Consider the following 245587-nt stretch of genomic DNA (forward strand, 5'->3'; position numbering starts at 1 on the left):
TGATTCTTTGCAAATAAGTATCCTAATATTACATAAAATAACACGTTAAATGCATAATGACACAACATACACCAGAGTTTTACTAGAGCTGGCTGTTTTCTGCAAAATTCACGTCTTAGGTTGTGTGGTCAGCCAGACTATAAAAATCGTTAGAACTGGTCAAATACTTGTTTTTTTTTGTTTTATAAAAAAACGAATTTATGCACTTTTTATCATTTTTGAAAGGAAAAAAAATATCCCAACTGTTTTGTAGATTTAATTATTCACTCTTTTCACAAAATTGCAATTATCTTAGTTTCACTTTTCTACAGCTGGCTGTTTTCTGCAATGCAATTATGAAAATGCATGGAAAAAGAATAAAAACGGAATACTTTAAACTACGTCACAATTTTTTTAGATTCAATCAATTAATAATTACAGCTTATGTTTTGTGTGATTTGGATAATTTATAAAGCGCCGTTTTTGTGAAAATCACCCCAAGGGCGCTGTACAAGAAATAAATATCCTACCACGGCTTGCAGCTACAGAGCGCATAGACAATAAGAAGTCTAGCCCCTACTTACATTTTTTATTTTTTATTTGACAATAAAGTTAAGAGATTTAGTGATTTTGAAAAAAATGAAATAAAAACAAATTCATAAAAATAGAAGTTATATTACAACAAGTCTTGCAGCTACTGAGCGCATGGACGATTGGAATTCTAGACTTCATTTACTAAATTTGGATATTTGATAGTTGATAACATTTACCTATTGAAGCTAGATTACTAATCGTCTTGCAGCTACAAAGTGCATCGACGAGTCAAGTTCTGGCAACTTAAAATTATCAATAAATTGACAAAAACAAACTTTGAGCATAACAGTACATTTTTAAAGTGTTCATGCGAAAAAGTAAACAAATATACACCGTTTCAGCACTATGGATAACATAACAGATAAAAATATCCAGATTTCCAGTTTCTAGTAGATATTTTTTTCAAAGTTTATTATATTTTAATGCTATGGGGAAATATAAGCAGGACTCACCGACAAGAAGTGTGACGTCACGGGCGGAATAATTTCAAATTAAAAAAACTTTAAAAATATCATAGCGATGATAATACGATACATATTTTTTCTTGCTTAGCTTGATAACATATCAAAAAATAAGAGCTCACGCAGGTTCAAAAACACCCCTGGGTGCGGATGTCAAGTGTTTAACCCTGAAATATATTCATATCTTTTAACGTCCATATCATCTAAATGCGATATTGTAAAAAATATATAAATATGAGCGTTATTAAACCCTTCATAACTCTTAACAAATGCTACTTCGTAATCTGGTCTTTTTTTCGGGGTGGGTTGTTAAGAAGTTTTCAGAATGGTTTAATAATATTATTCTACTTCTGAGTAATATCATAATACAGAACGGAAGATCTTTGGGTCCCTAATAATAATGTCGAGGGATCCTAAATGGCTCGTCCCAAAATTAACAAAAAAGCATGGTAATTTAACGATAATGTAACCGATACATTTTTTGATATGTGCACGGACCTTTGTGATGTGACGTCTTGTTAAAAATGTACAGTAGGTGAAAGAGAAAACACCTTATTTTTAACTGTGCGGGAATAGTCGCTTATATTGTGTTGCTAAGCAACGTTCAGCCATTGCGTTAAACATTGCATTCTGCTAAGCGTCCGTTACTCATTCAATTAAATGCCAGCATTTAATGAACAACCTAACGTGACAATAATAATATTAACGCATTTGGTTTAATTATTTTCAAAGAAAAACATAAATTACTTTTTACTTAAGATTTATAAACAAAAATTAAACCTAAAAATTATACAACACATTCAGTAGAACAATATTTTGAGCTTGTCTAAATTTTTGTAGACAAGGACTGGATTCAACTCCCTGGGGAGCTGTTTATATTAACATTTTATAACAGAGATGAAGAACATTTAAGAGAAGGTAATATAGAAGTCTAGGCATCTACAGGGCTTATGACCTGTCAATGGCTGGTTTAAGTGGCCAATTTACACACTGTGTAACATTCACCATTCTGCCTATATTGGAACATCTATATTCCTTCAATTCTTTCATCTGTTGATGTTTGTGAAGTTAAAGAGCTGAAACCTTTATTTATGCGGGTGAGATTCATCTAATTGAATTATTTCACCTACATACTAGGCAACGCCTGAAAATATTATTTTTTACTATTTGAAATTATTGCTATTTAAAAATTATTTGAAAAAATAATATTTTCAGGCGTTGCCTAGTATGTAGGTGAAATAATTCATTCAGTAGAAGTTTAAACAATTCAAGAATAAATGTAAAAATCCAATTCAATAATATATATTTTTTTAATTAATACAACAAGGAAACATAACATGTAACTTATTTCTAAACGTGAAAATTGTCGGCCTCGTAGTGCAGTGGTCAGCGCGTTTGCCTTCAATGCAAGAGGTCTCGGGTTCGATTTCTGACATGGTTGACGTGAAATATTTATTTTAAAAGGTGCTTTCACTTTTTAATATTTCATGGTCCCTGTACTGGTAACTGAAGCGTAAGACTGATCTTCATATTTTCATTTTTGTAAAATAAATTTAATAGTCTTTTGTTTCCATGCGCTTTCCATTACGAACATTTAATAAAAAAGGCTTGGTTCACTTGTCACACGATCATAATTTGGTTTATTATGACATCTGTCTGATATAAGGCACGCTTCCTTTTGTGGGCCCTACCGGGGAGCCATCTACACCTAACCTTCGTCCTTACCTAGGTATACTTTATTACTGGGCACCTTGTATCGGTACCTACAACCTACGTAGTTTGTCATTAAAATATTATTCATACTCAAATCTAGTAATAGGTACTTCAATTTTTTTTTTTTTTTTTTCGCAATATAACACGCCAGGAGGCCCAATTGATGAGATGAATCTCGCCTGCATAAATAAAGGTTTCAGCTCTTTGACTTCACAAACATCAACATATAAAAGAATTGAAGGAATATATTTGTTAAAATATGGACAGAATGGTGAATGTTACACAGTGTGTTGTAACGTATATATTTTATCTTGCCCCGTTTTGGAAAACGTAAGTATTTGCGTGGTGCTCAAAAACGGGGCAAGATGAAGTATAAACTCTCTTTTGTTAATAAAAAAAACTAAAAAATTTACTATGTCGGTATAAAAAAAACTCAGATTCCGGGCTGATGTTTGCCGAAACACCAAAATACATTTTTGGAAACGTAAGTATTTGAGCGGTGCTCAAAAGCGGGGCAAGATGAAATAAATACGATACAGTGTAAAGTGGCTACTCAAACCAGCCAATGACAAGTCATAAGCCCTGTAGATGCCGGTCAATAAAACGGTTAGTGCTGGTTTCTTCCATCTCCGACAGATCAAATCCGTGCGGAGAAACATTCTTATAGATGCAGCTAAAGCTCTTGTAAATGCTTATGTCGTTTCGCGTCTAGATTACTGTAATGATTACCTGTATATTGTTTTAATATGTAAATAAGTATTTTTGATTTATATATCGAAGAGTCCCGACTTAACACGAAATTTTCTAACAAGTCGGGACATAAAAAATATATAATTGTGTCTATGTAAAATTGTGTATTTTGTGCATTAAATAAAAATAAAAATAAAAATGGAGTATACGCAAATCTCCCAAAATATCAAACTAATGAACTTCAATCTGTTTTCAATGCAGCAGCACGGCTTATTACGGGAGTAAAAAAATATTCTCATATCTTACAACATCTTCGAGATTTGCACTGGTTAAAAAGCCCAGAGAGAATAAAATACAAGTTTTGCTGGACAGTATTCAAATCCCTTCATAAAATGTCTCCAAAATACCTATCCGACCTTTGTATTAGGGAAAATACGTGTCAAAAAAAATCTACTCTTAGGTCAGCATTTGATTCTGGAAGAGGAAAACTTGTCGAAATCTGGCGCTCCCCAAACACTAGATTTGGAGATCGCGCTTTTGCCGTTACCGGCCCCTCTGCCTGGAACCAATTGACTTTTAAACTTACGAATCATCGACAGTCCCAGTCAGTTTAGATCTTAACTAAAATCCCATTTCTTTAGACTATCATACCCTCAATTTTAAATCTGAAAATATAATGCATCACTTTAGTTTAGTTAGAATGTAAGTTTAGGTAATTTTTGTAGTTTTGTTTTTTAATGTAACTTGAGGTGATTTTTCACAAAAATGGCGCTATATAAATCAGCCAAATATTATTATACGACTTCTATATTACCTTCTCTGAAATGTCCTTCATCTCTGTTGTAATATGTTAATATTAACAGCTCCCCAGCGAGTTGAATCCAGTCCCTGTCTACAAAAATTTGGACAAACTCAAAATGTTGTTAATAGTAGTGCATATCAAAATAGCGTATCTGGGACTTCCGTGTTTTATTGACGTATAAAATAACTTAGGGCCTTACTTTATAAATCGGGTATAAGGTTAAGCTTGAGAATAGTGGTAGAATAATTATAGTATAGCAAAAATTGTTACTTTTAAACCTCGCATAGAGTTAAACTCGGTTTAAATCTGGGATAGCGACCGTAGAAACTTATACCTGCACATTATGTGGTATAACGCTGGAATAAGCACGCGATCTGTCAAAAGTCAAATTATTCGGTAATCAAAATGGATAGTTATTAAGTTTTTTTTTCAATTTTAAACAATTTCAAAGTCCTGCGATCTTATTTATTTATTTATTTATTTTGTACATTAACGCCCAAAAGGCATTAACAAAAAATAAAAATGAAATACATGCTAACATACTAAATAATAAACACAGAATATACAGAAAAAATATGTGAAATTAGTTAAAAAGGATATAATAAAAAGTTTTACAAAGTAAAAAAAAAAAAAACAATAATAACAAAGGTGTGCAAGAAAAAACAATAAGCATGTAAACAAAAAATGCAAAGATGAAATAAATTCTGTAAACCAAATAATAAATAAAGTCTTACGGTAAGCAAGAAAGACAATTTTTAAGTTAAATTAATAAACAAGCAAGCATATATTATCACGAAAAAATAAGAAATAAAAATATTTATCCATGAAATGCGTATTTGCCAATACTACAATGCAATTTGATATAATAGTAAAAAATAAAAAACAAGTATAAGGTAATAAAAATAAACAAGTAACTATTTTTTGAATTTATGGAATTGAATTGTCAATAATAGTTGGACGAGCAGCTACAAATAAACTTGATATTGTGGACTTATAAGATAGTAAAGAATTGGACAGAATGTCTGCAGCCGTTACATAACTGTTACCCAACCTATGCAGTCTCGGTATCAATGAATTGTTTTGTTGGTTGGAAGAAGTACTGGAGCAATGAAATAATAAAGTACTCCTAGTGTTGACAGCAGGTACTCTAAAATTAATCAATTCAAGTATTTTTGGTGCGTCAAAAAGAGAGTTTACAATTTTATACAGTAAATGAGATCATTTACAGTTCTTTCAGAAAGTGTTGTTAGGTTAAGCAGTGTTAATAAATAGTCATAATTCACATTTTATATTGGAATGTTTAGTTTGTAGTTTGTACATCGTAAAAATTTATGTTGAATGTTTTCTATATTATAAACATGAACATTATAGCAGGGTGACCATATTGATGAATTAAAATCTAAATTACTTCTTACAAGAGTACAGTATAATATTTTCAATGATCGGATGGACTTGAAATTTTTTGTATTCCTCAAAATAAAGCCCAACATTTTTAATGCCTTGCTTGAAATTTCATTGACATGATATACAAAAGACAATTTTTCATCAAAAAATACCCCGAGATCCTTTATCACTGATACTGTAGAAAGATTGACACCGCCAATACTGTAACAAAAAATGAGCGGTTTTTTTAATCGATATTTTTTTTTTTTTTTATCAATGCGATTCAAGTGATTTTTAGTTATATTTATTATATAAATAAAACACGAGTGATACTTTAATCCACAAATTTGGAATATCCAGTGACCGGTTTCATCGCTTTCGCGACATCTTCGAGACTGGTATATTTATTAAAAGCGATGAAACCGGTCACTGGATATTCCAAATTTGTGGATTAAAGTATCACTCGTGTTTTATTTATATAATAAATTACAATGAACTTCCATCAAGAATTTTCACTTACAAACTTAAATGTTTTAGTTATATGTTTGTATGTGTTTTAATTAATTGTGATAAAAAAAGGAGACACAATTAAACTATAGTAGTCGTTTTTAACTTCTCCTCTTCTTCCTAATTTTGATTTCTTTTTCTAACGGTTTTCTTCATGTTCTTGATTACACTGACAGTAGTCTCGATTTGACTTTTGTTTGTGTTGTTATAAAAGTTACTGCGCACGCGCACATATCAGTGTTGAATGTTTAAAAAAATTAAACATGAAATAACCTGTGAATTGTTATTCTAGGTAGTAAATATTTTTATAAGAAAGCTTTTTTTTTATATCGGTTATAAATAGTTAAACGGGGTATAGTTATTTCTAAATATAAACCTGGTATAAATAAATCTAATAAGTAAGGCCCTTAGTGTGATAATTTCTGCATTTTAAACTTCAAAATAGCAAAAAAGGACTCCTGTGTTTTATCCCCTAAAGTACATTTTTTATAAACCAGTGGTTTAAAACGTTTTACCGACAATTCTTTTTTAACCCGTCCTAACCAACGGGAAGAACATTTTATACGCAGTCATCTTGGAATAAAAAGGTAAAAAATAATGCCCTTTTTGAAATAAGGTTAACTGTGAATAAATAATAAGAACTTTGTCAACCAGAAGGTTTATGTTGTTGTCCCTTTAGTAAATACGTAAGTATAAGGTCCTGCGGTTGTGGTGACTACTCGATAAATCAACCCGAACTAAGGATATCGGGTGCATGTTTGTTGCTACAAATTATGGTCACATTGTTTTGGCATCGTTTTTAAATTATAGTTAAGATTTTTAATCGGTTGTTTTCAAATCTAAGATTAATGATTTTTTTTTTTCGAACGTGAACATTGGGCAGTATATTAGAAGATGTTCTACAGTTAGCTCAGTGATGCCATCACATGGGCAGCAACTATGGTCCCGGCGATTACGTTGCAAAATAGTTCAATTGTGAATTTCAATTAAATATAAGCATTTTTCAATCCTTCATAGACGTTGTGACCATATTTTGTGGATAACCCTCGTTCTATCAAAAAACGTCACTAAATTTAAAAAATTATCTTCAAATCTTTATAATTATTTTTTTTTCCAGAATCTCAACACACTTCATTCAGTCAAATGTTTACGTCTGTAGTATCTTTATTAAAAATCAGAATGATACGCTAGTCTGGTACAAAAGAAGGATATAAATATTTTGGAATTAAAAAATCATATTTATTTAAAACCGTTTGAAAAACGGTATGTTGATAGCCTCGCCTCACCTCTCAGTTACACAGAACCTGAGATTTTGGAGCGCAATTCACGGAAAAGAGATTTGTATAAGGGTTGGTTTTTTGTGACGAAAATAAAGGTCTTTACTGAAAATGATGTGTGAATTTATGAGAGCCGGACCTCCAACAGGGAACGAATATAAATTGGCAGATTAATCCAGTAGCCAAACCATAAAGACATGGTTCTTAGATATGATGTCATAATATCAATTTTACATAAATTGAAATATCGTTATTTTCAATTTGATATCACCGTTAACGTTTATTGATGTGGTTTTGAAAAATATTCTATAATTTATATAATTTTTGAATTTTATTTTTTTTCAAATACAAACATGTATTTCTTCTTTTTATCAAAAGAATATTTTATTGTTAACTTTTTAAAATCATTCTTATGTTGTTGAAATTCACGATGACGCAATATAAATTATCCAAACATAATAATAATAATAATAAAGAAGTATTGATGTGGTTTTGAAAAATATTCACTAAATCTAGTTTAATTTTTTAAATTAATTTTTTTCAAAAATACGAACGTGTACATAAATTTACATTTTTTTTCTCATGTTATGGCTAGAATTAGTCAAACAGATGAAGTGGTTCGGTATAGCAAAATATTTGTGTGGATCTATCGATTCCTATATGGGCAATTCCTGTTCTAATGAATTGATATATTGCTGTTAATAAACAATTCCTTTTTGCGAAAATCAAAATAAATAGATGATATTAATATATTTTATAATTTTTTTTAAATACGTACTGATAGAACTTGATGAATTTAAGTTTTTTTTTATAAAGTTGAAACATATATTGTTGATTTATTGATTTATTTTATTGGGTAAAAAAAACAGTATGTATACAAATATTGACAATTTCTTTGTATATTAGTAGAGGGCACTCATGCACACACCAAAAAAATTGTTTAAACTTAAGACAAAATTTAAATTATGTTAAATATAACAAATACATTCAAAATAAATATCTATTTTAATGTAGAAAGAATGCACAAAGAAATTGGCTTGCTCTCAGTAAATATAATTTAGCAATTTTCAAACATAAAATAATAAGGGGATGAATAAAATAAAAACAATGATAAAATTTAACCAACAATGTCATACATATGAAACAAGAGGTGAAAAATACAAAAGATTACCAATGAGGAGAAAAACAGAATTTCAATACTCATTGTACAAGGGATCGAAGCAATACAAAGAGTTACTTGAAGAAATAAAGGAAATAGAAAAAATCGATTTATTTAAGAATAATTTGAAAAAATATGTTATTAAGAAATTTTGAAAAAAAAGGAATATTATTAAAAGCTTACGAGAAATTTCAAAAACAATTTTAAATATTATTAAAAGTTTATGGTTTTAAGGTTCGTAAGATGTTATGTTAACATAATAAAGCATAAATAAATAATAATAACAAATTACAACAGGGATGGAGAATACCTTAAATAAGGGAAAATGGAATTCTAGGCATTTACAGGGCTTATGACCTGTCATTGTCTGGTTTAAGTGGCCACTTTACACACTGTGGAAAACGTAGCCAGGGTAATTCCCGAAGTAGTGGAGTGAGATGACTAAGCTTAGAGATTGCAAAAATTAGTCTTGCTGCGGCATTCAAAACAGACTGTAGGCGAGTCATTTTGGCTTTTTTTAAATTTTCTCTCTGTTGTAATATGTTAATATTAATAGCTCCCCAGAGAGTTGAATCCAGTCCTTGTCTACAAAAATTTGGAAAAACTGAAAATATTTTTTAACACTTCTGTTTCAAATGTTTCACCCCGTGAACGCATTTTTAAACTGCAATTTGGGACGTGATTTTTTTTTTCTAATTTTTTAATTCATTAGCCGTCATAATAATATGTATGCCAGTTGATTACAAAAATATTCCAAAATGGTAAAAACAAATCCGCTATGTTTAGTGCGTGATTGTGTTTTGTGTTTGTACGTGGAAACAAGACGTGTTTCGCTGGTTCGTGTAAACACGTGGTCTACATGTGTTAGATTTAGAACGTGGTCAAATTAAGCACCACAATATCGTCATATACGAGTATTCTATGATTAAGTCGAGTACCGTGGCTGTTTGTGAATATAAATTCCATCAGGTAGAATGAAGTGTTCTAAAAATGGGTAAGAATTAAATAATTAATATTTTCTCGTTGTTATCATTGAATTATAATAATTTATGAGCAGGTACGGGTGGACGAAGAATACAGTTCTAATATGTTTTAATATTTTTATATACTAAAATGTTAATTTATTTCTAATATATTTGTTTGTTTTTTAACTACATTCTTTACACTGTGTATTTTACTATATTTTTTATTGCATTTTCACTATGTCAACTACATTTATTAATTTTTCCTATTTTTGATAAGTGTTTTTTTTAATCGCTTAGAACGGGATAAATAACCCTAGTTAGATAGATAAAGCAACTTTTTATAAATGTTTAATTTTAAATATATAATACGATAGTAAAACAAATAAATAATAATAATAATATGTTCTTACATGGTGTTTCAGGGCCAGGCCGCCCAACTTCAGAGAAACATTCCTTAGCGTAAACTTTGAATATCCTATTTTTTTTTTCCAAAAACTAATATTTTTTAAGTTTTTTTTTTATAATTTGAAAATGGTGAAAATCTTTCATTAAATGGTGTAAATTAGCATCCCTTCAACAAACTTCTACCCCTCCCCAATATTTTTTTTTAGATAAACATATTGGAATAACGAAGCGATACGCACCGCACGCGGAGAAGGGAAGCGGCTGGGTAGGAGGGAGGTAGAGGTTTGTGGAAGGAATGGTAGTCTGACAAATTAAAGATTTACCCCATTTTCAGATAGTTAAAAAAGGGTTTTTTTTAAAAAAAAAATGAGTTTTTTAAAAAAAGTTTACCTTAAGAATGTTCTCTCAAAGTTTTAAATTTGTGAAAATTCCCTGTTGGTGTACTAATGATGACGATGTAAATTAATTGTTGGGTACTTCATCGATTCGCGAATTATTTTTTCTGGCCATAGCGCCAAAGAGCTTTTAAATATCACTTAACTTTTCAGTACTTCCTCGTAGAGTAAATGGTAATATAGGATTAGTATGCCGTCCGCGGGGCAAATGGCCCTCACAGGTAGGTGGGTACCTCCTCTTCTTCTTCTAGTCCTGCGCGGGGTCAACAGGAAACTGCGCGTCAGCTTGCCAGGCCGACTGGGCATGCGTGAGCTGGTTCGTCGTGCCCGGAATACCTAATGTCCGGTGCTTCCACTTAACCTGAGAAATGATTAGATCATGGGTATTGAAGAATTCTTAGACTCCTGTCAAAGTAAGTCCCGTGTCAAAGTTCTGAAACTTCAACAGACTTTTTTTTCTTGAGCCGAAAACAGCGAATCGATATTGGTATTTAAAAATTGGAAGATTTTTAGGGATTACGCGGAGAGATCACATAATATACCGAATTGATGATGATTGGCGATTGATTAACACCATATCAAAAAGATGTGCTAATAGGATTGGCGCAAAAACACTTCTTAAATCTTCAGCCTTTTTTTTTGGAACCATAGACGACGACCCCGTTAATAATACCGTAACTGAAACACTAACATTTCTAATGTTTGAGTATGTCCAAATGCTTACAGACTGGCTGGGTTTCCTAAAATTGATTGCAAAAGAGAGGATAAACATTATTGAGAAGGGAATATGGATGTCTAGGCATTTACAGGACTTATGGCCTGTCATTGGCTGGTATAAGTGGCCTCTTTACACACTGTGGAACATTCACTATTCTGCCCATGTTTAAACATCCACGTTTCCTCAACTCTCCCAAACTGAAGTAACTCCTTAGGGAGGAAATTCAGCCAGTCTGCAAGCATTTGGACATACTCAAACATTGTTGAATTAACTACTTGGTAGAAGAAGTATAAAAATTAGAAAATTGTTTTCAGGCGTTGCCTAGTAGGTGATTTGGTTCAGCCGGATGAATCTCACCCGCATGATTAAGGTTTCAGCTCCTTTACTTCACAAAAGTCAACAGACGGTTTTGATTAGGTGCCTACCTTCTTCAATTCTGTTGAGAACTTTGTCATTAGTGATGTAATGCTGATGGCACAGTTGTTTTGTTTGAGGCTAGTGACTGGAACTCTGTGTTTCAAAAAGCAAATTGTGGTATGAGAAGTGTCAAAAACTATCTGGATGACAATCTGCTAACGCTGAATGTGGATAAAACAAAATATCTTACATTTAGTATAAAAGATGGGTCACCACCTGAAGCCAGTTTAAAACTACATCTGAACTCTAGAAATTCATGTCAATTATTAAAACCAGTTGATAATATAAAACATCTTGGCATTGTAATTGACAGAAATTTGCGATGGAAGACACAGGTTCAGTCCCCGGTATCTAGATTAAGAAAACTGTGTCATGAAACATCTTGGACGTTGGCACTCTCAAAAACGTCTACTTTGCGCTTTCCGAAACGGTGGCTGCCTATGGCATAATTGGCTGGGGAGGTTGCTCGACAATTGTCATGAACCCCTAATCAAGACGCAAAAACTAATTCTTAGAGTTATGCTTCGGTATCCTCACACTTACCCATCTGAACCATTATTTCAATTATTAAAGGTACACTATATTCGTCAAATTTATATCAAGAAAGTATTGACAATTTTCTGGTCAGGCGACTATGGAAGGAGGTTCCAACAGAATGCCCGTACGAGGTTTTCGCGTAACCTGAACTACTTAATACCAAGAAAACGTACGATGTTTGCTCGGAGACACCTTTCATATATAGCTCCAAGAATGTTTAACGTCTTAGATGAAGATATTAAGCTCTCCAAAACAACGTATATATTTAAGACAAAGATCCATAATGAAGAACTTCAGCCCTACGGGAAATTGGATACAAAAAATGTTTTCTTACGCGGGGTAAAAATTAGAGCATTAAATTGTACGACAAAGTTTCTTGAAAATGTACAGAAAAAATAATAAAAAATACTTTGATAAAAACGCACTACTTTAAATGACGTCACTGGTTCATGTGAATCAACCTATGATCTGAGAGCTATGGAAGATTTCCGGTCTGCTTGTCGCTTCTGGACCAATAGGAAGAACTGAATGAGAATAAGCGGAAATGAACCTCTGACGTTACACGCGGAGTTATTTCAGAAATACAAAACTTTGAAAAATCGTAGCACCGATAATACGATATATAAAAATTAAAAAAAAAAAAAATTGACTTAGTTTAACAGTCTATTAACAAATGAAAAATTCAACAAAAAACACTGAACTTCCTCATTGAATTGTATCGAGGGGTAGAGACCACTGTATAAGATTGCTTCGGGAATAAATATATAACATCGATGCTGTCTTCATTATTATTCATATACATATATATGTATATCATCTTTGAATAAACTTAATGGTGGTGCTTAATTATTTGTATATATATATTTTAACTATTGCTTATCGAAGCATACAATTATTTACTATTATGTTTATTAAATTAAATATTCTACCATATAGATGTGCTACTATTATTACTTTTTTTGCATTATTTTGTTTTTTTTTTTTACTATCCATTATTACCGAATTGAATTATAAAATAACAAAAAATTGCAAACAAAAAAAACATATTGCCATGTACTATCAAATAACTTTTTTGCATTCCATTTCTTGACTTGTATAAATTTTAATTATTTGTATTTTTTAAATTATTATTTTGTATATTTTTTTGATTATTTTTTATATTGGTTAAAATTTTTGTATTTTTAAAAATTTATAAATAGAAGAGTCCCGAGTTAACACGGAATTTTCTAACAAGTCGGGATTAAAAAAAACATGATTGTGCTCTATGATAAAATTGTGTATTTTGTGCATTAAATAAATAAATTAATTAATTAATATTGTAAGCTTAATATTAGTGAAAAATAATTAAAATTCGCAAAGTAGAAAACGTTTTTTTATTATCTGCTTAATTTTGGAAGAAGTAAAAAGTGCAGAAAGCCTTAAACATAATTTCCTAACCGCCAACACGACAACAGCATTCGTGAAATCGTAAGTGAAGTAAAATGCAAAATAACTATTAGGAATAATTTTAAAGTGAGTACGATCTTTTTTCTACATCCCACACCATCTTCCACAATATCATATAATTACAGCACTTTCGAAGTATGTATCTATTTATATTAACGCTTTATATGGCACCTAGAAAAAAGTAGTACATAAATCACTCCCCATTATGTACACAAGAATCATTTTTCGTTTACGTAATTGGAAACGTGAATTTTAATATAATGTGTTGTACATTTTTATTAAAAAAATATTTAATAGTAATATTTTTTTTTCTGAGTAAACAAAAAAAGTATACAACCAGAATCGAGGTATTATTTTCTAATAGTTCATATTAATAATAAATATTATGTCACAAGAGTATCGTAATGACGTACACCGGATGATCCTTTTCAAATGAGCCTTTTCAAATGAAATAGGCTTATCATCTTAAAAAAGAATATATATTATTAGATTTGCAAGACGTAAAATCCTGCCCTGATCTTGATCAGCCTCTCTATAATCATGGACAGAGGATCGAGAAAGTTGACAGCTCTAAATACTAAGGAGTTAACATAACTGAGGATGGAAGCATGCACAAAGAGCTCGCAACCCGCCTTGGAATTGCTGGAGCAACTTTTGACATGATGCGTGTTGTTTGGAACTCTAGTTTTTATGCCAGTACTCTTATATAGGTGCAAATCTTCTGAATTTTGAGAATAAGTGCTTAAAAATAATTTTAGGCATAAGGTGGTTCAATTTTATAACTAACTTTGAAGTCCAAGAACGGACGCAGCAGTCACCTATAACGAGCGTTTTGAGGATGCGGTCGGGGACCTGGCTTGGACACGTGCTATGCATGCCTCAGGAGAACTTAAACCCAAGTTGCCTGCTTTTTTAATCTTCGGGCTCACGTTTAAAACAAACATCTATATGGGTAGCTCCAGTGTCATCAGAAAGACTCTAAGAACATAAAATAGTAAAAAAATACTGGGCACACATAATATTTATCTTTTTAAGAACATATACAGCTTACCCACCACATACCGCATACCGCACACCGCATCTGAGGACATAAGTCTCCTTGGCGGTGCCCACATACACGGAAAATTTGCTCGTTGTCAAACGAGAAAAGCTGCCCGAACGAGCTCTCTGAAATCTGGTAGCCTTAGCTTCATTGTGCTGAAAGAAAGTAATCCAGAAGTACATAATATGTACTTCATTGGATTGAGAAGAGAGGGAAGTGAATTCTTCACAGAACACATACATTAAGTTATTACAGTATCATCATAGAGTTGCTGTAACTATATGATTATTTTAGCCAAAACACAAAAAAAAATATATAGTAGATCTCCGATCATCCGAAACACAATCCTCCGGATTGCCAAATATCAAAATCGTTTTCAGGAAATGAAAAATAAAGGAGAAGTTGTTAATTTTAATTTAATTGTGTAATTAACTTTGCGGGACACGTTTAAGTCAGTATTTAATGTGATTCCACTTCGCTGCATTATTTCAAAAGCAATAAAATATATTGCTCATAAATTTAAATAATTAGATTTTGAGTGTAGGTATATTGTCGGTCAGCGTGCATTACTGAATTAAATGTTTCCTATAGACAGTAAAAAGTGTTTTTTTTTTAAATCAAATGTCACACATTATTCTCTCCAATCCACGGTATTTTTCTTTTTCAGAAAACTCGCCAACTGTTGGTTCCCCACACGTATCTTATTTAGAGAACATCTAATAAGAGTTAAAAATTCCCTAATATTGATGAAATTAAATCAAATTGCCAAACTTTTGGATTGGCGGTAATGCTTGCTGACCGGCGATAGGAACATTATGTTAAACAATTATATGAAAAAAATTATGTTTCTTTATAAAAAAAATATATATTTACATTATAAATTTAAGTTGTTTCTATTCACTCGTATCAAACACACACTCACCCTAACCTACCCTCACACCCATATACAATCACGCACGTATTCACATACCTCTCAAAACCACACTCCACTTTTTTACACACGCATCCTCACACAAAAAAAACTTATGCACTTCTATGAATTAATATTGAACTGAACTGGATTTTTATAATTGTATTTATGTGGAAAACTGATTTGCCTTTATTTTATGTTTTTTTTTTAATGTTGTGTATATTTTTTTGTATTGCTGTTGTTTTTCTGAATAAAAATTAAAATGAAAAAAAAAATTGAAAAAAGCAATGTCATAAAATTCTATTTTATATAATGATATAGGAAAAAAATATTTATGAAGAAAAAAAATCGAAATTCAAACAGAAGCTAAAGAAGTATGCGTAAGAAAATAACTTATAAATTAAATACATGTAAATTGTTATTATTAAAACACACATAAAAAAAAAAGTTTATGTGTGCCCTGTTTTAAGATTCAAAATAAGTGGCCTCTTCGAGATAAGCTTGTTTCTTACAGTTTTTATTTATTTTTTTTTTTATATGGGAGTTGCTTTATTATTTACCTTGCTTATAATATACATGGTTTATATATAAAAAGGTAGATTTCTCTGCAATTAAAATTCTTTAAATTTATCTAAACTGTTAGAATCAGGAGAGATATACTTATGTGGACCAATCGGGAACTTCTCAGCATTTGCTCACGTGGAGAGGAAACCACTTAAAACTCTTCAGAAGAAGCCGGCCTGTTGGCAGTAGTCAACAGGCCTTCCGTTCCACTAGAGGAGTGTTCGGCATTTTCTTCCCTACTTTGGTTTATTTTACCAATTGCCTGCACTATTGACCATGTATGATACTCAATATCGTGTGAGTTCTTTATTACCTATCACCGATGGGATGTTGCGAAGATCCTCACCCAGGCTTCTGCATCGTGCCTCCAGCTGTTGTCTTTAACGGTTTTTAGTTAAGTATTAGAAGCTGTTATATTTTTCTGTATCACCATCGAAATAAATACTATTTTTGGGAACACAATATCCGAAAAGAGAGGATTGAATGATTTGAGTCTTTATGCCTTAATTTGCATACAATTCAGACAATAAAAGTTTTATCGCACTGCAGCCGGTAACAGTTAACAGTGCGCTGGGAGTAGAGCCTCGCGAGTGCTAATAAGGCCTGATTAGTATGTAATCCATATACGAATTGAGAAATCATTTAAAGTAAGTGTCGCTCTGCATTTCCCATCACGGCTATTGGCGGGCTGCTTTTTATTTACATTTTTATGGGCCAAGCCCAAAATTTTGGACACTCCGAACTCGCCGTCCATACATGGGGGGAATGGATAATTCCAACGGTAAGTCATCTATCAGCGGCTAAAAACCTTTTATGCAAGCATTTTTTATACATAAAAAAATGTGAGTTGCGTATTTATTGCCTTGTTTATTATGTACGAGGCTTATATTTACTCCAATAGGTATGTTCTTTCAAACTGCTCTCACTGCTACTTGGATTTTACACATCAATAAACACATTTATTGTTACAATATTTGAGTTAGTCCATATGTTTGTAGACAAAAGACTGGATTTCACCCCCTTGGGAGTCGTTAAGACTAACAAATTACAACAAGGAATGAGAACACCTAAAGAAAGAAATATGTAAGTCTAGGCATTTACAGGACTTATGACCTGTCAATGGCTGGTTTATGTGGCCATTTTACATACTGTGTAACATTCACCATTTTGCCTATGTTTGAACATCCATATTTCTTAAATTCTTCCATTTGTTGATTTTAGTGAAGTTAAAGAGCTGAAACCTTCATTGTTGTGAAGAGATTCATCTGACTGAATTATTTCACATACAAGGCAACGCCTGAAAATAATTTTCCAATTTTTTAAACTTCTTTTTGGACCAGTTAGTTTATTACTATATTTGAGTTTGTCCAAATGTTTGTAGACAAAAGACTGGATTTCACCCCCTTGGGAGTCGTTAAGATTAACAAATTACGACAGAGAATGAATTACACGGTGTGTAAAATGGCCACTTAAACGAGACATTGACAGGTCATAAGCCTTGTAAATGCCTAGACTTCCATATTCCCTTCTTTAACGTATTCTCATTCTCTGTTGTAATTTGTTAACATTTATTGTTAGTGGTGAAATCTGAAAGACAGCGTTGTCCGGCTAAATAAAGAGTTATTCAGTTCGTGTGTGAATAAATCCAGCATCCTCGATAAGTGTTTAAAACCCGAACGCTACATGCAAATAAAAACCGTTGACCCGGGTGTGGTCACGTAGCTAGTGTCATGGACACACGGATCGGAGGTCCGAGATTCGAACCCCACTTTACCACAACTTGATTTCCATTTTCTTATAGTGAGTTATTTACAGCTTGTTAAAAATGGTATTTCACTTAATATATATATATATATATATATATATATAAAAATATAAATATACTCGTATATATTTGAAAGGGAAAATATAAAAAATCAACCTCGGAGAGAAGTGGTTTATGCATTCACCTACCATGCGTAATGTCTCTGGTTCGATACCTGGGAAGGTCAAAGTAAAATGTTCATTTTAAACATTTTTTTATGGCACCTGGAGCGTAAGACTTTAAATTATATCTTATATCGAGATACCTTTCATTTAAGGTTCCAATGCATTGCCTTATGCATCTCAAGGTGCGGACAAGAGTGCGATGATGTATGATGAACATTTATTGACATATATACATAGATTAAAATGCGTTCAATATTATGTTGAATTGGTGGGCTGAAAATTGCCATTGGCAATCCATGTATAAACTACCATAATATTTTTTTTTACCCAAATTATGTATTCTTTACTTGAATTATTCTTCTATTTATTTTTTACTTTTCTTATTTTAAAATTCGTTGATTTAAAAGTGCAAATCAAGTATTAATGTTGTTTTTTTTATTTTTTATTATTTATTTAAGAAGATACATTCATGAACAAAAAATATAAAGGGAAAAATAATGAAACCCACTAAACTGCGAAACCGGCTTGTCCGCAGGTTTCTTTTTGTTCCTTTACAAAGTTAAATAAATTATATAAATTTAAAAATTAATATAAACATTATTAAGAACTAAAGGATAAGCATTCGTATTTTTCAAACAAAATATATATATACAAAAAAATAATAGTGGAATGTTATTATTATAAAGCCTTGTTACATATTAGCTGTTAAGTTATTTTTTCTGAAATGTTTTGTTAACATTTTCTTTTTAGATCTACTTAGGAATCTTATTGAAAAGGGTGAACTTTTTTTTGATGTTTCGACTTCCTCCGACTAGTCTTAATGTAAAATAAAAAAACGTAAATGTTTGTCTATACCTGGCATGATAGAAACCTACTTTGATTTCAATCACATGCTTTCTCAGAAGAAAAGAAATTTAATTGACAAACTATTCAAATATCCCCTTTAGAAAAGTTACTCACGCAACGATTCTATTAGTATTCGAAGAAAAAATATTCGATAACTACGTGATGTTATAATAATATCGAATAACAGTTTATGGCACAGTTTAAATAATTTACTCTTAAAAATAAATGTAGAAAATTAAAAATTCATTAGATAACTAACCAGCATTTTCTCTTTTCATTTAAATGTCTTAAATATTAAAATTTAGGATAAAACTTGAACGACAAATCAGCAAGACAGTCAGCGTATGTTTTTACCAGCTAAGGCAAATTAAGTGTATTCGAAAACATCTACCTAATGAGGCGGCCCGTCTCTTAGTGAACGCATTTGTGATATCACGAGTCGATTACTGCAATGGAATATATGCTGGCCTCCCTAAATATAAAATGGAACGATTGCAGTTGATTCTAAATGCAGCTGCTAGGCTAATCTTTGGTGAATCAAAGTACGATCATATTACACAGTTGCTTCAAAGTCTGCACTGGCAACGTTTTCCTGAAAGGGTTGAGTATAAGCTGTGTTGGTTAATGTATAAAACAATGCATAACACGGCTCCTCAATACCTTAAGGAACTCATTTGGCGATAGAGCTTTTGCAATAGCCGGACCTTTGGCGTGGAATGCCTTAGCTTCAGAACTACGAAATTGTGCAACAGAATCGCTTTTTAGAAAAAAATTAAAAATTCATTTATTTGTGAAATCCTTTCCTGATTTAAAAAGTGCTACTGCTTAATAGGAATACAAACATAATACATATGTGTATGGGTAATTTATAAAATTAGTGTGTAAGTGAATAGTAATTAAGAGTAAGCTGATAGAATTAAGTATAATGTTCAGCGCCCTTGAAGTGATTATTCACGAAAACAACGCTATAAAAATTGTCAAAATGTATTATTATTATCATTATACCACTTTCTTAATTATATAGCATGTCCTTAATTAAGAACTTTTCCAATCTGCCTGTAAAACAGGCAAATATAAAACTTTTTATAAAAGTGGTGATCGATTAAATATTATGAATTACAGATAAATTTTCAAATACTCATTATTCGTGAAAATTATGAAAACTGAAAAAAAAGATCTTTAAGGCGTATTCAAAACCAACATGATTTTTTAAAAAGAAAATCGAATAAGTCGAACTTGAGCATTTTATAATATCTGGAATTCAAAAATGTCATTAATATATATTGTATACTGACTTTGCTATAGGAGGTTTGTCAAAATCACCCTTAATGAAATTCTTCTCTAGGTATGAGAAATGAGAATACCCATCTTATATAAAAAATAAAATTTAAGCAGTAGTAGTTCTAGGATTTAACTCAAATAGCATAAGCATTTTCTTTGGGGTTCCTCAAGGATCGAACTTAGGATCATCATTATTATTTGTTTATAGAAATCGATCACTTTGAATAATACCCTTTTTATAATTTAATTTTTATTTAAGCCTTTGTATTGTAAACATATGAGTCTTTATTCAATAAAATATACATATTATTACAATATTGATACATTATAAAGAAAATAAAGTATTAAAATCTATTTTGTCCCGATAAACTATTTAATAATAGTTTGTCATCGGGTGCTCAGACATTAGTTTTAAATAAAAAGAGTACAGATACAATACTGTATACGTATAAAATAATGAACATTTAATAAATTAAAATAATAAACAGATAAAAATAGTTTAAAGAAATAATTTTTTTTAAAGTAAGAAAATAGAGTCAAATAATACAGTTAAAATTAAAGAAAAGCATTTACCAGAATATATTTTTAATATAAGAAAAAAATTAAACACATATATAAATAGTGTGTGCTCATAAATGTAATCAAAACAAGATAAAAAATAAAACACAATAAATCGAAAATTTCAATTCATATCTAGAGAAAAAATAAAAATAATAAGAAAATTAAAAGTACCTTTCAAAACGAAGATCTAAAAAATATAAATAAAATGAGAAAGAAATAAAAAAAAGGTTAACCTAAGAAAATAACAAAAATGTATTCAATGAGAGATATTTTATTTTTTTTACATAAATAATAAATCAATATAGGAACGTTCTGTCTACTTACCACTTACGTAAAAAAAACCTAATTTTATTTTTACTATGACATGTTTTCATGTCAAGTGACAACTACGTTGTCCATATTTAATTATTATTGTGTAATATTTCTAAAAAATATATGGTTTTAGTGTGTAAAAATAAAGACTGTTGCAATTAGAACAGATTTCATCAGGTAACTCAAACAAACTCAAATAATTAGTCGGATCCATGGAATAAAGAATAGTCCAGAAACCGCATACGCACATCAAACAGAAGGCGACTACTCATAAATAAGAAGGTTTACGTTTTGACCAATTAGTTTCACTGTAGACGTCGCTCAGTACGCAACTCCTGATTTGAATTTAACTATACCGTGTCCTTTGAAAGTTTAGAAATACTGCTAGGATCTTAAGATCTTTAAAGAAACAGGATGTAATCACATTTCATCTGTAATTGGCAAATAAATGTGTATATAACAAATGCATTACTTAAAAATTGAATTGTTTTTCCATCTGTCAGATTGTCGAAGCAACGAAATGGAAATTTCGTTAGTGTTGCCAGGGTAGATTTTTTTTACCCTACTTTGCTCATCTAATAAAAGAACTAATGAAAATTAGACCTCGGATTAAACAACGCCGTGGGAGACATTTGAACGACATTATCTTTAAAACATCAAATATTATTTAACATGCTATAAAAATATCCGTTTTATGTCAAATATTTTTTTTTTTATATTTTAAGTTCTAAGTTCATTAATTCAATTACTCTTATTTAATGGCCCTTTTTTTATCTACTCTGTTGTGTCAATCAATATTTCCGCGTGCACAGTAAAATTTATTTAAAATATATTCCCATCAAGCTACTTCACGAATACGCGCGGCGAAAATAAGCCGGAGTGGGGGAATTATTGGACACAGTCCGATGTATTCAAATATGATTCTACGCTCCTTCTAGACTGTTCTTAATTCTATGGTCGGATCCTTCATATTCGAAGGGTTCAAAATGATCTTGGTCAATTTATTAAACAATCAAATTTTTTTATGTTTACTTTGGACACCAGATTCTTTTTTTTAATAAAGTTGTAAAATAGTATTCAGTATTTGTTAAACGGGCACCTGAAGCATGAGACTGATCTTCTTTATGACACGCTTGCGGTCGATGTATGTAAGTAGTAAAGCAGACGTTTTAATTCATCCGCTTTATTTTTGGAAAAAATGTTTATTCAACGTTTGATTTTATTGGGAAATTTTGTGGTTTTCATGAAAAGTTTGAAAATTGTTTTCATACGGATACACATAAGATAAAATAAAGTCATAAGTCACTCGTACGTGCTGAAAGCCTCCAATGTAGCCTTAACTCCTTTATATCCTTTGGTTTTCTATTAGCATTCACCACGAATATTCTCAACTGCAAGGAAGCGATAATTTACATTTGTTTATATTATTATAAAACATAAAAAAGTATTTACATATTTTGAGAATTGAATTACGAGCTTATTGACTCTTTTTAGAAGTTATAAATTCTAGTTGCGTACAATTACATCAAACCCATTTATTTTTATACAATTATTGCATATGCACATATTTATTTGAAACCATGGAATCTATATAACATTAGAACATTTTAACATTACTCGTAATAAAGTGTTCTCTAGTTTTCATAGACGGTTTTTTGTAGCTTACCTATGAACAAAATTACCATTCTCTACTGATATACAGTCATATGTCTACTCATACTTGGAAATAAAGGCTTTCCTGCTATTCTTAACTGTCTGTCTGGCATTTTTCTTTTCTTTTTATTGCGATCCATTTTTCTTGTTTCAAAGGCAATTTGGTTCAATTCATTTTTCAAGTTCACTAGACTTGGGGGTAGTTTGAGCGGGAGTTGTGAAATCCTAGCGGCATGTTTCCTTCCCCTAAGCAATTTCTCACAGAATTCCATTTTAAAATATTTTGGCATTTGACTCAAACTTTTTAACAAAAAAATAACATTAATAATGATACTCCGCAAATGTATTATTATATTGTATTTTAACATCAAAATACTTAAAAAAATAAAAATATTTATATTAACACAGAATAAGAATACAAAGCGCTCTGTAGCTAGAAGATATTATTTGCTCTTAACTTTAAAGTGATTTTTACAAATCAGTCTGGTGGAATTTAAAAATTATACCTTCCAAAAATTTATACTAATAAGTTTTTCTAAAACTCGGGACACTAAATTTCAAATTTTTGCAGGTACCTATGTTTTTAAGAAGAATACTATAGTAATAAGCCAAACACCTAACTACAACACAACACAACTTAACTATATTGGTTCATTTGTATCAACCTCATGTTGTAAAAAAACAATATAATGTAATTTCTCCAAAAATATTTAATGATTTTATGCCAAATATAAAGGACTCAAAATGTATAACTAATTTTAAAACAAAAATAACTGCACATTTAAAAAGTTTAGCGAGGGGTTTGTTTGATTTTTTTTCTCCATTATAGACATAAAGAATATAAATAATGTGACCTCACTGGGGTTACCCGTCCCGAGAACACATGACAATGTACTTTTTAAAAATATTTTTTAATTTGAGAATATACAAAGAAGACTTAATATATAGAGAAAATATATACAGACTAATCAACGAATTAGATACTTTATATAATAAGTTCATACATAATTTAAATTCTTCTACATTCCATTACTTTATATTTGTCTTTGAAGTATATACTTTACTGTATTATTTATGTTTAAATAATATAATCTATTCTTATCACATGTATAAACTTCACATTTATATAAAAATGATTATAAAATTCTTATATTTAGTTAGCTTTGCATTTAGATTTGATTATTATTATTTTTGTTTTTGTTTGTTCCTATAGAACAACTTTTACTTTAAAATATAAAAAATCTCCACCTGAACTGGCGGAGCTGAGAGGGAGACCATCCTAACCAGAGAAAGATCCGTATTAATTTTCTAAATTACTAGTTTTATAAAGATTCCCTGTTGTACATATTAAATGTGTATACTTATTTATGCAATAAATTTATAAAATTAAACAAGCTAAAATATGTACCTATTCAGAATTACTACCTATTCATTAGAAATCGAGATAAATCTCACATCACAGCAACCCATTATAATTTTGATACATTACTTTCTAAGGGAGGATTACGCTCTTGAACCGTGAATAATATCCAATGCATAAATGTTGTATTTGCTAAAATCGAACACTTACAAGGGTAGATTTCACACCCTTATTTCATAAGTCCTTTTTTATAATGCTCGCTTTACACCGGCATATTTTTTTATATTTTTTTATGTATGAGTAGGAAAAATGAGAACCATATTACACATAACACCACAAATACATGTATATATGCATATATATGTGTGTATGTATGTATGTGTGGACATATATTTACATAATTTTATTTAAAAAAAAAAAATTGCATTTAAGCATATTTTTTATTCTAATTTATTCTAATTCTTACTTTTTAATTACTTTTAATACTTTTTTTCATTATCACATTATTTTTACTAATGTAAATACTGACAAAATACTTTTAACATAACTTCTTACTTCATTTTAATTTTTATACTTCTTTTAGTTAGGTTTTTTTTCACTTAAAATGTTAAACTCGAAAAAATAAAAATAATGAATTGACTTAGCATGTAATATAATACAAAAACTTCTCTGGTCGATCAGAGTAAAGTATAATTTTCTATACTATATAACTATGTAGTTGTACTGCATGTTTCTTGAGTAAAAGAAAAAAAACACTTTGCCTGGTATTAAAGTTGAAGAATACGGTGTCCACGACCATCATCCAGGCTTTTTTGTAGACTTATCTTGTATATTTTTTCTGGTCATGTCGATGTCCCGACGTAAACTATTGACCGACCATTAGCAATAAACGTTCGGGTCTAGAAAATGTAATATCTTGCAAAGAAGGCAAGCATAGTAAAGGCTCATGGGAGGCAACCGCAGTAAGTAACACGGGAAACTAATTATTAATAAGCTAAACAAAGCTTTTGTGTAACTTTTGTGTTCCTCCGTGGGTAGTTTCCATAGCATTAGATGCGTATTTTGGTTTATATAGAGCTTCCTACAAAAAAAAAAATAGGTGTTTTAGCAAGTTTAAAGTATTTTGATCTCTCTGCGGATCCCTGCAGTACCAGGACCCAGATTAAAATGGATGAAGTTAACATTTATCTTCAATTTTATCTACAAAGTAAAATGTAGTTTTCTGTATGAAAAACACTTTGTGTACCACGGCTCGCTTATCTCCAACAACGGCAGTTGCAGACCTGAGATCGGTATCATGATTCAAATGGCCAAAGAAGCAACGAACCGTTTGGAGAAGATTTGGCGAGATCGAGGTATATCAATAAACACAAAAAAGCGGTTGATGGAAGCCCCGGTATTCTCCGTTTTCCTATATAGGGCTAAAACGTAGGCAATGCGTGCATACGAGAGGAAAAAGATCGATGCATTCGAAATGTGGCATTGGAGAAGGCTGCTGCGTGTGCCTTGGATAGCCAGAAGGACAAATGCATCGATACTGGAAGAGCTCCATATTACAACTCGTCTATCAGTGGTGTATTTGAAAAGGATACTGTCTTTCTTTGGACATATTGCTAGACGTGAGCCAGACAATCTAGAAAAGGCAATAATGTCTGGCCGAGTTAAAGGTAGGAGAAGCCGGGGTAGAATCCCATATAGATGGACTGACCAAATAAAGGTGGTCTAATAGTCCCAAACTTTATGAAGCCGAGGGCCCTGTATTGAGTTGGGATACAGCATAATGGAAAGTGGAAGCACGTACATAATCAAATAATAGCAAAAATTAAAATTGAATATTATTACATAAACATACATATATTTCAAAGGGCATCTGGACAACACGCTTAGGGCTGGTTTTATAAACCTCCGTTCGTTAACTTGATACCATTTTTAACTGATATTTAGTATACCAGCCGATTATTGCGTTTTATAAACTTCACAGCGTTACGAGTCGTTAAATCTATGGTTAAATGGTTACTGGCCGATTTTGACCGGTTAAATGCTTTATGATCCGATATCTTCGGCGCCGCTGCCATATTCTCTACCACAAAATGGTCTTCATTTCTGTTGTAATATATTTAACCTTTTGTTGTTCAGTTCATTCTAATAGATAAGTTTAAATTATTCAAATAAATGTTTCTGTTTAGTCTAATGGATAAATATACTGAACAATTAAAAAAACTTATTTAAAACATGTTTTATTTATATTTATATTTATTTATTTATTTTGTACATTCTTGTACATTCTTGTGCATTCTTTATTTTTTTTTCATACAGAATAATGTTCCCTCACTACGGTATCCCGTGCCGAGGGAAACATTTTACAAAATGAAAAACATGCCTTAGATTAGCTATTTAACAAAGTTAACATAATAATAACAATAAAAAAAACGTAATTAATCCAATTAACCTAATTATAATTAAAATAATAAACAATAAAAAACTAAAATAATCATAAAAAACATAACCAATATATTATTTTTTTATTTTTTTTATTTTTTTATTTTTTAAATTCTAAACAATTTTTTTTTTCAATTCCCGCCAAACTGCAAAAGCAGTTTTTTTGCAGGGATTTCTCTCTTTAAACATTTTTGTAACACAATATAATAAATGTTTACATAAAATATTTTTAAAAAAATCTTAAAAATATCAATAAAATAAAAGTTTAAAAAAAAATAAATACAAGTAAATCAAGTCTTTTTTGAAAACGAAATATATAAAAAATAACAAACAAACACTTTTTTTGACACTGTTTTTATATAGACCAATATAACAAATTTCATAAACAGTACACACATTTTACCTATTTGGCTTGATCCACTCATCGATCCGTATGTTACCCACCTCCACTATCCATTTCTTAATAGCACTTTTATATTGTGAAAACTTACTAATTGTCCTTATGGATAATGAAAGTAGATTGTACACTTTAACCGAGTAGTAGGCCAATCCTCTTTGACCGAAGGTTGTATTTATTTATTTATTTTATTGCAGCATTATTGATAAATGTATACGAAAATAATAGATAATAGTAAAAACTATGCATCGTTGTCTGCTGCATTCATTTAATTTTATACCTCTTTTTGTGTAAAAACTTTGTTCGAAATCGTCAAGTATTTGTATTTGATGTATTTTTTAAATCCCCGTTCGCGTTTGACAGAAAGAGCTTAAATAAAAAGTTTGTTCATAGACAATTGACAAAAAAATGTAGAAGCTGGAACTGAAATTTGAATTTCTATGGAAATGCTAACCGGCGACCGTCCGTTAACAAAAATTGTTTATAGAACACAAAACCGTCGGTTATCGTAACAAACGGTCAACGCTTCGTAACACTTACGGAAGTTTGATAGATGTTCATAAAATCGTCCCTAAATAGTATATAAATCTATGCAATATCTCGCAGCAGTCTCCTGCAATGGTCGTTTCTCTTAGATAAAATCCAGACTTGTACACTTCTCTTGAAAATGGCTTTCATTTTGGAGAACTAAATATGTTCATCCATGACATTGAACACTCATTATTGACTAATTTGTTGTAATTTGTCCTCTTGTTCTCTTCATTTGGTAAAAAACATACTTACACCCATATTTAAGGTAAAAGTTTTATAATGGAACTTTCATGGCGGTTTTCGAAAAAGGCCTTATTTAATACCAACCCCGAGAATTTTTCTTCATTAATATAGAAAAAAATAGTAAATCACGTATTCTCCTTTATTTCTTCGATTGTACACGAACGGAAAGAGGTGTCGAAAATTTTCACTTTCATCTACTTTACATTCCATTTTTGTTTGCTTGTTATGAAATAAAATAATATGTGTAAGATTAAGCAAACACAATATCCCGTAGAACAGAAAATTATTATAACACCCAATGTGCTTATTTGTTTTATTCAATATTTTTAAAACTAAAATCACTGATCAAACATAAAATTAAAAACATTGTATATATTTGTAGGTCCTTTCATATTCTATACAATGGTGAATGCTACACAGTGTGTAAAGAAGCCACTTTAACGAGTCAATGACAGGTTAGAAGCCGTGAAAATGACTAGACGTCCATATTATATTCTTTTAAATGTTTTCCATCTCTGTTATAAAAAGTTGATTCTATTTTTGTATATATATTAAAAATTAATAATTAGTGTCGTTTTACGTAAAATACAATAAACATCATTTTTGAAGGTAGCGAAAAATTCACCCAAGTTTTGTCCATATAAGATCCTTCTGGTAAAAAAATATTCGCATGACAATGTTTTCCCTGGAACATTATTTAACCAATTCCGGGGGATGATGGGGTGAAACCACTCGCCCTTAGTAAACCAATCATATCAGAACAATATGATCTAATACGTACTAAGCAATATAAATGTGACACGCAACGGTTCTTACATCATTACTCAACTCTTGGTCCGGACAGATCCACAACCCTCTGTCCTTCGTAGAACTACCCCTTACATAATAATATTATTCCTCTTCGCGCAGAGGGAGGCAAAATCATACGTTTTTTAAATCTTAGAATAAATTGTATAAAAGGCAAAATAAGTACTAATTAATTTTTAAGAACTGGGAGACATCTCGACGCCTAGTTTTCACCGAATTAACATAAAAAAGATTATGTTTCCAATGTAAACCAGTCATAAAAAATCCCTTCTGATAAATGCGATTTATTTTTTTAAGGACAGTGATTGACCGCTGGCGCCATACTCCAAAATCGCGTCAGAGTAGACTATCATAAAATTTGAAAATCGCATCCATTAGTAACTTTTATAAGGGAAATAAATTCGCATTGAAAAAATATTTTATGCATCTGAAAAAAAAAAATCTCTTTTAAAAATATATTAAATGTATTTACATAATATATTGTTGATTTATTTAATTCAAATCTTTTTTGTTGATTTATTTTATTTTATGAAATACTTGTATCAATTTAAAAATGTTGTTGTTTTGTAATGGTTTTTTTTTTCATTTTAATTGATAACTTTGTTTTGTTTTAAATTACTGTTGTTATTTTAAAAAAACATTTATAATGGTACTAACTATTATTATATAACATCTGTGCATGTACTTTTTTCGGACCACAACATACCAGTGGGGGCAATTACAGTACAGAAAACCTAGACTTGAGAAAAATCACGTTGAATTTTAGTGTTCTCTTCGGGAATCGATTCCGGAACCTTTCAAGTGTCTTGTGTCATAACCACTACCCCACGGAGGCCGCTATATTTTATTAACACATGAACATTAGAATTATTATTGATACTTCAAAATTATATTCGTTGGATATTATTTATCTTTATTTTGTCTGAAACTGTTATTTAAAGTGTTTTTTTTACTAATTATTTTTTATTAATATTTTTGCTTAAAAAAGAATCGATATTTTAAATTGTTTTTTTTTATTTTCGCTCTTATATATAACGTTATCTGCTTTTAAATTAATATTAGTATTTTCATTTTTTCCCAAACAAACAAACCATCGCGCCGTTTCACCGCAAGGATAGGAAGAGAGGACAGAACGCCACATCAATCTATCTTTGCATAAACATCTCGCTTTCTCTACATTCATACATCTTCTCATGCACGCGCGCCGATTATTCTGCCTTTTAACATGTCCATCTTCAAGTATTTGTTGAATTTGGCCATGCCATGTTATTCTCGGTTTTTCTCTATTTCTGCATCCATCAACATTCGAGTTAGAAATATTTTTGGCCGTTCTTTCGCTGTCCATTCGCTCTAGATGTCCAAACAAAAAAGTTGGCAAAATCCGTAGTAGTAGCGCCTGTATTCGGTGTTTCTGTTATACAGTCACCACGAACGGATTGAAGGCTTCGCCAGAGTTGTTTTGGAGACTTTCTCTGTTCAGTGATTTTCGTGCACCAGAAACATGATTTTTTTTCTTTTCTAAATGTCCTGTAAGAGGTTTGCATTTCTAACTATATTGATCGGTCTGTATTTACGTTTAAGGCAGAGCATATAATAAATGCATGTGATTTTGGTGTAACTGTATTAATAATAAGAAGTATTTTCAAATATATATCGTTTTTTGCGCAAAAACGTAATTCAGTCTTTTAAGATATAAAAAAATCATATTTTTATTTATAACACAAATAGCAATAATGGTTTAATGTTTTTTTTTACTTTATATGTTCTTCGTGCCTGTACTTCTTTCAGTATTTCCTTCTTGAAAAGTTCTTTTTTGTCTGTATTAACATATTAATTTATCAAAACTTTTGAAAATCAAAATCGTAAACTAAAATTAACAGTTATAAAGAAGCTCGATGATTTCTACAAATAATATTTTTCTTATGTCATAACCGCACCCCGCGGGGTTTACCCCCATTACCCGTCGTTTTATTACCAAAAAAGCATCCCCTACGCCGAACAAAAGGGTAGCATAACGCCATGGGCCGTGGGCCACTAACTGGAAGCTCCAACTATCAGATTACCATAATTCACACCATAATTGCTTTGAAGAAAGATAATAACATCTTCTTAAGTGAAATTTCTTTATGGTGTATTTTTTACCAAACCTTCCTCGAATATTTATTTAAGTTATTTATATCCTTGTGACAATTGACTGTTGCATCGTCAACACTGCATTGTCAAAATATTTATGAGGAAGTTTTGACAACTTTATGCGCCAATAAATTCTTAAGAGTTGATTTTTGTGAAATTTGTGCGATCTTTTAGAAGCTGATAATGTTTTGTTTATGATATTTGAAATTATTTCGTGATATTTCGGGAAAACAATTCAACTTTTAACATTAAAAAATGTGTTCTTGGAGTATATTTACGTTCCCCGTGTATTTACAAAAAGTTTACATTTAAACTAATAATAATTATACAATTAATTGATTAATAAAAAAATGTCGATATTTTAGTATCTTTTTATATAAAACATTAATTTCTTGGTCAAACATTTTAAGAATGCTAAAATATTTATTTAAAACCACTTACCGACTTTTTTATGTTTACTGATTTTATCAGGACACCAATAACACATAAGTCGCACAATCGCACGGTATAATATGTATTATCAATATAGCTGTCCATATATAGTATAAGTACTCTTATTTTGTGGCTACATACAGTTCATTACATGTTTATAAATAATAATGTATTTTTATGACATGGAATATTTCGCTATTATTTTCCGATAAATAAATACAATCCCTGATACAAAATTGTATGTAGGTTGAGAAAAGAAAAAATGTATTTTGCTAACGGTTCAGATAGATTAATGTTATAATAACCATTGCCGCCTTATCTAAGAAGTAAGGCGAGTTTATAAATTTCAAATGAAATAAATATATTTTTGCGACCGCCATGATTAATGCGGGGAGAAAGATAATATTTTATCTCATCCCCTCCACTCTTCTCTTCTCCCACCCCTTTGTGTTAAAAATAATTTGTTGGGTAATGTATTTTTAAATACACATCTTGACAAAATTTTCAAATACAGGGGGCTCTTGCAAATTATTATTTTTATTTTTTCATATTAAATACATAAAGTTATGCATTTATACAATGTTGCTTTGACTATCTAACGAGGGTTATCTACGTCGTTCTAAGCTAGTCAAAAATAAAAATAATTGTGATATTATTTTCCTATACAATTTGAGAAGTAAACATGAAAAACTAACAGTTTCATCAGATAAAAATATGTATAGAAAACATTTTCACCAAATCATTAAACCCTTATTCACATCTGATCGTCAATAGGGCACTACATTAGTCTAATCAGTGCAGTTAATCTCGTTCATATTGGTCGGAGGGAGTCAGAGAATTTGTTGTCCGATGTAGAAGGACGTAAGCTGGTTGCTTGTTTTACTAGTAATGACTTGGGACTTAGGATATAGAGATTTTGGTATTATTTATGTTTTCTCTGGATATTCATTGTTTACCTTTAAGACTGAAAAAACACACATTATGATAAAACTGTAAATACTTTTAAATATCATTATAAAATACATAATTTACTGCCTTAGAACGGGGAAGCTATCCCTAGTTAGGCAGTTTAGATGAACCAACGGCAAAAATAAAAAATATGTATGCTTACTTTTACTACTGAATTAATTTGTTGTATAAATAATAACTTGTATATTGCTGTAATAAATATGTAAAATAATAAAAAAAATAAATAAATAAAAGGAATGTAAGTTGATCTGTCTCACGCTTCAGGCGCCAGTTCAGGGACAGTGAAATATTGCAGTGTAAACCACATTATAAATAGATATTATATGTTGATCCTCCCAGGAATCGAATTTAGTACCTCAAGCATGAAAGACGAAAACGCTAACAACTATGCAATTAGGCGGAATTCACTCCACCCGATTTCCGGTTGATTTTCCATAGAACTGTGAGATATAAACAATTTCGACAAATGTTTGTGATTTTTGCATACCTTTTTTTTTATAACAGTTCAAGAGCATGCTACCTTCTTAAAATGTTTCCCTTTTTGTTGCAATTCAAGTCAATTTTGATAACTCGCTACGGGGTAGAATCCAGCTTTTGTCTACGTTAATTTGGACATGCTAAAATCCTAAATTTAAATTTGTTCTAAAATAACTTTCCTGATCAATTAATTTACGAAAAACTATTCATATCATCAAAATTACAAAATACTTTGTGTTTAAATGTACCAATGTACCTAAGTTTAGTCTACATTTTAAGAAGCGTAATCTGCCAGTCGAAAAGTAATTTCATGTTTACTATAGTTACTTAAACTTTCTCAGTCCATTTTTGTTGTAATACCTAAAGAAATAATCATATGATGTACATTTACATTATTTTTTTATTTGCGCAATTTCAAAAGAAAGGCGTTTTACAATGGCAAAATCGTATGATTTCCATACTTTTTATCACACTACAACCTCAGACAAAAGTATTTCTGTATTTCCTCCCAGGATATGGTACTAGAGCAGTTTTTTTTTGTACTCAATGAAGATATTTACTATTAGCGTGTCTTTTTGATTCGTTATTTTTTATGGGCCACTCTCTTGCAGGGCCATCTAAAAACACAGCTTCAAAAGCTCCCAGTTTTATCTGCCATCATCAGACGTACGGTATACAAATATGATAAAAAAACATTGACACAGAAAATTTTATTCTGATGATCTTTTTTTAAAAAAATAATAAAATCGGTTTAGTTTTGGCGTGCGAAAATCGGGTATACGATAACTTAGTTATGCATAATCGTTGTCTTTTTTGCATAATATCTGGGGGGGAAATATGTGAGAGAGTCACAGTTTTTTTTTTAATATGTGTTCATCAAAGTGGTTTTACACCGCATATTATCTTAATGCCACATACGGTACTACATCGATAAAAACAGATTAATTCATTTTATATCGATTTTTTAATTTTTTATAAAGTGGCAAGATGATCAGCTCAACTCTTAAAAATCGACGTTAAATAAACAATGTAAAAAGTATTAGTGAAATTGTTAATGAAATTAAATACACCCTATGGTTTTTTTTAATTTTATACTCTGAAATCCAGTTCGTATCTGTTTTACTAAGTTTTAAACAGAGATTGTGGCTTTTGGGCCATTGAAAACGGGGAAAAATATGTAAATGAATTTTATCCATTATCAAAATAAATTATATTTAAATTTACCCTTTCCCGGAAGCAAGATAGCACCGTTGTAAATAAATATAAAAATGGGGGAAATTAAATGAAATAGTCTCACTTTATGCAAGCACGCAATTGACATTTTAATAATAAATTATTAATTAAAATTGAGCTTCCTTGCTTTCATGTTTTTATTTTTAGGCTTTATTGTTGTTCTGCAGTCTTATCAAGATTGAGGAGAAAATTAATTTCTGAAAGAATAAAATTTAATGTGGTCATGTGTTTTCTGGGCGTACGACGAATTTGCTAAATTAAGTGATTATTTGCACACGGTAACATTTTACAAAAAGAACTGCACTTTTACTTTACAAATATGTAATGTAAACAAAGATACAAACAAAAAAGCATACAATTTGTCGATATTCGTAAAAACAATTATATATGCATATATTTTAATTATAAAAATACACAGAATAGATTAAATTAAAGAGTGATTTTTCACAGTAGCCTGAGTCAAAAAAGATTGTTTATCGAAAAACAATCATATGTTTTTTGTACGTTTTTATCAAATAAAGTGTTTTTTTTTTATGATATGTTAAATTAATTTTACAATCCATTCATGCAATCAGATTACTCAATAAAATTTGCTACCATCAACATTCTTATTAAAATAAGGATTTCGAGGGCATTTATTGAAATATATGACACATTAAAGCCTAACAGTATCGGATTTTGTGACATTTAGCGAACAATTTTTCTTACTGGTTATGCAGCTTTTAATTGTGGCTACAATAGCATGCCTAATTTGAAATTCAGAAACTTTGACTTAAGGCTCTTAAAAAAATCACTCTTCAATTAATTTCTTAGATATTATCAGCAAAAGTTGGGAAAGGATCATAAAATACGTCTATCTTGCTATTTTGGCAATAATATTATATACGGGCTAGAGGTGTACGGTATGATCGATTTCTTAAAAAAATAAGGTTTGAATTCTAATATAACTCAATGTCTGAGTGTTCTCAATCCCACATTCATTCGTATTTTATTTAGAAGTTTTATATCTATTTTATTGTTTATCATTTTGTCTAGAAATTTTAAATTAAAAACAACAAATCATAATTGTGGAGGATTCACATGTAAACGCTAAGGCACCAATGTAAGATTACTTTTTTCTCGTAAAATTCTCTCCTTATTTAATCCCTTGAATGTTAAATCTATAACTACCTACATGATCATCTACTTATTTATTTTTTTGTTTCTTCTCTTTTTACGCCAATTAATTAATTCGTTATTTTATTTTATTTTATTAACGTAAACGGCAAATCTGCTTTTTACAAAAATTTATAATAGTTACATATTTGGCTTAGTAATTAAAAAAAAAACATTAATTTCCTTTTACCCAAGATTAAAATAAAAAAATTAACCTTAAAATTACACTGCATATTCAGTAGAAGAATAAAATATAGTTATACAGAAAAATCTTTTTGTTTCGCCTTTACTCGAATGCGGCGTAGGATGCAAAGCGTTTATAAAATATTTCAATTTTTATTCCTCAAGGTTAATGCTGAAAAAAAAATAGAATAAACAGTATTCAAAAATATTCAAAATGTTAATTTTTAATGACGTAGTAATTTTCGTAACATGAATTCTAGATTTTTTTGAGTGGCTTGAATTTACAAGGCGACAAGGGGCAAAGGTACTGTGTTTTTTAAACCGTCTTAGGGGATGTAGGTAAGGGAGAGGGTGTTATGGTTATAAATCGGTAAAATATGTTAACTCGTGTCTTCCTCTCTCTACGCCCCCAGGGATGTTTTCTTTGATGCGAAATTGACTTAAACATAAACCTTTCGATCTTTTTTAGAGAAGTAAGAACAGATATGAAAAAAAGAGGAAAATAAAAGTGTTAGGTGGCAGAAAGAACAGATAAATAAATAAGCCACTTTTGTCGCAGTCAAAATAAAACACCTAAATATTTTTTGTGTATTTTTTTCATTAAAAAAAATCTCATTTCTCAATTTAGAATAAATCGTGCATCGTACTTATAAAAGAAAACGTCCACTATAAAAATATTATTTATTATAAGGAAGTTCAGAGGTTTTTATTGAAGATATTTTTTTATATTTTGTATTATCAGCGCTATGATTTTTTGATATTTTGTAATTTTGAAATGACTCCGCCCGTGACGTCATAAGTTGTCTAAGTTCCGCTGACTGGTGAGTTGGCTTCCCGGAAACCAGAAATCCATCATAAAACTCTGTCATTGGTTGATCCTAAATATCTTGTGACATTTTTTAAAGTAGTACATTATTATTCAAATCATTTTTTTTTCATGCGTTTTGCAGAAATTTTCCGTACATCTAAATGCTCTAACTTTTACCGCGTAAAACAAAACACTTTTTGTATCTAATTTCCCGTTGCACAGAACTTCCTCATTGTTAATCAAAAAGCCATTATTACTTTAATTTATTTTTTTGCTATTTTAATCATAAATTATAAAGTACAACGTATACCTAAAGTATAATATTAAAGTAATCAATAAAATGTCTCTATCTGAACCCAATTGTGCATAGGTTCTGATATTGTAGAGTATCTGGATTATATTATTATATGATGGGTAAGGTAATCAGTCTTACTCATCAGGTGCCAGTCCAGGGACGGTGGAATATTGCAGTGTAGAACCACCTTTAAAACTAATAATTCACACCCCCCCTGCCAGGAATCGAACCTGGGATCTCAAACATCGTAGGTGAACGCGCCAACTACTACCCTATGACGAGGACTTCTCCACTAGCTTTTTCAGGATTTTCACCTGAGAGCAGCCATCGCGTCAAAAAGTTCAGTTCAACATTATATTTGACAAACAGACTGTATCCTTTATCCTCATTTAAAAAATATAGTTCTTACAAAAGTTAATTCAAGGATTATTTTCTTTTATTATTCTAACAAAAAATAATAAATGTACAATATTGTGATGGCGATTGGGGAAAATTGTATAATTTTAAAATGTTTTTATGAACATAACATAGTAACCTAACCTAACCTAACTGTATTTATTTTAAAAATATGCAATTTCCATTCATTGTTTTAACTTATTTGTTTGTTTATTTTTCTATGTACATATTATTTACAAAGAAACATAATTACAAAAATTCACTTTAGAAAAACACATCTTAAAAGTAAGCTATAATATGAATTGGAAAAAATGCTTACAAAGATTTCAGCGTCTGAGCGTGGGCCATTCCTTTTTATTATTCACTATTGCCTCATAAAATAGTTAAATTTAATACAGTTATAAAACTACCTTATAAATAACATATTGTAATCTAAATTTACAAAAATGTCATGTACATAACATATCTTTATAACGTTTGATGCAGAAATATGTATAAATAGACGCTATCGAGCGTAGAAGAACGACGCAATAAATTCTTTAAACATGAATCCTTTGGGAGGAAAGAGCCCTTAAATAAAATGAGTGCATTTAAAACGTAAAAACGCAATTTTACACTAGATTTTGTCTGTCACAACCCTCTCCACTTGCATTGTTACATATTACACTCATTCCCCTATAGCCGAGGGAGACTTAGGCCATACTGCATGTTGATCTTTTGACAATTCGTCATTTGTAAGTTACAAATAGGTACCTACTTCAAAATACATATTAATGAAAAAAACATTTTTTTTTTTTTTCTACTGTTCTAAACGTCTAAACTTCTATAATTTAAAAACTAGTTTTTTCTGCAGTCCTAGAGATTTTTTCGCAATATTAATATTTGAAGAAACTCTTTTTTAAATTATCATTTATTTTATTTTTTTATTCAAGAAGGTAGACATGAACAGAAAATACAAAAGAAAAAATAATGAAACCATCTTTTACCGCGAAACCGGCTTGTCAGAAAGATAAAACTATGTTATTAGTGTTACACGATTTTATTATTTTACAAGAACACTACTACAGTTTTAGGAGAGCACTCCTCCCATCGGCGGGTGATATAAAACTTATATGGTACATACAGAATATTGTTCACAGTGTCCTTATACAATCTATACAAAAAACAAACAAAAAATCATTGTGGAACTCAAAGCAGGGTGGTTATTCCACTTCCGGGATGGGAGGAGTGCTATCCCGAAACTGTAGTATTGTGCTTGTAAAATAATAAAATCGTGTTACACTAATAACAAAAGTTTTATTTTTATAATAATCTTTGAAGAAGTGTTACGAAGTGAATGCCAATTCAATTAATAATATATAGTCTTTTTCAATCATGTCACACGCAAATTCCACTGTACAATATAAATCCCACTTCAATTAATTATCAAATAACCTTTCAACGCATTATACGATGTTCCATTTTAGCACAGGACTTTTAGCCCCGTGGAATTGGGACTTATATCTTAAATAATGTTCTTTAAACTTATGTATGTAAATAAATAAATAAATGGTCACCCTATACCTCGTTAATTTATACTCCTCCCTTACTACTCCCTTCCTTCTCCTTTCCTCCTCCCTTTATCCTTCCTTCCTCCACCTTTACTCCTTCCTTCATCCTCCCTTCCTCCTCCCTTCCTCCTCCCTTCATCCTCCTTTCCTCCTCCCTTCCTCCTCCCTTCCTCCTCCCTTCCTCCTCCCTTCCTCCTCCCTTACTCCCCCCTTCCTTCTCCCTTTCTCCTCCCTCCCTCCTACTTTCATCCTCCTTTCCTCCCCCTTTCCTCCTCCCTCCCTCCTACGTTCATCCTCCTTTCCTCCCCCCTTCCTCCTCCTTTCCTCCCCCCTTCCTCCTCCTTTCCTCCCCCCTTCCTCCTCCCTTCCTCGTCCCTCACTCCGCCCTCCATTTACAACAATTTATTATGTGCACGTTATAGTTAGCTTCTAACAGCGTGTCTCCTATCAACACGTTTGAGAATTTATATTGAAAAACACATCACAAAAAATCATAGGTGTTATTTGACTTATTTACACTAACTACCCATTGGCGACTATGATTCGAAATACTTTCGATACGTCATATCAATAATGTACTTGGACAGAATTACGTCTGACTTTATTTCTAGTCTTTTGACTCGGTACGTGTTCCTCCCGATATCTATGATTGATCTTTTCGTCCAACTACTTCCATCAAATACTTTCTCTCCCTTCTACTGCTATTTCTATATTCTATTCACTATCTATTCACACGTCGGAGTGGTCAAGAGTTGCACTTGCATTCCATTTATGCTACGTTTCATCCAAGCCATTCCCTTATACCAAATACATAGATACTTTATAAACACATAAGTTACATTTTAGAAAAGCGGACATTAAAGCTAAATATTTTACCTGGTCGTTCCCTAAATTACAATTTACTTCAGAGAACAAACGTTAAATCGCGTTATTCCAAGATTGTTAAATAATCTCCCGAAAACCACAATTGACATGGAAGATCTTCAAACGAAATAAAGAAATACCTCCTTACTATCTTATGGCGAATAATTTTTTTTAAATAATCAATGCAATATAAAATAATATAATATATGTAAGTGAGTTAAAAGAACTCTGATTTATATAAATTTTTGACCCTCCGATAGTCTTTTGAGTTAGTGTGTAACTAAAATCATACGTAACTAAATATGTATCACAATAAATAAACCTCAGAGTGATTACGCTCGACCCGCTTAGAGAGATGACATTTCGCTCTATTGCATAGAATTTTTGCTTTGCGACGGTTTCGTCGCTGTACTTGCAATTCTCAACCTGAGTACCAACGGCCCATTGTTTTTCTGCAAACTGTAACATACTTCGTGATTGATATTCCTAGATGTATCCTTTTTTTGATGTATGAGCGGCTCAAGCGGTAGAACTTTATTATTCTGAGTAGTTGACCGGTCATAAGCCTTGTAAATGCCGAGACTTCCAAATTCTCTTCTCAAAAATGTTTTTCTCTCTGTTGCAATAAATTTAAAAAATATTTTTTCTGAACGAATATTTTTAAAAGGAATTTATTATATCAATGTATACAACAGAATAAATACTCCTGTCGAAACATATTACAAGGATAGATAGTTTAATGGTTTAGGTTTAGAGTAATTTCTTTGTTCATTTAAAATTCTATTCTCGTGCTTTATGATGGTCCTTCATCCGGTGTCTCGATAGCTTACATGGATGCATGAAGGTATTTTAACATAAATAATTATAATAATATATATTACACTTTATACAACATATTTTACGACAGCCCGCTGAATGTATTTTTAGCTTCCGGGAACCTGCAAATCAATACATTTATGATTCATAAAAAGAACATAAAAATTTTGAGAAAAATATCAAAGTTTTTATAATAAATGGTGGCGTTCAATGCAGTGGTTAAGATCTTTGAATCGGGCACGGAAGGTTCCGGGTTCGATTCCCGATGAGATCACAAAAATTAAATGTGATTTTTCTTGAACACGGGTGTATGTGCTATAATTGCGCCTTTTGGCCTACTGTGATGCAAAAAAAAGTATTTTAACCTTTTTGATTAAAACTTAGTCTAAATTCGTTCGTTTAATAATAACTGAAGTTAAATAGTCGAATATTAAAAGCGCATATTTATGTTTTTTTTTTAATTATGTAAGTATTTATTTTATCGCCATTTAAAAAAAAAGTACTTTCGTTTTTCAAATATTTCTAACGATCAAATAACAAGTCTGTAATCGTTTAAGTACTGAATGTTTATTCAATATTTTGATTATATTCAGATAATAGACAATAACTAGATTCTAATTTTATTCACGAAGGTTTTAGCTTTTTAATTTTAAAAAATCAAAAGATGTAAGAATAAAAGAAAACGTTTGTATTAATATAGGCAGAATGGTAAATGTAACACAGTATGAAAAGTAATCATTTAAAACAGTCAGTGACAAGTAATAACCCCGGTGAATGCTCAGACTTCCATATTACCTCTTATGGGTGTTGTGAATAAATAACAGATTCATACAATAATCTATTTAATTTTCATCGTACTCAATACATCATAAGATTGATTATTCTACAAAACTATTAACCTTGATTATCAAACGCACTTTTTTTAAAAAGTACTTTTGAATTATCCTAAATGATTATAGCTTGAATCAAAGTACCTACACATGAAATTCGCCTGAATTGTCAAACGTGAGTAGATACATTAGTTCAAAAATATACCAAGGGGATGTAAACAGATGGAAATGAAGTTAATAGTCATTGGGGTGGAAGAAAAACTAATAAAGGACTAGAAAACTGTCGTCCTGTAATTTCAGCGATTATTCATCCCTTGAAGACAAGGGATGTTTTGCTAAGAAAAAAGTATCTTAGCGTACTTTTAATCATTATCCTTAAATAAAAGACGAAGAATTCATTGACTTAATTCGTTTTGTAAATTATATAAGTTGTGCACATTAAACATGTTTTTTTTTTTAAATACATGTATTTGTTCTATTATGACAATAAAGGACGAATATCAAAAAACTTAAATAACAGGTGACCGGTTTCACTTGTGGATTCAAGTATATGTCATTTTTTTTTATTTATGAAAAAATTGTTAACAAAGTAACTATAAAATTGCAAATGTTTTGTACGTACATAATTAATAATAACGTTTCTTTTTCTCTAATAGAGTGAAAACTCGTGTTTAGCGAAGGGGGTCGTTTTAAATTAATTTTTATTTTGCATACATTTCTTTGCCAAAAATTTTCACTAGCAAAAATGAATGTTTTATATTTGTTTTTCGGATGGATGTAAATTGTTATATGTTCTTAACTAATTATGGCATCGGACGGCAGTTCACATGATTTATATATATGTTTAATAAAATTCAACGTTAAGGCTCTACTTTCCAAGATACCTGAACGAGAAAAAAAAACATCTGGGGGAAAAAGATGGAGAAAAAATACAGCGGTATTTTAAGTTTAATGAAAACATTTTAATATTGTATGAAACAGTTTAGGCCATTTAACTAAGCAGGTTCTTTTAAATCTTTATTTAAATATTCAAGAGGTTTGAAAAATTAAAAACGTTATATCCCAAAACTTGTATTTTTAACATTCATCCTTTATAACCTGTACTCTTCATATTCTCTAGATATCAAAATAATTTACAAACTCAAATGGTATTTAAACGAAATAAGTAGATATAACGGTTATTATTAATTAAAATATAATCACTTTTTATTAACATTAACATAACATTTATTCACAATCATAGGGCTTACTAGTGTAAGTGACCACTTTACCACCATTTTAACTTATTTAAACATACATAATTCTTCAAAGTATTGATTTTTGTGAAGTAAATGAGCTGATACTTTTATTTATACGTGTGATATTCATCTGTCTGAATTATTTCACATACTAGGCAACAAATGACAATCCTGTTATTTACAAGGTTTTTCAGGGTGAGACCGCGAAACTTCAGATGAACATTTTTCATGGTAAGCTTTAAAAATAATCCTTACAATTTTTTTTCAAGAGTCATTTAAAAAAAATATATCTGTAAGGACTCACATCTTTAATTTCTCAGACAAGCAGTCATTACACAAACCCTGCCTCTCTCCTACCCAGCTTTGTCCGCGTCTGGTGCGTATCGCTTCGGTGGTCAAAAACGTTTTTATAACTTTTTTTTGTCAGGGAGGGGTTTGCAAAAGGTATGCAAGTCCGAGAAATTAAAGATTTACCCCATTTTACGATCATGTTTTTTTTTTTTTATAAATGACTTTTTGGAAAAATTTTTTTTTTTTTTTTTTTAAAGCTTACCACAAGGAATGTTCCTCTGAAGTTTCGCGGTCTGGTCTTGAAAAACCGTGTGTGTATATATATATATATATATATGTGTGTGTCTTCTTGGACAAGTTAGTTAAATAAAACATATTTATATAAAAATGCCAAATACTTTTAAAGAATACAAAATAGTCATCATCATCGTCATGCTCCTATACGCACCCTGTAGTGCATACGGCACTGCATTGGACCAACAAATGCAGCGTATATTAATGATCTTGATTATTGGTGCATCAAATTCTACAAAGTGACTAGCCTAACGCTTCACGCGTCAGTCCAGAAACATGATATATTGGAGTGAAAAACCACCTATAATTCATTAATATTTCAACTCGACCTTCCCAGAAATCAAAGCCCGGACCTCAACCATGGTGGGTGAACACGCCAATCTCTACCCCACGAGGCAGACTTTTCTCCACTCGATTTTTTAAAAGGGGTTTTTACCTGAGAGTAGCCATCGAGTCAAAAATGCTCGTCCAGGGTTCTTGTTCCATGTCACATATAGAACTGTAATTTTAATCCTCCTTTACCCACAAAAGAAATACAAGAGTAAAAATCAAATAATTTATTTACCTTTATTTACGACTTTTCTAAAATGACAGAACAAAAAAAATACTTGAGGACATTATTTATGAACGGATTTTTTTTTTCGTGGATCTGTGCTCGTAAAATAATAATCACGGTTTTTAATATAAATTAATATTAAATTAATAAAATGTTTACTTGGAAAATATAAATTACTCATCTCTATTGTTAAATTAACAGAAAAGTGATCCGTATAGTTTGAAATCTTATTTTCGAAACCTTCACCACCACGCATTGTTTCTGAAGGCGACTCTGACAGCACAAGTGACGTCACTAAACCCAATCTTCCGATTCGACTAGCACGTCAGCATCAGTCATTGAATAAAGAAATGGTAGATTAAACTGCAGACAATTTGATTAAAAGAATTTGGATCTCTAAAATATTTCATGTTGATTTTACTAAAAGAAAATGAGGATTTTCGACCTTACAAAATATATTATACCTGTATACTTATAAATCAATAAACAGTTAATGACAAATTTTAAAATAAAACAATACAAAACAGATACTTGCAGACTTAAAAAATAAAACAAAAATTATTGTTTTATTTAGCTTTGTTACTATGATTATTTATTTAAAATATACGCATTTACTAAATCTCTTTTTGTAAATGCATATATTTTGTCCTCGGACAATTATGTAAATTCGAAACTATTGTATCTATATTTTCAAAAATTCACTTAGTATAACAATATTATTCAAAGGCTAAGTTATCGTACTTTGTTACATATAAAATGTATTTAAAAAATGTTTAATATAACTTCGTAAATCAAAGTCGAATCGAAGTCAATAAATCGAAATCGATTTAGACATGATATTTTTTTTTAATTGAATCGAAATTGCCGAAAATAAATGGTTTGATTATTAATCGAATTTTTTTAACAACATGAAAAAATACATACATAATATAAATATATATAAACTATGAAATTATATGTATTTGACCTAAAAAATATATTTAAAAAATGGCACTTGTCACGAAATATTGTAATGTCATGTATTTATTTTAGATATACAAATAAAATTTGAATACACAATAATACTTTAATCAATATGCAATATAAATACAAAAATAATTTCAAAAACAAAACATTGTTATAAAATCCAGACGCTTTCCGATGACTATATATCTAAATGCATGTTGGTTTTTAATAAAAATCATCGACACCCCACAAAACGATGCGCTAGACCCAGCATCTTTAATTTCTTAATAATACCAAAAACAAAACAATAAATCATAGAATTATGCAGAAAAGATGGATTTAAAAAAAATCAGTACTATTTTTTTTCAGTGTAGTATAGTTCTAAATATTTACGTGCAAACTTAAGGTCCACGAGCTGCTTTATTGAGACCGTCCACTAATATTGGCATATGGTTTTGACACACAGTAAAAATATGTAGGTTTGTAGTAGAATATAAAGGGTATTTTTTTTTTGTACACATGTATATATGTAGTTACATTAAAATATGGTATGTAGTGCCCTTTGTGATATGTTATACATCTCTGTAATGATGCGAGTGTGTGCTGTGTTAGACTTATTTAGGGGAGAATCCTTAAACAATTTACAATAGGTACCAGGAGAACATGGAGAGGAAGAAGGGACCAAATTCACTGGCAACAAATTGACATGAGTAATTCGATTTCGAAACGTTGGCGCGTTGGCGTTGTTCAGTCTTCGAATATAAATTTTCAGAGCGCATTACTTATCGAAATATTGAGCTACTCGTATTGGAAGCTATTGGCGTAAGAAATATATCTTAGCTTCAAAAACGATTACAAAATTGTATTATGCTTCCCGAGATTTGTTTATTTAAGGTCCAATGAACCTTACAATTGTGATAACAGCCATGAAAAAATTAACCCAAAAAAAATCACAAACAAAGTATCCATAAGTAGAAGGAATTAATAAAAAAGTAACATTATATCTTTGAAAAATTAAAATACATAACTGTATAGTAAAAATAAATATTCAACCAAATAACTGTAACGAAAAAAAACTTTATTCTAAATGAAATGTTTGAAAGTTGAGTTTTACTACAAAGTTACCTTTGTGAAAGAGAAAAAACATAGATTTTATAAGAAAATAAGCTCTTTGAACAGTACGTTCACACAACATAGTTTTCTGTGCAAATTGTCGAATAAGTCCGATTTTTATACATAATATATTATGTGTTTTTTTTTTAATAATGTCGCTTACAAGTAATTGAATAGCTGTTAATCTCAGATTTACTTTAAATATAAACAATAGATATCAAATGTATAAAAAATAATGTATTTATGTAATGCTACATACCATAAACCTATGGCCCGCATGTGTCGTGAATATAATTTATACTGCCGAAATAATAAAATCGTTATTTTTCATGATACTCTCACAACTTTTCAACTTTTTTATAAATGAATTTTTTTAACCTTTTCATATCATATGTTTTTTTATTATTTCATGATTTCAAGCTTAACTATTTTTTTATATATAAAATGTACCATCAAAATAATCAACGATATTCTTTTTGGATGTAAGGTTATAAAAAACCTACGTAATTTTTTTAAAGAAATGTTAGCATTTTTATAATTTATCCAAATATTTCGATTTTGGTTGCCATTTTCAACGAGCCGTAAATAACTCACTTTTAGAAAATGGAAATCAATTTGTGGTGAAGTGGGGTTCGAACCTTGGAATTCTGATCCGTGCTTCCGTAAAACTAGCCACGGGACCAGAACAACATTAAAATTTACTAACTTCGATATAAAACATGCATAAAATAAAACAAAGTGAATCTTGTTTTTGTGTTTTCCTTATTGTTAATATTTTAACTGTGCGATGTATAAAAATGAATATGTGGATATGTATGTTTTTGTTTTTGTAATGCAATTTACTAATATTTTGATTTTCCCTTCTCTGGGTGCCGCCCGCACACAAACAGGAATTTTGGGTAAGTACCTTTCAATTAAATATGTAAATAAATATAAAATTAGTTGTTTTTAAATATTAAGTTGATATACATTAATATATTTTTATAAGTCTGAAAAGACAATTAAATTACTCGATACGCGTATTATATTTGAGTTGATATGTTGAAACATTTAAAAAAAAACAAAAAAAAACAATATTCTATTTAACACTAGTTTAAGAAAAAAAAACTGAAAATTAAAACTCTCATTCCTTGTACCTTTTTGTAAATCTTTTAAATTATGTATAATAATGTAATTTTTTTTTTATATATCTGGGGGAGGGATAAGGGTTTTGTCTTCCACATAATCTTATCTAAGATTTTTTTCGCCTCTGCTCAGATATCTGTCTGTGTGGCAAAATTATCCGAAAACTAAAATAAATAAAATAATATCTGTATCTAGGGAGTTCTATTTGAGTGTATGAAAACAGAGATACGAATATTTAATAAAAGGGAATATGGAAGTACAGATATTTACAGAGTTTATGATCTGCATTTGGTGGGTTTAAGTGGCCACATTACACACGGTAACAATAACCATTCTGCTTATGTTTAAACATCAAAATCACGTAAATTATTCCATGTGTTAATTTTTGTGAAGTACAAGAGAAACCGATGATGTAAATGAGGAACTTTAGCCCTACGGGAAATTGTATACAAAAAATGTTTTCTTGCTCACGGTAAAAATTAGTGTATTAAATTGTGCGGCAGTTTCTTAAAAATGTACGAAACAAATTAATAAAAAAATATTTTAATAAAAACGCACTACTTCGAACGACGTCGATGGTGCATATGGTCCAACCAATGATAAGAGAGCTATGAAGCACATACAGTTTGCTTACTGTAAACGAACCAATCAGGAGAACTAACAAAGATCTTCTGACGTCACACGCGGATTTATTTTAGAAATACAAAACTTTTAAAAAATCGTAGCGCTGATAATACGATACATAAATACAAAAATATTTTTTTTGGATTAGTTTAATGGTCTATTAACAAATAAAAATAATAAATTAAAAACACTAAACTTCCTCATTAAAGATGTGGGTGAAATTCATCTGAGCTGAAACCATTGGTCTTGGAAGAAAAACGTAAAAAAGAATTTAAGAAATATGAATGTTAAATGATTCAGCCACTTAAACTAGGCAATGACAGATTATAAGTTGGATTTTTTTTTAAACGTTTCTCTTCAAAGAAGGTTACACTAATTTATCAATACATTTTTAGAAAAAAAATAGCGCATTAAATGTTTATTTTACTTTATTATTTTGTCTGTTGAGTCGGGGTCAGATTTTCTGCTATACATTACAAGTTGGTATACAATTCCAGTAGTTGAATCAGAATACGAGACATTAAGCTTTCCCCAAATAATTAAATTAATCCAAATCTCCAGTGGTCACCCGCCTAATTTACATGGGAGATCTCACATCGGCCAATGGGGACGCTTCGCTAGAGGAAGCGACAGTTAAAATTAGAATATCTTAATTTATATCAGAACGGAGTGTATTTCGGCCAATGTCCTCAAACAGGAAACGACCCTTACATAAACCGGATGATGCGAAAATGAATATGAGAGAGCTAAGATTTTTTTTGAAGTGATGTTTGGAATCACGATTCCTTATAATCGCTTCGACTTACGTCAATACAGTTATAAAAATTATTACCCTTTTTAATTTACTGCAACCGTGAGGAAAAACATTTACAGAGCTTATGACCTGTCGTTGGCAGGTTTAAGTGGCCACTTTACTCACTGCATAACATTTACCATTCTATCTGTGTTTGAACATCTTTATTCCTTCAATACTTCCATCTGTTGATCTTAATGAACTTTACGAGCTGAAACCTTTATGATCCGGGTGAAATTATGACCGAATTATTTCACCGACTTAAATATTATTGATAAAACCAGGTGATCCAAGAAGAAGTGAATAAATAAATAAATTAGTTACAACAGGGATGAAGAATACCCTTAATAAGGGAATATAGAAGTCTAGGCATTTACAGGGCTTATGACCTGTCATTGGCTGGTTTCAGTAGCCACTTTACACACTGTGTTTACACCTGTAAATGCCTAGACTTCCATATTCCCTTATTTTAGGTATTCTCCATCCCTGCTGTAATTTGTAAATCTTAATGTCTCCCGAGGGGGTGAAATCCAGTCTTTTGTCTACAAACATTTGGACAAACTCAAATATTGTTAATAAATAAGTATAAACATTTAAGTATTTTCTAGCGTTACCTAGTATGTGGGTGAAATAATTAGGTCAGAATCTCACACGTATCAATAAAGGTTTCTGCTCTTCAACTTCGCAGACATCGACTGATGGAAGAATTTAAGGAATTTAGATGTTCAAACATAGAAGAATGATGAGTATTAAACGGTAATATTCCGACAGTGCACGATTACCTTAAGTCGTCAAAAGAATTATATGTTCTTCAGCTGATGATTTAAAAAAAAATGCAGTAAAATTCCACGCAAATACTCTTTTTTGCCATAAAATTCGTCAACAATATTTTGAGTTTGTCCAAATTTTTGTAGATAAGGACTGGATTTAATTCCCTGGGGAGCTGTTTATTTTAACATGTTACAACAGAGATGAAGAACATTTAAGAGAAGGTAATATAGAAGTCTAGGCATCTAGAGGGCTATGGGCAGAATGGTGAATGTTACACAGTGTGTAAAGTGGCCACTTAAACCAGCCATTGAAAAGTCATATGCCCTGTAAATGCCTAGACTTCTATATTACCTTCTCTTAAATGTTCTTCATCTCTGTTGTAATATGTTAATAAAATTCGTAATTTTTTGTGCTTTGACCAAATTTGTTGTTTCCACTTCAGCGGAAAAACAGATACTTTCATGTCAAGGTGGAGCTTCACGATAAAGTTAGCTGTAGTATTACCCGATGTAAAAATACTAAGATAACACCATCTATCGGGAAACAGTGAGAACTTACCAAAGTCTGTATTAGTTTTAAAAGTGGTTCATCAGTGCAATATTTCATTGTTACAAATGATCTGGTGTACAGTGCCCTACGCGCCACTAAGTGTAGATAGGGAAATTATTTTTACGTACAGTATATGTTTATTATAGTGTCATTTTAACTTAGCATTAAAACTGTTAAGATCTAAATTTATCAAGTGTCTGGTTTACTTTTGATTATCTTTTTAAAAATACCCTGTAGGCATATTCATTATGCAAAGGGAGGGTAAGGTTATTTTCTCTGCACCCCCAATACTTGATATTGGGCTTGGTAATCTGATTTGTGAAGGAAAGCTTTCACGCTGTTAGCTTTGGTTGTATTTAATATTTTTCAAGAAAAATAATTCCCATAGATAGATAGACTGATTGAGATTTTTAGCATTAACTCACTAATAATAAAAAAATACTGCCAGTAATTTTTTTTTTTTTTAAATTACAATTGAGTTTAAAAAACGTTCCTAGTAAAAACTATTCATGTAAGTTGTTTGAAGCAGAAAAATATTTTTTGTTAATAATTACGGAAATGGGTGCTAAAAAATTAATAATTAATAGTCCAGAATTAATTAATTAATTAATTAATTTCTTTATTTATGTATTCATATTTTTCGCTTACAACCTACAAATAATAATTAAAATAATGTGACCTCACTGGGGTTTCCCGTGCCGAGGACACTTTACCTTATACTTTTTTGAAATTACATTTGAGAATAAACAAATAAGACTAACTTAAATAACAGAGATAATTAACAAACAAAATACAACAGGGATGAAAAATACCTTAAATAAGGGAATATGGAAGTCTAGGCATTTACAGGGCTTGTGACCTGTCCAGTCTTTTGTCTACAAACATTTGGACAAACTCAATTTTTGTAAAAATTAACAAATATTCAGACAATTTTAAAAACAAGGTATTTATGTACTTTTATATTATTTATATTAAAAAACACACAATGAAAATACCAAAAACCTAACATAAGCTATACACTTGTGGAGCAGTTGAATTAATATTTGCCTGAGCGAATGAGACAATCCATTTTACTTCTACCTAGCTCCACTATCAATTTTTTTTAGCCTTTTTAAACATTTTCTCGTTACTAATTGTTTTAATAGATAGTGGAAATAGGTTATAGATTTTAATTGAATAAAACTCAAAATCACTTTGTCCGAAGGTGGTATTAGTTTGTATTTGTTTAAATTGTCTTTGTGTTGAGGATCTAATTATTTACATAGTTAAGTTTTATCTCGTGGGCAGTTAAAATAATATTTTTTTGCTTACGATGATCAACTATATAATTGCTACAATTGTCTTACAACAGAGAGAACATTTTTAACAAGGGTATATGGACGTCTAAGCATTTACCTTACGTATGCTCTGTCATTTGCTTGTTTGTATGACCATGTTAACAATATTCATAATTTTTTTGTAACCTACCGAAGTTTCGATTGTGATTTTAATCAGTTTCCGCTAGTAAATTAAGTTTCGGCAGTGGTTTGGGTTTCAATTAAACATTGGTCGAAATTTCGGCTTATTTGATACCTTAGATCAGGATGTGTCGGATGACGTTCAGCTATACTCGGGTGCATATTATGTCTCGTGACTCGTATGTTCTCGTGAGATCTAAGACCTTTCTGTTTTTTTTTGTAATTCCCATGGTTAACAAGGTAAAGTTCCTATAGCGCACATCTAAGAACTGTTACATATTAATTATCACAACAACGTTAACATAACAACGAACCATTCAATTCTCGTAAGGTTTAACAAAAAAAAACGCCTAATTTTAGGCGTTTTGGAGTGACTTTGAACTTTTGGTTTCGGCCGAAACTAAAACAGAAACGAAAAGTCAGATTTAGCTGGAGATCTAATTTCGGTCAGAAACTATAATTTTTACTACTTTTAAACATACATATCTTGGTTTATTACCTTATAAAAACCGTCGAAATAAATTCGACCTTCTAGTCCTATTTAAAATTCTCAACTCACTCTTTGATGCGCCCGAACTACTGAGCTCAATAAAATTCAATATTCCAACTAGAAACCTCAGACAAAACATACTTTTTCATACCGATAACCATAAAACGAATTATGGTTTTCATTCCCCAATGCCCAGAATTCTTAGGTCTGCCAACAAACATACCAGTCTTGACTTTTTTGATAACAAGTTGTCTTCTTTAAAACGATCACTGAATCAAATTCAATCATAAACACCTCTCTCCCGTTTCCACTCCCACCAAGTCAACTGAATACCATTGTGTCTTTCTACTTTCTTTTATAATAATTTTCTATGTATAATCGATTCCTTAAAAATGCCCATTGGGCGTATATTATTAATAAATAAATATTAAGAGTACGTTAATTTTTAACCTGTGAATGTTTCCGTTTATTAACATTACATCTGTTTTGCCAAAAATGGGTTGAACGGGTTATAAAGGTACGTTGACTAATTTATAAAATACCATCCGTCCACCTGTATTGAAGGGAACCATATTTTAATTTTATTATTCCTTGTCCGGACGGATGAAGAACACATGTCTGCGTGTAAAATACAACCAAAACCCTGGAAAAGTGTTTTCGACTGGAATACTCACAAGTAAAAATCCTGAAAAAGGGAAATGGACAGAGTAGTTTAGGGATTGGCGCATTCACCTTCCATGCTTGGGGTCTTGAGTTCGATTCCAGGGTGGGTCAAAATTAAATATTTATTTAAGAGGTGGTTTGTTTACACAGCCATATTTCATACTGGCACCTGAAGCGTAAGACTGGTCACTTTACATTCCCGTAACAGATGATCGAGGTTCCCTGCATTGATTGTACCAATGCAATGCCATATGGAGGGCTTGATGACGATAAAATTATATTTTTGCAATGAAACGCCCACCTTTTCGTTTCATGCTTTCGTTTCGTAAATTTGTATCTCATAACTACCCCTTTTTTCGCTCTTAGACTATCAAAATTTGGCGGCCTCCGTGGTGTAGTGGTCAAAATGCTTGACTCACACACGGAAGGTTCCGGATTCGATTCCCAGAGAGAACACACAAATTTACATGTGATTTTTCTCAAGCCTGGGTGTTCTGTGATGTAATTCACCACTGTGATTGGGCCTCCTGGCCTGTTGTGGTGCAAAAAAATGCATAAGTTGTTGTTTTTTAAATTAGAAAAAAAAAATAAAAAACCTATTTCGCTCTCATTTTTGTTACATACCAACAATTGCTTTTTGACTGTAGCTTTATTTTCCATGGCCCTTAAAAAAAATAATTAAACGTTTTCATTTAATGGTATAATCAATTTAATGCATAAATAATATTATTAATACAATACAATATAATGTTATGAAATCATTACCTTGATCAAAACTTCAAAAATATTACCTAATCACATCTTCCAGAAGCATTTGGTATTTCTAATCACTAAGCGAGAATTATATCTCAAGGGTTGGAACAATGATAACATGCATCTTTAGGGGTCGGTAGTTACTTGTAGATCTATATGCACCATAAATTGCAACAGTGCACTACAGTCTATTAGGGTGGGACGAGAAATTACAACGAGTGGGGGTAGTTTTGTTGAGAATAAAGTAGGGCAAAAGGAAATCGATATAAACTAGATGCTGTAGGAAATCAATATCATTTTCGATAGATACGAGAGAGAGACCGGTATGCATTCCTAGGCATTTGCAAGGCTTATGATCTGTCACTGTCTAATTTTACGTAAAAGAAGCTTATATTATAATTTTCCCAGGAAAAAATACTTGAATCCCAAAACATGACTTCTTCTCAAACATGTTTCTAGAAAACTCAAGTGTCAAAGATATTGGTATGTTTTCAATTTTGGTATTTATCAATAAAAATGTTTAGATATTTTCTTTTTCTTCTTCATTTTCTTGTTTTCATTTATTTATTTGCAAAAAATATATATTTATTTATTTACAAGATTTTTCTCGAATACGGGTTTCAAATATGGAACACCTTTTTTTAAAGTTTAAATATATTTACCCATAATTATTTTTTGCTAAAATATATTTAAGCGTATAATGCTACTCGCTTAAAATTACAATAATATTTTTTTTTTAATGCTAAACTTATTTGTCACTTCGTTGTCAAAATATTATGTGCTGTTTCACTTAATATTATGTTTCTTTTTATTATGTTGCATGCTGAGTTTTAGTTTTAGATTAACATGCATTGTATTGCATATCATATATTAGGTAATTTATGAATTTAAAAATAATAAAATCCGTTTTTAAAAAACTGGGGTTTACGTGACGTGCTGATAGCTTTTAGTCACTTTAAGACGCTTTGAGATTTCCTGAAAACTTGGTTTCGGGCCTTCTGTACACAGCCTTATCATGATAGCATAAAGGGGCGAAGGTAAGAACCTTAATTCAGTCATTTGAATTCATGTTTCATCCGACCACGTGGTCTTGTAAAGTTTTACATCGCTTTATCCCAAAAGCTTTACCTCATTTTTGACTTTAAGCTGTTTTTGATGTTTTGAAGTTGAGTCACGTAAAAACTTTGTTTTCGTAAGTCTAAATGTTTTTAATTCTTTATGAATGGTAAACAGATAGTAGGACAGGTAAAGTGCATAGACTTTACTTACCGGATTACAAACATCAATATATTTTCAACAATTTTTTTACAAAAAAAATATTAGCACATATTTTTCATTTGTCATATGTTTTTATAAAAATACATTGCATACATACATTTATTGAAATATAAATAAAATAATTTAAAAATAGATTTTTTTCATCGTATTAATTATTTAGCGGGGGATTTAAGACTTTATTTAGGCACCTACTGATTTTATTATTTACTTAGTATTTAATTAATAAATAATTAAATTAATACCTAAGTGGTAATTAATACCACCTAATCGAATATTTCTTTTATTTTTTCAAAGTACTAATGTTAATAGTAGGTTTTTTCAATGACTTCGTTTAAAAATAAAATGTACTTTTATGATTTTTTTTACTTATTCTACAGTGCAATTATTTATTGATTCGTAATCAGCATTTAATTAGCTATAAGCGTATCAAATCTTTTTTAGGTACAACTGGAAGGTTGTAAATAAAGTACCCATCCATGTTCAAACATCAAGTTTTTGGCATATAAATGATTAAAATACTTAAATTCATTTCAACAGAGAGGGAAAAATTTTTGAGAAGGGAATATGGAAGTCTAGGCATTTACAGGGCTTATGACCTGTCATTGGCTGGTTTAAGTGGCCACTTTACACACTGTGTAACATTCACCATTCTGCCCATGTTTGAACATCCACATTTCCTCAACTCTTCCATCTGTGGACTTTTGTGAAGTAAAAGAGCTGAAACCTTTATCACGTGGGTGAGATTCACCAGGCTGAACCAAATCACCTACTAGGCAACGCCTGAAAACAATTTTTCAATTTTTATACTTCTTCTTTTACCAGGGAGTAATTCAACAATATTTGATTATGTCCAAATGCTTGCAGACTGGCTGGATTTCCTCCCTAGGGAGTTGTTCATATTTAAATTCATTTCAACAGTTTAACCGTATTTAAATTCATTCCCTTCTCAAAAAAAAAAAAAAAATTCCCTCTCTGTTGGAATGAATTTAAATATGAACAACTCCCTAGGGAGGAAATCCAGCCAGTCTGCAAGCATTTGGACATAATCAAACATTGTTGATTAAAATACTGACTAAAATGTGGGTTTTTAAGCATATTTTTAACTTGATTATAATAAATATTTTTTTTTGTTAAAATAACCGCTAAAATTTTTTTTATTTGCATCATAAATAAATAAATTATGTTTAAAAAAAAAACGGATGTTTGTTTTAATTCAAACTGCTCGTACTCAAAAGAAGTATATTATGCTATCAGTGGCCTTATTCTGTAACTACGTACTAAATAATTCGTAAATTCATTCGTATCGTATAAGAGGGAAGGAGAGCGAAATACGGTTTTGATTGCGTTAGAATGAGATGGATATATGACGAACGAACGAACTTATGAAACGAAATTGTGACAGAATAAGCCTGCAGATTTCTCCGAAAATCAACTAGAACTTGTTTTGGGCAACTTTTGTGTGCAGTCACCAAACAACTTTTAACTTATTTTTTTAACAACTTATAAGTATGGCACACTTTTTTCTTATAATGTATCGCCTTATAATGAAGTTTTTATAAATATCATTGCGATTTACTAGTTTGAAAAGTTTTTTGCGTCTTTCTCGGAAGTAAATTTTTCGAGTTACCTACGGCGATTTAAGGATTGCTCAACAGAATTGTTTTTAACACCTAGTATACTTGTAAATTACGCAGACAGGGTATATTTAAACACCTTCTTTCATTATTACTTAAATTTACATTTAAATTACGAATTTTTTATCTCTCTTTTTTTTCCTTTAATTTAATTATGAATTATATCATCACCATCATTCCCTTTCAGCACCTAATAGTGCATAAGGCACTACATTGGTACACCAATCGCAGCGAATCTTTTTTTTTGTTTCTCTTGGTAGCGCTTAAGATCTAGTGTAACAACACCCTTTTGAATAAATATTTCATATCAACCATGTCAGGAATCGAACATAGTATGCATGGTAGACAAACGTGCTAACCATTACACTACGAGGCTGACTTTAATTATATTATCAAAATTTAAAAAATTCCCATGTTAATATAAATAAAAATATGTAGTTATGCATAGGTAACTACCTTATCTTTATATATATAATTCCTTTGTACGTATGATGTCACTGAACTTCTTCTAAACGGCTTGACCGATTTACGTGAGGTTTTCAGAGAAATATAGATCTTTGCGCTGTGCGTGTTCGTAGATATTAAAATCTTCAATCTTATATGTAAAAAAGAAGTTAGGAGCATAAATGTTTTATGCGTCGATCTACCAGGGTTGCATTCGAGTAGAATGCATTTACAAAAAAATGGAAAGATGTTGGTTTTGTCCATAAAAAAGTTTGTTTTTGAATGTTTACAAACAGCATTTGTTTTTTGTGGATCTCAATCAGATTCTTTCCTTAAATTCCTTATAATTTCAACCCATTTATTTCTTTTTACTGGATTTTCGGTAATACTCAAATAATATTATGTTCAAAACATTTTTTAAATCGTATTCCTACTAGGAATTTCCTACATAAGTACACTCCTCCGTTGGTAAGAAGACCGGACTTTGACGTTTGCAAAAAGAATGCCATATTTGAAACAATATTTATGTTTATTAATATATATATTTTATGTTTTGGAATTCAACCATAAACAAGTACCTAGGTACCTACTTAAATTCAATATTTGAATATAAACAATTTTTAGGTTTGAAATTCAATCACAAACAAGTACCTAGGTACCTACTTATCCGTGAAAAGTACTTTGCCAACGTTCGGGCAGGACAACGTCTGTCGGGTCCGCTAATATTTTAATAAAATTGTTAATTAAAATATTTTAGTTCATAGGCATGAATCGTTCTTGGTTGTATTACTACAAGCATTGACTCTGTATTTAATAAATATATGTATTAAATTAAATAAAAAAATATGTTTCATATTAATTTATTTTACATTTTGGATACAAATAATGGTGGGCATATTGCCTTGAGGCAATTTCTTTCTGCCTATCCAAATCTTAATCATTTTTGTTACTTGATGTAAGATGATTTGTCTTAATACAGAATCTTGTAATTATATGCAAAATTTAAAACATAAATAAACTAAACATCTACACTATACTATAAAGAGAGGAGGGAGAATATGTCGTTTGTTATTTATACCTTTTTTTTTTCAAAGGGATTTTTTTAAAGGACAGTAGTTGTGACAGTAACGACTGTAATTTAGATACAAAAAAGCGAGATGATCATTCTTACGTTTCGACCCTAGCCCTTACGAAAAAACACCTATAAAATCAGTGTTTCGATCAAATTTGAGGTAGTCTTAAACACCATCATCGGTACTTATATCAATGCAGAATTCCATTCCGCTTGCCATTGATTTCAGATCAGGGGATAATGATTATGATCTGAATTTATATTTGATTATTGGCACTAATTTTATATCGCTGTAGGGGTGATTAGGATTACATTGCCCTTACAAAGTTACCCCCGTGTTTACGTGACTTTTGACCAGAAGGTCATTGTGGGTCAGGCGAGTCTCGAATGTGTTATATCTGTTCCTATTGAAACCTATAGATATGGATTCGTATCGATCAAGAACCCGGTAATCATATTGATGTCGATAGTGTCCATTATTATTGTGGGTAGGTAATTTTTAAAAGGCTAATCTTCATAATCTTCATCATCATCAAACCCTTTATTAATATTTTTATTTATTTTTTGTTTTTCTGTACATAAACCAACAATTTTTTTTTCATGGATGGTCAAATATTGTTGCAAACTTCGCATAATCACTTATATGGGCAATTCGCCCTGGTAGTGAATAACGAAATAAATTGCTTGACTAAATGTTTTCCTCAAATTTTAAGTCAAATTAAATTCAATCCATTAGCCTATATACTGCATGGAATTATTTTGTACTGCGCTATTGAGAAATATCTACTTCGAAAATGGCGCTATGTTAGTTATTTATAATAATAATGATGCTTATTTTAACGTTTTTTTTTTAAATTTACTCAGGTTATATGTACCTAACTTTACGAAAACTTACTTTTTATTGAATGTGGCTATTTACTTAGTTGAATTAATTTATATTTCAGTATTTTTCTTCACCTGTTCAATGTTGGTTTAAAAGTGATTTAATTTATTCGAAGTCAAGTTTACTTCATAAAAACCCGTAAAACAAATAATCGAATAGAATAAAAAACAAATGATTGCATTTCAACAACACTTTTAAAATACCTGGGCGCATAATTTCGGCGCCGGTCTAGAAAGATAAACACCTCGTACAAATTCAACCAATCAGATGGCCCCGCCCGCAATCGAGCGAGGCCACGCCCACCTGGAACGCTCCAATCGCGTGCCCTTAAATTCCGAACTTTTCCGGAATCTGCCGAACGCGAGCTTCGGAGGACTAAAGTTGCCACCTCGAGAAAAGTTTTCGGCTACAAGTGTTTTTGGTGATGAATCTGTCTTCAGTCGCACACTTTCGGTGTTAGAAAGAGGGTGTGTCGGATTCAACTAATTTTCTCAACTACACATTACGAGATTTGACGTTTGGAGTTATTGTTGTTGAAAATTGACAAAAACATCATTTTCGTTGATTATTGTTAAGGTGTGATAACAAAGACTAAAATCATTTTGTATAATAAAAAAAACAGTGAGACAAATAAATGTGGGATTGAACTCTTAAAGACTTTCATGAATAAATGTGTTCTTCGGTTTGTCAAGTGTTTGTAAATGACCCTTCGTTCAAATCACCTGTGTTTAATAGGAACTTTAATAAGTGCGAAAATAAATGTTTTAATTGTGGACTGAAATCCAAAGCTTTATAAAACTGACAGTTATATTTTAAGAACCTACTTTGCAAAAATTAACCTACGAAAATCATAATTTACTAACTGTCAAGTGTTTTGAATATTTTAACTATTACGACCAAAAAAGTGATTTAGACATAATATAGGTTCGGGATTAGGACCTTTAGACTATTAACAAAAGGGAGAGTCCCACTTTGTCTTATCTTTTAGATAGTCAAATTTTTAAGAGTTTTGGATTCTGTGATATCTAAAAATTTGGGTTAGAAGAACTATTACAAAGTTACACTGCTTGGACACTCAACATTTTTAGGTTTGACAGTTAAGAGTTTTGATCCCTGTGTCCATATTAAACAGCTCTACCGCGTTTGGACATTTAACCTTCTAAGGTTAATCGGACAATTAGGGTTTAAACATTGGAGAACTTTCACAAAACAAAATTCTGAGTTTTGGATTCGATATTTAGAGTTTTGGCATTGAATTGTTTTTACCACATTACGCAGATTATACCTTCGTTGAAAGTTCAGAAGTTTGGAACGGACAATTGGGATTTTGAAATTGCTGTATTTTGACCACATCACGCTGATTGGACGTGTAACATTTTGAGTTTCCGATTGGACAATTAGAGTTTTGACACGGAAGTGTTTACGCCGGTTGACGTTCGAAAGTGCGGATCGGACAATTAGGGTTTTGACAGTTGGGGCTCAGCATGTTCTCGTGAGGCCGCAGCATGCTGCCTTACCAGGCCGTGGCCATGGACTACGCCGTGGCCTCCGCAGGGTTCCACCACCCGCGTGGCCAAGGCGTGGTGCCGGGGGTGATGGGACTGGCCGGTCCTGCCTTCACACACTCCTGGTTCGTACAGCCGGCGGGCGATCTCTGCCGACCAACCACCACAAACCAATCACATCTTGAACCCGGGCATGTTATGTTCATATATTTATTCTTATCATTACTTTTTATTTTGTTATTTTGTGTTTGTTTTTATCTTTTGTTGTATCTTGGCCCTAAATTACAATGGAACAACAGATAAAAGGTTTTCTGATGTTTGATAGTACACAACTAGAATTTTCCAAACATTAGACTTTCAGTTATTTTTTTTCATTTTGTTACAGTCCATTCAAATCCTTACAAAAACCTTTGCTTATATGTGCGCGGCTGAACGTTTTTGAATTAAGTATTCTAATGTGCCTATTAGGGTGATTTTAAATGAAAATGTGAAACTAATTATTCATAGATGGCGCTTTTATAATTTTTTATTAAAAAATGGCATTTTTACGTTTATTTTCAATGGAATTTTTACAAGATTTAGTTTGCGGAAACTTTACGCTTTATTGATTGTAACAAATACCATAACAATATTATTTAGAACCTTTTCAAAAAATGGTGTACAAAACGAAAAATAAGATTTTTTTTTTTGTTTTGTTCACCATTTTGTAAAAAGGACCCAAATTATATTGTTATGCTATTTGTTACAATTAACATATAGTAAAGTTTCCGCAAACCAGGTTTTGTAAAATTTCCATTGAAAATAAACGTAAAATGGCATTTTTCAATAAAAAATTATAAAAGCGCCATCTATGAATAATGAGTTTCATATTTTCGTTAAGAATCGCCTTAAACAAACGAAATTTGTATGTTTACTTGATTCGCCGGCAGGCACTAACACATTGACATACAATTATTAAACTAAATGTTATTAAATATTTATACATAACTCTGTCTACTGGTTTCTGTCTACTGGTTTCGAGACGTACCCATCTCTTCGTCAGGACACTAATCAAACCAACGTGCAAAACCCACTGTACACCTTCACCATAGTTGTTGCACAAAAATATAAAACCAACGAATCATGTATTTTAATAAGCAAATTTTACATACACTAATAAGGTTATAAAAATATTTAATGCTGTGGGAGAAATAGTGTAAAAAGAGGGAGAATACGAAGGGGGTGTGAGTTTTATTTTTAATCAAGTATAGAAAAATAGTGTCCTGACGAAGAGACGGATACGTCTTGAAATTGGTAGACATAGAAAAGTCAGTAAGTGGTTATATAAAAATATTGAATAGCATTTAGAAAAAGATTTGACCACTTTGATGCTTTAATTATTAAATATTTCAATGCACTGTACCTAGTATGTACCAATTATTGTCTGTGGAAAATTGGAGTTACTGTAGAAACACCAGAAAACTTTTATTGTTTTATTTTAATACGGGTTCTGGACTTTATTCTCGAAACTTCTGCTATATATTACTATATTCTTAACAATAAAAAATGTGTTTTGCATCTTGTGGTCATCAATCTGAACACATTTTTTAAACCATTCCCGAGTGAAAAGACTTATTTATAAAGTTTTAGAAATTAGTTTTTTTATGATGGATTGTGTTTTTTACACCTTTTTTAAATGTTAGGTCCAAAAAACTAGAAATGGTCTAGTTGGGGGAAAATCATGTATTTTTTTCTGTATACCAACATTTTTTACTGTCAATGATCATATACATATTTCTTACTTTGTGTTGTTTCTTACTACACCGCAATAGGCACAATATTAAATTAACTAGCATTGTTAATTTTTGCCACTGCTGGCTATGGCCAGACGCCTAAAAATTAATAACCTATGGTTTATACCAGTTAGGTCCATTGAATGCCATTTGCAGATTTAGCATAAAGAAGAAACCAAATATTTAAACAGTGAAACAGTTTGTTTTGTGCGTTTATGATTCATATCCTCCGTGGTGTAGTGGTTAAGAAGCTGGACTCACGTACGGAAGGTTCCGGGTTCAATTCCCGCTGAGAAAACAAAAAAAAAAGTAATTTTTCATAAGCTTAAGGGTGCTGCAACTCACCACTTCTTGGCCTTTTGCAGCACAAAAAAAAATTCTTTCTGATTCTTCTTGCTACATTATTTTACTACTAAAGTTTTACGTTGTTTACAACCAGTCTTCACCGAAAACGGCATCTACTTAAAATAATTCAATCTTATAGTTTTTGCCGCTGACCCTAAAATTATATTTTTCAACAAAACAACAGTCATTATTTTTTTCCGTGATATTCCACGACCCATTCGCCTTAAAACAACAAATAAAATAAAATAAAATTTTAGTTAATAATTGTTTATGATCACTTACCGACCTTTCTATGTCTACTGGTTTCGAGACGCACCCATCTCTTCGTCAGGACATTTATTACTCCAACATGCAAATTTCACCATATACCTTCACAACAGTAATCGCCCAAAAAAGTTCTTAGTAAAAAAACAGGTTGTATATTTTTGTGTAACAATTACGGTGTCTATTTAACTGTTTCTGGACTGGCACCTGAACCGTAAGACTGATCACGTTACCTTCATATAACTAAAATCTTCTGCATTTGATGCGCCAATGCTGTGCTCTATGCGCCCACCGGGTGCGGAAAAGGACATGATGATGACTGTAGTAAAGGTATAAAGTAGAATTAGGATGCCCGTGTAATTAGTTTCCTGACGAAGAGAAGGGTACGTCTTGAACCTGGGGTACGTATTCTGATAGGAAGTTAAAATTTATCTTCAATTTTATCTACGAATTAAAACTAAGTTTTCGGTATTAAAAACAGAATATATTGACAATTTGTTTTTTAAACATGTTCAATTACCGGTTACCAACCTACATCTTTTTAATTTTTATAAAAATAAACACACTTTCCTACATAAATATCGATATTAGTTTATACCTTCTCAGTATAAACCGATGAAGATAGCCGTTCATAATCGCGGCCCAGGTAGACATAAAAGGCGATAAGTGGTTGCTTCATACAAAATTTTTAATTTTGTATGAACCCTTAACTTGGTAGAACGAAAAAATATTTTTTTACACGTTGGATGGTTGAGAAAGCTTCAGAATCCCAAAAAATTTTTTTTTTTAATTGAAGTTTATTATGAATTGTTATAACGAAGTTAAGATTTAAAAATATGGTAAAGCTGTCATAACTAAATGCTGTTTGATTCGTGTTTTAGTTTATATTATGTATCCTACAGGATGCATTGCCGAGAAAAGGTCATCAGGGCCATTTATTAAAATGTTTGACCACAAACAATGCTTTATATATTATTGAAAATATATATATCCACATGATTTATGACTATAAAATATGAGACATGGCAACTCTAGACATTTTAAAATTTAAAGTCAAGTTGCGTAGAATCATGCATATAAATAATCCTTCAAACATTATCAATTATTATTAATATCGATAATAATAGAAGAAGTTTCTTGAAAAAGCTCCCGGATACCATTTGTGTTGCCGCATTTTTGACGATTTATGTTTTTTTATTTGTTTTATGTGGATCATGATTATTTTAGAGAATTGTAAAATACATCTTAATTCAATACAAATTCCAACATTTGATATTCTATCATGGTAGATTTCTACCATTTTTGATTGAGATAATAATTATTTTATTATGTCTTAATTTTTATAATTCTCTAAGCTTTTGTTTTTATTGTAATTGTTTAATCGTTTTGTTTGTATTTTTATGCTTGAAACTTTACCTTACCCCTCCACCTTTACACGTAATGTAAAAAATATATATTTTATTAATTTATATTTTGATGCATTTAACGAATTGAGCAAAATGTATTTATCATTATAATGACCTAAACTGAACTTTATTATGTATGTTTGTACCTATCTGCTTCCTATATCGTATAACTATTGGTCACACACAACTGGAAGAGCATATTTTTAGATATGAAATATAGATTTAAAATAATATTGCCCATTCGATAAATTAGGCATACCTAGTAAAAAAAAAACAGGATTTCCACGAAAGCTTAAAAACTAAACAATCGCATTTTTTGAAAACAAGTATTTAAAAAAATTAAAATAGTTTCTTTGTTTTTCTTTTCACCGCAATGCCAATGTGTCATAGAAGCATGAATTATAATAATAATAATAATATTTTTTTATATTTTTAATAAAATAAATATTTGTGTTCTCATAATTTACGCAAATATTTAATTTTGAGGGCCATTTTCAACGAGTTGTAAATAACTCACAATTAGAAAATGGGCACCAAGTTAGGGTAGAGTGGGATTCGAACCACGGACCTTTGATCCGTGAGTCCGAGACACTAGCCACGGGACCACAACCCGATTCGATACATTTAATATGTTTCTTTTTTGGGTGATACGGTGTGTGTTGGATTTTTTCCGACAACCATTGCAGGAGCGATTTTAGGGTAAACTGTGTGTTTTGTAGAAAAAAATATGTTTAAATGTCCTCGTAATTTGTACCGTGTCGAAGTCGGCACACTTCTATTCATTTTGTGGTATCACCCAAAAAAGAAACATATTGATAACAGCGGCCGTGAAAACCTTCACACCTATTTAATATTACATTTTATTCCAGTAAAAGACTAAATAGTGCAAAGCGAATATTCTACCGTGTTAAACAAAAACATATTTAATTTTAATATAAAAGTGTAGAGATAACTAACAAAATCTGAATAACACATTAATAAGAAAATTAAATGATAAAAATTTCCTAAAAAATATAAACTGAACTACATAACAAAAATTAATAATCATATCAGGTCTTGCTGTTTCCCGACATATGTTTTTATCTTAGTATTTTTACCTCAACCTCATTGGTGTAGTAGTTATGACGCGTGATTCACAAACGGAAGGTTTCCGGTTCTTTTCCGATGAGAACACAAAAATTTTATGTGATTTTTTCAAGCCTGGTGTTCTGTGATGTAAATCACCACTTGTGATTGGACCTCTTGGCCTGTTATGGTGCAAAAAAAGGAGAAATGTATGCCGAGTAATGCTGCAGCTAACTTTATCGTGAAGCTACACCAATAGGCTTAAAACAGTACACATTTTTTCGCCAAAGCGTTGAGATATTTTTTCATAACGTTAAATATGTCGAAATTCGTGCCAAAAAAGTGTATTTAAGGGGAATTTTACTACATTGCTTAAAAAAAAACTACAGGCGAATCACATAGATTTCTTGTGGAGAATTCTCGTCACCATGATCAGTCGGGACATTACCAAACATCCACTGGCGGCTCCTGACCGAAAACATTGGCAGTGCATTTCTTTACATTTTGTCAACTTGTATATTAAGTTCAATAATATTATAACAATATGACAGGTCTGACGTGATAAATGAGCAATAGTATGACAGCCCACGCATCCAAACAAGGAACGCTAAATTCGCCTAACATTATACGCACGTTATGGGAAACTAAATCAACTAAATTCGTACTAATATCGTGGTGACGGTATCTACCTACTGTCTACAAAAGATTCTCTTCGGAAATCTAGCTCCCTTTGTTAAACATGGAGTTGATACAGTGCTTTATTTATTTAGTTTTTTATTGCTTACTTCTTGGCATGAACACTTGACAAACATACTACTATGCTCTATTTTTTGTAAATTTATTGATATCATTCTAACTTTGCTGGAATTCCACTCGTCCATGCGCTTTGTAGCTGCACGATGATTGGTTATCAAGCTTTCATATATCAACTTTAAAATACCTAAATTTTGTAAATGGGGTCTAGAATTCCAATCGTCTATGCGCTTAGTAGCTGCAAGACGTGTTGTAATCTTACTCCTTTTTACTATTCATATTATTTTTTTTAGTATCATTAATATACTAAATTTATTTGTCAATTTTTAAAATGTACAATTGGGGGCTAAATTTCTAACTGTCTATGCGCTCTGTAGCTGCAAGACGTACTGGGATATTTATTAATTGTACAGCGCCCTTGAGGTGATTTTCACAAAAATGGCGCTATATAAATTATCCAACTATATATATATATATATATTACGCATGTCCAAAGTGACATTACAAACAAACTTCAAATCTGCGCATGCGTTGGCAATGCTCATAGTATGTATATTATATTCTCCCTCTAACGCACGATTCACCGTTATGAAGCGTTGTCTATCTCGCTCAAATGACGATTTTAGGAGATATGGTATATTTCATACAAATTTAGGATAAAGAATTGTGCAAAACAGAATATGCACGGGGACGATTGCATATGCGTAGACAAGATGAGAAAATTGTCCGCTAGAGTCGATCTCGCTAGATCTTTTGGCGCTAGCATTAAATATTGTGATGTTTACGAGTATAATATTGCAACGAATCCCGGTTTCTTTATACCTACGTACAACATGTTTTTAGTATCAATAAAATTACTAATGTATTTACACAAATTTTTACTTGGCAGTGCACTGCACTTATGCACGTACTAAGGAACCGCCTCTGCAAACATAATCATCATTATCTCCAATACACATTTTTAGATTTGTCTTAAAAAATGCTACTACATTTTAGGAAGAAAATCTCGATTATCGTAAAAAAATACTTAAAATATGATACTGTTGAAACTCTTGCATGGCAAGCAAATACGCTAACTACTGGACCACGAGGCAGACACAATGAGCAAACCTTTAAAAAAGAATATTTAAACTAGATTGCTTTAACTGTGTTTATAATACACTATTAGCAAAATTTATGTGTTATAGGAAATGAATTATAACAAATAATAAAGCTTGAAAAAACTAATGTCCGTGAGTTTGTAGTTTCGCAAGTAGATAAAAAGTTTAATTAGGCAATTTAACTCGAAAACCTAGGTTAACTACATTTATCTACTAATTATATTTTAAATAAATACTAACTAGATATACTTATCTATTCTAAAGGCTTACCTTTACAAAAATACCACATATTCAGTGACGGATTTAGATTTAAGGTTTCGCAATATCAAACAGAAAAACAGTCATACTTTTTATTACGAGAAATAGTAAAACTACCATAGATCTATTTATCTAGTGGGTAAATTATTAAAATGATTTAAAATTAAATCGTCCGAACCATCCGCCCGGACATGTTAAAAGCTTATTGACTAGAAAAGTTATAATCGGTGCCTACTGATAAGTTATACTAGAGTTATGTTTGCATACAAAAATTATTCAATACCTCCCATGACACCAAACACAATAACTAGAGTTACTCGGCATTCCACCCTGATGCTGAAAAAGCAATCAAAAATAAACACAGCTTTCGGTCAAAGACGATTGATCTACTTCTCCATTTAAGAGTACAACCTACTTCCATTGCCCGTAAGGATAATTAGTAAATACTATCACTCGCTATTAAGAAATGAATAGTGGAGGTGGGATGCGCACGGATTGATGAGTGGTTCCGACCAAATAGATTGAAATATGTTTGTTTTATTTATAGTGTTTTTAGTTGTTGGTTTTATGTGTTTCTATTTTTTGTTCTTGTCCCTTTTCCCCTCTCTACGATTACCGAATGGAGCTTCTTGCTACTATCCGTGGCACTATTATAGGTCTTGCGGATATACGGATCTGGCGGCTTCCAAAAAAAAATTCTCGGCTTTAAAAAGTTTTGTAATCATTTCGGGAACTGATCATGTGCAATCAATTTAATCCCAGTCAGTGAAAAACTCACTTCCCTCTTTTCTTAATCAAATGAAGTGCATATTATGTACTTCTGGATTACTTTGATTCAGCACAAAGATGCTAAGGCTACCAGATTACAGAGAGATCCTTCGGGCAGCTTTTATCGTTTGGCAACGAGGAATTTTTCCGTGTATGTGGGCACCGCCAAGGAGACTTATGTCCTCAGATGCGGTGGGCATGCTCTTTCCATTATATTTTAAATATAATTTAGATTATGATTTGATTTTGTTTAATAAGGCATTTTTCAAAATTATATAAAATGTATCCCTCGGCACGGGACACCCCCCCCCCCCCCAGTAAGGGAAGGAACAGTATCTTTAATGTGAAAAAAATGAATGCGCAAATTGTAGAAGAACAAAGTAATAAATTAATGAAAAAAAATAAGAAATGAATAATTGTTTTTTAAGCAATTCGTTAATTATAACTTTTGTTGAATTTTACATAGTAATTAATAAACTCATAAAAGACTTTGGTAAACAATTCCTTTGCGCGCAATGATGTAACATCGTAAAAGACGGAATATTCTAAAGTTCAGACATTTATAAAAAAAACATGGATACATACTATTGAAAAAAATATTTTCTGTAATTCATAAAAATAAACTAATTTAGCCCTATTATATCAAAATAAATTAAAAATCATAAATACGCCGGTCACCATGCGTGCGTGCGTGCATTCCTTATCACTGTCAATAACCAACTGAATCTTTTCTCACAAACACCGGCCTCAGAGCAGCGCCGCTGTCTCCCTTGTGATGAGTTCTATCTTCGTGCTCTCTTTTATATATTTATTGCTGCATTGGCGTCACATTCATTCTTCGCGTAGCAAGGATAAATATTTTTTGTATTTAAATCCAGCATAGTTATACAAATTTTACTTTCCAAATCCGGTGTGAAATTGTCCACTTGAAGATGACAAAAATAATAACTTCATCATATAAAATAATAAGAGATATATATGTATAAAGTATTGAATCGTTTGTAGACCAGTGACATTGCAGCCACACAAGAGTTAACAAGGTTTTAAAGTACGCACACGTAAAATAAAACTGTAACCATGAAATTCTGCAAACCAGTTATAAACAGAATTTTCTGATGGTGCTTCTTAACCAAAAGTTAAAAGAAGCCATTCTAGGCATTCTTGTTGAGTTAGACTTTTGCTAAAATCGTAAAAAAACTTTCCTGTGAAATTTCCTATTTTTTCCAAAATTGTTTTTTGAAAACGCTCACCATAAACAAAACGAACTCTCTGTCTAAATCAGAGCTATCGCTGTTTTAACAATTTTATTACGATGAGGAAGTTCAGTAGTTTTTTTATTTTTATATTTGTTAAAATAAAAATAAAACAAATAAATTTGTCGAAATAAATCCGACCTTCTAGTCATATTTAAAATTCTCAACTCACTTTTTGATGCGCCTGAACTACTGAGCTCAATAAATTTAAATATCCCATCTAGAAACTTTGGACAAAACTTACTTTTTCATACCGATAACCATAGAACTAACTATGTTTTTCATTTCCCTATGCCCAGAATTCTTAAGTCTGCCAACAAACATACCAGTCTTGATTTCTTCGATAGCGAGTTGTCTTTTTTCAAACGATCACTGAATCAAATTAAATTATTAACACCTCTCTCCCGCTTCCACTCCCCCAAAGTCAACTATAAACCATTGAGTTTTTCTACTTTTTTATAATTATTTTCTATGCATAAATGTGTCCATTAAAATGCCCATTGGGCGTATATATAAATAAATATAAAATTAGCAAAAAAGTTATATCTTTGAAAATGTATTATTTTCTGTTTTTGAATTTTAACATACTTAGGTACCTACTTAAATTCAATATTTGAATATTAATAATTTTTAGATTTGGATTTCCATCATAAACAAGTACCAAGGTTCTTACTTATTAATGAAAAGTTACACCATCTTTTTTCATGACAGCGAAACGTCGATTTTGTCCAAAAACGCTTCTTCTCGGTCAGTTACACCGATTTGTCAGTTGACGGTAAGAAAAGCGGAAATCTTCCACAGCTCTCTTATCATTGGCTGATTCATATAATCTAGTAACGTTGTTCAAAGAGGTTAGTTTTCATTAACATATTTATTATAATTTTCTTCGTACATTTTCAAGAAACTTATGCCGTATAATTTAATGCTCTAATTTTTACCGCGCGTAAGAAAACATTTTTTGTATCCGATTTCCCGTATGGTTGAAGTCCCTCATTTTCGTATTTAAATAGTGCCATTTAGTGGTCGTTATTGAAACTTAAAAGACAGTCCTCGTACTATTAAATTAATGTGTCCTTAAGACGCATCCAAATAAATACACAACAGAGTAAAAGGAGCGCCCGTTATAAAAACAAACGTTAAAAGTAGGTAGAAACACTAAAAAGAAGTACAGTATTGCTAAATACAGAAGCTTTTATTTCTTTACGAGAGGGCGGTGCCTAATGATAACTAAAATCCGCCTCTGCCAAGATTAATTATGTTCCGAATCGAAGGACACATTATTAAAAATATTCGTATGTACTTACCGCTTTTTATTACCGCAATACTGTTTTATTCCCACCAGTAATTCGGTAGCAGTGTGTCCATAAAAGTATTGCAATATCGATCGGTTATTTTACTCCATTACTTTTTACAGCCTCGTATTATTTTTACCACTCGATTTTCTACAAACTCGCACCGCAAACCACCACCACAAAAGAACCAACCAAAATCGACAAGGAAACTGAACCTAACGTAAGCCGGTTTTTTACCCACTTAAAAAAACGGCTTAAAAACCCGTCGCGTCGGTGATATTGTAATAAAGGTTTTTTCTAACAATATGGTGATAATTTCCATGTTTTTATTTATTCTTATTCGCGTAAGGGATAAAAGGTCATGTTTAGCTCAAGATCCTTTTTGGTGATATTATTGAATGGGTAGTGAGATCCTTTTTGCTACCCTTTTCTAAGTATCGTTTGGTAAGTTATGATCCTTGCGAAAAATTATAATAATATTAAATCTTTGTTAACCATAATATATACTATGTGATAAACATTTTTTTTTTCTTAAATGAAACAAAGATAAAGACGGTTAAATGGTGGGCTTATTGCCAGTAGCGATTTCTTAAAGGCTGACATAAACAAATAATTAATTAAACACTATTGTATACAATTATTGTTTTGCCCTTGTTTGTCTTTACTAAATAGTTTTATGTTATTTTTGTTCAGTTTCTTGCATTTATGTTTCTTCATGTAACTGTTGTAATGGGCTTAGGCCGTATGTATATAATAAATAAATAAATAAAGAGAGTATAAAAAGTAAACAATTTAAAAAAAAGTATATGTATATAAATAGAAAGTTAAGAAAATAAAACATTAAAATCATGGTGTCTATCGCTTACGTTAATTGCATTAAATACATTTGAATTTATTCAATTGCATATTCCAAATATTCATTTATACTTTGGAAACATTTATTTATTTGAAACACTTTTAACACCCTTGAAAATTATTTAATGCAATTTATTTCATTCATTTTTTGGGAAGCTTATTATAAATTTTGACTGCCGTCTTTGTATAAACCATTCGTTGGTCAATGAAATTTTTAATTTTGAAATGCGTATGTGGTATGTGTTTTTTATTTGCAAATTTCTTGTTTATGATTCAGGTCTATTATGATCTCACACGACAGTAATGTGGGCAATTCACTACAGGGAAATTCTAACGAATTATGTTAATTTCAATTTATAAATATCATGTACATAGGTAAAATCATTTATAAAAAAAAAGACTTTAAATTCAACTGTTTTATTTAAAAAATGTTTGTAAGTAAATTGAATAAACACGATTTTAAACTCATATTTTAATAACTATCTTTTTCAAAAAAATATTTCAATTTAATTGCTTTCAATTCTATACTATTAAATACTCCCTCTGATTAAAAAGGATTCAAATGCCCCTTATATATGTGGGTACACCACATTATTTCATTCTTCGATAGAATCAATATTATCATAATTATTATTTATATTACGATAACTTATATAGCGTTATTCAGGTAATATCCTCAATGGCACTTTACAGAGTGATCATTTTTACCGATGATTGATTACTGAATAATCAATATTATAAACAACTGTTCAAATTTATTAAAACTTTAATGGTTTATTCGAGTAAAAAAATTGACGTTTTAAAATTTTCAGTGCATATAAACCCTCGGTAATAATAAAAAATACCCATAAACAATAAAAATATTATCATTGATAACTTATATAGCGTCATTTTTGTAATATTAGTATCTTAAGGACGCTTTACAAAATGATTTCATTCGTCAATAATTGATAAGGTATTGATAAACTCTTTGATCTCTAAAATTTAATCATGTTATTTATAGCTTGAAATCAATAATTTACTTTTCTTCTTTTATTCTTAAAACTGTTTATTAGTGATCGACCGAAAAAACATTTAAGCCTTAACAGAAATCGTATTTCAGCTTCTGTTCTAGTTTAGGTCGAAACCGAAACTTATATAAATATGTTAAATGTCACTTCAAAACTCCCAAATTAGGGGTTTTTAATTGTAATCCTTACATGTTCATAGAAATATAAAATACACTACAAAATAAAAGGCGTAAGTTTAGTGGGAAAATTAGTTTATTTTTAGCGTTTTTTGGTTCTTTGTTATGTTATACACCCGAACGTAAACTGACACATCCTTACCGCAGGTTTCGGCTGAGCTGAAGTTTTGACCAAAACCGAAACTTCGGCCAGTCACTACTGGTAGAGGTTCGTAAAGCAGTAGTAATTTTACTAATCTGAACGCGTAACAGTTCTACGCAAAATTGATCCCCAAGAATATTTTTTTGGAACTGAATTTTTTTTTCATTATTATAACTAACGACCCTAGCCAATTTGTACAAAATTAAAGTCAAATACAATGTTATTTAATAGAAAGAAAACATAGTCAATTGTATAATTAACTTCAATAAAAGAAAGGTATATTAAAAAAGAATGAAAGATTTATAGTAAAACATTGAAGTAAAGATGAAAAGTAGTAAAAAAGAGATGCATTTTAAGTTTGTAAATCTTACATAGGCACACATTAGGCACACAAATTCAGCCAAAATAAAAATAAATAAACCTTTATAGGAGTATGTTATGCAAAACAGACTGAATCTCTGTTTCTTTGGTTATTGTTGCAATCTCAGTAGTACCCATTTCCTACGTATAACTGAATGAGCCTGAACCTATCTAGGACGTAAGTATGGCTGCTTGTACATATAATGTTTCAGGGGTCTCAAACGAATTATTTTATTTATTCTATCTTCAAATTAAAGAAAATACATATTTAAAATAAGTTTTAAATTTTTTATTTATTAAAATTAAAAACAAATAGAAATATTAAACATCATATACACATACATACATACATACATACACTCACACTTCGAAATGATCGGAACTGCTCAAAAATGACAATATGTACCAACAATGATTACATCAAATATATTCTGATATAAGAGATATATGATTTATTTTGCACCTGTATAAATTCATACCATCTGAGAGCACAGGGTTGATCAATATTATTTTAGGTTTAATGCTTTTTTCGGGTGAAAATTTTAAGGTTATATAATTTTTAGTGTATCTTAAGATACCCCTAGTATTAATACAAAAAAACAGCTAAAATGTTCAAATAAGGACACGTAAAAGAATAATGATATTTTAATTTTTATGTTGATTTCTATTCTTCTTTTCATATTTATCTGCACAAATGGTGCATATAGCACTGATTTGTGTACACCTTGCTTCAAATAGTACTGTTTTTTTTATTTTTTTAAGTAGGTATCATCGTTGTGTGATAACTACGTAGGGAATCAAGTTGGAGACATTTTACGCGGTAAGCAAATGTGCTACGAGACAAACTTATGATATCACTTCACAAATGCCGTATCTGCGTTCTAAGCGTGGGAAAGGTAAAATTTATATTATGTTCGTATAGTAAATTATGTTTTGTTTATTTAAAACAATCAAACATTAGCGCTTGTAAAGGTTGTGGCGGTTTGTGCATATTCAATTGGTTGGGTTAAAACAATTGATGAATCAGCTTCATAAATAACATGTGCTTGAGTAAATAAGACAATAATTATTTACGATTTATCCTTTTGTTAAAATTGAATTTCGTTATAAATTTTACTCACTGGTGTTTTCACAGTACGTGCATAAGTGCAGTGCACTGCCAACTATAGACATGTGCAAAAATAATTTATTTGTATTATTATAATTGAATAAGCATTGAAATATAAACGTCCAGAAACCGCGCACGCGCATCAATCTGAAACCTACTAAACTACTCATAAATGAATAGTTTCATGTTTTGGCCATTAGTTACTCTGTATACGTTACTTAGTACGCATCCGCCGATTTTGATTCAATTATTTGTTATGTCGTCTGGATGTGTCAAAATACTGCTGGGGTTAAAAGGAAATAAGGTGGGATCACATTTCATGTGTAAGTAGCAGTGAATTCATAAATAATATTATATAAAAATTCGATTATTTTACCGTCTGTCAGATTGTGAAATAAAACAAGGTGGTCATTTTGTTAGTATTGCCAGAGTAGTCGAATTTTTTACCCGGTTTTCTATTAATAAGATATAATATTAATCGGTAGTCACTTACTTAATTACTAAATGATCATTTAATTAAATTTTTTACGTTTGCCTAAAAAAAATTTCTTTTTTTTTTATAATCCAGTCACATAGGTAATTTTTTTTGTATTACTGATTTATCTGCGATTTTTGATAAACCGCCTTTTCCGTCTCAAATAAAATGAATTATTTGATGAATTTTACGATACGTAAATGTAGGTATTACAGTGGAATACCGAAAATCTTAGCCGTAAATTTATTATATTTTTTTAGATATTCTAGTTATCAGATATAATGTGTACCTGCTACGCATCACCGAGAAGGGCGAGATATAATAACAGAGACGGAGAACATTTTAAAGAAGGGAATTGGAAGACTAGGCATTTACAGGGCTTACGACCTATCATAAACCCTGTAAATGCCATTTTTGTTATTTTAACGTTTCTATCTTTTAAACTAGACGATGAAAGTTCATCGGTCTTGTTATAAATACTCAGATACCCAAATTAACTTTTTTTTTTTTTTTCTGTCTGTGTAAAGATGATTTATTTAGTTAAATATTTAGGCTATGGAGAATCGTTGTTACATTTGATGAAAATGACTCACGCCAAATAGATCAGATAACCTTATTCTCGACCATTTCAACAACAATAAAACAAAAGCGAGCAACATTTTTCATTGCCACACCAACGTTGAATCGCAAATCTAAACAAAATACTTAGAATTCAGAGAACATTTTACAGTAAATAAAGTGATAATTCCATAACAAGACATGAAGCACACTTTTTGTAGTACTCCTGAATTACCCGGAGATACCATCAGCTCCAAAACCTGTTTGGATTGGTTTTTTCTTAGTATTTCAAGCCCCTTGATAGCTTGATTCCTGATCCATTCATAAGAAGACTCCTTTATGGAGTCCATCATTGTACGGCGGTGTGTAAGATAGAGAGAATCTAATTTCCAAGGCGTCACGCTGTGTTACGAGAGTATCGTGAGGTCTTTTGAAGGCAGACCATCATATGTAAATCAGGTGGTAAGAAGAAGTCTTTCGCTATTATCATGGCCACTTGAATGTGTTAAATTTGATAGAAACCTTTTAGCTATTATAAATTTACCTATGTACATATTCAATCAAAGGACACTAAAAATTTTGGCTCTTCAAAAACACCGGTGAAAATATCTGAAGCTATATTTTTTGTTTTCTTTTGTTACGTATATTTAATTGTTTATCCATTAAAAACAACGTTTAATTAATCTTGTAACCATTTCAAAATTGTATTGACGTTTTTGTTTTTATTGTTCGCACTTAATATTTGCTAAGCTTCAATTGATTCTACTACACTTGGTATGATTATTTAAAAAAATATGTGGTACGTTTATCCTATCGTATGGTGTTTTTATACTTTTTTAATTATCTAGCATTACTTCTCACAATGAAAACACAATTTTTGCCATGTTTCGTGATGTTTTCAACTGTTTATTCTGGCTACATTAAAAAAGTAAGTTTTTTTCTATTAATTGCCTTAAATTAACTTTGACTTTAAAAAATCCACCAACAGTTTATTACAAACTTTACTTGTTCTGTTTACTCTTGTTTTGCTATTGATATCTCTTGCCCATCATGTTTTAAGTAACCGCATTTGATCAAAAGGGTAATTACATCAAAACGCATTCAAAACACACGCTTAGGATAAGTTCATATTTTTATCGAGCGTCGGTATTTTGTCTACACGCCAGCACGTACCAATGGTCATGTTCAGATCGAGAAATTTGTGCAAGTCACCAAGTCTGATGCACCCAACATTATGCTTGTATCGGATACACACTTTTTTCCATTCCATTATATTTTTAATCATCTTTTTCAATACGCTATCGACACCGAAGATCGGGAATCGATATTGAAACGATAAAAAAAACATTTCGTCAGTACTAACTGCTTCATTACCAAATATACAGAATGATTTCGTTTGTCATACGTCGGCTTCGGGAGCTCTGTATCTTGACTTTTAGTTCTCTTCATTCCATATCGAATTATTTATTCTGTCAATCATGATTTAGTGTAGGACAGTTTTTCAAACAGCCGGACGTTCAAATCAATTTTTATATTTTATTATTATTATTTTCTTTCTTTAACACTTTTTTTATAATATTTTGACCTCAAAAAGAATTTGCGTAAAGCAAAAGTAGCGTTATATTTCAAATGCAAGAAGAAAGGAAGGTAAACGAAATTCAAAACAGAAAACGAATCAAATCATTTTATTAATCACTACAATACCTACACAATTTCACGTTTGAATCTATAATATTTGGCAGATTCGAACGCCACCAACCGTCGCAAGACAAAATCAATAGACATTGATAAACATTCTAAAAACACTGTCGCCTCAGGATTCTACTCCAGTTATTTTTATGTTTCACGGTAAAAAAACTTAATACTTACAAAGCACACTAATGGATTGAGTAACATGACATGCGATATATTATTTTGCATATTTCTTCTTCTTTTACACAAAGGATCGCCATTAAGATCTCCGTTTACCGTAATCGTAAGTTTTACTCCTCCAGTTTTATTCGGACTTTGTTAGGTAGATAGATTCGGGCACGGAACAACAACAATAGCAAACCATCACGCTGTTTACCCGTAAAGAAAGGCTGAGGTGATAGAACGTATATAACTCTGTCTTTGCATACAGATAATAGCACTAGATATTCGCACTGCCGTATTCTCTGTAATTGTTGCCTTAAAGAACAAGGTAAAATAGCTCAGGAAACAATAGATGGTACTTTAGTACATTTATTCCTGTTTTGTGATACTGCTTTCAGGCCATTTCTTCTTAGGGTTAAGCACAAAAGATAGAAAACTACACGCGTCTTTCTGTTTATATATCAGTGGCGAACGGTGATTTTATTTACAGGTAAGCTATAAAAATATATCATATTTGTACCTACATAGAAGGTACATAATATAATGTAAGTAATATATACTGTAAATTGATATTTTTCTGTGGTGCTTTGTGCAAACGACGTAAATTCGTGATATATTACATTATATAGATATATTATCCATTACTTTAATACATAACTCATTAAAAAATAAGTAAAAAAATAGCACTATGAATTCAGTCGATATTAAATATTCAATTGAAATGTCAACTGGCCGAATTGTTCTAGAAACTAATAGTGCTAAAAACAGTCACGTCGAGCGCCATATGTTCTGCAATATGACGCATGAAAGTAATTATGGTCTTATGTTAAAAGTACCATCTCAAAGAAAAATAGCTCTTAAAAAATAATGTTTGAAATACTGTTTTCCTAATCAAGAATCTTCAAATAATTTGTGTAATCTGCGAGTTTAATCTAGGAGAAAAAGCCCGCACTGAGGTTATGACATTCAAAATAAAGTGTACTAATTTGTATGAAAAAATAAGCTGGAATAATCAGCTAGTTTCTTGGCTCACCGCAGGCGCTGGGCGTGCTTTACGAACGGTGGAATGATTTAAAATAACTGGTAATTATTTATTTGTTTTTCTGTAAATAAAGTTACAGTAAAACATTATTATAGTTAGTCAAATATAATAGTAAGCTGCGCATAATCGCTTCTATACACGTTTCGCCCCTGATATATATATACCTATGTATAAAACATTTTTAGTTTCATTATCATTTATATATTAAGTCAATTGTGTCTACATTTAACATTACCGAATTTCGAACATCGACAAAACAACAAGGAGATTTTACGTATACAACATGATTCTTTTATGTCTTTTTAATATAATTCCACCAATAACTTCTTCATTCTGATATACAAATAAATATTTGGGAGATTTTTAATGAGGCAAGGTGGCTAAAATTTTATTACGTGACTATTGTTTGTATATAATCTGGGCAATGCAAGCTATAAGAGTTTGTAAAAAATGAAATATTAGAAATAATTCACAAACTTAATCTTGTGTTTAAAAAAATATATTTAGAAAAACATTAAAAAAAATGTTTTAATAATATATCGTAATGTGAAGTCACATAGTAAAAAACAAATAATTTGTATTTACGTGATTTTTTTCTAACTATATTACCTCGGTGACATTTTTCTTCTGAGGCACATAATTTTTAGCTTCGATTGGCATATTTATCTCGAAACCGTTAGTGATTTTTGCCCGAACGGCGACGATGTCCATATTACCATTAACTTACCCCATATATATTTGGGAAACAGTTTTTTCATCATTAATTCATTACATATGACAAAACCACATATGATATGTACTTTTAAGCTTATAAATTCATGACAAATTTAATGTTAATTTTGTGTCAGACGTGAATTCAAACAAAGTTACACACTAACGTTGTCTTTCGTTAATAAAAAATATGCGCGTCAATGCGTTCTCATCTTTATGTTCAAATCAATTTGAATTTTTTATCCGTCCAAATACTTGTGGTCAATCTGGAAGTAGACGCTCGGTTTTTTCAGGCATCTCAAATTGGTTGGATGTAATTTTTGGAAAAGCGCCCCGAGCGGTTTAGCTACTGTATCATAAATATACATGGACCTAAAGTAAGCCACAATAGCATGTTACAGCTACCGTTTGCTATTACAGAAAAGAGACAATTTGTACTGTAAATCGACGGTCCCTACGTATAATGTCGAATCTGCATTTTGCGAGGTTTACAGCAGAGCAAAAAAAAACTTCATATTTTTTAAAGAAGCTATCACATACTATGTAATAATGTTTGGGTAATTTATATAGCGCCATTTTTGTGAAAATCACCTCAAGGGCGCTGTACAATAAACAAATATCCCAGCACGTCTTGCAGCTACAGAGCGCATGGACGGTTGGGATTCTAGTTCCTCGTCTCCAATTATGACATAAAAGGGCTAGAAAACAGCACGTCTTGCAGCTACAGAACACATAGACAATAAAAAATCTAGCGCCTATTTACATTTTTTTTTTTTTTTTTAATATTTGACAATGAAGTTTAGAGTTTAAGTGATACTTTAAAAAACGAAATAAAAAGCAAATTTATAAAATTCGAAGTTAGATAACAACAAGTCTTGCAGCTACTGAGCGCACGGACGGTTGAAATTCTAAACCCCATTTACTAAATTTAAATATTTGATAGTTGATAACATTTACATAATATGATAAAAAATAATATGATAGCTAACATCACAAAAAGTCTTGTAGGTATGTAGAAATTGAAATACAACAGACACAGGGGCGGATTTACTTGAGGGCTTTTTGGGCTGCAGCCCAGGGCCCCGTGGATACAAAAGGCCCCCAGCCTCCATCGAAAACAATATACGATATTGTGAATATATTGAACATTATATTGAACATATATAAACAATATATTGAACATATATGAACATATATGAACATATATTGAACATATATGAACATATATTTGGCGGCCTCCGTGGTGTAGTGGTCAAGACGCTTGACTCACGCACGGAAGGTTCCGGGTTCGATTCCCGGTGAGAACACAAAAATTAAAAAATGTGATTTTTCTCAAGCCTGGGTACTCTGTGATGTAATTCACCACTGTAATTAGGCCTCCTGGCCTGTTGTGGTGCAAAAAAAAAAAGAAAAATGAAAAAAAAAATGAAAACAACGAGAGCTGCGGCCCAAACCGATAATATCGTACTAATCAAAAACAGTATATGAGGAAGTTATTGAGATTATGTATACCATCTTAAAGTTGCCAATCACTAGCTGTAAAGCGAAGCGCTCTTTCTTCAGGGTGTCGTATTTGGAAAACAAATATAGGATAACGATGTCGAACTATCGACTAAGTTCTTTATCTCGGCGGCCTCCGTGGTGTCGTGGTCAAGACGCTTGACTCACACACGAAAGGTTCCGGGTTCGATTCCCGGTGAGAACACAAACATTAAAATGAGATTTTTCTTAAGCCTGGGTGTTATGTGATGTAATTCACCACTGTAATTGGACCTCCCGGCCTGTTGTGGTGCAAAATAAAAAATTAGTACAATCTGTTATTTCCATAAATTGCGATTTAACAAAGGACTTACATGTGATGAGCAAACTAAGGAATTTGGAGCATAAAAATGCAGAAAGGTTGCTTTATAATTTATGTAACGTAACCAGACACAACCTGTCAATTTATTTTGCAATAATGTCGTACAGTTGCTCTTTGTATCTACATGCAAACATTAAGTCATATTATATAAATAATTTTATCTTCTTATTTTTTCCTATCTACCTACCTACATCGGTAGGCCTCGTGGTGTAATAGTCAGCGCGTTTGCCCACCATGCAAGAGGTCTCGGGTTCTATTCCCGACATAGCTGATACGAAATATTTATTTAAAAGAGTGTTTTTACACTAGAATATTTCATAGTCTCTGTACTGGTACCTGAATCGTAAGACTGATCATCTTACCTTCATGTAACAAAAATGATCAAGATACGCTGCAATTGGTGTACCAATGCAGTACCCCATGCACCATTAGGTGCAGAAAGAGAATGATTATGATACCTACATCACTATGGAAAACCGTTTTTAACAAAATTGTAATTATTCTAGTAATTAGGTAGGCCCCAAAGTAGTATTAGCCCAGGGCCCCACAAATTCACGATCCGCTCCTGAACAGACACATGTTTGGCAATTCTACAGTATCTGATATCTTCTTTAAAAAAAATTAAGCTTTGTTTTTGTTCTCCTGATATAGGCCGTTTACACGTAGACAAAACAATATTGTTTTGTTCCACGTGTAAACAGCAACTTTTAAGACAAAAAATTGTCCCGAGACATCTCCCTCGAGATAGAAGGGCAAGATATCTCCGCGGAACAATAATTACCCTTACCACCACCCGTGACCACATTGTCCTCATGTGAAAACGTACCGAAAGAACCTTGTAACAATAGCAATTTGCAAAAAAAAATCCTGCCGAAAATGGGGGTAGAAAAAAAATCACTGTTTCAAGGTTTGAATCCTGGCAAATACTAAAAAAAATATTTGATTGTATACTGCAGTATGCCAAAACTGACTTGGATATGCTGCAATTGAAGTTTTAATGCAGTGTCCTATGCACCACTGCGTGTGAGTAGGAAAATGGTGATTAGTCGATCGCACGGACACTAAAAAGTAACATGTAGACCTCGGGTCTGATCTGGTTGGCCACCCTTGCTCTAGGAGGTAGAGAAAATTTAGAATACCATCACTGAGTATATACGTCCCGTTGTATTGCTGCAAAGTGTATCTAACGTCGTGGTTGATAATCATATAATTGTGTTTGTCTGTATTGGTGACTATTAGCCAGTAGCGTGTTATTACTCAAAGGTCCTGACAAAATGACGGGTACATCTCTAAACCGGTAGACAGAAAATTCGGTAAGTGGTTTCGTACAAATATTTACTAACGTTCATTGCTTTTCATTTTGTTCTCCTGTGAACTTCTATCGTTTTTCTTATTTATAATTAATAAATAAATTTCAAGATTATTCAGTTTTCCAGAATCGATATGTATTGACAAATTAATGCTTCCATAAAAACAAGATTCAACCACTCAATTTCGAAATACGTATATCCCACTTATAATTTGAACGAAAACTGCGGTATCACGTCTAACTGTACACAAATCATTATACACATAAGTACAAATTTTGATCGGTATGCAGTTTTTGTACAGATATCGATATTCTAAGTTTTTGTATCAATGAATGTAGCTTTGAAGAATATTTTTATGCTTACAATAGAAACTGGGTTAAGTCATAAAATAGTTAATAAAAATAAACATTAACCTCCATTATATTATACATAAATAGTTGATTAGTAAAAGAAAGGTACTTACGTACTATAATATATGTACCTATGAAAATACATCTATAAATATAAATTAAAGGTTTTAAAAAGTCAATTTATGATAGTAAGCAAAAAAATTAAAGAATGCAATAAATTTAACATTCACCGGGAAAATATAGATGAAGTAAAAGAAATAAAATATTCAGGGGTAATAATAGATAATAATCTAAAATTTGCATCACATTTTGAGTACATCAACAGCAAAATTTCTAAAAAAGTAGGATTTTTAAATAGAATAGGAAAAAACAGTTTAAATACAAGTTATCTAATTTTTAAAGCTTGAAAGTTTTGCCGGATTTCAATTATTGTTCTAGTGTTCTCTTTCTGAGCACTAAAACATCAATATAATAAAAGCTCAGAATAGGGGAATGAGGACAATATTGAGATGTGGATGATATACGAAAATTCAACATATGTTGACGGTACTGAACATGCTTTCGGTAAAGCAAAGAATACTTTTAATTCATTAGTGTTAATATTTCAATTAAAAAATACATTATTGCCTGAATACGTGTTTTGTGATGTTAGGCATAATAACGAAATTCATCGCTATACTACCCAAAACAAGAATCTAAGCAGTTGCCTAGTTGTGAGTTAAACAATCTATATCATAAAGAACTTGAACTTAGTTGCCAAAAGTGATAAGGGATACTGGGTCTATTGCATCGTTTCGTGAGATGGCGATGATTTTTGCTAAAAACAAACATCCATATAGGTCGATAGAGTGCCATCGGAAAGCGTCTGGATTTTATAACAATGTTTTTTTTTTTTTTTGTTTGTATATTGTTTATTAGTTAAGGTATAACTAGGTGTTTATTTGTACAACTATCTAAATAAATACATTACATTACAGTGGTCTCTCGGTAATCCGGCAGATATCGAACCAGAGAACTGCCAGATTACTGGAAACCACAAAAAATGAGGCATTTGAACGGCAGACGCCATGTTTTATTACATTTGTAATACTGTATCATACATTACTTTAGTATATACACGCAATTGAAGCGTAAACATAAGCTACAACAAGTATATAATAACGGAAAAATTAAATTTACAATTTAGGTTTACGGTAGTTTTGCATCAATTGTATATTTTTATTATTATTATTATGGATAACTTATGTAGTGTCATTTTCGTAATGTAATACCTCAAAGGCGCTTTACGTAATGATTATGTGAATAAAAAAATACTTTTTCAATATGTAACCTTTCTGAAACTTCTAGTTGTAGGTTCTACAGTGCATATGAAGTAACGCCTATACACATTCTATATTATGCTTAACATCATAAAAGGAGCCTCATCTTAAAATAGATTTTAAGATTAAAAATTAACATTATTGTTAAAACTAAAAGTATCGCCTCAAAAATCAAAAATTCTAACATGACAATTTTACTAAGAAAGAGCTTTTTAAAAATTAGAAAATATATATTGATGTACCTAATGAGAATATGGAATCAAGGTTTTTTTTGCTGGTGATCATTTCCTGAGTAAATTTTAAAACATAACGTGTTCGGAAGTAGCACACGAAAAACGTGCTAGAAATCGTGATAGTAAAACCTTGTTTTACATGCACTGTTGACACATTATAAAGAACATATAAGTCGTGAGATTTTCCTTGTTATTAGTCAACTTAAAACAAAGCGAATTTACGACTTGGTCAGACACGTCACGATTAAGCAATCATGATAGATTAAGTACATACCAAATAATGTAAAACTGATTTGATCACATTTGCGTAAAAATTCGTCACCAAATCCTAGGTAAAAACAGTTTGTATTATCACGTCACACACGAGCTTAACATTAATTAGAACACCAGTTTCGGGTATTCAGAATGACCTATCATCAGGTGTAAATATAAACTGAACCAAAATAATACAGTATAGCTTAGGTACTGATCGGATGGAGGAGGTGAGGGAGGGCGACTTTTCTATGTATTAGAAATATTTAAAAAAGGAGTGAAGAAATTTGGAATACGGTATTATAAAATAAAATTTTCATTTTAAAATTATTGATTACTACCCCTACGTATAATTTATCTGCACCTACGTTTTTACTTTAAGTTCTTCTCGGTCTTAACGGTGAAAAATATTTTTTAATCAGTCGCTGTAAAACGTACCTACGTCGAAATAAATCTGACCTTATAGTCCTATTTAAAATTCTCAACTCACTCTTTGATGCGCCTGAACTACTGAGCTTGATAAAATTAAATACCCTAACTAGAAACCTCAGACAAAACTTACTCTTTCATACCGATAACCATAGAACTAACTATGGTTTTCATTCCCCTATGCCTAGAATTCTTAGGTCTGCCAACAAACATACAAATCTTGATTTCTTTGATAACAAGTTGTCTTCTTTCAAACGATCACTGAATCAAATTCAATTATAAACACCTCTCTCCCGCTTCCACTCCCACAAAGTCTACTATAAACCATTGAGTCTTTCTAATTTTGTTATAATAATTTTCTATGCATAAATGTGTCCATAAAAATGCTCATTGACGCCCATAAATAAATTATGAAAATTAAATTAAATTATAAATTATGATACAAATATTAAAAATGCGAAGTTGTGTTTGTCTGATTGTTTGTGTTTCTTTCAGTTCGCAACGGAGCAACCTATCAATGTGATTTTTTTGCATAGAGATAGCTGGAGAGCTGAAAAGTGTTTTACACTGCTTTTCATCCCGAAAAATATCCCTCGTGAAATTTTTTAGTGGAAAAATAAATTCTTCTTTCACGTCGCAACGGAGCGACCGATTAAAATTATTTTTATCCACAGGGGTAAGGTGTCTTTAATTTCTCCCTTATAGCACGTAAGCGAAGCTGCGGATAACAGCTATGTAGTTCTAAATAAAATAAATGTTTTCTGCGTTATGTTTGCCATCTATGAAAATTTAAACAATACGTTAATTTTATTATTCTACGTATATTTTTGCATCATTGCGTGAATCGAATTGAGATACAGACTCTTAAATGAGTAAATAAGGAAAACCAACTTACATCAAAGCTAGAGTCTTACAATGGATCGATTTTTTTTCATTATTTTAGTTTACAACAGTAACATTGGAGAATTTAATCATACAATGCATAAACGAAAAAAGCATTCTGCAAACTACAATTTTTTTGCTATACTTTTATTGTGTGCATTAAGATGAAAAGTTTACTATGGTTAAATATACAGGAGTATATTTATTTGTAAAAATTACGGTTGTTATAAACGGTAGCAAATAGCACAAATCATTAATGTAAAAATTACAAAGACAATTGCATTTCCGACCTTTTATGCCTAACTAAAATAGACAAAATCGACGTTTCGTTGTCATGAAAAAAGATGGTGTAACTTTTCATTAATAAGTAAGAACCTTGGTACTTGTTTATTATGGAATTCCAAATCCAAAAACTATTAATATTCAAATATTGAATTTAAGTAGGTACCAAAGTATGTTTAAATTCGAAAAACAGAAAATAATACATTTTCAAAGATATAACTCTTTTTGCAAATGTCAAACTCTGCTCCTCTTATCAATAGGGGTGCACTCTATTCAGGAATGCAAAAAATGTATCGATACTTAATTAAAATTATATAAGTATTACCAAAAATCCAGTGAAAAGATAATAATGGGTAGAAATTATAAGGAATTTCAGGAATTTATTGAATTGGTATCCATAAAAAACGAATGTTGATTGTAAACATTCAAAAACATTTTTTTTTCTACGCAAAAAAATAACATCTCATTATTGTCATCATTTTATTGTACGTGCATTCTAAGCAAATACATCACTGGTGAAGGATTAAAAAAACATTTAAGCTCCTAACTTTTTTACTTCTTAATAATCTTAAGATTTTAAGAGCTATAAATACGGTAGTGATAAAGATCTACATTTCGCTGAAAACCGTACGTAAATCGGATTAGTAATTATGCAGTATATAGAGAAAACACATACGAACATTACCTTTTACGTATATATGTATAATATCTAGATTTACGGATTTCATTTATTCATTCTTTTTTATTTAATTTATAAATGTGTTTTTTTTTATGTTTTAATTTTGCGGTTATTTTCTGTTTGCTTGACTTTTAATGCAATAAAAAGAAAAAACATTTTTGATAGGGAAATATGAAAGTGTAGGCATTTACACGTTTTATGTCCTATCATGTGCTGTATACTTAATTAAATGAAAATCAGTTTTTTTAAAGTAATGAATTTATTTTAATGGATGTGCGATATTGATCCTGCCGGGTAAAAAAAACAGACTTTTCTTCAAAGATTTGTAAATATTCAAAATATTGTTGTTTTTTATTATTTAATGTTTTATGTCGGATTTTGTTTAGTTAAGATGAATGGGTGGATACACGTGAATCACAGAAAGGGCATTGCACCGGTTTTGATATTGTGGTTGAACACAAACCACTAATAACTCCTCTGGGAACTGTTGCCTGGTATTACTACCAATAACAATATCATCTATCGATACAATACGGCAGAACGAAAAATACTCACAATCGTTGAACAGTTTCAACAAAACAAACTGATTAAATATAGAATTTTTAAAACATTTTGTTTTTAGACCACTTGAGTTTATTTCAATTGACTACTAGTTTCGAAAAACACGGTTCACGGTGTTATTATATACTCTTTTTGACAATTTTATTTCGACTCAATTTCCTTGATGTAAAAATTGCTCGGATATTTACATACTTTGCTCCGGCAAAATTAAGCCGCAAAAGGGAAATATCACATACTACAAATACTGATAAAAACATATGAAATGGATTAATTATAATAAATTGTATTTTCAAAATCAATATGGATATTGTGGAGAAATGTTTTCACACAATAAAATTTAAAGAATTTTTTTTAAAATACGTCTCTAGAAAAACACGACATGTTTGGCCTTGATAGTTGTGACGTCAAGATTCGTGACAATGTTCTAAACAAATTTGAATGTTCAGGAACAAATAAACATGAATGGTCAAGTATTTGGGGCGTGACCAATGAATGACCAGTTTTGCGGGAATTCAGTATTCAAAAATATTTTTAATACTACTAATAAGTAACACAATTTATTATTTTTACTGGACAATATTTCATAGACCTTTATTGCTTTAAAAATGTCTTAAAAAAAGTTATATTTCTCTATTGTATGATAATTATACCAAGTAATAATAAAATACTTAATTTGAGTTGTAAAGTTACATCATCATCATCAAGATTTTCAAAAGAAAAGACAGCGTTTTTCTTTAGCTAGTCAAAACATACAGTCCACGTTATACCAATAAATAAAATTCTAAAGTTTATAATAACACCTGTAGATGGAAGGAACTGTGACTTCCGAAACTAGTACTGCAATGAAATAAATTCAAGTGGTCTTAAAACAAAGCGTTTAATTAATCATATATTTAAGCTTGTTATTTTACAAAACCAACCACACAATTTTTGGAACAAGATACTTGGAAATATATCTAGATTTAAAAAAAAAAAAGTCATTTATATTTATACAAGAAATGTAAGCAAAATTTAATAAAAACAGTAAAAATAATAACAATTTAGGATAAAAAAATTATGTAAAACAAATCAACATAATTTATGTACCAAATTACCACTTTGTTAGCTTGCAGTCCAAAGTATTGTGGAATGCGTAAATAGTATTTTCAAAATCATCATCGCTATTCCATTTCCGCACCTAATGGTGCGTATGACACTGGATCAATCGCAGCGTATCTTGATCATTTTTGTTACATGAAGGCAAAATGATCAGTCGTACGCTTCAGATACCAGTTCAGGAACTACGCAATATTCCACTGTAAAAAACACCTTTATTAATAAATATTTCAAATCGACCATTTTGGGGATCGAACCCGTGGCTTCTTGCATGATAAGCCGACAAATTTTCAAAAGAGGGGTAAATAATTGGCAGTTTCTAGTATTGCAATTTGGTATGCGAACGTTGATCCTTCTAAATGATAACGGAGAGTCTAACACTTTTTTAAGTTATATGGCTTTCTTGTACGCTTATTAAAATGTCTTTTGATATGCTTAAGAAATTTTTATACATCTTAAAAGTCGTTAAAATTTCTCGTTGGCTAATCGTTTTACTATCTATTTGTATGAAATTACAAACGATGGTAGTGTTAATCATGTTCTTCAGTTCGATGAATTCAAATATTTCACAAATATTTGTCAATTACTTTGATAAATTAATTTGAAGCTTTACTTTAAACACCTTTTAAAATCAAATAAAAATCTTACACTCAAAAAAATTTTAATGAAAATTTATGTTAATTAAGTATTTTTTTTTATTTTTCATAGTTACTTTGTGAAACAAAATTTTATATTGTACCTTCGTCTAGTAGTAGCCTGACTACTATCGTACTGATGAACTAATCTACTTAAGAAAAACATTAATTCTATGATATTATATGCCTCCAAATACGCTGAATCATAAATTAATTGCATGCATTAAAATGTCACTTTGTTTATTTTAATTTATTTTATTTTATTTTTTGTTTTGTTATACATTAGGCACCGTGGTGGCTTTTACAAATAAAACGTTGCAGTTATATACTTGCATGCCTCTTTTGAAGTTAATATTGTGGTGTAAACAAATCATTAATTAAAACTAGCATTGTTTAAAATATTTCAACAAAAGTAATTGAATCATAAAATTATTTTTTACAGTTTAAGTGAATAATTGAATCAATAAGTATCAAAATCGAATAAAAACAATTTGGTAACAGTGTGAAAAACAATTGAAGGAAATGAGAGAGGATAAAATATAATATATCAAAAAATTTCACTCAAAAATTAAAATGATCTGTTAATATTTTTTTAGATAGCACATAAAAGTAATATTTATCTTTTTCTTTCGTGATTCTTTTCTTTTCAAGCACCCCTCGTCTCCCAGGGGTGAAAATAATCAGCTGGCCATTTTATTTAACCCCTCGGGGGCAGAGCCCCCATGTCCCGGGGCCCACGAGTCCAACATTTTATATTTTATTACATTACATATCCCTGCCAAGCGTCTGACTATTTTCTTCGTGAGCTGAAGTGGTATTGCTTTCTTGTATTTGTCTGGGCTGAGGCATTTAGGCAATAGTTCTATAATTTTATTACTCACATTATATTTTACAGTAATTTCATATTGTTTTTTTCGGACGTGACAACATTTAAGTTCTTATAATATTTGAGATGGAAAATGGTTTTGATATCTATCGATAAACGATAAACGATAAACTATGCATATTATACTTTATTCACGAATTATTAAATATCTATTATTATTCGAGAGGTTTTGGAAATTTTAAAACAAAATTATCTCAATTTACCAAGTAATAATTTAGTCAGTTATTTGATCAAAAAACTGTCTCCGTGTATATATTTTTACTCACTAATTCGATAACTCATTAATGCTAATTACTAATTGACATTATAAGACTTAACGTTAAACATAATACTTTTCATTAAAAGTAGAAAATGTAACAAAAACCTCATTTTTATTTCAAGTATGTTATTATTCATTATTACTCAGATATTTTTAATGGTTAAGGAGATTTTAAAATTTCAATACATTTTCCATGTCATTAAAAAAATTTATTTTTTAGGCACGCTATTAGTCTTATAAGACTAGACATAATGTTTTTCATTCTTTATACATTTTTAATTTAAAAAACCGTTAGAGTTATATAAACATATTATAAGGTCAAGTCATGTTATGTCTCGCCAGATTAATATAATCATTATTATTTTAAAATTATCTCCGGAATAATTTTTAAGTACCTACCTAGTAAGGTTGTATTTTCAATGTTATTTTTATTTATTATGTTATTATAATCTTCTCTCTTTAAAGTTATACATTTATTTTACTGTTGTATACAAATGCAGTATTTTCTAAAAATTTCTATTTACGTGGAAGTATATTTAAATATAAAATAGACATTTTATTTATAAAACCTAAAATATAAATCATTTGGAGGCAATGAAATAAATTATTTCCTTTGACGTTAATGCTTTAAAATGCAATTCTTAATTCATAAAAGGATTTTTTTCTGGTTTCTTTCATTATTTTTAAAAAAAAAATAATGATACATTATTATCTGACTTTTATTTAGTTTATTTTAAATACAAAATGTACATATTTCTTGTATTAACACTTAATTTTGCAAAAAATCATACATAGTCCTGAACAAAAAAGAACCATGAATACACGTAAAATTTATTATAATAAATTAATAATTCAATTATGCAAAACATCCATGCTATTCTACTGATATTACCATCACGCAATTTTCCGAAGAGGTAGGCAGAAATGATGAACCCCCACACACGTCTCTTCTGAAATACACTTCTAGTTTCTTCCTCATTCACACATCTTGTCATACATGCCCATCGTTTGTGTCTACTTTTGAGTTTCTTGAAAATGTACGATGAAAATTATAAAAAATATTTTCATAAAAACATACTTCTTTAAACGTCATCACTGGTTCATATGAATCAACCAATGATAAGCGTAAACGTACCAATACGCAGAACTGACAGAGAGAATAAGCGGAAGAGAACCTCTGGCGTCACATGCGGAGCAATTTCAGAAAAACAAAAAATCGCGCTGACAATACAATACATAAAATTTAAAAAAAAAAACTTTTTCGCTTAGTTGAATAGTTTTTTAACAAATAAATAAAAATGTCCATTAATGGAATTATTGACACAATCTCTCTATAATCTATTTACTATGCACTGGGTATCGCAATTCCGTCTAACTTCTTGACTCTGGATTCTGCCTTTTTGGGGTTCTCCTGCGATTGCCTTTGGTACTTTCTTCTCTGACGTTCTGATCAGTTTTTTAGTTTTTCTATTTAGTTTTTCTATTCAGTTTTTCTACTTGGTTTTCCGTATTTTTTATTTTCTCTCTATCTATCCTCGCCTCTTTTGTATACACCATGATCGGTCTGACACACGTTTTGTATATCCGAATTATTTATCCAATAATCATGTGTTCATTGTACTATACGACATTTCTTAGGCACCCAGATGTTTACTTACTGAGATGGATATGTTCTCATCATCACTATGGCTGCATCATCTGCATGGCATGTGATGTTAATGACCTTATTTCCCTTAGAAGATTCACTCCTTTTTTTATTTTTAAAAGCGTTTTTTTCGTATATTTATTTTGCTTCTGTAAGAAAACGCTTTTGGCGTATATATTTATGTGCTATATTTAGTTATAAAGGTGCTAAACTTGCTTCGTTTCTTTGTTGTTGTCAATATTTGTAATTTTTTAAATTTTTATATTATTTACGTCCCGAATTGAACTGTTGTAACTCCTGGGAATGTAATTCAACGTATTATACTTGTAAAATACTTTTATGTTCTATGATTTATAAAAAATAAAATAAAAACCACTGAACTTCCTCAATGTCATAAAATCGTACCTCTGAAAAAAAAAGTTTATAAGCGAATTCTCGTAATTATTTAACTTATTATACACCTCAAGGCGGTAGTTTTATTATTTTATATTCATAATACGGGATTTGGGCAAAATATTCGCCAGCACGTGTTCAGAATGTTAAATGGGCATAAACAATATTGCATGCATGGTCGGCTTACACCCACCTAGCGGGGTGAGAACAGTTGTATTGAAATCTGAACGTCCGTTGGTCAGCCAGCATCCAAACTGCCCTTAATGAGGACAACCCCATATTCCGGACCACCGTATAGTGGACCGTAGTAACTGATTTATTTGCAAACGCACGTGGATTTATTTATATTAAGTAGATATTTAATGCATTTAAAAAAAAAACTCTTTTTTTTTATCTTCTAATTATCATCATCATTTTCGTTTCCCATTTAACACGCAATAGGGTATTTTCATGATTGTTTCATTATTTTTGTTTTTGAATAAGCAGAAAATATTAACCTCTTTTAATATTTTACAAAAAATAAAAATTCTACAGGGGCTTAAAATTTGCGTATTTTGAATTACGCACCCTGTGGGAAAAACGAAACGAATGACGTTTTAGCGCCAAACTTGTACGCAATGTTTATTAGAAACGCAGTCGGCGGTCATAACGTGTTACGTCAAAATGACGTGATGCCAACTGCGACCCGTTTTGTACATGCTCATTTTTAAACCCGTAAATTATAAATGAAAATACGTTTGGAATAAATTGATAGTTATATCATTAGAATCGTATAAATCCGCTTTAAATTTATATTATATTTTTGAAGGTATTCTCGACTTGTGAAAATACCATATTGTGCATTGGACACTGCATTGGTAGATACTCCGATGGCAGCCTATCTAGATCATTGTTTTAGCATGTAACGTAGGTGATCAGTGTTACGCTTTAGGTGCCAGACCAGAAACGATAAAATAATGATGTGTAGAACCACCTTTAAAATCAATATATAACTTCCAACCTGATAGTAATCAAACTCAGACCACAAGAATGGTAAGCGGATGCGTTAACCACTACAATATGAGGCAGATCTCCAGTTAACTTCTTTTTCTTGGTATTTTAAACTGAGTTAAGCCATCCAGTCGAAAACAGAATTCTGGTTTTATTTTACACAGAGAACTGTTTATTTCATCAGCCCAAACACGGTTGAAACTTATAGGTATTTTTTCAAAAAATATATTAGTACCTACTTTGTAATAAAAAAATAATTATTATTTATTGGAAATGTAAAGCAGAGAGCGAACTTTTGACTTCTGATCAGCATCACCGCGGGATAATATTCCGATTTGTGTTTAATTATTGTTTATAATTCACTCACAAGCACTTTTTAAAATTGCGTTATTTCTGTACCACATCGATTTTATTTATTTATTTATGACCATCGCCGATTAGTACAGATTGTATAACATAGTTAAAAAGTAATAAATTATATAAAACATATTAAGTTTCTAAATCTTGCATACACATTATGATGTACACATAAGCATATTATGTGTGCTGTATGCAGTTTAGTTAAAAATATTTCAAAACAGTAAAAATATCGTCTGTTTCCAGTTACAATATATTTTTTTTTATTATAGCAAAGTAAAACCATAAAGTATGTTCATGTGTATTTTACTATTTATATATTTTAGTAAAATGATATTCCTAACCAGGGCGATCCATGGTGATAATCGTATTTATTTAAGTTATTTTAGGATAGATTTTTTATCTTTTTCTCAATACACTGGAACCTTGTTTTGCATGATCATAAAATAACACGGCCTAAAAAAATTTAATGCATTTATTTTACAATGCGTAATAGTAATATACGAGTAATTAACGTATTCGTTATTGGAATTCCCTACGTTGCTCTTTTATTTTTTTATTTTTTTCATAATGTTATTTGTACATTGGCGGACTTATTGCCAAATGGCAATTTCTTCCAACCAACCAATAAAAAAAAAGTTTTATTTTTATAATTCGAGTTATATAACATATTCAATAGAAAAATAATATTAAAACGCTAAAGATATATAAAAATAGAAATAAGCGTATCTGTTTATAAAAGATATATAAAAATAGAAATAAGCGTATCTGTTTATAAATTACCTTACATCAAAACTATTACAATGGGAAAAAGGAAAAAAGTGGGAAAAGGAAAGGAGGAGAGATTAAGGAAGAGAAAGGAAGAAAACTTACTGGGCGTATAGTATAATAACTGTAAGTTAAAGTTAATAGTAAATTTTACGATTTTTTTCGTATTTAAGTGTCATGTTATATTGAAAAAAATAACTTTTTTTTTAAACAAATTACAGCAGTTATATGGACGATTTTAGAGAAGGTAATATGGAAGTCTAGGCATTAACAGGGCTTTTGACCTGCCATTGGCTGGTTTAAATGGCCACTTTACACACTGTGTAATATTTCACATTTTAAAGTTAAAGAGCTGAAACCTTTACTGTTGTGAGACCATTTATCCGATTAAATCATGATGTTTAAACATGGTTAAAATGGTAAATATTACACAGTATGTAAAGTGGCCACTTAAACCAGCCAATGAGAGGTCGTAAGCCCTGTAAATGCCTAGACTTTCATATTTCCTCCTCTAAAATGTTCTCCATTCCTGTTTTAATTTGTTGATCTTAATGAATCTTTAGGGGATGAAATCCGGTATTTTATCTACAAACATTTGAAAACTCAAATTATTGTAATTTAAAAATAAAAAATTGATTTGATTTTTACTGAAAGAAACCTTTACAGCTTTGTTAATTTTTTTGGTATACATTTTTTATACGGTACTTAAAAGAACCTTTCCTCCGAATGAAAATAGGTTCCAGTTATTTGTATTTTCTTTTATTTTATAATATTTTTAAAATTATTCTTGACTTTCGTAACTCTTATGCAATGGATAAATTATAAAGGATTTCTAGGACAAGTATATTTCGTTTTTAAAATTATTTTTATTATTTTTATCTGAACGTAGCTATTACCCAGTTATTTGCTATTGTTCTAAAAATAAACAATTAAAATAAATAAACACTTTACGCGATTTGACTAAAAATAGGAATTTTCCATTCGTCCATCGAGTTCCATTACAAATATGACGCGGGATTACATCTCCTGATTGAAATACTCTCCTGGGAGCAAGGATCCGAAGGGATTTGTTCAATAGCCGGATGTTTTCTCCTCCCCTCGTATCCTGCACTGGACTTCTTTTTGCCAAGTTCAGTCTTGAGTTTGTTAAAGTCCTCGTTTTAATGGCGATTTTTTTCGCCACGTTACGGAGAAGAGCGGGGAGCGATGATTGCTCAGATGACTTCGCGAATATTGTGAATGGGTTTGATCGCCGCTGTAATCTTTCTGGCAGATTCAATGCATTTTTATTAGATGGAAGATTTTAAATAACTGGAGAACGAAACGTAATTATATAGTATTTTAAATAGTAGTTGGGGCGTTCTCCTACCATGCTTTAAGTCCTCCGTTCGATTCCAGGCGGGGTGAACGTAAAATGTTGGTTTTAACCTCTGAGGTTTTAACTATGTGGCTTTGATATCCCATGAGCCTACATAGAACACAAAATTTGCCATATCGCTCTTTTAAAAAAAAAAATAATGAAGTATTATTTTGCCATACCAGGCCTATAATAGTTTTTATAATTATATAATAGTTTTTTATAAATTTTAGAAAAAATATTATTCACAGTACCTATACATATCATCGTCCATCTGTCAAAAAGGCGTATTTCGTTTTCTGTTGAATTTGAGTAATTTATTTATTATTTATTTATTTAAATTTTTATTCCAGTAAAATGGCTATAAAGTGCAGAGCCAAGTGCATATTTTAATATAAATTTAACTATTTTTATGAAATAAATAGGCATCATGCTGTTTTAAAATAATATTTTTTAAAAAAGCAGCAAAATACAGTAAGCTTTTTTTTTTTTTTTTTTAAAGGCTATAATTTTTCAAACAAATTCTTCAAAAGTCGTCTTAAAAATTTTGCGCATTTTTGAAAGATGGTCGACGATAAATGAGGGTCCTAGAAGCAAACTTAGAAATCTCCATTGTAGGAATTAGTGAGATTTTTGCGAAAAACTTTAAAAAAAGAGTTGTGAGATTTCTAATTATGCTTCACTAATTCAATGGAGAATGCCAAGGTTGCGGTGCCAAGTAGTATAATTAAAATCTCTTTTTTGCAAGATTTAGAGACGGTTTTGAATTACGCTATTATTTGGGTAGATAGATTTTTGTGTATAGTTTATTTTGGCATCAATAATTAATTTTCCGTTTTTGGTGGAGATTTGTAAGTTTGCTTGTGTACCATGTGTCAAATTTAGGTTTTTAAATACCATCCTTTCAAAAAAATTATATTTTGTTTAATGTAACCAAATGTTATAGTATCGTTTGCAGAGCTGTTTTCTAGCTTTTAGTACAGTCTTTTTAGAGTTAGTGGTGGTTCTGGATTGAAATATTCCCTTTTTTCTGCACTGGCACATGAAATGTAAGACGTAAGACTGATCACCTTACTTTCCATGTAAAAAAATGATCTAGGTACGCTGACTACCACGCCCTATGCACTACTGAGTGTGGATTGGGCTGATGGTAGTAATAACTCGTAGACCGGATTTTTAAAAATATTTGCTGTGTCGAATGATGATGTTATAAGATATGTAAAACTCATCCTTTTTCATCCTAAAGAAGAAAAGAAATAAGTGTGTGAATAACTACAAATACAAGTCATTATTATTTACGAATCCTAAAAAAAACACCGCTAAGCGAGTTTTATTCATGTGTGCTTGTCATGGCTCAAAAATTAAATATTTTTTGAAATTTACCTCTTCTCAAAATAATGTCATCATTTAAATAAATACTTACGTACTATGAGTTTTTTAAGTAGTGGGTGGGTACTTAAAAAAAATAATAACTTTTATTTCCTTCTGAAAAAAGTACATAATTTTATTTGTTAAAACCAATAAAAAAAAATTGGTATGCATTAGAGATTGCTAGGGTCATATTATAATTTTTTATGTGAGAAAAGTAATGAAATATGTTTTCAATTGAAATATCTTTTCACATACCATAAAGTGTGAAAGCCTCAATTACAGTTAAGATATTCTTTTTATAAAAAAGGGCAGAAACCACAATGGAAGAAATTCACCCCCGATCGGTTGATTTCGATTGGTCAAAGAAAAAATAAAATAACCAAGTTCTTCCCTTATTAGCAATCAGGGTAGACTTTTGTACATGTGGTCAGTTTCTTTACTCTGGAATTATTTAGGAGTACGGTAAATGTGGAGGGGAATCAATCACAAATTGGATCAATTGATGAAACACTCGTACCAGCTGAAATTATAGACTTTTTCTTACTTTTAGGGTGTTTTAACTATAATTCCCAGAGGCATGTGAGATACTTGATATTCCTGATTCAGTGATTCAAAAGCGATCATATAAGGCAATTAATTTGAAAAAAAAAACATAATTTCATGTATCCATGGTAATAAATACGAGTAAATAATCATTTTAATGCTTAGACATCCATAAAAGTCTTCCAAAAAATGTCTCTATCTCTGTTGTTATAATGTGAATATGAAAATACATAAATTTATTTTATTTTTTTCATGTGACTGTTTGTCCATTTGCGTAATTTTAGTATAATTGCACGACAAAAATTCATTAATAAATCATGATTACATGAAACCATGTTTAAATTATTTATTTATTTAATTTTAAGATAATAAATAATGGAAATAATACAAGGACACAGGTTTCAGTAACAAAATTAGGAACAATCGGTGCCTTTGCCCGCCAAAACAAAAACCAAGAAAACAAACTGGTCTAATATTTATGTGTAAACGTAATTATTTTTCAAATTACTGGTTTTTTTGAGTGGGCAGATTTAACTTGCACACAAAACATATAAAAAGACTCATTCATGTTGTTATATAATCTATGATTTGAAGGGGTAAATCATGTTATGACCTTGGAAAGAGACAGAAATAGGATCCAGGAAAGAAAGGGATTATTTAATTTTTTTAATGAAAGAAGTGTTCTTAGTATATATTATAATAATGTAACGGGGCATCATAAATCACTGTATTTCTTTCATCAGTTAAGCTAGGGTTTCCTAGGACAGCGGTGCCCGTATCTTAACGGCCGTGGTGAACGGTGATGCGGTGGACAGCCGTCGTAGTGGTGACTAGAGAGTGGTTTTATTTTTTAACGGTGTTATCAACACCATTTTTATAGGAAATCACTCTCTAGTCACCGTTACGACGGCTATCAACCGCATTAATGTTCACTACGGCCGTTACAATACGGGCGCCGCTGTCCTAGGAAACCCGAGCTTTAGTCTACATTATATCACTGTAATCTATTCCCATTGATACTAAATTAATAACATTTTAAATACTGTTGTTTTATTTCGTTTTGAATGATTTAACTTAACTTATATTTTTATTTTTGATTATATGCTTTTTCGTTAGATATGTAATTGATATTTTTAAAATACATGTATAGTCTTTGACATGAAAAACAAATACAGTAGTTTTGTTAATGATAAATATTAATAATTTAAAGTACAGCAATAACTTTGCGATACTATGTGCTGTTTGAAGTACAATAGAGAAGCAATTGAATTAATTTGGTAATGCAAATTTCGTAATTAATTTTATCTGTCACATTGTGACGTATGAATTAAGCATTCAACCAATTCATAGTTCCCCTAACTGTTAATTCGCAAAGTGAGTGAATTTGTCATCTTAGAATAAACTGATGTATGTTAATAATAAATTATACACTTCACACCTATTTTATTAAAGAAATTAATTTAAGCAAAACTATTTGTGTACATATTAATTATGCCACGTAAAATGGTAACGTTTAAAAAGCTGGACATGTGGATATATTTTAGAATATTCTCATGATAATTAATATCAAGCGCAGCACATTCCAATGATAATTGTCATCCAGCAAAAGTAACATGATTGGCTGGGGCATATAGTGCCGATGCCTCCCGAGTGCCTTAAAAATAACTGGTTCTGACTTTTCTTAATTAAAACGTATTCCCGTATTTTCTTCCTTGATTATGTCGTACTAGAGCAGTAATTTATACAATATAGATATTTGTCATTAGCGTGTCCTTATAGCTTGTTTAATAAATTGTTTCTTATAGGAGCTAAAACCAAACGAAAATTTTTGAAAACGCCCAGTTTTATCTGCCGTCTTCGGACGAACTGCATATCCTCCTATAAGGAGGATATGGGTGCAATTCATCCTAATTTTTCGTTACAATCTTAATTTTTTGTTACATAAAGGCAAGATGAGCAGTTTTACGCTTCGGATGTTGTTAGTCTAGGATCTATGAAATATTGCAGTAAAAGACACTCTAAAATAATATGTCATGTCGATCTTGCAGGAAATCGAACCGAAGACCTCTTAAGTGATTGATAGATCTGCTTACTTATTATTTTCCTTACACTTTCGTATAGTTTATGTTATGTTTTGTGTTCCTTTATTGTGCGTTCTATAATATAAATAATATAGGTATACAGAAAAATTCATATAAACATAAATACGTAGCAACAATATTTTGAGTTTGTCCAAATTTTTGTAGACAAAGACTGGATTCAACTCCCTGGAGAGCTGTTAATACTAACATATTATAACAGAGATGAATAACATTTTAGCGAAGGTAATATAGAAGTCTAGGCATCTACAGCGCTTATGACCTGTTGAATGACCACTTAAACCAGCCAATGACAGGTCATAAGCCATGTAGATGCCTAGACTTTTATATTACGTTCTCTTAAATGTTCTTCATCTCTGTTGTAATATGTTAATAAATACGTAGCGTTTAAAACATTTTGTAATTTCTCTTTGTGTTTTAAGTCTTCTTTGTATATTCTCACATGTAAAAAATATAAAGATTATATTGTTTAGTGTCCTCGGCACGGGTAACCCCCGTGAGGACACATTATTCTGATTATTTATTACTGTTCATAATGTGAAAAAAAATTATAAATAAGTTTCAGTTTTTTTCAAATATTTTTTCAAACAGTTTTAGACTCTTCCTCTCTAACTATGTAGCATAATGAGTAATCTTGAATGACCACTTAAACCAGCCAATAACAGGTCACAAGCCCTGTAGATGCTTATCATAATGAGTATTAGTGACTTATTCGTCTTTCTTTAATATGGTTTTTATGGACTATATATTAGATCTTATAATCTATTGTGCTTTTTTTTTAAACATGTTTTTGGTAAATACCCAATAATATTACGTATGTACATTGTAATTGGCAGCATTTCTGTATTGTGCATTTAAATAAATTAATAAATAAAAAATTGAAATTTCCAAAGTTAGTTTTCTATTTTAAAAAATGCCTTCTATTGAAAGTTCAAAGAGCTAGATGCTTGTTATTAAATTGGATTAGCGATACGTCTGGAAATTATGTCGCATTTAAATCAGTTATCATATTTTTTCATAAAAATAATGACAGTGCAACGCGTCATCAGTTCGTTATTCATACAGACGGCCCTCGCTAGGGGTATGGCCAGTCGGAATTAGTACGAAGGAGTGAGCACTAAGCATTCCTCTACCCTCGGGGCAAAGTATCCACTAGGGGCGGGTCGGGTCACGCGTTCTACCATTCATTATTACGTACAAATGTTTAGGTGGAGATATTAGGGGTGGACTTGAGAAAAAACATTTATATCAATTTTTTATTATTGTAGTTTTTTAAAGCGAAAAAATATGTTATAGAAATTTTACATAAGTTGTAGAAAATATACTTGTTTGTCAAGACCAGTTCCCAGAAGTATTCACGCCGAATATTATCAAAAACTTTTATAGTTTTGCGAACCTAAAATATGCAAATAATTTTTTTTAAATAATATTTCAGTGGTCTCAAAGTTATATTCTATCAAAATTTTATTCCTTCACAAAATGAACTCCGAAAAGATAAAGCCAATGACTTTCTTCCAAGTTTCAAAGGTGTTGAGTGTAAAAGTACACACGTTTTTAAATATTTATATAATTGTTTTAAAAAGAGATCTTACATGTAGGCAATATACTTGTCTTTATAAATAGGTAAATAAATCATTCATATGTTTCAAGAGTGTTCAATTAAAAAAATAAATGTCACATGTTCATTGACTTTGATAAAACTACTAAAAAGTCGATGAAATTAAGGGAACAGTACATTTCAAAAATAAATAAACACATTTAATATAAATTATTTAATAACGAACTTTATAATTCTGCCAAATAAAATAACTTCATATTAAAAGGTTTTCGAGAAAATCACACAAAACGTTTATACATTTAATTAAAAAACGAAATTAAAGTAAAAAAATTACGACGGGTTGTTGTCCCGTGGGTAGTATCGCGGGCTCCGGATTAGGAGGTCCGAGATTCGAACCGCGCTTCTTTACAACTTGTTTTTCATTTTCTAACATGGTTATTAACGACTAAAACAAAATGCCTCCAAAATTAATATATTTAGGTGAATTATAAAAACGCAAAAACGTAGTTAAAAAAAAAACCAATAAAATAAGAACAAATAGTTGAAACAATAATTATGTAAAGAAATTAATGATCTTTTATAACAAATCTTAAAAACATATATAAGTTACAGCACGGTCCCTTACTTCCTCAAAATGTATAACAACATTAATATTTTTGACATATATATGTATTAAAAAAATAAAGAATATTCACATATATCCTAGGTATTGGTAAAATCATACTTAATGGATTATTTTATTTGGCTAGTTATTATAATATAAAACAATTTGTTAAACAACAATTTGTTATGAGTATTTTATTTATTTATGTATTCATATTTTTTGCTTATAAACTATAGTTAATAATCAAAATAATGTGACCTCACTGGGGTTTCCCGTGCCGAGGACACTTAACAATATACTTTTTTTAAATTACATTTGAGAATAAACAAAGAAGACTAACTTAAAAAACAGAGATAATTCACAAATATTCAGACAGTTTTAAAAACAAAGTATTTATGTACATCTATATTATTTATATTAAAAAAACACACAATGAAAATAACAAAAACCCCACATAAGCTATACACTTGTGGAGCAGTTAATTCAATATTGGTATGGGCGAATGAGACAATCCATTTTACTTCTACCTAGCTCCACTTTCCATTTTTTTATAGCCTTTTTAAACATTTTCTCGTTACTCACTGAGTTTACCAATGCCAATGAGTGTTTAATGTATTAAGTTTAATTATTTATAAATAAGTTCATTTATTTATTATGACAAATACGTATATAACAAAAAAAATAATAACATATCCCTAATCTTAGGCAAAGAACCCTGTGTTGAGTTAGGATACAACATTATAAAAAGTGGAAGCATGCATATTATTAAACAGTACCAAAAATAAAAATTATTACATAAACATACATTTATTTTAATGAACATCTGGACAATACGCTTAATAGTATATTTAATCCATGCAATATCTCGCAGGAAACTACTGCGCGATCAAATGAATAAAAAAATTAGCTAATAGCATCAAAAATAAATATTTACAAAAAATACACTTGATATAAAAAGGTTTTAAATCGCGATAAATATAAATTACATGAATTTAATGTAAATTTAAACGGTAATGACAACCTCCATTAATCTTCCCCGTACTTAAACACCATCCCTGTAACTTGGATAAATTGACTGAGATAAAAATTCACCCTCCTAACAGTTTCTGCGCTCCTGTCGCCCAATGTCGTATATTAATTGTGATATTTAATGCTTACAATTCTCCTGTACCTATTCTCTGTAACTATATACGATTAGCCCCATAAAATAGCCCTCTCTTTATGGAATAAATTACAGTTATTAATGTATTGAATGTGATATTTGACGAGGAAAGTAAATTGACATTATTTAACACCATTAGCCGATTTTATTCGATCATAAAAATCTACACGATAAAATAACGGACGGGGTCAAGTTTTTTTTTCGTAAATTATAATTGATTCCGTTACTCATTCATTTAAAGATCCCGTCAGATACACAATTTTGGTGGCTTCCAAAAACAATTTTAATGCTTTCAAAAAGTCTTTTCGGCGAATTGATCATGTCCAATCAATTTAATCCCAGTCTGTGAAGAATTCACTTAAGGTACATATATTGTACTTCTGGATAATCTTCTTTAAGCACAAATATGCTAAGGCTAGCAGAATACAGAGAGCTCCTTCGAGCAGCTTTTCTAGATTGACCACGATCAATTTTACTTGTGTGTGGGCACCACCAAGGAAACTTAAATCATCAGCTGCGGCGTGCGGTATGTGGTTGCAAGCTCTAAATTAGAATTATTATAATTTATTTAATGGCAGACAAACGCGCTAACTAGTACACCGTGACGCTAAACTCTACATGATTTTCTTTTGCATATGTTTTACCTGAGAGTTGCCTCTAAATATTGGTTACAGGAACGTAAGGTGATCAGCCTTCTCCAGGTGTCAGTCCAAAGACAATTACGATATTTCAGTTAAAATTACCTTAAAAATAAATATTTCATTTAGGCTTTTCCGGGAATCGAACCCGGGACCTAAAAAATAATAATCAAACGCACCAACTACAACAGTACGCGGTGGAATTTTTCCGATTCAATTTCCTTTTTCAGAATCTTTCCTGAGAATATTCATCTAGTTAAAAACACTGGTCCAAATTCTTAACTGATCAATGTTACTTTGAAGTATCAACAATAATTATAGTCTTTTGACTGGTACCTTAAACGTAGCATTGATCATTATGTAGCAAAAAATACTCCATAAGGGTAGAAAAGCAATGATAATGATGACAAAAAAATGTGTTTCCTCACAATATTGTTATGTTTTTATTCTAAATTCTTGGCTTTCTTCCTTGTTTTTCGCACGTATTTTTTTCCTGTCAGGAAACTTCATCGTGTAGTCGGTGGTGTGAAATAGCATTAGTCTTTCAAGTTTCCCCATGTCCGATTTGCCCGTCCGCCCCTCCTGTAGGGGCGCGTTTATTAAAACACCCCACCCCCAAAGAAAACAACCCCGAGCTAACTGACCGTGTGGTATTAAGAAGCCAAACAATAAATATTCTTCAAGAAGGGACGCTTTGAGTGATCGAAGTTTTGAAGCGTCAACGTGCTGAATGATAAATGCCCTCAGTAAGTTTTCAAACAGAAAATACTGTTTTAAAAATAGGACGTGTCCGAGATTCGGGAGTGAAGTAGTTTGATATTTAAGAAAGAAAAAAACACATTTTTGATAATAGTGTTGATCACGGCATTTCTCAATTTGCAAAAAACACCCACAGAACTATATATATACTATAAAATCTTATGGCATAGATGCTGATGGGAAGTGTAATGCTTCCATAAATCTAGTTATCTTAAATAAATTAAAATGGATAAATACAAAGGTACTTTAATTTTATAAATTCGTTAATTTAAAAGCGTCTGTAGTTAAAAAATATGCTTTAATACAGATTGTTACCTCATACATTCAAAGTTGAAATGAAGCATCATTAATTAAACCTGGTTGTGTTCAGCAAAATGCATATTTTAGGTTATGTTGTCAGCCAGACTAAAAAAAAAATCAAAATTCCTTTAATACTAATTTTATATTTTTTCAAAATTATTAAAACGAATGAATTGATTCTTAACAATTAAGTATTATGTTCACAACATAATGACACAACATATTCGTACATCAAAGTTTTACTGGGGCAGGCTGTTTTCCGCAAAGGGGTACATCTTAAGTTGTGTGGACAGCCAGACGGAAAAATCATAAAAAAACGGTAAAATAAATAATTAAATTATTTTTTGTATTTAAAAAAAAATCATAATAAATGTTAAAGTAAAACAGATTCCAACGGTTGTGTAGATTTGATTGTTTACTTTTTTCACATAAGTGCTATTGTCTCAGTTTTCCCTTTCTGTGGCTGGCTGTTTTCTGCATAACACGTTCATTTTTAGGTACCGATGCTTTTCTTGTGAGTGAAATAGGGTCCTTACCGTCCGCGTCCGTCCCTTGGGTAAAGGCTACTATGAACGTTTTATCACTCTCTTCCGCCTCACTATTGCTTTTTCACACTTCTAAGACCTCCTCACATTTTTGCTTTTCTTGCAAAAAACAGATGATAGTTGAATTCTTCAGACACGATTTCGTGTGGATTCTTTTTAATTTTAGTTTTTAACATATCTTCGATTTTCTAAGGACCGAGGAATTTTATAAATAACAGAAATGGTAGTATTCACTATTATATTATATATCACTATTCTATTCACTGTTTTTTTTATTTTTCAAGAATGCAAGTTATATTCAATACGTTTTATATATTTCAATCCGCTAAAATCAATTATCTGTGGGTTTTTTCGTAGATTGAACAGAGTTTTTTTACAAAATATAAATTAAACTTTTGAAATGTTTGTTTTATTTCATTTATTCATACAAATACACATGTGTATATGATAAAAAAAACGTATCCTAAACCCTGTGAGGTCAAGGACCCTGTGTTGAGTTGTTAATAATTTAAAGTGGAAGCATGTACATAATTGAATAATAGCAAAAATAAAATTTAAATATTATTACATAAGCATACATCAGTAAACATACTGCAGGGGCATGTATGCCAACACATTTTTTTTAAATTGACAATCGGACTCTACAAACCCGCGAAATTTGAAAATTCCCGTTATTTTCTGAACAAACCTCGTATCTTCCACTTTTCGTTGTTTTATACTAACATTCATCAAAATTTGGAAATATCTGTGCAGGAACAAAAACTCCAATTTAGTGTTTTATTACAATTAATTTCATCAATGTTTTGAGTACATCCTAGTGTTTGTAAACAGGCTGGATTCCACTCCATGGGGAGTTATTAAAATCGAAATTTATTGCGACAAAGGTGGAAAAGGTTTTTGGAAAGGGAATGGAAAAATGTGAGCTGGTGTTTGTAGCCAATTCGATAAATATGGCGGTGATCTTTACTAAATAAAAGATCTTGATAATAGTGGACTTTGTACAATTTATTTTAAAGCACAGTGCGCTCCGCGACGACCAAAGACTTCGAGAAAAAACGAAATAGAGAGAGATTATAGCCCTTGTGCTATCTTTATATACTATGCTATTACTACCCACCAGAGTAACAATACTCTGGTGCGGCAATCACAAAAGTCAATAAGAATTTAAATTAAGAACTATTAAACAAAAAACTTAACAGGGAATATGGAAGACTAGGCGTTTACAGAGCTTTTGAATGAAAATTTATTTCAACAACAACATCAATAACAAACCATCACCCCGTTTCCCCGTAAGGGTAGACAGAGAAGACAGAACGCCACATCGCTCTATTTTTGTATATATATATCTCGCTTCCTCTACATTCATATATCCTTTCATGCACTGCCATTGTTCTGACAAGTCCATCTTCAAGTACAGGTAAATGTCGTTTTGCGCCGGTTCGATTTACGCCGATTTATAAATACGCCGGTTGGTGCCGGCGTGGGATTCCCCGGTTCAGCCGACACCAGGCGACAGTAGGCGCCGCGATTCTAATAGCAGACACACTTTTACACGTTGTTTTATTCTACTACCGTGTACGCGAGCAGCCTATTGAGTGTGTGAAATTGTTTCTGAGTTAGTTTTCGTTTTGTTTTTAAGAAAAATATAAAGGTATGATTATATTTTTTATTTTATTATTATTTAAATTAAAAGAATATTCAAATATTTGCAGTTTTATGCTATAATTCTGCAAGAAAGGGAGCAATAATCAAAGCAAATGAAATTGGGTGTTTTTTTTTTCAAAAAAGTTTGAGAATTTAATTTAGTACCGACGAACTGGTGATTTAGTATTTGTTTTTTAAAAAATCATTATTTATATCAAGAGGTTATCATTTATTTTGTAAACGAATTAAAACTATATTTATTAAAAAAAATTATAATTTATTTTGAATATATGTAGGATAAACTTGTTAGATTGTTTTTAGAATTTTGACACGGAACCTAACCACATATCTTCCATTATATTTGTGTTCATTTTACGCCGATTTTTTTTACGCCAGTGTCTCTCGGAACGAAACCCTGGCGTAAAACGACGTTTAACTGAATTTGTTGGATTCGGTCATGCCATGTCTTTTGCGATGTTCCTCTATTTCTGCATTTATCTACATTCGCACTGTAAATAAATAAAAAAACCGTTCTTTGGCTGTCTATTTGCCCTACATGTTCAAACCAACGGAGAGCTCCTTTCTTAATTTTATTGATAATATTCATCTAATTACAAATTACGTGGTAGACTTATAAACATAATTTTACTGGCGATTCAGTGTGATCAAATAATTGATTTTTTTAAAGTTTTCAAGTATTCCATTACCGAAGATTTGGACTAACTCATTACGCATAGTATTATTTACTCACAAGACTTTTCCATTGAACGAGTCGTTTTACTCTCATTAGGAACAGTACTTTTCATGTTTCATGATTGCTTTTTAAATTCAGCAAAGAACCGATTGGCCACTTTCCCGATATTTTCACCTTTTTTTAACAGTCAGTGCATTTTTATTCCACATCTACCCCTTTTCTTTGAATGATAAATGCAAATCAGCAACTGCCATTAGGCTTAAACTTGTGTAAAGTGATCGGTAGTATGAAAAAGGTTTCCCTGGATCTTGTTCATCCCTCGGGAGTAGACCACTTCACACAGTCCAAGGGTAGCTTGGGACCTAGGATATCCTTCTAGGGTTGTTGAAAAAACCGCAAAGGTGTGAATCATTTTTACATTGCAACTTCCATAAAAATAATTCAACTCTTAAATCGATGGCTTTGAAAAAGTTTTTTGGGGGTGTTTCGCAAAAACTCAAATATTTACAATAATTAGTTTGGGGTAAAATAAATAAAACTAAAAATATTTATGAATGCCTATTTGCATAATTTAGCTAATTCACCAGAAGTCAAAATCTGCTATTTATAAAATCTTCTTATAGCAACTTTGGTTTTTATGCCCCAATGTCCAGAATGTGTAGATTAGTCAATTCATCACATGACTTGGAATTTTTTGGGATAGATCTTCCGGCTTTTCGTAGATCTCTTCGCGACTAAACAGTGTGGGATGAAGTTGGATTGGCATGGTTTAGCTCAAAGTTTTTGGTCTTTCGTTTTTTTTAATATAGTGTATACTATTATTGTTTTGTCTTTGCTAAATAGTTTTATGTTCTTTTTGTTCAGTTTCTTGCATTTATGTTTCTTCATGTAACTGTTGTAATTGGCTTAGGCCGTATATATATATATAATAAATAAATAAATAAAGACTTAGTGGACCATGTTCGTTTCGAATTAAAATAAATCGCATTCAAGTGTGCAAAGTGGCCACTTAAACAATCCAATAACACACCACAAGCCCTGTAGATGGCTTGACTTCTATATTCCCTTCTCGAAAATATTATTTAAGAACGATTTTACACGAATTATTTTTTACTAAAAATGTCTTTATCTCGAGTAAATAAGTTTGTTGGCCAAGGAATGTGCATAGTTAGTATCTAAATATGTAGTAGTTGCGAACAGCTCAGTACTTCTAGGAACTAGCCCATGTCATGATGTATAGATACTATCACAATAAACTAATAGGTATAAATAAGCTCAAGTTGCAAAGCTTTAACCCGCGCTTTGCGAGCAAGCCGTTCTGGAAGCAAACAAAATATGAACTAACAATCAAACAAACCATCATGCCGTTTTCCCGTAAGAGTAGGCAGAGAAGATAGGATGCCACATCGCTTTATCTTTGCATACAGATCTCGCTTTCTCTGCATTCATACATCTTCTCATACACGCGCGCCGATTATTCCCTACTTTTGACAAGTCCATGTTTAACCTGTAGCAATTGCACAAAATCTTTAATCCAAGTAATATTCAAAAAAACATTTCGTTATCTAAGTGATTTGCTCTTCAAAGAATTCAGAGTACTGAATATTGTTCAACAGTATATATTGAGAACGGTAGTGGTTACACACATACATAGAGACATTTACCCAAGCGTCAACCACAACCGTAATACAAGATACTCTAATCGGGATCTGATACTAGGTGAAGGGGTCAACACCGTTCTGGCATCGATACAACACTATTACGTAGGCAAAAAGGTCCATAAACTTTTGCCAGAATCGTGGAAAGACGGGAGTGTTGTCAAGTTGCGAAAGGTGTTGACCTCGCTCTTTCATGACATTGGTCGTAGGGAGTCAGAAAAGGTGCTGCATGCCACGGATTGGAGATTCTTACTGGATGTCAAAAATAAAATATGAAAATAAGGAATAATTAAAAAAAAATATCTATAAATGGCAACCATGATGTTTCGCATAAATAAATTGTCTATGTTTTATCAATGTATGTATGTGTATGCGCATGGGCGTATGTATGTGTATGTGTATATATGTATGTATATATATATATATATATATATGTATATGTGTGTATGTGTATATATCAAAATGTGTATCCGAATAAGTTTATATTTTACTTGTCTGTGCTCTCTATTAATTTGTTAACTATTATTATATATTATAATGTAATTGCCTAGCTTGGAACGGGGTATGTACCCTTGTTAGCTTGGCAAAGTGAACGTAAAATTGTATTTTGATAAAAGGTGTAAATAAATAAAAAGTACTTGTTAGATTTGGTCAAGCCATGTCTTTCTCAGTCTTCCTCTATTTCTGCATCTATCAACATTCGCATTGTAAATATTCTTAGGCAATCCTTCGCTGTCCGTTTGCTCTACGTGCCTAAACCAGCGCAGAGCTCCTTTCTTGATTTTGTCGATAGTGATTATCTCAGCCTTACATAATGTACAGATCTCTACATTCGTGCATCTATCATATATAATTTTACCACGCAGTCACCGGAGAGATCGCATTTTGACAGCATTCAGCCTACTTTCATCCCTGTTTTTCCAAGTCAATACGTTGCTCCCATACATCAGGGTCGGGACCAGGACTACATTGTGAACTGCTAATTTTTCCTCTTGCGACAAACATTTATTTGCCAAGGTTGATTTAAGTGCACCGTTCACTCTGTTCCCGGCACTCACCCCGTTTCAATATCTTTCTTAATCAATCCATCTCTAGTAAACATAATTTCCAGGTTCACAAATTCCTCTACCTGTTTCAGTATAACCCCATTCGCAGTGATTTCACAACTAGTCATACTTTCAAAAATCATCACATTCGATTAATCGACATTCATGAGCAAATCGCTACCCTCGCATACATCGTAGACCTTTGTTACCAAGAATTAAACGTAGTTATACAGAAAGCAGCCAGCCATATAAAAGTGAAACTGAGATACCATTTTGTGAAAAGAGTGAATTATAAAATCTACACAATAGTTTGAATGTTTTTGACTTCAACAAACGATAAACAATGAATACATAAGTTTTCTTATATATTACAAACAAGAATCTTATTGTGTATTTGACCAGTTTAAAAGATTTTTAAAGTACCATAAGATTTTTCAAGTTTTGTGAGTGTTTTCTGCAAATTGAGAAATGCCATTTTTGTGATCGACACCTTTTTCCGGAGGTGATTAAAACAGTTTTTTTTATGAAAGCGGTCTGGCTGTTTTTAGCAGAACATAGAATCGACCTTACTGCACCCGATAACATCAATATCTAATTTTTCCGAAATTGTAGACAGGCTGCTTTTTGCATAACTACGTTTAACTGCTGTTCCTCTTGTTGTTCGCAAAAGCACGGCATCATCAGCATACAAAAGACAATTGACAGTTAAATCACTAATTTTTGTTCCCATCCTAAAGCGTTTCAGTTCTAACAAAATATTAAAAGGGACAAATTAAAACATGTTTCGGATTCCTGTGTATTCTGTTACATTTGTCGTTGGTTTTATTAGTGGATTTCTGTTTCGTCCTCGGTAATACACGCGGACGGTTCTAGAAGGGACATGTATCACGTATCGTCTCTTCCATTACGTAATCCGCCCTAGTGGATAGAACAAAACACGTATCACTAAACAGTAACACATTATGGATACTGGATACTTCTACATTGTAATGGCCGGTGGTTGAGCAACTCCGTACCTTTTTAAGGGCTACAACCCCCAACCTGGAAGCTATTTTTATTAATTTTAAAATACTAAAAAAAATCTCAAAAAATATGCTTTTCTAGGTCCTCTAGAATATTTTATTTTTAAAAAACAAAAGAAATTCAAAAAAAGAATCAGGTCCTTTCAAATGTATACTTCTTTAATGCTTACCAAATAACTCTTTATGTTTTTTGAAACCTCTAAAATAATTCCCGAAATACTTATTTTTTTTAATTTCCAAATTGAACAAGACAATTTCATTCAAAAATAATTTATTTTAGGAATCAGACTGTTGAAATATTGTATTTTTATCTTAATAATACTTGAAGCAATAACTTTGTGATTTTTCGTGTAAATCTATTTATTCAGAATAGTAATTTAATCCGGGAATAACAAAAATCATCGGCCCTGTTAAAGTTTTGACTTTCATATTTATTTTTAAATCTAAAATTTTTCATCGATTTAAATAAATATTATTAATCATAAAGGCACATTTATTTAGTTTACAAAAACTTTTTCGGTGAATTACTTACTATCCAAATAAAACGCGAGTGAACATGTTTTATCAAATTTTGTTTTAAGATGCTGGGTACTCCAATATGGATTACTATTTTTAAGATGATTTACCAAAAAACTTGTGCAAAAATGAGATAAAATACAAAAAAATACTTTCACGGAAAGGAAAAATAATATTTACCTGTCTTTCTTCTTAAAATCCTATATAAATTTCGATATGAAAAAGCGCCCGGCCAATTCGGGAGATGTTTCACAATAGTGCGATAAGGGTGATGTAGGGACAGGGGGGTTAATGGGGAAGAGCGGGCGAAACGGACACAGTTCGATTCCCAGGTGAGTTAAATTCTGCTGCGGCGTGCCGAACGCTGATGGCCCTCCGTCATAAAAGTCCTCTCGTCCGACGTTATGTAGTCACGGACGACGGGGACACGACAGTTATATTCTTCTGTACTCTCTTCTTGGGTGTATTATTGTAGGGGTAGGTGGTGAGAGGTGACACAGTGGGGTCAAATGACGGAGTGGTGCTAATTGAATCAATAAATATTTTTTGACAAAATTTATTTCGCAAGTTTGGCTTGTTACAATATTATTTACGTCAATTTGATAGTTTTTTTTTAACACGTCAGCTTTTGGAAATCAAAATCACAATAAATTCGTTCTTAGATAAGCTAAAATCATAGCCAAATGGACCTTAAACAAGATCGTCGGTTTAATTATGGTTGCGATTTTTGAATGTGTCGTTTATTATTCCAGATAATCAATACGTGTGTATTTTAAGTGCAGCGAATTACTCGTGTATCTTATTTGATTTCTGTAAGTTGGGTTTATATTTCATTTCCATTATTACTCGTATTTAATATTATTATTTTATTTATAAAAAACACGACTCGACACTCCTCAATAGTCAGGCTAAGGCGTGAAACGAATATGTGTTTTGAATAGTATATTACGTCGAATGACTATTAAGCATATTGGATTTTTAAATGCTTTAAAACGAAAAATATATTTCATTTTACCCCCTTTTATTCTAAATATAAACTATAAAAATGAACAGCAAAAATATTTTTTTATGTAATCCCATTAAAATAAACAAATCGCGTTTCTGCTTCTTTCCTTTTCGAATTCGTATGTACACCACTCTTTTATTTCTTCCCCGCTTATTTACCTATAATCTCATTTCCTTACATAAGTACCCACACAAAGTAGCTGCTACTGGGTACTGAATGTACGGAAAACGCATTTACTCTAATCACCCAAACGGCTTTTTGCACCCCCAATACCTCAGGACAAACAAGAGGACACTTTTTATGACACACCTGGTTTTACGACTCTCTCGTACCGTTTCCCTCCACAACTTACCCCCTCCACAGCTTTCTAAGCGAAAAGAGAAATTCTAATCAAATCCAGAAGACGTGATTCTCTATTATTTAAACGACCTAAGACTTACCCAAAAAATAGTATGGTGATGATGATTAGGTCAAAAATTTTCTACAAAAAAAGATTCTTAATTTAAAAGTTGCAGGAATTTCTACTAAAAAAATTATTACACGTAAAAAGATGGAGAAATTAAAAAAAAATCGAAGTTAGGTAATATATAGAGTTCTTCATCAGTAAGTCGATGTTTCAAATGGTCATTTTACTCTCTATGCAACTCTATGACACCTAGCATAACAATTGACATGTTGGTTAGATAAAAAAACCTATTACAATTATTGAGAACATTGTGACCTTTATATTTACCAAAATACAGAATTGTAAAATAAAATTTAGCATTTCTTTTTATGTAATTATTTTATGATCAATTTACATCATTGCGGAAAACCCTCTTGAGCAAAAAATGTTAACAATTAAATTTACAAAAGTATTCTTGTAAACCGTAATGAAGTATACGGATTCGATCTGTTTGTACGCGTGCATACGAGTGTGTTTTTATAGAAGGACTTTTCCACTTAAAAGGAATACTTTAAACCCGATACAAAATTTCATTTAAAACAGGAAGCAATAAATTACCAACATACAATATACACATTGTACTATTGGTGCAAGATAAGCCCAATTTCTTATTTTATTCGTCCCTTGGGGTCGTTTTTCGCATTCCGCTAACTCTTATTTTCCCTACAACCTCTTTAAAGGACTAAATAAAAACCTTCCCCCGTACAGAAATTAAATTGGAATCCCAGAAATTACAGTGGAAATGCGAACAGAAGAGGTTATTGAGTTATTTACGAGTAGCGGTATAGCACAACCCTATTATGATAATTTGGTTTCTAGTTATCTTTTTGCAAAACTTGGGAGGTGCAACTTGTTTAAAAAGTTTTGTAGCACTTGCGTTTCTATTTTACTAAGATTAATTAAAATGTTAATGTAAATTAACCACTAAATTAAAATTCGGAGTATTGGAACATAATCCCGCATTTATGATAGAAACCACATTTATTTAAAAATATCTTTAGCAATATTTTCAGCCAGTTTACGTATTTGTGAAATTGATGCTTTTACATTATGCTAAAAAAAATGCATGTTTCAATTAGGTCCTTTATTTATGCATTTTTAAATTAATAATATTACGCATTAATATTTTTGCTATTTGTACATCTGGGTATTTAATCATAACTGAATTAGAATATATGAGTAGGCACGTGTTGTAATATGGAAAATATTTAGTAATTATTTTACTGTTTTTGCATAATTTTATGGCGCAAGTATATTTTTTATTAAAAGTTTCAAATCATTTTTAGTCTAGAATTATGAATCTAATACACATATTATAATTATAAATACATTGTAAAAGACTGTAGATTTCAATAAATTAAAACAAAATAATACGTTTTTTTTTAAATATTTTCAAGATATCTTTTAATAATGTATTGAAATAAATGTATAATTATTCTATAATAATCTCAAAGTTAACACATTACAACAGAGAGGAAGAACATTTTAGAGGGAGAAATATGGAAGTCCATGTAGTCATGAAAGGATTTATGATTTGTCATTGACTGGCCACTTAAACCAGCCAATAACAGGTCATAAGCACTATAAATGACTTACATATTCCCTTCTCTAAAATGTTATCCTACCCTGTCGTAATACGCTAACCCCGGGAGTTGAATCCCGTTCTCACGTACAGAAATTAGGACTAACTTAAAATATTTTTAATCCAAAGCATTCGTTACACGATTATTTTTCTGTATTAATTGGTTTATAAAACATTGAAACTACTTTAATTAACATTCAAATAACTGTTGTGAAAAGACCTTTTTCCTTATTGAGGTATAAATTTATTAAATAAAGTTTAAACGCGCTCGCTAAATATTACTACAATTTACCTTTTTAAAAAGTGTATAATTATTTGAAACAAAAGACACATAAACGATTGCGTACAATTCTCATTTTCGTTTTTCCATACCCTTCCAAATTCCCTAAAATGCACTCCCTGTCGGAATTTTTACAACCCATCCACTCCAAATGGTCGCTCTTATTCAAGTTTTATGTTATTTCGATTTACACAGCTTACATTCGAGTATAAACACTAACTTACGCCAAAGTATTTGCTTATTTTTCAGTAGCGAAAATTGCTCGAAAATGGGTTACGCCATTTTGCGTACGAGCCACAGGCATATTATTTTAATGTTGGCTTATTTGAATTCTCTGCACATGCTTGTAAAATTTAAATGTTTTGTGGCTTGTGTTCGTAAAAACAAATATGTTATGTGTATTTTATGTTTTGCTTCACAATAGAGATTTTTTTAATGTTGTAATCATTGGTTTACATTTTCCTATCATAAAAACATACCCTTAATTCATTTTCTATGTAAACATTATGATTTTCATACATACATTTTAAATTTGTTTTTATTATTTTAACGATGGATGAGTTCAACTCGTGTATTTTTTTTTCTGAAATACTACTAAATTTATCACTTTCTCAGTAAATTTTAATTCAAAATACTTTCCAACATTATGCAATCTTAAATTTTTGTTCTAAATACGCTGAAAGGAGCTGTAGTAATTTAGAGAACTTATAGACTAGAGTGTCAAAGTTAAAACCCTGCTTTACCATAACATGATTCCTGTTTTCAGAAATTTAGTTGTTTATCCGTTAGTAATTGACCAAACCTAAAAAATTAAATACATGAAGAGTATTGTAAGAAAGCAAATATTTATTTATTTTCAAAATATAACTAAATAAGCAAAACAAAACCGAAAATTACTTTTTGTTTTTTTTATTATTTTTAAATATAAATTTTGATAAGGTAATTAACTTTACATTCGAAAATTTGTATTTAGTCATTTTTTGTGAACATCGATAAAAACTAAGTTTATGCAAACAAATACATATATGTAATTTAATAATATTCAAAAGTCACCTCTCACACATTTTTTTGGCTACCATTGAAACTATTTGTTTTGTTTTAGGATGTGTTTTTAAAAACTTCAGTTAAATATATAAATCATTTAACCTATAACATTCTGTCTGAAAAAACTCCCTCAAATTACTGAGTGGTAACCTGAGGTTACTTTAAGTTAAAATGATGGTCTACGCCTGATAATCACTGTCTCGTTTCATCTTATTAAAATTATATGTGTCTCATGATTTAATTAGATTACATCCCTTTCTCTCAAATTAATGTTCTATATGTCTCAGGGTACTCGATATTTTGTCACTTTTGGAGATCCTAATGGACAAAATACTTGATGAAAAGTTAACTAACATACCTGATATATCATGATATGTTTTTTTCTTGTATGTTAAAATCGACTTGAAGATCACAAAACAATAGTGGTTATATTAAGTGCAATTTGCATCAACGGTTACATCACAAGAACGGGCAGGTTAAATAACTTGATTTTAAAAAATCCGCCAAGATTTGTTTTAAGATATATATTTTACCGATGAGTTACCTACCAATGAATTAACAACCTTTGATTAGTAGATAAATAATTAATAATAAATATTAATTTTAACTAACCAATAAATTCAGTGCCATATAAGCGTGGCGGCGAAAACTGCGATTTCATTTCATTGAAGCCAGACTATTTGACACAATATACTTTTCATTCCATATTTGTTTGTTCGAGCCTTTAAGACTTCCGGTCATTTAACAATTGAATATCGAACACCCGGAAGCTTTCTTAATTATGGCCATGCCGGCATTTCCGGTCAGACACATAACCTCATAAATTAAAACAATAATGTATAAAAATACATATATTTCTACTCTGTATGAAGTAACTTAATTTTAGTCTCAGGTAACTAAAACTCAATAGAAATTGAACATGACGCTTAGTGACAAGTCAGGTAACACTTTATTGACACTTTGCCGGAAAAATAAAAAAAACATGTGATATTGAGGTTTTTAATTTAGTACCTACATATTTGCTAAAGCAACACTTAGGTCCTTTTTTTAACAGCCGGGCCTAGCAAAAAATCACTGAGATCTTTATATTGCATTATTATCATGTTGATTTTACTTTAAAAATTATTTTAATATTCCTTTCTCTTTCTTATGTAAAATCAACATCAGCTTAATCTTAAACCAAGCTTAGTAATTATTAAAACCGTATGGAGTGATCATCTAAAATTACTGTACAATATCACTTAAATCACAGCTAAGCATTATAGGTTTGAATAATCTATTTTGAATAAAAACATGAAGGAAACTTAAGAAACGCTTTAGATCATAACTTAAACTAGAGTTAAGATTAACTTGAGCCGTATTTGACGTTCGTGTAATTATGTTATACTTAACACAAACTTGAAAATCCATTTTGAAAAAGGCGTTTAAATATAAGACAAATTTAACAAATTTCGGACTGCTTTTTTGAAAGAAAAATACTGTCAATGAGGATAATTTTAATAGAAAATATTCGAATATCAAAAGTGAAATGGTCTTTTAATTCATTTCAGACAATGAATTCAATTAATGGAAAACATGTTCTAGATATTTTCATTCAAATATTCATATTGCACTGTACCATGCGCAAAATATCTCGCTTGTGGCACCCAAATGGTTAAGAAAAACTTAAGTATCACTTAAGTCACGCTTGAAGATCACTCAAGCCACAATTGAAAATCATTTAAGCCACACTTGTAAGATTTTTAAGAAATATTTTGCTAAACTTACTGAAAGAGTCATTTTTGAGAATGCAATATGGAAGTTTGGGTATTTACAAAGTGTATGGCCTATGCTGGCTTAAGTGACCATTTTTTACACTGTATAACTTTCACCATTTTGCTAATCTTCAATTTTCCACATTTCTTCAACTCTTCCATCTGTTGGCTTTTGTGAAGTAAACGAGCTGAAATCTTTATTGTTGTAAGTGAAATCAAATCAAATTGAATCGGGTTGTGGTCCCGTGGCTAGTGTTAAGGACTCACGGATTAAAGTTCCGAGGTTCCAACTCCACTCTACCCCAACTTGATTCCCATTTCTTAAAGTGAGTTATTTACAACTCGTTGAAAATGGCCCAAAAATAAATCGTAAAAACGCAAAAACATTTTTTAAAATAAAAATAAAAGTTAAATCCAGGCTATTTACAGGTTGGACTTACAATACAGGTTGGACATACTCAGAACATTGTACGTTCTGCTGTTTTGAACTCACAGTATTTTTCTAACCTTTTCCTGTTCTTTCCTTACAGTATCCTCGAGCTCGAGCTGCGGAAGGAAAAGTCTCGCGACGCGGCCAGGTCAAGGCGTGGGAAAGAAAATTACGAGTTCTATGAGCTGGCCAAGATGTTGCCCCTTCCAGCTGCCATTACCTCGCAGCTGGACAAGGCTTCCATCATCAGGCTGACGATCAGCTACCTCAAGTTAAGAGACTTCTCCGGACACGGAGATCCCCCTTGGAGCCGGGACACACAGCCGTCCAAGGCCATCAAAGGTAAGGCAATTTAAATTTGATGCCATCTGGAATAAGACTTGTCCTACTTTTATATATTTAAGATTGATACAATATATATCAATCTTAAATATATAAAATAATAAATATATATTGAAACATATATAGCGATACTTTCATAACAATTACTTTCGGACTCTACATTAAATGTTTTGTCTTGAAGATTCAGAGTACTGGACGGTTAATTCTTACCTTATATATTAGTTATTTTTCTTTATAATATATTGGAAAACATTTTGTCTCTAGATACCTATGCATAATATTTACAATAAGTTACCTATATTGGTTTAAATTAAGAAATGATGACTATTGTCTATGCGATGATATTTCTTCACAGAGTATCGAACATCTGTTATTTCAATGCGCATTTTTCAGTTTACAACGCCATAATCTTGAAGCAGAATGCAAAAAAGATGGAATATCCTTAACAGATATCCACACTGTCGTTAAAAGTAGTTATCACGCGCCATTGTTCTTGGACTTTGCAACACTGGTGATTGGACTCATAAACGTAATAAACCAAAATTAATGATCGAACATCCCCTTTCCAAGACAAACAAAACTGTTTTTCCGAGTACCTTAGCATTGTACATAACACGTAAGGCTACTAAATACAGGGGTCCAAATATTAAAAAAAAATATTTATCACAAGTCTTATTCAAAAACAAACTTATTTCAGGACAATATCATCTGATTTTACAAATAGCATAATTCAAACATAATTGGTAATGACATAAACATTGTTTAATATTATTTCCATTTGTAAATTTTCACTACAAACAACAAACTTTAAAATATATTTTTTTCACTTAAATTTTAATTTTTAAACAACTTTCATACATGTTTTTTTATTTCCTTCTCTTTTTTATACTTTCGTAATTAACCTTACATTTAATTGCTTTATTATATGGAAACTTCACTGGTCCATTAGAATTAAGTCTAATTGTGTAAAATATTAAACTTTGTAACTGTACTGTATGTTCCTAAATAAAATAAAATAAAAAAAGAAAATAAAAATACTAATATAAGATAGACGCGCCCTATAGAGTAAAATATTTTTAAAAGTAGTGACACGAAACCGTACTCATAGTTAGTAAGTTTGTTTATTTATACCAGTTCTGATTTCAACGATCGTGCTATAAAAAATGGAGGATACGAATTTTCTGTACATACATGTATATTTTTTTGTATTTTTACGTTAACAATCAACATTAGTTATTGGTAGATCCAAATCAGATTATTTCCATAAATTCCTTATAATTTCCACCCATTGATTTGTTTTCATTGGATTTTGGAGAATGCAAAACTAATATTACTCACATTTATTATAATTTTTAAATGTATTCCTATTAAAAGTAAAAAGAGTTTTACAATTGCGCCGCTAGGCGTAGTTTGACGTTTACAAAAAATAATATTAATATTTGAATGTTAATTATTTTAGCATTGTTAATCACTCATGAACAAATACTTAACAATGAAAAGTTACGCAACCCTTTTTACAATGTTTATCCAAAGGTTTTTACACGTTTTTATGACACAAGCAGGCATTTTCGTTTCGATTCTGAACGTCACGCCTTGCTGGCTGTCGAAGAACGACTAAATACGCGTGCATGACTGAGCGTTTAAGCATTGGTTAAGTGTCATCATTTTTGAGGGCTCAAGGCATGTCTATATACGTCAATAGACTAGAATTAGTTCTCGCTGTTTCCTGACAGGTGGCATGATCTTAGTTTTTTAACATCGGACAATACTACAGTCAACTTCATCTTGAAGCTCCACTATTCGACTTGAAATTGCTATTATTTAGATCGCCAAGCTGCAAAAATTTGGGCATATTTAAAAAATAGTTGGTTAAACATAGATTAAAAATTAATTTTGGTGTTTTTTGGTAGATTTTGTGAGCACTATAACTGTTTGTAAAAGAACTTACTGTCATTCGATGCTTTAAAGGCATAGAATTAAGAATAGTTTAGAAGGTGCGTAGAATCATATTTGAATACATCGGACTGTGTCCAATAATTCCACCACTTAGACACACTTTCGCCGCGCGCATACGTTAAGTCACCGGGTAATGTTGCTTGATGGGAAAAAAATAATCATAACACAAATGTAAGGTAAAAAAAAGTAATCTGTTAATTTCTCTAAAATTTTATTGTGCACGCGGAAACATTGATTGACACAACAGATTAGATAAATAAAGGGTCATTTAATAATAGTAATTGAATTTATGAACTTTGAGCTTAAAATATAAAACAAATTTTATTTGACACAAAAAGGATATTTTTATATCATGTTAAATAATATTTGATGTTTTAAAGATAATGTCGTTTAAATGTCCCCCACGGCGTTGTTTAATCCGAGGCTTAATTTTCATTAGTTCTTTTATTAAATGAGCAAAGTAGGGTAAACAAAATTCTACCCTGGCAACACTAACGAAATTTCTATTTTGTTTCTTCGACAATCTGACAGATAGAAAAATAATTCAATTTGTAAGTAATTCATTTGCTACTTAAACATTCGTTTGTTAATTACACATGAAATGTAATGCCACCCTGTTTCTTTAAGATCCCAGCAGTATTTCTACACTTTAAAAGGACACAACACGGCATAGTTGAATTCAAATCAGGAGTTGCGTACTAAGCGACGTCTACGAAGAAACTAATAGGGCAAAACGTAAACCTACTCGTTCCGGGGATACTTTATCGTGTTTTTTTTCCTAAATGAGAATTCATATAAAAAATTACTACCTTTACCAAACATTAAAACAATATTATCCATCCACTTAGTAATTCTACATACTCGTATGTATAAAAAAATAAGTTCTACGCTATAAATGCATCGGTAATTAATTTGGAATTTTCTGAATTCATTCAAACAATAGGACCTAGTACCTACAATAAAATAATTTGATATGCAGTTTGTTAGTATGTACTTATGTGAATGGTTAAATAAATCCAGAGAACACAATTTCATTTTCGTTGAGTTTTTTTTCACTGCGGTTGTTTTATTAATCAAATTCGAAAAAAATAGGGGACCGTATAGACAGACAAATTGAGTAAATATATGAACAGTGAATGACAGAGAACTGAGCTTTTTAAATCTAATTTGGACATACTTTATTTAAGACAGGAAAGAAATAAAGCATATTTGTTTCTAGGAATTTTGATTTAATTTAATTTTTCATTTTGTTTCCTATTTCGATCAGCTTAAAAGTAATTTTGATCTAGTATATAATCATTTTCATCATTTCCTTCCAGCATCTTAGGGTGCGTAAGGCAATCCATTTGTCACCAAGCGCAACGTAAGTAGGTAAGATGTCTTACGCTTCAGGTACTAGTCCAAGGACTGTTAAATATTTTAGTGTAAAACACATTTGTTTACACTACACTTTCCAGACGATATATCACTAACGGGTCTTTTAAAATACTTGATAAATAAAATAAATCAATATTTCACATTATCTGGGGAACAGAACCCGAGACTATAGTAGGTAAACGCGCTGACCATTAGACCACGTGGGGGACAATAAACAACGGACCTATTCAACTTATAGAAGTTAACCTTATTTTTAACAATAAGGCAAAGAGTGTTCTGCATCTATAAAGGATCATTAACAAATTACAACAGGTATGAAGAATACCTTTAATAAGGGAATATGGAAGTATTGGCATTTACAGGGTTATAACCTGTCATTGACTGGTTTAAGCGGCCACTTTACACACTGTGTAACATTCACCATTTTGCTTATGTTTTTCAGACTTTTCAAGACTTCCATATTCCCTTATTTTAGGTATTCTCCATCCCTGTTGTAATTTGTTAATCTTAATGACTCCCGAGGGGGTGAAATCCAGTATTTTGTCTACGAACATTCGGACAAACTCAAATATTGTATAAATTATCAGTTTTGGGAGTTTGTTCATTAAAAAAGGACATTAAATAACATCGAAAGTATAAGAGATTTTAAAAATAGCAAACGACCTGGACGTTGCGCGAATATCCAAAAAAAAGCTACACGGCTTAACAACCTCCTTTAAATTTAAAAAATCTTGTGGTATTATTTTTTCTCTTCAATTTAATTTTCATTTTTTAAATATGCTTACTAGATTCTTACACAAATCTTGCCAAAAAAAAAAAATTTTTTTCTTTAAAACATCTAATTGCAAGTATCTTTCTTTAATTATATGTCTCGTGTTGAAAGATTATTGGAGTTAGCACATTTTTATAAAATTTATTAGGATATTTCATCAAATAGTAAATAACAAATCTTTAAATCAAAATAATTTTGAGCTTTCTTAATTTAAATAATTGAGTGTCTATTGCATTTAATCCGATGAAACAGTGTTTTCTTGCCATTTTCATTCTGATTCTGTACAAACATCTCTACATAACGAACCTAAATCCAATTTCATCCCCGCACTACGAGCGCGGGCAAAACCTCAAATTGTCAATTCACAACTCACCCCGTTAGCGTTGCGTATGAAATCAAATAATCCAATTGCTTGAAATTTAAAGTTGTGTCATGTTTAGTGCAGTGGAGCGACATCCCCCGTTCCTGGAACAACTGTGGGACGATTAGGGGCGCGATGATCGAGTTAGGCGCACCCTCGTCAATGTACTGCAACAACTGGGGTTGGTTTGCGAAGAGCGTGTATGAAATTACCACTTTTGTGATTTTAGTCAATTTGGCTAATGTTACTGGTGCATTCCTGTCATCCAGTTTTTCATCATCAATTTCGTACCTCAATCTTGGTATGTTGACCGCCCGAGGACAATGTTGGATAGTAAACCACCTTTTAAATCAATATTTCATATGTCAACTTTTTTTCTACTTTTTGATTACCTTATTTCAGTACAAAGACGCCCAGGCTATCTGTTGGATGCTCGATACCTTCGACCTCGGGACTGTAAACAAGGCCTGCCCTCTCGCGATACGCGTGTTCGAAGAAAACAGGGAACGTTTGATTTTAGGTTAACTAATTGACGTTATGGTTTTGAGTGTCAATCCTGGAATTAATGAAAGGAGTAATGACTTACGATTTCCTCCCTTTGGCACTGGTCCAGAAAAGCACCGTTATCGTTTGCACTGGTCACTTTGAACGTTTCCTTGTATGTTGGTGATTCGAAATTACTGTCACACTCGCGGTGCGATTTTCGTTGTGTTGTCACGCGTTGCTTTCTTGACTCGCCGTCAGAGAGGAGTAGGTACATTGGGATTCAAAACAAGGACTACCGGAATCAAAGAAAGGAATGGGTTGACACTTGAATAAAAGATAATAAATCCGAAACACTATCAGTTTACAGAAAGCTCCTTCGTGAAGTATTTCTTCTTGAGCAACGATTTTTTTTTCCTTGTATTTGTGCACCACCAGGGAGACATAACGAGTCCTCAAAAATGCGGTGCGCGGTATTTTATTTATTTTTTCTTGTAAATAAATGTACAATACAGCATAACTGCCAAATACAATATACATATAAGATAAGATATTTGCAAAAACATGTTTAAAAAAATTACACAATAGATTAATAAAATACAACTTATACGAGTAGTCCATAAAAACAATAGTAAACAAAGACCACTACTTCACTAATACACATTATGATTCATAGTTAGAGAGGAGTTTAAAACTGGTAATTAAATAAAGCCAGGATTATCGGCCCCGTGATGTAATTGTCAGCGCTTTGCCTACCATGCAAGAGGTCTTGGGTTAGATTCCCGACATGGTTGATATGAAAAAAAAAAATTTTATTTAAATGTTTTTGAAAAAAAAAATGATTTTAAAAAATGTTTACCAAGAGGAATGTTCCTCTGAAGTGTCGCGGTCTGGCCCTGAAACACGTGTATAATATATAAAAATAATTATAATTACATAATAAGTTTGTTTACAATGCAAAAGTATTTATCATACATATTTGTTATTTGTTCAACGTTTTCTTAAACTGTTTAAAAAGAAGTTAAGAAGATGGGTAAGATATTTTTCATAAAATCAGATTTCAATGCTTTCACTTCTAGTATGTATACATACATGATTATGTATGTATGTGTATATATTTACATATATGTAAATTATTGTATTTGTAAGGATGTGTAAATTTGAACATACAATCGTGCTAACTAATTAAATCAGGTTTTGTTTGTATTTTTTTTTATTTATAAATCATAAAACACAAAGTATTTTACAGGTATAATACATTAAATTACATTCCTAGGAGTTACAACAACTCAATTCGGGACATTAGTAATATTAACATTTAAAAAAAAACAGAAATTGAGAACAACAAAGAAACAAAGCAAGTTTAGCACCTTTATAACTAAATATATGCCTTTACGAGATTTGTTTCTTATTATTTATCCTGTTTTTTATGCTAATGTAAGTATATTTACTCTCAATATTTGCAGAACAACAAAACAATAAAAAATCAATTTATTAATTAGCGTGATTTTTTTCTTAAAGAAATATAATAAATGTTTTTTTATGATTTGCCCAAATATTTCATTTTATGGGCCATTTTCAACGAGTTGGAAATAACTCACTATTTGAAAATAAGAATCGCATTGGGGTAAGTGGGATCTTTGGACTGATCTTCGGACCGTTGGTCCGTGAGTCTGAGACACTAACCACGGGACCATAACTTGATTCATAAATATGCAAACTTATCACTTAATTCAGCCAATGACAGCTGTGTAAATAACTTTTACTTCCATAATCCCCTTCCAAAAGGGTTCTACTATTTCTGTTGTTAAAAATATATTCTTATACTAATTTAGTAGTGATTTTATACATGAACTTGGAAAATACTTAATTTTCTTGCCTTGTGTGTTTAATTTTTCCTAGCCTAAGTTACCGCCCAGTTGGCCACAAGTACACCCTTCCACTTCTCCTAAATAGGGTGCTAATCTAACTTAGTAACAATCACGCTAACGATACCTTTGCCAAGCCTATTAGTTGTTCAACGCTGCCTTCTCCCTAAAACAGTGATCAAATTAACCACAGCGCGTATTCAAATGAGACAACATTGTTACATTTATACCCGCCTCAGTATTATAGTACGGTAATTGTATTACAAACGCAAATTAGTAAGAGATTCTTCTGGATATAATTCATGTATGAAAAATTCTGTCAGAGGGGAGAGAAAAATTTCTTCAACAAAAATACTCGTATTTGATATTAACTTTAAAATTCCTGACTAAATACAGAAAATTGCTGGCTAGTAAGGACCATAAACAAAACATGAATAACGACAGCAAATTTCACGATATGAATAAAGTCTGTAGAGGTATTTTATTTTTTGTATATAGACTAGATAGTCTTGCAAATCAGATACTTTAAAATATTAGAAGAATATTTTTTTTAATACTTGTGTCATATCGGGAAATATAACTGGGATATTTTGCTTTTAGTAGTTAAACACGTTACTATGAAGTGGACACTTTACACATAAGTAATTTTAAAGACCTTCTCAATAATTGCGTTTAGGAAGATTTTATATAGATTTTTGTATTTATTTTCATATGATTCAGGTAAGTTATTAGTTATTTATTGACTCGGCGTTAACATTGTGGAATAACATATTGAATTGTATAAATAAAACACTTTGTTTTAAGTCCAGTGAGTTTATATATTTAACACGACATGTTTCGGACACGCAGTACTGTCCATCTACAGGTGTATTTAAAAAACTCAGTTTTTGGTGTATTTAAAAAACTGTGTATTTAAAAAACTGAGTTTTTTAAATACACCTGTAGATGGACAGTACTGCGTGTCCGAAACATGTCGTGTTAAATATATAAACTCAGTGGACTTAAAACAAAGTGTTTTATTTATACAATTCAAGTTATTAGTTATCACTCATGAGATAAACAATAGAAAGAGGATAAATTTAATTAACCGTAAAACCGAAAACCAAAAAAATAAATCGATTTATTGAATTGGAGTTTATATTGCAGAACTCTATATCATAATTAAGAGTCACTAGATGTAATACGCTATTCTACTTCGGTTAACTATTGAAAAATTGAAGCGCGAATTCACCAGTACTCAGGTCCAAATACTTGCGAACCAACATGTTTACAACATCGATGTCTTTAACATAAGCCTTGGAAATTAAAAAAATTACAAAATATGTTCCATATCGAATAAAAAATAATTTTCTGTTTATGTATAATTATAATATTATTTATTTAACTTTTTGTACATAATGTTATTTCTACATTGGCAAGCTTATTGCCAAATGGCAATTTCTTCCAACCAACCAATAAAATAAAAGTTTTTAAGTTACAAAACATATTCAATAGAAAAAAAAGATTAAAAAGCTAAATATATATAAAAATAGAAATAAACGTATTTGTTTATAAATTACCTTAAATCAAAACTATTACTCAACGGGAAAAAGGAAAAAAGAGGAAAGAGGAAAAAGGAAAGGAGGAGAGATTAAGGAAGAGAAAAGAGATGATTCTTCAGACGTGATTTAAACAGAGATAATGCAGCAACATCTACCTATCTGCTTTATATTTTTTAACTGTATTTCTTAATGTTACATTTCGTCGTGATCGTACAACAACGACGGATGTGCGAAAAATGCTACTTTGACTTTCTTTATATTTGATCTTGAAAAGGTTTGAAAAGGATAAGAACTCAAGTATTCCTCTTAAAATATATATATATATATATAATATGTTTTCGTGAATGTATGGTATGGGTATGTATGTGTATATGTTGGTGCGTGTATATGAATGCATTACATGTCCCTAGATTATATTTTTTTTAGATTTTATATAGGATTTTCTAGCAAGGTTGGAGCAAGTTCGCAAGCATGGGTTCCTAGTTTTTTTTTTAAAGAAAAAAAAATACTTGAGTCCTTATTATTTACTCAAATATTTCCTAAAAGTTGTGAATAACTTGTGCTGGAAAAACGGAAATCGAGTTGTTGTAGAGTAGGATTCGAACCTCGGACCCTTGGCCCGTGAGTCCTCAATACTCTCACGGGACTACAACTCGGTTCAAAGGGTAGTGTCACTAAAACCTGTGTCTGTGTACGTATACGTATTACGATGTTATAAATTAATTTACTATCCAAATTTCTGATCCGCGCAATAGGACAGCTTGTTAGTAAGAGTTTGATGTGGGGTTATTTTTTTTTTGTACAAATTTACAAAACAGTGTAATAACACCGCACATATCCGCATTTTCGAGGATTCCTAATACTAACGCCATATTTCTACAAATAGTTTTCTATTTCCCAGCTGTCCGGTCCGCCAACTGATTTATTTCCCGAGCAATATTTCATAATTTCTCTTTCAGTAGGCGGGGGGGTAGGACGTAGGACCCCCGGTAGCCCATGTGTGGTGTTGCCATAAATCTCCAGACAAATTCTCAATATGTAGCTTACTGCGTTCCCAGGACACCATGTGTTGTTTGTAAGACAAGGTGATTTTTTATATCCCGCCAACAATTCGGTGTGAGCGCGGAAAATCGTAAACTACTTACAAGTATAAATAACCAGTAAGTTTGTATTTTTGCTGATTTAACTGCACTGAAGAATACCCTGTAACACATTTAATATAGATTTTCTTTTATATACCTTTAAACAGTTTTATATGCCAGTATCATAGAATTAAGAATAGTCCAGAACGAGCGTAGAATCATATTTGAATACATCGGACTGTGTTCATAAATCCCCCCACTATGCCCCACTTTTGCCGCGCGCATTCGTGATGTCACGGTAAAAAAAATGTAAGGTAAAAAAAATTCAATCTGTTCATTTCTCTAAAATTTTATTATGCACGCGGAAATATTGATTGACACAACAGAGTAGATGAGTAAAGGGCCATTTAATAAGAGTAATTGAATTAATGAACTTCTAACTTAAAATATAAAACAAATTTTATTTTACATAAATCCTTCATTTTATTTTTTTTTTTTTTTTTTGCACCACAACAGGCCAGGAGGCCCAATTACAGCGGTGAATTACATCACAGAACACCCAGGCTTGAGAAAAATCACATTTAATTTTTGTGTTCTCACCGGGAATTGAACCCGGAACCTTCCGTCTGTGAGTCAAGCGTCTTGACCACTACACCACGGAGGCCGCCATGTTAAATAATATTTGATGTTTTGAAGATAATGTCGGTCAAATGTCCACCACAGAGTTGTTTAATCCGAAGTCCAATTTTCTTTATATGAGCAAAGTAGGGTAAAAAAAAATTACTACCCTGGCAACACTAACAAAATTTCATATTTGTTTCTTCGACAATCTGACATGCAATGCATTTGCTACTTAAATTACACATGAAATTTGATACCATCCCGTTTCTTAAAGATCCTAGCAGTATTTCTACACTTTAAAAGGACACATCACGGCATAGTTGAATTCAAATCAGGAGTTGCGTACTGAGCAACGTCTTCAAAAAAACTAATGGGTCAAAACGTAAACCTACTCATTTATGAGTAGTTTAGTCGCGTTCTGTTTGATGTACGTATGCGGTTTCTGGACTATTCTTAATTCTATGGCCAGTATATATAAAAAAATGTACATATTTTTTTTTTTTTTTTTAATCATAAAACAAATATAAGTTTATAATATTACTACTTAATACAATTTTTATATTAATTAAATACATATATTTACATTAACGTTTCCCATTACGTAAAAGAAAAAACAATTCTTGTGTACATAATGGAGAGTGACGTTTTACGATTGTTTGTTTATTTTATTTTTAATTATTAATATTTTTAGGATAACATATAAATTTGTTAAAATATATACAAACGGTGTTTTTAATCAGTGATACGCAAAAAAGAATTATACTTTCTCAAATTCATTGTATTCCTGCCTGAACTTTTTCTTTTCTATGTTTATTTCATTAATGAAAAATATTTCTCTGGAAGTGTAATGATGTTGTGCTGTAGCTGTTTTTTAATTTGGGAACTGAGATATTTTGCGTACTTACGTTTTGTGACCTAGAAACACTACTATTTATTTTGTTTTAATGTATTTGAAGCAAACAATTCTTTTTATATAACAATATTATTAACTTAGTCTATACCACTAAATTGTTTATTGTGTCAATCGGTTTTGGGTTTTGTTATTTACATAAATAAAAATTTTGTTAAATTATTAATAAATTGTAGATGTAAAAACAAGAAGAAAATTGAGAATAAATAGTATGATTCACTTTTCTTATAAGCAGATATATATGCTAAAATCAGGCAAATAAACTAAAGATTTGTCTTGAAATAGTGCTGTTTTTTTATTTAATTTTTTAACATGTTTGAGCTTAATTTTTAAAAGTAGACAAATTATTGGGCACGCTTGAAAAATACAAGTAGATTGGATCAAATTAAAGTTCTTAAAAATGTTGTCACTGTGATAGACATGTATGCAAATTTCATTCAAATACCCTCCGCTGCACAATACTGAGCTTACTTGTTATCATTAGAGCTGCGAATCGTTGAATCTCAATAATATATTCTTTCGATTATTTAACAGTCATTAAAAAATCACGTTTTTTAATAAAAATTTCACTATTTATTTACTCATTCATACAACAAAAATTGTATCTTCTTAAAATTACATGTAACTAAATTACGGGAAGAGTTTTTTTTATTAAATTTGTGGAATTTCATTCATCTATGCGCTTTGTGGTTGCAAGACGTTTGTTAAAATAGCTTTCATGTGTAACGTCATTTTCAAAATTAAATTTCGTATACAGGGTCTAGGATTCCAACCGTCAATGTAATCTGTAACTGCTGGACGTATTGTAATTTATCTTTTATTCATAAAAATAAAAAACCCAGGGCGCTAGATTTCATAAAATCTGTAGGATTAGGTTGTTGGGGGTTGGAGCTCCTATCCCAGTTAGAGGTTAGAAATTGACAGAAGACACGAGGTTGCTATTTAATGCGTATTTATTACATGGCAAATAAAAAATGAATTATGTCGTGCGAGTGTTACGACCTTTCAAAGTTAAAGTAACTGCACTTAGACTACATACTGGAAATGAGTGACTGTGTTGAGCTGAGTCTCTAGAAGGCTAGTTGGACTGACTGACTGATTCGTTACCACGCCCTGTGGTCTCTTTATAGGCTACGTTCCTTTGTTTTTCAAATCTTCATGGTTGAACGATGCTTATGTACTGCAGTACTTAGCTCTCGTCGTTATGTGCAATACTGTTAGACTTGCATAAAACGTTATATTGGATTCAATAGAAAACTATGACTTGCTTCATCGGTCGTTGCACTTTATTTCAGGTGAAATTATTTAGTACGTGTGTGTCATCGATCAAAAGGCTATGAACCCCACACATCCATGCGCTCTGTAGCTGCAAGACGCGCTGTAATCAAGCTTATATCTGTTAGTTATATTATAATTAGATATTATAATTGGCTGTAGTTGGATAGTTTAAGTGACCACCTATCACACTTTAAGTTGTCTGGTGTGTGGGTGAAATAATTCAATCAGATGAGTCTCATCTACATCAATGAATAAATGTTTCAGCTCTTAAACTTCACAAACATCAACAGATGGAAGAGTTGAAGAAATATAGATGTTCCAATATAGGCAGCAAGGTGAATGTTATACAGTGTGTAAAGTGGGCACTTAAACCAACCAAAGACACATGCCTATAGCCATGCCACATGCCTATAGCCAGCCACATGCCATGCCATGCCTATAGCACATGCCATAAGCACTGCACATGACTAGACGTCTATATTCCCTTTTCCAAAATGTTCTCCATTGTAAAATGTCATGTATCTTTATTAAAGTCACTAAAATTGATTCATCATCATCAGTGGCGTTACAGCTCGTTGTGGGCCCTGGCTGCCTACATAATCTATCTCCATTCCTCCTTGCATCCTGCGGCTCTTCTCCAGTTCGTCAGGCCAATTGCTCTAATGTCACTTTCGACTTCATCCAGCCATTTTAATATTAGTCTGCCTCTGCTTCGTCTGCCTTCCGATGTAGTATAAATAATCTTTTTTGGGGTACGGTTATCATTGTAATCTAGGTGACTTTTATTTTCTTCGGTTAATATTATATTTAATGAATCATTCGATCTGTGGTATTCGATAATGCACATCGCTAGTCGCAGCCGTTATCCTGTTGTCGTTCTGGTCGAATATTTTACAGCGACAAAACTGTAAATAAAATAATACAACAGTGTTGGTAGGCAAAGTCAACTGCTAAGAGCGGGCTTCAACAATGCGAGTTGAATACTAATGCCTCCTTTGGATGGCCACATACGTACTTGCCTATAGGTACTTACTTATATTACGATATTATAATATTACTATCTTCCCGCATCCTGGCAATACTGGCATAGACAAAACTTCCTGAAACGAAATACCCGCAATGAAAATATTTTCGTTGTATTTTGTCTCTACTTTTGACTCAGAACCAAAAATGTTTGAAAACCTAATCAAAAAGTTTTCTTGTTTAATTTTTAACATACCTTGGGTGGATGCTATAGTAATGTGAAAGTTCAGTCTTTTTTTATTTTTTTTTTTATTTGTTAATAGACTAAGGCCAAAATTTATTTTTTCAATTTTTGTATATCGTATTATCAGCGATACGATTTTTGTAGTTTTGTATTTCTGAAATAACTCCGCGTATGATGTCAGAGGTTCTTTTCTGCGTATTCTCGATCAGTTTTTCCCATTGGTCCATCCACGGCAAGCAAACCAGAAATCTTCCATAACTCTCATATTGTAGGTTTATTTTTTTGTTTTTTTACAATATACATTTTTTTTATTTTTTATACGACATTAAGGGTAAAACAGAGTATTAAAAAAATAAAGGATAATTACAAAGCGATGAAATACTAATTGACAGTAAAAATAGTAAACAAAAAATTCCACAAAGGCATGGCCTGTTCGTGGGTTTATAAGAAATGTTTATGAATTTTTGCTCCCATAATAAATAGACAGGTATAATATATTTGAGTAATATAAGAAAGAGGAAAGAAAACATTCTGTAAAAGATTATAAGGTACTTTTTTATTTTGTGGTAATGAAAAAAGGAAATAAAAAATACAAAAATATATTGATTTATATGAACCAGTGACATCATTCAAAGTAGTTCGTTTTTATTGAAAAATTTTTTGAACGTTTTCAGGAAACTTTACTGTACAATTTAAGGTTACAATTTTTACCGCGTGGAAGAATACACTTATTGCATGTAATTTCCCGTAGGGCTGAAGTTTTTCATTGGATCTAACGGTCAAATATAAGTAAACGTAAGAATTTATATCTACCATAATATAGGCCCTTTTTGCGTGTTTTTTTTAATTGACGGATTATTTTGATTTGATTTACAACCGGATTATATTCCCTAGTCCCTGGACTGGATGTGATGCGTAAAACTGATTATATTTTCTTCATGTATCAAATAAAACCGATACGCTGCAATTGGAGTGTCATTTTAGTGTTTACTATACAACTTGATGCAGACAGGTAACATATTATAAATAATAATTATTTGCTTATTCTTTTTATTTAAATCTTTAATATTAAAAATTAGTCAATTGAACCTATCAAACGAATAATTTTGAATCAAGAACACAATTTCAATCAACAAACTAAAATCAATAAATTAAAATGAAAATCACGAATCTAATGCCAAGCTGTCTCGTCCTGCAAATAATCTTCGACTCTATGGTAGCTCTTTCCAAACAGGCTGTGCTTGACGAAATCTTATTTTTTTTTATTAGCAAAGCCCGAATTTCAGAGGTACCTTGTTGTAAAATGGTATGCAGTTTGAGGCAAAAGAATGATTGATTTTTTGCAGTCTATTAGTAGGCACTGCTAGCATATCTTTATTTCCAGTGTGACATGATATGCTACAAATTATGACAAAGGCTAAATGTGCATTTGTTTTAACAATTTACTGGGGATTTGGTTTACTGAAAACACCGCTGATGTTTTTAAACCAGTATCTAATTTGTTTGTTACTGTCAGATAGTCGGGTACGCTTTTAATTTAAAAATATCGGCACGAAAAAACAATATATTTATAAAAATAATATTTATAGTCATTTTACTGTTTAAACTCAGTCACAGAATTACCTCTTTACACAATCCAACTATGATTAAACCATATTTACACTAAATATTATTTGTATAAAATATACAGATCAATGTGCTTTTTTAAATCAATCTCGCGGTGTTTACGTAACCAATTAATAACGGCCTTTTCTAATATACTTTTACCCCATCCATTTTTATTCGTCTTCATTGCCAAAAAAATTAGTTTTATTTCGATTGCCCAAAGATTTATACCTCAATTTATTTTCGACGGCTAGAATCCACATGAAAAATCAATTCTACTGCAATTGAAATTTCACCCTTTATCAATTGAACAATCTGTTTGTCCATCACCAAAAACAATAGAATTGGTCTTATTTACCGTAATCCAATTACATTTCTTAATTTTAATTTTGTTCTTTTCATTTCGTATATTGTCTAAGTACTAAAAGTCTATGAATCATTGATTACCTTATTTATTTAATGAGTCACGCTTAGAGTCAATTAAATCGTGTCTGAATTATTTACTGCTGATTTTAAGTATCAATTATAAAATACTTTCTTCCAGTATTATTTTCAATATGGCCAACGGCTCAATTAAACGGTATTTATCCGGTGATAATTTAACCAACGAATGCATTAATTGATCAGAAATGTTGTTTTAATGACACATAATTTCATTTGATTGATCTGCTTGATGGCGTTGAACTGATTTTCACGGATTCCAAACAGGGAAAAATTGCTAAATCGTCAGAAAGACGCATATGAAGAATGAACCATTTAATTTTTTCGAATAAAATGTCAATAAAAACTTTTGTGATGATCACGAAAACGGTCGAATACATGAGTCTACTATGATTAAATGAAAAATATCATCCGAAGTCATCAGAAGTCAATATCTGCATATTCAAAATCAAAATTGCAAGACTAGATACTTTAAGACCTTAATCTATTAGTAATTTTAGTTTATCGTCGGGATACTGACAAACCTTCTAAATGACACAATATACGAGGCATGTTCAGAAAGTAAATGTACTGGATTTTTATAATTTTTTAGAAAATGTGTAAAAAAAAAATACAGTACATTGTTGATACACTTGTTGACGTTCTCGTATCGTATCCCGTTCAATGGATGTGGTGAGCCGTGGTACAAGATTCTTTACGCCTCCCTCTAAGAACTCTCCTACCAGGTCCTTCCTCTCCTTCAGAACCTATTTCTGAAAATTTAATCTCACCCATATGTGCCTTTGGGGAGGTAAAAAAATGATAATCTAAAGGCGCCAAGTTTGGAAAATACGACGAGTGAGGTGAAATAAGACTCAATTTCAAGACTTTCATCCATACAATATTTTTGTGTTACTTTTTAATAATAAATTACTATTTCAAATTATGGTGTTTTTTTATGTGTGTTTACTGATTTACTCATCAAAATATTTGAAAACTAAAGAACAGAAAAAATGCAGATGGTCCTCTTTCCATCTGACTACCAAGTTTTATTTAAGCACCTATAAAATAAATTCATTTTACCTCGTATTCAATTTAAAATCAACCTGTTCACTGCACTGGAAATCCTTAAATGACATTTGAAGCTTTTATTTGCAAAAAAAATTGAGGAACGATTTCTATATTATTATACCGGCGGCATACAATTTGCCCCTGCCATACAGTCGGGTGTAGATGGACGCCACCAGTCATGTAGAAACGCTCCCTTTTTAAGTTAAAATTCGTGGATCATCACTGGACCTCCAAATCTAAAGGAGAGAAGCCTGTTAGTACCGGGAAAGCTTTCGTCGAGCATGTTCCATATGCTCTAGCAAGAGCCTGGAGAGGTTGCCCTTGTCCACTCAATTTGTATTTACAGAAATTTGACACTTAGGGTGGGTATAGAATTTCATAATTTAATCATAATAAAAACATGAGCGCAGGTGTTTCAATTTCCAATTATTATTCCTGTTGACCAAACGCTTCCGGAACTATGATTTAATTATGAAACCACTTGACCAGTTGGTCATAATCCCATAAGAAAACTGGGAACAATAAACCCCTTACTTGGAGTGGACACAGAGGCCATATTATCTGCTTATCGGAAGGCCGTTTCACTACCCCCGCTGCCGCCCTAGGGTAGTTTTGATTATTTCCTCCAATAAGAATCCTCAAGAGACCGAAAAGGAAATAAACTTAATTGAATTGGAATCATTTTGTTCCTACTTATTAATAAATTGTTTTTTTTAGTCTTTTAGCTATAACCATTTAAAATAGTTTTAATTCTATTGCCACGTGATATTTATATAGGATGTTTTACAAAGCACATACAAAACATTATCATTAATCACCTCAAAATAGATATATAATTCAGTAATCAGATGGAAGAAGGGGCCATCTGCATTTATTTCTGTTTTTTAGTTTTCAAAAGGTTTGATCAGTATATGAGTAAACACACATTAAAAAAAAACACAATCGTTTAGAATAGTAATTTATTATTAAAAATTCGTACAAAAATATTATAGTTTATGGATGAAAGTCTTGAATTGAGTCTTATTTCACCTCCCCTGAACATTTTTGAAAATTACAATAGTCCCTTCTGCCATCTGACTACCGAATTATTACATTACAACTGAAAGGTTCAAACTTTTTGAGAGGGAAATATCAAAGTCTTGATGCGGCTTATAATTAGTCTTTGACTGGTTTAAGTGATCTGTAATCATTTTATACACATAAACATTTACTAGGGGTGATATATTGTCCTTGTATCTAAATATTTAGACAGACTCGCTTTGAAATTGCTGCAGTCAATTTTTATTTGTGTTTTATTACGCGCGGTTAAAAGTCACTTGTTCATATGAATCGACCAATGATAAAAGAGTTGAGGAAGATTTCCGGTTTACTTACCATCGACGGATCAATCGGCAGAACTCACTGAGAATACAATAATTACAAAATTAACTACTTACTCTCTAACTCATTTCAACCGATTTCTATTACGATAATTTTATAATATTTGACTTGTGGTGTTATGGTTAGCATGCCTAGCCACCATACACGAGGCCCTGGGTTCAATTTCTAAAAATAAAAAAATAAATACAAAACAATAAAAATTAATACTTACGTATTACACTTAATTTATTTCATACGTTTGTGAATCATCCCTTGCCAATAATGAAGTCGTCAGCTGAAGGGTTAACATCCCAAAATTCTATATACTAATCTCCTAAACCCTTCATTCACCCTGGGGTGATTTCCAAATTTCTTGTATTCCTATCAATATCTCATAAATAATGTCTCTGGATGGGAAATGGAAAATTGCTTTCATTATCAGTACAATTATAATGAAGTGAAAAATTTCAGAATTTGAATGGTTTTTTCGTGAGTTTGGATTGATACTCTTAGTTTAGTATATACAGGTAAATGTGAAATGAATATATATATATATATAAAGATATAGCTAAAATAATCAGGAAAAGATGCATTGTAATTTCTTGATTGATTTTTTTTACTGAATTCTCAGTAAGATTTCGCACGCCAAACTGTAGATTCATTGAAATACTTAAATAAAATTCCCTTATGCATCAAAACAACTTCAATGAAACTCTGCTTTTTCAAATACAATGTGCACACATTTTTATGATCATCGTTTTTCCAATTGACTCAGAGGTAGTGCGCTTGAATTTAGCAAAGATAGGGGTGAGAAATGAGAATAAGTGCGAACGGAAAACTATCCTAAAGACTTCATTATTTTCCTAGATAGGGGTAAAAGTTGATTAAGGAATTCCGAGCTTTATTTGAACAGAGATCATTGAATACTTTCATACTGTCGGACAAACAAAATCCTATTTAAGAAATTGATGCGGACTATACCTATAGATAATATAATTTATTACAAGTTTGTAGAATGATTAATTTTATTCATTTAAACGCTTAAACTGCTTTTGTTAAAGTTTGTAATATAATACAATAAAAGTATACTTTTAAAGTGTAACATTTTAGACAAAAATATTATATTTCTTTACACATAGGAATTAACTTTATTAACATCTTGCAAATTGAACTAAAGATTGTCGTATTGCTACAATGTCAATTCAAGCTGAAATTAAAAATATTTATTTGTAAACTAGCTTAATTAACTGTTTCTTGTGACATATTGAAATATTTAATTTACAAAATATTATGTATGTGAATTTGTCTGTATTATTTTAGTCAGAAACTCAAAAATAACAACTTTATTTTTCTTTTCCATCTTATCATCGTGTTGTTTTTATATTTAAAAGTATATTTTTCAAAATTAATACGGACAATTTTTTTTTATAAAAAAACAGATAGATTACACAAATTTATATAAGATAATATTACACATTACATATTACACAAATTTATAAAAACAAAGAATTTACAGATATAAAAACATGAATCGACTATGTAATTATTTTAATAAAAAATAACAGCCGGATGGATCAGTTATATACAAACAAACCTTTTTTTTCAAAACTACAAAGAAAATATATTATAAAAAAAGCTACTTTAATAGCTATTCATATAAAAACTCATGATTGTATTTTAGTTTATGATTTAGTTAATCCCAAACCAAGCACAAGACCTTGCCAATTTTTGGAACTGGTATTTCATTTCGTTTTTTTAATGTTATTTTGTCTAAATATCTACCACTTATATTAAAATTGTACTTGTTAACAAAATACATTAAATAAAAAAAGTTTAAATAAATCAGAAACATTGATACTTTTTAAAAATTAACATAACAAAAAAACTTGACGGTCATGCAAATATACAAGGCACTATAAAATTACACAAGGATTGATTCTCAGTGTATTATTATTTTTTTATTTCGTGGCTGACATACGCTTTAACCAGTACCTACGAGTACACTATGAGGCCGACTAATATTCACTAAATTTTCTTTTGCAGGAGTCGAAAATGCTCGTCCAGGGTTCTGGTTATATTTCGCAAATACCTCTTTTAGACACGGGAATCTTTTTAGCAAATGTCAAGCCAAATCAAGTAAATATATAATTTTAAAAAATAAAAAATATGAGCCTCATGACCCATTCATTACATACCGTCCAAATCCACACGACCGACACTGCGAAATCTCGATGGATTGATTATTATTTTAATTTTTTTAGTGGCTACTCTCCGGTAACAAAATATCAAATAACTGTGGTCTACGTGTTTGCTCGATCTCTCTAAAATAGACCAACGAATGCTAGAATCAATAACATAGTTTTGACTTGTCGCTATTTTTCGCTTATTACCCATCTACAGATTAAATTTTATTTTATTATATTTTATTCAAATAACAATTTAAATATAATGAAACATACAAACACAAAGCAGTACCTAAACAATTTTTAAGCACAAAATATTCAATCGGTATCTACTAAATTGAAAATTTATGTGGGTTACAGTTTCATAATGTCGTATTTGCAAACCTAATTTAAATTTTTGCACATTTCGTATACCTATAAGTTTGTGTAATAAAAGCCATGTTCAACTATAATACTTATATATTTCATGTTTAAACTACTGATAACTAAATTGTGTTACGAAATCCGCATCATTAGGAAATTTGAACCAATTTTGATCAAATATGGTGCTTATGTCAAACCATTATTTTTTTAGAGAGTGAAATCGAATGATAAAATCATTTCCTATACAATTGAAATGCGTAAATATATAATATAAAACAAATGTAACTTTTTTTATTATTGTGCATTTTTACCGATAGTCTATCTCCCTGTAAAGCATAGAATTCTAAATTTTCTAATAATTCTTTCATTTCTGTTGTGATTTGTTAAAAATACAAACGATACTCAAATTTTCGTATGCAGTATCTACCACCAAAAGCAACCGAAATTTCTAAGAATTTCCATACAAAACAAATAACACAACACATCTAACTACGCAAGATAAGATCAAGAGAGATTAGATGAAGCGTAGCACGTGTACCGAAACGCGCACGTGGAATATCAACTCTATTAAAGGAAATGCAGCTACTCCTAAACTCAGATTCATATATTTAATTAAATTGTTTATTTTTATAAACGGTTTTTATGACTGTTTTTATGACTGCTACTGTAGAAATCGTGATATGAAACAAAATTGTGTTTTTGTTATTATTTTTTAAGGTTAATTTTAGGAATAGCTTGTTCCATTACATTTTGTACTTTTTATTTTGCCCAGTTTGATAAAGAAATTATATTTACTCAGACTTTTAAATTCTCTTCTCAAAAGTGTTTTCTCTCTGCGTCGAGATTATACAAAATTATTTCATGTTCTAGAAAACACTCTTACCAACTAACGACGACATAAAAAGGTTATATTTTAACGCGTTGATTGAATATACATAATTGCATTCTTGCCTTACTCGACTTTTGGAATAGTTTTATTTTATCTAGATTTACATATTCAAACCCTTCTTAAAGAGGCTTTTCATTTTTCTCTAAATATCTATTGAATGTTATCAACTGAGTAGATTCTTAATGTGGGTTAAATCTAGAACTTCTGCACTTAGATTTGGATATTATTAAATATTACCATGTTGCATTATGTCGTGTTGAAAATAATGCGCAATCCGTCTTCAAATTTATTAAGAGGCTTTTTTAGTAGAACAGATTAGGTATTTTACAAATCGAACCATAAAAAAACATATTAGCATTAAAAAAACTCACAAAAGATTTTGGTTTAACGTATTTGATTTTTATGGGAAAAACTAATTAAAAATAATAGAATGTTTTTAAGTTTTTGTCATAGATAAAAAAATCCTTTGATTTTGTGGCTTATATAATCACGGTGTTAATTAATATTAAGACTGGTTTTCAAAAAAAAATTAAAAAATTGCACAATTTAAAAAATATATATGTATATATATTTTCCATTCAGTAATCGAATAAAAAATATTTATTTCAATCACGCAATGGCGCATGCATAGTTTAAAAAAGGATGTTATTACATACATGTGGAAATGAAAATATAATTTAAGTTTATTTATTCTGTTTTTCTAAGAGTTTTCATTGAAATAAAGATATTATTTAATATCTACCGAGCAACCCTTTCTTTACCGCTAGTAAAATAGATGCCAGATAAACACACCACCAAATTTGGGATGGTTAACCCTTGTATACGTTTTATTATAGGGGTAAATTGTAATAAAATATTATACATAACATTGTACCCCGTTTGCTTATTACAACCCTGTTATTTGCTGGGCAATTGTAGATATATTAACCGACTCCATTCCTGTACGATAACAATATTTTTAACATAAATATTGCTTTTTTTTAAAGTTTAGCTTACCTACCAATATGATGTGAAAATATCAGAAAAATACACCTATTTAAATAATTGTTTGTTATATATTTTAACTAAACATTATCTTTTTTATGTATGTATTTCAGTATCCAAGCATGTGTATAAAAATGAAAAATTTCGTTTTTGGATAATATTTTTTTGACATTTTCTTTACACTTAATTCAGTGGAATGTGAAAATTATTATGTCCTCCACCAATAATACTGTTTATAGTATATGAAAAAGTTCAAAATGTGTGCCTTCCTTAATTGTTATAATTATCGCAATACAGTTAAAATCAGTGCGTCAATGCATAATAAAGTTTTTCAAATAATTCATCATCAATAATGATCACTAATAATTTATTATCTTTATTGTTTTACCTATGTTTGTTTATTGTCGGTAAAATTGTTTTAGATACGCTGCCATTGGAATACTAATGCAGCGCCCTATGCACCGCTTATTGCGGATGGGGAAATTATGTTGATGAATAAAATACAATTATTTTTGGACCGGCTAAACCCACGTACATTGGTACTCCATATAAAGACAAAGCATTTAAGTAAAATTTGTTTTCTAGTAATTTAAAAGTTATTTACGAAAGAAACTAATCACGAGCATTTTAAATCACGTTTTTTATTTTTTTTATTACATTCTTGATAAAATTGTGCTTTCAATTATCGTTTAAAAAAATGTTTAAATACTTTAGGCCAAGCCCTTTTTTTACACGAACTCAATTATTGAGTTTGACATATTTTTATATCTCTCCTGTTGCAAACGGAGCCTACAAAAACACGCATAATTATTTAAAACAAAAGAGCTCTCGTTCCATTCTTATTTAAAGATTTTAGGGAAGATAAAACCGGACGCTGCATAACACGAAACCAGGCCCTAATAAAGAAATGACATCTTTGGACGTGCGTTGCGTAACATATTAATTTTTGTTTTTCTTTTAGTTGTTCATTCATGAAGTCTAACTGGAACAAAGGTCTGATCACGTATTTTGTTGTTCAATTTCGTAGAAATTAGTTGAGAAAATCATATGTGAATGTGACAAATGATACTTCAAGTATATTTATTAAATCATCAGGTACTTACTTACCTCAAATTTTTTTTGGCCGCTTAATTCAAACAGATTCTTTGGAAAATTGCGTTTTATTTCATTACAAAATAGACACGTTTTCTCCTTAAATGTTTATTAGTTGATGGTTTTATTTAAACGGCTGTGGTTTAATGATTACCCGTCGAGGTGTAATGGTTAACAGCCAAGTGCACCAAACAGTTAAGGAAAAAAAATATTGTCAAATTTTTGCGTTTTCGTTGAAACGGGTAAAATAAAATGTTGAATCTTCCTTTTTTTATGCAATAAATTTAACCATTTTGACAAAAACGGAACTAATTTTTCAATATGCAACTGGCCCGAAAACGTTTTGTTGCCATGCAACAAGTCGTTCGTTCGATTTCAGACAATATTGACATGAAATTTGTAAAAATTCATATTGGCAGCCTCCGTGGTGTAGTGGTTGTTGCGCTTGACTCGCGCTCGGAATGATGGGAAGTTAAAATTTATCATCAATTTTATCTGCAAAGTAAAATTAAGGTTTTTGTATGAAAAATGGAAGATGTTTACAATTTTTATTTCTAAACATGTTCAATTACCGGTTACTGACGAATATACTTTGAATTTTCATACAAAGATACACACTCTCATACAAAAAAATCGATATTAGTTTTTAGCGTCTCAGTATATACCGATGAAGATAGCCGTTCATAATCGCGGCCCAGCTGCGATTCTCGTAATTTTTATTATGCCTGTGTGTTTTTTTTTGTAATTCATCCCTATAATTGGGCCTCCTGACCTAATGAGGTGCTAAAAATGTATAATTATATTTATAAAATTAAAAAATAAAATTACGTTTTTTTTTCCACAAAATTTCGTAGTTTTTTAAATAATGCATATCCGATCTATGGCACTATAATATACAGACTGACCCAATGACATTAATAAGTAGACACGTTACTAGCGCGAAGAAAATGGCATTTCAATTCGTGGGCAATTGCCTTCCCATAATTTTTTCCCTAACTAAATTTCATCATGATCAGACGTGACGCTACGTATTAACATGTGGTCATATGTGCTGAAAAAATGCGTTAACTGCACTAAGACTTTAAAATACAAAACAGATTATCGTTTTATTCATAAATACAATCTAATTTACGGAATCAGTGAATAATTAGTTATATTTCTAAGAACATTTTTTTACAGCTGCCAACTAGTGTCGTATCTATGGTAACGAATTTCAATGAATTCAGGAAATATGTGCTGTAGAACTCCGTTTATCCGAACTCCAGTCATCCGGATTACCAAATATTCGGAACGTAATCGGGAAATAAAAAAACAAAAGAGATGTTTTAAATACAAATAAAAAAGGGCAATTAACTTAGCTGGGCGTGTTTTTAATATGATTACAATTCGCAATATTATTTAAAAGCAATAAAAAAGTGATATTATAGTCAATTTGGCGTTTTCTTTTAAAACATTGCCTTAATTTAATAGTTAATACTATTATGCGGATGTCTGCATATCCGGATAACGTCTGGTACACAAATATATGTATACATCAATAAATAAATTTATCTGGATGATTTGAGTTTTACGGTATATAGAATTATTTCATGTGTATTGTGATATGCTCTATCGTTTTTTTTTTATTGATTTATCAATGCTTTTAAGCAACGTCATATTTTCCATATCTTAGATATAGCTAGTATACAAATAATGTGTATTTTTATCATACGTCATTATACTAATGATAATTTGTAAAACACATACTTTTCAAATAATAAAAAAGTGGCACCGATTTTATCAAGTTAATTTGTTTTTGAATGCCGTCTCGACTTTAACACACTTCAGATTTATAATAACTTAAAAACATAACATAATAAAATACAAAAGCGGCGTAAGTTAACACAAAGCTAAATATTAATATTTATTAAAATACATTTGATCTGATATCATTTACAGAAAGACGATCCGAAGAGATTACTTCTCTTTGTTAAGACACCGATCTTTATGGACTTTCAGTTCGGTGGAGATCGCAAAACCATATAATGTATTAATATTATAATATTTAATATAATATTTTCCTTAACATCGTATCCTAGTTTAGAACAAGGAAGAATATAAGCTTTTTTTGGTCCTTATGATTTACCTATAAAAAATTTCGAATGTATGCCATTTTTAAATTGTCTTAAATAAAAGTCCATAAAAAGTGAAACTAAAAATGTTAATCGTTGTTTATCCGCATCCAGTGGTGCATAGGTCACTGCATCGGTTGTCTTTAAAAATTTCTTGGTTTTGTTGTTGTAAATAAATATTTTATTTTTGCTGAATATGCGAAACTAAAGAAAAACACTAGGCCTTTAAACAGTTGTGGTGAATTCATGTAAATAGAATTCCCCTTTTGCGATTTAATTACATTTGTGATAGCGAACAATTAAATTATTTTCTCCAAAACTGACAATATGAGCTAGCGGATTATGCAGCCAACAATCTTTTAAGATGTATTTAAACCAGAGAAAATCAATATGTAATAACACTGACTAACCTGGTGTTGGGTCTTCTTCCTTGTCGGCGATCAGCTCACGCAATCAGGGAAACTGGTGGTCAGGAAAACTGCAGGCACAGAATTAGCTGAAGTCTTGAGGCGGCGCGGCGGATAATAATGAATGGCGATGGATGATAAAATGTTTGCGGGGTTGTGCGAGTTTAGGCGTCTAGTCAAATTAACTTTTACGGTGAAATAGCGAAAAATATTTTTCAACAGTTCGAAAAGCGTGCGAACATCGTTGAAAAAGCGAAGAGAGCGCGGGGGACAAGCAGTGTTGCCAAACAACAAAATGTCCCGTCAGGCGTGACAACTTCACAAAGCCAAAATTAGCCAGTATCTACTTACATATGATTCTTTTGGCTAAAATACATTTAAAAAAATTATCGGCTCAACCAAGTTCCTTACCGTATCTGAGGTTTTGGGTTTGATTCCTGGGAGGATCGACGTGAAATACGCACGTATCAGTTGTTTTATATGAATTTCATAGCGTTTATTTATTATATTTAGTAGCTTGTTATAATTTTAGTTACCTTCTCACTAAGTCAGAGACGTTTTAGTGACTCATATTTTTTTTACATACCTTTATTAATTCGCTAACGTCTTCATCTCTACAATAGTGGCAGACAACAGAACGAGACATTACGCACAAAGAGATTTGATGCCTATATCCATACATACAAAAATACATCCACCCGTGTTAGCAGTAACACACGCTTGTTCGTGTATACGATTATGTTCATGTATTGCGTATCTCAATACATATCTCGTGACTACGTAGCTACGCGTAGTGCAGATTCGTGGAAATTTTATTCGTTACATCGGGTACAGTTAGTTGCTGGAACCAAACTCATTGTGTGATGTTGCCGCAAAAAAGCTCAAATGAAATAAAATATGAACGCAACAATTTCAATATAGTTTTTTTTATCAATAAAATATTGCATACTTGTGATGAAAAAATCTTATGCAGCCTCATTCCTTACCCGTATTAGCAAATAATGTATATCGGTTACCTTTAAAATATATATTTTTTTTTTTTCCAAAGCAAACAATGATTAATAATACAAATAATGTGACTTCACTGGGGTTACCCATGCCGAGGACACTAACAATATACTTTTTTTATATATATTTTTACATGTGAGAATATACAAAGAAGACTTAATATACAGAGATAATTTTTTTAAAATTCGGACAGTTTTAAACACCACGTATTTATGTTCATATTTAATTTATGTATACCTTTATTATTTTTATTATAAAACGCACACTAAAAGAACAAAAACATAATATAAACTCTACATTTGTAGAGCAGTTGATTCAATATTTAACAATGTTTGAGTATGTCCAAATGCTTGCAGACTGGCTAGATTTCCTCCCTAGGGTATTCATTTTATTTTATTTTTTACTTATTTTTATTTTTATTTATACGTAGTATACGGCGTCATCATGCAGATCTTCGTAAAGACCCTCACGGGCAAGACTATCACCTTGCAGACTGGCTGGATTTCCTCCCTAGGGTATTCATATTTTAAATTTATTTCAACAGAGAGGGAAAACATTTTTAAGAAGGGAATATGGAAGTCTAGGCATTTACAGGGCTTATGACCTGTCATTGGCGGGTTTAAGTGGCCTTATGGATGAATAAAAAAATATTTCTAAAGATATATCCAATAACCTATTTTCTCATGTATCTAATACTCATTATTTTATGTCTACCGGTTTCGAAACGTACTCGTCTCTTCGACACTAATTACACTAACGTGGAAATCCTACCATAGACTTTAACGATTAGTTGCACAAAAATACTAAACGAAAAAAAACTGCGTTTGTGTTAATCAGCAAGCTGGTTTCATATTTTTACGCAATTTCTATTGTAATGATGTATAGTGGGATTTGCATGTTGGTGTAATTCGTGTCCGGACGAAGAGAAGGGTGCATCTTGATACCGGTAGACATAGAAAAGTCACTATGTGGTTGTGTACAATTATTTGATAACACTTAATAAATTAAATAAAACAACTTTGTTTTCAACCACTATTTTTTTTTTCCACCTACCGGTTTCAAAGCAAACAAGCTTCTTCGTCAAGGTTTACATAACTAATGAATTGATTTCTATTTTATTTTTATCGCGTTTACTAAATACTACACGTGGACCCCATAAATCAAGTCGTTTTTTCCTTACACGGGTGGTAATTTGATATCAATATTTTCGAAGCTAGACAGAAGAGGACTAAAAGAAATATTGTTTATCGGGTTATTAATTATTATTTTCTTATTATAAATCGCTTTTTTTTTCTAAGATTTCTAAGTTGTCTAATTTTAATATTTTATTTTCAACATGAAGTACTTTTAATCCAGTGTCTTCATTAAAGTTATGATTATTTTCTATCAGATGATTTGCGAATTCAGTTAAATTATTATTATTTAAGCATCTTAAGTGTTCTTTTACTCTAAAATTAAAGTTTTTTTTAGTTTTTCTAATGTGGATTAAATCCCAGTCATTACAATTTAGTTGTTATATCCCAGATTTATAATATTTATGGATTTTGTCTTTGTGATTTTTTAACAATGTTCCCATATTATTAGTTGTGTAGAAAGCCGAATATAGGTTAGTGCTTCAAATATAAAGTTCATTTACTTAATAAACTGTTTGACTACAAAGTTAATGTTTTCAATATATAATTATTATTTTTTATTTCAGGTGCCCAAAACAGAAGAACACCCGCAGGTTTAGCGTTAGAACTATTTGAACAGCACCAAGGAACACATATATTACAGGTAAACTTTTTTTATTTAAATTGTAAAATTGTTTCTAAAATCCTATCTCTTAGATGAGAGACATACAAATATAATATACCAGAAGGCGCGCAGAATCAAGTTTGCATACACCGCATCGTGTCCGAAAATTGCCAAATGCCTCCTCCCTTAACGACATCTAACGCTTTAGGACCCTTGTCCAGAAACAATTAAATACTGCAGTTTGAACAGCATTTTAAATCAATGTTTCACTCTACCCTGCCGGGGTTTGAACCCAGGACCTCAAGAATGGTGGGTGATTAGGTCAACTACTACATAATAAGGCAGACTTATCTGCGCTCGATTTCTTTGTTCAGGATTTCTACCATCGAGTCGAAAACACCGATGAAATCATATATTTTTTGGGACAGAAAGTAACTTGTGTCGATTGCCGGCCCTCCTACTATCGCTTTGAAAAAAATACGACGATCCGTTAATCTATGGCGACGAAGCATCTTTATTTCGTTTACAAGTCCAAAACGAAAAGCAAACCAAACGAACCATATATAGAAAAAGTCGGTTATAGAATTTTCCAGAATCCATTTCAAATTTATCAATTTTGACATCCCACCTTACCGCCTACTTATTTTCAAATAATGTAGCTGGTTGTTGAAATATTATTTATATTTTTTCCATTCTATATTTTTTAATTCGGGAGGAAAAATATGTTTATTTTATACACATAACTGTATTTGTTATACGTCTTGAGACAGAACAAAATTAAGAAATCTATCTATTTTGGTCATATGGATTGAATGGAAGACGAAATGGAAGAGGATGAGAAGGAAAATTATTTAAAGATACAAATATCTATGTAGGTACATATTGTAACATCAAGTTCGATAAATTGCCAAAAATACCTTGTTCTGTGAGTGATCTCTCTGAGAAGAAAAATTCTTACATTTTCTTCGAGGGTAAAGACCTTTACTTCGTAGCACCTTGTCTGAAACTACCCCCATATCTCACCCACACCCTTTTGCCCCCTCCTCAAACATCCCCGGATAATGAAGAATGGCCGTCAGTTCGTGACTGGAATCCGCCGAAGAGTACATCGGAGCTATTTTATTCCGTACAAAGTCTAGAGACAACAAAACGCGATCCTTCTAGAAACGCACACAAAGCACTATTTTTTAAGACGAGTATCCTTGTGTTGAAGATGAAGTGATTTGATTTGTGACAATGATCATTCGAGTGTGATCAAAGAGATTTTTTACGCACGCTTCTGTACTTACAAAGGCTTCGTTTTTTATTTTTTATTTTATTTATTTAAATATACCAGACCAGTAAAGACATAAGATGCTGATACAAAACAAAAAAAAAAGTCATAATCGCCTAAACCTCGTAACCGAGAGAGCAAATACTTTACGGGAGAATGTTTTTACGTCTTAATTATGAAGAAATATATTGATATCAATAAAATAAATAGCCGAAACAGAGTTTGACTGTCAAAATATAATCCTTGTTAATTGGGTGGTGTTATTAAAAAGTGTGTTAAGCCACAAAACCGATAAAATGAGTTAGTGTTAGAATCATGATCTAAAAGTGATATTATTTCGTTGAAAAAAAAGTTTGATGAGTTTAAACATACAAATTCTCCGTAAAACCTAGATGTGCCAACCTAAAACCACGCAACTGGACTAAAAACAATGTAACACTAATAGGATGTTTGACTTATTGTTACGAATTGAAATCAATCTGTGACTAATATGATAAAAATATTGCAAAAATGTTTTAACCGCGCTAAAGACGCTTTCTTTGCCAAAATTAAAAATAAAAGATAATTTATTACTAACAGCAACCAACTTTTCGTCATTTGGGAATTCATATTGGATATAAAACCCAACGTTTTTTTTACATCTAAGTTAGAAATGAAGCTTCGTTAAAATTTTATTTATTTACTCGAAATTTTCAATCACAATAAAATACAACTATTCTTAAACTTAAGCCATATTTTTTTCAAAAAGGTATGTAAACTCAGTAATCAGTTCTAAATGCACCAGTCCAGGAACAATAAACTTTGTATTGCTGTATAAAACCACCTTTAAAACAAATATGTTTTACATCCACTCTGCCAAGAATCAAATCTAGGGCTTCAAACACTACAGACAAACGCGCTAACTACTGGACTGCGGATTTATCTGCACTCGATTTCCTTTTGCAGGATTTTTACCTGTTAGTTAAAAGTCGAAAACACTCGTCCATGGTTCTATTTTTCTCACTTAGAACTATATTTTTCATCCGCCCAGACTGAGAAGTATTTTTTTAAGGTGACTTCATTATACCGTCATCTTTTAATGCTTATTTTTTTTTAAATGCCAAATATTTCATTTATTTCAAATTTGTATTCAGTAACCTGACTCAAAGAAGCGAGATATGTATGCAAAGATAGAAAATGTTGTGTTCTATCCTCTCTGCCTACCCTTTCGAGGAAACGGCGTGATGGTTTTTTGTTGTTGTTGTTATTAAAAAATGGTTGCGATATGGATAATTACATAGTAATATGTATACAGTGAAATCTTCATACCTTCTTATAATAATAATTTTATTAAAATAACGACAAACAGATAACATGTGGATTAATTTAAATTTCATTATATTATAATTATTTGTCAGCTTCGTGGTTTACCTGCCATGCCATTGGTCTTGAGTTCGATTCCTGACATGGTTGACATAAAATATTTATTTTTACACTGGAGTCAAAGTCCCTAGACTGGCACCTGAAGCATAACAGTTATCATGTTATTAACAAATTACAACAGGGATGGAGAATACCTCAAATAAGGTAATATGGCAGTCTAGGCATTTACAGAGCTTATGTCCTATCATTGGCTGGTTTAAGTGGCCACTTTACACACTGTGTAACATTCACCATTTTGCCTATGTTTAAACATCCATATTTCTTCAATTCTTCCATTTGTTTATTTTAGTGAAGTTAAATTCTCTAAAATCAACAAATGTTCTAATTTTCCATCCATGTTGTAATTTGTTAATCTTAATGACTCCCGAGGGGGCGAAATCCAGTATTTTGTCTACGAACATTTGGACAAACTCAAATATTGTGATCATGTTACTTTCATGTAACAAAAATGATCATGATAAGCTGCGGTTGGAACAATGATGATGATCATTATTTAAATATGTATTTAGTTAAGTGTTAATAAAATGAATTCGTAATTGTCAATTCAACTCCAAATAATTTTAAAAGTTTTTAAACTGCATGGGTTGAAAACCTGAAAGATATAACTTAAAGTTCTTGATTAAAGTTCATTTTTATTAGGTGTTTTTCAAAGTGTGCGTCTATTAAGTACATCTAGACCGTCTATTAGGTACATGAGGGTAAGGTGATCAGTTTTACGCTTCAGAGACTAGTAATAATAATAATAATAATAATAATAATAATATCTTTATTGGGCATTAAGAAAAAAAATACGTATTAAAAATAATATCAATACAATGCGTACTTACATTAAAAAACATTTATATTATATCCCTAAGGTTAAAATATTGTCTTTCAATATTTTTATTTTTTTGTTGCATTTATCTATGTAGGTAAACCCGTACCAAGGTAGATGCAAGTTGTAACATTATGGTGTGGTAACGGTAAGGAACGCACCCGCAGGCAGCTCAGCAAGAAGCGACAGCAAGGCGATCCACGGTCACTCGCTTAAATATTTTTATATTCACCCGAATGACCGCGGACCACCCCGCTATCGCCGCTCACTATACCTCCTACAAGTACATAATTATAAACGCATATCTGCATTTAAAAATTGAACATAAATAAAAAAACAACTACATTATGAAATTATACATAAAACAATTAGTAACGAGAAAATGTTTAAAAAGGCTATAAAAAAATGGATAGTGGAGCTAGGTAGAAGTAAAATGGATTGTCTTATTCGCCCAAACCAATATTGAATCAACTGCTCTACAAGTGTATAGCTTATGTTAGGTTTTTGTTATTTTCATTGTGTTTTGTAATATAAACAATATAGATGTACATATTTACCTAGTTTTTAAAACTGTGAATATTTTGTTGATTATCTCTGTTTATTAAGTGAGTCTTCTTTGTTTATTCTCAAACGTAAAAACATTTTTTAAAAATATATTGTTAAGTGTCCTTGGCACGGGTAACCCCAGTGAGGTCACATTTTTTTATTATTAATCATAGTTTGTAAGAGAAAAATATAAATTAAATACTACATTAAAATGTTTTAAGGGCATTGTGCCTTATCCAAGAGCCACATCACCACAGCTCTTGAAAACCTCTGAAGTGCTTTTATAACTAATTGATGTAGGAAGTTGGTCTTATAGTTTTTTCCACTACAGTAGTGGTAACGCTGAGCTGATGTGGTCCTTATTTTGGGGACAATGAGAGATTTGTTTGGGATAGATTTAGTGTGGTGTAAATGGTCTGTATATTTCTGCGTGTGTATGTTTTTGTGTATAAATGCAAGTATACATTCATTGAACAGTTGGTGGTTAAGACAGGAAATTCTGAAAACAGTAGACTTGATGGATAACGATGGTAGTGTAAAGAGACCTTTTAAATTTTTATTTTTTTTTAATGCACAAAATACACAATTTTACATAGACACAATTAAATGTTTTTAATGTTCCGACTAGTTAGAAAATTCCGTGTTAAGTCGGAACTCTTCGATATATCAATCAAAAATATTTATTTACATATTAAAACAATATACAAGTAATCAAAACAATATGTAAAATAATCAAAACAATGTACAAAATAATAGTTGAAAAATATAAATAATAAAAATTTATACATATCGAAAAATGGAATGTAGAAAAGTTCTATAATAATACTTATGACAGTGATGATATGCACATATACGTATATGGATAATAATGAAGACAGCAGCAATGTTATATATTTATTCACCAAGCAATCTCATACAGTGGTCTCTACCCCTCGATACAATCCAATTATGGATCTTCATCTTAAATATAGACGTTGTTTTGGAGAACTTAATATGTTCATCCAAGACGTTGAACACTCTTGGAGCTATATATGAAAAGTGTCTCCGAGCAAACATCGTACGTGTTCTCGGTATTACGAAGTTTAGGTTACGCGAAAACCTCGTACGGGCATTCTGTTGGCAGTTGGGACCTCCTTCCGTAGTCGCCTGAACAGAAAAATGTCAATACATTCTTGATATAGATTAAAATAAACATTCCATGTCGACCATATCGGGAATCGAACCTGAGATCTCTCGTATGATAGGCAATCGCGTTGACTGTTTAACTCGGAGGCGGATTTCGTTTACCTAAATTGATTACAGGTAGGTAGTAAAGGGTTGTTTTTTTTTTATTTGTTCTCATTTTTGCGTCCATCTTGTTATAGTTGCTCTAGAGCAGATCCGACAAATATTTTTTTTGTCCATCAAATATCGATGAAGCATTACTGCGATAGAAATATTTATATTCGAGTTGGTATACATTTGTAAAAACATCGAGTGAATAAAAAATGATTGCCTATTCTTGACGCCAAGTATATCTTGAAATTAATTTCCACGCTTGAGTACTCGCACAGATATCAATGACTTGGTTTACTAGATTTTACTCCGGGATTATGGCAACAGGGTTAACAAAAAGTTTTCATTTACATTTTTTTTAACCCTTCCCCGGTGATGTGTAACTAGTACACATTGCGTCTAATAACTATAATACCTTTCTTCATAAAAATAATAAATATTGATTTTTGATTTTCAGTATTCCTCCATTACACATTTACGTATCGACTGAAATAATTTGTTATTTAATAATTAGTACTTATTAGGCACAAAAAAGCAGTTTATCGGAAATCGGGGATAAATTACAAATATCATAAAAAGTAAACTCACAGTATACCAATAACACCTGGCGTTACGCGTCCACTACATGTCCAGTCACGTGGTCCAGTCCAGTACTAGCTACTTAGTAGCTCTTGGGAATCTGGCGCGGGTGCACGTTTCGCCCGAGTCGTTAGCGATACTCAATGGTTTTTTACATATTTTCAGCAGTTAGATTAAAAATATTATCGTCTTTGAATTAAATTATGGTTAATTAAAGCCATTTCCTATTAATATTCAATTTTTCCCTTTTAAATCTCTTATTTTTTTATGTGTAGTGACTGCACAGCGCCGTAACGCGCGGGTATTTTCAAGACAGTAGGGGAAACGTTAAATGGAAAAAAAATAATTTGAATAATGTAATAAACAAACATTTCTCAGTGTGTAATGAGTATATAAACGGTTTTCCATTTTTTTTTTGTGGATGTTAAGAAATATCGTTTATGTATTGTTCTGTGTCTGGGTGGATAGAGAATATAGTTCTGACACTGAAAAATAACCGGAACCCTGGACGAGCATTTTTGACTCGATTCCTATTCTCAGATAAAACATCCTGAAATAGTAATCCTGAGGAAGGAAAAAGGGAAAAAGGAAAAAAGAAACAGGAATAATATGTTGTATTTCTTGAACAATAATTCAATTGTGCCTACGTCATAAGAGACTAAAATAAACAATGTAAACAGTCATGTTATGTTTTTATGATTATTTTAGTTTTTATTGCTTATTAAGTTAATGATAATTAGGTTAATTAGATTAATTACGTTTTTATGTTATTATTTTGTTAACTTTGTTAAATAACAAATTTAAGGCATACTTTTTTTTATTTTTTTTTTTGTTTTTTTTTACAGTATACATAAGAGGTAAAACGGAGTATTCGAAAAATAAAGGATAATTACATAGAAATGAAATACATATCAACAGTAAAAATAGTCAACAAAAATCCCACAAAGGCATGGCCTGTTCGTGGGTATACAAGAAATGTTTATGAATTTTTGCTCCTGTAATAAATAGACAGTTTTAATATTTTTGTGTAACATAAAGAGAAAAGAAAATATTCTGTAAAAAAATTTAAGGTATTTAAAAAAAATAAAATTATAGTAATTAAAACAGGCAATAAAAAATGAAAAAAAAACATATTGTAAAAATAAAATATTCCTTATTATTAAAGGGCAACAAAATATATCATAGAAAAAAAGAGTTCATATCTTTAGAAAAAAGGAATCAAAAAATTTTGGACCTACAAAATATGCATGTTCTAATTGTTAAATGTTTCCCTCGGCACGGGACACCCCAGTGAGGGAACATTATTCTGTATAAAAAAAAGAATGCAAACATTATAAAAGTGTAAATAAATAAACACATGAATTCAGTGAGGTATCTTCAAATGGCCAAACATTTTTTAAATGATCTTTAAAAAAAAAATCTCTTCTTTCTCAACCCTGTTTATAACAGTAAACATAATGTTTTGAAATTCAGTTTGAAACTTATTAATTTGAGAATTAATGATCCAACTGCCCGAATCCGATCTCAATGGATAAGATGATAGTACAGTTTTCAATGGACGCCATTTCATTGAAAAATAATAATAACACTACGTTGGAAATGGCTTTCTGTCATTGGATACTGAGATCTTTGAACCAACGCTAGTAAGTAATAATGTTTAAATGTGGTGCGGGAAATTAAATTGTAAGTTTATTTATTAAAATTGAATTTCATTTAGTCTTTTCATTATTTATTCTCCATCTCGATGTTCGATATGCACAAATAATGATGTTTTTTAAAAATCAATCGCAATGAATTTCTTGCACTATTAATGATATTTGAATTATCTTTTGAGATGACAGTCTAGAAACTGTAAAGTATCGCAATAAAAAAAAACTCTTACCATATTTTTACTTCGTTTTTTAATAATTTTAAAACCAAAAATCTTTTCATTATGTCAATATTTATATTTTTTAATTATGTTTTTCTAAATATATTCTTTTATTTTGATTTCAATGATACAATTATTTTGTTTTTTTTTAATACTACTTTATTTTACTATTATTTTGTTGATTTTAATAATACCATTATTTTGTATATTTGACTATGTGTGAATCTAAATTTCTATGATTATATTTAAAAATTTACATCGTTTTTGCATTGTTTTCTTTGAAATTTTATTATATATTACTTAAACCTTTTATTTCTCTAGATCGTTATTCTATTTCATCACATATCATTATAATGTAATCTAATTAATTTTACTTTGTATTTTTATTGTTGATTATTATGTCTTAACACGGGCATAGCCTCAAAAGCCTTAATAAGTTCATTTATATTTAAATCAGTTAATTTTAAATGAATAAAAAAATAAAATAAATAAATAAGAGTTATATAAACATATTATTAGATCAAGTCATGTTATGTCTTGTCTGGTTAGTGTAGTCTTCACTTGCTTCTAATGCTGATTTTAAATTTGCTTCCAAAATAATTTTTCAAATAGTCTGGTCAAGTATTTTTGACTGTCTTATTGAATAATCCATACTAATATGGAAAATGCGAAAGTGTGTTCATTTGTTTGGGCTTTCTTTACGTTTTATCCCGAATTTTTGAAAAATCATTTAAAAAATATTTAAATCGACATTGTTTGAAAATGAGAAAGCGGTAAGATGAGATTTAGAAAGAATCGATTTGAAATGATTTTTTTTTCTTTCTATAATTGACTTGCTTTATCAGTGGTTAGTTTGGATTGCTTTTTGTTTAAGTTTTGTAGTGGGATTTTGGATTTGTGGACAGAATAAGTATACTACGTCACCATGACTAACGGATAATCGTATTTCTTTCAAAGCAATAGTTTTAAGAAAAAACAACTTTTAATCCTGATAAAATTTGTCATTCCATCAAGGAAATTCTTTTTGATAAACGAAAACTCCTATTGATAAACGACACAATTAACTCATAACCTCAAATATATCTCCCTTATACCAAGTGAGCGAAGCCTGGGGTAAAAGGTTGACGGGTAAAAGCTTGATTTTATAAAAGGGAAATATCGCGTACTACTAATACCGATAAAAATATGTTAAATGGATTAAGAACAATAAATTTTATTTTGAAAATCAAACGAATATTGTTGAGAAATTTTTTCAAATATAACTTTAAAAAAGAATTTTTTTTTTTAAATGTCACTAGAAAAACGAGACATGTTTGGCATTGATAGTTGTGGCGTCAAGATTCGTGAAAATGTTCTAAAAAAACTGAATGGTTTGGAACAAAGTTGAAAATTAACATGAATCGTGACTTATCAAAAACGTGGCCAATGCAATTACTGTTTTTGCGGGAATTCAAAATTACAATTTTAATAATATTTTTTATGCTACCAATGAGTAGCAAAATGTTACAGTATTTCATAAACCCTTTTTACGTTGAAAATGTAAAAAAAGGTGATGTTTTCTTATTGTGTTGTTATTAGTTATTTAATTTTGACTTTGTTTGGAATGAAAATCAGATTTGTATTTGGAAAGTATTTGAATTAAAAATACGATTTCAAAAGGTAGGTACAATTTTATTCTAAAAGAAATACGCCCAAATGCACAAAACAAATAAAAAAAAATTGATACAACCAAAAATAAACTTTAATTTTTAACATACAATTTTTTTGTAACTGCCCTTGGTTCTATAAAATAAAATAAACATTTCTAAATATATTGGGCCTTTCTTATACACCAGGTATAAAGTTACGCTTAGGCGTATAATTAAACAGTGAATCAAAAACGTTCTATATGAGTAAGGTAGCTACCGCAATGAAAAAACGCAAAGTAAATAGTTAAACTTAGGTGCTTAGAATTAAATTCCAATTTAGTTTTTTGTTGGATCAAATCTTGAATAAACGCAGCTAATGGAAAAACTCTAAGCGACTTATTAATTTATATTACCAGCCACGTTAAATGAAGCGTTCAATTTTCATTTATGCGTTTAAGAATATTTTTCTTCTTCTTCTTCCTTGCTTAAGACCTATGAGGTCTCTTCTTTAGAGAGCTGTTCCCCCTGTGAGGTGTATTCTCAGCTGTCTTTCAATCTTTTGGGAGGTCCTTCCACGAGGACGAATCCCGTGACCCTGATTATGTAGCGCAATATAAGGGAGTCTGTGCCTCGATTATGAACGCTATCTTTATTTGTATATATCGAGACGGTATACTCAACTTCTGTACTATCTGTATCTTACCTCGGTATGTTCTACCTACTTGTCATATCGACATCATATGATCGAAACAAGCCAATGGAATGACCGCAAACAATTAGTCCGCGTTCCTTACGTCAATAACATTTAAAATAGTTCTCATTTATATTGAAAATGGGCTTCTGTAATAAAAAGTGCTCATTAACATATTACAACAGAGATGAAGAACATTTAAGAGAAGGTAATATAGAAGTCTAGGCATCTACAGGGCTTATGACCTGTCATTGCCTAGACTTCTATATTACCTTCTCTTAAATGTTCTTCATCTCTGTTGTAATATGTTATTATAAACAGCTCCCCAGGGAATCGAATCCAGTCCTTGTCTACGAAAATTTGGACAAACTCAAAATATTATAAACTCCAATAAATCTCAATTCAAGCAAAAAATGCTCGCTTTTTTTGTATGACTTTTGGAAATCGCCTAGATGATACGCTTAACGATCGTCTTTATGTATCTACCGATTGACTTCAAAGCCGGCTCCTTTAACGTCTCGATACATGCACTCGGAAAGATAGTAAAACAGATGGAAAAATATAATAACTATATTATGTTTTTATAGTGGTAACTTTATAACGCCTAGATACTCTTACTTGTTAATAGGACAGAATCTAGCGACATTATTTTCACATCTAGGCGTTCGTTTTATTAATGTGACAGTTATGTCGGAATTTAATTCGACTTCAAAATTTACATATTTCTCTCTCATATTTTTAATACGCTTTCAAGAAGAAAAGTGCCAACCTCAAAAGGATTAATTTTTTAAATAAATTATAACTAAAGGAAAAATTTCTCCAAACAATAAACTAATTTCCTACAAACTATAAACAATTATAAAAATAAGGTCACCTCACTGGGGTTACACTGGTTTGTGGTGATATACTCATGTGTTTGTGTTAACTAATTGCTCGTCCCCACTCAACAAAGGACTTTTATTCCCATAGAATTAAGACTTATGTCTCAAAGAATGTGTAATAAACTACATATATACAAATAAATAAATAAAGCTGTAATCAACTAAATTAAACGCCGTCTTTGTCGACACTGAATCAGAGTATAAAATTACTTAACAAAAGTTATGGTTTATTTTTATTTATTATTCCTACGTATAAATGAAATGATCTGTGACTTTTGAAACAAAATAGGTAGGTAGTAGTGGTATGAATAAATTAAAGTACTTCATAACAGTTTTATTTGTTAAATTTGTACACAAATATTACTTTACTCATTCATACGATGCAAATACATTATTTCTGGTGCAATTTTTAAAAGCGATTAAGTAACCACGTTACTTGATCACAGACCATTAAATTGGATATGTATCATTACAGCTGGCGACTTTTTTGTAGCGAAAGCGCTCATGCTTGAAATAAGTTTGTTTACAATCATACATAGCACCTTTATACCCACACCGCCTCATATAAAACTGGCGATGATCAAATTAGCACTAGCTGAGTGAATCTAGAATTAATTAGCAATAGCTTTGGCACCGTCTAAAACTTTCTAACTAATGATACAACGATGGTGAATAAAAATAGAATGAGTGTGTGATTCCATCATGGTGGCGTTTCAATGGAGACGGATAAAATATGGATGTGTAACAAGGTATTATGTGGAAACAAAACATGGGACTGGCAGAGAAAGGATAAAACCAGAGTGAACGCGGTCAAACGTGTGGGAAATCAGTATTTGAAAGGGTTACGAATGACGAAATCAGGCGAGAGTGCATATCTGAGACAGGTATAATTGATAAGATTAAGAAAGGGCAACAGATGATTTGGTCACGTAAATGGAGTGGGTACCAAAATGGTTGTAAAACAGATATATGTATAACCAAAACGTATGGTAACATAGGACGAGGACGATCAGGAAAGACGTGACATGATTAGGTTAATCAAAATCTTAGCAGACACAACCGCCTGGCGGTCTATTCTCTCTGCCTAATCCTACGAGGAAATGGCGTGATGGTAGTCCGCCTCATTATGTAGTAATTGACGTGTTTGTTTACCATTTTTGAAGCCTCGAGTTTAATTCCTGCAGGGTGAAAGTGAAATGTTCGTTTTAAACGTGATTTCTTCACTACAATATTATAATGTTCCTGAACTGGCCCTTGAAGGGTAAGACTGAGCACTTTATCTTCCATTTAACAAAAATATCTAGATACGTGGAGTGCCATTGCAATTCCATACGCACTACCAGGTGCGGGTAGAGAAATGACCATAATGATGACGTCTTATTTTTATTCTAATAAATTTTAAATAAATCTAAAAAACACACTATTTTCAACTAACAAATATTACACAACAAAACCAATAGCATTTTACATGTCCGTCTAAATAATTTAGCATGCTAATTAATTTAAGTAAAAATAGCTATAATTGCCATCAGTATGTAAAACTATTTTTTTCTCAATAGCACCTACCATTGACCCTGGCTACCGTTTTTTCAGCCATTTCTAAGGCCAGAATTACAGAGCGACAGTGAGTGGGAATTCACGTCTGCGTAGTTTGCTCGCGATTTACACATCACACAATAAGTGAGAGTCACGGAGGGGTTTTGAAAATCAGTCGTAGTTTAGTCACGACTTTGAGGTTTTGACTGGACATTCTGTAGCGAGACTTATGCAATGGGCGCTGCGAGCGGACCAAATTTATTTCATTTTACAGAGCATGACTGAATTATGGGATTTAAAAATATGAACTGAGCAACAATATTTTGAGTTTGTCCAAATGTTCGTAGACAAAAGACTAGGTCAAAAGCTCTCAAAAAGGCGCATCCTCGGGGGACCACTAGTTAAACCTGAGGATGTTAAATCTCCCTTCCCGGTGATGTGTAGCTAACATTGCATCAAGGAACTTTAAAATCTCGATAAATATAATAAATAATGGGTTAAGATTTTGGGTTATTCCTCCGTTTTACATTTTTTTTTTTTTTTTTTTTTTTTTTTTTCTTTTGTTAAATTTATATTATTATTTTTTCTATTTTATTTATTATATTATTTATTATATTTATGACTTTTAATATTCTTTGTTAAGGTCCATTTGGCTTGAATATTGTGATATGTAATAATCATAATTTTTGTATTTTAAAAATATTATCTTATTTTACAAGTATAAGGAAATTTTCAATAAAGATAAAATTTAACAAAAATATTTACAATGTTTAGTTTTTTTTAATGTTTGTAGACAAAATACTGAATTTCATCACTTAGGGAGTCAATGATGTTAACAAATCACAGAGATAAAGACGAAAACAAGAAAATATTTGTATGAGGTAAAGTAGTAAGAATTATCAAATATTCTTCTCCCTCAAAAATAAATTTTCTACTTTTTTTACACCTCAAGCATGGTAGGTGAATGCGCGAACCACTACACTACGAGGTGGATTAATCTCCACTTTTTGCTTTTTAGGATTTTTACTTGACACTAGACATCGAGTCGACAACAGTAGGTCAGAATCCTGATTCTCTACTCATAACTGTATTCGTTATACGCCCGGATACTAAACATGCATCCAGTCAGCACTTTAATAATGTATTTATATTAAAATAAATTAAAATTAAGTATCCTAGTAAGTTGTGTTGAATCAGCTGGATGATAAAGGTTTCAGCTCTTTTACTTCACAAAATTCAGCAGATGAAAGAGTTGATGAAATTCAGATGTTCACACGGGCAGAGTGGTGAATGTTACATAGTATGTAAAGCAGCCACGTAAACCAGCCAATGACAGGTCAAAAGACCTTTAAATACCCAGACTTCTATATTTAGTTATCTGAAATATTCTCCATCTCTGTTGTAATTTGTTAATAAATTAATAAACATTTTTATTTTCAAATTAAAGCTATTTTTAGTGGGCACAGTTTGTACTACAAACTCATTGATAAAAAAAAGATATGTATGTTTATAATATGGTGACGAATGTGGGATTTATTTTACTAGTTAGCATTTTCATTCTCTAAATGCCATCTTTACTGTTAAATGTCGCAGTGTCAAAATATTTTTTTAAAAAACAAAATATTTTAGTGTTATCACTTTTTTAATAACTGGACCCTGAGTTCAATAAATATCAGACAAAATCGATTACTTTTCCGCAAATGTCAGTCATTGTTACAATGATTTGGTAAAAAAAGTTATGCAAAATTATTGCTCAGAATTTATCAATATTTTCGTACACGATATATTATACGTACACCACAAGTACTTAATATACCCGTTAGTCAATTAGTATGTCAAATTCAAAAACCTACTTTTCTTTTTATTGGGGTAATACGCTTTATAATAAAATGCGTTTTGAAGTTACAACATTCCATCTTACAAGAATCATTGTGGAGCACAATAGCCACAGGCGGTATTTAGCAAATTCATTTATTTTTAGTTATTGGATTTATGAAATAAGACTATTTGGCATTTTGAAAATTATTTCGAAAATTGAAAGTAAGCATTAGCACAAGATAATATTCTTTTTAACATTGGTTTTATAATTGATTGATTTTTTAATGAATCTAAAATTCACGAGTTTTTAATATTACTTGTATAATGTATAAATAATTAAGTTTGCATGTTATGGTGCATACATTTTTATTATTTAAAAAAAATAATATTATTTTTATTGCATCCCATATGTGAAGCCATGCAAAAAAAATCTACAAATTAACCACTCTCTAGAGGGTAAAAAAGATTTAAAATAGCACCTTTGTTAATTTTATTAATATGTTTGCAATATTACATAAATAAACAGGCTAAGGATATAAATTTTGTATATTTCTTTATAAAATCCATTTATATTGTTATCCACAATAAAATTTCATACCAAAAGTATTATTAATATAACGTCTTTGTGTGTATTTAAATTTCATATAATTCATAACGGTTTTAAATAAAATAAACAAAAAAAAGTTTTTCTACATACTTATTTCAAATCAGTTAAAAGACAATAAGGTATTAAAGCCAATTTACAGTTTAAAGCGTAAAAGGAAAAAGCTTAAATTGGTTAATACGTCATTCATTGTAATGTCTACCAAGTGTTGCAGTCAATTTTTAAATTGGCGTTAAATAAGGTACCTGTATGCGTAGGTTGTAAGAAAATCAATTTCCTTTTTATTAAAATAGTAGATACCTAGATTTCTCCGAGCCCAAGGTAATATTTATATTAAACAAGCTATTTTTTTACGAAATTAAGTATTATCAACAACACGTGCTATTTAAACCAATTGCAGTTTTTATATTCCATTTTCCATGAAATCACAGACAAAAAATCCAAATTTTCGCAATTTGTTCGACATGTGGGTGCTTATCGCTTCGTTTCGCTTTCGAAAAATTTGTATTTTTTGTTCTCATTTAATGTATGTTTCACAACATCTTTTAAACTGTCGAGTTTTTATGTAGGCAATGGAAAAGTGAAAAATATTACCGTAATATAATGTGAATTTAAGTATACGCCTTCAATTCAATTTATTTATTTGATACGTTCATGTATACTACAAAAAAAACAACACATAAACAACATATTTCTTTAACACGAAAAAATTAACAATAGAATTTGAATGTGAAATACACATGGTAAAATAAAAATACCCAGACATTAGAATATTATAAAGCAATCTGCTCTGAACTTTTTTTCGTAACATGAAATATGTCAATATCTGAAGAGATACGATTGAGATGTCAATATCTGAAGAGATACGATTGAGTACATCTATTACTCATCCCACTGGCATAATTATCGTCAGTCCATTTCTGCAAGAAGGAAGATAAAACAGCTCCCTTGAGCCGTAGATTTCTAGGGTAGTTATGAGGAACATACAAAACATCAGTGAACATAACCTCAACCAAATAATGGCAATAATTATCAGCCATGTTTTAAAAATATCAAAATGTTTGCAGACTGGCTGGATTTCCTTTCTAGTGAGTTATATAGATCTAAATTTGTTGCAACAGAGAGGGAAAACATTTTTAGGAAGAAAATATGAAAATCTAGGCGAGGAAGTATAAAAATTGGAAAATTGTTTTAAGGCCCCGATCGCATCAACATCGTTCCCTTTCCGCAACTAATGGTGCATAGGGCACTGCATTGGTACACCAATCGCAGCGTATTTTGATCATTTTTGTTACATGAGGGTAAGATGATCAGTCTTACGCTTTAGGTACTAGTCCAGGGACTATGAAATATTATTGTGTGAAAACACTCTTGAAAATACGTCAACCATGCCGGGAATTGAACCCGAGACCTCTTGCGTGGCAGGCTGACGCGCTGACCACACCACGAGGACGACACAATTTCAATGGGAAGTTAACATTTATCTTCAATTGTATCTACAAAGTAAAATTAAGTTTTCTGTATGAAAAGCAGAATATGCATACAATTTTTTCTTCTGAACATGTTCAATTATAGGTTACTGACGAAGATACTTTAAATGTTCATGCAAATATACTCATTTTTGAACAGAAATATAGGTTTTTTTTAATAGACAGTCGAAGATAACTTCCCGTTGTAATCGGGGCCCAGGCGTTGCCTAGTAGAAAAATTGGTTAAGCCGCATGAATCTCTCATATATCACATTTAAGATTTTTCGAAGGAAAATATCTGCATATAAAAAAATATATTTTAGCGTTAAGTATGCAAAAATGTTGCTGAATATATTTGATAGTATTTATATGATCTTATAAGCAGAATTTCAATGTTATATTATTCAAATTAAAAAAATAATAGTGGCACAATGATCATTATAGCACTGTTATTTCTGAAAACATTTAAAACTCGATGGCACACTTAAAGTTGTGTCTTTGTTTTCGAAAATAAATGTTTGCTGTTAGCCACTGTTGTGTGTGGAAGTCCTGTTTTTTTATTATTAATTAATTTCGTACAGTGCGTTCGAATGTTTATTAACTTTATGTTGATGTGTTAGTGCCTGAAGGTAAACCAAGTAATCATACACACTTCGTTTGTGTTAGTGGAGACATTAGAATGATGAATATGAAAACTTATTGTTACGCACACATAAAACAGGGATTATAAAATATTCGAATGGACTGTACGTGTGTAAATAAACAGTTTGTAACAACTTAAACTACTTACCATAACATTAGAATAGTCCAGAAACCGCGTGCGCGCATCTGAATCCGACTAAACTACTCACAAATTAGTAGTTTTTCGCTTTGGCCATTAGGTGCTCTGTAGACGTCGCTTAGTACGCAACTGCCGATTTAAATTAGATTAAAGTATGCCGTATTGTGTCGTCTGAAGTGTCAAAATACTGCTGGAATTAAAAGGGAATAGGGTAGGATCACATTTCATGTGTAAGAAGCAAATCCACAAGTAATATTATTTGAGGATTCGATAATTTTACCATCTGTCAGATTGTGACATAAAATTACGTGGACACTGTGTTAGTATTGCCAGGGTAGTAAAATTTTTTCCCGGCTTTCTAAGTGTAATATTAAACGGTATTAATTTACTTAATTACTAAAATATTATTTTTACGTTTGCCTAATAAAAGCACCTGTTTTCCTGTAAAATATTTTTTACTGTAAAATATAACATAACATAATACGAAATTATCTTATATTTGTGTATATTGTTCACGGTCTGGCAACATTACGGGCCCACTTCACGCATGCGCGCAGGTGGGATATCGGGTAGAGAGGGGACTTTTGGACACAGTACGATGTATACAAACTTGGTTCTACGGTCTTTCTAGTATATTATAATTCATACCGATTTTGCACTTATATTATAAAAACATGTTTTTACAAGTTGTTTTTTTTTTTCATTTGTTTCAGTCCTTGGATGGGTTTGCATTATCTGTAGCGGCGGATGGTAGATTTCTCTACATCTCAGAAACTGTATCTATTTATTTAGGATTATCACAGGTGAGTTTGTTATTTTATGTATTTTTTCATGAAATACGTAGGTATATATAATAGTATTTAAAAGCACTCTATTTTATTTGGTATAACGAACAAAAAATATGAAGACTGTTGAAGTGGAAATCAAACTATTTATTTAATGGCCCAATTAAGTGGATCATTTTATTATGTGGGTGTTTTAAAAATAGTGGGCCAATGATTGACCCCTGTGGAGTACCATTCGTAATGTATCTAAGTTATGTTACTAATATTTTTTCTATTTCTTATTTCAACTATTTTTCATCTTTGTTTAGGTTGGTAGGCAATTTTTTTTTCTTAAAAGATGAAGTATTTTACCACTTTTCAGTGATAATATCAATCAAATTATTTTTCCTCATTTCTCTGGCTCTATCATAACTCACTGTCTGCATAGACTGTTGAATTTAGCTCTCTTCGTCCTCAGGCTGTAGTTTCAGGCTATCTTTCTGTCCTGGACCACATCCTCCAGGACGTACATCTGCATTTGGTTATCTCTTTGCTCTACTGATTGTTATTCGAGAATGATTCATGCAGATCGCCTGGTTTATAATGCTATGCATCCAACGTGCCAACTAAATATCATATGGTTATATCAACCAACTAAAAGTATTTTTTATAGTAAAGTGGTATTTAAATTGTTATGTGACTAGCGATCATCAATCAGAAGAGGTCTTATTCTGTCAGTGTTTTGATTTGTATGTTCGTTCGTATCGTATGAAGCGGGAATGAGAGCGAAACTCAATTTTGATTTTAGATATCTGAGATCCGAACGAACTTACGAAACAAATTTCCCTTGTAATACCTACGGGCCCAGACCCCTTAGCTTGTCGTTCCTTCGTTTCATAAGATTTTTCGTATTCCAAACATCATCTATCTTACTCTGAAGTTATTAAAAATGTAAGTATTTCGTATTTATTTCCATTACATACAAACGTATACTCTTGTGCTAACTACTTTGAATTGAAAATTCACTGGAAATGTTTTACTGTGTGAAATCATACATAGATTGTAGTTTCCTTACATTAATATTATAGATCTTTTTAATTATTCTACTCAATCAAATATAAAAATAACTTATTTCTGCCTAACCAGTTTTCACAAAATAATTCCACTGGTAACCACCTTTATTTTTTTAATGAAAAAAATGACTTATTTTCATCCAGTCCGCTTCGATTTTTCTTTTCTTTCTTTGCAACAACGTAACAAAAGATTTCTCGTGCCTAAAGCAAATGGCCACTATGAACAAAATGTCTTCTTCGTTTGTTTTCTTCCCGAATATTCCCCCTGATAGCTTTCACTGCACGCCCGCTAGATGCCGGACTAGGTTTAGCGAACTACGTGACGCGAATAACAAAATGGAGGATCATCCACGTATTTTGGAAGCACGATGGCTAGTGACCTCAGGATAGCGACAATTGATACTTTACCATCCTTTATAGGCACAGGCTTGTGATATTCCGGGTTCGTTAATCGAATCTAGATAAGCATGTTTCGACAAACTTATTTTATAGCGTTTCATAAGTTAATTTGAAAAATATGATCAAAAATTAATTCAAACTCACTAAAGTTTATTAATTTGAGAAAAATGTTTCTCAGTACCTACTGAATATCTTACATTATTGCAAAGAACGATGTAAGATCTTGAATTTCAACCCAATATTAAGTAATCGTTTACCACAAATTCCATTCCTTCTTCAAATATTTGTTTAGGGTAAAACCACATACATTATAATATTCATTGTACCCTTGCACACACCCGATGGTGCAAAGGGAACTACATTAGAACACCGAACACAGTGTGTTTCAATTTCATGTTATGTGAAGGTAAAGTGATCAGTTTTACGCTTCTGGTACCAGTCAAGGGATAACGAAATATTGTAGCGTTATAATCCATGGTTAAAGCATATGTTTCCCATCGACATTGCAAAGAATTGAAACCGAAACCTCAAGCATCGCAAACCAAACACCGCAAGGCTGACTTATCCCCACTCGATTTCCTTTCCAAAATTTTAACTGAGAGTATCCATCGAGTCGAAAACACTCGTATGGGTTTCTGGTTCTAAATAACAGACATAATTGTACTTTTCACCCAGAAAATAATAATTTTGTAAAACTCATGCAAAAAGTCTTATTGTACTTCGTCGTTTCGGGAGCTTAAGGATTACGGATTGAAGGTGTTTTTCATTTTTCAACATTATGAATCTCAATATTTCCTTTTCTGCCTACCTGGGTGTGTCCGTTCTTCCCATGTTAACAAACTTCATTTTTCACGGGAAATCTCGTGATCCGACTGACGTCACTCAAGATGGCGCACGCGGGAAGCATGCTGGTCACGTGTTCCTTCACCCCCCCTTGTGGATTAACCCCCTCCCACCGTTCCCTACCCCCCGGCATGCCCCTGGAGTGCGGACGTAAGTACCACAACCTTTGGGTAAATCACGTACGTCTATGGTTTATTTAGTAACGAGTGTATGAACGCAATAGCGTGTGAATGAACTGCTATAGAGCAATATTGGTTATTAACAGAGTAAGAAAGACCCGAGGAAATTTAGAAATCACATCCATAAAACATCGGAAAACATTTTACTATCCAGTTGAAGGCAATGGCGAATGTTTAAAGAGACCCGTTATTCTTCTGCTTTTCGTTATTTAAATACTGCAAAATAACAAGATAAATTAAGACTTCGAGCACCGGCCGAATCCACATAGAGTTTACCCTGTGCCCGGCCCATTTTTGTGAAATTTCATGCTTTGTGAAGAGTTTCTTAAACATGTCATAATTATGAAAACACCAAGTTAAATTAATTCTTACTTCTCAAATGTATTTAAAACAATTTAATACGTCATTTTTGTATGATAGTTCTGCCAACATTGGCCTTTATGGAGAGCCACATTGCAATGTTCGCACGTATACCTACAGCGTCTCGCTCCTTTTTTTGTGCTATGTATCCGGAGCCGTGTAAACACGTAATTATAATAACCACGCGTTGTGTCCCGGTCCCGTGTTTTCACGTACTTTACCAGCAGCGAAAAAGTATTAATAAAAGTCACTAAATGTCAATAAAATGCACTTTTTTAAACAGCTGGTAAATCAGGTGAAAACACGGGACTGGGACACAACGCATGGTTATATAATCACGTGTTTACACGGCTCCGGGATACAAAGTGTTAACAAGAATCACATAAAATAGAAATTCAATGATACGAAACGATGACGACCTCCTTGGTGTGGTAGTTAAACTACTTGACTCACGCACTGAAGGTTCCTGATCTATTACAGATGAGAACACAAAAATTCAATGTGATTTTTATCAAGCCTGCGTGTTCTGTACAGTAATTCACCTCTGAAATTGGGCCTCTTGTGTTGCAAAAAAGGAAATAACGATCTTTTTTTTTTTTTTTAATGGATCTTACTTATTTTTGCATTGCTGTTTTTTACCTCGCTCATTGTTCACAAGACACAGATTTGTACCTTAAATGACAAACCACGGAAGTCACATTGAACAAAATGTTTAGGAAACAAGATTTTGTGATGGCGCAATTTCCAAAACATCATAATTTTATAACCAAACTAGCGGACCCGACAGACGTTGTCCTGCCCAAACGTTGGCTTGCCTGCTATAAGCTTGGAAAAATACTTTTAATTGATAAGTAGGTACCTAGGTACTTGTTTGTGATTAAATTCCAAAACTAAAAATTGTTAATATTCAAATATTGAATTTAAATGGGTAGTATTTAGGTACTTGTTTATGGTTGAATTCCAAAACATAAAATAAATAGTTTTTCGTATATGGCATTCTTTTTGCAAACGTCAAACTTCGGTCTTGTCTCGGTGTACTTATGTAAGAATACGTTTTTTAAAAAACAATTGAATTTAATATTATTTAAATATCGCCAAAAATCCCGTCAAAATAAATAAATGGGTAGAATTCGATTGAGATCCACAAAAAACAAATGCTGTTTGTAAACATTCAAAAACAAACTTTTTTACACACAAAAAAACATTTTTTTTTTTGTAAATGCATTCTCCTCGAATGCAACCCTGGTAGATCGATGAATAAAACATTTATGCCCCTTACTTCTTTTTTACATATTAGATTGAAGATTTTAATATCTACAAACACGCACAACGCAAAGATCTATATTTCTCTGAAAACCGCACGTAAATTGTTTAAGCCGTTTGGGAGGAGTTCGGTGTTCGGGTTCTTTATAGGTTAAGATGAGATCAATTTAACCTATAAAGAACTTTTAATGTAAAACAAAATTTTATTTTTTAAATAATGGTTCATATTAAAAAAGTGTATGTGGAACTACTGATGTTTTTTGCATTAAAACAAATAGGACTTCAAAACATTTTTACAACAAAACTAGACTTAAGTGTTTCACTAACGCATAAAATAGCTTATTGCGATAATTTCTGCATTTTCATCTTCAAAATGGCAAAAAGTGGACTATCGTTATTTATCCTCTTAAGGTGCAAATATTTACTTACTCTGAAATAGTTGTGTTATATCTAACCGCTCTCACTTTTGTATGAGGATCTAGTGGGAAAGTCGGCTTGTTAAGGAACTTCTCTGAACTTGCTTAATGACGAGGAAACCACAGAAAACTCATTCAGGAGAAGAAACGACGCACATTTATTTATTTATTTAAATGTACAATACAGCACTACTGCCAATTACAATATACAAAAGTTATATTATAAGTTAATTAATAACTGGTGACTAGTAACTGGAGGTACGGAACGGCACACATAAGCATATTCTTATGTGTGCTCTAATAAAAGCAAAACAGTGTTTCTTTAAATTTTACATTTATTGAAAATAAAAATATATTTACAGTCTTAAAACGGGGAAGCTATCCTTAATTAGGCAGTTTGATATGTTTCTTTTTTGGGTGATACCGGGTGTGTTAGATTTGTTCCGACGTTTAAACTTCCATTGCAAGAGCTATCTTCAGGGTAAACTGAGTGTTTTGTAGAAAAAGTATATGTTTAAGTACTAGTAATTTGTACCGTGTCGCAGTCGGCAGTAGGGACATTTCTATTCATTTTTGTAGTATGTAGTGCTGGGAACCATGTTGTGTTTAATTTAAGCCCGTCGTCTTTGTTTATGTTATTTGAGTGTTTGTGTATTTCAACATGGTTCCCAGCACTACATACTAAACATACAAAAATCCGTCCTTGAGGTGATTTTCACAAAAATTACGCTCTGTAAATTATCCAACTATAATAACATAAGAATAATAATAAATATGGAATCGGACGTATTTTTACCAACGTATTTAATTCTCTTAAGGAATACTAAAAGAATTTGACGCCCCTCGGTAATTTAATTTTCTAACTGTCCTTTATATTTTTTCTTTGGCACTCGATTGGACGATTCAAAGTGTTCCTTTCTGGAAGCGGCGAGCGCAGTTTCCCGCTCCGAAAATGGCCGCACGGGCGGGAAATTGAAACCGATGGCGCTCGTACAATGTCTGGTGGCAATAATGTTAGGTAAGAACCTAACTTTAAAGCACCGTTGCTCAATCTTTTAACAGATAACCTTCCAAAAATCATCAACTTTATTTATTATTTAAAAATTACAGCAAATTGCGTTTTTATGGTTTACCGAAATATATTTTGATTTTGCGGCCATTTTCTTTATGTCTCGAATAACTATATTAGAAATAGGAAATTATTATTACAACTTGCATAACTACTCACGGGACCACAATCTGTCTAAATAATAGTTCTTACATGCATTATACCATTTTTATAATTGAAATAAATAAACATATTAGATGTATATTTCACGGCTAGTAATATGTAAATTTATTGTATTCAAAAGATGTTTTCATTTGGGATAAAACAAAATTTAAAAATTATTTTTTTTTTTAATAAAAAAATATTGATCTCTTCTCTATATAATAATCTCTTTTCTTGTGTGAACATATTTTTTTTCTCCTAAATTTTAAAATTTGTTTTAAAAAATTAAGACATCCTGAAATTTCCACTTTAGATTAGTACATGGGAGATTTATTAAATGAATTTTGTGTGTGTTTTTTCGCTATTGATAGCTAAAAATAAATGCAGAAATTATCAAATATATATCGACGCTAGAAAGGAAAAAGTTACAATGCGACATGTAGCAACTTTGCAAAAGAGCCAATTAAATATTATTCATATTTAAAGCATTAACTTTGCTGTCAAACACTTTACTAAATGTTATTAAATATTTGTAAATAACCACTTACCGACTTTTCTATGTCTTCTGATTTCGAGACGTACCCGTCTCTTTCTTCGTCAGGACACCAATTAAACCAGCACGCAAAACTCACTATACACCTTCACCATAATTGTTGCACAAAAACATAAAACCTACACGAAATGCATTTTAATAAGCACATGCACTGATTAGGACAAACATGCAGTGATTAAATATTTTCATAGTTAATAATAAGCCGAAACCCGCGACCGGGATGTGTCGGATTGCATTCGGTTGTACTTGGGTGCATCTTATGGCTCTAAACTCGGCCGTGTGACCTGTGACCTGTGACCTGTGACCTGTGACCTGTGACCTGTGACCTGTGACCTTTAGTTTATTTCGGCTTTCGGCCAGTGAGTGTTTTTAGTTGTCGTGTTAAATTTGTGTCTCTTATTTCATTGCGTATTTTATTTGCCACTTATTTTAATGAACTCGTAAGGTTTAAAATTAAAACGCCTAATTTTGTGTGTTTTAACTTACTTGCTTAACTAAATTTCGAATTCGATTTCGGCCGAAACCAGAACAGAAGCCAAAATTCGGTATTGGTCGGTCAGTAGATTTAAAGTCATTGATGATGAGCAGATTTTGCTTTTTTCTCGACTATCCTCTATCCGCGTGATGGTATAATGAATGTTATCTGATTTCTGTATATTATTCCCGGGTTAGGAACCGCCGCCTTGGAGCATCAGCTCCGGTAGGTACCTACCTCGGTCGGTAATCTGCCACGCTCAGCCATCAACTTTGTGCATAACGACATAAGTTCCCGTTCCAAACTTGAAATTACGTGCGAACTGCCGCCAACTTTTCCCGCCAAACGCGACGCCCGCAGTTAAAATTCATGAAAACACTCCTTCCGTGTAGATGACGCTAATAGCTAATAGCGTTGATTTTTCATATTTCCATGAAAATACCTCAGTTATTTTCTTCCTTATTCAATGCATTTCTTGATTTTAGGAGTGTATTTTTTTCCCTCATTGGGTAAACTTGTATCGAGACAGGAATTTTTAACCAGTATAAATTAGCATATCTGTATGCAATGTATACCTTGTATTTTTTTTATCCAATTCAACTATAATCCTAATTAATAACTGTTTTGGTGATCTTTGGAATATTTTTTTTATTAATTAATTATTAAGTTAGTTTGTAACATTTTAAGAACTATTAAGAGTATAAACTTTTAATATCATTACAATTGACAATTAATTGTATATCATTACAACCCCTAAAAAAGGTTTTTCTTTAAAAGTTTTTTTTAACGTCTTGTACTCTTTTTACTTTATCTTATATATAATTTTAATTTATTTTAATATAAATATCTTTTTGTAAGTGTTGACTGGATGAATGTTCAGTATTCGGGCGTATAAGGAATACAGTTATGAGTAGAGAATCAGGATTCTGACCGACTGTTTTCGACTCGATGGCTAATGTCAAGTAAAAATCCTAAAAAACCAAAAAGTGAAGATTGATCCACCTCGTAGATTATTGGTTCACGCGTTCGCCTACCATGCTTGAGGTGTAAAAAATTTAGGAAATTCACTTTCAAGGAGATGAATCTTTTACAATTCGTACTACTTCACCCCATACATATGTTTTCTCGTTTCAACACTGTTTTTCCCCATTTTCTGTTTTTTTTTGTTTTATTTGCCTGGACTGCTAACTACACATTTATTTCACAACGTGATTTATGTATCTCCAGGTATATTTGCAAACAAATTTGATAACCACATCAAAGGCAGGTGACTGCATAATATATACAAAATAGTAAAGTACAAACAACACACAACCTTCATGAATCTTGATGTGCAATTTGAATAAATAAAAATATTTCTACGCGTGCTTCATTTAAAGCACCCCTATGCGGAGATCGCGTATAAAGGGAGCAGGTATTTATTAAGGGGTTGTTGTGGATCTATATTGATAGAGAAAAAGTATAAACGATAGATTAACATATCAACAGAAACGAATAAATTAGTAGGAATATCAATATGGAGGTATTGACATTTTCAGTGATTATGAACCTGTTTTTTGCCTATGTTTTAAATTTCTACTGACCACTTCTCTAGAACGTTCATTCATTTCACGAGCGCATTTAAACCAATCGATGACAGTTCACAATGTACTCCTGGTAATACCTTGATTCGCCAAACATGAAATAAATGTGGATGCTTGATAATAAAAAAGTTGATGATTGTTACTGTGCGTAAAGTAATCGCCTAATCAAGCTAATCACAGTTTTTAATTCTATTCAAAAGACTTGATAGAAATAATAATTCCGGGTTGTGGTCCCGTGGTACAGTCGCCGACTTACAGGTCAGAAGTCGAAGGTTGAACTCTGCTATGTTGCAACTTGATTCCTACTTTCAAGCCTAGTTATTTACAACGAATATAAGATGGTTTCAAAATTTTAATGCTAATAATAAAATCTCCCAAAAGTCAAATTTTATTTATATTTTTACATACTATTTGAGCTAATTAATAAGGAAAAATTAAAGGTTCCTGTTGGAATAATCATTTTATAATCCCAGAGATTAATGATAGCGAAACTTACCTACATCAAAGTCGCTAATTAATATTCAGATATTGATTCCATGGAATACAATCAATTCTATTATCAATCACAACTAACCTGCCTAACCAGAGACAAATGATATGCAAGGTATGATTCTATTTATCTCACAAAGCATCGGGGTAATATGCTCCGCCATTGTTAGATGATAATTTATTCAAATACACGTATACATATAGAATATAATATGTATATACATAATATAAAGGTTTGCCTACTACATAATAGTAAACTGTCAATGAAAACGCTATGTAGTCAGTTATGTACAGGTTGATTCAGAAAAGTTGATCATATTGATGAAGTGTAGTTGATATAACGTGATGTCCCATATCAGTTGGAATAAGTTTCTTTTCATTTTCCTAACAGTGTCACCAGAAGTCAAAATCTGCCATTTATCAAATTTGTGTAGTCAATTCGTCACACGACTTGGAATTCTTTTAGACAGATCTTCCGGCTTTTTGTAGAACTCTTCACCATTAACACAGTGTGGAATGAAGATGGGTTGGTATGGGTTCGCGCGAAATTTTATACGTTAAGCGTGTTTTTTAGAATATCGTATCCCATTATTTTATTGCCCTAATTTGTAAGTTACATAGTTTTATGTTGTTTTTGTTCAGTTTCTTATACATATGTTTCTTCACATAACTGTTGTTATTTAATTAGGCCATTTATTTAATAAATATATAAGAAATATAGTACACATGCCATTTGCTTTAATTATTTTTTTTCTTATATTTATTTCTCACAATTTTTATTTTATTTTATTTTATTTTCGGTTTTGTTTTTTAAATTCCTGGCGACTTTTGTAACTCGCGTGCAGTGCTCAGATACAATTTAAATAAATACAATTATAAGAATATATTTCCAAACCAATTTAATTATTATTTACATATATACCCAAATACTTCATCATCGTCATCATCATCATCATTCCCTTTCTGCACCTAATGGTGCATAGGGCACTGCATTGGCACAAAAATCGCTGCGTATCTTGATCACTTGTATAACACGAAAGTAAGATGATCAGTCTATCGCTTTATGTACCAGTCCAGGTATTATGAAATATTCTAGTTGAAAAACAACCCTTTTTAAGTAAATATTTTATAAGAATTATACCGGGAATCGAGCTCAATTAACACTTATACTCCTCTACAAATGCTGTAATACCGAAATTAGAGGGGTTACAGATACCATCGTGTAAGCGATTTGTGCAGTTTGCAAACATTTATTTGCATGCAAAGATTTTATGGACAAGCGTATACTTTTTTTGCATTTATTATAAGATCATAGTCATAATCCTATTTTAACAATCGATTCAAATCATTTTGCAGTATTTCTTGAGATTCTGAAGGGTTTTTATTGGAAATGATTAGTACGATGTCGTCCGTAAAAAAAAATCTCCTTACATCTACAAATCACTGACACGTAAATTATACACAATTTTGTACCTAGAATAGATGTTTGAGGCACCCCCGATATTCTCGTATATTCCGTGGCTGAATATTGTATTTTTAGTTATTTTCCTCTCCATTTTTTTTTAGTTAGCAATTTGGCTTTTTATGAGGCGCTGGCTGTATATTTCCATCTAAATTTATCGCGACAGTGAGGCAAAACATTTTCTAAAAGGTAGAATAGAAGTTTAGGCATTTATAGAGCTTATGACCTGTCATTGACTGGTTTAAATGGCCACTTTGCGCTCGGTGCAACATTCATTATTTTGTGTTGCCCAGTATCCAAAATAATTCAATCAAATATTTTTCTTCACAACTATAAAGATTTCTGATTTTTTTTTTCCTTTTAAAAAACAAATGTTTGGGTTTTTATGATTTACCCAAATATTTTCATTTTAGTGGCCATTTTTAACTAGTTTAATGGGAATCGAGTTGGAGTGGAGTGGGACACTAGCCACAAGACCAAAACCCGTTTATTTGACTGAAAAAAATGAAAGGAATATAGATAATTTTGTCAACATCATCAATAACAATAATATCAATAACATAGGCAAAATGGTGAACGTTACACAGTGTGGCCACTTAAACGAATCAATGAGAGGTCATAATCACTGTATTTTTTTTCGCCCTCTTTTGCAACAAATTAAGATCTTCATAACTCCCTACGGAAAAAATCCCGCATATCTAAAAATATTTGGGCATACTCAAAACACCGTTGTAGATTTCCATGTTTGATCCACGCAATTTGATATAAAAGATTATAGAATATATACAAAGATATAAAATATTATAGATTCAAGAGTTCGTGTTAGTCTAAAACATTATTTAATATCTAGTACTGCAGCATCAAACTTTCGTTCTATCGATAATGTGTTTTATTTGGAATCATCCGGTATTGTGTAAGTTAATTAATCCGCGCGTGTGTGTAAGGCTTCGTATGTACAGTATACAATTGAATTACTGTTCTGTCAGCGTGGGCGGAAAGCTCCGCCTTCGGTTTGTCAAGCCGCCTACTGTTTCGGTTACGGCAAGGGAGCAATAATTACTGGGCGTACCTGTGTTACGAATATACTAGATACAATTACTTGTGATTGATGCGTGATATCCTTCAAAAGATTATTCTTAATATATTATCATTAACTTAAACGTATCCCACAGGGTAATAACCGTAAAATAATAAACCTCGTTCAGACCTGCAAAGAAATCAAATATTTAAAGATACAAATACCCAAAAAAAAAATGTTTTACAGATTTGTGAGCAGCCGGCTTGAACATGCAAAATTTATCTAGTTACCATATAAGTCACAAATATAAAATTGAAAAATCCAAAATATTTTTTTAAAATATAGTACAAAAGCATACATATTTATGTATGCTTTTACTTTTTGATTTTTTTTGCATCTGTGCTTGTTATTCATTATTTATTTTAATTCTTACCTTTTCATTAATTAAGTTACTTTTATTAGTTTTTTTCTTCATTTTTAATATTATTTCCGTTTGTAAAAACTAACTGCAAACGTTAAAATAACTTTTTTACTTTGATTCCAATTTTTAAACTACTTCAATTAATGTTTTTTTTCCTTCTCTTTTTTGTACTTAAAAAAAAATTGTAACTTTAGATATAAATAGATAATAATATGGAAAGTTCACAGGTCCATTAGAGTTGAGTGTAACTGTGTAAACTATAAAACTATGTAATTGTACTGTATGTTTCCTGAATAAAAGAAAAGAAAAATAAAATATGACGGTAGATTTTAATAAATTTAAAAAACCAGATCGAAGTCACTTGTTTATAATGGTCTGCAATAAAATAAATATATATTTATTATATTTGTTTACATAATTTTCAATTATGCGGGAGTTTAAAAAAAAATTTACATAAGTTTCTGATGTATGCAGGCGCCTCTATGCGCAATGCACCCAGACACTCATTGCGCATCACATAATTATATACCGCACAACAGGGGTAAGATAGCATTTTACCTTAGCCAATAGCAGCAGGTCTATTAAAATAAGGAACAGAACATATTGCAAATGAAAATGCATTTAAATTAGCGCATAAATTGCCTGACTTATTTGACATTTTTTCCATATTTCATCATTTTTACTTACTTCGACAAGTTTATATTTATTTGCATTTGATAACGCATCATCGTTATTTTCCTTACAACACCCAGTGGTGCATAAGGCACTGCATAGGTTCTCTAATTGCAGTTTAACTTGATTATTTTTGGCTGTCCAGACTCAATGTAATGTTGCAGTATATAACCAAATGTTAAGCAAATATTTCATGTCCACTGTTCTATAAATTGAACCTAGGACCTCACTCAATTTCCTTTCTCAAGATTTTTACCTAATATTTGCCATTGAGTCGGAAACACTATTGCTCCTTATTGAAATTATATTTTATATATTTTTTTTTTTAATAAAAAAGACATATTAGCGTTCTTATTATTTACCCTAATATTTCAATTTTGGTGGCCATTTTCAACGAGTTGTAAATAACTCACTATTAGAAAATGGAAATCAAGTTGGGGTAGGGTGGGGTTTGAAACTCGGACCTCCGGCCCGTGAGTCCGCAACACTAGCCACGGGACCACAACCCGACAAATTATATTTAGTGTCGCGCTATCATTAATACCTTTATTTCCTTAATTTCTTTATACATATATCGTATATAATTCTGCCTTTCTTTACAAGTCAAAGCTTGGTGATTTACCTAAGAATATTTTTAATTTATGGCATCGGTTAATATTTTTTGGTAATTCATTTTATAAGAAGAGATCTAATGGCTGCGGTGACGTCAGAATTTTAAACACCAATAAAATATGAACGCAGCTAAACAAAGGCAGGAAGTCGGTTCTTATTAAAACATTTAGCGTTTGTCGTCACCAGGAAGACGAAGATAAAATCGGAGCTCAAAACGTCCAAGATGGCGATTTAACTAAAGAAGCTTCTATCACGTACAGCCACGCTTTCGGCATCCAAATACACGAATTATTTCTCGAATGTGGGAACGAAGACACCGCTCAATTATGACATTGTTGTTGTTATACCTACAATATATTTCTTGCAGGATACCGAAGTTCGCAATTATTCTAATAAGCCAATTTATTGAATCTAAATTTTTATTGATTCACACTACTTGAATTTATATTGCTCGCAATTTACGATCAACGGTCTAACAGATGTATTAATGGATTTATTTAATTAATTCAGAAGAGTTTAACACACGCGAATACGCACACTTTTATCAATAATAAATAAAACATTAGCCCATTCGTTTGAAAATGGTAGTCACAACAAGCTTAACAATATACCGGCATCCTGCTGGCCAGAATCAGACTGAATTCTGTTAAAAAATCATTCTGACTAGAATCATTCTCAAAATAAATATTATTCTCCTACACCAACTTTTCAGTTTACTAAATTTTTCAATGTAAAAAAAACTTATATCATGAATATATTTTTTTATAACATGCTTTTCTATATTACATTACCACAATGCCGTTTTTACGGTTTTAATAAATTTAGCGTAGGTAATGTATTCCCGTTTATGCGTTTCTGTCAATCAACACATGAAATGCATCAATCGTCGTTTGATTTATTGTGAATTGTTTTAGTTTATGCTTTTTTCAATGTTAATGTGATTTTTTTGGATGTTATGCCTGCAATGCGCGAAATACATTCTATTTGGGCACATTGTAAACTGTTTTTTACGCTAACCTCCCATCCAAAGGCTCTGTCAGCTAATAGAGATTAGGTTATTTATTTATTTATTTTAAAGAAACAAACTGTCGATAGTGATATAGTAACATAAAAAAAATACAGTTTAAAGACAGACCAGCAAAGTTTCTAAATAAGAATCATACATATTATTAAATTGTGTTACAACAAAAGAGTGTGTTTATGTGTATTTGTATGAAAGTAAGTGTAGATGTGTGTTTATGTGTATTAGTGTAGGAGTAAGTGTTCAGGTGTGTGTAAGTGTGAGCATCATTAAATAGTAAGTGGGATCGTATCACAGCCAGAAATAATGAGTCTTAATTTATTTTTAAATAAATTAAGGGGCATGTAAAATATATCAATAGATGAAAAAAAAGTTATTTAGTCGATTTCTGAAATTATCCTCAATTATTTATATTTTAGTAATATGTGCAAAGGCTTCAAATGGAGACAATTTCAGGCGTCATTTATTTTGTGGAAAATCACTAAAATAGACACACAAAACAAAAAAGATTTTTAATTTAATTAACCCCTAAACTCCGAAAGTTAGTGCTTAAGATTAATTTCGTTGTTCTAAGAAAATTTAAGTATTTAACGTAACAGCAGAAATTCATGGAAAGCTAGAAACGTCTCATTTAGAAAATATTGCATTTGTTGAATTAAAAATTTCTTATCTGATAAAAATGAAGTCATGTAATTTAATATTGGCATATAAATCCTTCATTTTATTCGTGAAAGCGATGAAACCGGTCACTGGTTATTCCAAATTTAAGTATTTTCTCCGTCTTTCTATAATTTCAATACAATACAATTTAGACGTACATACACGTATGATTGTGAACTTTGTATGACTCTTAGTCGCCAACCTTCCCGTGGCTCAAATATAAAATTAATCATAAAAATGTGTTTGTATTAAGGTTGTCGGGATGTTCTTTGATTCTTTCCCATTCTATATGAATCTACCCTATGCAAATGGTTACAAGGAAAAAATCAATTCCTTTGCGTACACAGACCGCCAGTATATATAATATACACTACGTGGCGAGGACGTGAGGTGAAAGTTTATGAATGTTGGCTTTCTTGTACCCACCTCAAATAAAAATGAAACGATATTTCCATACGTTTCTGAAGAAATAAAATATTTTAAAGCCACGGTGTCTCTTTGCAAATGAGTTTGTAAACGGTGCCTTTATTTCTGAGTATTGTGTGATGTCTTTGCATTTATATTATCATTTTTATATTAACAAAGTCTTAATAAATCGGTTTATATATTATTTTCTTATCTGGTAAAAAACGCAGTCGTATTATTTAATATAGGCAAATAAATCCTTATTTTTTTGCAAAAGTGAATAAACCTGTCTCCAAAGAGTTATTATTCCAAATTAGTGGATTTAAGTATTACTTGTCTTCTTTTCCTATAATAAATTACAATAAACCTCCACCTAGAAATTTTCACATAATAGATTATTTAAATTCTCTTTAATTCCTTTTTTAAATAATGTTATGGCGGGCCATTTTTATTTTAATACATAGGGCGTAAATTTAAGAGATTTGTCTGTTGTCTCGAGAAGTAGAAAAAAAACAATTAAATCATATTTTGATGCGATGATGGAAAACTAGTATAAACTTCTTTATCACCGGATTAAAGGAAAAACACCAATGACTGATCAAAACACAAAATCAAGCATGTAAAAAATATTAATGCATTGATTTCTAATTTGTAACGGGTAATTATATGTTTTAAATTACTAACACGTATATAAAATAAATTATCGTAGGTCCTAGATGCATCTATTAATAATGCTATTAAACATAATTTTAATATCTCTTTGATCAGTTTACACATGCGTTATTGTTTCATACCTCAGCGGGCTTAATTGCGTATGTAACAGGAGTGCAGATGAGCTGTTAGAAAAAATCGCTATCTGGAATCGATAAATAATTTATCGGTTCGCCCAGGCAAAAGCAGAAACAAGCCGTTGAAGTTTGATCACGCAATCCATACGTGATCTGGCAAATACTGTCAGCTGTCACTATTATTTCATAATCTTCACTTCGAAGGTAGTCACTCTATGGCCAGTGAACAATGACACCTTTACGTGAAGATAATTGCATTATCACGTTTGACTCCCGGCGACAATTGGATCCTCAATCAATGAGTTATGTAACGCAGTTTGCACTCCGATCAAAGGTTGTTTGAAGGTTTGAAACGAAGTAAATTAACCATACCTTCACAATTTATCCTTATTTCAACTGAAGGACATCGTGGTGAAATATTTGAATAAAGGTACGCTACTTAGATGTGAATTGAATATAAACAAAATTTACCCGGGAAATAATGGTTTTATATTCGCATTAAATCTCATTTTTACGTTTTTTTAAATCTTGAAGTTTTGGCGGTTAAGTTTTTGTCAGTAATTTTAAACAATAAAAAAGTGCATTTTATAATGTAGTATTGTCGCATTGTACAAAAAAGGGCCTTGTGTGAGAATTGTACGCATACGCGGATTCTATTTGCAATATTATGTGCACTGGCCTTCTAAAAAACCGTTTTTAGCTTTAAAAAAAAACATTTGTTTCCATATTTTATCCCTCTGTATCCTTAATAAAATGTACTCAATCTGATTGATAATAAAAGAACAAACCATTTTTATTAGAACATTTACCAAACTAGGAGGGTATATAAAACAATTATGTGATCTTTGATAAACCATCACAATCTTACAAATGAAAAATTACTTAAAATATTTAATACCTACAAATGATATGCACAATTTTATTTATAACTAAAATGAAAGTCATTTTAAAGAAACCATTAAATACAATATATATACATATATAAATCATTTAATGTTCATACGGTAGACAGTATTTAAAAAATGATTTTTAGTATTTAAATTTACAAAGAAGATAAAATAAACGAATTCGAGATGAATAAGTCGATCAGATATTAAAATTCCTAAATTCCACACAAGTCATGGTCAAAATGGTTTAGTTTATAATGGTATATAAAATTATAATAATCTCCCCGATGAAGTAAATACTATTATTTCACAAAATAAATTAAAAGTAAGTTAAAAAAAAATTTTGTACTCAAATAAAAACAGATTTTTTATTAAAATTAGCATTGCTTTATTATTATTTTCTATTTTTCTCTTTATTTCGTGTAATTTATTGTTTTTGTTCTCATGTATCTAAATTCGAAATGATATAACTTCAAATTATTAAATTACTATAACAGTGTAAGCCACTCTCCAAGCACAAAAGCTTGTCTGTTTTTTTTATGTTACATTTTAAAGATTAACTAAATTTATAAAAGTAGATTGTAATAAGCAAAAACATGTATCATTTTATTTAATTGAATTAATTCATAAAAAAATAAAGAACTGATGTATGGAATTTATTTATATTTTAATTTTATTATAACTAGGTACATACTTTAGGTCAATCTTATACTTACGTGAAAAACTACTAAACACATTTATTTATTTATTTATTAACGGACATTGTCCATGTATACAATAGGTTTAAATACAACAATAAAAGAATAGTTTAAAACATTAAAAAAAGAAGAAAAGAAACATTAAAAAAAGAAGAAAAGAAGCATTGACAAACATAAGGGACATCGAGACAAGATCTGGATTATTTATTTAGTGCTAGTTTAAATCGTTGTAAACTTAAACCAAAAAAGTCCAGATTTTGTCTTGAGTTAACTATACGACAAAGACGGGTCATTGGAGAATTTAGGCCATAGTTTGTTCTATGCTGATCGATGAACAGTACTTCATTGTTTCTCAACCTACGAGTCGGAATATTGAATTTTAATTGTCCCAGTAATGATGGAACATCGATTATACCATTTAGTATGCCGAACAAAAATATGGAATCAATATTAGTTCTACGTTTTTGTAAACTAGAAATATTCAACATTGACTCTATATCAGCATAAGAATAATTATCTCTCTCTAGTCCAAGCATCCATGCTACTTTTCGAAACAAGCGATGTTGGACTGATTCAATGTGATTTATGCGATTGTCATAGAATGGAGACCTAACTATTTAAGTCTAGTTAACGATTACTTTTAATTCATCTTTAATATCTTTCTGCCATGCATGCAATGGCCGATTTTTAAATAAATGACAGTTACGTAATGTTTTAAGTTAACTCTGAAAGTCAGCTGAAGCAGTAGGTTTTTTAATTATTCCTTTAAGTATTTTGTGCGACCATTATCTATTGACTATTGTAATTTAATGTTCGGCGGTTTCTCTCCATAACATATTCATATGACGTTCCCGGCGAATTGTTATGAGTGAAGAAAGCTTCGATCAGATTACTAAAAGTCGATAATGAAAGGTGATGAACGAACTCTATGGGTAGAATCTACTTACAATGTTCCAGGAAAATCATTACGTGATACTATTTTTTGCACTTAGGCTACCTCTTTTTAAAATTGTTTCTATGCGAGGAATACTAATGGATCATTTTCGCCTGCCATCTCGGGTCATTTTAATTTCTATTACCATGAAAAATCACTTATGCACTTGCATAGCTATTTATATAACTACTTTTAGGATACATAAAGAATGTAATAAAAATAACGACTTTAAATGGTGCTTTATTATGGCTAGATTCTTATTATAAAATCGTTGAACCACAAATGTTTGGTAGAGATATATTTGTAACATTTCTCTTTACTCATATTTGCATTTAATGGTGTAAAGAATACTATATTAGTCAATTACCTCTACTAATTACAGAAAAGCGTGATTATTTTTGTTTACGTGTGTGTTTGCCAGTGCAGGTATTACAATATTGTGGTTAAAATATATATTCATAAAATATCTGTATTTTTAAAACGAGTTGCTCTTTTAACCTTAATATCCTGCTTCCTTTTCATATAATCAATTGTTCAAAGAAGCCAAAATCCTTTTAATTAGACAAATTTACTGTAAGTCATGTCTGATCAACTTTTGGACCACTAGTAAACAAAGAACTCAACAAAAAAAAAAACAAGATATTCCTCTAACGTAAATTACTACGTAAAAAAAACTAAAACAACTTTGGATAAAAGGGATTTCTCTGTGGTAGGTCCAAAGATCTTTAATTTACTAGATTAGATGACAAAGGAGTCCGAGTCATTTTCAAAATTCAAATCTGGTTTGAGTAATTGGGTTGCTCAAACGGGAATGGATTACTGCGATAGAATGTGGAATAACTAATAATAAATAATATAAATGTAAAATGCAATAGGTAATATAATGTAAGTATATTAATGAAATGTAGCATGATATGTATAAACTTAATATGCATGTATAAAATATAATATGATTATGTGAATGCGAATATTTATGTATAATGTATATGTGTATGTATGTACGTTTATGAATCCGTTACAAGCGCCCCTACTCAGCATGGATTTTTCAGCGAGTCGGGGCAAGTTCACAGGCATGGGTCGTTCCTGATTGTGTCGCTATAAACTGTGTCTCTGTTCCTAATAAATGTATGTAAAATATTGTAAGTAAGTAATGTAAATTTACATCTCTAGATATTTTAATCTAATTGGGAATCGTTAAACATTTTTTGTTTTAGTAGGTATACATTTGTGTATGTGTGTCCGGAGAGATGTCAAACGAAGGGCAATTCTGTGTGTTAAATAAAATTATCTACTCGGCTACTCTCGTCTAAAAATCCTGAAGCCACCACTTCGGTAAAGTGGGAGGGGGGAGAGGGGAACACATGTTTAGACTTTTGCCAGTTATCGGCAATAAATATGTTTGTTGTTATTTTGAATTGTTTGAAGAGACTTAAGTTTTTTTTTTTTTGAAACGTAATATTTGTTTCTGGCCAGAGCCGGAGCGCCGCTCCGGTGCGCTCCGGCCCGACTACACCACTGATGTCGACCAGGAACACGGAAACACACAAACTCCAGGAAATCTGGACAGTCAATAAATGAATTAATCACTTTATACAGTAATATTAGATCTGTTAGAATTATTCCATCGGTAAGTTTTAAAAGATTCGCCAAAGATAACAATTGATTGAAATTCAATAATGCAGCGGGAATACGTAGTTTAAAAATAATATATTTCAGAGATTTATTCTGGACGCGCTCAAGTGCACGCATTATCACGCGGGTATTGAAACCATTTAAACATGCAGAGACATATGAAAAACATTTTAAACATTTTGTTCGTCCCCATCTAGAATACTGGACTCCTGTTCGGTCACCTTACAATAATGTTAGTATTACTATTAATAACATTTAAGTCTATACTAGAAAGAGTCCAACATTTTTTTTTAAACAGGTCGACTACCGGTCAAACCTTAACTTCTCTAACTATGCTGAAAGTATGCAGTATGAGCAGTTATTTTTATACAAATTAAGAAATAATAAAATTGATTCCCTTAATCTGCTTGAAAGACTTCCATTCCGTGTGCCATCTAGACCGACAAGACAAAGTCTTCTGTTTTACACAGATGACGCGGCAAAAAACTATTTGAAACAATCAACAATACCTAGAGTATGCGTGCAATATAACAATAGATTTACCGAGGCTGATATTTTTTATGACAATGTATGTAAATTTAGGTCAAAAATTAATGAAACATTGAGAGAAGCAGATATTTAACTTTATTATTGTATAAATATTTTTTCATTTCTTTTATATTTGTTATATTTAACATAATTTAAATTATTTTCTTAAGTGTAAACAATTTTTTTGGTGTGTGTATGAGTGTCCTACACTTAATATACAAATAAATTGACAATATTTGTGTACATACTGTTTGTTTACCCAATAAATTTTTAAAAAATAAAACTTTTAAAAAAATATATTTTTAAAGTAATAAAGGTCATAAAATATTAATAATTAGCAAAAAAAATTTTTGCTAATTATTAATAGCGTAAAAAATATTTTTCAAATTGTAATTTTTCATTCCCGCAATAACGGTCCTTCCGTTGGCCACGCCCCTAATACGTCACGATTTATGTTTATTTGTTACTGGCCATTGAAATTTGCTTAGAACATTATTACGAAACTTGACGTCACAACAACCAAGGCCAAACACGTCGCGTTTTTCTTGGAACGTATTTTTATTAAATTTCTTTTTTACATTTATGTATAAAAACATTTCTCCACAATACCCATATTGATTTTGAAAATACAATTAATTATTCCAAATTCATTTCATATATTTTTATCGGTATTTATAGTAGGTGATATTTCCCTTTTGAATTAATGTTAGTAAATTTGTATTTAACCACTTATCGACTTTTTATGTCTACCGGTTTCGAGACGTACCCGCTTCTTCGTCAAGACACTCACTACACAAACACGCAAATACTCAAATACACTTTCACCTTTACCATACAAATACATAAACATTTACGAAAAAATACATAAATTACATGCAGAGTAAAAATGTATTATTTCGTAAATATAATAATATAGTAGTTAAGTCCATCGGAGATTTAGGAGTTGTTTTGGACTATAAACTGACAAACAAAGAACATATAGATAATACAGTAAATAAATCACTGAAATTACTTGGCTTCATTAACAGAATATCCTCTGATTTTACTAATGTCCGTACAATCAAAACTCTTTATTGCTCAACTGTTCGCCCTCTTCTAGAATATGCCTCCGTGGTCTGGTCTCCATTCTATGTCAATCGCACAAATCACATTGAATCAGTCCAACGTCGCTTGCTTCGAAAAATAGCGTGGATGCTCGGACTAGAATGAGATAATTATTCTTATGCTGAAATAGAGTCAATGTTAAATATTTCTAGTCTACAAAAACGTAGAACTAATTTTGACTCCATATATATGTTCGGCATACTAAATGGTATAATCGATGTTCCATCATTACTGGGACAAGTAAAATTCAATAGTCCAACTCATAGATTGAGAAACAATGAAGTACTGTTCATCGATCAGCATAGAACAAACTATGGCCTAAATTCTCCAATGACCCGCCTTTTTCGTATTGTTAACTCGAGACAAGATCTGGACTTTTTTGGTTTAAGTTTACAACGATTTAAACGAGCACTAAAAAAATAGTCCAGATCTTGTCTCGATGTCCCTTATGTTTGTCAATGATTCTTCTCTTTTTTTTTTAATGTTTTAAATTATTCTTTTATTGTAATATTTAAACCTTATAAATTGTATACATGGACAATGTCCGTTAATAAATAAATAAATAAATAGCCCTTCCAACAGGCATAACCGGTTGGTGTAATGAATGTCCTGACATAGAGGCGGGTACGTCTTGAAACTGGTAGATATAAAAAGTCGGAATGTGGTTAAATACATATATTTACTAACATCCATTAAAATGTTCGACGACAATGTTACTGCTTTAAACATAAACAATAATAATTAATTGATTTATTTAATTTGTTTGTTTATTTCCAGGTTGAAATGACAGGAAGTAGTATTTTCGACTACATTCACCAAGCCGACCATGCGGAAGTGGCCGAGCACCTCGGCCTCTCATTGGTCGGCACCGGGACCGGCAGCAGCGGCGGGGGCGGCGGAGGGGCGGGGGGAGGGGTGAACTCCCCCTCCAGTGCCCCCGACGAGGACGGAGCACCCAACACGGGCACGAACAATCCAGATGGTGAGTACTAACTCATCATCTTCATTCAAATTCTCGCTAATAATGGTGCATAGAGCACTGCATTGGTATATTGGTACAAACACAAGGTCCAAACCACAGTTTTTTCTTTTTTTTTGGCTTCGTTTAATAATCTATTAACAAGTTTTTTTTCTCATTGGAATTACATTAAAAACTTACCCAAGCTTGTCCGCGCCGTCCGCGAGCGCCCTTTTTTATTGTTATTATATTGTGACATCTCCTTTCTTTTATATTTCCTGATAACGATCCGGATATTTCGCAATCCAGATGACTGGAGTTCGGGTAAACGGAGTTCTACAGTACTCAAAATACAAGCAAGAAATAAAAAATACATTAATTGATGAAAATGAAATCAATCCAGAAACCCTTGTTTATACTTCAAGCTATCTAAACTTAGTTTGGATTTTTTAAATATGCGTAAATTGGAAATAAAGTATTTATAATATAATTATATAAAAAAAGTATATTTCAACTCTATTATTTATGTAAATAATATATAAATCAAACTTAAATCGTAAAACGTCTTCTTCGGCATTGGTTTTCATAGTGAGGAATGCATTGTACATTCAATAAAAATAGTATAATGTATTCCAGAAAAGTATTAAATAAATCAAATTCATTTCAGTTAAAGTACCTTGATACTTTTTTTCATCAGTTAGATCAGTCTTACACTTCAAATGCTAGTCCACTGACATATAAAATAGCCACATTATTCCCATACATCATGTTTAAGTTAAGTTAATTCATTATGTTTTATTTATATCATCAATGCCAATAAAAGAAGGAGTTATATAAGCTTGTTGATTAGCTTAATTAAAATAATAAAAAACTTAATTTTTCAAGCTCTATTTATGTGTCAAATCATTTTTTGAATTCTTGCTCCTCAAATACGACACCAGTTAGCAACTGTCAACATTTTGAAAAACGCATTTATAAATATTATTAATTTTCTATTTATTCTATACATTGGATTGATATATTATCCCAGTACAAATTGTCCCTCTCTCCCTTTGTATAAATACCGAATGGAGCTTCTCGCTACTATCCGTTGTTCCATTATAGTCACTATGCAGTTTCCGATCCAATGAACAATAAAGTATTTATTTATTTAACTTTTTGTACATAATGTTATTTGTACATTGGCGGGCTTATTGCCAAATGGCAATTTCTTCCAACCAACCAATAAAATAAAAGTTTTATTTTTATAATTCAAGTTACAGAACATATTCAATAGAAAAAAAATATTAAAAAGCTGAAAATATTTAAAAATAGAAATAAACGTATTTGTTTATAAATTACCTTAGATCACAACTATTACTAATCATCAATGGGAAAAAGGAAAAAAGAGGAAAGAGGAAAAAGGAAAGGAGATATTAAGGAAGAGAAAGGAGATGTTTCTTCAGACGTGATTTAAACAGAGATAATGTAGTAACATCTTTGATGGTGGATGGGAGATGATTCCACAGTCGAGCCGCATGGACACTGTATGAGTTAAAGAAGAAAGAGGAATTGTGGATGGGTATTAAGAGAGTGCCTTGAGAATGAGAACGAAAAGGTAAACCATGAACTAATAAGCGTTGAAATTTTTCAGGCAGGTATATAGGATCGTTAGGACTATGAAGTACATTGAACAGAAGTGAGAGGGAATGATAGTCTCTCCGCTGTCTAATTTTTAGCCATTTCAGTTGCCTACGATAATCAGATAATCAGAAATTATACACTTCTGGATTACCTTCTATCAGCAGAAAGACGCAAAGACTACCAGATTACAGTGAGCTCCTTTTAGGCAGATTTTCTCGTTTAGCAACAAGCGATTTAGTATGTGGGCATCATCAGAGAGACTTATGTGCCAGTTCATATAAAACAGTTGTAACAGTTTTACTCATCGACCGGTACACAGAAGTAACTATGAATAACATTTTGCGCAAAATAAATTAAAAACATTTGTTAAAGAAATAATTATCTTAATCAACCATTTCAACGTTCAAAATCGCGATTAAAAATAAATATTAGAATAAAGATGATAAATTAAATCCGGAGTCTTTTTCAATTTTGTTTTTTGTCGCACAAAAAACTGCCCGCTGGATTATGGTTACAAAAGATTATTTTAGATTTCAAGTTATAGAATTAATGAATCTGGTGCATTGGATTATCCACTCGATTGAGTTGGTCACAGTAGTTTTTACTGCGGTCCTCGCTTGGGCGATCACTCACAATGTTTCATTTCGTTGGGACGTTCAAAAGTTGAAAATATTTTATGAAATAAGTATTTTAATTAATCAACAATATTTTGAGATGGCCAAATTTTTGTAGACAAGGACTGGATTCAACTCCCCGGGGAGCTGTTAACATTAACATATTACAACAGAGATGAAAAACATTTTAGAGAAGGTAATATAGAAGTCTAAGCATCTACAGGGTTTATGACCTGTCATTGGCTGGTTTAAGTGGCCACTGTACACACTGTGTATCATTCACTATTCTGCCCATATTTGAACATGTATATTCCTTTAATCCTTTCATCTGTTGATGTTTGTGAAGTAAAAGAGCTGAAACCTTCAATCATAATATTTTGTTATATGTTTATATAAACAGCTCCCCAGGGAGTTGAATTCAGTCCTTGTCTACAAAAATTTGGACAAACTCAAAATATTGTTGATTAAATCACCTGGTACATGAAGAAGTATAGAAATTTAAAAAATAAGATTTTCAGGCATTGCCTAGTATGTAGGTGAAAGGTTGTGAAGGTTCCAACTCTTTAACTTTAAAAACATCAACAGATGAAAGAATAAAAGGAATACAGATGTTTAAATATGGACAGAATGGTGAATGTTACACAGTGTGTAATGTGGCCACTTAAACCAGCCAATGACGGGGCATAAGCCCTGTAGGTGCCTAGACTTCTATATTACCTTCTCTAAAATGCTCTTTATCTCTATTATCATACGTTTATATTTTACAAGCCTCTGTGGTGTAATGACTAAGAAGCTTAACTTACGCACGGAAGGTTCCGGGTTCGATTCCCGTTGAGAAAACAAAAAAAATAAATTTTCTTAACTCATGGCCTGTTGTGGTCGAAAAATAAGACACGTACGTTTTTGAGAAATGAATATGGATATCGTGTCATTTACAGAGCTTGTGACCTGTCATTAGCAGGTATATGTGTGCCTATGTAAGATTTACAAACGTTAAATGCATCTCTTGTTTACTACTTTTATTCTGTACTTCACTGTTTTACTTTGAATCTTTTTTTTTATACTACACATTACCTTTATTGAGTTTAACCATAACAATAAACTATGTTTTCTTTCTATAATATTTAACTTTAATTTTGTACAAATTAGCTACAACCGTTATTTATAAATAATAAGTGGCCACTTTACACACTGCGTAACATTAATTTTTTGCCTATGTTTGAACATCTGTGCTCTTTCAATTGTTCCTTTCGTTTAAGAGCGAGATTCATCTGACTGAATTATGTCACCTGCATACAAGGCAACGCCTAAAAAATATTTTTTTTACATTTTTCTTTGGACTAGTTGGTTTTACGAACAATATTTTGAGCTTGTTCAAATTTTTGTACACAAGGACTGGAGCTATTATTTATTTATTTTATTTATTTAATTTTATAATACGTCCACGGGGCATTTACAAAAAATATACAGGTAAGTACAAACATAGTATGTAATAATTTAAAAGATAAACAACGCTTTTTTGTATACATGTAGAAACAATAAAAAGCACACTGCCATGCAAAATAAAAAGTGAAACTTTACATAGTAAAAAAGAAAAAAAAATGTGGATATAAGAAAAGTAATTGAATTAAAAACAAATTGTAAATAACTTGTAAAGAATTTAAACAAAAAAATATATACATTCACATTTACTTATACGTATAAAAAAATGAGTTTAAAAAATTGTTGTTAAAAACAAATATTAAAAATTAGTTTACTGTAAGTATATATAAGATAATAACATAATATCTGGTACACACAAATATTTGATACATTAATTTTAGAAAAAGATAATAATAAATAATAATACACATCAAAAACAGAGAAAAACTTTTATTTTAATTATGATAAATATACATTACAACATAGATGTATAACATTTTAGAGAATGTGATATGGAAGTCAAGGCATTTATAGGAGTTGTGACGTATTTAAATTTGAGTCACTAATTTTTTTTTTTTTAAATACACAAATATATAATTATGCTTTAAGTATTCCTTTACGACAGCACCCCGAGCCATGGGAACTAAATATTCAGTAAATCACCATGATTTTCCCATGATTCGGTTTTCACTTAAATTATACCGAGTTGACGCTGCGTAAACTTCATGGACAATGAAACTCACATTATCGCATCAGTAGGGCCGTGATGTTTGGGAAGATTTCTTAATCATTCAGTAATTACATTATTCAATGTCAAGACCCCATGGTTATAGCTCCCGAGATATCAGAATCGTAGTGTTTATCCACATTTAATTTGAGTGATTAAAATACGTCGGAACTTCCCTCAATTTTTTTTAATGAATTATTATTTCGCTTAAAAAAAAACGAAGTAGAGAACTAACTTAGAGTAGAATAAATTATTGAAACAGCGTATTTTTTTATTATTTCAGGTTGAATTTGATCGTAAAGTTATTTTAACGTATTTTTTTCTAAAGCGTAATATTTAATTTTTTAACCCTAGTTTGAGAAAAGTTCCGTCGTATTTTAATCACAAATGCTTGTGACTACCAACAAATAATAACAAATACTAAAATAATTTTTAAAAACTTGAAGTTCTGAATGCTTGAACGTCAAATTTTGGAGAAATCTCAATAAAGTATTAAAATTTACATATCTCTCAAACTATAAAACTTTATCTAGGGAAAGTAAGATTCAATCATTAGCAAATGACCTCCTCCATGTGCAAATTTGGTATGACGTGTTCAGTTCCAGTCACCCTGTATATACTGTATACCATTGTTTTATTGTCATTGTTTGTTTTTGCTACATTTGTATTTATGTTTTATTTGTGCTGTCTCTTGTTTATATGTCGCTTTATTTAAATTTTGTAATGGTCAGCGCATTTGAATATCATGCGAGAGGTCTCGGATTTGATTCTTGACATGGTTAAGATTAAATATATATTTTAAAAATACGAAAAAAAGTATGAACTCTTTTTTTCTATGATATATTTTGTTGCCCTTTAATAATAAGGAATATTTTAGTGTTTTTTTAAAATATTTTTTATTTCATTTTTTAATTACTTATTTTATATTTTCTTTCTTATGTTACATAAAAATATTATAACTGTCCATTATTTATTATAGGAGCAAAAATTCATTAACATTTTCTTGTATACCCACGAACAGGCCATGCCTTTGTGGGATTTTTTGTTTACTTTTTTACTATTAATATGTCTATCATTGCCAAGTAATTATCTGTTTTACCTCTTGTGTTTATTGTAAAAAAACAAAAAGGTGGTTTTACACTGGAATATTTTATCGTTATCTGAACCGTAAGACTGATCATCTACCCTTTACGTAGCAAAAATGATCAAGATATGCTGCATTTGCGCGTTATTTACAACTCGTTGAAAATGGCCCCAAAATTGACATTTTTGTGTAAATCATAAAAACGCAAATATTTATTTTCTTAAAAATAATAATAATTTTTAAAAAACTATCTAGGGACTTAAGGTTTTTAATTCTATTTCACACTAAATACGTCTATAGAAATAAATATAACAAGACAAAGTGTCTAGTGAATCAAGGAACATGTAGGCGAAATATGATGAGTATAAAAAATATAGTAATGATAGTCAGAATATTTACTAGCTAAATAGAATTGAAACAGATAACTTTAATTGCATTGTTTAAAAAACGCGCGTCGACATAGTAGCCAAATATTTAATTTAAAAGCGTGTTTTATTTCTTTTTGGTCAGCGCAATCGAATACTGCTTCATTATTCAAATCATCTCCAGTCGAAAATTGAAATTCGAACACAAAAACGTCAAAAAAGACCAGAAACGGTATATACTCATCGCAAAGCAAGAGCACAGAACAATACCAGTGTCTATGGTAGTCACGAACTAAATTTAAAGCTCCCTTCTACAAAACGTGGTATCTATGGTTGACCTGTCTTCTAATTTGTGCCACACAAAATAATTAATTACCAGTCAAATTGGATACCCTTTTTGGGTGATTCCGTCTCCTTTTTGGATCATTTTTGTTCCCATTGTTGCCAGTTGAGGAATGTTGGCTGGTCGTCCTCGAGCGGGTGATGTGTTCACTATTCACTTATATCACATCTGGTCATAGCATGATAAAGCATTTTGGACAGAATTCACTTAACACGTCTGCTGACAAAAACGTCCGGAGAAAGAAATCCACTTCTTTTAAAATCTCCAATTGGACACAATCATAAATAACTATTGACACCTTTTTTAAATTCTTGTATTTTTAGTTTTTGTGGATGTAAGATCCGTCAATATATTTTAAATGGTGGAATACAGTTTAAATTTATTCAACAAACCAATGTTTGTTTCATTTTCACAGTCTAATATAATATTTTAAAATTATAAATATAATAAAAATTGATAAGAAGCTCTGCGCTGGTTTGGACATGTAGAGCTAATGAACAGCGAAGAAACGGCTAAACGGACCTACCTTATGAATGTTGAAGAATGCAGAAAACGAGGAAGACTGAGAAAAACGGCACGATCGAATCCAACAAATGCTTGAAGATAGATATGTCAGAAGTAGGAATAATCGGCGCGGGTACATGATAAAATGTATGAATGTAGAAGAAGCGAGATCTGTATGCAAAGATAGAGAGATGTGGCGTTCTATCCTCTCTGCCTACCCTTACGGAGAAACGGCATGATGGTTTGTTGTTGCTGTTGTTGTATAATAATAGTTTATTTACAGATCATGACTGTTCTTGTAATCTATTACATTTTTGTGGCAATTAATTTCTCTGGACTACTGCCTAATGCATATATATGCAGTACATAAGTTTTGAATCGGGTTGTGGTATTGTGGCTAGTGTCTCGGACTCGCGGATCAAAGGTCCGTGGTTCGAACCCCACTCTAATAGTGAGTAATTTTCAACTCGTTGGTCCCTCATAATAAAATATTTGAGTTCATCCTAAGAACGCTTATATTTCTTTTAAATCAAAATACTTGTAATATTTACCAGTATTATGGGCAGTAACACTATTATATTATACTTGCTAGAATGTAGATTTGGTCAAAAATTTATTTTTACGAAAGGAAATTTTCTTGAATAATATTGATATTAATGACCGTCCGAAACAATATTTTCAGCCGAAACTTAATTTCAGCTTCGGTTCTAGTTTTGGCCAAAACCTAAACCGGCAACAAAGCTAGGTCCAACTTACTTACTTAGCGTGTCCGGTTGGATTATATCCTGCCACTCCAATATGTGGCGACAGATATCGCCTTGTCGTTTGCCACAATTAGGTCCCCAGGAGTGCAGCCTTTCTCCATGAGCGGGCATGTCAATAGGTGTCTGTCGTCCTGGGTCACACAATATATCATCACCAGAGAGGAACCCCCACCATTGGAGATTTTTTTACATCGTGCAACACCCACTCGTAGTCTATTGAGTTGTTAAAATATAAATATGGAATAAAATATGCAATGAAATAAAAGGCATACAATTTAATGGTTCGTTATGTCATACATATAACTTGTATATAACAGTTCTTCTAGTCCTGTTTAAAATTCTCAACTCACTCTTTGATGCGCCTGAACTACTGAGCTCAATAAAATTAAATATCCCAAATAGAAACCTCAGACAAAACTTACTCTTTCATACCGATAACCATAGAACTAACTATCATTTTCATTCCCCTATGCCCAGAATTCTTAGGTCTGCCAACAAACATACAAGTCTTGATTTCTTTAATAACAAGTTGTCTTCTTTCAAACGAGCACTGAATCAAATTCAATTATAAACACCTCTCTCCCGCTTCCACTCCTACAGAGTCTACTATATACCATTGTGTCTTTATACTTCCATTTATAATAATTTTCTATGTATAAATATGTCCTTAAAAATGTCCATTGGGCGTACCTTTCTCAATATATACTGTTAAATAATATTCAGTACTCTGAATTCTTTAAAGAGCAAGTCATTTGGATACCGAAATGTTTTTTTTAAAAATTACTCGTTAGATATTTCTCTAACTGTGCTTATTTTCCACCCGAGTACAGCCAAACGTAATCTGACACATCCTGACTGCAGGTTTCGGCTGAGACGAGACTCCACACAATTTTTGTCCGAATCTGGCCGAAACCGGAACCGAAACTTCGGTCGGTCGCTAATTGACATACAATTGTTACACATAGAAAAGCCAACATAATATGAGATAATCGAAATACTTCGAAATGTCGATGGAATCTCGATGGATAGTGATTTTGTTTTTTTTAACCTGCAGTTTAATTGATTTATATCGTGACAATCAATCCCGAACTTCTTCTGTCTCATTGTACCATTCTTGCGGGCCTTCTCCGAGCCTTTTTTGTCCGATCCATCTTGAATTAAACATAATCAATTGGACCGTTTCAAAGTTGGGCGAGAGAAACGATAGATTTTCCGATTTTGTTTAGGGTTTCAATTAATATGGGAATGCTTGTGGCGTATTCGTGACAAACATTCTAGAAATAATTAAAAATTCAATCGACTTAGCCCAGCTTTACGTATTTTTTTATTACCAAGTAATTTATAATTAATCGAACTCGGTTACCTTTACAGATTTCTTTATTTTTTTTATTTGAAAATTTATTTATAAACCCTTACGGATTATTACATTCATTTTACAAAAATATGATATTTTTCTGATATTCTCGTATTATGTCCATGTTGACTACATTTTTTACTTTACTTTTAGTTTTAGTTTTAGTTCTTCGTGTACAATTACATTAGTGACTAATTTGTGGATAAATTTTAATGTTTCTAGTTGAAAGAGTTCAGTTATATTTAATTGCTTAGTTTGTTAAAAAAGTTCTTTAGTTGCAGTTAGATAGGGAAGGTCATATGCTAACTTTAATATTTTATTTTGTTGTCTTCGTAGTCTGTTTATGTCATTTTAATATCCTGTTCTCCATAGTTGTTGTATATAACATATTTTAGTTTTTACGTAGGCTTCATACAAAATAACTTTTTCCGTTTTTGGAACGAAGTTTTTGATTTTTAAAAAAAGACTCGTTAATGTCGCCACTTTGCTAATTCAATCATAATTCAATCACACCTAATGGTGCATAAGGCACTGCATTAGTACACCAATCGCAGCGTATCTTGATCATATTTTTATTACATGAAGGAAAGATGATCAGTATTACGCTTCAGGTACCAGTCCAGGAAGTATGAAATATTCTAGTGTAAAAACACCCTTTCAAATAAATATTTAAAATCAACCATGTCAGGAATCGAACCTGAGACATTTTGTATAGTAAGCAATCGCGCTGACAATTACGCCACGAGGCCGACGAAGAATCATATATTTTTTTATTAAAAAACTTGCTAATTCATTCATTATCAATTCGTAGTGACCAACCGATGTTTCGACTTTGGTTTAGCCCAAAAATTGGCCGAAACCTGTAGTTGGAACGTGGAAATGTGATGAAAATTAGCCTAATTAGAGATATTAGATTGTTCTCCATTCGAATAATTAGTTATTATGTTGTCATTGTCTAACATAAAAAAATAAAACAACACTGATTTTGTGATTTAATAAACAATTAAGTGTTACAACATCAATATCAAACCCAGAGCAAAATTGAAATAACGGAAATCGTCGGGCGGAAGAATTAAATAAAATATGCATCTGATATACTTACAATGATATGACAATATATGACTTCAATTACTACAACCTGGTTCACAATATTAAAATCAAAATCAGAAGAAAAATCAAATACGGGAATTTTTACAAACGATTTTATTCGCAGTGATAAATTTATGTCAGATCTCCCAAACCTGCCGCAGCACGCCAGATCCTGCGGTCTTCTAGTCTCGTCTCCAGCGGAGCGTGGCTGGGATTATGATGTTACGGCATCACATGCGGTCAGGGCGCATTATGGTGGCTAGGACGGGATAATGACTGTCGACCAGAACTCATTCCCAGCACCGCAAATCTGGAGAACTCTCGGAGCAAACAACTATTTAAGTTGATATGATGTGTAATGGACAGTGCAAAACGATTGCGCAACTGAAATTAACAAAAATTACTAGGTATTTGCCAAATTTCAATATTATTATTCGCGCTTAAATATTTTAATCCCCGTTGCTTATCATAAAAATCCTCCTTTAAAATGAAACGTATTTCTATCATATTTTACATAAAGGTAAAGTGATTAGTCTCACGCTGCAAGTGCTGGTCCAGGAACAATGAAACATTGCAGTTCAAAAAATCTGTACAATCAATATTCCACGTCTACCCAGCTAGAAATCCAACCCGAGACCTCAAGAATGGTAGGCGAACGCGTCAACCACTACACAACGAGGTGAACTTATCTCCAAACCTGGATGCAAAAAAATATCTTATAAATGCTCTATATTTTCCTGATTTGCCCTAAGAAAAATTAAAATCTGCTTAAAAATTATCAATTGAATTAACAAAGTATCCTTAGAGTGGGTACATTTTCTAAAATAATTGTTCCCTTTCCGCACCTAATGGTGATAGGGCACTGCATTGGTACACCAACCGCAGCGTATCTTGATGATTTTTGTTTCATGAAGGTAAGATAACCAGTCTTATGCTTCAGGTAACTTTCCCGGGTTTTTGAAATATTTCAGTGTAAAAATACCTTTTTAAATTATTTTTTCGTGTCTACGCCATGGCATGCCATGAAATTTTTATTCGTCATAAGGCATGAGACATTAGAATAAAGATGCAATTAATTTTTTTTTCAATGCATTTTCCAAGAATATCCCAGATTTCTGAATGTTCGTTTTTCTTTTTATTCCATGTTTAATGAGCTACTTTGCAGCGCCTAGTATTTTATGTGATTATTTTTAAAATGAATATTCGATATTTCCAAAAGTAATGAACTCATTCACAAATCTAAAATACCAATTGGTGTTATGCACGGCTTTCACTTGGGCCACATACAATTTTGATAGTAATTTAATAAAGTAATCTAATTTTATAGCAAACATAACAAATCATAAGGGCTTATCGTGTGAGGTCATAGCATATATGGTTAAAATAGTAAAAGCTATTGTTGAAATAAACAAAAGAAGAACACGAAATGCCAAAAACTGTCATAGTGGAACAAAAAGTCTGTTAATGTCTGACAATAGATCGGCTTCTCCTGAATGAGTTTCTGTGGTTTCCTCTTCTTTGAGAAGTTCTTTAACAGGGCCACAGCTGATTATTCTACCATATCCTTACCACCAGTAGTTAGAAAAAAAACATACTTTTTACTGTAAGTATAAGCCTTGTAATAAGCAAGGCAAAAAATTAGCAACTCATTTACAATACATATTTTTTTTATTCGTATGACTCGATGCATTTTTTTACCACTTAATTATTGATATACTTTTGTGTATTACCTGTAAACATTTAAGTAATTTTAACTTTTATTTATTTATTTTTTCAAATTTTTTGCTAACAAACTATAATTAATAATAAAAATAATGTGACCTCACTGGGGTTTCTCGTGCCGAGGACACTTAACAATATCCTTTTTTTAAATTACGTTTGAGAATAAACAAAGAAGACTAACTTAAAAAAACGAAGATAATTAACAAATATTTAGACAGTTTTAAAAACAAGGTATTTATGTACATCTATATTATTTATATTATAAAACACACAATGAAAATAACAAAAACCTAACATAAGCTATACACTTGTGGAGCAGTTGATTCAATATTGGTATGAGCAAATGAGACAATCCATTTTACTTCTATCTAGCTCCACTATCTATTTTTTTATAGCCTTTTAAAACATTTTTTCGTTACTAATTGTTTTAATAGATAGTGGAAGTACGTTATAGATTTTAATCGAATAATACTCAAAATCCCTTTGTCCGAAAGTAGTTTTAGTTTGTATTTGTTTAAGTTGTTTATGTGTTGAGGATCTAGTGATTATATTATTTGTATGTGATGTATTGTGGGGGTTATGTCTTTCGTTTGATTAAGAGTAGTTTTTGAATCTATAAGTGAGTATTGTTTTAGCGTATAATTGTTTTGGTGTCATAAGTTGTGATGTATGGAATATTTCTTCAGTAGATGTCTGTATCGGGACTGAGTATTATTTTAATTATGGATTTTTGTGCAACAAATACACTATTTAAAACTGTGTCATTCACACCACCCCAACCGATTATACCGTACTCCAAAATTGATTGGCACAATGCAAAATAAATCTTTAAAAGTTTATGTACGTTAATTATATTTCGAGTTGTTTTGAATATATATTTAGTACCATTATATAGACTTACCATTAATAACGGTAGTTTAACACCTTGACGACGCAGAGTTTCCTGTACAGATTACCGCTAGACCATGCCACTATATTGGGTTTAAAGGGAGACGAACGAGACCACGTTTCGAAGGAGTTATCAACAAATTTAGTGTCGCCGACATTTTGCACGTTTTTGCCTTTCCGTGATCTGTTTGCAATATGATGTAGACTGAAGTTAGAAAGGGTGAGTGCGGAATGTTTGGATGGGGGTGGTTGTTTGAAGCCTACGCGAGCTGTTGGAGGTATAAGTTAGCGAAGTAGCGTTTATTTTAAGACATTCTCAGCCCTGATACTCTGAGACAACGATAGTCTTATTTTGTTAATTGGCTTCTGTATCATCAAATACAAACTTCCTTCTCTTTAGTAAACTAAAGAGAATGTCTAATGATAGAATATTTTTGGTTGTTTATAATTCTATTAAGGCATCATTACGTTCAAAATTAATTGAATTTCACCACTTGAATAATAAAAAGTTGAATTTATTTTTCTGCGTGGCTTAATATTTAAGCTGATAAGAAAAATATATGTAAATAAAAGCAAAGTGTAAATTGGAAGATAAATTTATTGAGTGTGTTAAAAACAGGTTATATCTTTACTTTTAATATATATACGGCTTAACATATATATGAAGAAGCATATACTCGTGTACAAGAATCTGAACAAAAACTACATAAAACTATGTAGCAAAGACGAACAATAGCAATAAAATAATATACATATAAGACATCCAGCTAAACACTGTTTTAGTGGCGAAAAGATCTACGAAATGCCGGAAGATCTATCTCGAAGAATTCCAAGTTGTGTGACGAATTGACTAATCTACACATTCTGGAAATCGGGGCATAAAAACAAAAGTTGATCTTAGAAGATTAAATAAATAGCAGATTTTGACTTCTGGTGACAAGGTTGGGAACATGAAAAGCAATTGATTGTAACGGAGGCGGGACATCACTTATAGCATTAAGTATTTTTTAAATGCATATAAAGGACATCTCAGTTCTACGTTTGTCCAATGTTATTCCAGTGAAGATGATTCCCATTTATTTTTACATTAAGTATCATAATAAAATTACCCATATTGATATTATTAATGCTACATCATTACAGGCTAGTTGCTAAATAATGCATATTTTGAAAAATATTTTTAGTTAATTTCTGGTTTGTTTGTCACTGGTTTAATTGATTGTCCTGAATTACTGTCCAGGCTCGTTATTAATGTTCTTCAAAAGCTGTTAGGAATAACATTTTTCTTCATCTTCTTGTTTTATCTAATTAAAGGCAAAATTCACATTTATGGCAACTATTCACTAATTTTAATACAATTACGAAATAATTAAATATAATATGTTTATTTGAGAATAATCGTAATAACCTGCGGTGTTTGGTTTCCGAGTAATATGTCATTTTTGTCTTGTGGATTTAGTTTACCGCTTACTACTGCTATCTTTGAGAATATAATGTGCTTATTTGTTTTATTTTTCTAGTGGCTGATGTATATGTGATGATATGCAAATAAAGATTAAAAAATAATGCACAAAAAAGTCAATTCATTCAAACTAAATTAATTTTCCTCGATGCTCATGCATACCGCAATTTTCTGTTAATTTTTTATTTTAATATCTGGATAATTTTTGCGTTTCAAATCATCAATCCTGTAGAAAGGCAAATTTCAATCGCTGAATTTTTGTATTTTTTAAACTGTTGTAAAGATACGATTTGGTAGTTTTTCATGTTTCAATATGAACTGTTATTCGTTCAGCCCGCGCATCGTAGGCGGGCCCACAGCCTCATTAGTATTGGGCGGGCGTTCTAAAGGATCGATCCATACAACACATACAACCTCCCTCCCCGCCCTTCCTCACCTCCTGCACCCGCCCCCGCCCTTGGCTCGACTGAACATCCCCTTACCGCTGCATTTTTTACGATTAAATAGACAGTTTCTTATTTATCCGTTTATTGGATAGCGCTGTAAAAGCGTCAATGAAATTGATTGGGTCAATTTGATTTACTTTGTCGTCCAGATGTTTTATGGCTTTCTTTCGTGGTTCTTTTACAGAAATTGTTATTTTGTTTCAAACAATATATTATTTTGGAATTTTTTAAACAAACTTCCGAACATTTTTTGAATTTTAAAAATATTTACTTGTACATTGTTTTGTAGATATCAACATTTTTATATTTCAATGAATTATGATGTATTTTTTATTTAAATATTTCTTTGGCAGATACATTTATTTTTTTCTTTTGACCAGCCCGTTTATTGGTTGGTTTGAAGATATTACTTTAAAAATTAGCTCGCAAAAGTGCACATATTCTTGCACTTGACGCTTTAAATAAATAAATGTATGGAAATGCATTTTGACATTTTTTATGTTAATAAGATAAGCTAAATAATAAGATAAGATAAATAATAAAAAAATTAAGACTGTTGTAAATTTCGATAATCAAAACTACTCTTAAAAAAATGATTTCAGTGGAAATTTTACCGTTTTTATTTTACTTAAATCATTATAGCCGTGTCCAGGCGGATGAAGAACATAGTTCTGTTTATGAAATAGAACAAAAACCCTGGGTTTTCGAAAACGAGTGTTTTCTATTCTAGTAAATCTAGTGGATATAATCAAACACTACCTTCCGTATAACAAAAATGTTTGAGATATGCTGCAATTTGAGGGCCACTGCAGTGCCCTATCCGACACTGGGTATAAATATATGATTGTAAAATTATTATTAATTTTATAAGCTCCCTTTTAATCTCTTTGTGTTTTTTTTCTCATTTCAAATTTCTGCGAGGTGATAATTTTTATTTGAAATTATTTTAAAACCATTCATAATGCAAAATAATTTTTCATACTCTTGTTTTATGTTATTGTTAATGATAATATTTTTAACATCTTTTGCAAAACTTGTCTTAGTCTTTTGTTTGGTTTTGTCTGAAAGTTTATTGTATAATTTCAGTCCCTGATTTATTAGTCTGTATGATATTAACTTCACAAAGTACCTTATATTTTATTACTTTTAAACTATGTTATGGAATTCGTACAAATTGGCTACGGCCGTTATTAAATAATTTAATTTTGTTCAGATATTATCGTATCGTGTCCGTGTTTATTACATTCTTTTCATGTTTTAGTTCTTTGCTACAATTACAGTGGCTAATTTATGAATGAATGTTAACGATTATTATTGATAAAGTTCGGCAATATTAAATTGTTGAATTTTTAAAAGAGTTCTTTGGTTGGTATTAGATAAAGGAGGTCATATACTAACTTCAGTTTATTTTTCTGTCGTTGAGGTCTGTTTATGTAATTTTGGTTACTCGTTCCTCATAGTTGTAGTAAACAACGTATTTTAGTCTTCGTAGATTAGAATTTTTTTCATATTTGAAACAAAGTTTTTACTTAAATTTTTGTTAATTAAATTATTAATATGAATCGTCAATGTAATATTTTTTATAAATAGAAGTATTGACTTTATACAGTACTTGTTTTGTACAACATTTTCGAAAAAAAACATAGTTTTCTCAGCATAACGTTAGCCTATATTTTTAGATTACTCATATAAATCTTTTTTTTAATTCTTGGCGTAAGATTTTTCTAAACAAAGCGTTTGTTTTTCAAAGCTTCTTGCACTTTAGTATCAAATTCATTAAAAATAACGATGAAAAAGATAAATTGGACTTATCTAATACACTCTTCCGTAATAATAAATCAAATAGGTAGTTGAGTAGAGTTGTAAAAAAAATCGTTTTATTGGGTTGTATCTACTGGGAATTGAATCCGGGAATTCATGCATGATAGCACAACGCACTATCTTTAGACACGAAACAAACAAATACATTATTTGTATTTAAAGATCCGTTCTGAATTTGAGCTCACGACTTTATTTACGTACTCCGACTTACAAAGAACTAAAAACAGTAAATGTTTTTTAATTGTTTATCCATCATGTAGATACTTGCAAATAGATTTTGTAATCTAGTAGCGTTTTTTTTGAGGATTTTTTTCTGTTATTCGCGCTGTAGCGACGTGATATCCATCTGTACTATCTCCGAGAAAGATAAAACATTGGATAGACATTTGAAACTTAAAACTGCAACTGTTAGACGCCACGCCTTCTTATCAAACTGTATTGATGCACCATTAGGTGCATATAATAGGGAAATATCACATACTACGAATACCGATAAAAATATATGAAATGAATTTTAGAATAATTAATTGTATTTTCAAAATCAATATGGGTATTGTGGAGAAATGTTGTCATATATAAATTTAAATATCAACTGAAAAAAAAATACGTCGCTTGAAAAACGCAACATGTTTGGCCTTGACAGTTGTGACGCCAAAATTCGCGACAATTTCCTAAACGAATTTGAATGGTCAGGAACAAATAAACGTCAATCGTGACGTATTAGAGGTGCGGTCAATAGAATGTCCATTTTTGCGGGAATTAAAAATTACAAATTTTAACAAAAAAAGGCTTCTTATTAGCAATATTTCATAGACCTTTATTACTGCATTTTTAAAAAAAAAACATGGTGTTTCTCTATTATGAAATATTTACTATAAAAAGGAAAAGTCTTTTACTTTCTTCCTATAGACCTGTGATCTGTTCTTCAGTGGGTTGCTACTCCTGTGAGGTGGATTCCCAGCTGTACATCTTTTAGGAGATGTTTCACGTGGACATTGAGGCTGATTACGTAGTTCAATATTAGGGAGTCTGGTAGTGTGCATTGTTTTGACATGACCGTACGGGTCCCTTCACTGCTATCTACTGTCTACTCCACTTTACGAAGTCCTCAGCCTATCATATCTCTCTTATTCCGGAGTTCCTCGGTCGATCTCTTAGAGTTTTGCCTGCTATCAAGCGCAGTGTCTTCATCTTAGAAGTCCTCAATACTAAACTCGTTCGGTTCTGACTGTGTCTTTCCTTGCTTCATATGTCTTTTTTATTGGTCTTATGCACACTATAAATTCCCGTTTGACTCTTAATAAAATAACTACCGCAAATGCGCCTTAAGGTGTAAGACAAAATGTCTGGCCGGACACTATTTTGTAAGCAATGAGAGGCCGTGACAATCTGTATAAAAAATATATATTCATATTTATATTATGAAAATCTTACACGCGTTCCAACTGGCTGATGTTTGTTGAATTTCTAAAAAGGCTTTTTAAAAATCTGTCAGTTGTTACAAAGGCAAACTGAGACCACAAAGTTAATCATTTTATAGAAAATAAAGTGGAAGTAAATCGCTAGTTATTCCCTTAAAAGAGAAATGTATGATCAACTGCAGTCAAATCGTCGTTTTATACATTACATTGGCATAAAGACACCGCGGAATACTTCTTTGGTTTCTGACAGTACGCAATTATATAAAAAATAATACCATATAAAAAATTATCGTTCCAATAAATCAATCGATACCTTTTCTCCGGCGTGTGGCAATTTATTATAAATAATGTTACCGGGTATTAAAAAAGCAAGACGCTGTACCATAAGTTTTACGAAAACAGTCATGAGGATCACATTTTTACATTGTTAAGCGTACAGAAGAATCCATTCGTTTCCATTTTAAGAAGGCTTTTTCAGTAGTCGAGCCTTTTCTTTTGATGGATGTCAGTTGTAAATTTGCAGCAAAAACGATTTTATATCAACGGTATCTACAATGTACACTGTTTCCTCGGTGAGATAACAAAAAATGATACAAAGTAATTTATTTATAAAATATTCAATCAGCTTTCGTTCTATTGATTTTGTAACGATTCATAAATAACTTATATGTATTTATAATGGTGAATTTACTGTAGAGTGTATAAAATTATTTATATAGACAGTTTTCATGTAAAAAAAGACATTTTATATTTATTTACAACCATCACTGATGCAATTTTATTTAAACTTACATCGCGGTGCGAATTGAGATTTTTTTTAGCACTTTCAACTTAAAGTAAAAATAATTCATTCTGTACCTTAAAGGAGTCGAAACGAATTGAAGATTGAACGAAAACAGGAAACAAGATTTTTTGATTGTGCGTTTTCTAAAACATCATAAATATAAAGTACAATTAATGTAAAATAATTCTTATTTTGATAATAATAGTACATATAATAAAGCTTATCTGAGACTAATGATGTTTTTTGCTTTACAACAAAGTGGAATTCAGATTTCATAAAAAATCATTTATATGGCGAAACAAAATAGTTTGTTGCGATTATTTCTGCATTTTTAACTTCGAAACGGCAAAAAATGGGCTGCCGTGTTTTATTCCCTAAGGTACAGAATTTAATCACTTGAATTTTTACGTGTTTTTGTGGGGATATAGCAGCCACTCTAATTGTCCATTGGCACATTCCGGAGTATCAGATATACTAATTTAAAATACATTTATATTCATTTTATTTATTTATTCACAATTCGATTAAACTAAATTTAAACATATTATAAAAGAGATGAAGAACGTTTTAGAGAAGGTAATATAGATGTCTAGACATCTACAGGGCTTATGATCTGTCATTTGCTGGTTTGAGTGGCCACTTTACACACTGTGTAACATTCACCATTCTGCCCATATTTGGACATCAATATTCCTTCAATTCTTTCATATTTTGATGTTTGTGAAGTTAAAGAGCTAAAACCTTTATTTCACCCGCATGGTTAATTGAACCGTATTAAAATGTATTTATTATTTAATAGTAGACTCAATCATCTTTTTTCAAAATCTCTTCAACAATCGAATCTGGGTGAAAATGAATACATTTATCGAGTATGCTCGTGGAAAGAAAATACTTTTTTAAAAAATATATAAAATTGCGATAGAGACGTCACAAGAGCAAATTTTTAGTTACTATTTTTGTATTGTTTTACTTATTAGTTTTCATTATTTTATTATTAATTATATATAGTACGCGTATGTATGTGCATTAAGTATATGCGTATATGTTAATGTGTGTACGTATGTGTATATATATATATATATGCATGTTCATGTGTGTATATGTATGTATATATGTGTATGCATGTATGTGTATGTATGTGTATATATATATATATGTAAAAATATGGATGTGTGTATGTATGTGTATATATGAATAATTATGGATATGTGTGTGTATGTATATGTATTTTGTATGTGTACATATATATATATATATACTTTTTTTTTTCATTGTTTACTTACTATTTCTTCTTCTCTTCCTTCCCTTATATTTTTGTTCCCATAATTGGTCTTGTTATTCGTTGTTATTCTTTATGTATAGTTTATTACTATGACTGTGTTGGTTTCAGAAATTAATTAATAAAATAAAATAAATAAATAAATAAAATTATCACCATCGTCAATCTATTATTCTCATTCGATGGTGCATAAGGCCCTGTATGGTAACAGAGTATCTCGACGATATTTTACATTGATCAGTCTTAAGCTTTAGGTGCCACTAATGGGGCAGTGAAATATTGCATTATAAAACAAGATTTCAAACAACTATTTCATATTGACTTTAAGCAAGGGAAAATGCGGAATCTCAAGCATGGAAGGCAAACGCGCCAACCACTATTATTGTTTTTCATAATTTCCTTCCAAATTCTTTATTCTCCACCTGCTGACAAACCTTTAAAATAGAAGCTAAGAGTGGGTGTTTATCCTGAAAAAAAAATTAAACTACTCAAAATGGTTGAGATTTATTCACACAATGAAAGTAGATACCAATTTATCATATAATTTTTCTTGTTTACAAAATCATTCGAACAGAAATAATGATCGTGCAAAATATAAACCGATCAAATCCTTACAGGATTTAAAAATGCAATTACTCGATTCGAAGCGGACCTCACTTTACTCCGAACGCGAACCCTTAAATAATCGCCAAAAGAGTGAATATTTACGGCAACTCTTATTTCGGACAAGAATGTCCGGACATTATTCACCCTTTCGAACACGGAGATCGGACAAAGGAGGCGATTATGCTCCGACACCTTGCAACTTCTTCAGAAGGGTCTCAAGTTACTTCGGTCATCTTTTAAGTGTCGAATCATCGTCTGTGTATGGAAACCTTGATAAAAAATCAAATAATTCTATCCGATTACTTCAGCACGATCTTACTTGCATTAAAAAGAAAATCAGCTGTTTTTTTCATGGACATATTCCTTACAACAATGTTCACCGTATGAAATTGCTATTCCGTTATGAAAAATAATGTAAACAAACGAATGATTAAAGTAAAATTCAAAAAATATTCCTTTTTTAAATTATGAATGTGCTTTTCTTCATGTTTAAAATCACATATTTTTGTACAACAATTCTGAAACCTTATTATTTGCCCTAAAAATTAATCGGTCAACCGTACGATGCACTAGAAAATATTTTTTTTTTTAACTAGTGCGAATTCAAAATATACGTTTCATCGTGACTACCACCAATACAAGCAACTTAAAAAATCTAAATGTGTCGAAATTTTGCTCAACGAAGTCTAGCGAAAAGTTTCTAGAAAACATTGGCCACTTCCAATAAATTTCTCTAATACTTCATTCCTTAGAATAGGTGTTATGCAGGCGTAATATATTTATATAAAATAAATATTTCCGTTTTTATGATTTACCCAAATATTTAAATTTTGGGGGCATTTTCAGTAAGTAGTAACTAACTCATTTTTATAAAATTGGAATCAAGTTGGGATATAGTGAGGATCGAACCTCGGACCTCTGATCCGTAAGTCCGCAACACTAGCCACGGGACCATAACCCAATTTATTTTTATAAAAACTGTTTAAATACTGTGTTTTGATGTTTTAAATATATGTTGTTACTATATTAGATTGTGTACAATTGATTTTTTATGTATTGTCACAAATTAAAATGATGTACCGTCCCAAATGTTTTTTTTTTACCTCCTAGAAGTAATACGTTTTATACATTTTCATGTTTTATATATTTTTTATTTATAAATAAAAACACAAATAAGGTTATGAAAATATGGTTATTTAAGAATAAGCTATTTTAAATATAATGTTTTATCACAATATTGCTACGGATAAGAAAATAATATTATGGTCTTACTTGAAATCTTTCATTGTAAATCCAGACTTGAGCAAAGACACTCATTTTTCAAAGCTTCAAAACTGTTTAATGTATTTCGTAAGGACAATATGATAGAGATTTATAATATGAATTTGTTTCAATTATAATTTAGTGTTGAAATTATGGATAAAAAAAAGTAGCTTATTTTTTTAATGAGTAGAATATACTTTTATTATAATTTTCTCATTTTAGCGAAAAAAATTGTGTTCTAATATGGGCACTCATTTTTTAACTTTTTGATTTCTGTCGTATTCCTCCAGTAGACTTTATATCAATTAAAAATAAAATCTATACCCATACACAGGCCATTCCTTTATGGGATTTTTTTGCGTTAATGGAATAGTTTTTTTTGTATACAAATAATTAGTGGTTACAAAACCTTTTGTAAAATGCAAAGACAAAAGTGTAATAAATAAAAAAAAACTTTTAAAAATTTAGGCATTTATAAGACTTATGAAACGGTTTCAGTGATCACTTGATACTTCGCTAATTTTGCATTAGTTTAGTAGTTAAAGATTACGATTTAGGTTAAGATTTGTTTACCATTATCAAGAACTAACCTTTTGTACATAGATTACTAGAAATATTGATAAACATGAAAAGATTATTTCCAAGGTAATATTAAGTAAAAACTAACATAAATTAGTCTAAATATTTTTTTTAATTAGATGAACTTTTTTATTATTATAATTTATAAGATATGTTAAATATCAAAAAAAATATTAAAATACAAATTTATTTTTTAGAAAATGGTATTATTTAACATTTTAGTTTATTTTTTAAACCTTGATAAAGGAACAGTCGTGTTTTTTAACTGGGCGGCATATTAAATTTTATTTTCTTTTCTTTACAAAATATTAATGTGCAGTTGAATATAAACATGAAAAGCCATAAAGTTAGTGCTTCAAATATACATAATCATAATTAGTATTCGAGTTCTCGTGATTTACCGAAATGTTTTGATATTCGGGACCATTTTCTAAGAGTCCTTAATAACTCACAGTAATGATAATAGAAATGAAGAAGATCGGTGGTTTAAAAAAAATATATATTTCTATATAATATATTGTTCGGATAATTTACCTAAATTATCAGAACATTACACTTTTAGGGCCGTTTTCAACGAGTTTTAAATAACTCACGATTAGAAAACGGGAATCAAGTTGGGGAAGAGTCGAATTTTAACCACGGACCTTTGAGTCGTGAGTCCGAGACACTAGCCACGGGACTATCTTAATCTAAACGGCACGGTAAAATTATAGTGGATTATAATTTATTAGATTCGTTTGTACCTACTTAAATTTGATTATATTTATATTTTTCATTTTTTTTATTAAACTCCATAGTTGATGACTTTAATAAAAATATCAATCAAAACGCCTTGGTGAATACACATATTATTTTTTGAAAGAAAGAAATATTAGCGTTCTTATAATTTACCCAAATATTTTAATTTTGGTGACCATTTTCAACGAGTTGTAAATAACTCACTAATAGAAAATGGAAATCAAGTTGGGGTATGGTAAAACTAAACGAAAGATTTTAATGATAATTTTATTTAAATTTAGCGAGTACTCTCGGGTGAAAATCGTAAAAAAAATATGTTAACCCCGTTCGTATGAAAACACGTTAAACATGGCTCCCCGGAAATCGGAAAATATCAAAACACATAATAATTTGGCTATTCTAAACAGCTGTTCACCAGAACTTGTGACGTTTTAAAGTAGTTCATTTTTAATAAGACCTGCATACATTTTCGGAAAACTTCGGCGTACAATTAAATGCTCTTATTTTTACCGCGCGTAAGAAAACATTTTATGTATCCAATTTCCCATAGTACTGAACTTCCTCGTTAAGGTGTTAAGGTTAGTTGGGTGCGGATCTCTAAAAATACAGTATATTTAGACTTAATATATTATCTAACAGGGACCACAGCTTAGTTATCTTCCAATCAAATCTGCCCAAATGCACAAAATCTTGCTATTTCAATATTAATGTGGCTATTATTTTGATTCCAGTGTCCGCTCAGATGACTCTAGCAGGAAGCAGTTCGATATACCGGGGGATGGACAGAGCCTTCTGCGTGAGAATGAAGTCAACCCTTACCAAGAGAGGCTGCCATTTCAAGTCATCCGGATATCGGGTAAATTACCGGGTAATAGATACATCCGGGTATCTCAACATTACCGGAAATGGGGCAATACTGAAACTTCATTTGACTCTCTCTTAATTATTGAGTTTGGAAGTAAAGAAAAAAAAAACTAATGACTCTTGTAATATGTTTATCTTAATAACTCTTTAGCGAGTTCATTCTAGCCCATGTTTAAAAAAAATCAACAAACTCAAAATATTGTTAATGGATATTTGAACTCATTTTCAGTATTGTCTCACCGGTCCAGCAAGAGTATTTTTGTGATGATTTTTACAAATAATTTCAATGGTTTTGTTTTAAAAATAGATTGTTAACTTATCATTTGATAAATCAAACATGTAAAAATCTTAGCAAAAATACCGTTTTTACATTTTATGTTTGTGCTTTTTTCGGTTATTTTTTTCTGTCTTTCCCAACAAATGTACGTAAGTCCATTTTGCAGTATTTTTAATTATGTTCTTACATCTCTTTGCTTTTGCCTACCCCTAAGGGTATATGGCGTGATGGTAGATATAAAGAATACTTACATAGAGTGAGAATGGTGAAATGAACTATAATGTCAACAACAACAAACCATCACGCCGTTTCCCCGAAGGATAGGCGAGAGGATAGAACGCCATATCACTCTATCTTTGCAGACAGACCTCGCTTCCTCTGCATTCATACATCTTCTCAAGCACTCACGCCGATTATGCCTACTCTTGGCATGTCCATTTTCAAGTATTTGTTAGATTTGATCATGCCATGTCTATCTCGGTCTCCTTCGTTCTGAATCCATTAACATTCGCATCGTAGATCCTTTTGGCCGTTCTTTCGCTGTCTAATCGCCCTTTCTTGATTTTGGCATGGATCTCGATATTTGTTATCATACATCGTTTTATCGCACAATCCCCGAGAGATGGCATTTCGACAGCATTCAACCTACTATTATGTCAATTTATCCATTTTATTTGAAGCATTATTTAAGTTGGTAATAACCAACAAAGGTATCACGTTTCACGGCATTAATCTTAACAAACATTTTAATTTTATCTTTTGACAATTTTCCTGTAATTTATTAAGGAAAAGTTCGCCAGAGAACTCCCGAGGCAAGGTATAATTGCCATGCACTATCAATATCGAAACCGCTCAATTTCTAAAGCGGATTAAATTCAAATGGATATCCTCGTGGGCTCAATTTTCACATGGAACAATTAAGATTTTGATCTGGGGACATGATCACTCAATTTCCGGAACAGAAACTCGTACCCCGGGGCGAATAAAAAGATCCTAAACTAACATTTGACTTTACAGCCAGAGACATCTATCGGGTGGCTATGAAAGCATTATGGGTTTGTGTCTTGGGTAAAGCATAACAAATGTGTTTTTTTGTTACAAGTTTCACCTTAGGTACTTTTAAAACTTTAACAATAATAAAAATGGGAAGATAAAAATATTTTTCAGTCTACACTCACTTAGAAGGTTGCAATTTTTTTTACCAATTAATACTAAATGCACCCTTGTACAAGCATTACTACTACCCATTCTAGATTACGCTGATGTTTCCATGACTGATTTAAGCTGTGAGCAACTCGATAAACTTGAACGACTTCAGAATACATGCATAAGGTACATTTTTGGTCTTAGGAAATATGACCACATTTCTGATTATCGTAGGCAAATGAAATGGCTCAAAATTAGACAGCGGAGAGACTATCTCTCCCTCTCACTTCGGTTTAATGTACTTCAACGCTCCATATACCTGCGTGAAAAATTTCAACGCTTATCAGTTCATGGTTTACCTCTTCGTTCTAATACTCAAGGCACTCTTAATCCACAATTCCTCTTTCTTCTCTAACTCATGTAGTGTCCATGCGGCTCGACTGTGGAATCATCTCCCATCCACCATCAAAGATGTTACTACATTATCTCTGTTTAAATCACGTCTGAAGAAACATCTCTTTTCTCTTCCATAATCTCTCCTCCTTTCCTTTTTTTCTATTTTTTCCTTTTTCCCATTGAGTAATAGTTTTGATTTAAGATAATTTATAAACAAATACGTTTAGTTCTATTTTTACATATCTTTAGCTTTTTAATCTTTATTTTCTATTGAATATGTTCTGTAACTTGAATTATAAAAATAAAACTTTTATTTTGGTGGTTGGTTGGAAGAAATTGCCATTTAGCAATAAGCCCGCTAATGTATATTTGTACATGTTATTTAACATAACGTACAAAAAGTTAAATAAATAAAATAGTGTATTTTCTAATGCTTATTATTTCTTGCGTTGAATTTAAGTGTAGACCGTAAATTCATACACAAACAGACACAAAATTAATGTGTAGGTATATTGCCTACTATTACTGTGCAGGAATATAGTACAAGGAACAATAAATTCACTTAAAATTACTTATCTGGCAATGCGACGCGAGAGTTTCCCGCCGTTTCTCCGCTTCCGGCGGCGCCATCTTGAATTATGACGTCACCTGAGTGCAATTAGGGTCGTAAGGGCGTCGCAGATTGCGATCTATACGGTTCGGGTAATTCCATCTCTGTATGGGACTAATATGGCCGATCTCTACCCCCGGATTTACAAATTACGGCTGATTAGAGCCGGTTACACGGGACCTATCTCCGGGACGATTAACTAATTCGGCTGCTAATTGCACCTTATCTAGAAAGGTTATAATACTAGCTTGTACCCGTGGAGTTTTGCCACTGCAGCTAGAAACCTTAGATACAGTTACATATATTATAATATATCGTCGGCGTGAATTCAAAATGCTTAATAGGACGAAGTGTAAATTTAAAAGTTTAGCCATAAAATTTCATTTTCCTATTGGCAAATCCTTGCAACTTTGACCAAATTATGTTTTATAGGGAGGAATTTTGACGATGATATTTCTTACCCTTGATATGTTTATATCAATTGTTCAGCAAGTTTTAATTCTAATTTTCATATCTAATGAAAATTTGACCAATGACAGCGTTACTTATTTTTAAGTTCTCTTCTCTGGACCTTATGGTGCATAGGATACTCTAGCGTGTCAGCAATTACATGTAAAAATACCGTTATTGTTCAAATTATTAATGCCACCTCAGAATAAACAAAGTTTTAGAGGAAATCGCTTGTTTTCATACAAACGTGTTACTCTATAGTGCGCAAAATACGATATCTATATACCGTATTTTGCGGACTATAAGACGCATCAGATCATAAGACGCACCCCAATTTTTGGTTGAATCTTTAAAGTAAAAAGATGCGTCTTACTGTCCGAAAAATACGGTATTTACTATTGGGGTGTTTTTATCGTTATGTTTTTTTTTCTAAAGGAATAATCCGCTAAACTTCCACACCGCATCACCCACACCGATTGAGAAAAAATCTTTATGAGATGTTTTTTCTTGCAACTGTCGGGAATCGAACCCGCGACGCCAGTTTCACAGTTGGCAGTCTTAACAACTGCGCCACGGTGGCGGCGCCTGTCAGTTATTATGGGAACTAGAACCTTCCAAAAACCCTTATAAGCGTCTTGTCTTATCTGCTGTCTTCGGACGTGCGGAATACAAATATGATAACTATTTTTGAAAAATGCATACAGTACAGATACAGAAAATTTCGTTCTGACACTCTCTAAAAAACAACAAATCGGTTCAGTTTTGAGGTGCGAAAAACGGAACAGCGAAACGTCGATTTTGTAGATTTTAGTTAAGCTCATGCTAACGATTAGTCCGACGTGCAGTTATCTTTTTGCACAGCATCGGGGAAGCATTTGCGAGAAAGTGACAGAAAATCAATGTTCAAATAACCATCAAAATTGCCTGGCAACACACAAATACATAATTGCTTTAAATTATTTTCATTCATATTTAAACTTCTGATTCAGCCACTGTCTTATTTTGCCCTTGTCTGTCTCGGTAGAGCCATTTCTAAGACAGGTCGTCAGAAAAATTAATATAAATATAAGTTTCACTTTTATGATCTTAGCTTTTGAGCTCTCTGCCCGTATTTTTATAACTAATATTTTTTCTCCCTCTAGGTCGTCCTGATGCTGTGCCGCCTCCGCCCCCAATACAGCTTCTCTCACAGCCGGAAGTCGCCCCCGCCCTTGCTGGGGATGGTGGCGCTGGCCATCGCCCTTCCGCCGCCCTCGGTGCACGAGATCAGGCTGGAGTGCGACATGTTTGTCACGAGGATAAACTTCGACTTCAGAATAGCTCACTGCGAACCGAAGTGAGTAGACTAAAACACAACCTTTTAATATTTTCACCGAAACGGATTCACAGTTGCCTAGACTTCCTAACTCCCTTCTCAAAATGTTTTCCCTCTCTGTTGCAACAAAAAATATGGTTTTCATTTAGAATATTATTGCTACCTTAAGCATTACCCAAAACTTGGTTGAATGGACAAAACCGTATTCGTTTTTCAAACAGTTTTTTACATCATTTGACGTTTAATCATCAGTGTAGCAAATACGTATGAATCAAAATGTATTCGCATGCATAAAATAAAAATCCCCAAACTGTTTTCTTCTCTACCCCCGCGATAAGATCAATGATGAAACCCTAGTTAGTTTAATCAACAATATTTTAGCATATCCAGATGTTTGTAGACAAGATAGGAATATACTCCCAAGCACATCAAATAATTCAAATTAACTTATATACCCAGCGGAGATAGTCCGATTAGATCCATTAGTATTGAAATTAATTAATTATGTGAAAAGTAATTTTTAAACGTGATTTTCCGTAACAGAATCATGAAAAATCGTACATAAAACATTACCGCACGTCTTCCTCAATAGGAATCAATATTCTGAAAAAAAATCGACCACAAAATGATGTTGAAACACCCACAAAAAATGCCCTAAATGTGAGTTTTAAAACTGGGTCTAATCTGACCCATCACTGCCTCGCACATATATTTTTGAACCAGCGAAAATTGTATATTTTTTAAAGATGAATGCTTAATCAAGTTCATTTGTAATATTTTTATTTCCAGAGTATCTGATATGCTGGACTACACTGCTGAGGAGTTGACGGGAAAGAACCTGTACGCACTGTGCCACGGAGAAGACGCTAATAAATTAAGGAAATGCCATGTTGATCGTAAGTTCCACTCATTAAATGGTTGAGTTACTTTCAAAATACACAATAAAACCAGCAGTTGGACAATCAGATGACATGAGTGTTTATAATGCAAGAAAGACTAGAACGAAATGGCTATTGCGTATTGAGAAATTCGAGCGATGGTTCTGAATTTGCCATTTCACTTTCCTTGCTTTAGTAAAATAACATCAAATAAACAAAATGGTTTCAAACTGAAATAAATAACCAAATAGCTAAGTTCTTTGTTTTCTTGTCAGCGTCTTTAACATAAAATCAATGACATCTGCCAAAAAAAACATATATGTACTGATGTGTTTTTATTGCTATTTTATTGTTTTTTTTTGTAAGTGGTAATTTATTGTTATTACCTATCGGTATATGTGAGGGTATTAAAAGCAATCTCCATTGAAGGAGTTTCTGAGATATTTGCAAAAAACTTTGAAAAAAGAATTGTGATCTAATTATGCTTCACCAACTCAATGAAGAATGCTAAGTTTGGCGTATCTTGATACTACTTGTAGTATAATTGAAATATATTTTTGGACGATTTAGAGACTGTTTTGAATTGCGCTATTATTTAGGTAGGTATGTATAGTTTATTTTGGCATCAATAACTATTTTTCCGTTTTTGGTGGAGATTTCTAAATTTGTTTCTAATACTCTCATGCATAGAAGGAGCGTAGAATCATAGTTGAATACATCGAACTGTGTCCGAAAATCCCCCCACTTTCACCGCGCGCATTCGTGAAGTCGCCGCGTAATGTTTCCAGATGATAAAAAATATAATCATTACACAAATGTAAGGTAAAAAAAAATCTCTTAATTCCTCTAAAATTTTATTGTGCACGCGGAAACATTGATTGACACAACAGAGTAGATAAGTAAAAGGTCATTTAATAAGAGTAATTGAATTAATGAACTTTGAACTTCAAATATAAAACAAATTTTATTTTACATAAAACGGTTATTTTTATATCATATTAAATCATATTTGATGTTTTAAAGATAATATCGGTCAAATGTCCACCACGGTGTTATTTAATCCAAGATCCAATTTTCATTAGTTCTCTCATGGGATGAGTAAAGTGGGGTAAAAAAAAAATTACCTTGGCAACACTAACGAAATGTCCCTTTTGTTTTCTTTGACAATCTGACAGATGGAAAAATAATTCAATTTTTAAGTAATGCATTTGTTACTTACACATGCATTTGCTAATTACACATGAAATGTGATCTCATCCTGTTTCTTAAAGATCCCAGCAGTATTTCTATACTTTAAAACGACACAACACGGCATAGTTGGATTCAAATCAGGAATTGTTACTGAGCGACGTCTCCAAAGAAACTAATGGGTCAAAACGTAAAACTACTATTTTAAGAGTAGTTTAGTCGCCTTCTGATTGATGCGCGTATGCGGCTTCTGAACAATTCTTAAATTATATGCCCTCGTGTATTAAATAGTCTAAATTGGTGTTTCAATTTCATTTACTTATAATACGTTTATGTACATTACAAAAATATATTAAAGGCATACATAGCAGGAGAAAAAAAAATAGCTATACAATTTAAATGTGGTAAAATAAAAATACCAATAAAGCTATCATCTCTGAATTTTCTTTCAGTAACACGAAAGATGCCGATATCCGAAGAGATACGGTTGAGTAAAGACATTGCTCTTCCTACTGGCATTACCATTGGCTGGCTGGTTCTGCAAGCAGAAGATAAAACATCTTAAGCTCGTGCATGTTTGTTTGTGCTTGTTGGCCTCAGCTTATGCTTCGTTACTCGTTACCTATGTCATAGATATAATATGATTTCATAGCATTTTAAATTGTAGGTACTGGGTGGTTAAACTTAAGCTAACGCGTTCAGAAAACTCACACTAACGCATTTAAAATCTACGGGATGTTGATTAAAAAAAAACGATGTATTCAATTTTAACCAAACCTCGTACATATTATTACCTATATTTTTACTATTAAGAATCACAGCGAAATTTAGACGAACGCAGAAGCATCCTGTGTATATTGTATTACCGTATCATTAGCGACTAATAAAGCAATAGTTGTCTATGCTCATAAGCGCGTCTGAGCGCGAGAGAGACGGAGATTATTTTCCTAATGCGTTTGCCGTGCGATGTCATACCATGGGCTTACTCACGGATACGCCACAATGTGTATGTGAAAGTATGGCGCACGCCAGCTTAAAAAAATCCAACAGTATGTCGTAAAGTCGCACCATGGAGAATTTTGTACAGGGTACTAGCGGTCGACCAGAGTAAGCAATGATGATTTTTCAATCGCCGATCAGTATGTTATTGGCATGTCTCTTTACAGAGTGATTTAGTTCGACACAGGCTGACACATTTCCAAGAATCGGATATCGCAGTATTGAGCGCCATTTGCCCGCGTCCCGCCCTATCAAACAATGAACAGTTTTAGCGTATATAAAATAAATTGAATTGTTTTATTACCGCAACGTGTTTGGCTGACCGATGGCTGACAAGACAAGCCGTGAATACCAATTAGCTGGTTTACTACATCAAAGTTTCCCAAAACGTCACGGCCAAAATGAAAAATAAACATTTCTTATTTTCCGTGGATTTTCTCAGAAAAAGACAGTAGTCACAGGACCTAAACACTAAAATAGGATGCAGTCGAGTGCATAGGAAGATAGCTTCTTACATGGTTTCCAAAACATATCGAGGTGATTACTAGCTGCAATGAGTAACTTGCCCTACGTGGAATTGGATACGAAAAATGCTTTCTTACGTGCGGTAAAAATTCAGGCATTTAGTTATGCGGCAATTTCTTGAAAGCGTATGAAAAAATATTTTAATAAAAACAAACTACTTTGAACGACGTCACTAGTTCATATGAATCAACCAATGATAAGAGAGTTGTGGAAGATTTCCGGTTTACTTGCCGTTCACATACTAATCGACAGAACTGACCGGGAAGAAGCGAAAGAGAACTTGAGACGTCACACGCGGAATAATTTCAGAAATACAAAACTTTAAAAATCATAGCGCTGATGCATATTTATTTTTTTAAATGTGACTTAAATGTTTTTTTTTTTTATTTTTAAAAAACACTGAATTTCCTGATTAAGCATTCAATTTAGTGACGAATGGGTGCGGTGGTGGTCAACTTTATTTCTTGTAAAATATTTCAATATTAATTAATTATTTATGCCACTAAAATTCAGTGATAAATGCTCGAAACAAATTATTATTTAGATTTAGATTAAACCCCCTGTTTGCCTATTTCGAGACTTTAATTCAGAAAAAATTTAACGCAAAAAATCTGTTTATTCATTTATTTTAATTCAATTCAATTACTTTATTTTAAATATATCATATACATTACAAACATATATTCAATACGTACATATTATAAAAAAGAAAAAAATACATGAAAGAGACTCATGTCAAAGTAGTAGGATAATCCTGCTCCGGAAAACCCCTTCGGATACATGGAACAGATCAATATCCAGAGCGACATTGTTCAGCATAGCGGTAGCCCTTCCAACAGGCATAACCATAGGCAGGTTGGTCTTGTGTATCGGAATATGAAACAATCTATGCTGACGCTGTCTTAGGTAATTATCAGGAACATACAAACCAATGCTCACCGTAATCTCAGAATTATCGATCTTACCGCGCAACAATCGATAAAAATGTGTAGTCAAATACACATTCCTTCTAGTCTCTAAACTGTTGTAGCCGAGCATACTCTGGAGAAACTCAGTCGGGTAGAGCCGAGGATAATACCCGCACTCTCTCATGTAGAGATATCTCAGAAACTTCTTTTGGATTTTCTCTATCATCAGAGAGTACTTCAGTTCATGTGGCCCCCAAATCATCGAGCCATTCTCGAGTCTACTTCACACCGAGGAGTTGTAAAGAGTTCTCAGTACGCGGGTATTTTCGAAAATCCTGGCATTACGCAGAACAAACCCTAACATCTTCAATGCATTACCACTGATTGTCTCTATGTGTTCATGAAATGTCAGGGTGCTCACAAATCTAACGCCCAGATCCTTAACATTCGATGTTCGTATCAGATTCTGGTCGTTCATGTAGCTGTTAGGTTAAGGATTATATTGTTAGTAATATTTTTTATTGCATTTTATAGATACAAAACAATAAATCAACTGAGATAACATGAGAAAAAATATACTTTTACCGCTCCTGAAACTTGCTGAAATCAAAAGTGACCATTGTTTTGCATCGTGGGAGATACCTACGCATTTTCCATCTATTTTTTTATTCACGCTATTGTTTACAGTTGAAAGATATTATTGTGGTATTGTGACATCTTTGGTTGGTAGGTCCTTACAAGATAATGGGTTGTCCATTAGTATGCCCATCATGCTGTCTTGTTGCATCACACGATACGCCATTTTCTGTCTCTGAGCCTTAGAAGCGGATCGGCGAATAATGTAAATTCAACTTCGTTATAATCTGATTTTGTCGCTGGCATAAATTCCACATAGGCGATTTACATATCATAAGTCTTCAATTACATGTCGATATGTGTGGTAAACGGGACGATCGCATTTTAATTAACATATCAACCTACATTTTCCTGTTCTCGTGTAGATAAATTAATGAGTCCACCAATAAAAAAAACGTAAAATACATGATCCTATTTGACTTCGTATTCGCTTGCGCCTGAATAAAAACATTTAGAATACATTTCAGAGAATGGTTGGAGGCTTTCATAACAAATTAAATGACCATTTTTGTTTTTTTTTTCTAGTAATAAACAAAGGCCAGGTGTTGACCCATTACTATAGGCTAATGAACAAGTCCGGCGGATACACTTGGCTTCAAACCTGCGCCACAGTCGTCTGCTCATCCAAGAATGCGGAGGAGCAGAACATAATCTGTGTTAATTATGTTATAAGGTGAGGAAACTATTCATTCTGCTGTTCCATTTCTTTATTACTTACTCGCGTCAGTGAGAGATACTAAAATGTCTGTTATTTTTCTCAGTGGTCGAGAATACGCAAATCTGATAATGGACTGTTGCCAAATGGAGGAGGGTGTACAGGGAGTAAAAAGCGAAGAAACTGTCACGGGAGACCCTGGTGAAGGGTCGCCCGATGCGGGGGCGGACAGGACGGGAGGGGCGCGCCCCGCCTCCCCTCGCGCCCACCCCGCCGCGGAACACCCACCGCCACCTCCGCCCCCGCAGTCGGCCCCCCCCGCGCCCCCGACGCAACCGCCCCCACCAGCGCCGCCGACCAGAAGAGCCAGAAAACGCAAGGCCACACAACCTGAAGAAGAACAATCTCCGGGCGACACGGAGCACCCGTGCAGACCGAACACTCCGCAGCCTGCCGACACAGTTAGCCCGCAAATCCCGCCAACGCAAGAAGAACCCATAACAGATACAGCGTCAGTCAAAGACCTAGAAAACGCCATGTCCAAACACTTGCCAACGACTATCATGAACCCAAATAAGACCGGATCACCAACAACGCACCAACCAACCGACTTCTCTACGGATACTCTCCTAAAGCAACAGCAGCACAAGTCGACAATCCAGTGGATAGGAGCTCACCATCAGATCGGTACTCCGGGACTTCCAGCGTCTGCCCTACTGAGACAGTTATACGCTAGTAGAGAGAGCGTGATCAGGGCAGCCGGCCACGGTCAGCCTCCACACCCGCATCCGCACCCTCACCCTCACCCTCACTCCCACCCCGCTGGCCCATTACCGACACCGCCCGGGAGTGAAGGATCCGCATACAGCGATCAATTCATAGCCCTACATGCGCAGAAAAATGCAGATTCCTTCCAGAATCTCGTATCGACGTACGGAGGACCCGCATACTCCATGGATTACCACACTGCCATGACTCCACCGGGATCCGTGTCTCCGAGAGATAAGCAACAGCAGCACCCGGGATTTGAGAGTCAGTACTCTGAATCCTTGAGGCACGGGTATATTCCTTCTGGAGAAGCTCCTGCTCAACCTCTTCCTCTGAAACCCCAGGTCTACTCGGCATTAGAATACACTTCTCCATTAGAACAGTCCCAGTTCTATCCGAGTGGTTCCGGTTTCCACTTATATCACCCTTCGGCTAAAGCTGCTCCTCCTTCATCAAATTGGTACTCGACGGCTTCATAGTCTCGCATTCACTTTTAGATGTAAGGTATTTAAATTATTCCTTCTGCGCCATATTCCTCGTAAGCCATATTTGATGGAAATTATTATTGATGGCGTCGGTTATTGTAGTAGGGAATGATTGTATTAAATTAGTAGTAACTATGGAAAATTCATTAGTCTCTCTTAGATAGACTTCCAATTTGATCAAAAGACATAAATTATTACTAACTGATAAAACAAGAATGTATACTTTTTCTTATACTAGATTACCTTGTACGAATAGAAATAGAATGAAAAAACCACAATCACTACTAATATAACAACGAAAATATTTTTCTATTGAGAAAAATCCATTTAAATTAATGATTTGAAGTATTTAACATTCCATTTATATTATATTAATAATACAAATTGGTTCTTCGGTGTTTATATTATTTTTCAAAAACATTAAATGTTTTTTTTTTTAAACTTATGAGTAAAAAACGCATATTATTTGTTGGCTACAATACTTACTGTTATAAAATTTGTTTGGTATTCTTATGCCGCTTTGATTGTTACTGTAAAATATTTATATGATTTATTTCTGTTTAATTTACTCAATATTTAATGCTCGTGCGTACCGGAGTAGCTATTGGGTACATAGTATTAACTTTAATATATAAAGTAACATGTGACATTCCATTGATATTTATAAGTGAGTTCGTACTGTAGTTTACATAGGTTAAAAATATAATCGTCCAATAAAATTTATGTACATACCTACACTTAGCTGTATTTTATACCGAATACAAAATAACATAAATAAATATTATTTATATCTGTTTGTATATTTGAATTATTTGACAAGACTTTATTTGTGCATTTTATGAATTTTCATAATAATGCTACGATTCAGGTGATTATTTTTTTTAGACAAACTTAAAATACTCAAGTTGGCATTTAAGCTTTTAAAAAATATAGTGAAATGACAAAAAATTTGAGCATCATTCCATTCCTTTGTGTTTTAATGAAATTTAATATGCAACTTTTGTAGTGATTGTTCATTTTTCTGTGCCAAAATATTACTAAACTTTTTATTAAGGGAAAAATAGATTAATCCAGTTATTGTGGCATTAAATCCAGTAATTCCTTATCACATTCCAATAGTTATTTATTATTCATTTTGCAAAGAGATAGGAATATGTGTATATACAAAATATGTTGAATAGAAGTATTTTAGATAATTTTGTCATGGGCATTTTGGTGACAGTATTACGATGAATGAAGTAGCATTATAAAGAAAAACTATAGAATGTAAGTTTTAATTATTTAAAAAGTAAAAAAACAATCCGATTTGATGTAAATAAACATTTAGTGAGTATCAATTTGGAAATGTGGTTGTTTCTTTGTAAGAACAAGCACATTATGGGTTGATTTTGATGAGGCTTTTTGCGTACCATTTAAAAACAATGAAATTAAGCTTCAGACTAGGTATGATAATTTTATTGAACTTACAAATGTGATGTAAATAATCGGAACTCTTAAATGTTCATTCTGTGCACTATTTGTGGGAAATTGTTAAACTAGAGCAATGATGAAGAAACTTGTCAGAAAATGAATTACAAAAAACATACAATAACTTATTTTGATGGTCCAAACTACAGAAACATTGTACATATTTGAATCATACTCAAATGATCAATTTAGAAAAATAAATGCCACTAACAAGGTGTGATTTCTTTGATTTATGAGTTTAGTAAAATAAATATTTCCATGATAATATAAGCTATAGAATGTAAAACATTATTTATTGTATTTTTTCCAATGCGCTATTCATTCATTATCATTTTTTTCTGAGTATAACTCAATAGAAAATCAATCGAAAGATTACCCAATGCAAAATCAGAAATAATTTTAAGTAAAAACATAACTGTGCAATAGTGTTTTGTAAGATTAGGTTTGTAAAAAATGTTAAAATTTTTTATCTGTTCACCTGTTGTGTTCGATTATATTCTATGTTTCCTTTCTAGAACAAAAATTGTAAGATTTTATATATTTTTTTAATGGAAGTTAATTTGTTAAGATTATTTTAATTACAGACACAAGATGACTTGCAAATAATAAGCTGAAAAAAATACAGTGTTTTATTTACTATCAACATTATAAATTAGCATTACTGTGTGAAAATTTACCAGCTGCTAAACCTCCTCTCCTATCTGCTTTAAATTATATTTCTTGCAAATATGTCTGCAAAGAGTACCGATATATTTTTCATAGATTTTCCCGATCTCTATTTGCAATATTAATTCATTCGTAATGTTCACAAAAGGTTGTTAGCTTAACGAGTAATTCACGTGAATCAACATTAGCGAGTGGTTTTGAGAAAATAACAAACTCACCAATTTAATATATTTAAGATATAAATTTAAATGGGCGTGACATTTTTTATTTCTCTTTTCATTAGTTAAAATAATGGACAACATTAAGATATCCTTGAAAATATTTATTTAAAAAAACAATCAATATAATCAGTAAGATGTATTTTGTTCACATAAATATTAATTATCCGATTACTACATGACAGTGAAAAAATCATAAGCTAATACATGTTTAAGAAAATATAAAATACAAGAGCTACTTTATTAAAGTAATATGAAATTACACCCATTGTATAGAGACATTGATTTCCGAGAGAAGTGAAAATTATCGATCGATTTGTATAATGGACTGATTTTACAAAAAGCATTTTGCGTAAATAAACAGTTTTTTTAGGGCTAAGAGGCAAGCCATATTTACAAAAATATTATTCGATTCCATAAACTAGTCATTTCTGAATGCATTACATATAGAGATGACCATATTTCAAATACCTATGTGACATGTTTCGTGTCCTTTTATATAGGTGCTGAAATGAAAACAAGTATTAAAACTGCATTTATTTCAATTTGTTGCACTTTTTTATGACATTGGTAAATCACAAAAATATGAAATAGTATCTAACAGCCTAAAAGAGGAGTTGACTAAAAAATAGTTCACTATTTTTTAACGTTACTAAGATTTATATATTACAAAATTACGATTATGTTAAAATTTTATTTACATTATTTTTTGCAAAACTCTTGTTAGATACCCAAATCAATCAGTAAATTTACTAAAATCAAAAGATATTGAAATGATATCAGGTTGTTGTTTTAAAAACACCAGGGGTGCCAGATTGTTTCCAGAGAAAATCGTGAGGCAAGTTTTGTCCAAAAATCATGAGATGTCATAAACATGGGAATTTTCAGCTAAATTTTTAGGTTTTTATTTATTTCCACAATATTTTTGAAATTTAAAATTGGACTATTTATTTCAATTTATTACTAGTTCGGAGAATATTCTAAAGTCATGACATTTTTGGCTGGAAGCATTGTTATTATATTTTGTAAAAATAATCCCTTCTAAGGTTTTTATTTAAAAACGTCTGAATGGAGATCTAAATGGCTGTCCACAGGATAGCCATAAATAAATTATTTAAAAACATGAAACGTCGAAATCGACATGACCAAGATGTCATTATACCGTCTTTTGTATCTCCCAGTGACAGAGATGTCGTTACATCTTTATTTATACATTGTATGTATAAAATCTTCCATCTGAATGGACCAAATAAAGTAATGACCTTTTTTATGTCACTGATAACATAATTTTATAGCTAGTACGATTAAATTCACAAAACTTGCCAAGATTTTATACGAAATCCTTAGATTTTACGATGAATCGTGAGATCTGGCACCCCCGAACGTAGCTTCGAGAGTTTGTGTCAAAAATTTCTACATTAGAAAAAAACCGTTTGGCTGGATTATAGTTTCTTTTAATTAAATCTGGCCTCATTATATAAATCAATAAATAATGAAATACGGGCTTATACAGTAAAACATTTATGGAATATTTTCTGATGCATAATAATGTTGTTACGAGAACGTAACGATCGTTAAATCTTACATTTAAAATAAAGCTCTTTACTTTTATATACAGAATGGATAAAACCAACATATTATATTAATATCTACATACATATTAACATTCATTACATTTTATGGACTATTATCACACAAAACAATTAACTGAGAAGGAAGAATTTACTTTTCAAGATTCAATCTTTCGATTCCCAAGTTCAAGATTGGACTGAAAAAAAATTGAGTTCCGATTATAGTCTTCAATGCCCATTTTTTTTTCGATTGAACAAATTAATAATCGATTACCGATGCTGATATGTAGAATTTTATATAATTTTATGTAATAAAATAGGTGCTTTGGATTTATTTAATTTGATATAATATAAATACTTGAATAGACTATTAACACCTGCTTTTTTCAAATTTCTAGAGTTAATTGACTCATAGCGATAATTGTTTCAATTCGACAAAACTAAATCCAATTTGCAAATTGACTAAAGAAGTATACCTTGATGAAGGACAAGTTTGATTTTAAATTTCTTGAATTTGAAGAGATATGTTTAATGACAATCTTATCATTTGAATATGTAAAAATGAAAATAAGCAGACAGTAAAACGGCATCTTTTTATTTGTTTTTTTCAAAATTAATAGATACAATTCAGCCTATGGCATGAAATACATTAAATTCACTTTGAGTGAGGAACGGAGTGACTTACTTAACACTGATGGTTCAAAATTCATTGAATACCTCTTGCCAATACAGAACATGCATATCATTAAAAACAAAATAGATAGTATGTATAAGTATATATAAACTTATGGGATTTATCTCACTATGCATTTTTAACTCTTTAGTAAATCGTAAAAGTGGTGCCTTTTGAGATCACCTATGATTAGGGTTATATCCCATACAATATTGTACTGAGCTTGGCTCTTATTGCTCATTTTAATATAGCGGGAAGTGATCTGAAGACTAACCAATTGGTATGAAGTTGCCGCGTTTACTCGATAACTTGTAAAAACATAAAGTGGATGATAAATCCATATCCGTGCGTACGATAGAGCTTGCGATTGGTGTTTACCGTCTCAATTATCGAATATATTGTTGTTTTTATTTGTTTATCGCCTTAATATTTTTTATTTACTTTAAATTTGTTTTTAACATTTACAACAATTACTAAACAAAATTTTAAGAAATTTTAATTTTTGATTGAAAACAATACAACTTTCTAAATGCACGGTGGTTAGTTTTGATATCAATTTAAAAAAATATTTTTACTTGAAAACTGAATAGTTTTCAAAGTTTCGTCAAAACAATAATTGTTTGTTCTTTTAGAATTCCTTTTCATATGCTGTGAAAATAGCATCGTAATCAATTTAAAATACTTGCACCTTAAAGGGTTAAAAATTAGAAATTGTATAAAATAACTTATGTATTGAAAACAAAAATAGTTCCAATCGTCTGTTCTTTTGTTATAAACCTTTACATGATTGCCCTGTTGATAAAAATCAATGATTGTAAAAACAAAACAGTGAACTGATTTCAAACTAGTCACCTTTCAATCGGACCAAATATATATTTTTAAATATGATAATTTAATTTGTCTTTTAATTGGAATAATAAAAATAGATAATCATTGATTCACAATCTGATTTACTTATATGGGAAATCTTTTTTTAAGGTTTATGACTTTTTTTTATTTGCGACAACTTCACATTGGGGGCGGCCATCTTGCATTGAAAGATTTGACAAATCAAGGCAATTTAGATGCCTTTTTATTTCTTTGACTGAAATTGTAGTTTAGTGCTGTTGGCATTCAATACAATTTATCTGATCTGAGAAATTCAATCAAACATTTTTGTTAATTCACATGGCATAATGTGAATATATTGCTGGCTACACATAATAATATTATACGTAACAGCATAATTTCAAAAGGAAAAAGGTTTACAATTGAATTAAAAAATAAGCAATGACTTAAGCCATATTATAAGAGATTCTACAGGGTTATTAAAAAGTATGTTCCAAAATATATATGATTGGATAGTAAATTTTTCTAAGAAAAAAAAATTGAGCATACAAATTTACTAACCTGTTTGATTACCAGCTATGTTCTAATAATTGATTAATCATTAATTAATTACATAAGTATATACACTGAAAATACTTTTCATTTCTAACTATAAACATTCATAATATAAATATTTAACATCAATTTTGATAAGTAATATTTACTGACATATTTTAAAGAAGATTAATATCCATTAAGAACATGGAATAAATATGTATAAGTAAAAAGTAATCATAGGAAAAATACTGATGTGTTTAAGCTGAATTTCAACTGTTACGACAAAATTATACATTAAGTAAGTACATTATTCAATAAATCATAGAAATAAGATTGACATATTAAGTAAAAAATGTTATATCCAACTACGAATAGTTAAATAGACATATTATTAGCGTGAAGAAAATAACATTTAAATTCGTGGGTAATTGCCTTTCCTGCCTTTATTCTCTAACGGGTCTTCATTATCATCGGACATGATGCTATGCAGAAATATGTCATTGTGTGTGATGAAAAAATATTTTAATTACACTGCAGCTATATTGTTTTATGAACAGATATATTGTTTTATTCGTAAATACAATCCAATGAATGGAATAAGTAGATAATTAGTTAAAATGTTTATGTACATTTTTGAAAATTTTTACAGCTGTTAGCTAAAGAAATATGCATGGATGTATGCTTTATCTTTTTTTTATTGTTAAGGGCAACACAATATTTGCTATATTTTAGATGAAGCTAGTATAGGAGAAACAGGTCTATTTATTATACGTCATTGGTTATATCTACTGTACAGTAGATCTCTACAGTAGATCGAATATTATTTATTGAATGTATCAAAATATGCATAGTAATATTGTGTAAAATCTTTGAATAAAAACATGACAATAATTAAAACCATAATCTGTGCTAAATCACATTTTACTACCTAAAACTTAAGATTAATTAATAATCATAAAATTATTAAAGACAATTAATATTTTTTAGCTGTAATGACAGTAGTTAAATATTTAAAATACATATAAATAACTAATTAACATGTTCCTACACATTTAATAATACCATTGTATGAAATTAGCCTATTTTAACATCCAGAAAAGGGAAGATCTAATCTTAATAAAAATAAACATGACTAGTATTGTAAGAAAGTAAGCGTTAGAATTAATTAAATCAAAAAATATATTTATAAATGACAATTTATTGGCATCTAACTTATAAATCGAGAAACGCCAAGAGAATAAAAATTATAAAGCAGTTAAAGCAATGAGAATGTTTGTTATGTTTGTAATAAATATCCAAAAATGTTTCAACTTCATACTTCATACATATTTAATAATGTGATGAAAATGCACAGTTTGGCTTTCAAAAAAACTTACCTAAGTACAATAAATTAAACAAATGACACATCGGAATTTTTGGCACTTAAAAATAACTGTTATAAGTATGTAAATAAGTTAACTTAATGAATAGTAACAGATAATATAATTTAATATTGATTTACACTGCAGTACTTAGTGAAATCTAAATACATAATAAAATGGGCTCTGCCGCCCTGAGAAAACGATACCTTTTCAAAATGTAAATTGATTGTCACAGACATCTGTAGGGTTTTTTGACAGTAAAACTAAGATAGGTAACCAAACATTTTGCCGTCCAAATCCTCAAGTTGAAAACAACTATGTCAAGGATTAGGTTAGATTAGCAATATACGAATACTTTTTTAAATAATTCATTTCCATGTGTGTTTCTTGAATAACTTTTTCATTACTAAAATGTTTTAAACTTAAAATTCTTAAACATAGTTCATGAAGTTAATTGTCATCATCAGATATCACGAACAGCAGAAAGGATGCAATTTAATGAACGTGCCACCTCAGGACGGCAGTATTATTTTGCAAAACAGATAATATAAAGAAATAAATTAATTTATAAAGCATTTACAAAAAAAAAAACTGGATCTATCTATGTTTCTATCTATTTAAGAAATTAATTTAGACACGCCAAAGAAGGAGGTGATTAGTGGAATCTTCCCGGCCAGCGATTTCCGACACTCCGGAACTTCTAAAGTCTTCGTATCCATCGCCTCCCGAGATAACGAGGAGTTGTTTAGAAGTGTTCTGTTCGGCAGCCACTTTCAGCTGGCTAGGAGAGTGAGTGGATCTTCTGAGAAGAGACTGCTTCTGACTCTTGCTGGGCGTGCTTTGCGCTGAGCTGGCTAACACAGAAGACTCTACGACCGTCAAGAATCTGACATGACCGGTGTGGCCTTGTGGAATACCTGAAAAATATAATATAGGCATATGTTTTTAGATTATGCGCTTTCAATCCATGACTTGTATTTAGGTAAAAGCCATTCTCTGCACATAAAATAATAATACACATCATGTATCTATTGATCTTATCAAATGTTATACTTGTAAATAAACAGTTTTAATTTTTTCCACATCCAAACGGAGTAAGAGGACATCACTAGATGCCTCCAGTAGACCCTATCTCTGGCCAGCACTCTTGTCTCATACTACATAAATCCTGCATTTCTTAGTTTTGCCGAATAAAGCCTCATTTTTTATGGTCTTTCAGGATGGCGGGAGCCTGAAGGCGTGAAGAAGAGGCAACATGGGTTAAGATTTTGCTTAGTCACCTCCAGTATGTGTCCAAGTCGGGTCCACTGCCGCACCCTCAAAACACTCGTAGGAGGCCGCTACGTGCGTTCTTGGTTTTCAGAGTTCTAATTAGGTTGTATTATAATAATCAAGTAAGGATTAATAAAAATCTCCACCAACAAGCCACAAATAGACGCTTGGTGGATTTAGTTTTTGAAACTATGCCACATGTGTTTTGATTTGTTTGTGAAATTGTAATTTTATGTTTAATAAAAAAAATATTGTAATTCATATACAATAATTATAAGGCTGTCACAAAACTGCAAATTTTATACAACAAGGTCCTATAAGAGATCACATACCACACAGCGAAGGGGCAGTGGGGGGTCGAGGCAGAGCTGAAGGTGCTGTAAGCAGTACTCCTGCACTAGTTCCGACCCACAAGAGGTCCCGACACGCCAGGAGAGAGGTGACACGCAGACAAGCAGCCTTGTGCTGACGTATTATATCATCACAACCTGGAAAATGGATTAATTTACAACTCATATATTAATTTTATTCATTTCAAATTAGTTAACAGTTGGCATATTAACTATGTCCAGAATACAGTTATGTGTGTGAAATAGAACCAAGACCCCAGGCGGATGACCGCTCTCAGGTAAAAGTCATGAATAAGAAAATCAAGTGAAGGTAAGTCGGCCTCTCGTCATATTCATTGTTTCTGGACTGGCAGCAATGTGAAACTGACCACCTCAAGCTCCATTTGCTGTACCAATTTTATTTAACACTTAATATACATTTACAATTTATATACATGTAATGGGGGGCATATTGCCTGAAGGCGATTTCTTCCTACCTAACCAAACCGTTCAGTTTGAGAAAATTACAAGTATATGGACATATTGAATCTTACAATTTTAGACAAAAATTAAAAACAAAGATTAAGAAAATAAAAATACATTCAAAAATTAACACTATACTATGAAGAGGGGAGAGGGGATGGAAAGGAAAGAAGAAGGATAAAGGAACAACTGAAATATTTAGATAGTGACATTTCAATCTTGATTTCCCTGTAAATAAAGAAGGGGTCTGAGGGTAGATTATTCCATAATCGAGCAGCTACTAATGTGAAAGAGGAGCCAAAAAATTTATAACTGTGAATGGGTATGAAACGGGTTCTCTCGTTGGAAGAGCTGTCTCAGATAAACAAGCGAAGTGAGATTATTCAAAATATTATAAAGAAGTGATAAACTGTGAATGTTTCTTCTATGCCTGATACTGAGCCAGTGTAGTTGCGTGCGGTATTCGGTTATGTGGTCAAATTTTAAAAAGATTAAAGATATAACGTATACAAACATTCCGCAATCAATGCAATCTGCAACTATTCTGCATTCTGCAAACCAAAGCAGTGCCCTATGAACCAAAAGATGCGGATAGGAGCGTAATGAAGTCATTGTTCAATTTCTGCGCATTTGCCTTATATAGCAACCTTAACCGAAAGCCTTTAGCTTTTCTAAAATTTTCCATGATCTTAAAAAAGTTTAATTAAAAAAATGTTCATTCTGTGCAAAGAAGATAATTACCGGCTAGCATTTTAGTGACCGCTGGAGCAATATTCAGTTCTGTGAGCATCTCCTTAGTGTTGGCGTGATAGCACTTTAGCGCTGCCGTGTTGTGAAGGGCAACCCACACGGCTAGCCCAGAGATCGCCATGTGACTTATGGGCTTCTGGGAGTCATTACTGACACAGAATGAATCTTCAACCTAAAACATATAAATATTATTTTTAAAGCAGTTTTAATCAATTGAAATACACAAAAAATTTCATGTAATTAGTGATTTAAATGACATTGCTATTAATGCAGTATAGTCTTGATAATTATTATATAATGGTATGATTGAACCGGGTTGTGGTACCGTGGTAGTATAGTGGACTCACATGCTAAAGTTCCGAGGTTTAAATCCCACTCTACCACAACTCGATTTCCATTTTTCCAGCACAAGTTATTTATGACATGGAATGGTCTAAAAATTTGAATATTTAAGTAAATAATAAGAATTCAAGTATTTCTTTTTATTTAAAAAAAAAATGAACACGTGGTAATTTTTTTTCATTGTAATAGAGAAGTTTCTGAAAATTATTATTATTATTAGTTATTGGCAAGCAACCTTGGCTGGTGCGCCTATATCTCATTTACTGCTTTTTGTCGGCGTTCTTTTTCCTTCAAAAAAACAAAAAATGTGTGAAAAAATCAATAAAAATGAACGTCACAAGTTTTTTATGAATCAATTACAGAGTTGTTATGTGTTGTGATAGATTTCCGGTTTCCGGGTAGCCATTTTGTTCAACGTTTAGTGCATTTTGACGCTACAGGGCTCTACTTTTAAATGTCAGCACAACTCACCAATGACAACTCGTGATATCACGCGTAGAGTAATTTCAAAATCACAAAACCTTAAAAAAAATTTGGCTTAGTTTGTTAAAATAAAAAATTAAACAAACTGATTTTTTTTTAAAAAACACTGAGCTTCCTCATTGAATTTGCAGATAAAATATGTTTATTTCCTAAATTATGTACCTGTATGGTGGTGGGATTTATAATCTTTACATTAGTATGCTGAGCACACCAAAGTTTCCCACCAGATAGGAGTAATTTAGTCACCGGACAAGATACAGTTCCCACTGAAATATTTGTGTTCTCAACCCAGCTGCCTAAAAAGGAAATATACCATTTTAGTGAAAAAATATTTAGTGCCACGAAACATTGTTTTTATTTTATTTTTGACAGTTGTTATTTAAGATTATAAAAAATAGTACATACATCCAGTTAGAGTTTTTCACAAATATAATGAGAGAACATGTTACACAGTAAAGGGAAAAAAAGAGCCCGTAAAAAGTTTAAGGGATGAGGAAACATTGATAGGGACGAGGTTGTCAATTTTTTTTAAAGTTCGAGATTAGCAATTAGCAAAAATTTACAAATCTGCTTTCCTTCCATACTTTTACATTTATTTGCTTTTTATATATCTCGATATTTTTATGTTTTTTCATTATATATTTTTGTATTATATAATTCAGTACTTACTCTTATTTGGCATATTATTTATTAGAGTATAGAGTGAATTTCTAAAAAACATATCTCAATTATCATTTCAATTATGTTTATATATATATATGAATATGTATTCTTTTTCTATTGATTTCAATGATACTATTATTTAGTTTTTTTTTATACTATTATATTATACTATAATTTCGTTGATTTTAATGATACCATTATTTTGTATATTTAATTATGTATGAATCTAAATTTGTATAATTTATATTTTAAAATTTATATATGATTATTTTTTTTGCATTGTATTCTTTTAAATTTTATTATTTATACCTTTTTTTTCTAGATTGTTATTCTATTGCATCACATGTCATTATAATTTAATCTAATTAATTTTACTATTTATTTTTATTGTTAATTATTATGGCTTGACATGGGCACAGCCTAAAAAGCTTTAATAAGTTCATTAATATTTAAACTAGTGTAATTTAGAATGAATAAATAAATAAATAGAGTGGAGGAGAGGGATTTCCATTCTATAGTTGAGCGATTCAAAATTTTGATACGATAATAACATGAACATAATTAAGGAACATAAACATACCGTGTTTCAAAAAGTCTGACTAATGTTTTTGAAGTCACAAAATTTTGTGTTAAAAATAACTAAATGGGGACAAAGTAAGTAAAATTTAGAGTAGCTATGATAAATGAATGAGTTTGGAACATATTTTTTTTTGGGCAATGGATGATAAAAAAAATTAACTTGTCGTGTTGACTTTACGGGACAGTTTATTGAAATAGAAGACTATCGATAAAATTGTTTGAAATTTTGAAGAGGGAAGACAGATCAGAAATGCTTCTACGTTTAGTAAGGGAAGTTAAACTATGAAGGGAAGAAGAGTCTTTGTACGAGGCAAAATAAGTATGCCAGAAGTTTAAGGAATCTATTCTGTATACTATCTAGTTGTGATATATAAATTGTATATTGAGGATTCCAAACAATAGAAGCAAACTCAAGATGGCTGCAAACGCATTATATACAATTTGGAGGGATCAGTGTTTTGAATTTGAGATAAACAAATAAATGATAAACATTAAATTTTGTCTGGCAGTGAAGTCTGTATTTCAAAGATATGCATTCCGACATATTTATTTTCTCACACTGTATTATTTTGAATACCAATTATTAGCTCAATATGAAACCAGACTCCCTTCAAAAAAACACAGTGTAATTTTTTTTGTGTAACAGTAAAACTATGACTTATTCATTTTCGGACTTTCCTAAACCTCTTCCATGTACTTATTGCTCAGTAGAAAGGTATGCAGAGAGCTATGGAAATCTCAGGTAATGAAAACAATGCTGTACCAGATATGCGTAAACAAGTAAGTTCATTGTCTGATAGTGAATAATCTTTTTTGGAATTTTTTCAAAGCATATAGAAAAAATATATATAATTAAGATACAATAAACAATAATTAAATTTTATTTATAGATAACCCGATTTGATATTTATAAAAGAAAACTTCTGTACCACCATTATAATTTATTTTTGCATACTTTTTAAACACATCATTTATTTCTATTATAAATTTCAACAAATTTTATTGTTTTTAATATTACGTAAACTAGGATATAGGCTGCTTTTGGAAAGCTGAAACGCGTTATCAGAAATAAGGAAATCCTAAACAATTTGAAGGTCGAAGTCTATAACTTTTGTGTTTTACCGGTCGGTTGTACGGTCTTGAAACCACGTCACTCACTACCAGGAGTGTTCACAAAATTAAGTGCACTCGGCGGTCTATTGAAAGACAAAAGTTGGGCGTCTCCTTAACAGACCGAACAAGGAATGAGGAAATAAGACACGCACAAAGGTGACTGATATGCCAGAAAGAGTGGGAAGACAAAATGGCAGTGAGCAGGCAAGACAGGAAGTTTGTGGCAAAACAGGAAGTTAACAATGGCAGTGAATAGCGGTGAACCCCCAGAATACTAAATTGGAAACCCTATAAAAATAAAAGAAAAGTAGGGAGACCACAGAGAAGATGGACTGATGGCATCGTCAAACTTGTGGGACATGGATGGAAACAGAGTACCCAGGACAGAAAACAATGTACAATATTATTAATTTTAAAAAAAACATTAAGCTTTTCATCCAAGTTTGTTCTTTTCTGAATCAGTCATTTGCCAAAAAAAAAGGATGTGACTTAAACTGTAACTAAAATAGCTGAAAATTATATTTAAATAGCTTAAAATTTTGTAACACTCTTATTTTAATTACGTATGTACGTAAAATGACATGTTTTTAATAACTTAATTATTAGACCGTAAATTGTAAAAGACCCCAGTTTTTCAAACATCAATAACGATTAAGAGATGTAAAAAGGATTAAAGTTGAATTAAAATATGTAAAATATATTACCATTCTCCCGTACATAAACCATTATTTCTCCATTGGCCAGCGACACAAACACTTTATTGTCAATGTATCTAAAAAGAAAGGTATGTTAATAGAAATAAAAAATGATAACTTAAGATAATATATTGGTACTAGAATGTATTTAGAAAGAAAATATTTAACAAAAAATATGTATAAAATATATCACTTACACAATGCAGTATACTCCGGAACCATGTTGTATCTTTACTTTATTTTTCTTAATTCGGATGTTATCCGAGCAATTATACACGTGGATACAGCCATCTTCTGTTCCAAGCCACATCGTTGGTTGGTTACAGCAATTATTTTCATCGATCGATTGCTTTGGAGACGAAGTGCCTACAATTATAATTTGAATATGCAGTTTAATTCAGATATGCTGTAATAAATGCAATAATACCTCATTAAATATATTGAGAAATCAATATAATATATAAACGATTAATGTTAGAACAGACAACATAGAGATCATTCTTTAATCTGTTATACATCAAAAACATTGAAACAAAAATAATTGTTCTACATAAGTCAAATTTCTGTGTAATTTCATCCATTCAATTCAGTTTGCTGAAGCTGATTGCGAAAATCAAAGAGCAACTTACAGGGGTCAAAAATCAAGCACCAAATAAAATAATAATTTGAAGATGTAATAACTTATATTTATGTATAAGTTACTTTTTAAAAATATTTGGGACGCTTCCCCTTGTTTATTTGAATAATGCACTTTCAACCTCTAATGGGCATCTTCAGACTGGTAAATATTATACAGAGGATAATTTATATAAAACTAAATATTATCTTATGTGTAGGTACATTTAAAAAATAAGTTGAAAGAGATAGAAGAGTTTTTAAATTTACTCACACTTAAGATAATATTTAGTTGTATATCAATTATCCTTACACTGTATAATATTTACCAGTCTGAAGAGGGTGAAAGCGCTAATTGGTTGAATAAACTAGTGGAAGTGTACCAAGTATTTTTAATATGGGTCGCAGTGACGTCAGGAGTTTGCATAGCACTGACCCCCACCACTAAAAATAAGTATTTTTAATTAGTAACTTATGTATGAATATAAGTTATTACATCTTTTAATGAAATTCCATCAAAAATTGTCAATAAATAACTTAAATTTAAAAATTTAATATTTTGTAAATTTGGGAAGAAATTATCCTTTTCTTTACAATTTTTATTTCCTTTAAACTTATTTAGGTATAAATATATTTAACTCAAAGTAAAAATGTCAATGTTCGATTCAAAGACTCTGACTCCTAAAACATAAGTGATGTTTTTTATTATATCCATCATTTTTAGGCCAATGGTATTATTTGCAATGTAAAATTTACCCGGCTTTGTTTGACATGTTATTTAAAACGCCATATCTACGTTAATTGTACTATTTCAGCTCGAACATTACCCGGCTTTGACCGGTGATCGTGATCTTCTCCCCAATTGTAGCGATGGAAAATAACAAAATTTACATTGAATAGTGATTCTATTATGAAATTACATAGCAAGAAATAAAAATTGAAGACAAGTATTGGCGGCCTCCACGGTGAGAACACAAAAATTCAATCAATTTTTTTCCAAGCTTGGGTGTTCTGTGCTTGTAATTCACCACTGTTCTTAGGCCTCCTGGCCTGTTGGGGTGCAAAAAAAAAAAGATGAAAATATAAATAAGTATAATAAAGAGACAATATTTTTTTACAGCAAATGTAAAAATTCTAGGGGCCTTACTCATAAACTTGGTATAAAGTTATGCCTAGGCATAGTGGCAGAATAAGAATGGGAATACCATCTTTGTTACAGTGATAGACTGAGGATGGTATTCTCATCCTTATTCTACCACTATGCCTAGGTGTAACTTTTTACCAGGTTTATAAGTAAGGCCCTAGATATTATATATAGCCCTGATGGCTAAGATGCTAGGTTTTCATTAGATGGTAAATCACAATAATTAAAAATGTTTTTTTCTCAAGCTTCAGTGTTTTGTGCAATAATTCACTTCTGTAATTCACTACTAAGTTTGTTGTGGTGCAAAAAAATACTACAAACATTTAAAATTCATAAGAGAAGACACAATTTTTAAAAAACCAATAGAAATAATAAAGAAAAACTACAATTGTTCACAAATACTAAATTAAGCAAGTAACAAAACTATATTCAATAGTTACAGAACCTAAGTTTCATACACTTTACTACTACTACTACGCGAGGGTGGACCGCCACAAACGTCTATCCTGACATACATTCCTAGCTTTTTCCACATTCATACATATCATGCATGGCCTTCGGTTATGCCAGCTTTTGACACAGCCAGAATAAAGATTTTGGTTTATCTGATCATGCCACGTCATTCTTGGTCATCTTCGCCCTACACTACCATTAATTCTCGCCACATAAATATATATATTTTACCATTCTTTCATCATCCATTAGTTCTGTGACCAAACCATCTTAAAGACCCTTTCTTAATCTCATCAATAATGCCTGTCTCAGATGTGCGCGCTCGCCTGATTTCATCATTTGCAACCTTGTCGTGCATTGATTTCCCACACATTCGTCTAAGTGATCGCATTTCATTACTAATTTGAATTTTACTATGTTCCTACTTCTAATTATTGAAAGTTGTGATGTTAATTAGGGAGTAAATAGGGTAAACATAAAAAACAATAACAACATCCATTTGTACATTATCGAAACAAAGTGACATGAAACAAGGTCTAATTTTGTTAATGTGCCATTACAAACTTGTAGCAGATGAACATTTAGACTTCTAGAATTACTTATGACAGCATGCAAGAGCTAACATAACTAAAATAAATGCAGATTGTAAAGGTTAACTGCGATTTGAAAGTCACGGCACATTAATAAATTGAGCCTGAAAACGCACCAGAAGCAATACCCATTGCTGTTTTATCAACGTTTGGATTTGAACTGGACTTCATAACTGGGTTGATTGGTATATTTTGTCCACTATTGGTTCCACAGACCACTTTACCTTGGCTGTTTTGTACCACACAGGAATTGTTTTGTGTCTGGGAGTTAGCATTGCCCTGGGCTTGGGGAACATTATTGGTATTTGCAATCTGTTGGTTTTCTGTTCCAGTTTCCCCAGCTGAAGAGCCTTCATCTTCATCATCACTGGACGACGAGCTGGAATTAAGATGACTAATTTTACCGTTGACATCTCATACCAATAAAACAATGGGAGCGTAAGAAAAACATACAGCTATGATTTAAAATAAGATGTTTTATTAGTATCAATAAAATAAGCATTGGGACTGATTTCAAAAAGATTTTGTATCATAATAATATGAAGTTATTCTACGACCTACATAATTTTGATTTTGCAAGTAATCTTCATAAACTATCAGGTAAATGAGAAAGATTGTTAGTTAGTACTTAAATGTATAGCAAATGAACTACATATATGTACGTATCAGTAAGTATATGGCAAGTATTTACCTTTCTAGCCTTATATTTTGACTATCTTCATCCGCATCTTGAATAGATATACTAATACCAGTCTTACTGTTGGAAAAGTTTTGACGGTTTAATCTGAAATGGTAAATTTCATTAGTATGTACTACAGATTAACATAAAAAAGGAGAAGAAATATACCAACGCCTAAACCCAATCAAATCGAGATTGCAACTGGACGCTGGATTGCAATGACTGCAAAAAATTTTAACTTTTAATTTAAACCTTTAACTTAATTTTAATTTAAACTTTTCATTTTAATTTTAACTTTTAATTTTAATCATTTCATTTCAACTCTTAATTTATACTTACCTACATCTACTACCTGCATCGAATAATTTATTGTTCGTTGTGATTTTTTTTACAATTAAATTGAAATGTTCATGGAAGCAGAGAGAGGGGGAGGAAAGTAGAGTAGCTTTACAATGTCTTCTCCTTTTTATGAACTTTTTATGTAATATTTTTATTTTAACTTTTTTAGAATTAAATTATTTTTCCCCTCTCCTTCTGCATTCATTAGTGTGAAATCTGTAATTGGTCTTACTTTTTAAAATTGTTCTTTTGTACCTTGTTTTATATAAGGACTGTATGATTTCATTAATAAATAAATAAATAAATAAAACCTCATCAATTGTTAACACTGCTTAAGCAGTACAAATTTTACTGTTTATACTGTCATAGCGGAAAATTTAAAGACTAGCCACTCGGATGTTTTCATGAACGCTCTAAGTTAACTTAAGCAATCTGATAAACTCTTTAGCTATGGTTTCCTAAGAAAGTGGTGTCATGGTGGGCGTAACAAGACGACCATCTTAACAATGACCAGAATTGTAAGAGAGTGGTGCTATTATCTAGTGCCAGTGATCACCTAATTTGATCAACTTATTTTTATAAAACTGAAACATACTGCGGCGAAAAATGGTCAATCTGGACACTCAAATAAATTTCAGGTATGTTTTGAGGATAAGGAGCCATCAGAAGTCAAGTGAGAGTAAGATGTTTAAAAACCATGCTATATAGTGTGCATTTCAACGTTTAGTGCGAATTTCAAGGTTTTTGTGATTTTTATACAAAATCAACAAAAATTTAGTCATGTTTGATGGTCCAAATAACATTTGCACTCATTTTTAGACACAAAATTTTTCACCGCTACACGAGAAAAAACGCTCCCATACTGTTCATATCAGTAGGACAGCTGTCCTGCAAATGACGGCACCGCTGTTGACATTCGGCTCACAATCAACGCTCTTTAGGAAACCTGCGCTATCTGGATTGTAGAGACAATAGTTTAATCATGTCATCCACCGCTACACAATGGCACCGCTCTCTCTTCAAAAAACCATAGCTTTATTGTTTATTTTTTTGCAATTAAGAAATTCATAGCCATATTACATTTTTCTTTACATAATAAAAAAGTTCTAAATCCAGAACAAGCAGTTAAGGTCATTATTTAATACTTAGTTTTGTTGAAAGATAGCCAAATATAATTTGGTTTTTTTAGGCATATTAAGTTATATATTGTATCACTGGATTTTTCCGCATTTTGTGTAAAAACACTGACTGACATGGACACTATAATTAGGATTGTAATATAAAACCCTGATTTTTCAGAGCCCATCAAAGCTCTTCTTCAAAATTGATAAAAAATGACAAATCAAGTTTTGCCATCTTTCAACAGAGTTTTGACAATAGAAGAAGGTCAAGTTAAACTTTTTAGTTACATATCATCGATACTTTTCATTCATAGGTTAGGAATGGTATCTGTATGCAAATAATCCTACGTATTCAAGTTTCACTTTTGATTTTAAGATTTACAATAAATACCACAAAATAAATTAATATTCACGAACCCTGTCAAAGTTTGTTCTGTAGATGGGAGGGCACAAGGTGCCTTGACCGGAGGAGTGGGCGGTATACAAGCCACACAAAGGATGCGAGCATTACACACGCCATTACAGGACGTGACTTGCGGCTCAGGTAACAGTGTTAACACACACACCTGCCCCACATATCCATCACTGTTGCACACCTGGAAACGATTGATCACTTATCAGAACATATAAATTATTGATTTATTAATTAGGTTAAATTAAAGGCCATTATGCCAAACACAAAAGCATTCCAAAAATTGTGAGTTTTCAACTGACATACAGATAAAAGAAAAGAACCACTCATTTTGCAGTCAAGAAGTTCATGTAAGTTGGGCACATACTGTAAAGTTGAGATAAGAAAATTCAAAATAAAAATTAGAGAGAATGTTGAGTGGAAGGATGACGCCTTGAATATAAATATTGTGTGGACCAGCACATTTTGTATATTTAATAAATTTAAGGAAAGATATAAATAAAATGGAAAAACATTTTCAATAACATTTTTTGAGATTTCAATTTTATAAATTTAATGCTCATATTTACAACCTCCAAAGTAGGGTCTAGAATTCAGAATGTTCTTGTACTATGTAGCTGTAAGACTAGAAGCATATTCTAACTCATATCTGTAAATTAAATTCACCATGAAAATAATTTATGCTTAAATCATTTAAAATAAAATAAAATGAAACTAGAATCAAGTAAAATAGTAGCAGTCTCTAACTGCAAGACTCTTGGTAGGTATGTTAAAAGTACAGTTTCCTTGGGGTGAATTTGACGAAAACGGCACTATTCAAATCCCCCATCATAACAACAACAAATAACATTAATTATCTGGGGTTAGCTAGATAACTGACTCACCCAAACATCTCTGGTAGAATTAGGACCACAAGCTAAAGTCGGAGCTGCACAGGTGAACTGAAGTCCAGCTCTTGTCTTCCTTATAGGTACGGGAGTCACAAACTCTGGGGCAGGTCTTTTGTCATCAGAGAGGGCTAAAAAATTATATTTTAATATTTTGGTTATATTTTTAATATTTTGCTAAGCCAGTTCGGTCATAAAAACATTTCTGTGAGAAAGATATCATATACATATTTCCTTAGTTCATATTTTGTGAAACTTTTCATCATAGCAACAATATTGGCTATCATTGAATTATTTATGTTTTACTTTAAAAATTGCGAAAAATGCAACTAAAAATTATTTAATCATTAAATGAATTTGATTGTTCTGTTTTAAATAGCTACAGTGCAATTAAAGCATTTTTTCATCACACTCCGTGATATTGTTCTGTGTAGCGTCACGTCTTATAATGATGAAGGTCTGTTAGACGTCAATGTTAGACATAAGACATCTATAAAAAAATTCAAAACTCACCAATTTTTTGTTTAGCTTCATTGAATACCTCTTCCCAACTAGTTCGTTTTTCTGGTTTTGAGAAGACTAAAGAGAGGTTCTCTATTCCGCTTCTAAAACCATAAACAGATATATAGTTAGCATGGTGAGGTTGAAATATTTATAAAATAAAAGTTATGGTGGTCCCCACGGTGTAACGGTTAAGGCATTTGACACGATAATTCAAATCCGGGTGAGATACACAAAATTTAAAATGAGTTTTTCTCAACCTTGGGTGCTTTGTCCTGTAGTTCATCATTGTATATTAGGTCCAAATAAAATTTATGTCAAACAGTCAGTTGATTCTATGATTGATCTTGTATGGTGCAAAAAGCGCATTGGCAAAATTGATAAACAATATTTTAAGTGATTACAAAAAAAAAAAAACAATTGCGTTTTCTCGGTTCGAATTGTAATATTCATTACAACAGAAATATTTTAAAAGGGTCTGTGAAAAAAAAAATTATTAATACATATTCTTGTATAAAAGTGTTTAAATTTAAACTGTCAAGGGAATTTTTATTTTTAAAAACAATTTTAAACTAGCTAGACTTGTGACATTAAAATTTAGCTAATTATTTAAAGGGTTTCTGAAAATAACAATCCATTTAGACATTGTCCTCCAAAATAAACGATTTTCTAGGTATTTAAAAAAATTTGCCTTATCTAGAATCTCTTATTCCAATCTCAAAAAACTAACACTTTCTGTGATTTAACATTGTATTTATTTGAAAACAAAGGTTTCAATGTACTCAAAATATTAGAAATGAATGATGTTTTTTTTTCCTTATTTACACATATTTGGTCTTCCTAGTACATTGAAGACTCAATTCTATAAATAAAATACTTGAATTGGATCTGCAAGTAATCAGCTGAACGGATATACGAGTAAACTGCCTTATAAGCATATTTTTAGTCTTTAAATAATAAAGTATCAAAGATTTTAAATCTGCACTTACGAAGTGTTTAGTGACAACTCCATACATCCTAGCTGCGAGTCGCTTCCCTGTCGCTCGGATAATTGTCTGCCGAGACCTCCCATCATATCCCTGATCAGTTCTTCAAGTTGGGCTCTCCCCGGTCCATGTAGAGCAGCAGCCATATCGGCAATCTGACGCAGAGTTGACATGTCTTCCGTGAGTGTTTCCATCTCGTGCATTATACGGCGTAGATTCTCATCTTTGGCTGGAAAGACAAATGCTTGGATTTTTTTTCTTTGGGATCATGTTTGTGTTTTTGTGAGGTTAACGGGGTATTTTCACAGATTGGAAATAATGTTGAAAACATAATAAATATTTAGAGTGGGTTTTAAAAACATATGAGGTGTCTTCACAATAATAGAGAAATTGTTATTGTGAAGACACCTCATAATATGCTGTTTAACACGAATATCAAAATTTCTTGATGTTCTTCCAACGTAAACTGAAGGACAAGAATCGCATTTAAATTGACTCTTATAAAAATACAGCAGTTAAAATCTTACATACAAATAATAAAGGGTTAAAAGTAAAGTCTCACTCAAGGGATTTAATTCATCATTTAAACCAATCCCATCAGGTGTCCCTCAAGGTTCGCATCTTGGACCCTTATTTTTTATTATTTATATCAATGATATAAGTTTATGCATTCAAAACTCAAATTTTTTGCTATACGCTGATGACAATAAAGTGTTTAAAATTGTGTCTTCAATAAATGATTGCGAAGTTCTTCAAGCTGACTTAGATAGAATCTGTTGCTATTGCAAGGACAATCAGTTATTATTGAATTCTGATAAATGTCTTGTCATGTCATTTACTCGAAAGAAAAAAAGTATACTATTTGACTACAAACTATCTGGGAAAATTGTCAATCGTTCAATGAAAGCAAGAGATTTGGGTGTACTGATGGATGATAAGCTTTTATTTAGAGATCACATAAATACAATAGTAGATAAGGCGTACAGACTTCTAGGGTTTATCTTACGAATCTCCAAGCCATTCTCATCACCAAATACATTAAAACTTCTTTACTATACTTATGTGCGAAGTCAACTCGAATTCGCTTCATTAGTATGGTCCCCTCAATATAATGTATATATTAATCAAATTGAAAACATTCAAAAGAAATTTATAAGGAGCCTGGAATATCGTTTTGGTAACATTGAAAATGATTACGGCGCATCTTTGATCAATTTTAATATAGAATCACTACAAAAAAGGCGCCTTAGATATGATTTAATTTTTCTTTTCAAAATTCTCAATAACATAGTTGATTCGCCGTATCTTTTACAAAATATTGGTTTCCGTTGTCCTCTTCGCTATACTAGATTAAATTCGCTTTTTTATGTACCAACTTGTAAAAACAATTATACCTCGAATTCATTCATTAGACGTACCTGTAGAAATTATAACGGACTCAGTATTGATGTAGACATTTTTAACTGCACGTTGCATTTGTACAGAAAATTTCTTCATGGGGTCGATTATTTGGGATAGTTGCTGAATGTACATCTTGAGTGGTTTATGCTATGTATATGTGCCGCATGTAATGTATATGTTTGTGTATGTTTTATATGTGCGTTCATGTGTGTGCGTGGATGGCTCGGAGTGTACATTCGGTATTTTTATTTATTTTAATTTATTACCTCCATGGAAAACACAAATGTCAACAATTATCCTTTTTTCACTTAAAATTCTTATTTATTTTTTATTTTTTGTCACATTTAATGTTTATATCTTTTTAATTTATGAAAACTTAATTGGTCTTTTTATGTTAAAAAATTGTTGTTTTTAATACTGATTTTGTATGACTGTATGTTTTCTAAATAAAATAAAAAAAATAAAAAAAAATAAAAATAAAATAAATAACATGGAAATTTTTCACATTAGGAAAGCTTTAAAAAATAATGTTCCTATGATCAATAATCAAACAAAATTACAATATAGTCCTTTATACGATGTTCCACTGTAATGGTCACCCTATTAAACCTATTAAGCTTACCGCCTCCCTCCATCCCCTTAATTTTTTCATTAATTCTCAAACAAAAGAATATTTTCATTATTTAATTAGTGCATGTGCTTTTTAAAATGCATGTCGTGTTGGTTTTATATTTTTGTGCAACAACTATGGTGATGGTGTATAGTGGGTTTAGCATGTTGGTTTGCATGTTGGTTTAATTGGTGTCCTGAAGAAGAGACGGGTACGTCTCGAGACCGGTAGACATAGAAAAGCCGGTAAGTGGTTATGTACAAATATTTAATAACATTCATTAAAAATTTTGACCACAAAGTTAATGCTTTAAATATGAATAATATATTATTAATTAATGCATAAAAAACAAGTTTCTGGCTCGCAGTTGGTGTCTCGTCATTTTGACGTCACACATCATGTCCACCAAGTGCACTTATAAATAATTTATTGCATACAAGTATAGCGA

General features: G+C 31.3%; 2 protein-coding genes across 2 annotated transcripts; one reads left to right on the top strand and one right to left on the bottom strand.

Annotated features, from left to right (window-relative positions):
- The first annotated feature begins 58942 nt into the window (after window positions 1–58942).
- trh (PAS domain-containing protein trachealess) lies at window positions 58943–228129 on the top strand. Its single transcript, XM_088227024.1, has 10 exons — window positions 58943–59133; window positions 116853–117094; window positions 145742–145818; window positions 163680–163769; window positions 186193–186397; window positions 210003–210127; window positions 214157–214350; window positions 215119–215225; window positions 219989–220136; window positions 220225–228129. Exons 1-10 carry the CDS (start codon window positions 58943–58945, stop codon window positions 221363–221365), a joined length of 2520 nt encoding a protein of 839 aa, XP_088083150.1. The 3' UTR covers window positions 221366–228129.
- Window positions 223849–243352, bottom strand: LOC148281238 (rho guanine nucleotide exchange factor 17). Its single transcript, XM_088227025.1, has 12 exons — window positions 243132–243352; window positions 242155–242246; window positions 241639–241772; window positions 240760–240938; window positions 238895–238987; window positions 238320–238582; window positions 235599–235767; window positions 235411–235478; window positions 232514–232647; window positions 231518–231698; window positions 230297–230452; window positions 223849–229609 (listed from the first exon to the last, which is right to left on the bottom strand). The coding sequence occupies exons 1-12, from the start codon at window positions 243329–243331 to the stop codon at window positions 229323–229325; spliced, it is 1956 nt and encodes a 651-aa protein (XP_088083151.1). The 5' UTR covers window positions 243332–243352; the 3' UTR covers window positions 223849–229322.
- Window positions 243353–245587: the final 2235 nt, after the last annotated feature.

The sequence above is a fragment of the Micrasema longulum genome, unplaced genomic scaffold, assembly GCF_059751315.1.
Source record: "Micrasema longulum isolate JH-2025_06_02 unplaced genomic scaffold, ASM5975131v1 h1tg000485l, whole genome shotgun sequence".
In the NCBI taxonomy this organism is placed as follows: domain Eukaryota; kingdom Metazoa; phylum Arthropoda; class Insecta; order Trichoptera; family Brachycentridae; genus Micrasema; species Micrasema longulum.

What these genes read in the sequence shown, in the direction of transcription:
- trh (XM_088227024.1), top strand. Translation starts at nt 58,943, where the DNA reads ATGCTGCCTTACCAGGCCGTGGCCATGGACTACGCCGTGGCCTCCGCA. An exon ending in AAGGAACACATATATTACAG is followed by an intron (nt 145,819 to 163,679) that starts GTAAACTTTTTT and finishes CATTTGTTTCAG; the next exon opens with TCCTTGGATGGGTTTGCATT. An exon ending in GGGCACGAACAATCCAGATG is followed by an intron (nt 186,398 to 210,002) that starts GTGAGTACTAAC and finishes TTTTGATTCCAG; the next exon opens with TGTCCGCTCAGATGACTCTA.
- LOC148281238 (XM_088227025.1), bottom strand. Translation starts at nt 243,331, where the DNA reads ATGCACGAGATGGAAACACTCACGGAAGACATGTCAACTCTGCGTCAG. An exon ending in CAAAATATAAGGCTAGAAAG is followed by an intron (nt 238,583 to 238,894) that starts GTAAATACTTGC and finishes TCTTAATTCCAG; the next exon opens with CTCGTCGTCCAGTGATGATG. An exon ending in GGTTTATGTACGGGAGAATG is followed by an intron (nt 232,648 to 235,410) that starts GTAATATATTTT and finishes TTTCCTTTTTAG; the next exon opens with GCAGCTGGGTTGAGAACACA.